Raw genomic sequence first — 288,358 nt, 5'->3', positions numbered from 1 at the left:
GATCTAGCTATTGTTGTTAAATATCTTTATGTAAAAATACCCAAAAAGTCCAAATCCTAGACGATAACTCCTCAAACATCCCAAAGCCCAGACAACAGAGATGAAATTTGATTCCAACAACTTTGTTCAGCCATGAGTCCTTAAGGTTGTGGGCACAAAGCCAATTGTTAACAGTCCACTAAAAGCGAAAGAGGTTTTACTCACGAGTGTCTCTCAATCTTGACCCCAAAACCAGCTCAAAAATACCCTCTGGTGTCTGGTAATTTGGGGTTTCTATGTGCAGGAAATACCCCCACTGTTCCTTGCATCCCCTCTTCTGCTCCCTGGCACCCTTTAGCAGATTGATCTGCCTGCTTATTGGTGTTTGGGGACCAACATCTGTTTGGAAACGAAGTCAATAGTGGGGATTCATCCAATAGGTGAGAATGTTCTTCAAGTGGCAGCTTTCTTCTGCCTGGAACTGAAGGCAGTAAAGGTAGCTGACAAAGTAATTTATCCATATTTCACCTGGAAACAGTATCATTTCTTTGAGTTCTCTAGAGACCCTCACCTTGAAAAAAGGCCCAAGATGCTTGTCAGACCAAACAATGCCTATCATATTTTATTACATGGGATGAAACATAAAACTATGATCCATTAGCAGACGGTTTCATTTTCACTCCAGGAAGGTAGTTCAACATTACATCTTATCTTGTTCTATCTTATATATTTAATATAAAGGGCCTTAAAATTCCCCACTTCCACCTCTCACACTCACCACCACCCCAGGCATCCAGAAGCTATATTGTCAGATCTTACAGTCTGAGATAATGTGGTATTGTAAGAGTGCCGATATATATGTGGTATTTTTTTTTTAATAAAACTATAGCCTGATAAAAAGAAGAAGTTTGCTCTCTAGTGGTTGACTTATAAAAGGCTCTGAAAACCACAATAATAAGATATCGCAGAAAAAGAGTAAATTTAACAGCAATATTTGTGTAAAAAGGTCTGGTTAATTATTTTGTTTTTATTGATTTTTAAAATTTTTCCTTACAGTGAAAAATACATGATAGCAAGTGTTTTGTAGATACTTTTCCTATTCAAAATTTTCTTATCATTAAGCTAATTTCAATTCTAAATTCTTAGAGTAGCAATTAGATTTCTGGTGTTTTATTAGCTTATGGTACCTTTAGAAAGCTCTGTGGATCCATTTAATACCATGTAATTAATGTCTATTATAAGCACGTTGCCCAGTAATGTAATATCATTAGAGCTTTTTAAACCATTTCCAGTTCTTTGCAGAAAGATTACATAAATTCAAGGAGGAATAGTATAATTATTAATATGATACTAATTAGTATTCTTTTATTACTTTTTCTATAACTCAATTTATAAAATGTTACTATAATATAAATTATAAAGGGAAAAAGATTATTGTGTGCTCCTCTTTTTAACCTGCCTGCCATGTTTTACTTTCTAATTTTATTCTAATCCATTTCTGTCTCCCAAAGTCCACACTATTTTTTCCCAACTCTCTCCAGTACCCTTTGTCAGATAATAGGAAAGAAACACCACCACTGGTCCCTGATGTTAACTACTGTCCATGCTTCAAAAAAGGTTGCCTAGGAAGCTTTGCACCTGCACAGTAATAAATACTTTAGAGGATTTTCAAATCCATAAAAGTTTTTGTTCTCATTTTACCTATAAGATAGGAACCAGATTACATAAAGAGGCTTAAACTTTTCAGTAGGTCAGAATTACAGTGGAAGTAAAGTACTCGACAATGCAAAGAAGTGCGTTTTATGGGCTTGGGGAGCAGACATGAAGGGACAGTGTAAGGAGGAGTAGTTAGAAGGGGAATGAGGCAATCTGATTTACTTTTTTTTTTAGGTTATTTTTAATTAAAGTTTATTGGGGTGACAATTGTTAGTAAAGTCACTATACATAGAAAACCCTAAAGACTCCACCAAAAAGCTATTAGAAACAATCAACGAATACAGTAAAGTTGCAGGCTACAAAATCAACGTTCAAAAAGTCCACTGCATTCCTATATACTAACAGTGAAATCTCAGAAAAATTAAAAAAAAAAAAAATTTCTTTTGCAATTGCAGCAAAAAGAATAAAATACCTAGGAATAAACTTAACCAAGGATGTGAAAGACTTATATGCTGAAAATTATAAGACATTTTTAAAAGAAATTGAAGAAGACACAAAGAAATAGAAAGACATTCCATGCTCATGGATTAGAAGAATCAACATAGTTAAAATGGCCATATTACCCAAAGCAATATACAGATTTAATGTGATCCCCATCAAAATCCCAATGGCATTTTTTAAAGAAATAGAACAAAAAATCATCAGATTTATTTGGAACCACAAAAGACCCCGAATAGCCAAAGCAATCCTAAGAAAAAAGAACAATGCTGGAGGTATCACACTCCCTGACTTCAGCTTGTACTACAGGGCAACAATAATCAAAACAGCATGGTATTGGCAGAAAACAGACACATAGACCAATGGAATAGTATTGAGAACCCAGAAATAAAGCCACATAAATATGGACAGATAATTTTTGACAAAGAAGCAAAAAACATACAATGGAGAAAAGACAGCCTCTTCGATAAATGGTGCTGGCAGAATTGGAAAGCCACGTGCAAAAGAATGAAACTGGACTGCTATCTGTCACCATGTACCAAAATTAATTCAAAATGATTTACATTTTTAAAAATTATTCTGGCTACTGTATGGAGAAAGAACCACATCAAGGACAAGAATAGAAAACAGGGAAACCTCTTTGGAAATGACTGTAGTCGTGCACACAATAAAGATAGTAGCATGGACAAGTGATAGCAGTGGAGTTTTGAAAACTGAACAGATTTCCAATACATTCTGGATGTAGAGCAGGATAGTGGTGGCTTGGGGGGGTGCCGGGATACGGCTTTTGATTGAGCAACTGGGCAGATGGTGATGCCTCTTAATGGAATTGGAAAGGCTGCAAGAGAAGCATGTTGGGGAGGTGAGTGGCAGTGGGGAAAAAAGAGTTCTGTTTTGGGTGGTCATGGTTCAGTTTGAGATGCCTATTCAAGAAGAGATGTCAGATAATCTTTAGGAGATATCAAGACAAAATGTCAGGAGATATCTGCACAAGCAGATCTCTTGCTATTCTGGCTTGTTATTCTTGAAGTCTGGGAGCTGTGAAGAGAGGTAGGGACTGGTGATTTATATTTAGAAGTCTTCAAGATATAAAGGATATTTAAGGATGCGATCACCCAAGGAGAGAGTTTGGATGGAGACGAGAAAAGGTCTGGGCCTGACCATGGGGCATGGACATTTGAAGTAGAGAAGGAAAGGTCAGCCAGGAAGACTGAGTAGAAGAGATCAGGAATAGGAAGAAAAGCAGAAGACAGTGAGGCAGCTCTGCTGAGAGGTCAGGTAAGATGAGGACACAAAAGTGACCACCAAATTTGGCAACACAGAGGTCACAGGTGACCTTGATGAGAGCCCTTTCGATGAAGTGATGGGGACAGAAGCCCCTCTTGTTTTTGCACCTCCCAGTAGAGGCCTAAAAAATAATTTTCCTCAATGCAAACATGCAAGACAGAAAGGAAGTAGTCATTGGTGCAGTGTTTGGAAAATTTCTCTGTTGTCCATGTTGGTATTTAATTTATACTCAATCTGGAATCATTTTCTCTGAATTCTTTTAGCATCAAAATGGACAGGAAAAGGGATTCTTGGATGTCAAAAATGGAGTTGTGTTCCATTTCACAAAGTAAAACTCATCTTCCCCACAGATTAGATGGTGAAATTAGGGGGAAGCTGAAATAAAGGAGAAAATAATTAGGAAAGCATAAATTTGACCTAGAAATGCAAGAAGATACAAAGAAGAGGGACAGAGAAGTAGGAAAAGAGTACGTGGGGAAGAAAGAAGATATAAATAGGAAAAGAAAGAACTAGGGATGGACTTTTTTCCTCTAGCCCGAAATGAAATTTGAACTACCTGCCAGTCTCAGAGGAAACAGAACCAGACAGACTAAATATGGAAAGCATTTCTACTTCAGACTGTGTGCCAGGGTTTGGGGAACAAGGAAAGAGAGTAACACGTTAAACAGGAGAAAGAAATTATAATGTGAACAGGTGGACTACAGAAGCTGCTTATTTTCTAAAAGCCTTTCTAAAGTTCATGTAGTTATTTAAAACACACACCCCAAAGCCTGCTTACTGGTTAGTTTCTCCACAGCCATATCTCTTGTTAGGCTGTGGGAATGCCTAGGAGAACGCAAATGGGAGACAGCACCAAAGAAGAATCATGGCCAATAGATTCCCCCCCTTTTTTTGAACTTGATGTGTTGATTATTTATTGCTTTCAAAAAATTATTTAAAAAATAGTCAATATATATACGTAAAAATTCAAAAGGCAGCAAAAGTACATAGTGGTAATTCTCCCAATGCCCTACTTTTGGCCATCTGTTCCTTTTCCTCTGAGACAACCACTGTTACCCATTTACTTATGTACTCTTCTGGTGATAATCTATGTACCACAAGCCTGTTTATGTATGTCATCACGTGTGTAAAAAACATAGAATACCATATATGCTGTTCTGCATGTGCTTTTAACTTTACATAGCATAGAGGTTCTTCCATACTTATATAGAGCTGCCTCATTTTCTAGAAGCTATGTAGCATTTCACTATATAATGTATCATATCCATGAGGGGCATTTAGGTTGTTTCCAGTCTTGTTTTATTACTAACAATGCTGCAAAGACTATTATTTTAAAAATTTTATTAAATTTATTGGGGTGACATTTGTTAATAAAATTATATAGGTTTCAAGTGTATAATTCTATAATACATCACCTGTATATTGCATTGTGTGTTCACTACCCAAAGTCAAGTCTCCTTCCATCACCGGATATTTTTAAGAGCTTGAATAAGCATATTCTGAAAATGTAAAAACTTAAATAATAACTGAAGGAACAAAAACCAGTTGATTCCGCTCTTTCCCACTCCTAGACTAGGTCTTTCTTCAACTCACATTACAGGATATGCGGTTTAAGTCCTCACTAATGGCATGATGCTGAATGAAGACTGCTGGGCTTCACTGGAAATGCTCCTTTGTGCTAACTCTGTAGAACTTACAGGCTCTCAGAGACATCAGTAAGCCATGGGCAAGTGGGGCTAACTTTCAGGTGAAAAGGACTGGCCAGAATCTTCAAGCCAGTCTTGGGATTACACTTCTCATTTTTAACCATGGAGTCCAATCACCAGGCAACCCTAACCTCTACCACCCCAACCTCCTCTCGCTAGGGCCCCCAGGAGTGGCTATACCCAAGGTCTAAGTTCCAACCTTTCTTCACATGCTTTTTGTTTGGGATTAAGTTGCTGGTTCACTTGACTCCATTTTTTTTTTTTTTTTTTTTTTTTTTTTTTTTTTGCCACATCAGAAACTCAGAAACATCACTGTTCAGGTTCCAACTTGTTTCTCTTTTTCTGATTTGTGGCCACCAGTTGTTTCACTGTTATTAAAGAAAAAACAACAGAGCACTCTAAATAGAAGTAGGGAAGGGGATCATACATCTCAACTCCCTGGACCAAAGTAACACTGATGTGATTCGTTGAGGCCCAGTGTGTTTCCCTTCTGTGCAGAAGCATGGGATGGCAGCAGTTTTCTCCTCTAAAGGAAGGGAGGTCATATGTAGTCCATTGGCAGTGACATCTAGAGAAAAAATAATGGCTGATGAAATGACATTAAAATTATTTTATGACTTCTGTCTCTCCTGCAGTCAGAAGGAAGAAATTAAGAAGAGAATCAATTTTAATTTGTAGACCAACTGTCTAGAATACACCTGAAATATCGTCTTCTCCGTCGGCTGTGCTCCCTGAAGGAACTAGACAGAGGGGACTATCCCCAACTCTTCTTCTCCAGAAGCAAACTTCGACCAGACTGCTCTTGAGAACTCTTCTTGTTCCTCACTAAATTAATTTTAAGAAGGCTCCAAGCTTAGGCAATGCCAAGGCGTACCAGACCTTGGACATTTATTGAGAATTAACAGACTAATTCTGGCAAGTTTAGGTAAATCTCCTTTCCATCGCAAAAAAGTAAAAAGTTAAAATAGAAGAAACCTGAAGAGGCTTCCAATAATTAACTCATATTGCAGTGGGTTTATCTGAAAAAAGATGAAAGAGGGCAGCCCACCCAGGGGCAAAATATTACTTTATAGAATAACAGTAAGACTCGCACCCACTCTTCGTACTTATGGCTTCAAGTAAACATCTAATTTGCCTCAACATTTACACACGATGGTTTCTATGGCTTGGGGTGTTTACATTTCGAATCAACATTAAGACACAAGTGTATGGAAATCTAGAAAGAGTAATGGAAAACAGCTTTTATAGGTTGTTCAGGTTGCTGAACTGTCCCAAGAAGAAAACAAGCCAGATATACGCATGTGCTTTAAATACATACTCCAAACAGCAGTGAAGGACCCCTGTGCTATGTGCGTGCATATGTGGAATCTTGGTTTAACCCCAAATTATAATAGATTCTGATAGGAGTGCATGATTCTACATTTTATCTTACAATAAAAAAGGGAAGATTAAGTAGAGATTTGGGGGTAATGAAAGTAGGGGGAAACCCACATCCTTTGATATATTTTTCTTACTGCAATCGTTGCTAAGGAAACCACTTCCTATCCATACACGGCACATATTTCCCTTATTTGTTATTCTCACAAAGAGCACAATACCACATTTAAAAACATGAGGACAAGAGCCCAGTAACACATATTCAAGGACACTCAGAGCTCTAAAGTAATTGGGAAGAGATTAATGAGGTTGTCCCAAGAGTTAGGGAACAAGGTGCACTTTGCAGAGAGAAAACCTACTCTCTATTGTTAGTATTTACTGTCCAATACAAGCTAGAATGAATGCCCTTGAGCATCAGAAAAGAGGCTTCTCTATTTCTATGACTCTCCCTCCCTGGAGGAAGAATGTTCAAACTCATACTTCATAGAATGAGACAGAATGTGAGAGCTGGAAGAATACTAACCTAATCTAAGCTCCTCGGTTTACCGTGAGGAGACAGAGAGATTTAACAAGGTAACATGGCCACTTCACAGTGAAACTCATGAAACAAGAAGTTTTTCTCTTCTTCTTCTCTTTCCAGTTCCCTCTGATTGTGCCTTTGTTGGATACATTAATATCCAAAGAGTTGTTCTCCAAAGGAAAGAAAAATAAGAGAAAGGACTAGGAGCAACCAAGAGACAATCAAGAGAAAAACCTGGCCTTTTGATGTAATAACATGACAGACGATAGTGAAGAAGAGTTTTATACTAATTTGGCTTTCCATTACTGAAAATCTAAGTCATTCTAAACAACTAGATCAGACTTGAGTTATCTAATCCCTTGTTTTCTCCCTAACAAGAAATCCCTTAGATTGCCTGAAGTTAATTAGAAGTTCCAAAACATTAAATATATATTTCTTTTGTGTGCTGGAATTACTGTATTTTTCTTTTTCACAAATGCCTTGATTGAAAATATTTCAGCACAATGTTTACCGATCTGTCAAATGTCCATCAGCCCCAGGAATGCAGGCCTATTGGTGTGTTATCTGAAATCCATTAGGTCTGCCCTTTTCCATTCTCTCAGTCATCTACCCACACTCCCAACACACACACACACACACACACACACACACACACACACACACTACAAAATAGTGTTCTGCCTCAACCTTCTGGAATTTTTTTTTTAATCCAAAAATTCTGTTATATGGTATACGAGTATAGGAAAAACTCATGCACTTAAAAATAAATGTAATTGAAAATTTTCTAGATTAGATTTTTTCCTTTTATGTTTCCAAGCCTGAATTTGCTTGAAATTGCTCACTTTAACCAGTACACTTGACCTCTGGCTAATGCAATGGAGACACACGGGGTGACAAAATAAAAATAAGAGCAGTCTTAGCAAACCACATTGACTTCCCATCTTTTTAGTTTTTTACTTTGGTGCTTTTGAGATGATGTGTCGCATATTATACTATTATACTATTATAACTATTCATTTCAACTTTATTGCTGGTACAATTTCTAATCCTGTGATGAAGAGCTTGCTGTTGGTCCTTAGAAACCAACTGAGAAACATGTACTTTTCCTTTTCTCACTGCGAACTTTGTGTATGTGACCTTTAGCTGTGGCTCAAGTCCATCTGTGTTTATGTCTGTGTGTGCAGAAGCTAGAGAAACAGATGGACCATAAGAATATCAAGCCCTTGGAGAGATAGCTGGCCATTTGTCACTGGAAGTCATATCATTTTTTTTTAATTCAGAGAAATATTTAGGATAATCCTAAATCCATAATATTATTAGTTTTAACTTGAGATATGCCCCCCAAAATACCCTGTTACTAGAACGGTTAGTGCTGCTGACTTAACCAGTCACTTAAAACTTAATTTAGCCAGATTCTTAAGTTGTAAAAGTGCACATCCTATTTATCCTTGTATCTCCTGGAACTCGTAGAATAACACCATGACTTGATGGGAGAATCACAAAACTGGAAAATGGAATACCAGAGTTCTAGTTGTTGGTTCTCCAACTGACCAGCTGGTCTCTGAGCCCCTATTCCAATAAAGACTATGACCTCCTCAAAGCCGAGGACTTTATCTTGGCATGTAGTGTGGACATGGTAATTATTTGAAAGTAAATGAAGAGAACAATCTATGATTCTAGTTGGTAATCACAAATCCTTCTCCAAACTAGAGTCAGAGGTGATAAACCATTTCTATTCCAATACTTATAAATGATAGTCAGTGTGAAATTTGTAATAGAATGTATTCAGGCACTTTGAAAAGAATTGAACTGGCCACTTGCAGATAATTGGCCCTATTTATAAATAGGGTTGAAAACTAACATTTTCTCATTAAATTCATCCTATCTCCTACCAGGAAGCCTGAAGGGAGATTTATGACCTCCATTTTACTAAAAAAGAAACTAAAAGTCAAGAAGTTAAGTGAGTTGTTCAAGTTCACGTAGCTAGCAAGTGAATAAGCCTGAATTGAACCCCATACTGACAATTTTGGGGACCAATTTTTTTCTTCTGTATCTTACTACCTTAACATTTCCATATTAACACATATTACAGTAATACATCCTCAAGGGTGGGGAATGAGTTCTGTTCATCATCAACCATGAACAAAAACATACTGAATGAAGGAATTTATGCTCAACAACACAGTTTCCCAACCCTCATTAGAAATGTGCCCTGTTTGTTTCTCAGGGAAGTTGGACAGGGCTCTATCCATAAGCCACTTCATCTGTCACCCCAGTTTGCCTACAAACATTACCATTTTCACTGTGTGCCATGCTGTAGGAAAGGTTGGGAAGCATTGCATAACTTGTCAAAGTAAGCAAGGGCAAATTATTTGCTCATCACAGTAAGAGTGATCACCAAGATGGGAAGAAAGGAAATCCCAAAGTTTCTAAGTCACAGCCTGACCACAGTTGGAATGGAAACCAATAGAACTAATGGACACCATGATAGTAAGCTGCCTGAATGAGGAAGAAAGAGAGAGTTCCTTGGCAAGGGAAAGAGAGAAAGAAACCCCATACCAAAAACAAAGAAGGAGGAAATAACATATTGGATCATTCACCAGAGCTATGGATGGGACTGAGAGAAAGAGCTGGGGGATGGGGTTGGGATTGGGGTGGGGTGGGGGCAAGTAATGTGAGCTCCCTAGGACTAGGACTCAAATTGTTTTTGCCTGAGTGGTCTAGAAAATTATGACATGTCTTAAGAGAAGATCCAATCCCCTTATATCCTTCTTTATAATAACAGTAGTTGCCATTTATTGCGTAGGTATTACATGCCAGGTATTTTACATACACATATAATCTTGCTTTTTAAAATATCACACAATTCTCCCAAAGTGTATATTATTGGCCCCACTTCCACATCAGGAATCTGAATCTCAGAGGGGACAGGTAACTCGTTCAATGTTATATACCCAGTAAGGAAGAAGTAACCAGAACTCACCCCCAGGCTGCCTGACTCTGAAGCTCACACTCGCTCACCATGCCTTGCTGCCTTAGCCCACTTAGCTCTGTCTGAGAGGCAGATGCTCTCCTTCATCTTTCTTAGCAAACATCATCCAATGAGAAAAGTGGGTAGAGACTTACCTAACTCCCAAAGCCCTATTACTGCTTAACTAATTAATGGTGGCAAAGTGCTTTGAAAATGCCCATGCAGCAACTTGAATGCCAGGAGCTTTGTGGAGCTCTGAGGCCCTGGAATGAAATGCTCTACAGTTTGTATGTCTTACAACAGCCACCAGTAAGGATTTCAAGAAATGCAGAGAGGCCCTTTCTTAAGAGGAACCTTCAGAACCTTGGTCTGACGGGGTAGCAGGAAGACCATTCACAACAGAAATATCTTCTAGAAAAGCTCCTGGTTAGCAAAGGGAGAGAAATTGACCTCAAGCAACTAGAAGTCTCTCCACATTTTTTTTTATAAAACATTCTGAGTAGAAAAATGGGCTGAGAGAAAGCCTGTTTATTTGGAAAAACCATGAATTGTCTCATAAGAATTTGAGTGACATAAATTGAGTCTCTGATGGAAGGCTAAGAAAAAAGAGACTGAAATTTCCAAAATACTGATGAACAATTAAAAGCACCTACCACTGCTGAGACCACTGGGCCACCAACTTACAGAGTTATAACCAGACCACAAACTTCAGGAAGCCATCTGGAGAAAAGATTGCTTAAGACAGCAGAAGCAGTGACAGCAGCCTTCCCCCCCACCCACGCCCCCTTTTTGTAGCTCTGAGAGAAACCACACCAGAAGCTCACATGAAGAGTCAGATTGATTGAGCAGTATACAGCTCATTATGTGTATTGGAGAAAGGCCGGGTGCTGATTCTAAAAGGTAGAGGATGGAAAAGCTTAGAGACAGATAGCTATGGGTATTCAGTTCTTCTTTTGTCAATTTTAGCGTTGCTTTTATGTTTATATTGGAGCACAATTTATTATGGCATGATTTTCCAACCTCTATCTCTCTTCTTCTTTGCTCTTGCCCTACTTCACTACCTTCCCAAATCCAAAGTAGTGTATCAGTTAGTTTTCACTGTGTAACAAACCACTCTAAATCTTAAGGGCTTAACAACAGCCATTTATTTAGCTCCCAGTTCTGTCAATTAGTCAGCAATTTGAGCTAAGCTCAGCTGGGTTATCTTTCTGTCCTTGCCTGAGCTCATTCATCCTGCTTCTTAGCTAGGTGATTTTTTTTTTCTGGGGTTGATTGGCTGTCAACAGAGGCTTTGGGGACAACTAAACCATCATCATCCAGTAGGCTAGCCTAGGCTTGTTCTTAGGGAGCTCTGCAGGGTTCCAAGAGTAAGCACAGAAATGTGCAAGGCTTCTTGGGGCATAAGCTCAAACCTAATAGAATTCATGTCCTTTGAATTCTATTGGCCAAACAAGTCACAAGCTCAGCCAAATTCGAGGGGTAGGGAAGCAGACACCATCTCTTTATGAGAAGGACCTACAAAGTTACATTGCAAAGGGTCATAGATTTAGGGAGAAAAATAATTATTCCTCTTTTCACAAAATATCTAACACATCTGGGGATTAGGGAAAAGGGTCACCATTTCTGTTTCTTTCCTTGCACCTTACACTGCCTCTGTGCCTCCTTTCTACTCAACTACTCATCCAAATCTCCAAAAGTTTTCACTTCTTGGCTCTGCCAAACTTTTCTGAGATGATCTTGTCAACAAGATTTTAAACAGCTACCTTTGTCCACTTAGCCTTTTTTAAAATGTCAAATATCTTGCTGAGACAAAACAAATAGCATCAGGAAAAAAACAGACTTCTTGAAACTTAGGAATCCAGTTTGTATTTTTTTTTTAAATTAACAATACAGTTTTCATAGAATCCAAAACCCAAACCACTCTCATATTCTTGGCACACTATTTGCTCTCAATAGCTTCAAGCTTACTTTTAAATCCTCTGTAATCCTGCTAGAAATTATTAAACAGTGAGTCATGGAAGCTCTCTGATGGCCTCCAATAATTATTTTACCATCCATACCAAAATTTTTCTAAAGTTCTATTTAAAAAGTTTAGTCCATTGTTGAGATTTCTTCTCAGGAGGGTCCCAATTTTTCCTTTTTTCCAGGAGGAGCCTCAGGGTCAGTGAATCCCTGGCACTCAAACTTTCCAGGGCCCAGCTGCTATAGTCTGATAAACCAAGGTGACTCCTGAAAATAACACTCATCGCTGCTGCTTCTGCCCTTTCTCGCATACTGCAATTTGTTCTGAGATGTCCCTAGCCTCTCCTTTTACATATCTCCTGCTTGCAGAGCTTCAAGAAAGGAGATCATCCTTAGCTCAAAGCTAGGACTTCTGCTGGGGAACTGAGCTGCTTAAACCTAGGTCTCTGAATATCTGGATGCTAGTAGATACTGGAAATGCACCAGTAGCAAGCTCCATAATTCAACTAATAGAAATTATTATTATTTGAAAAGTCTTGTCATATTCCTTTGTAAGTTCTCAATGTATCTTCATCTCCTTCACCAATTGTTATCATCTTCATTTGTCTCAGGGAAAGCGGCATGGGCAGATCCATCCCACTGAGTCTTTACCTCACCCGGTCTACCATACAAATCTCATATCATTAACATTCTCTCTCTTCTCTTCATTTCAATCTCTCCTCCCTTGGATCCACGCCCTCAGCCCACAGACATGATCAAAAGTTCCTATGCCCAAAATACACTTTCTTGCCTCCCACTTGCTGCCCTTTTTGCTGCTTATCTACCCTTCACACCTCCACTTCTTCACCTCCTATCCATAACTCAACCCTCCATTTGTCTTCAGTCCCTATCACTTCACTGAGTCAATAATGGATAAGCCAAGAATTTATCTCAGCCCCTTTCCCATTTGTCCTCGCTGTTGCATTTGTTACTCTTAATAACTGCCTCCTTCCTTAATCTCTTTCCTTAACTTCTGATACAGTACCTTCTCCTAATTCTCCTCTAACTTCTCTTTCCTAGTTCTTTCCAGAGACTCCCCTTCCTCTTCACTGTTGGCCATCTTTTCTCTTCTAAACTCTCCCTGGGCGAGATTCCCTTCTCCTACCCATCTTACTGGACATCTAACACTAGATGTCCCACGGGCTTTTAAACTCAATACTTTTCAAACCAAACTTAGTTTCCTCCTCCCCACAGCCTTCTTACGCAAATAGCTCCTCTTTCATCATTCTTCATTTTAGTTAGAAATACCGTTGATTATCTCACCAATATTCATTTTGTCCTTTTATAATGATAGAAGTTTTATTTGGGCACATGGCTATTCAGCTAAAGACTACATTTCCCAGTCTCCTTTGCAGCTAGCAGAAGTCATGTCACCAGGACATGGCAAGTGGATTGTGAGCATAGGGCAACCTCTGGTCATGCTCTTTTTAGCCAGTGTGGATTCTATTGTCTCCAGCTAAAAAACACTGAGCAATATAGTAGTAATTGGTACCAAAAATAAAGTTTGTGAGTTTGGGGTTCTCGGTCATCCAGCTCATCCCAAATGTCCTCATTCTAATTCTAGGGAGTCCCACTATTTCCCATCAATGCCCTAATCTTTACTTGAGAGAGCTGGCAAGACTACAAATTCAAACTATATTGTAATTCAGCAACTCACAGGATTAGACTCTATATATGATTTTCAGCTACATAAATCCTTTCTTATGAAATAAAAAAATTCTTCAGGACAATCTTAGAAATTCCTTGGTTTTCTGATCATTCATTGACCGCATAATTTATAACTTGAACCTATTATTTTCTTCTTTAACTTCTCCAGGATACTTTGAAGCAGTAAGCCAAGCCCCCAGGTCTTATATTCTTAATATGCCCTTCGTAATGAGGTCTTGCAATAGCCATTCTCTCCCAAAGTCCTGCTCAGGTAAACATTTAAGTAAATCTTCTACCACAGGTAATAAAAACTATGAATGTCCCATCTTTAATAATAATTGGATTCCTATTGCCTTCAAATTCCAATTCAATCATATACCCAATCCTAGATTCCCATTTCCTTGAGGAACTGTTTAGAGTGTATTTCCTATATAGCAATGATGCACATGAATGTCTGGATATCAAAGGATTAGACTAAGAAAAAAGTGCTACTTCCCTATCCTTACATCCATGTTTCCCCTTCTGCCTTAGTAACAGATCTCTGATTTTATTTGGGATGACAAGACTGCCAGCTAAAAAGTCACATTTCCCAGGATCTCTAGGAGCTGGAAATGGCTATGTGTCTAAATTCTGGCCAATGAGACATAAGTGGAAGAAATGTCTGGGACCTCTGAAAATTCTGCTTTAAGGGCAGAATTTTTTTTTTCTGTCTTTCCTCTTGTTTCTCACCTACCTCTCAGATATGACTTGGCCCCCAGCAACCATCTTAGACGATGAGGTAAGCTTGAGACTGAAAATCCTGGACTACAAAGGTGGAACAGAAAGATAGGTATCTGTGTTCCTGATGCCTGTGAAGCCTAGTGCCTACTTCCAGATTTTATTTACATGACAGAGAAATAAAATTCTCACTTGTTTAATCTTCTATTATTCGGGATTTTACTACTTATGCAGCCTAACCTAATTCAGGCTGATGTATTTAATAAATGTTTCAAGGACAAAAAAAATTAAGAAGACAGAGCTTTGATAATAAAAGAGTGCAGTACTAACGGCAAAGTTATTCTAACCCAAGAATGCCCCTCATATACAGAATGACTTTTATTAAAACCTTTTCCAATAACCCTGTGAAGTGACTCAATTATATTATCCTCATATTTCAGTTGAGATAATCCAGGCCATGAAAGTTTAAAGGATCACTTCTAGGATTATGGTACCGTGTTTCCCCGAAAATAAGACCTAACCGGAAAATAAGCCCTAGCATGATTTTTCAGGAGGACATCCCCTAAACATAAGCCCTAATGCATCTTTTGGAGCAAAAATTAATGTAAGACCCGATCTTATTTTCAGGGAAACACGGTACTATGTGATAGAAAGGTAAACCAGACTCAAAGTATGTTTGTCTATATGCATGGTCCCAATAATCATCCAATGAAAGCACCAACAACACAAGAAGGCCATGCCAGGAACAGCTAACCCTTTCCTCCTATAGGACCAGGACAGGTTTAGATGATTTACCACCTGGCTTCTGTTGGATAAGCTATTTTTTGTGAAGACTTGTCAGGCAAGTCCCTCTATGGGTCATAAGAAGAAAGACGTAAAAGGCCCTGAAGTCATTTTTGCCTTCTTCTGACCTTCTTCCTGAGAAGCTTCCTGAGAAGCTTCCTGAGAAGCACTTCTGTTCAACATGTAGTCTGGATTTCAGCGCAGCCAAAAGAGTCTGAAAGACGGTGTTGATCACCTCCACTGCAGGTTTCAATCCTTTCCTAACAGAGCTTTTTACTCATTTACCCAGTGTCTAGCTGACGCAGGGATCATGTGTATTTGTGTTAGAAGCACACCACCAATATTTGGTTAAAAGGAGAAGAGAACAGAAAGGATTATGTCATACAAATTAGGGATAAACATAACTAGACCAACTGAGGGATTCTAAAATTGAAATCGAAAACCAAAGTTGGGTTGATGTTTCCACTGTTGATATTTCAGACTAAGATTAAATGCATTTTTCAGATGCAGGCAAAGACAGCTTTTACAGCCTGGCTCATCCACCTGGGTGGATACAAGTAGTCAGCATACCCTGCTGCTTTAGAAGGTTTGAAATGTTCAGTTGTGCATGTTTTAGAATATATTTTGACATAGTGAATCTTAAAGGAATAAACTTTGACCAATAACAGAAAGCATCAGACAAATAAATGTTCCTTTCAAGACATATGTATCAACAAGTAATTTGATCATAAGCTTCCTGTTAGAAACCAGCTTGCTGTCATTTCACAGAGGGTTCAGGCTTCTTTCCTGCAACTTCAAAGCAAAACCTTCCACAAGAAAATCAGAGAAGCCCCGGGAAGGGATCTGAAGCTCTAAGAACAATTAATTGTTGATAATTCTAACATCAGGTTTTCTGATCCTCCTGGGAAATCATCATTCAGACGGTTGGCACATTCTTCAAAGAAGTCAGAAAATGACAGACCCATAACACTGAGTTGAGGGCAGAAGTTGAGGGCTATGTTGCTGTGAAAAAGTCTCTTTGGAGAACAAAATCTTTTTGGCCATTACACTAATTTGAAAGCATGGTCTTCAATAGTCTACTCCCTGAAAATCAGAGATTTGGCATCAGTCTTCTTCATGCCCTTAGCTTTTTGTCGGCCTGCTCATAGCTCCCTAGTTGCACTGTGCTTGCTCAAAACCCCGTGCCTTTGCCCACACTGGTCCTTTTGCCTGTGACATCCTGGACTCACCCAGTCTTTACCTGGCTACTTCCCACTTGGCGAATTGTCCTGCTTCAGGGGTTGCTTCCTTTGGGACATTTTCTCGGGCCACCTCAGGACCAGGACAGTGAGCCTCCTCTGAGCTCCCTACACACCAATGCCACAGCATCTGTCACTTGTATTATACTTCTTGGGTTATTTGAAGGCAGGTTCTGGTTTTTATCTGTGTTGTCATAGAGCATAGCACAATGTCAGGCCTGTAATATGCCATCAAAAACTGTCAAGTCAGTGAATAACCAACACCCGGGGGGCAGCAGTACCGTGCGGCACAGTACAAACAGCACTGGGCTTAGTTAGCGTCAGGAAACCCTCGAAGGCCTGGCTCCCCTGTTACTTATTTACCAGATGACTTAGTCTCTTAAACTCAGTTGCCCTCTCTGCAAAATGGGAATTATAATCCCTATTCCACAGGACGGTTGAAGGATTAGATAATATAGGAAAAAGCACATCACTAGTTTTCTAGTAGCCACTTACAAGATGTTATTTCAATGTTGTTTGAATATTAGTATTAACCTCAATATACAATTTGTCCCTTCTGCTTGAAAAGGGATTTATAGTGTTACAGGTAAGAGGAGATGCTTCCTTCTTAATCTAATCTTGACTCAGTCTAAAGAAAATGATTCTTCAAACAGAAGAATTTGATTCCTGAACTTTGTTATTGGCTGGAATCCCCACTCCACCCAACTTGCAGCTCACCTTGATGTTTCTTATCCATAACTACAATTCCCAAAGGATGGGCAGTCTCAGATCCCTAATTTGCAAAATAGGGAGTCAGACTAGACTATCACTTATCTGCTTTTGATTTATGATCTGTGCACATCAAGGTTTCTGTGGGCTAAATCCTTACGTGTCCTCAGCTGCATCCCTAGGGCCCAGCACAGTGTCTGGTGTATAGTAGGCCCTCAGGAAATACTGCTTGAATGAATGAATGAATGAATGAATGAATGAATGAATGAATGAATGCTGTTTGGAATAAGTTAATGAACCTATTTTTCAATGTCTTCTATAAATTAATTTATGCCACTCTGGCATAAATAATTTGTGGAGTATACTTTAAATAAGAATCCTCATAGTAAGAGCTCTTCCAAAGCAGCAGCAGTTGTTCCATTTGTTCTGCTAAGCTGAGGACAAAATGATGTGTAGGCTAAAAAACTCCACGTGAACGTTGAGGGCCTTCTCCGTAGTGGACCCCACTGCCTTTGCCAAATTGCAGAAACAAGGCAGATGCCTGTTCCCTTGACCTCCTCTAACTGCTTCCACCCAACTGCCCACAACGTTTGCATGGTGTTGTGATTATGACAGCAAAGCAAATGAAGATCGCCAGGCATTAACTGCTTCTAAAAGACAATCCACAATGGCGTTTTCTGTGTATTCCTATGTTGCCTGCTCCCTAAAGTAGCCCAGATTGGAGAACAAAGGAAGAAGCCCATGCCTCCCATGGAAGGCAGGCAATACAATACAGAAGGTAGGACTTCCCTTCCCTTGGGGTGGAAGGAAATTTTGAACTCCAGGGAGAAGTTGGTCTCTACCTTCAATTACCAAGGTGTTCCACAGTCTCAGCCTTGCAATTTAAGAGTCTATTCTGATTCATGTTTGTCAAGCCCGAAGGAAGGAATTTGAATATAATTAAATAATGTTGCACCATGTAATTTTCCTCAATCTTGTACAGAACATTTAGGATCTCTGAATCCAAGAAGCAAATACAAACAGTAATGGGTCTCCGCTGCATATCCAACCTCTTATTAGAGTCTGCATTCACTTCCACTCCACCCAGAACGACCAGGGGCTGAATTTAAAGGCTGGGTGATTGTGTTGGAGGAACAATGTGCTTTAAGGCACAGCACTTGGATAAAAAACTATATTACCTCTGTTGGCTCTTGTTCTTCTGCTAAAAACTTGTAAAAGGCATTTATCCGTCTCAGTCAGGAACCTACTCCTGTGTACCAATTCATTTCACTGAATGAGTCCTAATCACTCATATTTTGAAGAGTGTAGTCAAGTCGTTAGATTTGACTAATGAAACTTTCCAAATCATGCACACCATTTACTGTAAGCCGTGCTAGACCAACACGGTTAAATTACATGTCATTTCATCTCCGAAAAAAAAGCTGGGAGCTTGAATAGGTGGGATTCAACTCTGAAACAATTATTTAAAGGTTTACCCTGTAATCTTGGTGTTTAGGTAACATTCAGGAAAAACAATAGCCATGCAAGTCATTCAGGGATGCCCAGTAGGTTGGAAACTGGTAGCTGTAAACACAGAGTACATGAATTTCACAACGTTAACTGGGATAATTTACATTTTTGCAACGTTTTGACCAGTGGGAGATGGACATTATACAAGGCATGATGAAGTAAGTGTATACTAAAGAAACTAGTTATTGCTGTGGAAGGTGGGAGGAAGGAGATCTTAAATCTGATTAGCAGATTAGGGAAGGTGACAGAGACAAAGTGGATTTAGAGGATGACAGAGATTTTGATTGGGGGAGAATGAGGAAGATGGCATGGCAGGAAGATAAACTAACAATATCAGTGGCATGGAGGTATGAAATCCTTACAAGTGCAGAAAGTATATAATTACATCAACTCCTAAACCCCAATTACATTCCCTGCCTACACTCTGTTCAGAGCACAGGGTCTTGAGAAAAAAAAGGCATAAACTGTCTTTTTTGTAGTCTAACGGTACATGAAGTATCCCCACGCACCTTTAACCCCAGTCATAGTCGAAAGAAACAGTATCTTTTTTATGCCAAATCCAGACCGTAGTAATAGTCCTAAAATGACTTCCGGGTTCTCAGTTTCCAATCCATTTTGCACACTGAGGCCTCATTAACATTCCTAAAAGATGCATTTCTTCAAGTAAGAAGAAGTCAGGGAGTGGAAGAACTTATGATATTTTTCTAGGATAGCCTAATGTTCACACGACAAAACCTAAACTCCTCATCCTGGACCTCAAACCTTCCCTCGATCTGGTTTTAATTGCTCATTCGGTCTTAATCTTCTGCTACTCTCCATCGTATGAGCCATGACGGCATCTTATCACTAACTAGGAAACTACACAGAACCCAGGGACAGAAAAAAAAAAAAACTGATAGGATTGATCCATGAGAAACAAGGAAGGGAGTGGTATGACTCTGCATGGTGTGTCAGAGAGACTGAGACTTGCTAGGAAAGAGGTTCCAATGAGAGAAAATAATTTTGTTTTATCTGGGTGAAAATTGCATTTCAAATTTGAACCTTAAAAGTCAAAATAAAATTTTAATAAGATGTTAACTGCCATAATATTTGGTTTAGTGAAACTCCTCCACAACTGTTGAAAATGACCACTTACTCATTTGTTCAGCAAATATTGACTGAGTGTCCACACTGTGCCGGGCACTGTTCTAAGTCCTTGGGGAAACAGTGGTAAACATGTCAGAAGTGGCCCTACCAACTTCAGCAAAGACTAAGATGGTAACACTGAAATGAACTGGTTAGGGCAGAAAATCTTTCTATGATGTGCCCTCACACACCCACACTCTAATTCAGCAGAGCAGTGACTGGGGACTTCGAGGTAACTAGATAAGGCAAAGACAGACATGCCTCAGAGTTCACTGGCAGATTACCCATCTACCACACTTTGCTTGCCCTTCTGAAGCCAGTGATGTCTATAAACATTGCTAAAATTTCACATGGGGATGACTGGACCAGTTTCCTTATTCATTTTCTTATTCTTTCTTATGACAAATTATTTTCAATTTTTCTGAGATGTTTTCAATTGCACCTTTAAACAAGTATAATATGTCCAGTCTTCACAAGAATTTCAGCTTTATGGAAACGGAGTGCTTTAATTAAGATCTGTTTGGCTGACAATAACAGAAATCAACTTGAGCTAGCTTCATTGTAATTTTATTCTAAGGTTACAGGGATAATTCACAAAATTACCCTGGGGTCATGAGGGGTCATGAAGGTAGCCAACCTTCAGAAGAGTCTAGAATAAAGACCTGGAAAACCATTGGAAACAAAGACAGTATTTCCTCTCCATTTCTCCTCCTTCTTCCTTTCAGTACACCTGTTTCTTCTCTCTCTTCAGACCATCTTTCTCTGGATGCTTCCCCACTGCTTGAGTTTTCACCACCTCAGTTCCAGTCATAAAGAAAGAGTAATTGGCTGTCTCTGAATCCAATACCAAATTCCTGGGAATGAGAATTTAATTGGCTCACCTTTAGTTTACCCTGTTCCAGCCAACAGCTACAGGGGGTGGGGGGTTGGTGTCCATAACACAAACATGGCTGCCAGAGTCCTGTCACTAAGAAGCATTGTGAACTGGAAAGATCATCATCATAAGGGAAATGTGTACAGGGATTCCACAACCACCTCGCACTGAGAAACTTCTTTCAAGATTCAGTAAGTTGCAAGTTACTCTGCTAGAAAGCAATAGAAAGAAAAGGAAGAATAATATGTTTAACAGTTAAACCCAACATCCCTGTTCATCTAAATTTTGTTACACTAGAGAAGTAGTTTTTACATTTTTTGGTCTCAAGTCCCCTTCATACTCTTAAAAATTATCAGAGACCCCAATGAGCTTTTGTTTATGTGGGTTATATCTGCATACAATAGATATTTACTGTATTAAATGTTAAAACAGACATTTTAAAAATACCTATTTGAAAATAAAAATAAACCCATTAAGTGTTAGTATAAATATATGCAAAATAATTACATTTTCCAAAACAAAAAATTATTCAGTGAGAAGGCATTGTTTTATCTTTTTGTAAATCTCCTTAATATCTATCTTTATAGATTGCCAATATATTCTTACATCTCCTTCTGCTTTCAGTCTATTGTGATATCACACATCATACACCCTCTGGAATATTCCACTATACACTCTTGAGAGAATGAAAAAAAAATAGACGAATAATGTCTTAGTCTTATTATGAAAATAAGCTTGACCACACATGCCCTCAAAATGTCTCAAGGACCTCCAGGTGTCTCCATACTATACCCTGAGAACTGCTACACCACAGATTTACTTACCATCTGCATGTAGGTAGACATTTAAATTAAACAAAGCAACTTGGTTCACAGGAGTAACTTCTCTCTGTCTCTATATAAACTGGTCCATCCAATTGGCTCCCTACATTAATCATATTAATATGATTAATTTGATGAATCTATGAGTCAACTGAATATGGTAAATTTCATTGATAAACAAATAGTAGGATATGGAAATTACTAAAAATAGCTTTGGAGGAGGGCAGATCTGAAATTAAAAGCTGGGCCCTCTACATATTAGCTATCTGACATCAGGCAAATCCTATAAGCCTCAATAGTCCCGTTTTTAAATAGGTATAATAATGATACTTACTCATGTGTGAGGATTGAATGAGATAGTAAAGTGCTTTCATAATGCATAACTTATCATGAGTGTTCAGTATGTTAGCTGTTTTTATTACTTTTTGTTACTTGTCATATCTGTGCTCACAGCCATTATAGATGAATCTCTCTTTATACTTGGAGAATTAATCCTAAAAGTGATGACTTATGTCATGTGTCCTAGATGTCCCTACTCCACAGGAAAAAATACCAAGTAACTACATCATTAAGATAGCTATTGGTCACATAGTGATTCTGGAGAAAAAGGGGTCACCTTCTACCCACACGGCTAGCTTACAAAGTGATTGGTCTACATTCTGGAAAACGCCTTCAAGTGGGCTGGCAAAGCTAAAATATATTTGGAACTGGTTATAATAATACTGGTTCTATTCCCGAACTTTTATTTTATACCTTGATCCAAGTGATTTTTTTTTTGATTTTTTTTTTTTTTGGAGCCTTAACAGAAATTTCCCTTTTGGTAAAAAAAAAAATAATAATAATAAGCCTCTCTGATTGGTTACTTCCACAGCCAGTCCCATCCATTCTGTCTGAATTTCATTTTCACCTGTTTTGAATCAACAGAAAATGAGAAAATTAAGACAAAGGAGGCTAAAAATTTCTTATGGGGCCCATATAAAATAGTTAGAAAAAGTGGGAGCCTGATCAGTGCTCTCTGGCTTATCCTAAGCTTTCTTTACCTTCATTTCATAATTTTTGTTGAGGACACAAATCACACACAAGTCATTTGACTTTCTTTATCCAATGCCACTATATTCTTATAAAATAAAACAGAAAAGTATTTCCTTGGAGCACATGCTGCATGGCCAAAGACAACAAATGTCTTTTACAAGAGACAAAAGCGAGAAAGGAAGATGATAAGACATTACCTTATGTGGCTACTACCAGTTTCATCCAAGTCCTCCTCCCACTGTGTCTTGCCAAACCTTGATCCAGGGTCTGGGCCCTAACATGCCATGATAAAGAGCCAGAAAATAACTCAGTTATTTGGCAAATTATGATTACTTGATTTAAAGAATATCCTTTTCTTCTGTTATTTTTTACTCTAAAGCTCTTTCCCATAAGCTTCATAAGGAAATATTTAGATTCCTCATCACTCTATAATCTCCAAAAACAAACAACTAAAATCCAGTTCCCTTGGCTTAATTTTAATGAGGGAATGTAACAAAACATCAATCCAGAATTACATAAACCAGAACAACATTTTGAAAAAAATTTTAGTTGGCAGCATAACAAAGCACACACTGATAACTAATGCAAACTTTCATGTTTAGATTAAATAATAAAATGTTTATATAAGTTTTTTACTTTTCATAAAGCGAAAAGACTCACATTTTTGTTAGATGCTTTCATAATTTGGAGTATACAACCTCCCAGTTTCTCCTGGGTTTCTCAGTGGTTTGTCAGGATATAGTAAGAGTAGAACCTGGATAAAACTTATTAGTGGCCATATAAGATAATGTCTATCCACTTCTTTTCTTATTTATGTAAATGTATTGCCTGTTGTAAAAGAACATGTGTTGTCTTTGGCCACCCAGATGTACTTCAAGAAAATATTTTGCAGTTTTATTATATAAAAAAATACCGGTATTGGATGAAGAAAATCAAATAACATGTATTTAAGTCCTCAGAAATCTTATTATATTTTATTTATTAATACATTTTATTTGTCACATGTAGTCATATTTGTTATTTCATTATCTTTTAAAATGTTAATCATTCAAAAAGGTTTTGGAATATAATATTCAAGCTTTGATAAAATGCAATACAAATGTCTCACTCATATTAGCAGAGACCATCTTGGAGAACAGGCTAATCAGGAAGTGTAATTCCTAAGAGCAAGGGATCTAGAGTTACCCACATATATCTGTCTCACAGGCAAGTTTCACCTTGGTTAAAATACCAGGGCTCTGCTCATTTCATGTCTTATAAAATACAGGAAAGGTTTGGGAGCCTTTGAATTTCAGGATTCATTGTTGAGCAGAGACATGAAGTATTTCAGCATTTTTTTTCCCTGTGTCCCAACAATAGTACATTAACCATAGTGTTCCATAAGGACCTGAGTATTCATCAATCAAATGGGACTGACCAAAGGAAACCTTAGACTTTTTACAAGGTGATGTTATATAACATGCAGAAAGCCAGAATGGGGTTTTTTAAAAACACACATTTATTTCTGATCTGCACCAAAAATAAAGACAAAGAGAATCCTTCCAAAAGCATGCCCTAAAGTAATACAAATTCTCTATTTTTAAACCCAACTGTACTCTTTTACCACAGTTTTCCACAAAATTTAAAATCTATTCCACCACCCACATTTTGCACAAATTAATGTAAAGATGTGTTTGGAGGATAAACTTTAGAAGTGGGCAAAATAAGAAGCTTCCATTTTTCCCTGGAAAGAGGCAAAAAAAAAACTAGAAAAATATTCTTGAAATTTTTTGGTTATTCTAAAGCTTTCTGTTTGTGGAAACTATCTAATTTTCAAAGAAACATTATCCTAAGATCTTTCTAACTAGAGTACATTTATTAAGTCATGATTTTAAAATTACTGTACTGTTATTATTACTATTAACTATCTTTTTAACACTGGAAGCATTTCTGATGGTGAAAAAAACATTTCCCGTCAGAGGCTTTACCATATTATTTTAATAAAACAAATAAGAAATCAAGCCATAAGATCATTAGGCAGGAATAGATCACAAGGTTCTCTTTTTAGTAATGACAGAGTAGCTCATATTAGACCAATCCTCCCAAAGTAACAATTGTGAACTCTGGACAAAACACAAGAAACAATACCTGGAGCCATTTGAGAGAGCTCATAAGCAGGCAAAAATTGGAGGTGGTCGACATTCAGAGGTAAAGTACAACACTGGATAATTGCCCATTTTTGTGTCCTTCTGCCTGAGGGCAGTACACAATTGACGCCACAAGAAGGTGGCTAAAACTTGAATAGACACCTTACTAGCTAATAAATCAGAAGACAAAATGTCCCCTCCCATTTGATGTCATTTTTCTCACCTCTCTCACCACAGTTTAGTTTTACCTGTCCTGACAACGATTTTTTCTCTGTTTCTTTTCCCTACCTCTCATTTCTCTGTTCTCCTCTTGTTACCTTTAAGGTTATATTGATTGGCACCTCTGTCAAAGGCTCATTCAAGGGATATGTATATCTATTCCTCAAAGCTAGAAGAACAGAAAAATTAATTTCTAGAACAAGAGACACAGGCTGAAGAAATGGTGTGACAATGGGAGTGAAAAGAGAAGAATGGGGATTCTTCCTGGAACATGGCCTGCCTACCAATTCCATGGAATAAAAACAAACACCACTTCTTTTCCATTAAAACTGCACTTTCCCCAACAAGCCTATAAACAGTCGGAGTCTGCCTAGGATGATCTCTAAGGACTTCAAGTTCCAACTTTCTCTGATTTTACAGTCTCTCCAAGTGGACTTCAAAGCTCTTCCCCAGAGCTATTCCAGCAGCTCTGAGTGCCTGTGGCAGCCGAGGGCAACCTCGCTCCAACTCCCAGGATTTGTTAATGATGACGGTGTTGGCTTAGAGTGGAGGGTGGCTGATTGGAAAGCGGTAGGTGGGACTGCAGCAAGTTCCGAAGATAAGTTAATTAATTATTGCAGTGTGTGCAGTTATGCTAACATCAAAGCCAGCGGCAGGAAGGGCTCTTTGATCTCCAGTTCAGTACCCTTTCAAGTTGTTCCCTTTATCCTGCCCAGTAAGTGCTGGCTTCTTTCCCCCTTGATTTCTAGGGAGAATTCTAATAAGCGTGACCTCCAGCCCCATCCACCCACCCAATGGTGAGCAGGAGAGGGGCTGGGGCACCATCCTGAATACACAGTTAGCTCCCTGCATCTCAACATTGCCACAGGCTCCTGTCTCCAGTCCATACAATGATATCCCAGCTTTCCTTGTAAAAGGAACTCCTACATCCAGATACAAAAATGTTCTCAGCAGCATTACTGATAAGAGCCAAAAAGAAGAAACAGCTCAAATGTCCAGAAACAACAGAATGAATGTAATGTTATGTGTCCTAATGATGAAATACTATATATCCATGAAAATGGACAAACTAGCTTCATGTAACCACATAGATGCATCTCATAGATATATTGGGTGAAAGAAACTAGCAGTGAAATAACATGCTGTATAATCCAATTTACACAAATGTTAAAGAATGCAAGACTCAATTATAGTGTTTCGAGTTGAATAGTCAGGTGGCAAAAGCATAAAGAGAAGCAAGGAAGCAATGAGCCTTAAAATCAGGGAAGAGAGAGGGGCATGACTGGGAAGGGGCCTGTGGAGGAGGGATGTGGCGCTGGGAGCTGCAAATGCTTTACATCTTGGTCTGGGTGACAATTACCTGGGTGTTCCCTTCATGATGCTATACACTTTTTCTCTGATCTTTTCAGTGATTGTACCATACTTCACAGTTTTAACACAAGAGTTTTTGAAAGAAAAGGAAAGCCTGAGAATTTCAAGACTAGCTAGGGGGCCTCGGGTTTCCAAATAAAAAGAAAAGCCCGTTCAGCTGCTGCGATGCCTAATAAAGCCGCGAATCCAGCCGAAACCCACAGGCTGTCAGATACAGTGTGAGCCGTGGAGATGGATCACTGAGTTAGGTTTCTCACACAAAAAACCTGTCCTTCTAGCCGCCCACCCTTCACTGAGTCAGCTTGGCAGCCCGGCGTGGTGTGTGCTCGCCCAGAGGTGCTGTTCTGTTCGGGAAGCGCACTTTCCAGGGACGCATGCGTGGTCCTGCTGCCTTTCACCTCTGACAGTGCCAGGAATCCGCACAGCAGTGGCTGTCTCCCAGGTGCCAGAAGAGGAGGCTGTAGTGCTGCCTGGAGACAAATCCTTGCAGAGTCTACCCTTCGCGTTGGAAGGGAAAGTGTTGCTTTCAGAGCCTCTGGCTCTACCGAGTAGGATGTGCCCCTCTGATTCCCAGTGTGTGCCAGCAGGGGATTCTTCCCAATTATCCTCAGGCTCAGGCTGTGGTTTATTCTTTCTACGGGATCAACCAGCTGAGCTTTGTAGCATCACAGATGAAACAAATCAGATTAAGGTCCCTGATCCAAAGAGCTGTGTTCTACTGCACCTGGACCTGACTGTCCCCCAAGAGGCTTTGACGTTATGGCAAAGATGGAGGAGCCAGGTGTGTCCTCACCCCGAGCTCATGGATGTTGTTGGGTCATTGTGGCAGACAGCCCCATTCCTCATAGAAGCAAAAAAGTCTTTTTTTTTTTCTTTCAATATCCAAATTAGAGACTCAAACATGTTATAACAGGAGAAGTAGAACATGCTTTAATCTAGGGACGGCACCACCTGCCCTGGATGGAATCAGTTCACACACACACACACACACACACACACACACGGCAATGACATGGCTATCCCATTGCACTTCTAGCTCCATCTCTCTCATAGCACCTCACACTCTTTATTTCGTGTTGTAATGATTTTGTGTACTTAACCATTTACCTTATTTCCTCTATTACTGGGCTACAGGCTTCCAGAGGACAGTCTGTGTACCATGGGTTCATCTTTGTTTTGCCCCTGCCTGGCACAGTGCTTTGTAGTCACTAGTCCCTCAAAATGTTTGCAAAACAGAAGGAAGAGAATTAGCGCGTGTCACACAGGGTCTCTGGTCCCGCTCCCCACACAAGAACGCAGGACATGGTGAGGCCAAAAAGGAACACCCACGGAGCCATAGATAGGGGAGTCATACCACTATATTCTCGCTGGTGGCTGGGTTGGAGACACAGGAAACAGGAGCCACACGATCCGCAACCTGCCGTCCGCTTCTCTGCCAACCAACCCCAGCATAGCCACGGCAGTTATATTAGTGGCTGATGGCTAACTGGTCACAGCTGATGGCCAACTAGTCACAGCTGATGGCCATCTACTACGTGAGCCAGTACCTTTCCATGTGAGGCCGAGAGCCTGGAAACTGCTCTCTGGGGCTCTGTCCCCACAGCATGCATTAATCTCTAAGCTGCACCAGGTACCATCTTAGATGCTTACGGTATATGGTTATACATACTTCTCACAACCAGCCTTCCAGGTAATGGTTATTATCACCTCTTTACAGATAAAGAAATGGAGGCTCAAAAACGTTAGGGGACTTTCCCAAGATCACTCAGCCACTTAGAGTCAGAACTAGACTTGAGCCTAGAACTGTCCCTCTGCAGGGTGCCTGCTCCTCTCTCTCCATGAATGAGTGGATGAAAGGGGTTGGTGATATCTACGTGGTGACTCATCCCAGTGCCCCTTGTGCTATTAACACTGCCTCCCACCAGCCCTCGCCTGAGGTTCACGGGGCTTTTTAAACTCCTTGGCTAGTTCCCAGTAGGGCTGGAATTAACCCAAAGACAATAGAGAAGTGGCCTTGGCACTATTTTGTGAGAAACCCTCTCTGCCCATATAACTACCTCAGCTAAAGTAAATGTCGCTGAATTATTTATGCCTCTTCTGCACCAACAGGACCACACCCACGAGCGTTAAGCAGATTACTGAAGTCTCCCAGGTCTGTTGCTTGGGATGTCTGCTCATCATCTCCCTGACAAACACCTGCTCATCCTTCAAGACCCACATCCTGTAGGAAGGCCTTCCCAGCTCCCTCAGCGGAGGTACTCACAGGCTCTTCAGTCGCTGGACTGAGGCGGGGCTAGGCACAAGGCGTCTGAAATAATCAAGAGTCCCTCTCCTCGAGAAACAGCAAGTCAAACAGGGAAGATAAGAAAATAGACCACGAGAATATAGTATTAACAGGACATTATGTGCCCTCAGGTGTGGTATAATTAAAGATATACAACTATGACCTACTCTTGTCGGAAAAAAATAGAACCTGATTGATACCAAGCCTCTAGGTCTGCCAGCTGACAGGATTCCAAGGTCTAGAAAAAGATGGTAACAACACCACAGGGGTAGCACTAGCCAATATGGGACTATGAAAACAGAACAATTGAGTTGATTTTTTCAACAAATACATGAAGGTGAGGGCAGTAATGGGAATATAGGTTAAAAGAATGGCAAAATGTTGATAATTATTTGCAGCAGGGAGGGATCATTACATTCTTCCCTCTACTTGTTTGTATGTTTGAAAGTTTTAATAATAAAGTGTTAGATTTTTTCAAATACAGATTGCATGCTAAATGCACTAATGGATAAATGCTGAGGGGACTTGGGAAGCAGGGAGGAAGGGTTCTAAACTACCCTGAGGGGGTTGAGGACAGCTGGACAGAGGAAACAGGAGCTCAACTACTGAGCCATCCTAACATTATCATGAGCACACAAGAGATGTAGCTAATTCATCTTTGAGACCCCGGGACTCAGCGGAGTAAGTCAAACAACAGGTGCTAAATACTGGCTAGTGAATGAATTAACTATAACCACCCCAAGACACCTTTCATGTCCCCATTAAAGCAGCATTGGCAGCAAACACTCTATGTTGTGCTGAACATTGAGGATACACAGAAGAAAATAAGAAAGTAGAAAATATTCTCCACTCTCAAGGGAAGACAAGCCATTCGCATAAAGAAATGATCTTTAAAAAGGAGTTAAATGTGCCAAGTGCTAAATGAATGGTATGACAAGCTGAGCACTGCATCTCCGGAGCATTCTTCTGAGACTCTGGGTGCAGAATGGCTCACCAAAGTGGGGAGGCCAGGTGGATCCAGGCATGCAAAGATGTGTGCCATCGGGGATGGTGGCTGTGGGAATATAAAGGAAGAAAGGGGTGGATGTGGAAAACTGACCCACTTTGAGGAAGTGTGGACCAGAATAGTGGTGTCCTCCAGATTCTTCCCAGGCCTTCAGAGCTCATATGGAATCTTCCATCATCACTGCCGGGCATAGCAAAGGGAGGGCTGAGGGAAACACAGGTTCACAGCCAAAAAAAGAGCCCTTTAAATTACCAGTGTTTGCAAATGCAAGGTGTGGCAGTGAGTAGGGAGAGAAGGTAAAAATGCATTACATTGTCCCTGGGCAATTGTAGCCTCTCTCCCTCCTCTAGCTACTGTGGGATCAGAATCCCAAAACTTCCATTCTTCTCTAACAACCTTTCAAGAAACCCAAGCGGAAAGATTCCATCTGAATATGCCTTTGGTTTTCTCTGCGTGATCAGCACCAACTTCGCCAGGACTAAGAAGGGATCACTCGCCTGCCCTTCCTAATGGTGGGAGAAGCCACTCCAAGCTGATCATCACAGGGTATCTTTCTGGTCTCTCTTTAGAGGTTTTAAGGGAGCAGCCTTCTCACACGGAGCTCCCCAATGCTTTGATACAACCTGAAAATGGACAAAAAAGCCCCAAGAATGACTCAGAACCCAGCAGGATGTAGCCCCAAAGATAAAATTAAGTCAATTTATAGGAACGTTTGAAAAATTATATCTCTTGCACACCTGAGTTTGTGGGCTGAGATTTATGACCATCACACAGGGAAGACACCCTTTTCAAGGCAGCTTAAGTAGAAAGGAGGTTCATTGGAAGAATACATGGAAAGCTAGAACTTTAAATTGAGCAGCATGGCTATGCTTTAAGATATTAAAACCTGGTACAGAAGTCATCAGGAACCAAGGCATCTCTCTCTCTCTCTGCCTCCCTCTTTCTCTCTCTCTCTTTCTCTCTCTCTCCCCCTCGTTGCCCCTCCCTCCTCCATGTGGTCTCTCATCTCTGCTTCTCTCTGCACTTCTATCTCTCCCTCTAGCTCTCTAAATACTAGCTTCTTCCATTGATTTGCACATACATGGGCCAAACATAATTACCCAAGTCTGATCTTTTTGTTTCTCAAAAACAAACAAAAGTTTCAGTGACAACAATAGTATTGTTTGGCATATTTTTGGCAAATGCCTTTAAACGTTTCCTTAATGAAGATAGCTGAATTCCTACTTCTGTTTTGCATTCAGTTTACTGTGATATATTGTTTTGGTTGAAGTATATGAAGAAAATTCAGCCTCACAGGAACATGTAGCTAAAAAAGAATAGAGTATTTTAAAAGACTTTTCAAATGATTGTGGATAATCTTTGATAACCACACTGAACTGAACAAGGGGTAGTTTCTTAAAGTTTAGATGCTATGTGGACTCTGAAATCATATCCATGAACTTTTCTTACTGCTATATTAAAATCCATTAGTATATCCACTTTGAATAGATCTCTTAGCCATGTGTTTGTTATTTGGAAAAAATGGGTTCACTGAGTTACGCCTATCTTCCAAATGTTGACATATTTCATATAAATATATTTTTTAAATCTCATTTGTTAATATTACCACTAATCCCATCAGGAAAATCTTTAAGTATTGAAAAGTTCATTATGGCAGTTACAAGGTTTTCAAAATTCTAGTTTTCACTTGGAAACTCAAATTTTATCGTTAGAAAAAAAGAAAAAAAAGGCTTGAAGTGACAGGAAAATGTCATTCATTTTTTTTTCAAGAAAATGTCTGCCAAAAATACCCAGGTTTGAGAAACCATAGTTTGTTCTTTCAAGTAAGAATGGTACTCCTTTAAAACAGTAACTTGGTTAGTTCACAACTCAAACAATCACATAACTGGTTTTCCTCAAGAAAGCTGCCTATTTCGGTATGCAGTAGAAGTATGACATGCAAACTTCCCATTTGATCACATAGAATATTAAAAAGATGTGTACTCAAGAGTCAAGATTTAATGAAGTTAATGATTTTTACCACTCCATCAAGAAGACTTAAGTGAAACTGGCTTTTGCTTTTTTTTTTTTTCCCTTTTCTCTTCTTTTTCTTTTACTGAGTGCATGGTGGTAAAAAATAGAATGACTATGGTTTGGTGCCACTGCCTGAATTCATGCTAAGATGCTACGTTTTTGCTTTTATACTATCAGCAAAAAAGCACAGTAAAAAATGTAAATGACCTTTTAGCATTATTACGAAAATGGTTTCGACTTTGCGGACTCCGTGAAAGAAAGTCTCAGGGGCTCCCAGAGATCCATGAACCACACTTTGAGAACTGACATTCTAAATCATTCAAATTCAACCAACTAATAAACTCCCTGGGTCCCAATTTCCAATTCCAGGGAGCAAAATTGGGTTAGGTGTCTGTCCCTAGCCCTCAGTGTGGCCACGCATGTGATCCTGTCACCCATTGTCCACTTTGCAAGGATTGTGGGACCAGACACTCTGCAAAGAAGAAAAGGCTGAAAAAGCTGAGATTCAGAATAGGGTTAAGAGCCCCATGAACTTAAAAAAGACTTGGCGTGGCCAGGGAATTCAGCAGGAATATATTTTGGAACCTCACCAAAACACAGTTAACAACTGAAGTGTGTACAAAATTTTACAGATTCCGAAGTGCTTTCATGCACCTTACTTCATTTAGTCCTTCCACCAGCTTTGTGAGGTAAACATTATTATTGCCACTTTACCGATGAAGAAACAATAGCTTAGCGAGGACAAGAAATTGCCCAAAGTCACATAATAAAGAAGTGATAGAACCTGGTCTTCTGGCTTTAACCAGAAGGCGAAGGGCTCATTCGCCTACAGAGGACTGCCATCGTGATTATACTCCAGATGAAGAGAAAGATGGACTCCAGACTAGGGAGTTACGTCTAAGGATTTGGGAAGAGGCATCTTGGGCCTGGTGAGAAGGTGGGCGAAAGAAGAAAGATTTGGAGCTTCCTGCCTAGACCTTAAAGTTAAGAAAAGGGAATGAAGCTGGAGAGCCAGGGATCCTAACTTTCCTGAACTCTGGACCACTGGGTGCAGCGGAGCTCCTGGGGGCTAACTCCCCCATTCCATTCCGTTGATCACTTCCTTAGCTCACAGGGATGAGCCTGCCTCAGACACTGGGGTCACTGCCAGTAAGGTGCTTCTCTATGTGGAAAAAGAACACTGCTCTTGCAAAACAAAGTGTGAAAGTATGTGTTATTTATTAACTATCTGGTGTGAATCATGGGCTCAGACTAGGAACTAAAGTATAGACTTTGTTACAGTATAAAACTTTTTTTTTCTACTTTAGACCAGCTGGAGGCCCTCCCACCTGAGAAAACAGCATGTAGAGAACCATCCAGGGAGGGAGCCTGACTTTGAGCCTTTCCCTTGACACAATCCAGTTTCCTCTAACCCCTTTTTACCCAGTATCAATTTTTAGATTATTATTCCAAGTGGGCTGAGCCAAGAGGAAATGCAGATTAAAGCTAAAAAGGAAACCAACAACACACTTTTAAAATACACAAGCAAAACCTGGTTTTCCATAAGATCCGGTCTCTGAGTTTTGAAGCAAAGCCAGGGAGACACCATCAATTGCTAACAGTCCAGAGTCAGGGTGCCCCGTATGGTGGTCAGTAGCTACCGTGGGACGTGAAATATGGATAATTCGAGTTATGCTACACATGAAGTTACACATCAAATTCCGAAGACTTAGTATAAAATGATGCAAAATATCTCACTAATAGTTTTTGTATTGATTATATGTTGAAATGTAATCTTTTGGATATATTGAGCTACAGAAAATATAGTCTTCAAATCAGTGTTGCGTGTTTCTTTTCTATTTTTGAATGGCGCTACCAGATAATTTAAAATTAAGTATGTGGCTCACACTATATTTCTATTGACAGCACTTGCCTAGAGGGGTCAACCTAATAGCACTGCTCACTCCACTGTGCTCAGCTACTCCTCATTTTTATCCTGAACCATATCAGTTTGCTCTCTCTTTAATTTTTTAATTCTTTTGCACATTCCAATGATTAAAAAATAATTTGGAAGGACTGTCATTCAAATTTAGTTTGGGCAACTTGTGATGATAAAAATTAGAAGAGGGAGGTAGAAGGAAAGGCTCCGTTCCTGGTTTATTGAGAAGATGAAAAAACATTCTGCTCATCTGTTTCCCTTTCTTGCTAAAGAGAGGATATACTTTACATAACAAATTGGTGTCCCTCCTAGAGATGAAAGAGTAAATAACATAATAATGACAGAGAAGTTTGTATTTGACATTCACTCAAAACGAGTTGGCTGAATCTGAAGTCTCCCACCAGATATTAGCAGATGCTCAAAAAGGTAGAAAAAAATGACCAATTAAATGACTTTATGAAAACAAATCCAAATAAGTTCTGACGAAGAGAGTTCCTCGTGCAGGGAAGGCAGTGAGGAGGGGAGGTAGAGAGTTGCTGTAGAAGTCCTCAGTAGAAAACTGTGTGATTCCTCAGTCACACTTCAATATTTTAGAAAAGCTAAAGGATATTTGGGGTGTCCAGAGGAATTTTGTGTCTGTGTCTCTAGGCTTTTGATAAACCTTCACTTCAGCAGAAACCAAAGCAGCCTTAAAGGTTAGGATAAAGGTTAACAAAGGATGAAGTGGTGACATTAGCTGGAATACAGAGCAGTGCAACAGCAAAACAAAGGTTTGGGGTGAGCAATGGTGACAGGTGCTGTCATTCTCTAGAGGACCATGATATTGCATTTCCCAGGTTCCCCACTGTCACGTCGTTGATGACCTTTGCCACAGCTCCCTGGGTGATTCATTTGCTTTCAATTGGACATCTCTACACTAATCAGAGACTTGTTAAACTAATACAGAAGACTGCAGGCAGTCCATCAAAACCCACAGTGAGGTGTGACTTTGCTGCCTCTGCCTCCCCTCCCATTGATTCTTGCTCTCCTGAGTGATCCTGGGGGCCTGGCTCAACTATCAAAATACTTTATTGAAAAAAGTCTTACATAGGAAAACAAGAATCCAAGTGGGAGGACAAATCTTTAAAAACCAATCCTCCCAGCCTTGTTTCTACCCATCCTTCATCCTATACCTGGACGAGTTTCCTCCTTTTTTATTCTTTCCTAGTGCGTGTGGATTTGCGAAGTGTTTGCTCAAAGGTTTCCCCTCCTTGTCAGTCTTTAGCAGCCTCCAGGTAAGATTTCCCAATGCCCTAATGCTTCTCCTCCTGCCCATGCCTGTTACCCACCCAGCTGCCTGGGAACGACCCTACTTTGCAAGTTACTACCTGTGAATGGGCTGGAGTTTTGCGAGGATGTTTTGAAATGATGACACTGATTCATCCCCCAAGCACTGACTCAGCAAAGGTCATTACAAATGCTCCAAGTCTTATAATCCTGGGAAAGGAAAATTTGAGTTGAGATTAGTTTGGAAGACCCCACTCTGTAATACTACGCAACTGGCACTAAAATATTTTGGAGAAGTCATTCTCCAAAGAGAAACAGAAAATGCTTTTTAAATTTAAATATGCATATGGTATGAAAAAGACTGTAGAGACACAAAAGCTTAATCATGCACTTTCCAAGTGTGCTACAAACATCACATAATTAATCTGAGCCCACACCCAGATAGAGAAGTCGGTATTAACAATTAACAATTAACAAACCTTACAGTGTGAAACGGAGAAACTTAGGCACAGTAAGGTTTTGAAAATTGGCCACAGGCACTGAGAACCAGCATGAATTAGAAGGTGTTGCTTATTGAGGGCCAATATGAAACAAAAGATTGTGGAGAGGAAAAATAAAGAGGCAAGGAGTTACATGGCAGGGTGGGGGAGGGGCATTCTGAAATCTAAACTGCTCTGAAAATGAATATAAGGCCAATTTTTTGTTTTGTTTTGTTTTGTTTTGTTTTTTTCATGGAATATTCCTCCCTGAAATAATTGCAGATAATGTATTCAAACAAATGACCCAAATTGTACCGGTGTTTTCTAAAAGACAAACGTTCTTGCTTGGAAATGCCTTATCTTAGCCCATATTGCCTTTCACAGGACTTCCTTTACTTCTTCTTCCAAAACACATTCATGTTCTCCTCCTCCTTGCAGTTCTTTACTTGAATCATTATGGGAAACATAAGCTGGTGGCTAAGAGCAGGACTAAGAATCAGATAAAAGTGAGTTCAAAAGCTAGTTCCAGTGCTTACTAGCCAAGTTGAACATGGGAAAATTCTTAACTCTCTAAAACTGCTTCTTCATCTATAAAATGGGAAGGTGGCACCTACCTCTAAACATTGCTGGGAAGGTTCAGAGACATAACATACATAAAGTGTTAACATGGTATCTGACACGTATGTTCTCAGTAAATGAAAAAAATTACTGTAATTCTGGTTTAAAACCAGAAATTCCAGAATCGCAAAAAAAAAAAAAAAAAAAAAAAAAAAAAAATCAATTCCAGCAGCGAAAACATACTATTGAGAGATTTTTAAGGTTCAGTCTATAACAGCTTACTTTCCTGTCCCACATTTGGAACTGAGATACAAACACAGAGGTCAGACAGGTGGAGACCAGAATATCAATTTGATTACTGATAAAAAGTATGGACAGCGGGGCACGGCTTTGATGTGTGGCCACAGTAGGCGTGTGTGGCTATACCTCTGACTTAGACAGGCACAGCTGAACCACAGGCCTCTTCCTCACGGGCAGGTCCCTTAAGATACGGCAGAGAGCAGAACAGACAGAAGGGTCTTTAAGAGAAAAGAAGAGACTGTAGAGAGCTGCTCAGTTTTCCCTCTCAAGGGTGAGAAGAGGCCAGAGATAATTGCAGCTGAAAATCTTCCACACAGAAAAACATAAAGAGTAGGGAGAATGCTCTCACCTCACCCTATGCCCAACAAGAAAGTATTTCCTTTCTGGGGTTGTTCTACAAAGCACTTCAACTCCCCTCTTCCTCCAAGACATCCTTCCTCGTTAGAGTTTTCCTCTTTTTTGGCTTCTTCTCTGTAGTACAGTGCTCTGAGTTTGATCCCCATATTCAGACCTGCACTCCCAAACTCTACTCTGCACATTCTGTCCTGACAAAGTAATAACATACAAAGACATTCATTGTCAAAGGCTTTAATTTTCATAGTCCTTTGCTCCTCACAAGTTTATTATACTCTCCTTCCCCATCACATGATGTGTGTGTGTTTCCATCACAACAAAACCCGATTTAAAATTATATAATGACAGTAAAAATATACTAAGAAGGAAACTAAGAAAACACATAGTACGCAATCATTCAGTCTTCCCTGAGCACCCAATATGCATACTCAAGGAGCTGTGAACACGGTTGTAAATAAGACAAAGTCTCGCTCTCTCCCATGGAGCTTTCCACTTGTGGAAGAAACGACAAGATGCCCAAAGAGATCCATCTCTGCATACATGGAAAAAAACATCAAAGATCTCCGTTCTTGCCTGGGCTCTTCCACTAACTGACTACCAGTATGCGATAAAACTTCTCCAGGCTGTCATCAAATGAGTGTATAGTATTAGAAATACAGGATGTTGACTGAAGTTATTAAAGTTCAGTTATCCCTTGGTTCTTCCCAAGGAGATCCTCTCCTGGACGGCAGGCATATCTCACTTGGCAGCTGTCCTACACAGACACTGATGGGAAACTTAAAAGAAGCCACAAGTCAAATACCACTTACTTCTATTTTAGACAAAATTCATTTAAGTTCAGTGATCCTTTTCTAAAGCCAATGCAGATATAAAGAAGCAAATTGGAAAAGATAATAGATGTAAGCGCAGCAGCAAGAAGTGACAGATTGTAGTGGATCTGCCTTACTTCAGTATTCCTGAAAGCTCCCTTTAATAAATGAGAAACAAAAGGTAGTTATGCTCCTGCCCCATATTTCAGAGGTATGTTTAAATTACATTCAGTAGGCTCTAGGATATATATTAGAAAGATTTCTATTCAAAATAATTCAGATTCAAAATGTTTGGTACTTTAAGAAATAAATGTCTCTATTCTGGAAAATTAATCTGTATTTCCTTATACGCGTATGTGATTTACCCAGTGATGATGGATAAATATCATTTGCAACCTACTTCTTTCCAAGCAGCTGCAAGCTCACATGCTTCAGGGGTCAAACAAGTCACAATTGTGTAAAATAGCTGTAGGCATTCAAACTCAAAATACAATAGAGGTTCAAACTCAAAAGTATTTGAAAATTGTGACTCCTATCTTAATTAATGTTTATAGAAAAGAAAGTTACCCCTTAAACTTAAAAGTAAGGTCACCCTCTGAGAGTGACCCTAGTAAGAATAAACACATAATGAATGAGAGGGGCCAGCAATAGAAATCACCTATCCTGAAACTGGTCTGTAAAACTATGGTTGAAAAAGTTCACTATCTCCCACTTTAGTCATCTAGGGTAAGTCTCAAAGAGACACGATTGATGGAAATTAAGAAAACAGGAAATGTAATTGGTGGGTTGCCTTTCCAACAGCCATTCTTTTCCTCTTCTTCACTGATGTCAGAACCTGCCTCCTATAATGCCAGACTGCCTTTCCCAGCCTCTCTTGCAGCTAAGGGTGAAAAGGTGATGCTGTTCTAGTCAAGAAGACATGAGGAGAAATCTTCTGAGAGTCTTCTGGGATAAGTTTTCTCCATGATAATAATAAAAACCACCAAAAGAAAGCTTATCCCTATCCTGGGCCCAGAGACTAAGGAGAAAACTGGAAACTCTTCAAAGTAAGTGCAGGCAAAGGTCAGTGTAATTTGAATTTCAGAAGTGTTGATATTACAAATATATGTTTACTCTTGGAGAATGTCTTACAGATCAAAGGGTTGTATCTATCTCTTCAGATATTCCTCAAATCAAGCTCTGTCTAAATAAGAAACCATGTTTAGGAAAAATTAAAACTCTGAGAGAAAACTGTCATGTTCACTCAGAAAAGAGTTGACAGTGAATAGTTTGCTCTGGGAAATCAAAGTGCCTCAGAAAGACCTGAGACAATTTTTACGGAGATACTCCAGTAGGATTAGATATCCCGTTTACATCAAATATTAGATAGATTTTGCAACTGCACTTAGTGATCTCTGTCAAAGAAAATATTAAGTCAAAACAAAACATAATAAAATTTTAACCACTTCTTTAGTTTTCTCTTCATAACAGAGGACACCAAGAGACCATTCCTATTATATCAGTCACCTCTTCATGTATGTGCCTCTTCAGATTCTCTCAGCCTTACCCTCCTCTGTGGCCTTTGGTCTTATTCCAGCTCAGCCAACACTGTGGCAGCCAATTCTATGCAAATTCAACCAATTCCACTTGGACAGACCGCTGACACCTCACTTGATATATATCTCTCATCTCTTGTCCTGTGGCTTTCCTATTGATGCTGAGGTGTGAGACCCCACAGGACACATTCGGTGCCTACACATGCACACTTGGGAAGTAAGGGAAGAACACTCAGTGGGATGAAACTTTGACCAAAGGAAGACAGAAGCCAACAAATAAATCTTTCCCTTTTCTCACCTAAGAGGACTGTCTGGAGAAATAGTCATTTGTATGTCTGTCAATAGAGTTCCCCAGGATGAAGGAACCACTCACTCTTAATAAACACTCCCACACTATATTTCTCTACTTCACTGCCTCACTCCTCTTTTCCTTTATTTCTGCTCCCTATTTGGGATTGTGCTCCCTAATAAAGTAGGAGTACATAAGCCTTGGCCTCCGACTGTTTTCTAAGCAACACAGGCAACAACTGTATTTGTTTTCCATTGCTATGTAACAAACTGCCACAAACTTAGTAGGTTAAAACAATACCTATTTACCAGGTCACAGTTCTGTAGGTCAGAATCCCACCGTGGTATGTCTGGGTTTAGTGCTCAGGTTCTCACTAGACTAAAACCATGGTATAGACCAAGTTGAGTTCTCATCATGAGCTCTCATCTACCTACCTGGTCATGGCAGAATTCAATTCCTCAGACCGTGTTTCCCCGAAAATAAGACCGGGTCTTAGACTAAGTTTTGCTCCAAAAGACACATTAGGGCTTATGCACAGGGGATGTCATCCTGAAAAATCATGCTAGGGCTTATTTTCCAGTTAGGTGTTATTTTCGGGGAAACAAGGTAGTTGTAGAACTGAGATACGCGTTTCTTTGCTGGCTATAGTCTGGGGGCTGTTCTCAGCAACTAGGGGCCACCTGCATTCCTTGCCATGTGGCTCCCTCCATCTTCAAAGCTAACAAAGGCACATCAAATCACTTTTGTGCTTCAGATCTCACTGACTTCTCTATATCTGATATCTAGACCCATATTTGAATGGTTCGTGTGATTGGGTCAGGTCTACCTGGACAAGCCTCTATCTTAGGCCAACTGATTAGGGACCTTCATTATATCTGTAAAATCTGTTTGGCCATATAATGTAACTATTCACAGGTTTCACTCACCCTCAAAAGATATGGATTATACAAAGACAAAGATCATTGGCAATTATCTTAGAATTCTGCCTATCACACAGACAGTTGGCACCAAGAGTGGGCCTAGAAAACAGACACATGGGATGAAATTTTGGTGCTAGATTACTCAGTTATAGGAAAGCAATAGGGCTCAAATTATGGGTGGTAAGTAGGGTTAAAATTCCTGGCATGCATCCAGCATTACAAATTCTAAGTTCTTCACTTTAATTGATACTAGGTGGCAATGGTGGGTGAGGCAATGGGATATGCATTACTGTGGTGCTTGAAAAATATGCAATTATGGGAGCAATTATAACTATAAAAATTGCGGATTGGCTTTAATACTATTGGAAGAATTGGAAGCCTTGACAAAATAAAATAAACTCATGTTAACCAATTGTCAATTTAAAGCCTGCTTTGAAATCCAGAGGCTCTCTGTGGTAGCTTTTAAAAATATTCTCGTCTGTCACCAAAGGGCCGAGCAGCTAGGGAGATGAGCACTGTGTTTCATTCTTAGTGGTAGTAAATGTGAGGTGCAGCCTCTCATTTTTTATCCTGGCATGCTCCACACTGCTGGATCCCTAAAAACTTCACCAATTTGGCAAATCCCTGAATCTTCATGGGATTTATCTCCCTTTCTCAGGCACACATGATTCTACCAGGGCATGTATGGTACTTGCTACTTCCTGCTCATTGTTTAGCAAGATTCCCTATGATGATCTAATGACTGTCAACATGACTGAAGTCCCTGTGGTAGAAAACAGGAGCATTTACATAGTCCTAACGTGGGAGCATGACTGTTGTCTTGCCCATGTGAAGGTGAACTACTTTTGATCTTCCATTTTAATGGGAATTGAGAAGTATGCATTCACCTGATCAACAGCTGCTTAGCAGGTGTGAGAGGCTTATCAAGTAAAGATACTACATCCAGGACAGCAGGATACAAACTCTAGTTAAGTCTATGAAAATCCATGGTCTGCCATGATCCACCCAGATTTTGCAGGAACTATACAGGCAAAATGAAAGGGAAAGTGATGGTAACCATAACACCTATATCTTTTAAGTCTCTCATAATGGTGTCAATCTCTGCAATTCTTTTTGGCATGCAGTATGCTTCTGATTTATTAACTTGGCTGAGAGAGCAGAACAGTGGGGAGGAGGAGTTCCCAGTGCTTCCACTTGGCCTTTCCTGCTCTAATGGCCCCTACTCTACTGGTTAGGGTACCAATGTGAGGATTCTTTCAGTACTAAGTAGTTCTATTATCCCCTTGGGGCCTGGGAAATAAGAATACAATGGGTTCACAGATCCATTAGACCCATTGTGGGATAGACTTAGTACAGAATTCCATTTAACACATGGCCTCCAAAAGCACCCACTCTATCTGAAGTTTCATGAAAGTATTTGGGGGTTACCTGATACCAGTGTTGACTCGGAAACCTTATCAAAACTTTTTTGAATCTGAGTATTCCATTTTTTCTCCCCCCAATATAGAGTTACCCTGACAAATGTCTACAGGTTCCTCTAGAAAAGGGAAGTGGAAAGTATTTACTTATATACACTTGTGCTGCATTTTAAAATTTTTTCCTTAAAAGATCCTGGCCTCCCCTTCAAACAAAGGGATCTGTAAATTGACTTAAATCTGGAAACTGGGTAAGGTACCATCATTTTCTTCTGAGTGGCTAGAATTAGCCTTGTACTGATAGGCCTCAATTCTTTTTTATATTAGCAAGTTGAGTGACATCCTAATTGGCCATCTAACTACCTCATCTCTAAGAACAGCATGATCTATTAGGCTATCAACAGAGATATCTGCTGGTCAGGGTACCTCGATGGCTACTGTGGTTTTGATTTTCTTTGATAGTTAAGTGCCTTCTTTTCTGGTCAAGTACCACCATCTGACCTCTACCATTCTGGAATAACATCATCTCCACGGATATTATAAGACAATTCCATGGTAATATGGCCTACAGAGAATGACCACCACTGAGTTTCTCAAAGATGGGTCCCCTGTCACCAGTGAATTCCTTATTGTCTTAACAAAGGGGATTTTCTCAGAACTCTCTGGGCAACATAATCAGGTGGTAGGTTTTCAGGGTTTTCTCTGACCTTCCGATCCATTCCTCAATGCCATGCCAAGGCAGTTCAATGTCTCCACCTCATTTACTTTAAGTCATCATTGTACCAACTTTGGTTCAAGGAAGATTGAACAGTCTATTCAGGCAGATATATGTGTCCTTCATATAACATTCAAACCCCAAATTTATAAGTCCCCAATAAACTCTCCCCTGTCCAGATGTATATTTTTCCTTCATGTCCAATTTCCTCAAGATTTGTTCCATCCTGTGTTACCCTATGAAAATCCACGGTCTTCTCATATGTATGAATCAGGCCCAGCAATTCCTTCAGTGCATAAGCTATTTTTCCCTGGAGCAAGCACTTTGCTTCTCTGTTTGGGATGTTGCAATACCTGACCCTCATTTCTGGTTTGCAGAGTTAGATCTTGATGAGAACGGAGGCCTCAGGTGAGCTAAATGCATTGTGTCCAGCAAGTGCAGGTTTTTCTCCTTAGCAAGGAGAAGGAGTTTTTTTGTTTGTTTGTTTTTTGTGGGGTTTTTTTGCCGATCTAAAAGTTTATGAGGGTTTGGAAGATTTAGGATTCTTAGGTTTGTTCTTCCAAATATCCTACCCTAGATCTCAGTCACACTTTTGCCCTATCAAAATCCTGAGTTTGACATAGGAGACCTGTCAAAGTTGCACAGTCTCCTTTTTAATTCTGTCTCCCTTACAATTAGACCCTGGTCCTAATTTTCAGCACAGTCTTTACTGCAACTACAGGAGATAAAAGTTTCCTTGATTTATGCCGTGGAGTCTTTCTGTCTTGAGTTAATAGTTGGCTGACCCACACCTGTCTTATTCTTTTCTCAAGGCCTCCAAAGAAATCCATAAAAGTCATACAATACCACAGTCTTTATGTAATGCAGAGACTCTGGTCCTGCTCCCCGCACAAGAACGCAGCATATGGTGAGGCCAAAAAGGAACAACAACAGAGCCATAGATAGGGGAGTCATACCACTATATTCTCGATGGCAGCTGGTCGAGACACAAAAGCAAACATCCTCCAGTACTCCAACGAGAGGTCTTCCCTGTACCCCAGTCTCACTGGCAGCCGGGCAAGACACAGGAAGTAGGATCAACATGATCTACAATCCATAATCCGCTTGCTAACAGCACTTGCTAGCCGCAATCCACTGTCCGCTTCTCTGCCAACCAACCAATCAAAACAACCTCCTGCCATAGCCACGGCAGTTATATTAGTGACTAATGGCTAACCAGTTACAGCTGATAACCAACTAGTCAAAGCTGATGGTCATCTAATAACTGAGCCAGTACCTTTCCCCGTGAGGCAGAAAGCCTGGAAACTGCTCTCCTGGCTCTGTCCTCACACTTTATAATTACCATTGCCCCTATACCTTTCAAAGACATAACCACTAGATAACCTGGTGTTCTCCTTCCCCTGGTACCTCATCCCAGTCCAGCATGGATGAGTGTTAGTAATTGTGATGCTATTACATATCAGAGCTAATCACCATCCACCTACTACCAGCCACGGGGTTCAATTTATTGCCATCTGACTTGTGAGTGACCCAGCTCTAAAATCCCATGAGGGCCCACTTTCTATTGTCATTTCTGATACTGTCTTATCCCAGGTTTCCCTGAGAGTCAAACCCCAAACAAAGTGTGTGTAGTGCAGGGGATCCTGCCGACTTCGCCATGTATCGTGCGGGGTGTCAGACGGGGTCTGTGGGGTCTCTGTTCCCACTCCCCACATAAGAACGCAGGACATGGTGAGGCCAAAAAGGAACACCCACGGAGCCATAGGTAGGGGAGTCATACCACTATACTCTCACTGGCGGCTGGGTTGGAGACACAGGAAGCAGGAGCAACACAATTCTCAACCCTCACTGCGCCGCTTGCAGGCTCAGCCCCCATCTTCTTGCTAGCCCCCATTTTCTGCTAGTGTAGCCACGGCAGTTATATTAGTGCCCAATGGCTCACTGGTTACAGCTGACGGCCAACTAGCCACAGCTGATGGTCATTTGATCGCAGTCGATGGCCATTTACTACCCGAGCCAGCACCTTTCTATGTGAGGCCGAGAGCCTGGAAACTGCTTTTTGGGGCTCTGTCCCCACAGTGTGTGTACAGGGAGTTTTTTGGGAAGTGACCCCAGTGAGGAGCGTTGAAGAACAAAAGGAGTAAAATCTCCTGAAAGGCAACTTAGAACTCTTTGTCAAGCACAAAAGAAGTAAGCATTTGCTCATTGACTCCCATCCCCCACTGGTCAAGGATGATCCCATGAATACTGACTCCCCTCGACTTCCTGTTTTCCTGTGCACCAATATGCAGAGATTCTATGAGGGTCCCCCCTTAGTATCAGAGAAGCCATAGGACAGGAACCAGAGGCTAGATAAGGCATTATCAGAATAAAACTGCATGTCACTATTCTAAACCTGTAGGGAACTACTTACCACAGCAGTGGCCAGATTAAGAGGTGGGGCCAAAAACATGTAAGGTATACACAAAAAGTGTTCAAAATTATTATATTTGATAAATCTAAGACAAGTTGATTCTGACCAGAAATGTTTGTGTGTAAAAGAATACTTAATCCCGGAATTTAGCATTTTTGTGCCCCAAAGAAGCAGTTCTGACATCTGGTTAAATAATGTTAATTGAACACATGTATTTTACTCCTCTCCCTGACAAAATCTCACTGAATGAAAGTAAAAGAATAGAAAAGGCCCCCAGGCACAGAGGAAATGAAAGCAGACAAAAGAGATCAGCACAAATGTTGGAAGCTAGAAACAAATGGATAAGCAGTAACTGATTAAGCAAAATAACTTAACTAGCTGAAACTTTTAAGAGGGCAGAGAGACAGTCAGTAATAAACATCTCTGATAGCTTTAGGAACTGAAGACACCAGGAAATTTTGGAGGCGAGCAGAGGTAGTACAGAGAACACAATCACTGCGTAAGTCTGTATAAGGAATATTTAGAACACCAGATTCCCTCTCTCCCTTCACTTCTCTCCTCCCTGTGCAGCCAAAAAATCACTCTTTCCCTACCCAAGAAAAAAGGACTGTTGTTTACTTTCTGGAGAGGCTGAACCTGATAGATTCCAAGGGTAGAAATTGATTGAATATCCAACATGCTAAACATTGAGGAGAAACTTTCATTGCTGTCAGCAAGTTTCTGGGTGACTTACAATAGGTAATGTCAAAAGAAGACTTGGAGACAGAAGCATTTAGAAAAGGAAAGAAAAATGCTACCTGCAAAAACAGGGAAGTCAGACCCATAAGGACTGGCCACCAAATTAAAAACAAGTTTTTAAAGGGGAAAAAAAACCACAAAAATCACCAAGCTACCAAGTTTACGTTACTCTGTTCATGATGGAAAAAAAACAATTTTTTCACATAACTATCTCATTCACAAAGGTCATGATTTACCGTCAGGCATCCACATAGTAAAAATCAGGATAAAATTATTTTTGTTAGGTAGTCCAGGTTTACAAGAAATATTCAAGATTTTATTATTTGAGGGGCCAGACCCAGACTGACCCTATTATTTTTTAATTGTCTCAGGGTGACAAGTGCTTAGCTATATTGCAATCAGGACAAAATGCCAGTTTTTGTTTCTACAGTGCAATAGAGAACTTAGCAAACAAACAAAAACAAAAGTGAGGCAATTATTAACTTAAGGGAAAACAAAAAATGTGTGTGTTAGCTTATCTCCGTTCTGACTTCCAGTAGTATGCCTGACCCAGGACCCTTTATCTTCTGGCTTTTAGTTTGGTTTAGCCAGTAAGATGTCTCACACTGCTATCAGGGTCTACAACAAGAAACCACAGGGCAGGAGAGATTGAGATGTTGATTCCACCTTCCTCCTCATTCCTGTCACGAGGTCATGGGATTTTGGCAGCAGCCATGTTCCTTAACCTTTGGCCACAGCTCCTGTCTGGTGACCACAACTATGGCTCTCTAAAGGTACGGTGTGTGTACTGGGGTAAAGTAGGTAAAGAAAGCTTCATCTTCATCTTTCATAATAGGAAGTATAGACAAGCTCTAAAACTCAAAAAAGTAATAGCAATATATTATTTAGAAATATAGAAATAAATACCAGAAAATCGCTAGCTTCTTATAGCTATTTTTGAAGATGTTTGAAAGCTTTTACCACTTAGAAAGGAGAATTAGGAGATGCAGAGAGATGGAGTCCAGTAACTCTATTGCACTTTTGAAACTATGTATGTGTCTACTTTTTTAAAAAATAAAACCAGTTTTAAACAAAGACTTCCTAAATCGCCCAAAAAAAGTCAATGCTGAATTCCCCCTTTTTGACTTTTTGACCAATAGAAGAGGGAAAAATTCCCAGATATACGCTAGAGTCTGTTGAGACGTAGAAAGAGGGCCCCACTTGCAAGGGCCCCCATTTCAGGATCGTTGCCCAAGGCCTTGGCAACTGTGCTTAGCTAGCTGAATGCTTTAACTCAGCATAGAATTCTACTTGGCTCTAAATGTTTGTTCATCTTTGAGAGACCCCAGTATATATGAAACTGAATCCACAAGGCAATCTTTTTCCTCCAACATTAGTACTTTGTTACAAGAAGATATTAAACTACCACATTTGGACTTAATTTAGGGTGATCATCTCAACATTTTGAGAAAGGTAAACATTAATTTAACTTGATCTGGGAGGTTATTAAAAAAAAATATCAACCCACAAACATAAAGCCACTGTAAGCTCTTTAAAGGCAGTGTGTCTAGAGCTGTTCTCTGAATATTCAGCCAAAAACTTGAACTTACAATAAAGTTTTACCTTACCATTAAAATTAGGTTCAAATTTAGCACATACAGAGAAAAGCACATGTTGGCAGATCCCCTTGACAATTCCCTAGGAAGCCTCCATGTTAGAGACCATTAAACTCCCTCAGTAAATTCCACAGAGACAGTTTCTGCTCCATTGCTGGAACAGATTGTTGTCTATTGAGTAGAACACCAGATGACATGCATTTGGGATGTTAAGTATCTTCAGCAATAGAATAGTGCTCAATTTGATGAGATTTTCACTCTCTGAGAAGCCTTTAGGTCTTGGGCAGAGCTATGGAATGGCTTATGCACATGCCTCGGCTCACATTCACTCAGTGCCTTACAATACACTCACTAAGTGGAATGGTGTGTGGCCTCTTCCATACTACTCAAAAAAATATTTCTTTCTTTTTTTTACAGAGTATTTAATTCACACAATAAATGCATATATAATGCAAAACATGTAATTTGGAATGAAATGAGGAGTAACTAAATAGGTACTTTTTCACAGTATAAGAGTCCAGATGTGCAAGGATGTACTTTTTTTGTCTACAGCTGAAATTAAATGTAGCTCTCAAGAGCCCATTTCCTAGCATAGTGGAACACTTAGTTGTGCCAATTCTAGAGACTTAAGTCACTTCCATCTTAAAATGTACTCTCTTCAGGTTTTCTTCCTTTCCCTTTTCTTTCTCCTATTCTTCCCAGAATAGCCTAAGTTCCAGGGGGATGATTACATATTATCCTAGCATCAGAGTACGGTCATTGATGATGTGTCATTTCTGTCTTCACTGGTCTTCCTGAGCTGTGGCTTGCTTCACCAAGTCTGTTTCCTCTGGATCATGGCCAAAGTCAGGGTAGAGTAATCTGTCTTCTTTGCTGCTTTGGTGCTCCAGAAAAGCCTGGGTGTGTGGTGGTCTCTCCCACACCAGCTCTCACAGCACTGCAAATCCTCTGCCACTTATGTATATCTCTCATTCCAACCCTTCTTGGACTGTTCTCCCATGATCTCTACTCTGAATCTCCTTGTTGCACACCCATGGTGACCCTCTGAGACACACCCACTCTCAGTTATAAACCTCATTCAGGTCTCACTAAGACATGAAAAATAATTTTCAAGTTTGTTCTAGCCCCATGGGGGTGAGGGATAGAAAGGGAAAGGATAAGCAAGCCAACTCTTTCACTCCCTCTCCACTTAAACATACTACACTTTCTTTTCTTCTCTACTGTGACCCACAGATTGGCCCAGGGCACTTCCCAGAGCTCCACATATATTGAGGTATCTGAGATTTCCATCCGCATCCCACCAGAATTTTGATCTTGAGAGATAGGGTGTAAACATTTCAACTCTAATTTTCCTCTTCAAATGCTTTGAGTCCCTCCAGCTATCCCAGAAAGGGGTTCTTATCTCCTATCTGTCTGGCTGGAAATACCTGACATCATTATGCGTGCTTCCTTATACCACGTGTAAATGGTATGGCTTAAATAACAATGGGGGAGGGGGTCTTCTCTCTTCTCCAAAATCTGACTCTTGCAAACCAAAATCTCTTTAATTCTCAAGCTATCATCTCTGATAGCGACTTTTTATTAAATTGGGAGACTTTCCAGAGATTTCATCAGGTGTTCCTTCTGCCTTTTTTTCTTCTCTCCTTCTGAGTTTACCATTATAAGTATGTATGCATGATGGTGTCCCACAGGGCTCTGAGGCTTTGCTCATTTTTTCATTTTTTTCTTTTCTGTTCCTAAAACCAGATAATCTCAATTAATTTATCTTCAAGTTTGCTGATTCTTTCTTCTACCTACTCAGATCTATTGCTGAGTCTTTCTAATGATTTGTTCATTTCAGTTATTATACTTTTAAGATCCAGAATTTCTATTTCATTCTTTTTCATAACTTTTAATTCTTTATTGATATTTTCTACTTGGTAAGACATCATTCTCCTACTTTCCTTTAGATCTTTAGACATGATTCCCAATAGTTATTTGAACATATTTAAAATAGCTGATTTAAAGTCTTTATTTAGTAATTCCAATGTCTGAGCTTCTTCAACGATAATTTCTATTGATTTTTCCCCCCATACCAGGGATGCCAAAAAAAAATGTATACACATGACTTGTATTCATTTTTGTTATCAGTATATATTTAGTATTACAATTTTAGTACAGTTTTTTCCTTACTTAAAATGTGTATACATTTTTTTTTTTGGCACCCTCTGTATATGGGCCATACTTTCTTTTTTCTTTGAAGGTCTAGAATTTTTGTTGAAACCTAGACATTTAAAATAATATAACGTGGCTACTCTGAAAATCAAATTCTGCCCCCTGCTCAGGGTTTGCTGTTGCTATTTTTGTGTTTATTTAGTGACTTTTCTAAACTAATTTTGAACTAATTTTCATGTGTGGCTGCTGAAGTCTCTGCTCAGTTAGCTTAGTGGTCAACTAATGATTATATATCAGGAAACTTAAATATCTGGAATTAATGAGTTTCCCAGTCTTTGCTGAAGGGATCTGTTTTGTGTTGGGTCATCCTTTCAATATTTAGCCCGACATTTGGTAATTTTACCTTAGCCTTCACTTTCTGTGGAGCCTCATGTTCAATTAAAGGTGAGATCTTAAGACTTTCTCAGGTTTCTCCTGAACACATACACAGATCTTACATAGATGCACAGAGCCCTATACATACACATAGCATTCTAAAATCCCAAGAAGTTTGTCAGAGCTTTTCAAAGCCCCTGTAGACATCTCACCCCTCAGATTTTCCTTTTAAGCTTTTTTTAGTTAGCCTATTATTTGCCCCAACAGTTGTCCACCACCTCAGGCAGCCACACAGTTAAACAATTGCCTCTAAATGTTTTTTTACAAATACCTTGTCCCATGGGAAAGACACTTTGCATTGGGAGTGAGCAAGCTCCAAGCTAAATAAAGACTGTCTTGAAATGAACCTCTTCTAGAGAACCATAATACAGGTCAAATAATGACAATTCTCTAGGAATGAATCTGAAGGAACTACTACCCCATTATTCCCTCTTCAGTGGCTACCACACTGCTGATTTTCACCATGATTGTGGGCTGTTTGTTTCCAGGCTATGGAACTGGAGAGTGGGGCATGGGAATAGAGCAAGTTAAAATGCCACAAAGTTCACTGTTATTGAGATTCAGTTGTTTTCTTGACTAATGCTCCCTGGAGTGCTACAAATCTTTGATTAGTTGCCAGAGTTCCTAAACAAGTTGATTCTTTTGCCAGTATTTTTGCTGCTTTTATGAAATTTTTGGAGGTCCTTGCTCTGTCATTTTTGCTGATGTAAATCTATTATAGATATTTAAAAGCATTTTAAAATGCAAAGCTAAGCAATGACTATTTTGTTTTCAGCTGTGCCTGCTGTCTCTCTCTGGGTGATGATGATGATGATGATGATGATGATGATGATGATGATATAACATTTATTGAGAAGCATATGCCAAGCTCCATTCTAATAATTTCACATGTATTATCTTTGTTAATCTTCAAAATAATCCTATTATACAGGTACAATTATGATCCCAGTTAACAGGCAAAGAAAATGTAGTATAGAGGGTTTAAGTAATTTGCCTAAAATCAATAAGAACTAAGTGGTGGAAACTGGATTAGAGCCCAGGCTTTCTGGCTCTAGAATCAAAAGCTGTGAGGCAACATGAAACAATTAGGAATTACCAGAATGAAAAATACCTCAGTTGGTATTCCAAAAACCTTAACCCACTACATAGGCTTTTATTTTATCAAACTCTGGATTGCTTTAGGTGTAAGAAGCATTCATACCAGATATTTCTTGATCATTATAATATCAAGTAATTTTAATATTTTTTATAAAGGCAAGTTATTAAATACACAACTGAAAAATATTTAACTTTCAGTTTTTTCAGAATCTTCATATAAACAATTTAACAAATCAAAAGCAAAATCCTTTACCAGACATAATTTTTTGCCTTTTGTTTGAGAAACTATGATTACTATACCTTTGAGATTCCTTCTAGTGCTGAAACCTTTTTTGAGGCACTGTTTTAGTTAGCTCACTTTTAATTCAATAAAATTTTTGGTGTGTTTACTTTTCACCAGACAGTAAGGATGTGATAGTGAACAAAGCAGATTATGCCACCATGAGGATCATAGTATAGTGAGAAAGAGTGATGAAGTAATAAAAAGTATGATGAGTATTAGGAAAGAGGAATCACAGATATTATAGGATCATATGATGAGAGACCTGAGCTACTCTGGAAAATTTAAAAAGGCAGCAGTGATGATGTGACATTTAAAATGAGATCTAAATAACTGGGTAGTGTGATGGGACGTCTAGGCAGAGAAAACAGACATATGAAGGCTAGCAGTCCAAAAACAATGTGGTTTATTCAAGAACTGAGAGCAATATAGGATTGCCAGAAAATAGAAACTAGGGGGAGAAGTCATAGAGATAAAAGGACTTGGCTGAAGGGTGTTGTTTCTTCAAAAGCACTTGTTTAGATGTGCTAAAAAGTCCCCAAAGTACAACACACTATATTTATATGTAAATATTCATTTAACACATCATTAAGAGGTTGCCCAGTGGCAACATATGTGGCAGGATTCTGCTTTCTGGTTGATAGTCTTTAATAAAAAATTACCCGTCTTCTCCAAGAGCTGAAATCTATCTGAAAATGGTACAAAGATAGAGGGACAAAAGATTCATGAGCAAGCTGGTAAAAGCAAACAAAAATATACAACTTGGAAGAGAGAGAGACAAGAACAAACCATGCCTTGAGGTAACAATACAACTAAAATTATTCTATGGTTCTCTCTAACCAGACTCTTTTCTCGAGTCAGGTATTTTACAATACATCATCCATTATCTTCATGACAACCCTTTGAGGTATTACATTTCCCTCTTTAATAGGAGCAAACCAAGGTACAGAAAGATAAATGACTTCAGTTAGCAAGTACTTAGTGAGTGCCTACTACATGCTGCTTTATCAGTGAACTCAAGCTAACGGATCTTATATTTTAGGAAGAACTTGTTCAAGTTCACACAGCTGATACACCTAAACTAAGATTTTTTAACTAGAAAGACAAGACTTTGCTTCTACTACACCACACTGAACAAGCAAGAGCTATTTTTTTTCCTTAAATATGATCCAGAAAACCAAGATGGTGGAATAGATAAATACTGTGCCTGTATCCTTCCATGAACACATTAAAATTATAACTAAATTATAGAACAATCAACCTGGAGAACCATCTGAAGTCTAGCCAAACAGAAGTCCTATAACTAAAAATATAAAGAAGAAGCCATATCGAGACTAATAGGAAGGGCGGATAGGCAGAACTGGCCCCAAACCTTCCTTGATGGTTGAGAATCAGGAGGGATATCTCAGCCATGGAGGCTTCCCCCAGAGGAGCAGGGACCCAGCCCCCCACACCAGGCTCTCCAGCCCAGAGTACTGATGCTGGGAAGAGGAGCCCCCACAACATCTGGCTGTGAAAAACAGTGGGGATTCTGACCATTCGGGTGGGACGGAAGACTGCAGGAAACCCAGACGTCCTCTTAAACAACCCAAACACAGATTCACTTGCCTGCACTCACTCACCTTATGCTCCAGAAGAAGGATGGTGACTCGGGGGGCTCAGAGACATATGGGGGGCAGACTGAGGTTTGTGGCCTCAGAGGGAGTACTGGAGGACAGTTGGCATTTTCCTGGTGAGGAGTCCTCCTCCTTTGTAGCCAGCAGGTGGACGCCATCTTTTTTATATTGAGCCCGCCCCCACAGGCCAAATCTGAATCTGACTGGCCTGGTGAGCTCCACTGCTGTGACCTGCTGACTCAGCTAGGATATTGCCCCACCCAACTAGCACACCGCTAGTGTCACTTTCTCCGCAATCAGCCAGCCCTGCCCACATTGCACTCTTACTTGGAAAACTATCGGAGTCCATGGACCCCAGGCAGGCGGCAACTGGCCTCAGTGTGCTCTGAGACTTTTGCTGAGTCGCTCCAGGCTCAGTACTGACACCAAACCAGAATCAACATTAACCTAGTGACCACAACTCTTCCCACTCTAGTGACTCCCTGAGGCCCAGCCTCACCCAACTTACATACCACATGAGGCTTTATCAGTGGCTGAACCTTAAGAGAGTAGCAGGTAGAAGCAGGCTGCAGGGTGTCGTGGCTTTTTGCGGAGCTACCTCAGGCACAGTACAGGTGGCAGATGTCCTCAGTTCACAGCGTGGCCTCTTCCACGTGCCTCCAGATTTAGCACAGGCAATGAATAGCTGTAGATAACTTTGTAGCTTCTACCAAGGAGCCCCTAGCTAATCACAGGTAGTGGGAGACCTGGGCCTGCACAGAGCACCTCCCAAGAGGCCCAGAACCAACATACTTAGAGATTTGCTTCAGACCATAGCAGAGCACCACCCAATTAGCTCCACAAGTAGCACACACAAAGGGTGGTCTCAATAGGCACCAGAGACCATTGGGGCAAATCCCACTCGATGGAGTAAGCCCCCCTCACAGCAGCCCATAAGCTGTGGATGTGGCCAAACCCCACAGCCAATCAGCCTGAATGTCAATCCCAATGACATGCCAATAGCAATCAAAGTTCAACTATAATAGGAAGGCACACACTACCCATACAAAGAACATTCCTGGAGCACCTGGAGCAGATGCTCCAGAGGGACTATGCCACTGGGTCCCACAGGTCACCTACTATGTAAGTCCACCCGGCCAGTACTGGGAGACCTAACAGATCTACCTAATACATAGAAACAAACAGAGAGAAGCAGCCAAAATGTGGAAACAAAGAAATGTGTCCATTTTTTCTGGAAAAACATCCAGAAAAAGAACTAAACAAAATGGAGGCAAGCAACCTAACAGATACAGAGTTCAAAACAATGGTTATAAGGATGCTCAAAGAATTTAGTGAGAACTTCACAAAGAGATAGCAAGCATAAAAAAAGGACATACATACCATAAAAAAAGAACCAAATGGAAGTGAAGAATACAGTAACTGAAATGAACAATGCACTAGAAGGAATCACCAGAGAACTAGATGAAGCAGAGGATTGAATCAGCAATTTGGAAGACAAGGTAGCAGGAAACACCTAATCAGAACAGCAAAAAGAAAAAAGAATCCAATAAAAATGAGGAGAGTTCAGGAAACCTCTGGGACAACATCAAGTGTAACATTATTTGCATTACAGGGGTACCAGAAAGAGAAGAGAGAAAGCAAGGGATTGAGAACCTATTTGAAGAAATAATGACTGAAAACTTTTATAACCTGGTGAAGGAAATAGACATACAAACCCAGGAAGCAAATGAAAACAAAAACAAAAACAAAAAGCTGGGGTAGCAATACTTATACCAGACAAAGGCTATTAAGAAAAGACAATGAAGGACCCAGTAATCCCCCTCCAGGGTATGTATCTGAAGAAACCCAAAAATGCTACTTCATGGGGACGTGTGCATCCATATGTTCATTGCAGCATTGTTTACAATGACCAAGATGTGGAGGCAGACTGGGTGTCCATCAATGGAAGAATGGATAAAGAGTGGATATATACAATGGAATATTGCTCGGTCATGGAAAGGAATGGGTTCTTGCCACCTGTGGAGGCATGGATGGACCTGGCAGGTATTGTGCTGAGTGGAGTGTCAGATAGAAAAATACAGATGCAATGTGATTTTGCTTATATCTGGAATCTAAAGAACAAAATTAACAAACAAAACAGAAACAAACTCATAGATACAGAAAATATTTTGATGGTTGCCAGATGAGAGGGGGTTTGGGAGTGTGGGTGAAAGAAGGGGAAGGGATTAAGAAGTACGAGTTGGTAGTTACAAAGTAGTTATAAGGAATTTTATCAATAATATTGTAATAACTATGTATGGTGTCAGATGGGTACTAGATTTGTTGGGGTGATAGATGGGAGAGGGTTGGGAGACAAGGTAAAAAAGGTGAAGGGATTAAGAAGTACAAATTGGTAGTTACAAAATAGTCATGGGGATGTAAAGTAAAGCATAGGAAATATAGTCAATGATATGGTAATAACTATGTATAGTGCTAGGTGGGTACTGGACAAGTCAGGGGGATCACTTCTTCAATTACATAAATGTCTAATCACTATGCTATACACCTGAAATTAATATAAAATAATATTGCATGTCAAAAATAATCAAATGAATGCTATCACTTGCAAGTTAAATAAATAAATCTGTAATTGTGTATGGTGATGGATGTTAACTAGACTTATTATGGTGATCATTTGGCAATGTATATGAATATCGAATCATTATGTTTTACTAATGATTTAACTAATACAATGTTGTATGTCTATTATACCTCAATAGAAAAAGAAAAAAGTACAGGCTCAGTACAACACATTTACAACCAAAGATTTCATCCATGAGACCTCTCTTTCCAAATTTAACAAGTTGAAATTCTTTAAAGATCTTTTATATCCTCACTTTCAGACCCTTTCAAATCTAAGGCCATCTATATATTTGTATTATTGTTATTATTAGCCAATTTTCAAATGAACACCAGTAAGTTAGTTTGCCAGAAACAAAGAATATTTTTCTAAGGAATCGCTCTTCTTAAAGCACAAGTAAATTTATGAAGCATCAGGCAATCCTGCAGGGGTGTAGCCTGTATCTGCCCCGTGTTGTGTATATTGTCTTGATATCAGCTCACATAACGTCTTCTCTGTCCCTTTGCAACCTTCTCTCCCAGGAGACACATGTCTAGTGAAATTCATCCAGTCTGCCGTCTTATACAAACAAACATAACTGGAGCAGACAAGAAATGAATGACTGCCACTAAGAGAACATTAGTAAAGCACACAGCTCCTCATAACCTAATGTGCCAGCTTGCTGGGATCATCAAGAGAAGACTTGTTGTGTGCTTTCTTTCCTGGTAGACGGAAAGAATATGAGCATCTTCATCAAAACTTTGGCATCAAAACAAATTTATAGTTATAGATTCTCCACAGTCCGTGTATTTTTGGAGAATTGTTTCATTTTCAGAGAGTACAGTACACTGTGAAGTCCTGTGGATTCTACCTCACACGTACCATACAGTGCCACCCCCATCTATGGTTTCACTTGCCAAGGTTTCAGTTAGCCACTGTCTCCTCTGCTGTGATCAATCTCCATGCATACAGGCACTCTGAAGCCTTGGGCCCCACTGTGCCCGGTGCCCAGAGCAGTACCTAGCACAGTGTTATGCGCTCAACAGATCAATAGTCAATGAATGAATTCATGAACATTTGTGGAAGGAAGGGAATCACAAACCTCCAAAACATCCGTTGACTCCATGGAGAAGCCCTCCCACAGACAGCATGAGACTCTAGAGAACTCAGTATAGCTCCTCCTAGACACATTGCACTCCACAGTCACTGAGACCTGTTGGCAAGTGGAGCATTCTACCCGTATTTCTGCTGCTCCCATGAATCCATGCTATAGAGGCCCTTTACTGATTCTTCTACCAACAGTCCTGCTCCCACCTCCGCTCCCAACCCCTAACAACTTACTGTGAGGTCAGAGGGATGAGAGATCTTTTTAAAGACTCTATCCCTTAATACTCTATAGTAAACGCATAAACCAGTAACATAGTCATTTATTGTCATTATCAAGTGTTTTGCACTGTACGTAATTGGATGTGCTCTATCTTTACCTAACTGGCAGCACAGTAGGTTTGTTTACACCAGCATCACTACAAACACATAAGCGACGTGTTGCACTACAACATCAAGACGGCTACAATGTCACTAAGCGATAGCAATTTTTCGGCTCCATTATAAGCTTATGGGACCGCCTTTGTGCATGTGGTCTGCTGTTTACCAAAATGTTGTTGTGTAGAGCATGACTGTATAATGATCTAAGGCTCTTTGTTATCTTCTTTTTCCAGATTGTGTGCCTGTAAGCCACACAGGTCTATCCTTACCTCTTGAAGCTATTTCAAACAAATCCCGGCCCATAGCTCTATTCATCAAATGTACCTCAGACCCAAGCTCTGCCCCACACTTAGTCTTGACTCTCAACTCCATTCTGCATCCACCCAGCTTCTGAAAGTGAGCTTTGTTTCCCAGTCTGGCCTAAATCTCAGGGCATGGGTTCCATGACAGAAGGAGCAGCCCTCTTTGGCCTTCTCCCGTCCTGAGGGCAAAGCTTGTGTTCATCCTTTAGATCTCTCAATCTTCTGTTTAGGGAAACTCTCACTCTGGCACCAGGCCTCCGGCCTGCACTCAGGCCAAGCCTAAACTAGTCTCCACACAAGACAGGAGGGCAGAGAGATATGGCCGCACCCACCTCCGAGGCCCCATTACTCTCTGTTCTCCCATGAGCATCCCATGTGGCGTCTCATTCCTTTGTGTCTGTCCACAGTCTACTCCACCCCTAACCCAATCACCCACTGAATCTGGGAACCAATTCTAATTCTTCTGTGAGGCTCACCTTCAGATCTCTAAGAAGACTTTTCCACCCCTCCTATCTACTCGTCACAATTTGTTCACATTCAGCACATGAGGTTCTCTGCAGAAAGGAGGATAAAGGACAGACCCAGACTTCAATTCCATCCTTTTCACTTACTACCATGTTTCCCCAAAAATAAGACCTAACTGGAAGATAAGCCCTAGCCTGATTTTTCAGGATGACATCCTCTGAACATAAGCCCTAATGCATCTTTTGGAGAAAAATTAGTATAAGACCCGGTCTGATTTTGGGGGAAACACCCTAGCTGTGGGCTCTTGAGTAAACTACTTAATATCTTAAAGTCTCATTTTTTAAATCTATGAAATGGGAATAATATCCACTTATAATGATTGGCTGTTAGCAAAACGTGCCATATTGTAGGCATTCAATGAATTTGTAAAAAGGGACATAAAGAAAGAACATAGTAATCACTTGCAGAGACATGGCACTATGGCTATAGCAAAGAAACGGAAGTCTTACTTTTGGCTGTAATTCTTCTAGATGCTGAAAGAAATAATGAGAGTAGCATAGTAAGGGAGAGATGTATGGAGAGAAAAACTTGCGCTTTAGTACTTAAAGAATGAGTAAAATATGGATAAGAGAATGAGAAAGGGAAGATTTCTGAAGTGGCCAACATGAGTAAAAAGCCTGAGGGCGTCATAGCCCTGGGACCATGCGAGGCAGAATTGAATAGAGTGAAGGGGGCATGCTGAGAAAAAGCAGAAAATAAGCCTGAATAGATGGAGAAGGGCCAGCTCAGGAAAGACGAGACCAAAATGATACCCAGGTGTCCCCTAACTTCTTGCTTTGGGTCTTGCTTCCATTGCTTTGGGTTGTCCCTTCTCCGTGAGTCAACTTTGGGATGCATCATCTCTAAGCGTTTGTTTATTTGCAACTCAATTAACACAGCCCAGGGAGAGACATAGAGCACACCTCACCCAAGTAACTAATTAATGTTTGTAAAATCCAGATACCACCTAAGATAATTGCTATGAGGATGTTGCTGGAGATCCTGCAAATGCCTTGGCGTCACCTTTGATGTGGCTGTCGTCACATCAGGAGGCAGGGACCTCCTACTCTGCTCCTTGACCTTGCATCATTCTGCCTGTTCCCTAAATGTTTACTGATATCACGTGGAGAGAGTTGTGAAATATTTCCAGCAAATTCAGATTTGCAAAAGTTCTTGAAATCTTGGCTCTTATACAAAATGGTTGGGGTTTTTTGTTCGTTTTAAGTAGACTCAAGGCAGACTTTTATTTGTGCTTATTTCTCTACTTCTTTGGAAGTCATTATCGCTGGTCAGGGTATAATGTCAGACCAGTACTACCTCCAGATAAGTAAAATAACACTAAGACTAATGCTGATTGAGTACTATGGGCCAGACGTTTTACCTAAATCATGACATGTATTCCTCACAGCAATCCTAAGAAGTAGGTAGTATTACTGTTCTCATTTTACAGATGAGGAGACTGAGGTACATGCCAAATAACTTGCCCAAAGCCCTACAGTTAGAAGTCGTGGGGTTTGAATTCAAACAAGGCAATCTGCCTCCAGATCCCAAGCTCTCAACCCCCTTGCCGTACTGTATAGTGAATGTCAGCATCCTGACTTTACAGAGAGAGAAATTGAGTTGTGAAATAATGAAGAGAATGGCCTCAGGTCACTTCACAAGTGAAATCAGTAGCAAAGTCAGAACTCTCTACCATCCTGGCTTTTCCTTGGCCCAATTTTTCTATTAACCCAACTGTATAAAGACGTTTCCTCTTTCATCATCATTCTTCTATTCTTAATGGTTCCCAAGACAAGGGGACTTGAGCATGAAGAAACAAAAACCCATTTAAAAAGCAAAGCTATCCCCTGGCTAAAATTCCATTTTCCTAAAGCTCACAATTCCTAATGAAAAATAGAAACCAGTCAACCCCAACCTTCTGGCACACCACAGAGTGAACTTCACATGGTCCAAAGTCTTTATTCTTGCTTAGGAAGTCAAGGAATACGAATACCAACAGTCAAGACCACAGGCCTCTGGGGTTTTTCAGTGCCTGAGGTTACAACATGTAACGATATAAGAGTTATTACCTTAAACACTTGAAGCTGCAAGGATTCTATTTCAATCCCAAGGAGGTCCTTTAAACAGCCACATCCTTCCTCCTTCATGGAGGAGGAGAAAATAAAGTTTGGGGAACAAAACCAAGCTCTCAATGTGGGAGTTGCCTAGAGAACTGGTGACATTCTCCCTGCTTCTCCACTCAAATACATATTAGAATTACGCACCAATGGTAAATGTTGCAATCCCATAAAATGTTATCTAGTTTCTAATTTAAGGGCTTATTGGTATCATAGATTTTTGACACATATGTTACTTATGACATAGTTTTAGAAAAGAAAAATTGAGTTGGGTTTGATTTGTCTTCAAAAACATCAACACCTTCAGCACTGAGGAGACCTTACTGGGGATGGTCTCATCCCTAAGAGGCAATGATTCTGAAATAGGTTCTGAGGAAGGTCTCTGTGTATCTGAGCTATACTCACTAATGACACCCTGCAGGACAAGGGACAGAAGGCAGCCAGTTCTGTGCACTAGAGCCAAGCAAGACTGAAGTAATAATAGAAATTTCATGTGGCCTGTTCTGTCAAAAATAGTCCAAAAGTTTTCTTACAGCAGCCAACCAGAAGCCTTACTCAGAGCCAAAGCCAACAACTGGAAACCATTGCCAAACCCTTATTATTTCCCACTCTGTGTTGTATTATTTGTGTTTTTTATTTTTCCCTTGGCATTTTGAACTTAGATGTCAGCTCTCGGTTGATATAAAAGTCCAAAGCCTTCCTGCTGTTGCCTGTTCAAAGATAAAGTCATTGAAGGACGTGATCATCCACAAGGAGTGGGGGATGTGCCGTGAGAAGAAATTCTTTCCATGTGTGCATAAATGAGGATTTTTCAGGAGTATGAAATAATCATTTTTAGTTTAGTTTTCAGTTCATGTACAATCTGGCTTAACTTCCCTATGTTGACGATATACTGATGGTATTAATTTTACTAGGTGCTTGTTACAGCAAAGGGGCAGGTCTAATCTAGGTTAATGTTCTTTTTAGCCAGGAACAACCATTTGGCAATGAATTAAGTGGAACGCAATGTCTTTAGTAGAATTGTCGTTCTATGAGAAATTGGCTAATGGGGAGCTCTTCCTTTTAAAAACTAAGCTGTGTCTCTCACAAATATGCAGGAAACTGAAGGTCAACTTCCCTCAGATAAGTTTTATGATAAAAAGAGAAGCCTCTGTTCAAACAAATGAATCATCAGAGTTAACAGTAGAAGCATAAAAATGAATTTGCTCATAAATACTTCACATTTTCTGACCTTCCTGTAATTTGGTTTTTACTTAAGTTTTTAATTCTAATACAGAGAGTGCCAGACACACAGGAAATACACAAAAAGTATTAAAATGGATGACTTCATCTGTGTTGAACCAAATATATGTGTGTGTGTGTGTGTGTGTGTGTGTGTGTGTGTGTGTGTGTATAATAACATGAGTTGAATTAATAAGACAAACAGAAAATGGCCAAAAAATACTAGCACGGTTAGCATGGCTCATTCCTGAAGCGAAAGATCACCTCTAATTTGAAGAGGTCTCTGGGCTCATGATCTTACTTTGCTCAACTCATCTCACATATGCAATGTTTGACCATCCTGTACATTAATCAGCCCTTACGACATCCCTATGAGATAAGTGGATGAGAGGTATCATTAGCTCCATATGGCGGATGGGGAAGACCAAACATGTGGAAAATAAATGACTCTCCTAAAGTCACTCAGAAGCCAGTGGAGGAACTGAGATTAGACTGTACAAACTTCTGCTTTCTGTTTGACCAACCCACAGACCCACACTGGGAAGCTGAGTGTGACCCCAGATTACCACTGAGAAACTGGTCCTCCCTAGTCACTGCTGGAAAGCATTCTTGCTCTGGGTGCTGGAGTGGACGGAGAGGTCACCCAACTCAAGATGCCCATCTCCTCAGAAAGAAAAAAATTCAAACTCCTTGAAACTTCAGAGTTTATTTTTGAAGTGCCCTTCTCAGTAGGTAGTTAATGATAAGCAATTTGAAAAGGAGCTTTATCTTAAAGAAAAATAAGGGATTAAAAGGGCAATTGCAGGGGGCTTTTTTCAGATTAAAAGGATCTGAAACATTTCTGTTCAATGAGTTTGGAATGAAGTTCAAATTCAGTTCATAAGCTTATCTCCAAATTTCATTTTTTTAAAGTACCTCAAACATAAACTCCCACTCAACTTGATCAAAAGCTTCTTCTGCTTCATGAGACAGAGCAACAATCATCCCTCTTGTTCATTTAGCCAAGTCAGTGTTCTTAATCAGCATAAAAAACATCAGGAGCCAAAGGGTGATTTTTTTTTCTTTTCTTTTCTTTTAATAAAAAGTGGTTTGATGAAGCTCCAGGTTGGTGGCAGCCTTCTTAGCCCAGAAAAATATGAGTCGACTCCTTAAATATGCAAACAGGTCCAAGAACAGGGGCCAATTCCGGTAACCAGTATTTCTTCAAGTCTTAAGCCATCTATTGTGTACTTCTACCTCATTCCCCACCTGCATTCTACATTTCCCACTCTTGTTTGGATCAAGGTTTCAGTGTGCCCTTTCTCCTTCCTAAAAATGTGTCATTTGGGCTTTTCTTTCTCTTCGCTTTCCTCTCTCAACAATTTGCTCCTAAAACCATTAGATGAGACAGAATATCTACAAGGGGGGAACCATGATGGTCAGAGCTGGTTGTTGGAACCCCAGCAGGGTAAGAAAGGTGTCTATCAGAAGAGCTGCTCACAGTGGGGTGGCAGAGCCTAGGCAGGGTGAGGACAGTGTTCCTGTAAGGGGTAGCCTGGCTTGGGTGGCAGATCCAAGTGGGATGAGGACTGAGTCCCCAGGAAAGGGCGGCTGGCCAGGTATAAAGTATCAGAATCCAGGCAGAGTAGGAGGACATTCTTCCATGGGTAAGAGAATGGAAGTGAAATAAGGAGACTGGTTACATAGAGGTGATAAATCAAATGAGTAACTTATTAAGGATAATGGGAGCTAGGTTTCTCACTGTTGGTGAAGGGAATTGCAAATATTGAAACAGAGAAACTTGAAATGAACCCTGTAGCTGTTGGATGGGAGGTATCCAGGTGAACTCATGTCATTCAATATATTTATACAGATATAGAAATAAATGTGGAATGTAGAATAATGAATCCCCCACCCCAAACATGTCCTTATCCTAATGCAGCAAATCTATGAATGTGTTATCTTACATGGCAAAAAGGGCATCGCAGGTGTGAATAAGGTAAGTATTTTAATATGGGAAGGTTATCCTGATTTAGCTGGGTGGACTCAATATAATCACAAGGATGAACAAGGGTGAGTATATTGGAAGGCAAGAGGGTCAGATCAAAGATGGACATGTGACAACAGAAGCAGAGGTCAGAGAGAGAGAGGGAAGAAGAGAGACATTAGAAGGTGCTATGCTACAGGCTCTGAAAATGGAAGAAGGGGCCACAAGCTAAGGAATGCAGGCAGCTTCCAGAAGCTGTAAAAGGCAAGAAAATGGATACTCTCCTAGAGCCTTCAAAAGGAACATAGCCCTACTGACATCTTGATTTTAGGACTTCTGATTTCTGGGATAGTAAGATAATAAATTTATGTTATTTTAAACTACTACATTGTGGTAATTTGTTACAGCAGCATTTGGAAAGTTACACGCATATATACTGGTTAGTTCTGTCTAGCGAGAGCTCCTGGGAGCAGCAATACCTCCATAGCAAGGAGAGTACTTAGCTTATGAATACCATTCTGAAAGGAACCAAGGCTCCTTGGAGAAATGGCTGGTTCTGGGCTGAGGCTTGGAATGTACAAGATAAGTCTGGAATACATTTTGTATCAAAAAGCAAGAAAGTGCTCAAAAAATGGTGGGGCCTTGTCAAAAGGACACAGGAGCCAGCTTGAAGGGGCTACCATTGGACAAATCTGGGACAATCTGAGCATCAAAATATATAATAATAGTAACAGATTATAAACCATTGAGTAAAATAAAAACAAGAACCCGTAATGATATACATGAGTAAATGAATAAATTAAAAGTTTGATTAGAAATGGGATGTTTACACCATTTCAAAATACATCTCTGCAAAATACTAATTACAAAAAAGAGGAGTAGCTTTACATCAAAGCAGCTTGGCAGATAACACCTTAATCAAACGATCAGAGTGAATATAATCAGTAATGGGACAAATAAAAATACCCACCTGATAGGATGCTATGAGAAGAATATAGCATCACTTCTGTGATATTCCTGCCAAAAATGCACAATCTGAAATTAATCATGAAGAAACATCTGACAAAACTAAACTGAGGGGCAATCTACAAAACAACTGGTCCAGAGTCTTCAAAAGTTTTAAGGTCATAAAAGAAAAAAAAAATTAAAGATGGAGGGATTCTTCCAGATTGGAGAAGATTAAAGAGACATGAGAATTTAAGGCAACGTGTGATTCCAGACTGAATCTTTTGGCTATAAAAGAATTTGGTGAAACTTGAGTGGGATCTGAGTGTCAGGTGGTAGTACTAATAGAACTAATAGGTAGTGTTAGTTTCCTAATATTGATGGTTGTACTGTGGTTATGTAGGAGAGTGAAATGTTAGGGATTATGAGACATCAGTTTAGCAAATTACTCTCATACAGTTCTGGAACAAAATTCTGTAAATTGAAGATCATTCAAAAAAATGTTGATATATATCATTTGATCCTAAATCCATTTCTTATACCATACTAGAATTAAATCTTCTCCCTCTAACATTGCTTCAGTTCTTCTGGTAGACGTGGATATTTCTCATTTTCTCAGGAGTCAGAGCATCTTCAAGCCACACACCTCAATGGAGGATGTCTTGGGGTCTGAGGCATGGAGTCTGGCAGGACTTCTCACAGCACTGATTGAATTCTGTGTGGTGTGAGATGGTGAGGAGAGGTGTGAGAAAACGATTTTGAAAAGCAGTCAGAATATTCTTGCTTCATTTGTTTTTATTTCCTAACATCCGATTAAAACACCCAAGTTCACTGTGGAGTGTCAAGAAGAAAAGTTGAGTATCATCTGTTAGCATATTTTTTGTCACCGATCTCTCCAGGGCTCTCTGTTAGAAAAAAAGCAAACCAACTTTTCCGAGAGACATGGTTTGAAGGGACAAGGTTCTTAGAATGTCACTGTTTTCTAAATCCCAGCTCTTCTTTTCTTTAGCTTTCCTTAACATATTATTCCCATTTCACTTGCACACTTAGGTGTAGTTATACAAGCCTAAATAATATTTCAAGCTTCAAAGAAATCTGGCAAAGTACAAAACACAATTTAAAGTAGAAATTAGACTTTCCTATGACAAGAAGTCCAAATATCTTATGCCACCCATTAAAATATTTTTTCCATGTTTTCAAAAAGAGCTATAAAAGATAATTTGCAACAACCAGGGAAAAATAAATATGGATTCCATATTAGAAATTAGGGAATTCTTGTTTATTCTGTTAGCTATGATACTAGTATTTGGTTACGCAGAAAAATGACTCTAATTTGGGAGTATATGTACAGAGATATTTTCAAATAAAGTATCATGATGCTGATAATTTTATTTAAAATGGTTCCAAGATACACACACACACACACACACACACACACACACACATCTATATGTGAATCAAATATGGTAGAATGGAAAAATGTTAATGATTATTGACTCTAGGTAGTACTTAGGTATATATGCTCATTTGCACTGATTTTGTCAGCTTCTAAAACCCTTCAGTTAGTTTACCTTCTCTATTCTAATGCCCATTCTCCTTACCTTACTGACAAGCTTGTCTCAAAAGAGATTTTTTGGGAATTGTGGATAGAATTCCATACTGCATACATTTTAAATAATGTGTTTGGCTGCTTTGTGGCTATACCAGGTTCTTTTGGTGAATTCAAAATCATCATGCACCTGCTTTTAAGTTCAGACTTAACATTTAAATATCCTGTAGAAGTATTATCTTTCCCATCAGGATATCTGATATAAATTCTCTCATCCCTGGAGGAATAAGCTTTCAAAAAAAAAAAACCTATCATTTCCAAGTGACATAGGTTGTGCCGCTCCACAGGACTCAGCCCCATTCACAGTGCCTTTGCTCTCCTCTCCCAGCAATGCCCAGATGGGTAAACACAGGCACAATCGCACACAAAGGTCTCACTTGCCATTCAAGACCCAGTTCAGTTGTCACTTCCTGGCTCCTCCAGGCACAATTAGTTACTCAGTTCTCTGGGCTCCCACAGCATTTTGTTCATGTCCCTTGCAATAGCACTTACCACTTTGGTAATTTATAAATTTCTTCATCTGTCTTTCCAAGAGGTTCCGAGCTCTTCAAAAGGAGGAACCACTATTATTTATCTAGTACAGTGACTGACACATAGTGAGTACACAATAAAAGCTTGTGAGTGAAAGAATGAATAAATGCATGAATAAATGCCTTTGAATTGGGGTCTCAGCAAGGTCTAATGACTTGTAAAACCGTGGAAGCCATCAGCAGCATTTCTAATATGGCTCTCCAGCTCCTGATACTTAATCTTCAGACCCTGATACTTAATGCCACACAGATGCATTAAGCAGCAGCCACTGCACAGGAGATTAAAACCAAAGAACATTAGAGGCATTTAAAGCTTAAGGCATTTTTCCTTAACAAGTTTCACTTTTTTTTCCCACAGATTGGAAATTAGAGCTCTAGTAGCCATGCAGAACATTCATCAAACACTTCCACGGGATAATAAAAGTCACAGAATAGTCACAGGGAACATATGGCCACTCCAGATAGTTGGGGGGTGGTGACCAGTCAAAAGCACTGAACTCAGGAAAATCCATCTGGAGAGGGAAACATTTTTTAAATCAAATGTCAGCTAACATTTACACCAGACTTTATTCTAAGGTCTTCAGGGGTATTATCACATTTAGGCCTCCCCACAGCCTTACAGCATGAGGCCAGTTACCGTCCCCACTTGATGGATGAGGAATGGGGCAGTGAGTTCACTCACCGAAGAGTCACTCTGAACCAAGACAGTCTTGGTCCAGAGCCTATGGTCTACACCACACTGGCCATCATGGTACCTTGCCATGTGCAGATGTGCAAGACTCATGAATTAGCTACATATTTTGAGCCATCTAGTCAATCCACTCAAGGTCTAGAGAAGAAAATTGAGACCATAGGGGTGAATGGCCTATCCTGATTTCTAGGAACTATTCCCAGCAGAGCTGGGCTAGAAGGGAGGGCCCGGGTTGCCAGCCCAGCGTGCATTCTCCCATGACACAGTGCTTCTCTTTTCATATTCTCATAGAGCAGTAGCTGGTAGGTCAAACGGCGCTTATCATATGAATTCTCCCGGTTGGGTTTGAGGTAGTTGGTGAAATTAGTCAGTGTTTCTTAACAAATGAATCTTAAGGTGGTTTTCCCACCCAGACAATTATTTTTAATATGCTCAGGCTTTGTTAATACACCAATAATAATCACTGTGAATGAGATGAAAACTAAAAAGGAAAAAAACAAAAAAAAAAACAAAGGAAAACAGAAGAGATATGTAAGGCTGTTTCCCCCTTAGCAAGGTTTAGTTTTTAGACAACTTGATACAAAATGGAGTCTCTGTTAGACATGTAGGTTATTAAATATCAATTTCCTAGCAACTGAACCATTGGACACTCTTGTCTAAGTGAAACAAACCCTGCTTAGTGCTTCTCCATGAGTGAAGCCCTTTAATTAAAGGCACGTGATTAAACATTTTTTGGTTGACTTAGAAAAGAGAACCTCAGGGGAGAGACTATATTAACTGAAATGGTTTTCTTTTTAAACTCTTGATCTTGCTGCATTTATTTTTAAATTCATTTATTATTTCATTGGTTGTCACCAAGATTTTAGATTTTCCAGATTTAATGTTAAATTTGAAATTAAATATGACATCAGTATGAATTCCAGATTTGTCAAAACTCGAATATTGGATAACTAACCAGCAATTTGCAGTTTTATTCTCTGCCCTCCACCCTTGCAGGCAACAGTCAGACAAGGTACTAACATGTTTCAGAAATCTGTTTAACAGCGAAAACAGTAATTTGTGCTGTTAACTCCTATGTGAAACACCCTTCTGTCTTCTGCCCTATCTTAGAAGGGTGGGAATGTCTCCCTCTCAAGAGGTCTCCTGTCACATTCCCCTGGAAGAAGAGCTTTCCCAAGATGCACCTCTTTCAAACATCCTTAAAAGCCTAGTTCTCTCTTTCAAGTTTACCATGCTATTTAACTGAGACATGTAAAATGTGAATGTGTCTAGGCCAAATAAATACCATCTAATGAAATCCAGATTCTCTAACTATTCCTTCAGGACCTATTTGCTCTCCTGCTGGAGAAGTCATCCATGATTTTATTACAGCTTAGTTGTCACAGTACCAGAGAACCCAACCAGCATTAGCACTATAACCATCAGAGGAACCACCATTGTTTGAGAGCCTACTGTGTGTCGGATTCCATGCTGTGGGATTGCCATGTTATTTAGCACAAATGGATCACCTTCTTAGAAACAGGAGAGGCTGGTAAAGGCAGGCATTTTTGTCCTGTCAAGGCAGTTCTCTCTTTACAGCTCAGAGACAGAAAGGAAAGGAGTTGACATGCATTTATTTTTCTCCTTTTGAGAAGAGAGTGACCCTTCAATCTGCTGCATTGGCTATTTCGCTGGAGGTTTTTTCATTATTTTTCTTCAATTTTAATGTGTAGTAGTCTTGATTCTTTAATGAAGAACCGTGAAAAAGAATGTCATTGTCAAGGTGAATGGGGACCGAGGTGCAGGCCATGTTCCATTCTCTGCTCATTCCTTTTTCCCCTGTTCTCACTCTGGGCCTGTCTCAGGCTCAGGGCTGGTCAAACTATTTCTCTCAAACCCAGAGAATTCTACCCCAGAAGACTCCTTGGAATGTTACAAGATTTCTGGTCATCAGAACCAAGGCCATCCAGGCCTCCAACTTAATCTTGATAAAACTACCTGAATTAAGACCTAGGACAGGATGATACTTCGTAATGATGAGAGGGAATATGTTTCTTATTTTTAGAGAGACAATAAAAACAAGATCTCAAGTTCTTTCCACTGAATGCTAAGGGGAGACTCACAGTATTAGAACTTGATTCTCCCAAACAACAAGGAAGCAAACAAAACAGAATAGAAGACCCCTTGTGCTTCTGAGGCCTTTCGCAATGCTGAATGTTTTATGCATTATGAACTGAGGTCATTTTTCTTTATTAGAGTTTACAGAGAGCTGAGGTAGCCAATAGATACTCCGATTACCAAAGAAGCTGGAAAAATTTTTGAACTGTGCAGGGCCCTCTCTTGTGTAATTCTTTTTAAAAAGGTATTTATTATTATAATGCAGAGCAATGCCTTTGGTGCTATGAGGAATTTAAAATAAGAGATGACTAAGATAGTCTTATTTTTGGAGTTTATTATCTAGTTGAGAAGACATGTCTATATATAATACAAAGAGTAAATCAAGAAAACAGGCAAGAAAAGCACTAGTGTGAAGGGTCTTGTAAAAATGCTGTCTCAGGAATGGTGGATGGTAGTGTCCTGTGGTGGTCAGAGAATTTCATGAATGAACAGATTGAGGATGGAAATGATTAATAAGACATGTTCCCTTGGTCTGAAGGAGTTTCCAGTCTCATGAAAAAGATAGACATGTAAATAAATTGCTTACAATAAACAAGGCAAGAGCTGTAAGAGCTAGAAATGAAATGCAAAAACTGAGATTAGAGAATGACTAGCTCTGCTCAGGAAAATCAAGAAAGGCTTTACATAGAAGATGACATTTGAGTTAGGTCACTGAATGTGGTGGTTTTAAAATAGGTCCACAATATTTTGGAAACTCCTCTTTTCAAGAGGGGGAGCTGAAGGCCCCTCCCCTTTAGTATGGGCTAGACTTGGTGACTCATCTCTGTGACACTAATAGAATATGGCAGAAGTGACAGTGTGTTACTTCCAAGACTAGGTTATCAACAGCATTGCGATTCCTCCCTTACTCTCTTACTAGGATCACTCACTTGAGGGAAGTCAGCTGCTGTGTCATGAGGACACTCAAGTAGGTCTATGAAGAGGATCACATGACAAGAAAGCAATGCCTCCTGCCACCAGCTGTGTGAGGGAACCATCTTCAAAGTGGGTCCTCCAGTCCCAATCAAGCCTTCTGATGACCAAAGCCTTACCCACCTTCTGGACTGCAACTGTATGAGAGACTCCCAAACTGGAACCATGCAGCTAAGCCACTCCTGAATTCCTGACCCCCAGAAACTGTGAGATAATAAATGTTCCTTATTGGCTGAAGTCACTACATTTTGTGATAATTTGTTATCCAGCAATAGATTCCTAGTACACCTAATCAGTTTGCCTTATTGGCAGCTGGGAGGCATCCATTTAGAACTGAAAAGTTATACTAAGTGATTGAGTATGGCTGGAATGCAGGACATGTGGTTGTTGTTCCTAAGCTTTTAGCGCCTTAGCAATTTTCCCTAAATCTTCTTAAAATGGAATATTTTAAAATAAATGAATACTATTAAATATGGCTTTCCATTGTACTTAGGGAAAAAATCTAAATTCTTTGCCATGGCCTAAAAGCTATTGCTCTGGCTCGCCTTATGCCACGGTGCCACTTGCTCACACCTGCATCACACTGGTGTTCTTCACGTGCTTTCCCCCCAGTAAAACTTTTGCACACACAGTTTCCTCTGCCTAGAATGCTCTTCACCTTTCTTCTGGCTGACTCCTCCTTCTTTTATAGGACTCAACCTGCATGTGCCTCAGGGTCTCCTTTCCTGACCATCACATCTGTTCTCTTTAGCAGGCCTTGTTTGTTTCTCCCACAAAAGGAATTGCTCCCATTATGTTATATTTGTCTGTTTGCAGGTTTTGGTCTGTCTTCTCCTCCAGAAAATACGTGCTTCTGTGGCAGAGACCACACTGGACTTTGTTGCAGTATCTTCAATCCTTGGTACAATGCCTGGCATGTAATAGGTGCTCAGTAAATACAGATTGTGGTTATCTTCTCTTTTCTCCTGTGTGGTAAAACTTTTGTATTCAGTATTTCCATTTTAAGACCGTGTGCCTGTGCTATCCCCATCTCAGAGACAAGCAAATGAAATTAAATTCTACAACAAACTTTGAAAATAGAGGCTGTATAACCTTGCGTAACTTTATATTTCTATTATTGTAGTATTTCATTTCTCATATCTTGAACAGTAACTCATTTATTATGATAACAGAAAATAATAGAAACATCCCGTCCTGCTCCTAGTGGAAGAATCTCTTCCCCTGACTCTGCTCCATTCCCAAAAGAACTTTTTAGTGATGAAATGTTTAAAATATATTGAAAAGTAGAAAGAATAGTACAATAGATATTCATCTCCAACAAATAAAAACATCTTAGGTAACAAACCTAACAAAATTTCAATAATTTTTATTACTATCTTATACCTACTTTTCCCCAAAATTTCTTTTATATCTGGTTTATTCAAACCAGTATCCAAAAAAGGAACACACATTGCATTTGGCTATTATAGATCTCAAATCTCTTTTAATCTAAAACAGCCCTTTCTCCCCGCCCCTTTCTTTACACGATTTTGGCTTGTTGAGAAGTGTGGGCCCATTGCCTTGTAAAATGTCCCAACTTCTTGATTTATGTGATGGTTTCCTCATGTATCATTTCACATGTTCCTTAATCTCCTGTATTTCTTGTAAGCTGAAATGTAGATATGGAAGGCAAGATTAGATGTAGAATAAACATTTTGGCAGTCATGCTTCACAGATAAAAGACCTGTACTTCACATTGCATCAGATCAAGAGGTACACTATTGGAGATGCTGAAATTGATCACTGGGTTTAAGCGGTGACCTACAGATTTCACCACTATAAAGTTAGTTTTCCCACTTAAAACTGGCAAGTCATCTGTGGAGTAATCCTTTGGCATCATGCAAATATGCAATGGACTTTTTTCCCCATTTTGCAGGAGACTGAAAAGTTGCATCTACGCTCTGTATAGGGTGGGATGGAGGAGCACAGGCTTCACTGTGCTATGGTTCACTTCTTTGTCCATTCCAGTTGTGCCACACTGTCCATGAGGCAACGCACATATGTTCAGCAAACGGCCACTGGGCTTCACTGGCCACGAGACAGACAGTAGAGACAAGCACAGGATGTAGGGAAATTAAAAATAGCTTGCCCTTTAGTAGCACTGAAAGGATGTGTTAGGAAATTTAAGGGAATGCAAGACTCAAGATACAATGCTAAGGGAAAAAACACAGGAGAACAAATTGGACATACACTCTGACTAAAGTTTAAAAAAAAAAAAAAAAAAATATATATATATATATATATATATATATATATATATATATAACTTTTCACACAAAAAAACAAACTAAAAGAAAATACATCTAATGTTATTTGAGGTTGGGAAGTGGAATTATGAATTTTTCAATTTTTTTGTAATATTGCTATTTTACTTTTATAATAAAAATAATAAATGTATTAATAAATAAGAAAGCAAGAAGGTAAGATGTTTTGGGAAGAAAAATCGTGAATTAAAATGTGAACAGAGAGCATGATTGAAGAAACAAATTTTAATTTAACTCATTTTACTTTTTATGTTGAAGTTTTTAAGGCAAATTCGAGACATAGTGACATCCTACATATAAATACTTCAGCACACATCATTAAAAAGTAAGAACATTTTCCTTCATAGCTAAAATAAGATGATCTCACCGAACAAAATTAATGTTAACTCCTTAATATCACCTAATATGCAGTCATGTTCAAAATTTTTCCTTAGCTATCCCCAAAATGTCTTTGATAGCTGGCAGGATCTAAACCAAAAAAACAAACAAACAAACAAACAAAAACCAATTTTTAAATGATCATACAAAAAAATGTTAAACAGAATATCATTCAGATACAGACATTTTCTTTTAGTTTCATATATTATCCACTAATTGCCCACTAATCAAAAAATAAATCTTTCATTGCTCTCATTGCATTAAATAGATGTCACATGCATCTATCTGGTTAGGATATTTCCAAGTTCTTTCAGTTCTAAAACTTACCATCACTGATAACATTTATAGCCTCATGATTCTCAAATCTTTACAGCAATAAAGAAATCTTAAAATTGCTGTGATATTTAAATATGTTTGTTTATAAGTTGGGTCCCAGTTTGTTTATAAATTGTGCCCAGTGACTCAGAAACAGAAGACAGCTCCCAAGCAGTAAGTATAATCTCCCCAGAAAAAAGCAAAGCTTGATGGCCAGATTCACGCTGAGACATCAGGGATGAGGGAAACAATACATTTTGACTTGTCAGTCAAGAGGACACGGATTTGAAGGCTTACAGAATCTCCTTTGTCTTTATAATGACACTTGAAACTTTCCATGCCTTCATTCAGGATCTGTTCATTTTCTGAAAGAACAAAGAGTATTCATTCATTTTCTCAACCAGGCTCTGCCTAAAGTGTGGAAATTAGCAAGTCAAAGGTGATATAGCCAAGATATGAAATCATGGATCTTTCACCCCGCTGCACCACAGAGTATTTGAGCTATTTGAAAATAATAAATTGTGTCTTTGTTTTTCTATTAAATAGCTTTGATAAATAGGGAAAAAAACATTGAAATTTTAAATTAGCCTTTTCATTAAATACTAGGACATGTGTTATTCAAAAGAAGCAGGAAAACTTGTTTATAATTTTTTGTTTTTGTTTTTTGGTTGGTCTGAATGTTGGTCACTTGCTTGATCACCAACATTGAATTATTTCATAATCATAACACTCCTTTTATGTAATATCTTTAATCCAGAGACCTCAAAGTTCTTTGTAAGCATTATCTGTCTGCAAATAGTATTGACCATTTTGAGAATAGGAAAGCCAAGGAGAGAAAATTCCCTGCACGTTCAAAATTACATGAATAGATTCAGGATTAAGCCAGGGCCTGATCAATATTTCAAGGATTGACTTAAAATCCTAAAGACCCTTTGCTCTTCCTAGACTGATGGTACTGACTTGAAATGTTTTAGATGCTCCGACACTAAGATAATGAGGCCTCACTCAATACGTAGACCATTTTTCTATAACTACACTTAACCCTGAACAATGCTGGTGTTAGGGGCACTGACCCCTGTACATATACAAATCTGCATATAATTTTTGACTCCCCCAAAACTTAACTACAGTCCCTTGGTATCTGCAAGGGTTAGTTTCAGGACCCCCCACAGACACCAAAATCCACAGATGCTCAAGTAAGTGTCTTACATGAAATGTCATATAGCAACACATACACTCAGTCCTCCGCATCTGAAAATTCCCAGCCAAATTTTTGATCTGTGGTTAGTTGAATCTGTAGATGCAAAACCTGAAGACATGGAAGTCCAACTGCATATTTATTTTCAAGAATCCATGTAAAAGTGGACCTGCACAGTTCAGACCAATGTTGTCCATTGGTCAACTGTATATGAAATACCTATATATGAATCAGTGGTATGGTTTATATGTGTGTTTGTTTTGTTTGTTTCTTTTTGGTGACTAGGCACACCCAAGAAACAAAAGAGCCTATGTAATCAGGAACACAGGAGAAATAGACACTGATCATTTATTGTTCTTTTCTCAGCTTAAAGAGGTAACGCATATTTGTTGTAGAATTCTTGAAAACCCAGAAAAACACCAGAAAGAAAATATAAATTATCAATTTTCCTACTTCCCTATCCCAGACAGCTACCTTTATCATTTTGATTTATCTTAATAAATTCTTTATCATGTATATGTATCTCAGTCGTCATCTGGAATCTCCCTATCCATAAAGATATAAATAAATTAGACTCAAATCGCTTTCTAGGCCTGTCAAACATCTAATAATGTCCTGAATATTTCTGCAAATTCCTCTAGGGCTGGTGGCAGGTGGGGGTGAGGAGAATTTAGAGAAGTCTGTCACATGGTCCCTCTAGCTCTGATATCTTGCCTCTGCTAATTCCTGTTCTCTGCTCAGGCAGCCCCATTGTGGTTTATACACATACTAAACATGAGGCCTTCTGTGCCAAACTTTACTAAAGGTTCACAAATGTTTGAGAAGTTGGAGTGATAGAGGTTTACTTCACTGCAATATAAACAACTTACACTTGAATATTTAACATTCCTTTCCCTCTTTTAGGTTTTTTGACAACTTGGACTGTAGCTTTTTGCCATTTTGCTGGGATTTTTTTATATAAAATCTTCAATGACCTTTCTGAACCCACCCTACAACTCTACCCAAAACAAAACAAAACAAAACAAAACAAAACAAAACAAAAGGTTCTTTCCATTTTATAATGCTAAGCTACTCAGGTTTATCTAAACTTCTAATTTATGGGCAGAATGGTCAGGTTAAAATCCTAGGGCAAGTAAACTCTCTAAGCCTCAGCTTTTTCGTTCATAAAATAAGGATGTTGATAGAGCCTCTTTCACAGCCAAAACACTTAGCTCATTGCTTGACACATTTAATAAACATGAACTGCTTTCATTCTTATTGAGAAATATTTCATCTGAGCTGCTCATGGAGCCTGGAGAATCTGTCTGCAACTCTGTTGAGTACCCCTTTCTAGTGACCAGAACACTTTTATAAAGGGAGAGTGAAGCTTGGAGATCAAGAACACATTAAGGAACGCCCATCGTCTGTGGGTTTCTCAGGAAGCAGACACTGAGATGGAGTTTGGAGTGCAAGATGATTCATCAGAGATCAATACCTATGGAAGGAGGCAGGAATAGGCTGAAGCAACGAACCATTCTGGCTTGCCTGGAAGGAGGGTTTCGTGGGACATAGAACTTTCAGTGCTAAAACCAGAACAATCCCAGGCAAAGGAGGATGGTTGGTCACCCTAGCTGAGGCAGAAGCTGAAATGTGATGCAAGCTCATCGAAGATTCTGCCAGTTAGGCAGGGAACTCTGTGTGACTGTTCCCCATCAGAATTGTCTCATATTGGCCCAAGATAGCTGGGCCTTTATACCTTGTCCCAATGCAGGCTTCCCTGGGAAGAACTTGACCTCGAACTCAATAGCTGAGGCAGGCCATAAAGACACTGACAGGTAAAGACAGCTGGGCAGAAAGTCCATTGAAGGACAATGCCTTTCCATGTCTACCACAGGCATCATTTTGTGCCTTAGTTTCCTATATCTGCAAAATGGGGAAAATAATGGTAAATACCTCATAGCTTTGTTGTGAGTATTAAATGCTTTAATATGTGTAAAGTGATTACTAGAACAGTGCCCAGCACACAGTGAGCTCCTAAGTACTGGCTATGTCACCAAATCAAGTGTTTTCCTAGCGTTTACTGTTAGATCCTGAAATTTTTGACCTTTGGGTCTCCTTTGTCAAACCACCATACCGGTGTCCATCTTTACCTCAGTCTAGTTGTAATGCATGTGACCAATCTACAGCTTCCTTCATTTAATCTGGCTAGCTTTGGCCACATGTTGGTTTCTTACAGCGAAGAAACTGGGTCTTCCATTTCTCTTCTTATGCCCTGGCTTTGGGTTGAGTTAGGAAACCTTCTTAATTTCTTATGCCATGCAATTTCTATTATTGTATAATGGAAAGGATTAAATGAGGATGAAAGTGACAGAAAAGAAGACAGAAGGAAGAATTTTTAAATTAAAAGTAGCTTTTATAAAAAGAGAATTTAAGCATAAGAATTTGGAAGCTAAGGGGGAAAGTATAAATGGCAGAGTGACTAAAGACCATTTTTAGCCTGGGTAACTTTTGTGATCATGTGGCTGATGAAATAAATGATATTCACTCTGACTTCCCTTTCCTCCAAAATAAGCCACGTTGTGTAACTCCATCAGGTGGCCACTGGCTTACTGGTTCCTCCATTCTGAAGAAGATACAACTACTAAAAGTCACGTGAATCACTTTATGAGTAAGAGCAAGAAACAGCACTAGGTTAAAATTTGGAGTGTGACATTCTAGTATGAAAGTATTTTCCTCCCCCAAGAGGTGGACACAAACTATTTTTTATAGTAGCCCTTGGCTTTTCATTTACACAGGCGGGAGGTATGAGGTAGCAAGGTTCCACACCCTTTTTTACCTGGTTGACATACCTCTGTGTCATCCAAATAGGCGCAACTCAGAACAAGAAGGTGAGTTATTTACTCCCTCATCTCATCTCATCATCTGAGCTAAAGAAAGCAAGCAAAAAAAAAAGAAAAAGAAAAAGAAAAAAGAAAAGAAAAGAAAAGAAAAAGAGCAATCTTAGAGGACATATATATACGATGCCTACAAGAGCTCTTTTGGCTTGTTCTTCCGTTGAATTCCAAGCATTATTTGTGTGGGTTCCCTTGCCTGAATTGCTGGCACAAGAGGTGCAATTTTATCCTCAAAGCAGGGTGTTCCTCTGGCACCAAGCCAATGCAGTTGGCTCATTTACTTCCTTCTCTGCTACATTTCTTCAGGGCTTTCTGCGTATCAGAAGCCTATTATACGATGATTCAGGAGGGGATACAGGAAGTACTGTTCCTACTCAGGCATTGGCTACTCACCTCCTTTTGGCCAAAACTGGTTTGCTTCACCAAGGAAGCCACAGAGTTTTCTTCATCTTAGTTCCTTTCCAGTTGTGTAATTATCAGGATGGAAATTCAAAGTAAAAAGAGGGACTTCCCTGCCCCCTCTGCAAGGGAAAGAGACCGGGACCTGCACTCCGAGTGAGGAGCCTGTGCTGTCACGCACTGGGGCTTGTCTGACTTCTAATACTCACGCTGCTGAGTTCTTTCATGCAGATGACTCAGCTGAGCTAGGTGACCCAGCTAAGGACACACACCTTCCCATGTCTCCCTAGAGGAAGTGTTAGAATGTATCACCACAAACTTCCTCACTTGCCTGGTCCTTCTCAAGAACCACAGTACACATTTCCTATTCTAAAATTTTATGATTGGAGGAATCTGGCCCAGAGTAGGGAATGCCCACTCTGTTTTCTTTCCAGGAATCACACAGATGACCTTGATCTCAGGGCCCAGCCAATTACACAAACCATTCTCAGGGAACATAAAGGTCACATTCCTCTGTGTCATAAAGTGAAACTGAGCCTAACCTGCCTGCTTTTATATCTCCACAGTGGCTCAGGGTTCTGATCCAAATGGTAGTGGGTTGAGGGGGAACAGCACTGGAAACCTGCAGGCAGAATCACAGTAGAGAATGATCTATGTGCAGAAAGGCTGCCAGAAGCCAGAGAGGGGAGAAAGGGAGAGCTGCAGGTTCAGCCGTCCCCTTTTCGTCATGTGACTCTGAGATCCTCTTACCAACTGGAGGGGTGCCTGCCTAAGGCTTCTTATTCGAAGATGCACGAGATAAAATTTCTTGGCTGGTGTTTGAGCACATGACTCACCCACCTTTTTGTCATCAGAAAGACGCAAGAAAGTTTTAGTCTTTCCATACATTTTGTACTTGATCCTTACCCTTTTCTGATTTAAAAAAGAAAAAATGAGAAAAATGAAAAAGGAAGCACAATATCTGGGAAAATTGTTCATGTGCCCCAGACTCAAATTTTATTTTATGGTCATAAGCCAAATTCATATCTTATCTTAGAACTACCTGAGCTTTATAATTAATGCATTGTAAGGTTTCAGGTTGACCACATATATAACCATGAGACTTTTTATATCCTACAAAACTGGTTGGATATAGTCAATATCTTTTTCTATCATTATCTTTTTGTTTTTACTCTATACTTTCAGTAGGACCACTGCTAAAATGATCTGATAATGATGATCTATTTCAAATACGTAAAAACGTGATGCTTAGTTGATACATGTTTAGATAGTTTAAATACATAGAGATATAGATATATAGATATAGATAGATAGATGTTTTGGAAAATTAGTTATCAGGAAATGTAAGAGACGGTTGATAATGCATTACAGTGGTGGAAATAGGCATCGATGAAAGAATCACTTCTCCCTGAAAGTCAAACTATCCCCACATACATCTGTAGTCGCATTTTTTCTCTATATCTCCTACTACCCCTGCTCATGTAACTTGCTTTCCTTCTTCCCACATCTTCAAAATATGTCTCCTTTCTCTTCTAGGATTCAACTAGAGATAGGAGAAGCAAACAGATCCTGAGATACTTTTTCAACAGTTAGAGCTCCCCAGAGTGCAACTTTAGCTTGAAATCAGCTAGATGGTTTATGCTTTCCTTGGAATGTCTTTTCCCTTTAAATCCTTTTGGGCCACTTTGGCAGCTCATGAAATCTCTCCTTCAGAACATGGCTGGAAGGCCCTCCTTACATTCACCAGTCTTACCTTCCTTTGCCTTTTGATGAATTTGAAAAAGATTATAGGAGTTCACTATACAGGAGCAAACTGTGTTTCCCAAAGCTGTCATAATACAGATTGAAAAGCAATGGAAATCTTGGACCTATAGAGTTCTGAGGCAACTTTTGTAATATTTTCTAAAGGAGAGATTTTTGAATGCTATTTACAGGATTCATCTGTAGACATAATATTGCTTTATGATCTTTTATGACCCATAAGCTGGAATTGTTAAAATAACTACGGATGGACAGATGCCAAATGGCAAAGCTAGGGTGGAAAGTAGTGGTAAGAAGGGATTTTTTACTGCTGCATTTACTCACAAAAACTCCACCCAATAATTTCTGCAAAGCAAGACTATAATACATTGAATCCTCTGTTGATCTCTAAAATCTTGAGCCTCTGAATTAGGGTAAGTAAAATATCCTGATTGAAGTCATTAAAATAAACACTGATACAAGTACCTTGGGAAAACTGGCAGTGGTACTGCTGAGAAATCCCCTAATTGTTCTATTTTCCTAAGACTTGTCACTTGTGCTGACATTCTGAATCTACTTGCCAAAGAAGTTGCCTGTATTCTGTTAATAGACAAATACCCGAGGGTGCAGAGGAAGAAGACATCTGTAAGAAAGCACCCTGGCAAAGGCAGGCTGTGTCAGCATAAATTTCACAGGACAAATTCACTGTTTCAGGTCATACTTTTCTGCTTGTTGAAAAATAGCATTATAACAACTGTGAAATGTTGAAAAATAAAAATAATGCCTCAGAAGTCCACAGAGTGGTCCTAATTTGTTTCCACTTTGAGGACACAGCTAGGACAAGGTTTGAATGATGGACTGTAAAGTTATAGCCAGTGGTGTCTATTTGCAGATGTCTATTTGCATGAGTTGATTTGCATGGGGGGAGAGGAGAGGAGAGCCTGTGTGTTGGAGAAAGAATAAGGAAATGGAAAAGATAAACAGAACCCTATTTGATCCCTTGGCTCAGTCCCAGATACTTACATCTGAGCCTTGGAGACAAGGGTTGTATGCAGTCACTAAAGGAAATATTTTTAAGGGACACCTGTAAAACAAGTGGACATGGGATGCCATGCTTTCAGTTCAGGGGTGACACAGAGTGAAAGCATTAGAAGTAGCACACATTTGACATGAGTATCCGTCTCATCATGCTTGCCCCTGAGTCAGCACCAGCAAATGGCTTCTTAGGTCACAGCCTAAAACACAGGAGGCCATGAGAAGAACATGAGAGAACTGTCTGTTAGGCAACAACCCTGGGGATTCTGGAAGAGACTTTGGGGGAGGCCAGAAAACTACATTCTGCAAGTAGAAGCAAGAGCCACTAAAAATTAGGATTTGTCATTAATGTGACCTTCTTTGAATCTCCCAGCTGATAAAATATGATGAATAAGAAAATAAATCACTTCCAAGTCCTTCAGCCTAATATTGAGAACCGATAATCAAGATTTTTAGTTGCAGACAACAGAATCCACTTTTGCCAGCTTAAAAATACAAAGAATGGATTAAAGGATGTTAGTACATAGACTTCTGAAAGGGCCAGAAAAATCATGCGCTAAAGCTACTTTGTAAGAAGTCATATCCAAATTACACTGCTGGACAGTGTAGTGGGGACTGCCGCAGGTACAGGCGCTGTGACTGCACTGACAGCCCCCACAGAGGTTGCTGGTACAAGGGCTGCTACCGTTTCTGCCCTGGTGCTTCTGCCAAGTTCCTCGGTCCTCATCAGAAAACTCGTTCTGTCTGACACCTGCTTTCTCATGGTTTCCTCTTCTAGGTTGTAGTCTTGCACACCTGCATCTGATTGCAAAAATGAGGTCACATGTTTACACCCTGGTTGCAAAGAAGCCTGGGATGGTGAGTTCTAGTTTTACCTTGAGAAGGCAGGACTCATAATGTATAAGTTTTCTTGATATGAGAAAGGCTTTCAAGAGATGCTGTGTAGCCACAAAGATATCAAATGTCTACATGAGATCATTACACAGCCAAACCCTTGTTAAGCAGCAAGAGGCCAGTGTTTAACTCCTTTTGCTTGTCAGGGAGACTTGTCATGGTTGGTTCAGAAAATAGCCATAGAAGAACTAGTCTGTAATGGAAGTCTTTCAAGTGGTAGTCGGTCTATAAATTGGTTTTTTCCTATCAAGTACAATATCTCCCCTTCTCACCTTAGCTTTACAGGGTATTCCTAGAATCTCTGCAGAGGTTATTAGCACAGGTGGAAAATCACATTTCCACCTTGTCGCGGATTTGAGAAATAGTAGATAGGGGAAAAAAAAACCAAACGAATATAAGCAATCTACAGATGGTTATTGGAATCTGGTAAAGCAAAAGGTCTCCATTCAAGACTAATTGCAGACAGAGACTGAGAACTCTCCATACTCAGTAGGTCACAGCAGTTGGGAGCACTGTGGACAGGCAAGGAAGTAGATCAGCACAGGGCAAGAATCAGGCCTATATACGGAAAAGGTCAGGGACTGAAATTTCTGGTCTGCTTATTTCCTTATTCACTGAATCACAGATATCTTTTCATGTTATTTAATCTTGGTAGTTGTCCTTTTAAAGTATCTGTAGAGTATTTCATCAGCTGATGAACCCTGATTTACTCAATCATTTACCCATTATCTTAGTTCTGAGAACTTTAGAAGGGTTAAGTAGAATTTTTCAAAAGTCATTTCATCATTTGAAAGAGATTAGCACAGGATAGTACAGTACCTGAGCAGAAGGTACTAAAGCTCAGGTACAGAATAGTACCTGAGCTTTTCATGGTCATGGCCACCTCCCAGCTGGCTCAATGTTGGGCCTATGGAGATTCCACAATTCCATCTACAGAACAGAGGCTTTATGAGAAAACAGGTTTAACCCTTGAAAACTTTAAATGGAAAGACTCTAAGTATTGACATATATTCCCAAGATGGCAGCTACATACCCCAGTAAGATCTCCATTTCTGAACAGAAGACCTCTAGCATACTTTTGGGGAAGATCCAAAGTGGTGCTAGCTCCCATCAGAAGTTCTACTCACCTGGAAAGCATGGTCTCAAGGATCTGGGTAGTTAGTGAGGAGAATACAAAAAACCACTCATCCTGTTGTGGCTTTTGAGATAAGACTTCAATTTCCATCATCTTCATAAAAAACAGCAGTCTTTACACCCCAAAATATATTCACTATGAATTATGAAGTGTCTTAGACGGAGAGAATTTAGATGCAAAGGACAGATTTCTACCTAGCTCAAATAAAAAAAAGGGTCGGTTGAAAGGCAGAGTTTATTATGGGGTTATGACAAACCAGTGCAGGAGATAAAGCAGGTCATTATGGGACCAAGAAGGTGATTATGCAAACTTTTCTTGGTCTCTCCTTTGCCTTTTGTGGTACATCATGTCTCCATTTGTCCCTGGGCATCTGCTACATCCTTCTGCTTCTCTGTTTGCAGACTGGCTTTTTCTGCAGATTCATGGTTTCTCAGCTTCCTCTCACTTGCTAGCATGAGATTTGGGCCTGCTGTGGCAGGCCAGCAGGGCATGACCTTGCAACTTGACTCTAAATGACTCAGCTTCTTTGTCCCTATTCCAAATTCTTGGGAGAGTATCTGAATGGCCCAGCTTAGGTCAGATGTCTATCCGTGGGTCAGTCACTGACACTGGTGGGGCATGGTCATATGGTATGCAGTGCTGTTCCTCCCAGGGACCCGAGTGGGGCAGAGTCTCCAAGGTGGAATGTGGGTAGGGAAAAGGGAATGTTTGGCATTTCTGAGGCAGACGGTTCTGAGAGATGTAAGCTGAGTTGTAATAAAAAGAGCATTGGATTTGGAGTTAAAAAAATAAGGAAAGAAATCGCTGCCACTTCTTAGTCATGAAACTAGACAACACTCCTAATCTCTCAAGACTCATTTCCTCATCTGTAACCTGAGGGAACTGAACAAGATGACCTTCAAGCTCTTACTGTCTATGATTATTATTTTCGTCTTGAGAATCTCATAATGTAAGGAATGACTGACTCTAATGTCAACAATTTGGCAGGTTTTATATGAACAATCATTCAAAAAGCAGTTTTTGCAATAAGTTCCGTGGTGTGTTATCCCCAACATTACCATTACTGTAAACATTTTTGGAAGGCCATTATATGCGCCAGCGATGCTGAATTATATGCGCCAGCGATGCTGATGTCCCTAGGTAGGCATTCACCAAATGTTTCTTGCTTAGAGTGGAATTCTAAAAGAAGAGGAGAAACAGACCTTGTTCTAAAAAGAGTTTCCCTGGCAAGGTGTTAGAGGCTTAAAATAGTAATATGGTGAAATTCACTCAATTCTAATGCTGTCGGTGAACAATGTTCTAAAATGCGTTATTGGTGAACTGCCTACTGCAAATAAAGACAAAGACTGTGTTAATTGAAATTGCTTTCTCTCTGTGCCAAATTAATATAGCTCTCCTGCCACTTGTGAAATTGAGGCATTCTTGTAAAGTTGCCTATACAGAAAGATTAATTTTTCCCCTGTGGCATTGAAATCCACTGTGGTATTGAAAGAAATTATAACTGACTCTTTTAATATTTAGTATGTCCCTATCAAGAAAGGAAGGATCCAAAGGGAAACACTTTAAAAATAATAATAATCCCAGCGAGAATTTCAATTTTCCAACCTATTCAAGTTCCTTTAAAAAAGCTCCAGGCATCCACACAAACCCATGATTGACAGCAGGTAAATGTGTCTCTGGAACTGACCCAGGCCACCTCCACTTTCCCCAGTTTGGCCTCTAGTTCTTCCTATATTCGACCCCTCATTTGGCTGCACACCAAGTCTCCTCCTTAACCTGCTTTTTTTCATATGTAAATATGTAAATATATGATCTCTAGATTTGAGCTGAAGAGTTCAACTCAATTAAGTTCATTAATTCATCTTTAGTAGAAGGGGAAGGCTCTTTGGGTTGTGGATAAGCCAGATTCATCCAATAGGATAGCCCTAATGTACTCTGTGGTATTGGAAGAAGCTGATTTTTCTTCTTTCCATCCTAGAAAGCTTTTGCCCAAGAATCCCAGGCCCTGGGTAGAGGCAACCTTTGTTGTCACCTATTATGCCTGTTTGCCACTGGGAAAATGAATTTTTGTTGTCTTTCTTTAACTTTAAACTAGCAAATGTTTCTCTTTTATATATAAAATCTAGAATCTCGTTTTTCCCCCAAATGGAATATCTTATTGTTTTTTTGGTCCAATTATAAAAGCAGTTTATGCTTGTTTTTAAAATATTCAACAATATAGAAGTGGAAATCAGAGAGGGAAAACTTTCCTTAATTCTATTTATGCTCAGAGATGGCTGCAATTATTAGTTTTATATCTACCCTTACAAATATATATGTATACATAGAAATTATTATTATATTATATATATACATATATGCAGGCAAATACATATGCCAAATATAGTATGTACAATATATATTATATTGTATTAAATATATGTATATATGTATAGTATATATATTATATATTATATACTGTATGTGTTTAACAAAATAGGATCATATTATTTACACTTTTCTGTTGTGTGCATTTTTCTTTTTACTTTAAATAGATTGTGTACATCTTACATATGAATCTATCTCATCCTTTATAATGGCCTTTCAGTATTCCTTTGTACCATATCTCTACCCTTCACTGAAGGGCATTTATGATGTTCTAAGCTTTTCCCAAATATTAAAAAATATCTCAATAAACATCTACATACATATATACATATACATATGTGGCTGTGAATGTTCTAATTATTTCCTTTGGATAAATTCCTACAACTGAAATTACTGGGTTAAGGCTTATGCACATTTAAAATATTACAACGTAATGCCCAATAGCACACCAGAAAAATCATACCACCTTACACTATTAACAGGTTTCCTGCGATTACCTTTATTTTTCACTATTGCCAATCTGATGGTCCAAAAAGGAAAAAAAAAATTGTGCTAATCTGCATTCCTTTGAATATTTGCAAAGATGAGTACCTTTTCAGGTGTTCCTTAGCTATTTGGTTTTTTTCCTCCATTAATTATTTGAACCTGTACGTGTACCACTCCTATTTTCTCCCTCTCCCACCCCATATATACACACGTGGTTGATAGTAAGTAGCAGGCCCAGGTATGTGACAGGAGCTAGCTAGCCAATTAATTTCCTCTCCGGAGAATTTGGATTTGAGAGCAGGACACCTCTAGCCTGCTGTACTTAAACCAGAAAATGATGCAAAGCTGGGCTAGGTCAGCCATTTTGGGTTATGTGCATCACACAGAAGACAAAGCAGATCTAGGAGAGAAAAGACAGAAGCAGCTATGCCTTGGAAGCAGGGATGAGGACTGTGGCCTTGTACTTCTTGTCCTCCAGCCTCTGAGAAAGCTGTCTCCTTAAGCTGCTAGTTTGAATGGATTGCTGTTAAGATCAGTAGTACGACAAATTCTTCGCCATGGGAATATTGGGGGGGGGGGGGCAGAGATGATTTTGAAAGAATATTTTGGTCTTAATTTTCCCTTTTCATGGCTCCTAAGAAGCCCAAAGGAGCCTTAAGAAATCTGATTCCCAAGCTTGATGGGAAGCTGAAGCAAAAATTGCACAATGGGCCAAATGTGTCGTCGTCACCATGGTGGTCTTTTGATTTGTTCTTCCAGGATTCCTCATCCAATTAGACACTCACTCAGACGCCTGCTGTTGCTCAGCTCCCTATGAGCTCTATCTCAGGACTGTACACCTCAGTAAATGTAGCAATGGCTCCATTTACTGAGCACTTACTATGTCCTTGCTAAGAGTTTTGCATATACTATATTATATTGTTTAACTGGTAAAGTAGGTATCTTATTCCTCAATTTTACAAAAGAGGGAACTATGGCTTAGGAAAGTTTAGTAAGTTGCTCAAGAACACTCAGCTAGAAAGTGGTCGAGCAGGATTCCAGTGCATGCTGTCTGACTCTGCTTCACCTTCTGCTCCCTGCACTGGCCCAGCTTGCTGCCTAGAGCCTAGAACTAAAGTGGCATTGGTCTCTAGGGTGGACTCATGGTCTCCAAGATCATGGCTCCAGGCTCTGTCTGACTGCCACCTTCAGATGCTTGTCTTTCTCAGAACAAGAGGCACATGTATCCCAGCTGCTGGCAGCCTTTTGGGCCATATGTGGAAAAGTGTTGCTGTTCATTTTCAATGGACTGAGACCCTTTGTTGAACAAGTGAGCTCTGAAGGCTGCACAGGATACATTGGAAGATGCCCTCACTCACCTCTCTACCCTGGGCTAGCCCCTCTGACACAGGCTTTCCATTTACCTCCCCGCCACCCCGTGTTCTGCCTCCTCTGTAATAGTGAGAACCAACACTTACAAAGAGATTGCCATTCAAAGTGCTTTATATATGTTAGCTCATTTATTCCTCACATCAGCCCTTAGAGTTACATACTATTAACATGCTCATTTCACACAGGGCCTCAGCCTCCTTCTCTTGGGCATCTGATGAGCCAAGGATGTTTTCAGGGTACAGTTGTCCAGGTTGGATGACTCAGATGTCAATTCTGCAGATGGTCATGGGGATGGAGAGGAGGAGCTGGCTCTCAAAGACACGGGCTTTAAGCAGTGACATTCCAGCTCCCACGTGATTCCTGGACAATGAAAGTTTCCCCACTGTGGCTGAGCAGTGCCTGTTTCTATCTTCCTGGCCCCTTCAGCCCAGTCCTGTCCTTTCTGTTCTCCTAATCTCTCTTCTGTCTTTGTTCTTCCTCATACCGTCAAGAGGTGAGAAATATTTTTCTAATCCTGGGAAAGCTGCCCTCTGTCAATACTGCTATTTTTTTTTCTCTCAGTGGCACTTGCTGTATTTTGATATTACTGCTTCAAAGCACCTACCATAACTTCCTTAACGGGTTTAGGCTTTTTGGAAACACAAAAGTTAGACCCTATTTCTGCTTTCCACCTGGTAATGTTTCTACACTGAACATTACACTGAGACAATGAATCACAGAAATTCATGGAGTGAGGGGCCTGCAGGGGGTGGACAGGAAGGGTGGAAATAATGGGAGAAAAGTTTCCATTAATATTAAAATATATTATCTCACCACATATTTTTCTTCTTAAAACTCCCTTTGTTCTCTTCACAACAAACCCAAAGACTTGTTTATGTGGGTTATATGTGTTGATGTTTAATGTATTAGAAATTAAGATGGATAAATGCATAAAATCTTGATTTATTCATTCAAAAATAACAATACACCCATTACACGTTAACATAAATCACATATGTTTTATTTAAAATAACTATTTTCTAAAACAAGCAAACAAAAAAGATTCAATGAGAAGAATGGCGTTGTTTAAATTTTTGTAAACCTTCTTAATGTCTGGCTTACTAAAAGGCAATTAGATTCTCATATCTGCTTCTGCATTCAATGTGTTGTCATAGCACATGTCATGTAGCCTCTGGAAAACTCCCCTGTACACTCATGAATGAACGAGAATGAAAGAGACAAGCAACATCTTCGTATTATGATGAAAATACCTAGGGAAGGACCTTTCTGGAAGACTCCCAGAAAGAACCACACGTTGAGAATTGCTGTTTTAGATCATGAAATACAATCAAAGACTGCGAGTCCTGGGAGGAAGCAGGAATGCCTGTCATCGAAGGGGGACAGTAAATGTAATAGGTAAGGACACTAATTTTGGAGGCAGACACTTCTAGATTTGAATCTCAGCTCCTCACTTTCCTACATGGGGCCTTGGGAAGGTTACTGAACTTTTCCCAAACTCAGATCTCCTATCTATAAACAAACAACATAATACCTACCTTACCAGGTTGTTGAAAGATAATGAAGTTTTTTCCAGACTTCATTAGTCATAACTTTTGTCAAGTCCATGTGAGACCTATACTGTTATCCTCTTTATATTTTTCCATAGCTCACTTCTTAATCTTAAATACGTATTTTAAAGGAAATTTTACATCCTTATTATAAGTGGAAAACAACTTGCCCTAAATTGAAGATGCAATGAAAATAAGAGAAAAAAACACCTTGTTTCCAGACAAAGTGGTAAGCCTAAGGCCTGCTCTCCTTTCGTAACATTAAGGAAATAAGTTGATGTTAGGAAGTCCTTCAGGACCTGCACCACAGGTAATCCACCAGATACGATCAGAAGGAGTCAGAGACTTGAAGAAATTGCTTTCTCATTATGTGATGCAATTTGATTTCTGCCTGGCCGTGCACTGAATCATCTCCCCTATTACCTGAAACCATTTGCTGGATCACCCCATACTTAGGAGACACTGAGATCATACGTGTGAAGCATTTAGCTCAATGCCTGGCACATGGGAAGAACTCTGCATTGTAGCTTTGTTATCTTTTCTAATTCTTCCTTTTCTTTTCCCACACAGGTTACATGACTCACGTAAACCCATAGTTATCTGGTAGAGGACTATACTACAGTGCCTGTCTTATGTCCCCTTGAGAATAAGAGCATGAACTCTGAAACTGGCTCTGCCACTTTAGAGCTGTGTGACCTTGAACAAGGGACTCTATCTCTCTGTGCCTCCGTTTTCTCATCACTAACATGGTGATACTGATGGCACCTAATTCATTACGTACGAGTAAATGAGTTAATACATGTAAAGCACATAGAACATGCCTGGCAGGTATTTAACACTATACACATGCTAGCTAATAGTGTTCTTTTTTTTTCACCAGCTGGGTTTGACAGTAGTAGTCATTAACAGGTGGGTTACTATAGAGAAGTTTTTCTCAAACTATCTGAGGTGAAGGACCAGGTTTTTTTCCCCCAATCCATATGAACCAATACTTTTGTTTTTTAAAAAAAAAGGAAGTACTAGAAAAAGAAAAAAAAGAGAGAAAATATAAAACCCGAGCCCACACTTGTAAATTAGGTTCATTCAATTGACATATATTTCAATAAAGATAATCAGAGAAAAACATAGGAAAAAATAAATTACAAAAATGTGTACCTTGTTCATTGAAACCCTGAGTACAGGCAATTAATAGTCTTACTTCAGTACTTTTATGTCGTTCTACATCTGTGATGAAACAAAAAGTTATGAAGGAAATAGTAATTCTTTATATTAAATGCTGATATATATACTGGAAACAAACACTTTGTATATAAATATTTAAAATTTTTCATGTGACAAGTGAACTTGCTTTTGGCTTGTTAATTTATCTGATCAAGGTTGGCTAGATGATAGCACTACAAGGACTGGATCATGTGTTTCTAAGCAATTCTATGTTTGTCTTAAAAACATTTACAGTAGAGAAACCAGTTGTCTTAAAAACATTTATAGTAGAGAAACCAGTCTCAGAGATAGGTTGACAAGAAAGAGAAAGGAGCATTTAAAGCAATCTCTGAAAGCTTCAGATATTCCTTTTTTACTTTTACCTAAAATGAAGCGCATGATGTTGTATATTCAACATTCATTTTCACTCCTTCATCAGTAGTCAGTCCAAAATTCATCCTTTAAAGTTACAGTTAAATTTAAATTATCTTTGATAAACAAATGAACAAGATGAATTCTGGGTTTTATATACTTTTGGGCTATAGTTGACAGATTAACCTTAAATTATCACATGTGATTCACCCATTCCAGTTCAACACCCAAACTGTGTCTTAGTTTGTTCAGGCTTCTATAACAAGATACCATAAGCTGGGTGGCTTAAAAACAATAAACATTTATTTCTCACAAAGCCAGAGGCTGAGAAGTCCAAGATCAAAGCACTGATAGAGGTCTTGTTTCTGGTTCATAGATAGCATCTTCTCTTGGTGTCCTCACATGATGGAAGGGAGCTATCTGTGGTCTCTTGTATAAGGACACTAATCCCATTCATGAGGGCTTCACCCTCATGACCTAATCACCTCCCAAAGACTTCACCTCCATAAACCATTGCAAAGGAGATTAGGTTTCAAAATACGAATTTTGGAGGGACACAAACATTTCATTTATAGCATCCTGTTCAATGAGACTGGTCCTCTGGTGATACCTTACGTTTTATGATAATGTCAAATTACTACAAAAGTTTCTAAACCGTCATTGGGGATATTTATACTTATCTTGTTGTGGCTGGGAACAAACCCACAGACCACACTTTGAACAGTGATATATGGAGCACAGTGCCAGAATGATGAAGTACATAATTTTAGAAGAAATATTGTTGGATGGCAGATGAAGATGCTTCAGTTCCTTATCAAGACCATTTCCACTTTTAAGAAAAGCAGCCATCTCTTATTCATACACACTTGTATCTCAGGCGCTAAAGAAATTCTTGAGAGGAACACCCAGGCCATCAACACAATGTGATAAAGTTTACAGGGGAAAGAAAACTGGGGCAGAATTTGTCCTTTCCTCTCAAACTGCGAACTGCAGTCTGCAGCTCATACTCCTAGTCTTGGCTAGTAATTGTTCACACACACCTATGAGCTCCATGAAGTCCAGAACCATGAGGTTTTTATCTATAACTGGAGTACCTTGCGCAGAGATGGGCATATAACAATCACTCAATAAACATTTGTTAAATAAGCGGATTCTAAGAAGCTTAGCTGTCTCACATCTCTGTTGGAGTGCTATGGAGGGATAGGTACTAGGGAAAGAAGGACTGGTTTAGTAGTATAGAAGATGTGTGCATCTTTCCTTTTATTTCCTTACTACTTTCATCAGTTACAATCTCTTGAAAAGCAAACACAAATTCAGGTGTGTTGCCTCCACTGAAAGCCATTCTGGACTCCACTCTTTTGCAGAGCAGAAAGAAATTTAGATACAGGAATTCTCACTGAACCAGGTGAACATTTTTAGATTGCCTAGACCCCTTACTTTTATTCTATTTTCTATTACAGAGGCCATCTCTTAGTTATTTTGGTGTCACTGTGGCCTCACAGAGGGCCTGGCACACACTTGAGGACCATGGCATAGCGTTATTTGCACACCTGCCAGGGAGAGCCTAAGTGAACTAGAGAAGAGCTTCTTAAATTTAATGTGTATGTGAATCACCGTTGGGGGAGGATAGAGGGGTAGGGGCACGGGGGTGGAATCTTGTTAAAATGCAGATTTTGATTCAATTGCTCCACGCATGCTCTCAGGAGATGCCAAGGCTTCTGGTCCATAGGCCACATTTTGAGTAGCAAGTAACCAAGAGGGAAAAATAATTCTGAACTTCGATTTAGCTGCTTGTTAGCAAATGACATAAAAAAAATGTGGTTAATATGATTTAGGAATGATTTTTAGTGCTCTGTACCTAGCTATTTTGGAGACATAATGAAAGACCTTTTTCGGAAAGGAAAGTAAGTCATGTGGACCACATGTGATTCCACAGTACTCCCTGGGAACTCACAATTGCCTTCAAACAGAAAGGTGATACTGCAACAATCAATCATCTTTTAAAGCTTGGTACTCAAATATCAGGTTCCAGGCAGAAACAAAACAGTGAAGCAGTCATAGGATACATTCTTTTGTGTCTTCTAGAATATATGCTGGCACTGTCCTTAAATTTTTTTTTTTAAATAACCACTTGCTACTCTTATTACCATTACAATGTTTTTTAAAATGTGAGTTCATCTATTTCTCTCTTTCCAGGTTTCTTTGCTGCCCAAGTCACCAGTGCAGACTGTAAGAACACACCGAACACACCTTCGGGATCTTACAAATTTGGGTAATTATCCCAACTCTGACCCATTTAATTCCTGTGTGACCTTAGGCATGAGCCACAGGTTCCACAGTAAAATGGGATTAACACCACTGCCTTGGATTTTTATTAGGGTAAACTGGGAAAGCACCTGGGCCACGTAGGATCTCTGTAAATAATACTTTGGTTCCCTCCCAAATAGTGCCAAACTAGGCTCTAACTCATCTATCTAAGTGGGATAAAAGTGAGGCCCACCTTGTAACCCAACTACACTGATTTGGAAGCTAGATTTTGTCTGAGTTTCCTCCGAGTACCAGGGAATGGAGGTTGGCTCAGAAACTGGCCCCCAGCAGCTATGATTGGTCTCTGAGCAGTTTAATAAACAAGAAGGTACCCTTGAAATTCTTCCACTACTTCAGGCTTGGTGAGATTTTGGAGTTTGTCTTAGCATAACAGTAATAGCCATCTCTTATTAGTGGTTAACTATGTGCTAAGCACTGTTTGGAGATATACTGGCTTTTAGTTTTCAGATTGATGATAATTGAGATAACTTATTTTTTCCAGAAAATTATATTTTTGTTTTTGAAATAATTATGATAAATGGGATTTTTGTGAAAGAATCTTCAGACAATCATATAAGAATCTTCAGACAATCATGAGGGTGGGAATTGTGTCCTGTTCATCATGTTCCCACAGACGTACTCCATGTCCCACTGCTCAGAAGCAAAGCCTATTAAGAGTGCAGACTTTCTCCTTTAAGATGGAGACGAATTTCTTGGACTCATCAGTCCACAAAGAACAACTGTGGGACATGAGTTCCAGATGAAATATAGCAGTTTCTTGGGCACCCAGTGAATCCCTAGCCTTAATACAGGCCAGGCCCCCAGAGCTGCAAGTGACCAATAATTGGGCCCAGGTTCACTCTTGTTGTCAGTGGGTAAGGTTGGAAAATCTGTTCCTGGTGTTAAGAACTGGGCCTGTTTCTTCATTTCCTTCACTTCACACACCTGACTGACTCTTATAACAATGGGCTTATAGAGGACGCCCGAAATATTGAGGAAGTGTGGAATTCATCTCATTCTCTCAAAAAGCCTTCTAGGAGAAGGTTCACTGTAGCATCATAGAAGCCCAGGACAAGAGGCGCAAGTGGGAATGGGAGTCCAGCATGGACAGAGACACCACCTCTAAGTCAGGCTTGGATTCAAGCTGGACAACAGAACTGACACCTGCAGTAGAAGGTGTGAAGAAATTTTAAAACTAAATAACCAGGAGGGACTAGGAACAATCTGCAGGGACTTGAGATGTCCTTACCATTGGGGAATGGTGTGTGAAGCTTTTCACTGTTCATTCAGTGTTTCAGTGTTTATATCTGGCACTCTGCAGTGAATAGAACATATATAGCTCAAAGCATTTCAGATAAATTAACTTTTCAGACAACTGAAAGTTTTAATTTTCTTAAATACTATCGATGGAACATTTTCTAATATATTGGTAACATAGTTTTGAATTGCATACTAAACATAGGTTGTGCTTTACTGATGACTTGGGGTCACCATCTTATTTAGGGTTGCCAGATAAAATACAGGACACCTGTCTTCGGATTTCAGATAAACATAGGCACAATATTTGGTACATACCTGTACTAACAAATTATTCCTTGTTTATCTAAAATTCAAATTTTACTAGGTGTCATATTTTCATTTGTGAAATCTGGCAACTCTACCGTTAATATATGATGCTTTAATAATACAGCGGTGCCTAAGGCGCAGTTGGGCTGATAGTCTTGATACTTCAGTGGCTCAAGGCTGCTATGCTTTTTGAATTTTGTATTTTTTAGTCTCTTCTTTGCTATCCAATGATTGTATTGCTTGTAGTCAGTGTATAGCATCTTCAATTCCCTTCTCCATCTCCTTCTATTACTTGATTGTTCTAATTGGTTTGGGCTGGGAAATAAGATCCCAAACATGGTTGACTTTTCTGTAAAGTAAGAGTAAATAGTTTCAGAGTAAGGACACAGGTACTTGAGGGTACATAACTTGAAAAAAGTATGCAAATTTTAAAATAAGGAATTCATAAAAACTTCATCTTGTGGTTTCTTTCCAGGACCCTCATGATACATGAATCATGGCTTATTTCCTGGAGTGCATTGCTCTTTATAGCGCACTATACAGGCATACCTTGCTTTATTGTGCTTTGCTTTATTGTTCTTCACAGGTGTGTTTTTTACAAAGGGAAGGCAAGATCCTCCACCAACAAAAGTTTACGATTCACTTTATTGTGATGCTCGCTTTATTTTGGTGGTCTGAATGAACTCAATATTTCTGAGGTATGCCTGTACAACTAGAAATCATCCTCTGATGGAGAAGAGGTTAAAGCTAGATATAAGAGAATTTGCAGTTGCATTTTCACAACAGGATTTTGGATGCTGTTCATGAAAATCTTTAGGAAGTCAGATATATACTGATTTGGCTTGAGTATCACAGTAATCATGCTGTGAGGCTGGGGGCTAGACTAGGTGACCTCTTGAAATCACTCACAGATATATAGTTTTGATTGCTCTGTGATTTAGCCAATCAACTTAAAATAATTACCACATCTAAAATAATAAAACCACAGTAAACTTAGCCAGCATCATATCTACAATGGAAAATAGTATGTATCCCAAAGATGGTGCTTACCAGAGGTTCCAGCCAGCCTGCAAAATCTTATGTAGAAGGAATTGCAATGTCTAGTCCTCCGCACTCATTTACACAGTAATTAAACAATTTCTTTTTGCCTTAAGGCAATGCTTGTTCTGAATATAGATTTGATGCAACTCCTGAATTAGAACTGCTGTTCCTAATGCTGAGCCTACGGTTACTCAAACTTAGCATGCAGTCAGCAAACATCTCTCCATACCTTACATATTTGCATTTATCTTTATTTGACATCAGAACAACTGTTCGAAAATGATTTATAGTATGAAGAAGATTTTCAGGCTCAGGATGATGAGATTTTGTGTCATCCAGCTATGTCTACTTTTTCTGGCTTTAGTCAAAGAATGACTCATCTCAATGATATCCTAGCGGGTATTTTCAGAGGTGTTAGAAAAGTCTAGGACCAAGCCCAGCATCTTGATATAATAGTTTGATTCTTTCCAGAGGCTTCAGAGATTATACAAATCAGAAAGCACTTGCTAGATTGTCACAAACTATTCTACATATTTCAAGCCTTTAAAATTTGTTATAGGCCTTTTAGTCACAACAAGAGCAATTGTGGTCTGTGTAGGTCACTGGATCCATTAGCTAGCTGTACTATATATTTAGATTCATGTCATCTGACTCAACTTATTAATGTGTTAAATATGCTTTTCTTTTCCTCCTGATCAACAAAATAAAAACTTAATTCTAAACTATGTTAAGATTTATGGGCTTGCAAATATTATTTTTATTTTTTATTTTGATCTAAGAAATATTTTCTTAGGTGTTTTTTTTTTCATCTTTCTTCTACTCTAAAAGGGTTGCTATAATATTTTAGTAGATATCTATCTTAAGGGACAAGAATAATGTGGGTTATTGGGAGGATAGGGTGATTAAAAATGTTTAAGAAATACTCAATGAATATTTGTTGAAGTGAGCATAACAGTGGTGGGAGAGACAGATTCGTGAACAGAGAATTATATTACGATGTGGTGAGGGTAATGATGAAGCTATGCAGATAGGTGTCTCTTTCTCTGAATCTATAAAGCAGCCTTGAAGTGTTGGGGGAAGGCTTCCTATAGGAGTTAATGCCTGGGTTGAGTCTTACAGGGTAAGTAGTCAGGCAAAAAGTGTGGAGCAGAGATCCTGAGCAAACACACAGGAGAATAAAGATGAATTCCCCTTGCTTCCCTCTGCTTCTGAACAGACTCCTTAGTCACTGGTAGAAGGGGAGGCTGCCTCAGTGCTGTCGCTGTTCAATCACAACAGAGAGCCTTATGCAGATATGCTGTGCAGTGGTGATCAAATGGGCAACTATTATTACTAAAATGTCAAGTTTACCAGATACCCCCTACCACCTTTACATACAACTCTTCCCTAATTTTCCAAACCATTCAGTCTAACTCATATGCTAACCACAATCCCCGTATTAGTTTTCTAGGGTTGCCGTAACCAAGTACCATAAACTGGATGGCTTAAACAACAAACTTATTGTTTATCAGCGTTTTGGAGACTAGAACTCTGAGATCAAGGTATCAGCAGGGTTGGTTCTTCCTGTGGACTATGAGGGAGAATCTGTTCCATGCCTCTCTCCTAATTTCTAGTGGTTTGCTGCAAATCTTTGGTTTTCCTTGGCTTGTAGACTCATCACCTTAGATTTCTGCCTTCATATTCACCTGGCGTTCTGTCTGTCAGTGTTAAAATTTCCCCATTTTAGAAGTATACCAGTCATATTGGATTTTCAGTAATACCTTATCTTAGCTAATTACATCTGAAATGACCCTGTTTCCAAATATGGCCACATTCTGAGATACGTAGGGTTAGGACTTCAACATATGAATTTGAGGAAACACAATTCAACTCATAACACTTCCTTTCTGATGTAAGTTCTATAATTTAAGGTCAAATCTTAATTTCAGAAAGTATTTACCAGGAACATAAATGTTTTACTACTTCTTTTCCATTTGTTAACCTATCATTCCTACTCATTTACATAAAAATATATATATTCTGTTAATTTCACCTTATTGTAGATTTCATGGAGTGTTTAGAATTGAGTAAAAATTTACCTATTAAGTGTCTTAGTTAAGCTGCTGTTCCATTAAATACTGGTTTTTCAAAAGATGTTTTCTAAACAGTATAATATCTTAAAATTAGTACAGCTTAGTTATTGACACAAGCATTGTGATCAAGACTGATGATCTTTGAGGTTTTGAACAATTCTATAAAACAAGAATAAATATGTTGAACTACTCTCTAAAAATTGTGTAAAGAATAATAGACAAAATCATTAAAAAATCTTTTAGTTACTGAATAAATGACAGGAACAAATAAGCATTGGAAGTCAGTATTTGGTATCTAAGGTCATTTGATAATGATGCTATTTGATAAAATGGCTTTTACATAACTAGTTTTGTATTGGACTGGTGATAGCTTCCATAGGCAAAGGACTGGTAACAATTTATTACATAAATCACTTTTTTATTAATTCTATATTTGATTCTTATTTTAGGTACCTGATTGAAAGTACAATTTTTAGGAAAAAATGTTCTCTGCTTACAAAATGGATCCAATATCTACTCCCTAGACTCATTTCATTGTCTGTTGATGTAATTTTTATTGTTCACAACGTATACACCAATATTCAACAGAAATAATACAATTTCTGATATCACTCGTTTTTTTATCCAAAGCAAAACAATTTGGTTCTGTACGTCGTTCAAATTCTATTCATTTACACGGTAAAACTGCTTTGCAGAATTACTAACTGGATGCAAGCAGCTACGTGGGAAGGGCAAAAGCATCGAATTCAATCAAGGATCCTGTAATCTGATACTATTACTGTTGTTCTCTCTTGTTTTAAATAGGTTCTATAATCTTATTATTTCCTAGCCCCATGATGTGACAGGTTTTGTTTTTGGCACTTGTTTTACGGAAATTAATCTGTCTTGCACGGTGAGCTTGACTTAGTTTCCTATTTCCCGGTTGTTAAGTCACTGTGGGAGCGATATCAGGAGAACTATGTCCTCAATTTTAAAGGTCTTTTAAGCCTGCTTTCCCCACCCCACCGGTTCGCTCGCCTTCCTCTCTACCACTCTCTTACAGCCTGCTCTTTTTTCCTCTTTTTCTTAGTTCCTTTTAAACTCAACCCGTGTAGGGGGATTTAAATTCCAACCCGGAACTCGGAATCTCATGTCTTGAATGACGGGAGTCGTAGTTTCCGTGACTCCTCCCTAACCGCTTTTCACGCGGATTCCTCCTGGCAGTGAAAACCTACAACTCCCAGAATGCACGCTTGGGGGGTTGTCCACTGCTATGCGCACGCGCCCTGACGCCGCAGGATTTGAATCGGCGGCGTTGTTATTGACGCCATATTGGGGCCGGCGGCGGGTGGAAGAGTCGTACGGTGGAGGGGGAAGTGGCCGGACGTGTTCGCTAGGGCTCCTGACGTCGCCGCCGCCTTGCAATCTTTCCTCATCGACCGGCGCTCTCAAGCTTCGGACCCTATTCGAGTGTTTTGGGAGTCGCGTTCCAGCCTCACACCTCACGGGGCTGGTATCGACTTCCGAAGGGTGCCGGTCTCAGCGCAGGGGCGCCTCAGGCACGGCGCAAAGCTCGAACGGACGGCGGGGGCGGCCGGAGCCTCTCCCGGGGGTATCCGCGCCTGAGGAGGCGGAAGAGCCCCCCCGATGCGGCTGGCGTGAGCTGCTGACACCGCCCCTCCCGCTCTCGCCCGTACCGGCCCGGGCCACTGCCCCTGCCGCGGAGGCAGCGGCGGCGGCTCTCCTCTCCTCACCGGCGCTCCTCCAGTCGTCTTTCTGCTCTTGAGCCCGTCGGTGAGGCTCTCCTCGAGTCCCCTTTTCCCTCGTCCTCCCCTCCCGTCACCCCCTCCGACTCCACCCGAGCCCGGCACCTCAGCTGCCCCGGCCATGGCGTGCGGAGCCACTCTAAAAAGGACTCTGGATTTCGACCCGCTGCTGAGCCCAGCGTCCCCAAAGCGGAGACGATGTGCGCCATTGTCGGCGCCCACCTCGGCCGCCTGCTCCCCGTCGTCCGCGGCCGCGGCCACCGCCGCCTCCTTCTCGGCTGCCGCCGCCTCGCCGCAGAAGTATCTCCGAATGGAGCCGTCACCCTTCGGCGACGTTTCCTCCCGCCTCACCACAGGTGGGACTCGGCCCCGCGCCCGCGGGGGTGGGCGAGAGAACCGGGGTTCCGGGGCGCCGGATGCGGCCGCTGGGGTGGGGGTGCCGGACTGGTCCTCGTTGTTAGCAAAGTAGCTCCTCCAGCCTCGGAGACACAATAGAAATGTCTTGATGTGAAGGAGGCGGGGGTCGGGAGGTGGGGTGGGTAGGGGCTGTGCCTTGCCGGGTACTGTGGGGAAGAGGACGATCCTTTTCTTTGGGCCGAATGACTGGAATTGAGTGTTTCCGTAGTCTGGAGAGCCCCAGCGGAAGTGATCAGAGAGGGCGATATTATTCATAAATTTAGGCGAGAGAAGGGTCACATTTCACTCGAATATCGATGTCTGTCTCCTCGAATCGATTGGTTGCAGCTATTAACTCTGGGAGTGGGTGGTTTGAGGCAAGGCGGCAGCCCCTCCTCCAGTTCAGACATGGCTGATTTTAGTACCGAAGGGGGTGGGGGGGGTGTGGATGGATGTCACTGGGGCGAGATCTAGGCCTGTCATTAATCACCCACAAGAACGCCACTTTGGCTGAGTCAAGACCTGTTTCCCTAGCAGGGTCAACAACAAAGAAAATGCTCTTCCCTAGTCTTGTAATATGATCACACTATACGTCTGGACCTTGAGAAACTTGAACTTTTAACGAAAAGCAAATTCTGTTGAAAATTGGGGTTGAGCAGTTACTTTTAGTTGGAAGTGCTTTATTTCTGCCCAACAAAGTATTGGGAGAAAGCCTAGGCCTTGAGAATAATAAAGAAATTAACCCAAGATTCCAAGGGACTTCAGACTATTTTTGCTTTTCATCTTGAAACGTTTTCTAAAAGTGACTGGGGAAATGCCTTTTGGCTGCTTTGTATTGTATGTGTGTGTATGCCCAGCGTATACACTCTGAAAATCCATGTGTGCCCCTGGCACAGTCCTAGGATAGGCTTTTGTGGGCTGGTAGGATAAACCTGTTTCCTTTGTGTGTGAGGCTTTGGTAATAATATGACCTGTAGACAAAGCCTTTTCATAGCTTGATGTAGATGTTTTGTTATCGTTAGCTTAAAAAAAACAATCTGGGCAATATATACCACTCTGTAACTTCCATTTGGAGTTGACTTAGTTTAGTTTTGTGTCTTTTTCAGGTCAAATTTTTAAATATCCTTCCCCAAATATATGGGGCTACCTTTCTTTTCTGTTAAATATTTGATCTAACTTAAGGATATACTGTTACAAAATTGTAGCAAGTTTGTCGTTTTAGTAAAATGGTATCATTGAAAATTGAAATGATACCATGGAATCTGTACTTAACTAATTAGGACACTTAAAAATAGCTCCAGCTAACCAGCAATAAATTTCAGTCTACCCTGTGAATTAATACAGTGTTAGGTTTAGGAGTTAAAGTGTATCTCAATGCTAAAATAGATTTGAGCATATATGATAAACCTGTCAGGGGTTATAACGTTTGTCCTCACTTTAAAGTGAACTTACTCAGAAAGAATTGTAATCCTTTGCAAATTTGTTATTTTATTGATATATTTGTAGCATTGGCTAATGCATATGGCTTCACATTATTTCAAATTTCAGTTAAGTGGGTAGTAAAATAATTGTTTAAGCCTACTAATTCAAATTCACATTTTTGAAATTATTGCTGTGTCTGTTCTTCAAGGAGTTTTTGACATCTATTCTGGGAAGTTTGATATATTCTGAACTTTTAAAATCACTGTTACTGATTTTTATTGAATTTGTTAAAAGTTATTTAGCTATTATAACTAATTTGAATATTAACATAAAAAGTTGACTTGAGAAAAGAAGCTAAAATTGTTAAATGTTTTGAATTGTTTTAAAAGTTTTTAAAATTTCTTTTTTAAGCTAATCCTGAATGACATTTTTCATGTAATTTGGCATTGTGTTTACATGGCCACTTTTGGGCATGCTCCTGTATGGTTTTGTTATAATGTCATAATGGGAGCTGCAGTGTTGTGCAGGTTATCAAAGAACTTCCCAGTTTTCATGTCACCAAACTTGGGAATAATTTTTCCAGTCACCTAATTTTTAGATTTATGTTTTAACAGTGGTGATTCTTAAACTTTTCAAAAGTGAATACCTTTGTATCCTTTAGCTGAAATAAGTATCTAGGTTGTAAATGGAAAGTGACTTACCAAATTGAGATTGTTACCGTGGAAACTCTTTGTTTTCCTTTCATTTCTGGGAGTTCAAATGTAATTTAAACAATTTAGAACTAGAGTCCTGAAGTGAAATTTTTTTCAGAGCATGTATATAATTTATTATTTTGTCATTGTTCTCTGGATACTTATATAATGTCTTCTGATGTATAGATGAAGCCATGTTGTGGCTTTACTAGTAGTTTCAGGAACGTGGACATCTGTTTTAAACTCTAGTTTATTTTAGTCATCCCAGGAAGGTGATTCCAAAGTTTGACTTGATGCCTATTATTTGAATCAATATTTTTCAAGCTGTTGCAACTTCTTACCAGGAAAAAGGAAAGCGTTGGCAGATAAAGTTTTGTTGGGACACAGCCATGCCCATACTTTTTCTTTTTTCTTTTTTTTTAAGTGTTGTCTATTGCAGGCTACAACAACAGAGTTGAGTAGTTATGATAGAAACTGTATTTTCCCGAAGCTTAAATATTTACTGTCTGGTCTTTTACAGAAAAAGTTTGCTTATGCCTGGTCTGGGGTGTCAGCAGTTTATAGTACTCATAGATGTGGAAAAGAAAAAGTGAATGATGAGTGGAGGAGTGTGTGTGTCCGGGGAGGGGAAGCATTGACTGTGGTTGGGGAAATGAATGCCTCTAGCAGCTGTGTCAGCACTCATTCTGGTAAGATAGTTAAAAAGATTCAAAGGTTTCTATTCTCCATTTGTTTTCGAAACATCTCAGAATATTACCATTAGCCAAAAAATCATCATGACATTCCGAAAAACAGAATTATTTTAATAAAACCAAAATACCACGCAACATTACAAGAGATAGGCAGTTAAATCCAACACGTTTTTCATAATTGTGTAATGAGTGAGTGAGAGAATGAATGAATGGTGAATGTGGATCCACTTCTGTGAATGTCTTCCTGTTTGAGTTTGGTAGCCACTTTTGTACACATTGTTTGTGTCTTATTACCAGTGCCACTGTAGGAATTGGGTTTTGGATGAAGAGTTAAATTCCATTGTAGGAACTCATTGTATTTGCTGGAAACTTGCCATTAAAAATGGAAATTGCAGTTTGTGAACAGGAAAGGGTTTACAGGAACTTAGATTGTTCAATAGACATTGATGCATGCCTGCAAACAGAGACACCAGCTGGCGTAAATGAAGTATAAATGGTTCTAGGCAAACAAATGAGATTCTGTTGGAGAAGGCAGCATTTCACTTCAGATGTCATTTATATTGAGCCAGAAGTGTTCTTAATATTTTGTGGTTATTTAGACAGCTGTTAAGTTGCTTCTAGTTTCTCGGTGGATTTGGCAAATAAACTGTTTTTTAATGGTCTTTGTACTTGGGATGTTAAACCTGATATTTTATTTAGCGCTATGTATGTAGCTTCAGTTATTTTATGGTTCTATGAATTATGCATTTAAGAATCCTAAGCAGAATCCAGTTGTATTCATTATTGAGCTATTTTGTTTTGAAAGTAGAAAAATAAAGCCTAACTTGAGCACAGAAACACATTGAGTAAACATGGCTAGATCACAGAGAAGTTAGCCCTTCTTTAGGTATAGATGCTACTCGCTACCATTGTGGCAACAGAGACATAACATGAGATGTAAAGGAGAATAACAGGTGTCTTCAGTCCTTGAATGGCTTTATAGGGAAAAGAATATACTATGTGTTACTGAGTAGGTCTTTCCTAAGAGTTTATTTAAATAGACCCAGGAAGACACATTGATAGCAATGGTTTTTTGAAAGAATGAGACAGGAGATTCACTGGAAGGGCCTAGTTTTTCCATGTTTTCCCTATTTGAAAAGAAATTTGATAACTTTCAGAATAATAGCATGGGTTAAGTTTGGACCTCTTGGATAGTTGGTTCATGAACCTAGATAATGGTGTTGGGAGTGGGTCTTTTCAAGCACCTATAACTAAATAAACCAACTTATGGTCCCTACAGTCTTGGTGTTTGTACTTGTACTGTTGACTCACAATATGTTCTTTATGAATACTTGAAGCTATGGTTAATTTCTTGCTTTTGAGAAGACTACCTACTTTCAAAAAAGTAGGTAGGTGAAATACTTGTTCAAGCCTATATGAACCAGTCTGGCATCTGCAGAAGAGTTCTTCACAAATGAATTTAGTTGAAAGATTTATCTTTATTGCTGAGTGTAGGGAGTCTAGAACTCAGCTTACCAGTATTTCTCAACTTCTAAACACACCTGAGCAATGTGATCCATCAGCCGCAGTCTTGTAGCAAATAGATTGTTAACAGGAATGCCCCATGGATTTTGAGGAGGTAGGGTGGGTCATATGAATCTTTGTATAGTTTGAAAATAACTCCAAAGTTATTGTTATCTGCCATACCTTCTCTCTTAGTTATAATGCCTTATCACAAATAAAGCTTAAAAATGTTTATTATATTTGTGAATTAGTTAAGCCTTGGCATTTCCCAAAGTTCTTAGAGATGCTGCAGTTTTTAAAAAAACGTGATTTCAATTCTACCCTTCTCATCTGTGCCAATTTTTAAAGCTTTTTTTTGGTGACAATGTATGGTTTTTTAAACTGTGACTCAGACTAATGGGTAGCGTTAATGAATAATACAGCGATTAGTTTAAGACTTTGAACAATGCTTTTCCTAAGGCACTTGAAGTATATGTCTCAGTATTCCCTGGTCTTCCTGGGCAATGATGGTAAACATGGATTATGTGCATTATAAAATTTGAAATAGCCCCATTTACAAGGCTTTTACCATTTTCAGAGATTGGCTCATTTGAAGAGACATGTTTTTAAGGACTTTTAGGAGGCAGTATTTTATTTTAAGTTCTGATCTTTTATTTCTAAAAGAATTGAATTACTTTAATTTACAGCAAATTTCTCATGTGATAAGATGTTGCAGCTATATTGAGCAGGGAGATAATCCTTGAAGGTAAATTAAAATTCTACTATATGTCAAAATCGTTAGCTTTGATATTTATTTTGGGCCTTTTGATCAGAATTTTGCAGTGTGCCAGATTGTGTAGTCTTTCTTGCGATGACAGGCTTTTTTGGGGGGTGGTGGTAATGGTTTTTAACATTCCAGTACTAGAAAAACAGCTCATAATATACTTGTAGTTTGTCTTGGAGTATAACTTAATTTCTTCCTCCTTTTTTTAAAAACCGTAAGTCATAAGTTTTTGTCACAAGTGTCATAGGCCAGATCATCCTGAAATGTACTAGTGCTTTGCAACATTTTGATTTTATTAAAATTGTAATCTTTCTATTAATACAATTTTTGGATTTGACTTAATTTTTCATTTCTATGTCTATGCAAGTACCTGGTTTTTCTCAACATTATTAAAAAATCTAAATACTTACTCTAGAAGTCACTTTAGCTTTTCTGAACCTAATTTGAGTTCCAGATACTGTGCTGGTTAGGCAAAGACAGAAAGTCTCTCTAGAGACTGATAGAGTCGCCACTGCTAATACTTTTATTAGCTAGCTAAACTTGAATAAAAATACTATAATTTTTATGCTTTATCAATATACCTAATTTAATTCCGTGTGGACATTTATCCACATTAGCATTATTTTCACCTTTGGCAGCTTAAATACTGAGATTGGGTTACTGATTAAATTACACATTTACTACTTTTGAAACCTTCAAGAAAAAGATTCTTTTTAGGCGAGTGTTGAACTTTGTTTATCGGCTGTTTCTGAAATTGTCTCAGTCTATGATGTGTATTCTAACTTTAGTTACAATTCATTTTCATTAATGTTAATTCTTAGAAAACTCCCTCTAAAAATCAAACTAAGGGGAAAGGTGGGAGGGAGGAACCTGGGAGAGTTGATTTCCTTTCTTTTGTTTTGTTTTGTTTTTTTTTTTTTTTAACACGTATTGTGGCAATGATCTAGCAATTGAAGAATAGAATATAGAGTGGAATTTGAAAGATTGCAGAAAGCCAAGTTTTTAAACTTTACTGTTCCTTTTACTGTTTGCCTTTTAATTTTTACAGAGGATTGCCTTGTTCCTAATATTAAAATATAATTCTCTGGAAGAAAAACTTTTCTAAGTGGTATAATTAGTTTAAAGTATAGGAGGTTTTAGGTTGCTATGACAGAACAGGGGAACCCAATACTTACATGGCCCAACATGAAAATAGTACATTATCAGAGGCTGACATTGTAATCAGTCCTGCATGGCAAAGCTGATCTACCAGTTTAGTATACTTCCTTACTTTCAAAACACCAATAAAACATTCTGGTTAGATATAGGTGCCTATCCTATGTGGAGGCAATTGAGAGACTCTTGAAGCATCCCTTATGTAAATATCTGAATGTAACAAGAAGATTTCTTTTAATTATTCTGTTATAGCCAGTGATAATAGTTTCAAGTTTGTAGGTAGATGAAAATTATCCTCCGATTTGGTTTCTACCTTCTTACCAGTCATAGTTTGAAGTTACGGAGTATGAAATATCAATAACACATGGTAGTAATCCACCTGTTCTAAGTGGCATCCTGTTTTTTAAAAATTGGCTTTCCTTGTTGTGCTTTATTGTAACTTGAGGTACCTGTGGAATACTGGCTAGGTGTGTGTAGTACTATAATACAATACCTGAGAGGGGAGTAGATGTTAAGAGTTTAGGCCCTGAAATCAGGGTTGGCTTTGCCATAATCCAGCTGTGTGACCTTTCAGAAGACATTGAAGCAGAGCCTCATTTTCCTCCTCTATAAAATTATGCACATGGTGATAGTAGTATCGCCCTCCTAGGGTTGTTGTGATGATTGAGCTTTCCTGTCCCTGAGTACTGAAGACTGTCACAATAGGGCCACCTCAAATGTGATTTTTTACAAGCCTGTCAACTCAGTGAATAAATAATCTTGCCTTCTACTTCTCAGAAAAAATAGAAGCCATCAAATGGCAGCTTCTTAATTTTTCCCAGCACCAAACACTGCCAACATTTGTGCCTACTTGTTTCACTTACATTAATAGTATTGAGGAAGATTAAAATGAGGTAATTAAGCACTTCACACAGGGAGGGAAAGACCCCACTTCTCTCCAAAGGAGCATTATCCTCTTCACTATTTTTCTCTCTCAGCCAGACCTTTGCTTTTAGTTTTAAATATTGTCAAGCCTTGCATTATGAAGTAAATAAAACATCCTCATTTGCCTTCAGCAGACATCCAGATTTCTCAACTCACTCCTACTGTTGTATTTATGTGCCACTTGTCTAGTCACCAGTGACTTCCAGAGCACACAGTGAGTGAATCCTCATCTTGTTCACCTTTCTTATAGCACACTGAGAACCCACTTCATTTTTTTTTTTTTGAAATACCGTTTCCCCCTTCTGTAAGAACACGTTATTCACTGGCTGCTTTCCATCTTCATCTGACTATCAAACTTAAGAGTTCCTTAGTTCTAGGTTCACCTCCTATCTAGCTGAATAGCTCCCTGAGCAATCACATGCATGCTTCTGACTTCAGTACCCCCCACAGATGACTCAATTTATGTCTTTAGTTTAGACCACTCCTCTCAGTTTCGGGCCATGGGGAATTTGGACCTTTAATTGTCAGAGCTTCCCAGTAGCTCTCCCTCCAGCACAGTAGTCAGAATTTTTGTGAAATCTGTTGACTTAAATATTCACAACTAATTTACAAAATGTATGGGATAAACAAAAGATGTCTGTGGGCTCCCAATCAGTGCCTTCTGGTGTGAATGGTAGTCTTGATTGCTTTTTTAAAGCAGAAATAATAATAATTACATAACACGAATTTGGTGTTGGGAAAAATGAATATATATATATGTTATTGTCACGTAATGAGTCTTCTGAGGTAAATCAAATTTAAATTGATTTACAGACTGTACTCCAGCTAGGGAGGAGTATGTCTACCACAGAACTGCAGCCATGCAAGTGAGGGTGGGAAAATGAACTAATATTTTTGTACTTGTAATAATCTCTGCTGTTGCTGCTTTTCCTCCCCTCCATTTCCTGGTATGTCCAATAATAAATAAACCAAGCACTTTTCTTTTTAATTGCCATAGTAGAGGAGTTACTGTTTTAAGCAGGGCATAGAAACTTAAATGCCCATAGTTCCAGGCAAATAATATAAATGAGTGAAGTAAATTAGGTGGGAACCAATGAATTCCAACCTTGCTGCTGTCACCTGGAAACTTACTAAAAAATGCAGTCTGAGGCGCCATCTCTGTCTTCATTAAAAAAAAAAAAAATCCCCAGGTGATTGACATGTGAATTTGAAGTTTAAAAGCACTTGAGAACTTAGACCTAAAAGGTAGCAGCCACCCTTAGCTAATTTTACCATATTCAGTCCCCACCCCCAACAGCCGAAAAAATATCTTACTTTTAATGTAAAATCACCCAACTTTTAAATGTTGGCCACAAATTCACACTTGTTTGTAAAAATAGTGTTCAAGCCAAACATGTTGTTAGCCTGTGAATCATCAGTATGCTGTTGGTGGGGTGGTGGGGGTGGGGGTGGTGGTAGGGGTGGGGGTGGTGGGATAGGTGGTATAGGTATATGTTTTGTGTATCCTAATAAATAAGTTGCTATAGAAAACAGGCTTGTTCTTCAGCTTGATTGAAATGCCCTAGAGTCCTTCTCAGGGAGTCTGCTCTCTGTCCTTACAAACCTTACCTTGCCTTCATGGCCATGGCTAATTGGAATTTAACCATGAAGTCCAAGGCTGGACTTCTTGCCTTGTCACCAAATGTCTTCTGTAACATGCATGTTTTGGGTTTTGGGTGGTTCAGTTTCCCCCTTCTTCTTCCCCATTGATTGCTTTTTTGGTTCTTACTATTCTGTATTTTCCTAGCTTGTAAGCAATTTGAGGAGATGCTTACAGATAGTATAAAGCTAAACAGCAAAATCAACGGTGTTAACATATCCCTTTAGAATCTAGTGTAATATAAAATAGAGGTATGAAACTTCTTGGATGTCAAGGAGGAGACACCTGCTGATTGAGTGTTGTTAGACTCTGCATTAGTGACTCCCATGGTGCAGCTAGTTTGTAAAATTTATACTTAGACGCAGGATTTTAACAAATTGAGTCATTTATTTCAAATATTAGGTTGGTGCAAAAGTAATTGCGGTTTTTGCAATTATTTTAAACAGCAATTACTTTTGCACCAACCTAATAATCATTGGTTATTATAGTACCAGTGAAATAATAGAATTTGACCTATAGTGATTATAGTGTTTCTTCTTCTTGTAGGAGATAAATAAATACTTAAACAGTAAAATACTATATAATGTAAATTTAGAATCTAAACCAGTTGCTTTTGAAGTACTGTAGATAATACCCTAATGTTTATATAATTGTGCCCAGCTATATTATGCTTATTAGGATTCATGTTAATTCAAGTAGAAGGTAAAACTAGATATAAGTTCATAGTCGTGTTAGTTTGGTTTCAGGTCCCTTGTAGTAGCAGTAATGTTAAAGCACATTCTTTTTACTTAGTTCATGGCTAGATAGCAACATTGTCCTGAAGGTTCCTTCAAGGAGAACATAAGAACTGTTAGTTTCTGAACAGATGATTATGGGAAAATAGTCGATTTACAGAGATTGGTCTCCATAGCAACTCTTAATTGTGTATTTTAATTTATAAAGTAGCCATGGAAATGTCAAGTATGTAGTTCAGAGCTCTAGATTTGGTCTTACTTGGAACATTTTGTTAGTTTTAGGTCTTAATGGCTACTGCAGGTTTTTTCTACTTGTGTGCATGTTTTCCATTTCATTTGTGTTCCTGCCTAGAACTGACAGACTTTGAAGATTTATTTTAACCCCATTGTTTATCTGTTGAAATGAACTTTCATTTTGTTTTTTCAAAATGATATGCTATAGAAAACTTAGCATTTAAGGTGGAAAAAAGGGGTCTTACACTACATCTAAACTTAAAACTGTTAATGAAACTTGATGTTTGGCCTACTAATGACATCAGTAGGAAAACAGTAAGTCTATACAGGGCTGGGCCAAAAGTTTAGTGTCACATATCACAGATTTTTAGACATTTTATGGACTCTAGAAAGAAAGATACTTAGTGCCTCGCCTCTCCCAATTTTGTGGTTCCCTTTGAACATATTTTTAGTTTCTTCTAAATCCATATTCCTCCTTTTGCTCTCAGTCCCATCTTAATGCTGTTTTTTTTTACCTTCATCAACTCAGTTATGTTTTTATCCTATCAGCTGCTTTTTCCTGTTTATATTGTTGATCTTACTCATTGTATCCAGGCTTTCTAAGTAATCGTTGGCAACTAAGAAGAGTAAAACAGTTTGGAAGTAGATTTAATATTGTGTCAAGCCAGGCCTTTTCTTTTCACATTTACCTAGATTTTTGGTTGTTTTGTTTTTTTAATATCCCAAAGGAGTAAGTGCTGCCTCATTGATAATCTGCCTACCTGTTAAAAGAGAAGAGTTTTATTCACAATCTCAATGGCATTTACTATATTTGGGAATGAAAATGCATTAGTCATAGAACTTGCTGGTAATGATTGTCACTTAGCATAGTACAGTGGAAAAGTCTTGGCAGTATTCTGTGGTAAAAGAGTGATGTAGTTTTTAGGATTTTGAAAAGGGATATACAACCATTTGTGGTGTAGATTATCATGAGGATAATCATAAAGATTATCATAACCACATTTTGCTGCAAATGTGGGTCTGTGCTTTGTAAGTATGAAGGCTGCATGATTAAAACTGAAATGTGCAACTGATCATATAAATGAAGCTTTGACTTTTTCTTTAATGTCCATAACTTGTGTAGGTAACACAATGTCAGATGTTCCATATACTGGGAATAAAATGTCATTTGTTAGTTTGATAAGAGATGGCTTAAGTGTTTTAAGACTAACTTTATAGATGGATGGAAGGCCTTTAGCTGGTATGGAAACAGCTTAAGTCAGGCAAGTATCTAGGTTGAGCTTAAAATGTGAGTTATGGTATTGAATTGAATCTTGGGAAATTTCTTGAGTTACAGCTTCAAAACTGCTTATACCTCAGCACTGAGATAAATTGAGCTTGAGGCTTCCAGTTAGCTGTTTGCTACTTGTGCTGCTGAGATCTTGGTCAAGTTGAATTGGACCAGTCACTGCATGACAGTGTTGATCATGTATCTCCAGTATTAGAGCATTTGAGGGCACAGTGAGGCTTAGATGACATAGTTGCATCATATTCGATGTAAAAAGCAGTGCAGGCAATAGCACGCGAAATTCTTCAGCTCTAACTGAGAATACCAAGTGTTGGCAAAGATGTGGAGCAGCTGGAACATTCATTGCTGGTGGGAATGCAAACTGGTATAATTACTCTGGAAAGTGGTTTGGCAATTTAGAGTAAAGCCATGCATTTACCATATTATCAGGCTGTCCAGTTCTACTCATAGGTATTTACCCAAGAGAATTGAAAATTTGGCCACCCATAGACTTGTACTTGAATATTCATAATAGCCCCAAATTGGAAACAATCCATTAAAGGAGAATGGATAAGTTCATGAGTATTCCACACATAATGGAATACTCATTAATAAAAATGAATGACTGATTCATGCAATAATATGTATGAATCTCAAGCATTTTGCTGAGTGAAAGAAATCAGACACAAAAGTCTACACTCTTTATGATTCCATTTATGTGAAATTTTAGAAGAGGCAAAACTATAGTGACAATAGATGAGTAGTGGTGGCAGTGGTGAATAGGAGCATGAGAGAACTTTTTAGGGTAATAAAGTTCTTTATTATGGCTGTGGTGGTTCCAAGACTATGTTTGCACTTGTCAGAACTCATCGAAGTATACATTTAAATTGGTGGATTCATTTGTAAATTACGTCTTAAAATTCCTTAGCTTGTTGTGATGCCTCTTATTGTATGGTTTATAAAGCTAAATTTTTAAAAATTTAATCAATGGTAGGCTAGGTATTTTTTGCAACTATTAAAAGAACACATTAAATTTGTTACAACTATTCTTTTGGTACATCTTAGTTGTGCTTTGGTTGATTTTGTGAAGCAAAAGGAAAACTAACCGGAGAACAGCTGTGTGGTGATGAAAGAATCAAGTCATACAGAAGCTGCTACAGTCAGCTTACTCTGCTAGTACATTTGAAGCTTCTGGTTGTGAATAAACTTTAGGATGCTTTGAATGATCAGGGTGATGGTAGCTTGGAGCAGAAAGTGATGAATGAAGATTGCTGTCTGTCAGAGATCAAACCATCATTACTTTGAAACCTTTTAGAATATTGCTACTGAAAGAGTTCTTTTATTAAAAAATAAGAATATGTGAGCTTGCCCTGGTTGGTATGGGATGTTGCACTAGTTTTATTGGACACCTCTGTGAACCTTAGGAAACCTATTTCTATCAAGGAGCTTAACTGTTCGATAGACAGCCATTTTATTTCACACCAGTAACTTTGTTTCTAAATTACAAACTATTTCAAATGAATAGAAAGATACTGCAAATAACTATTTTTTTTAAAAGATTTTATTGGGGAAGGGGAACCGGACTTTATTGGGGAACAGTGTGTACTTCCAGGACTTTTTTCCAAGTCAAGTTGTTGTCCTTTCAATCTTAGTTGTGGAGGGTGCCGTTCAGCTTCAAGTTGTTGTCTTTTCAGTCTTAGTTGTGGAGGGCGCAGCTCAGCTCCAGGTCCAGTTGCAGTTGCTAGTTGCAGGGGGCGCAGCCCATCATCCCTTGCGGGAGTCGAACTGGCAACCTTGTGGTTGAGAGGACGCACTCCAACCAACTGAACCATTCGGGAGCTCAGGCAGCTCAGCTCAAGGTGCCGTGTTCAATCTTAGTTGCAGGTGGCGCTGCCCACCATCCCTTGTGGGACTCAAGGAATTGAACCCGCAACCTTGTGGTTGAGAGCCCACTGGCCCATGTGGGAATCGAACCTGCAGCCTTCGGAGTTAGGAGCTCTAGGAGGTCTAACCGCCTGAGCCACCAGGCCGGCCCTGAAAATAACTTTAAACAAATGTGTTAACATTCTGAAAAATATTAACTATAGCTAAAGCATCCCTCACAAAACCAACCTGAAAGTTAATCATTCCAATGTGTGATTTTTGTGCTTAAGATGCACACTCATGTATATGTAAACAGGCTTGTTTACACATAGTATTTACATAAATGGAATCATAAATGGGTGTATCTTTTGCCATTTTTCTTCCCCTTTTTTTTTTCCAGTTAAAGTAACGAAATGGCATAAGTCAAAATGTTTAAGGGACTGATTGATGACGTCCCCTTAGAGTCTCTGTGTCTCAAAAGCCCTAAAGTTCTTCTTGCTAGGGAAACAATATAAAGAGAGAAAAGAGACATGAGAAATAAATATATACCTAAGAAAACCACCAGTATTAATTTTTAAAAAAAGATTGTTCTCACATAAATCTTTAGCCTTCAATTGAGTTTTTTTAGTTCGTTTTTAAATTAATGCATCATTGTAGAATTGTTAAAATTACACTCCATTATATTTATGAATCATTTTATTGCCTGTTGCCACCATAACTTTAAATTTTTGTTAAACTTTGGATTGGGATTGTTAACTTCTTAGGATGTACAGTCAGTCCTCACTTCATGTCACCGATAGTTTCTACAACATTACACAAAATAATGTATAATGAAACCAGTTTCACCATAGGCTAATTGGTATAAACAAGAGTTTAAGTTCCTGAAGCATCTCATCACTGTTACAAGGAACCTCAGGGAGGGATTTCCTGGAGAAGCTAAATGGTAACTGGTTTGAATTAGAAATCTTTCTAAAATGAATCACACTGGCCTAAAGGATATGCTGGATAATAATTTCACCCAATTCCATGATTGTGGTTGAAGATAATGGATCTGTAGTGTAGTGGTTCTTCCTGAGTACCTGTAATATAGCAACCACTTTACATGGGTTTTTGCCCCCAAGATTCCGAACAAAACTTTACTGTTAATGCTGTAATATTCATAGGTTCTGTTTATCTTAATATTAATGGTTATGACCATTTAATGTATAATTTTTTAGTTCCCATCTATTCTGTCATTTTGTTGACCTGCAGTCACTTTTCACTGGCATGTGCTTGTATATACATAGCCCTTCCCACTTCTAATTATTAGGTTGGTGCAAAAGTAATTGTGGTTTAAAAGGTTAACATGCAAAAACCGCAGTTACTTTTGCACCACCCTAATATTTATAGTCTAGAAAAAGCCTGTTAGTTCAATAGTTCTATATGTGGTGAATAAATGACCTTTGAGTTGGTGACTGTTAAGAACCTGAGTAAGTTGTATGTTTTAGTTCACAGACTCCCCTTACCTTTACATGGGGTGAAAAAACTTATTTTTTTGCTAATCAGCGCTCAAAAAGAATGGTATTGTGGAATAGCTGAATCTCAGGTGGTGTGTATGTGCTGTTTCTAAATGAGTGCCCCCTATTAATGCTGAAATTTATCCCTCCCAGAACATCAGTTTTCTGGATATTATTTGAAGAGAGTATTTTCGGTAGATTGGTTCTACTAAATAATTGTTGGAAACCCCACCTTTTTTTTTGTTTAAACTTGAAAGTTTTTATCTTGCCAAATTTTAACTTTTTTCTTAGAACAAATTCTGTACAACATAAAACAAGAGTATAAACGCATGCAGAAGAGAAGACATTTAGAAGCTAGTTTCCAACAGACGGATCCATGTTGTACTTCTGACGCACAGCCACATGCATTTCTCCTCAGTGGACCAGCTTCACCAGGTAATAATAAACCAAGTGAAAGGAAATGTTATTTAGTATGGGAACAGGTAACGCTTTAGTCAGTCAAGCTCCTATTTCTCCGCTTGAGTTTTTTTTTTTAAAACACTTACACAAATAATGCCTGATCTCTTAAAAATATGGTACAAAATAATCGCTGTCTGGATTCTCACTACCCACAGACAACCACGTGTATCTAAAATCTCCTAAGTGGACTTTCCTTAAGTGCTATGATATGCAGCCTCCATTAAAAAAAAAAAATAACAGTATACCGTGTGCTTGTCTGTTAGGTATACATGTACCTTGCCATAGCTGAATACTATGCCATTTTATGGATTTCCAATAATTAACCATTAGAGTCACACTATTTACAAAAATGTCCCTGTGCATATACCCTCACGCACTTGTCCTGTTAGGATTCCTAAAAATGGATTCTTTGAGAGTATGTTGTTTTTACCTACCTTTTGTGGGAGGGAGTAGTTTGCAAATACACTTTTAAAAAATGGGCAGGAAAGTGAGGGCTATTTGAACTAAAGGGGAAGTAAAGTTTCTTGCTGAAAAAGAGCCATCAGAAGTGCTCTTACCTTTAGTAAAGTTCTCAGCAAAACAGTTTGTTTTGTGACAGTAGTTGCCCACAGGGATAGGAAAACTTGCCAGAATGAAAAACAAACAAACAAACAAACATTCAAAGGCTATAAAACAGTGAAATAAAGTTAGATTAGGAGACATGAACTTGTTCAAAACTAAATTCTACAGTATTCCTGCCAATTTGGGAGGCCAGGTATACCATATTCGCCATGTATAATGTGCTCCTTTGTATAATGGGCACCCACGTTTCTGGCCCAAACTTTCAGGAAAGAAATCTTTCATTTTATCTTTTAATTCAAATTTTTATTTGTTTACATTTAGGTACTTCTTTTTTGCACTATAAAGGAATTTTAGCATTTATTTTTTAACATACTGTGGTACAGGAAATTTTATATAACAAATTACAAAACACAAGAACAGTCCAAGAAATTTTATGTACCTGTAACAAATTTACGATATTTACACATCGTAGCAGGCCAAGAACTCTTCGTAATTACAAACAGTCATAAGTTCAACAAAACCGATCATATTCTAGGGTATTATTTTGCATACAGGTATTATTACTGATTCTGGAGTTATACTTTTAACTCATAAGCATAAATAAAAGAATTAAAAACATTTATATAGATACGGAATTAGTACTACCCACATACAATGTGCATCCTTATTTTTCCCTCACAAATTTAGGCAAAAAAGTACATATTATACACAGCAAAATACAGTAAGTGGGTGAAATGTGGTAAGGGGAGGTAAAGGTAGACTAGACTATATCAGCAAGAAATGAAGATCATTATCCATTAGTCAGTTTATTTCTTAGAAGATCAATCAACTGGTAGCCTCAATGAAGCTGGTAATTTGAAAGTAAATAAAGATAGCCTTAGTAGTAGTCATGGACTACTTTGGCTGGCAATACAGCTCTGGTATACTCTATTCTTGTGATAATCACAGCTCTAACAAGCATAGTTAGTTAACTGGTCCCAGCCACGCAGGTTATAAAGAGCAGGTGAAAAGACTAATTAGGGCTACACCAGAGACAGATACACAAAGCAGGACAAACAGTTGCTAGCAAATCCATGTATTTGTACGTGCATAAAATGTGTGCGGCAATGGCTGTCATAATGGATGGCTATCCTAATCCTGAGTTCTCAAAAAGATTAATTTCGGGTATTTCAAGAAAGGAAGAATGTTTTTGGGAAATCGATTGCCTTAAGTAGTACTTTAAGAAGAATGCATTCTAAAGAAATCTTTTATATTTAGTATCATCTGATAATGCCAAGTGGCTGTTAGATTAATAATCTCTGGACTCTGAAGGACTCTAAAACCGCAAAATACTGAGTATTACAGGATATATTCTCAGTATTTATTTTTACAAAGTGGTCTCCTGACTAGTATCTTTAAGTTTGTTTGTATTTTGTAGTTTTCTCCACTCCCTTTCAGACTTTTTCCTTTATATTTGATTGTATACATCTTGCTATGTTTTTCCAGTCACAAGCAAAAGATCCAAATGAGACCTCCTGTGTTCAACACTTGCTATGATAGCTCTAAATCAGGTGCTTCTTGTTGCTGTTCATGTTACACAGGGACTTCCTCTGAAACATCCTCACCATTAAAAAAAGAGCAGCCCTTATTCACCCTACGGCAGGTTGGGATGATCTGTGAACGCTTGTTGAAAGAACGTGAAGAGAAAGTTCGAGAAGAGTATGAAGAAATACTGAACACAAAACTTGCAGGTATGAGATTCTCTCTAGTCCCCCAGAAACTCACCGTGAGAAATACCTTATTTCCCATGCATACTTCATGTCATTTAAATTACTTTCTGTACACTGGTACAGTATTTTTCCAAGAACTAGAGAATTTCAGTTCACGAAAGGAAATGAACATTTATGTAGCTCACTCATGGACCTCTTTAGTGACCTCAAGACAGTATTTATTAGCCACGTAGATCAGCAGCAGTATTATTAGTGAACTAGATTTTTCTTTTGATGTCTCTGTGCTAAAAACTTGACTTTGACTGTTTACCTCAGTTTGGTTGGATATTTGGATTTTGTGTTTCATAACTTTGCCATAAGTCTAGAAACTTGAAATAACCTAACTGGCGTGGTGTATATCACTTTAGAGTATCAAGTCTTATTTCAAAAAAATTTTTTAGTAAAATTTGTTAACTTAATTGCAGTAAATAAAATTTGTTATGTATGGCAACCTAATCAGATTTCCCGTCCAGATTTTTATGGCACAGATTTTGATATCAATATTGTATAAGTTGTTTGATTCTTAAGAGTTAAATCAAAGTGCTAATATAAAAAAGTGCTTGTTTAGTTATATAACATCTTCTGTGGCATCTGATTACGTTTTAGGTGTTATGTTTTTGGGTGTGTCATTTTTTTAGCTTTTGGTCTTATGTCCTCTCATTGCAATAAATTGCTGTTCATAGATAGACCACTTATAATAAACTTTCAGAGTATTAGAAAGATACCTTTTTCCCCCCCAAGCCTTTTATTTTCAATAGGTTAAGAAATAATCCCCATGGAGCCTATGAGGTGGTGTGATTTGGACTAAAATGTTGGTTTCCATTTGATACACTATTATTGTTGATGTTTTGTGTGTGATAAGTGCCAGCTTAGAATTGTTTCACTATACATATTGTATTTTTCAGAGCTTATCTCTATTTTATTAGAGAGGGCATTTTGCAAGTCATGTAATTGACATGTAACTTTTATTTCTAGAACAATATGATGCATTTGTGAAGTTTACACATGATCAAATAATGCGACGATATGGAGAACAGCCTGCTAGTTGTAAGTATTGCATATATGAACTGAAAACAAGACAATCTTTTAAGGAGAAGGCATTTACTATAATATATAATTATTTCATACCCAAGAAGAAAATTACACGAGGAAATAGGCAGCAAAGTTTACTAAGGCTTATTTTTGGTTACTTAAATACCTAGGGCAGTATTAGGGATAAAGATCTGGTATGTGTTTGAATTTTGAACTGGACTTTGCACTAATTTTCCTTTTCTCCCCCTTTAGATGTTTCATGAATCACATTTTCTGCATTTGTGGGCTGCCTTGTTCCTTGTTGAGTTGTTGCAAGAGGTCCCAATTATGACATGCAGCAATGCCAACACCCCCCTGTGAATACAGGTTATTTCAAGCTTTTGTCAGTGGCAACCACTCTTAGGCAGCAACTGGTTTTGGAAATTTCCCTGATGTCAGTACAACCTGGATGTGGACCTTTGCTACCTGTATTAATACCAGTGGCCTCATTTGCTGTATCATTACAATTTGGCTTCTTATATTAATATGTTTGAAAAGGATTAAAGCTGGTATTCTAAGAACATGCCCTTCACTGGTTGTGTAAATAAAACTGTAGAATGACACTTCAGATGAAGTTAGTGTGATTTTAATTGTGCACTACAACCAAGATGTAACCAGTTATTAATAATTTAGAATGTAATCCCAGGACATTATCAAGCAAATAGCCTACAATGCTTCCTGTGAAATAGTGGAGGGCATTTCTGTATTCCAGGACTTCTTGGGGTTTCAGAATGGGTTTATATGATTTTTCTCTCTCTCTCTTCTCTCCCTTCTCTCCCCCTTTCTCTCCCCTTCTCTCTCTCTCTTTCTCTGTAGTTTTTATTTATTCTATCAGTCTTTTTAACAAATGTTTATTGCTGCATTTTCCCCGTGTATCATTGTTTTACTGCCCTTGTAGTACTGGAATTTAGTTGGAAGAATAAAACATTTACTTCTAACCTGCTTGTTTTTTAATATACAGATGGGTAGTATTTGAATAAAGCCAGTGTTTTAAATGTGAGCATTTTCTAGTAATCAATGAAGTTAATTTTCTAATAAGGTTTAAAAATCAATCTTTTCATTTACCGAATCTAAGGAAAGTGCTATTTTCAAAACCTGAGTCTGATTCCAAATTGCTTCTCTTTTGACTGCATAATACAATGTTATATAACTGATCAGTTTTAACAGCTGTGGAATTTTTACCTCAAATATCAGTAGAATCCAAGTTTTCTTTTTAAGGACAATAGATACATGAAAGCACATTTAACTCTCTTTCAATACATGCTTTTCAAACATAGCTTTCCTATAATGAAGTGAGCACAAATGCTTCAATGAATTCTTTTGTTGTGTTCTAGTAGTATATTTCCACTGAGTAAACCAATCATAAATATACTGGGATATATATATATATATATATATGGGATATATATATATATATATATATATATATATATATTTATAATTGACCTAATTTGTGGAAGAAAGAAAAATGATTTTTCCTTTTTAACTTTGGTGATTATATCTCAATTCTTTGTTTAAAACAAGGCCAAAAAGAGGTATAGGGCTTTCATAAACTCCTCAAATAATTCATGTGCCCAGTTAAGTGTTTGAGAAACACTGGTATAACAGAGTGGCCATAAATACGGTGGATAATTCTACCTGGTTTTATTGGCCTAATACAGATTCTCAACCTCAACACTGTTGACAATTTGAGCCAGATTTTCCTGGCTGTGGAGCTGTCCTGTGCAGTGTGGGAGGCTCAGCAGCATCTCTGGCCTCTACCACTAGGTGCCAGTAGCACCTTCCCCCCCATTTGTGACAACTAAATATACCTCCAGATACTGCCAAATGGGAGGAAACAGTACTCAGCTGAGAACTACTGGTATAGTGGGATAGCATTTTTAGGAAAATGCAAGTTGTAAGTTGAAGTATGAAGGAGTGGGAGTAGAGAGAATGTAAGTACATTGTATCCCTTCTGAACCCCCAGTAAAGGTTTAATAATGAACATTCTTTTAAGTGAGCATGTGTGAATATTCACATTTACATTTATAAAAGAACTGGTTTTTATACAAGGTACACTAACAGGGAAACCAATCTGAATGGAGCCACAGGCACGGACATACCTTGGAGACATTGTGGGTTCCGTTCCAGACCACTGCAATAAAGTATCACAATAAAAGTGAGTCACATAAATTTTTTGATTTCCCAGTGCATATAAAAGTTACATTTACACTATACTGTAGTCTATTTAGTGTACAATAGTACTGTCTAAAATAATGTACATGCCTTAATTTTAAAATACTATATTGCTAAAAAATGCTAATCATCTGGGCCTTCGTGAGTTCTCATTTTGCTGCTGACAGAGGGTCTTGCCTCGATGTTGGTGAAAACGCAGGATCTGGGAAGTGCAATAAAGCAAAGCACAATAAAACAAGGTATGCCTGTAGTATAGTTTTAATTCTAGGTTCAACTTTGATCAAGACTTTCCTCCACAGCCAAATTTCTTATCACCTTACCAAAAAGTCCTAGCCATGGGCTACTCACTGATTTTAAGTAGTGTGTGAGGTAATTCCAGAAAAAAGAAATGTGGGTAACTTCTTGGATTTAATTATAATTAGATGTACTCAATAGTTGATGACTCTAGTCCAAATACCAACCACCCTTGACCTCTCAATAAGGAAGACTATTAGCTGCCTAGGGATTCTGAATTCCCAAAGATCCCTAGAATTGCTGTTAATAAACAGTTGTCATTCTTTTACTAAAAGACAAGTGCTGATATGGTACAGCCCTTTGGTTACTGTGATGTGTTCAATAAACCCCTGACTAACAAGGGCACATTGCCAGGTGTAATTCTTTGTATTTTTGAGAAAAAATAAGCATAGGCAATCTGAGAAAAATGTATTGGAGGTTTAAAATATCAAAGCCATCTTTGGCCAATGGCAAGAACTTACATCCCTATAGAAAATGGTTTCCAAATGACACATTTATTGCATCAGGAATATTAACTGGAGAACTTTTAGGAAAGATCCCAGGTTCTGCCCCCCGAGACTGCTTTAGAAGATGGGGGAAGGGAAGACTGTTGGAATCTGTTTAATATGCTCCTTAGGTGATCCAAGGAGCTAGGGTTGGAAGTGATTGTCACTAGGTTCTCTTACTCCCTTCAAAATTACACAGTAATTGGTGTTAATAAGTGAATATTTGCTAAGGGACCTAATAGCCTGTCCCAGTCTACTAAGACATGGCACCAGCAATTCTCTGTCCTTACATAAGACCCGGTCTTATATTAATTTTCGCTCCAAAAGACGCATTACAGCTGATTGTCTGGCTAGGTCTTATTTTCGGGGAAACACAGTACGCTTCATTACCCTGTTTTTCTGCTCTACAACCTTTAGAGCAAACTCAATTTTCTAAACTTCCAATCTCCCCCACCTTTTTTACACTAACTTTTTAATCAGGAAATCTTTAAAACTGAAAAGTTGAAAGAACAGTCCAATGATGCACTTAGTTACTATACCATACTTGCTTTATGTGTATATATTTAACTGTTTCGAAGAACATATACAAGCTGCAGCTCCTAAAAATGAGATGGTTCTATATATCTTAGGTACCATTATCCTACTTAAAACAGTACTTCCCTAATTTAACATCCAGTCCATATCAGATTTTTCCCAAAATGTCTTTTGGAGCAGAAATGAGTACTATTAAATCAACTGCAAATAATCTATACTCCTGGATAAGAGAATGTATTACATTTACACACTACATTCAGGAACAAATTTATTAATGATACAGTGATAATGTGAAGTTTTAGTTACAACGTTAAGCATGTTATTTGTTGGACTGTAAAGTACTCCAAAGATGTTTTGATCCATTCCTGTTTGGGGTTAGCAGTTTACTTTCTGGTTAAACATCACATAGGGATTACGAATTTCTTCCTCTCCAAAAGTCTTCCTCTAGTGATACGAAAGTATGGTCTCTTAAGCTAAGTGTGATCCTTCTGGCTTCATTCATTTGCTTTCTAGCAGCCTCCCCACGTTAGCCTTGCCACATGGTCAGTCTTCTGTTTGGTAGGTTTTATAAATCCTAAAAGTTGTAGTTCAGAAACAGCTCTAATAAACCGAGCACTGGAGGCTAGCTAAGGAAATTGGCCATGTTGTATTTTGACAAAAAGGGGTTCAAATCTCAACATTAAAACATTACTTAGTAAACTGAAATATAGGTCAAATATACTCTAAACTATACCCCTTACTGGAAAACATTACATGTAATTAGAATTCACTGTTAATAAGACACAAATAGAAAAGTGCTTAATGCTCATCTAATTCTAATTTTTCATAGTATGAAAATTGCTCCCCCCACTTCTAAAACTACATTAATAAGTAACTTTACAGAAATAGAGAATTCAATAATGACAGTTTTGGATATTTTTGGTGAATTTTGTAATGTCTTTGGTACAAGTTTTAGACCAAATATTTTAGATTAAATTCAGAATAAATATTTAGAAAGGAATTATTCTGGGATGGTATGGTTAATATTAACAAGTAATAAGGTTGGTTGGTGCATGCTCTATAAATCTAATGTAGATCTGGGGAAATTACAAACATTCTGTATATATTCTTAGGCATTGTAGAAATGGTGTTTAAAGGATACTGGATAATTTCATTTCTTTCTTCTGAGGTTATAGAATTTGCATCCATTTGTTCAGCAGCTGTCACAACTGTTGCAAAAGCCTTTTGAGAGACAAGACAGAAGAAAATAAAACTCTCCACCGTTGCCAGACATCTTTAATTGCACTTGATGGCTCTGTATGAACCCAGGTCAAGAACTGCTGCTGCTGCTAACTGGCACATTTTAAAAAATTAACACCAAATTTCAGATTCTCAAAACTACATTGATGATCACTTTAAATCAAGGACACATTACATGGTAACAGCATAGTTTCTGAATAGCCTTATTTTCAGAGAATTAAGAAATGTGCTGAGAAAACTAAACTAGTCAGAGCTGAACAGTAAAGGATGCTCTATTCTATACTCCCCAACCTCCATGACCCCAGGAAAATGCCTGTTTTTCTTGGAAGCAGTCAATTATGAATATTTTTAAATGATGACAAAACATCTGTCAAAAGGGCCTTGTTCAACAGAGTTAACTTTGTAATACTGTGCGGGAAAGAAGACTTACTAATCATAAAGAATAACAGTTGTCCAGTGCCTTGCCAAGTATTCTTTGTACTTCCGGACTGCTAAATCTATTGTGCAGTTATTACAGTGTTTTTATGCAATAAGGGAAATGCTAGTTAATACCCTTTTTTATTCTGTAGAATAACAGAACTGACCTATACTGTTAGCTTTTGCTTAACTGTTAACGGGGGTTAGATCCCATACTGGTTCCGACCTGGCTGGGTTGAGGCGTGTGGGGTTAGAATGCAAGGACTGGGAGTGGGGTCGTGGAGCAGTTTCGCTGCTTTTCTGGAGGACATAAAGTATGAGGTGATTTATGTTTTCCAAACAAAAGACAGGACTTGAAATAAACATGAGTTCCAAAGTACCAAAAGTAGAAAGACATGGCAGGAAAGTTGTCATGGATGGTAGGCAAATACACAGCTTGCTCTTTTCCCCGACCTACCTCTGACCAGTCCACAAGGTTGATGAGCCGGCTGCACTCTAGGTGCAATTTATATGCTATGCAGATGTCGGGGGCGACGTTGGGAATGCAGCCTTCTTCACTTTTCAGTGCTTCATTCTAAAAATAACAGTAAACTAAGATGACTACCTTTGAGGAAAATGATGAGGAACAAAACCAGACATTAATAAACCCCCTAACCTAAACTTAGTAAGCCAGTAACTGGAGTCTGGTTTCCTTTATTTAGTGAGTTGCATTTACTCTCCAACAGTTAGCTGGTGCTCGTTTAGGATGAGGTCTTGGTCAGAATCCCCCAGCTCCTAGTCACTGGAATAATCCCAGGATCAGAAGACAAGCATAGTTCTCATTTTAATCAAATTATTAATTTCTTTTTTTCATTTTAATCATAACAATTTCTGAGACCATAATGCATTTCTGGTTTCCATAAAAAGTTTATGGAATTCTTTGTACTTCAATAAAATGCCATTTCCAACACTTAAAATTATCTGAATTCTAACAATCACTATCTGTGTTAATAAATACCAACACACCATTATCAAGGCTGTAAGTTCTCTCTCAAAGACTTGTCAAAACTGCAGATCCTAACCCCTACAAAAACCATCAGTGTTTTCCAACTTAGATGAAATCCATGGTTTTCGAGAAACAAAATCTCTCTCACACAGAGACTATAATATATACTCCCAAAGACTGCTACCTACCTTGAGATAATAATAGGGATTGTTCAACGCGGTGTGGAGAGCCATGCGGGGAGCAGCGTTCAGGCGCTCGCGGAGGGTGTGGGCAGCGCTGCAGTACAGCGCCTCGTGCAGAGGCTGCGTCTCTGGAGGCTGGAGGTGTTCTCTGAAACAGCCAAGTCAGGGAGCAGCTTTTAGATAAGCACAGGTGTAATCTCAATATAATATTTTTGGCAGTCCTCTGTGGAAGACTGAGCAATTTACTTAAAGACCAAATTCAACAACAACCGAAAACAAACGAAACAAAACCCAAATAACGAATCCAGTGCAGGTTCACTGGGAATTGTACCTCTTCCATATGATGTTTAAGAAACTTCCAGACTCTGGAGTACAAGACACTATATTTCAGTTCTAATTTAAACTGTTAGGAACAAATGTACATAAATTACATTTTTGCTCAAAATCTTTAAGGTAGAATTTCTTAAAGTATTAATGAATACTTTCTAAATGTAAATTGTTTAGAAAACCGAGATACCACATTCCCTCCCATAGCAGATGTTTCACTCGTGGCAGTGTTAAACACACACCTCAGGTCTGGAATACAGAGTTTAGGAAATTCTTTCTGGATCACAGAAAATGTCTTAATGTCTCATAGAAATGATACCTGGAAAGTTTTTTACATGTTAGAATTACTTTTTACTTTGGAAGGCAGAAAAGGCTAAATTTTAGTTTCAGAGTATTAAAAAACAAGCAAGTTGTTTATTAGAATTTCAATTATTAAAACTACTGTGACTTGGGATTCCTCTCTCATATATGAGCTACATGACAAACCAATTTTAATGAAATCTAAACTTAAAAAATAAAGCATTAAAAAGTTCACTGAATGTATAATGAGCCCATTAGCTGGTTTCTACCTTGACGGTGACATTGGTCTTCAGTGGCCTGGAGGGAAGCAAATTGGACGGGGAAAGCTTTGGCACACACAGCCCAGAGATGGAGTAATAAGTCACTAACTCGATAAAGTAGTTAACTCACATGCCTTCATATAGATTCCTGGGGCTTAGTCCAGTCCTTGGCTTCGAGTATTTTGGCTACATGACAGATTTGTATCGGCTCCTTTTTGCCACAAGTGCAGGCAGAGCACAGCATTTACCTCAGCCAAGTCCTACCCCCCGCTCACCAGGGAAATTACCCACTTCTTCCTGGTGTCCTGTCCTGGCTTGCTCCTTCTGGAGAGGGTACCACTGCCTAGAAAATCCCTCTACATCTGCTCCCCCCATGTGGTCGGTGGTTGGAGGAAGAGAGAAGGTGAAGAGGATATTAGCCGCGCACATCTCTCCTCCCGGTCTCAGGAGTTCCTGGCCTCCTGCTCATTCCACTTCTAAAGGCTGCTCCTCCAGAGTCAATCCGAATACAATCATTTGCAAAGAGTATCCAGTTTTGACTTGACCCTGAGAACTAGCATTCTATACCTCAAGTACTGCCAACATCTTCCTCAACAGTAAGTTAATTTAGCTGTAGCCTCAGGGTTTCTGTGATGCTCACCGCCTCCCTGGCTGGCTGGCTCCCATCTGTAACTTCTGACCATAAATTCTTCCCACACCAACCTCAGGCGGTTTCTCCCCAATAATTAAAGACCCTGCTGAAGTCCCTGCTATGTAATAAGGACTGGAAATCTAACAAGGCAACCAGATAGTCAATTTCAGAAAAAACTGTGTCTCACATTTGTACTTCTCTCGTTTTTAAATTCAACATCTTTAATTTTTAGAAATTCAATTAATTCCCAAGGCAAAAGGCCTTTTTGGATATCCTCAAAGAATCCCCATCAGAGGCAAAACATTTGCCTGTATTTTGTTTCCACTAGGCTACATTAGTTGAACAACAACAGTGACAAAGTAATCATACATTAGAATTTCTGTCCAACTACAAACTTGGAGATTGATAAATACATTCTGCAACTTATTTGCTGTGAGAGAAACAAGCAGTGTGTCTGGCACTAGAGCAATGCAGGAAGCTCATTTTGGATTCAGATCAGAGTTCACAAGCCAAAGAGAGATGGTTTTAAGGGAATTTGTAGAATCCCTCAGTACCAACAAAGCCTACCAAGTTGAAGCTTGTGTTTCGGTGAAAAACGGTAACTTAGTCTCAGCTCTCAGTGGTTTCAACAAGAGCAGATCATGGTATACTGGGAACCCTGCCTCCTGGAGTCTACTGCTTCCATTTCTCTTTAAAGGACATCTTTTTTCCAGAACTCCAAGCTCTGTTCAAACATCTGTGCTGTGGTCCTTGGGGACAGTGTGGAGAAATGGGGAGGGCCTTCTGACAGATGTCAGCATACAGAGACTTTCCACAAGTCAGAGCCTCTCTGGGCTTTCGCTGCCACGTGACTCCTCAGGTCCCTTTCAGCTCTAACATGCTACAAATCATAACCTCTTCCCTTGTGGGATAGTCAATCTTGGTAAAGACAGTAAATACTAGTATGGAAAATGTGATTTCACCACAATACATTTCAGTCATGCTCAGCTTTATTTCAGTAACTACTAAGAAAGGTACAAAGTCAGATATATTAGGTCAAAGATCACAAAAAGGGAATGGCTGTCTGGTCCTAGAGTCACCAGTTTGGGATTTGTGGGAACTCTGAAAGGAACCCAGCATTTGACCTAGAAATTATGCTAAATTACACTGAGAAATCATTTAGCAACTACCGTGGTAGTTGCTAAATCATTTTTAGCAATTTGATAAAAGGGAAGAGTCAGGAACTTAGGGCTAGAAACCATAAAAACAGGAAAGCCGGTAGGGCAAGGTTAACTGAATTCCAAAAGGTCGTTTCTGGCTAGTAGGTCAGCAATATTGCATTGCCTCACTTATATGACACATTTCTCTCACTTGAATCTTCTGTCATTCTTGGTTGATCATTTGGACCGCTTTCATGACATTAGTAATTTCTCCCCACTGACGAAGAACAATAACTCTGCCCCAACACTGTCCTAGAAAATGGAACTTTTCACTTTGAAGAAGGTCAGGTAATTTATCAGAAAACCACTTAGTCTTCAATAACTGAGCTGCTATTTTTTCAGTACTTGATTCTATTCGGTGCCTAGCCTGCTGCTGAGCTTGAACTGCCATTAAAAAACAATAAGCAAAGATAAATAAGTTTTCCCTACTTTTTAACTATTAAATCATTTTCTTTTTCACACTTCTCATGTTTTTATATATCATGTCCGAATTGCCTAAAAGGCAGCTTAGGTGGGTGGTCTTACACAACTACATAAAGCTAGCTTTTGGGAAACCCACAAATCAGAATGACTTGGGTTTCCCCAAAAGGAATCATCTTAAAATACAGGCAGGACTGCTGGATTTATAAATTTACTATGACTACATTTCTCAACATGAATTTAGTGCTGATAATGAGTTGTACTGGTATACGTAGTTTAGAATTAGAAGTCCTTTAATCAGGATAAGAGAGGACATTGTGGCTAGTCTGCTATGTTTCCGGGGCTTGGCCCAGGTCCAGCACACTCCTAGCAAAGATAAAGGATAAAGTGCAGGGCAAACACTGTTTTTAGAAAGAGGAAACACTTTGTTTCCTCCACCACTCCTCCCTGTCCCAGCCTAATGAACTAATCAAATTTAAACCTGTGTTCTTGAACTGGCAGTAAAAGAATGAACTCACAGTCATTTGACCAGACATCTTCATAAGAATGGAAAAAGAATCAAAATTCCAATTCTTAGCTGGAAGGAGGGACCTGAAAAGCATAAAGCCTAATTTAGGAGAAAGTGTCCTGGCTTGGCTATGGACAGCTATCACACCAGTGTCATTTGGGAAAATAGCCTGATTTCTAGCTCTTAACAACAGACTCACCTCACCAGACTGTCAATGAAGTCCACAACTTTTTCTCTAAGTACTTCAAACTTGGTTGGCTTCTTACTTGTTCTTCTTAACTCCTTCATTTCCAATAAGGCCTGTGGATGAAAGGACATACCTTTTCTGGTGATTCTGAGGAAGGAAACCCTTCAAGAGGGTACTCTGTTGCTCAGGCAGAAGCAGCTGATACCCTCTCCATAAGAGAATGTGCAAAGAAAGAACCGGATTAAAATGGGTTGTTTTTATTTTTAAAGCCTGGAAAGAATCTCTCCTCCTAGGTGTTTTGCTTCAAATATGTATCAAGTGACTTTTCAGGGAAAGACGAAAAGGGCAGTGCATTCCTGAGTCATGGCAGAGCGCTCATTCTTCAACACCCGTTACACACTTCATTTCAGGAGAGGACTTACAAGAACAACAACAACAAAAACCTCGCCTTTTTGCGATACTAACAGAATTGGTTCCAGGTGTTTTGTTTTGCTTAGATTGAGATTTTACTCTACATTTATCATAACCTGATATCATGCTATATAAAAAGAAAGTTCTTTGACAACCAAGATTCTAAAGTTAGAACTATGTGAAAAAGATTACAGTGGGTATACTGTGGCTCAATTTCTGCTCTGTGCTTAATATGCATTTTAAAAATCAAGAAAAGTATCTAAAACTAATAGAGTTAGGCTTTTTTTGCATGTTTCAGTTTGATCAAACAAAAACAAATACATCAGATAAATAATCAGATTCGTTTTTGCAACCACGTTCCCATTTTCCTTTATTGCTAATTTTTTTTCTTTGTCCCTCTGAGACTACAGAACAGTTTCCACCCATGTTCACTAGTCAATTCCAGACTGAGTACATGGAGAATGAAGACGGCAGTGGGATAAACAGGATGTTCAATTTATAAGTGAGTTATAAAGTCTGCTTTCTTCCTGGTTGTGGTTTAAAAAGGAAAATAAAAACATCCAGGCAGAGCTAATCTAGAGCACACACCAAAAAAAGGGAGTGTCACAGGATGCAGATGGAAAGAAAAGAAAGTGACCTGACCTTCTGAAGATGATAGAGGTCTGTCTTCTGCAGCCCCTTTGACTGTGACCCCGAAGTATCTTCTTCCTCGTTAGCTTGTGCTTTAATAGAAAACCAATATACAGCAACTAGGGTAAATCCACTCAAGTCAAGAGAACCAACATTTTTATTACTCCAAGGGAAATAAAGTTTCATCTATTTTTTTTTTCAATGTGGCAAGGGATCAAGGGTCCATTAGATAAATGATTTCTTCCAGAAACTGAATGTCAACAAATATTACATAAGTTATGCTGCAGAGAGGTCTTAAAAAAACCAGCTACTGAATTTTAAAACGGTGACCACAATAAAAACAAAAAAGTACAAATAACACCACGCCCCCACCCCCACCACACCGACAGCAAAATGCTCCAGATCTTTGTGCTGTTATAAACAGCTTTTAAAAAATGAATTTAAATCGTATTCCTTTGATTATGCCAAGACTGTAAACAACACACACCTACACCCTGGGGAGTATGGTCTCAATCTTCCAATGCATCCAATGCACTAGTTTTGACAAAATGCTATGTGAGTAATGAAGAGTGGAGTGCGTGAAATATCGGAAATCATCTATTAAAACACCAAGTGCACCAGGGCTCCTCAGCAGAGGGAACAGAAAACCATATCTGGTAAAAGGTGTAGTTGTGCTTCTGGGGAGTATGAGGCCCCAATGCCCTCCGCTGGCGCAGGGCAGGTTAGCCCCTCACTCACATGGTTGTCTGGCCTAATCTCAGACAGGATGCAGCTGGACAAGCTGCACTGTTCTCAGAGAATACATTTCTTTGTTGCTGTGGCTAATTCTTAGATCCAGAAAGATATAATTTGAGGTTAAAATATTTAATAAATTCTTTGTCCTATTTCTTAACATGTAGCAGAAACTTAAAAATAAATCTGATACGACATTCTCACCTACTTAACCCTCCAAACGTAATTTTAAACCCAGACTATAATATATAATAATTTAAGGAACCAGGGATAGTGTATAGTCAAATATTCCTACTTGTCTAACATAAGGGGTTTTAATTTCACTTTATTATTAGCAATGTGTCACTTCTGAAAATAGAGAAATACAGACATTTCTTCAAGACACTGGTTTTGCTTCAATTTGTAAAATTCTTTGTTCTTTACACTATTAATCTTAACCTCTAACCTTTCTATTTAGCTGTATTGCTTTATTTGGTATTAGCACATCACAGAATTTGTTCATTAGCTTATGTTACATGAGCTATAATTAAAATTATATCTGCATTCATTTTACAAAAATCCCTGAGTCCAATTTTGTAAAAGATTGAAATTTACCTAATTTACCTTATATTCTTCTAAGTCTTTTGCCCTATTTATGTCCTTAAGGGTGGCCCCTCACTGTCCCAGTGACCACAATTGAGGGTAATTTAAACTGTGAGTATGTGAAGAAAAAACAATGAGCTGGTGATCCTGAGCAAGTCCTTTCTCTTCTTGGGCTTTAGTTTCTGTATGTGATAGCTGGACTCAATGACCTCTCTGATTAACAATTGCCAGCCCTTTTGAAAAGTTGAACTCATGCTGTACTGCAAAAGAACGATGCGTACACACAATGTAGGGGAGTACTTCCTCATTCAGCCTGCTCATGCCATTCTAGTCAGACAAGCTTTCTCTTTCGCCTTCCACTGACTAAGCACTCATCAGGTGCCCAGCATTGCAGCTAGGGAGAGATATGGAAAGATGTCAGCAAAAGCAGTTTCCTAAATCCAAAGGCTTTTCAAGACAAAAGAACACTTGTCAAACATAGAAAGGCCTGATAAGGGCATTCCAAGTAAAATAGTTTCACCATGCCATGTCTAGTCCACCTATGTGCTTATGCATTATTCAAGCTGCCTCTTTTCCCCAAACTCCATTAAAATTTTTCCTAAATAGGGGAAAATAAAAGATGCACACTTACTTTGTTTTACCAAAAGAGTAGCATACTTTGGTGCTAGAAACAGAGCATGAGAAGAGCCCATGAAAAGTTAATGATCGGTATCTGTGGTGCCCCATGAGAACAAAGTCCTGGGGTACAGAGAATAGAGCACGGCTCCCTGTACACAATCAGGCACCCCCAGCATTAAGCAAACAGAAATCATCATGTGGGGGTTATGAAGATAAAGGGAACTGCAACCCTCCAGCACTGAGGAGTGCCTCAGTTCATTTACACTGAAAGAGTCAAGGTTTTGCAAATCTGATTAAAGCAAACCTCATGCACAGTTTGGTAATCAGCATACCAATGAGCTTCACTGCTGTGAAAGCAGTTCACAAGTATTAATTTTTCAGGGTTACAGATGATTTATGCAGTGTTTTTGAAATCTACAAAGAACTTGATGAAATGCTCAAGAAGAAAAACATCTAAAAGGAGTCCTTAATTATGATGCCGTTACCCTCTCCAATCTTTTTGAATTTTTTTTTGTTTTTTAAGGTAAGTGCTCCAAACTGTCCATCAAGAGAAAGAATTTTCTTTTTCCTAGGCCCATTTGATGCTTTTCATTGCTGAAACCAAATCTAGAAGAGAACCATTTGGCCTGTTTGTGACTGTCAAGATGTGATATTCTGAGGCTTGGTATACTGATACTATGAACTACTTTGTCCTTTCATCTCTCAATACATCGCAATGTGGGGTTTTCCATGTTATTTTAGTTAAATGGCTGTCATAGCCCGTAGAATTGGCAAGATACTATATTCTCACCATCAAGGCTCTGAAACTGGGCCAGGAACCCCTCTATTCTCTTTGCTGTGTTGCCAAGCTGCTTTTCAGAAGACCTAAAAACATTGAGACATTTCTGAAGTATGGTCATCAGTTCATCCTTTGCCAACATCCTAGAACAGAATCAGTGACAGGAGATGTAATATAACAGCAAAATTAATATAGTTAAAAAATTATCTACATAGTAAATGATTCTGGTCAGAACAAACAAGATGGTATACATTATTTATTAATAACTACCATGTTTCCCTGAAAGTAAGACCTAGCCGGACAATCAGCTTTAATGTGTCTTTTGGAGCAAAAATTAATATAAGACCTGGTATTATATCACATTATATTATATCATATTATATTATATTACGTTATGTTTTATAGGACCCGGTATTATATATTTATTATATTCATTATACTATATTATATTATACCCGGTCTTATATAAGACCCAGTCCTATATTATATTAAAATAAAACTGGGTCTTACATTAATTTTTGCTCCAAAAGTCACATTAGAGCTGATGGTCCGGCTAGATCTTATTTTCAGGGAAACACAGTAGTGTTTCCAGAGTAAGAAAAAAATCTTACATTTTCCCAAGTACTCTTTGGTTTAATATAAAACAAGTCTTTAAGTGAGTCTGATTAGAGATAATAATGTGATACAACCAATAAAGGCATTAATTAACATTTTAATTGAATTATATATACATACAAAGAATCAACAAAGACGCCTGCTATCATCAATAATTCAACATCATTTAAGAGTCCAGTCACTATGACAAACTAAGAAAAAAGCAGCAAGTGGTATAAACATTAGAGAGATGAAATTTATTATTTGCATATGATGTGACTGTAAGGGTCAAAAATCTAAGAGAACTGCAGAAGTATTAAAGAGTATAAAAGGGTATATGGATATAAGACAAATAGGTGTATGTGTTTTTGTGTGTGTACACATACCTTAATACCTTACATGTATATATAACAAATATCTTATATTAAACTTTGTAACGGAAAAAAGAACTACAAATGTGGCAACAAAAACCATAGAATACACAGCAATATACGTTATAACAAGTGTATGCCATATTAAAAAAATGAAAGCCCTGAATAAACAGACATTTTAAGTTCTAACCTACAGTAAAGATACAAATTCATTCCGAATTAATCTATACTTGTAACACTTTGAAACAAAATTCCAGTGACTATCTTTTTAAAATTCAGGAAAATTATTCTAAATTTTATCTGGACAAATAATTGTTACTAAAAAAGAAGAACAATGTGTGCATGCTACCGTGTGTGTAGTGCGGCTATTAATATATCAAAGGTATAAGCTACAGTCATTAAAATCAGATGGTACTTGTATAGGAATACACGGGACAGCGAAAGAGAGTAAGAGTCTAGAAAGAGATCAAGGTATATATAGGAATTTGGTACATGACACAAAAGTAGCATTTCAAATCAATGGGGAAGAGACGGGAGGTACTGAAAATAACTAATTTGAAAGAAACAGATCATTACCTCAATATATTTCAGATAGAATAAAAATGTGAGTATGGTGTAGAAGTAGGGGAAAGAACTACTTCATCAATCCTAAAATACTAGGAGAAAACAAAGAAAGATATTCAAGCCTGATAATGTCCAGCACCAGTAAGAGTGTGGGGAAACAAATACTGATACATTGGTGGTACAAGTGTACCTGGGTACAATAGTGTTTATATTTTAGACTCCAAAAGTCTGTATCTATGTATTTATTTTCTGAAAATAATTATACAAATGTGCAAACACTTTCAACCCTAGGTGATTACTATTTGTAACAGTGAAGAATTAAAAACAACCTAAATAGGTATCAAATTAGAGACTGATTAAATGTTACTTTCAAAACATGGGATATTACATAGCAGTGATAAATAATGAAGTAATACTAGTGATGACAACAAACATTTTATATGTACACACCTGAACCAGGCATCATTTTACCCACACAACATTGTATGATGTAGGTACTATTATTATTCCCATGTTAAGAGATGAGGAAATAGAGGCACAGAGAACTTATGTAACTTGTCCAAGGTCTGGTAACTGGCAAAGCTGGGATTTGATCCCAGTCTGCCTTCAGCTCCATGCTCTTTCTGACCATGCTATACTGCATTTCAAGATACAGTGTCCAGTGTCCATGGTAGAACATCAGGTGCAAAACAAGTAACTACCATGAAAAAAACAACTAAAAAAAACCAAATCCTAAAAATACAAGTTCTGAAACACTGTATGAGTATTATTTAATATGTTTGTGCATGGAAAAATATCTGGAAGTACAAATTACTAACAGTAGATGACCGGCTTTAAAAATTATATAACACAAAGGATAATATCAGAAGAGGAATGTTATGTTTTCATTTAGCTTACTATTAGAGTGACATCAACACGTTGAACAAACCAAAACTAACTAAACACAATTAACTGAAAACAACTAAAAAATGAAAAATTTATCCTGAAAAGTTTGTTATACGAGTATGTATCATCCCAAATAAAAAATTAAGGATTGAGTCTAGCCACTAGACTAGCATTTTTCAAAGTGGGTTTTCAAAATGGGTTTGAAACCATTAGTAAGTCATGAAACCATTCATTCAATAAAAATGTAATGAATACCTACTGCACACCAGGCACTGTTCTGGGCATTCAGGGTACACCTCAAATGAATCAAAAATCCATCCTCATGAAACTCACATTCTAAAAGGGGCAGGGGTAGGGTGGGGCACAGAGACAAATACTATCTCACATTTCTATACATGTTAAAATTAGTATTATGAAAAAATATTGAGCAGAGTATAGGGGGGAGAGTGCGGGGGGGGGTTGTGGGTAACTTTCAATTTTAAAATGGTTATTGAGCCTCACTGATGACATTTGATGAAATGTGAAGGAGGTATGACAGTGAGCTATACAATATCTAGAAAAGCTTTTCCTGGCAGAGAGAATAAAACATGCACAGATCCCATAGTAGGTGTATGTCTAGCATATTCAAAAAGAGTAAGGAGGCCAAGGTGACTGAAGTGGAAAGAGAGAGACCGAGCAGGAGATAAATTCAGAGAAAGGCTGGATCATGTAGGGTCATCATATAAACTGTGGCTTTTACTCTGAGTGAAAAGGGAAGTTAACAGAGAGTTTTGAGCAAATGAGTGACATTATCTGACATATATGAAAAGGATAATTCTGACTGCTATCTTGAGAAAGTCTTGTGAGGGAGCATGTGTGGAAGGAAGGAAACCAGTCAGGAGGCTAGTGCAGTAACCCAGGTGAGAGATGACGGGGACCAGGACAATGGTGGTGCCAGTGAGGGAAGCTGGCAAGGAGACGTTTGATTCTGGACATAATTTTGAAGGCAGAACCCAGGTTTGCGGCTTTGAACTATCAGAAGGATGGAAAAACAGCAGGAAGATTCTAGGTTTCAGGGGGGAAGATCAGACATTCAGTTTTGAAGATGTTAAATCTGAGATGTGTATCAGATATCCAAGTGGAGGTGTTAAACAGGTAGATGGACATAACAGTCTGGCACGCAGGAGGAAAGTGTGGGCTTTGGACACACATTTGTCATGTCAGAATGTCATGGAGAAGGGAAACCACCAAAGAACACTGAGAAGGAAGGAGCATGCAGTGAGGTTAGAATACAAAGCGAGAGAGGCTGGGCCCTGGAAGTCATTAAGGCGTGATGAACTGTGTGCAATGCTGATAATACCTTAACTAATGCCACACAGAGAACTGACCATTAGATTTAGGAACATGGAGGTCACTGGTGACCTTGATCAAAGTGGTTTTGATAATGTGCAAAAACCAAATCAGTTAGAGAGAGAATGAGAGGAGATGAACTGAAGATAGTGTGACAATGCTTTCGAATTTTTGTGGATTTCATCTAGCATGTTGTTTTAAAAGAAACAGAGTAAAATTAAAAAGAAAATATTTGAATTAAAAAGTCTGAAAGCCACCGCACTAGAGTACTTTGAAGAGAAAGTAAAAACACATCTAAGATAGGTCACATTAATGCGGAAAAAGAGCTATTTATCTTTAAGGAACTTGATTAAGTGATTATATCACTACCAGGAACATGGTCCGAAAAAGGCTTGTGATACTGAATGTGTTAAAGCTTTATAGGTTGTCATAAAAAATGTTTCTTTGACTAAGATAGAAAGAGAATCATTTAGCAATCATTAAAAGCAATCACCCTGCAGGGCAATGGGGTGTTCTGCTTCTGCTTCGTCGTGCAGAAAACCAGTCATTTCTGGTTAAGTACTGATTATATACACGTCTGATTGAGAACAGGCCCTAAGGAGAAATTGGTCAGTCCATGGCTAAAGCAAAGATCTCCTGAATAATGAGTTCTCAAGCTCTCCACAGACATCATCATTATAATACAGCTTCAAAAAATATTCAAAAACTTAAACCTGCAAGTGTATCAGTGAAGACTAGAAGAAAACAAAAAAAGCTTACAAAGAAAACATTCACAGAGACTGACTTCTTCAAAACCAACACGACAAAGCATCATTTATGATCATAGCAAGTGAAAGAGAAACCAAAAATATGCGTAATTCCCTCTAAGGCTTGATATTTCATCTTAGATACCACTCCTTCCAAGAAACTGCTTGACCTACCAAATGGAAGATAACTATCCAGTCTATTAGTTCCTCAGCACTAAGAGTATTACAACACTTACGCCTCTGTATTGTAATTGCCTGTCCACTTGTCCACTTTAATCCCTCACTTGGCCAAAATTCAGTGTAGATAAGACTCAGGGCTGTCTCTGTCATCAAATCAGTGGCTCCACCACTCACGCACAGAAAAACATTTTTTGAATGGATGACCCAGGCAATGGCCATGCACTGACAAAGAATTTCAAGACGTCAGGCCTTAGTGAAGGACAGTTTGTCAATTCTCAAATTGGTTCATGTTGGGGAGTCCCTGGAAATCATAGTGCCCTCTGTGGAACACCATGCTCTTTTTTGAATGTCAAAATGAATAAAGTTAATTCTATCACTTTATTTCTAAATGGTTAGAAACCACTTTAGTAAGAGAAAATAGATACATGTTATTGATGCATTATAAAAGTATAACCATGAGTTCACAGGGGAAAAAAGTTGTCAAACTTAGTTTAAGTAGCTATAACTGAGTTTTTAAAATTAGTATTTCTTAGCTACTTTTTCATTTTACTAGCAGAAAAGTGGTAGTGGGCACTAACTGTTTAATAAAGAAAACCTAAAACTACAAATTCAGAATTTTTTTTTTTTTTTTTTTTTTTTGGTTTATGGAGATAAAATAAAGCACTGCTCACTATTAGTGCTGAAATACCTTAGTCCAGTTTTGGACTAGATCAATTTGAGATCAACGGCCTAAAGTCATTCAGCTTCTCTCTCTACAACTAAGACTTCTCTTTTACTTCAATGGCTTTATTTCTTCCTCAATTTTTTTGTACCCTTTTCTTATTCCTCTTTATTTTCTAGAACAGTTTTCCTCAAAGTGTGGTTCCTGGACCATTTGTCCAAACATGGTGGAGTGTCTGCTTGTTAAATGCTGAATCCTGCTGACCATCACACTGAGGTTCCCAAGAGTCAGATTCAGAGTGTTTGGAGAGAGGGCAGAGAGGTACACCTTGACTACGCCTTAGCTGACTCCTAGGCACACTGAAGCCTGAAAACCATGACTCTAAAAGCAGGACTCTCAACATTCTTTGCTTTAAAATGAGCTGCAACAATTCAGCTGTTTGCCTGATTTCTCCACAAGCCAACAGATAATTGTGGAGGTACCTGATGGGATGTAAATTCAGGACTGGCAATTCCTGTTCTAAAAGAAAAAAATAATATTTTAATGGTGTAGTCTCAAAGATTCTGCATGGATAAATCTAGATTATCAAAAGTTAGATTAGTGCTATTGAGGAGGCATCTCAGAGTGCGGAGTTGTGTCATTTAGATTCCAAATCTTCAGTGTCTTTGAAGTAAGCTAAAGTGATCAAATGTTAATAGTATTACTTGGGTCATGTTTTTTCAACTCAATGAAAGCTGAGCTGACCTGCTAATATATTACTGTTTAATTCAAAAGCCTTACTCAGAAATTAGAATAATTTTTTTCAGTATAAAGTAAATGCCTTCAGCTATCAATCAACTTCAATTTACAAATCTGTTTCTGTAGCAAGCTCATAAAGTTACACTTGGGATCAGCATACTAGACACTGTGGCTCCTTTCATTTATGGCTGCAGCCTGTGCCAAAATGACTAGCGTCAGGATTGTGGGAGGGGGTTGCGCCTACAGAAGCTTACTTTGCTGGCTCATTTTAAAAATTTGAGTATGCTCTGAACATGGACGATTGGCCACAAACCCATATAAATTTCCTTTTACACCACCTCTCAAATAATTGGAATAGGTCTGAAAAATGTTCTGAACTTTGAAGGTTCAGATTTAAATTTCATCTCTGCCAACTGCAGGAAAGTCATTCAATGTTTCTGGCTTTGGTTTTCTTATTTGGAAGAAAATGTGCTAACTCTGGATGGGTAATTCTCAACTGATGGGATGGGGGGGGGGCAAAATAAATTCCCCTAAGAAAGGGGGCACCCTGTTTATTATCCCCAATCCAAGACTCGCTGCCACAGCAATCCACTGCACCGACGTGAGGGCGCAGTACTCTGCAGGTCCAGCTGACCCATCACGTTCTGATAAGTTGAGGATTCTGATTTAGATCAATCCTTAAAACCTCATTATTGAAGCAAGGTTTTTAGAATTTCAAAAGTCTGAAAAATTCTTGATCTAGTGTTTGATTTCTAGATGGCTGTTTAGAAATTCTCTCAATAGAAAGGTAAAATTTCCCTCATAAGGTCTTTCAGAGCTGACCAGGAAAAGCCAATGTACTCACAGAGCTCACTGCTGAGTTTGCATCAGTTTTACCACTTCCTATTCCCAAATGGTGTTTTAACTTAGACATAGCCTTATATATTTGGTTGAGTGAAAAAGTAACCAATTCATATTCTGTATATAGGGTTGTGGTCTTCATGCTCTAAGAACTGACACAAGAGAGGAAGTTACAGAACACAGGCAGAACCAGTGTACTCACGTCAAATTCGGACACATTATAAAGGTATACCTGCATGCCCCCCACACGCACATCAGTGTCTGTGGCATACATTTTTAAAATAACTGTGATATAAAATTTTATAGGACTTTTCCATTCATAAATAGGTAACAAACATTTCAGCAAATTATGACAAATACCTTATAAATACTTTTTTAAAAATTGGGATATAACTGACACATAATATTGTATTAATTTCAGGTGTACAACATAATAATTTGATATTTGTATATATTGCAAAATGACATTGTCTAGTTAACATCTGTCACCATGCATGTTACAATTTTTTTTCTTGTGATGAGAACTTTTAAGATCTACTCTCTTAGCAACTTCCAAATATACAACACAGTATTAACTATAGTAACCATGCTGTACATTATATTCCAGGGCTTCTTTATTTTATAACTAAAAAATCTGTATCTTTTGACCACCTTCACCAATTTTGCCACCACCCCACCCTAGCCTCTGGGCAACCACCTATCTGTTCTATCTACGAATTTGGTGTTATGGCAGGATTTCCTTCTTTTCATGGCTAAATAATAATTATATATATATATTTTATATATATATATATATATATTATATATATATAATATTTATATATACACACACACTTACTTTATCTATTCATCCACTGATGGACACTTGTTTCCATGCCTTTGCTGTTATAAGTAACGCTGCAATGAACATGGGGGGTACAGATACCTTTTTGAGTTAGTGTTTTCATTTCCTTCAGATAAATACCTAGAAGTGGAATTGCTAGGTTATATGGTAGTTCTATTTTTAATTTTTTGAGGAACCTCCACACTGTTTTCTATAGTGGCTGCACCAATTTATTTTCCTACCAACAATGCATGAGGGTTTCCTTTTCTCTACATCCTCATCAACACTTGTTATTTTTGTCTTTTTGATAACAGCCACACTAAAAATGTGAGATGATATCTCATTGTGATTTTGATTTGCGTTTCCCTGATGATTACTGATGTTGAGCACCTTTCCATGTACCTGTTGGCCAGCTGTATGTCCTCTTTGGAAAAATGTCTATTCAGATCCTCTGCCCATTTTTTAATCAGATTTTTTTTTCTATTGAGTTTTATGTATTCTTTATATATTTTGGATATTAACCCCTTATCAAATATATGATTTACAAATATTTTTTCCCACTCTGTAAGTAGCCTTTTCATTTTGTTGATGGTTTTCTGTGCAGAAACATTTTTAGTTTGATGCAATCCCACATTTATTTTTGCTTTTGTTGCCTTTACTTTTGGTGTCAAAGTCAAAGTCATTGCCAAGACCAACGTCAAGATTACTGCTTATGTTTTCTTCAAGTTTTATGGTTTCAAGTCTATGTTCAAGTCTTTACTCGACTTTGAGTTGATTTTTGTATATGATGTAAGATAGGGGTTCAGTTTGATTCTTTTGCATGCAGCTGTCCAGTTTTCCCAACACAATTTATTATAGAGACTGTTCTTTCCTCCTTGTATATTCTTGGTTCTTTTGTCATTAATTGCCAAATATGTGTGGGTTTATTTCTAGGCTCTCTGTTCCATTCATCTGTGTCTGTTTTTATCACAATACCATACTGTTTTAATTACTACTGCTTGGTAATATAGTTTGAAATCAGGAAGCATAATGCCTCCACCTGTATTCTTCTCTCTCAAGATTGTTTTGACTATTTGGGGGCTTTTGTGATTCCATACAAATATTAGGAATTAAGTACTTTGTAATGGCCACAAACTATTTCATCAAGTAGACCTATGGTTACTTAAACAATCAAACAGATTTTTCAAGAGAAATACTGCCTTTGAGGTACTTAAGAAAAATAATTAAAATTGGAAATGTTACTAGACTATGTTTCTAATAGTACCTTAGTTTTTCTTTATAAATAACAATCAGTGATCATTTTATTATTTTCTCTCATGACTCGAATTGCTTGAAGACAGGTGATGAGAATGTCTGGTTTCCTAAATTCAGATGATTCCTACTGAGAATGTCTAAGCTGACAAGGGTCCTGGACTTTTCGTCTACCTCTAATCTTTACAAAGGGGAAAAGAAGAAATCCAGTCTGAAGGTTCCCAGATTCCTACTCTATTGTAGCCCACTCTTACCTATCCTTGTTGTAGCTGCTATATTTGATCCGTAGTGGTTTTTATATTACTGTTTCTGATCTCAGCTTAGCAAAATGACTGAAACTTTGCTTTCTATTGACTGCTTCTGCTTGACTGAGATCCCTAAATCCATATTTTAGATCTTAGCAAAGAATAGTGGAAGGTGCAACAGCTTTGAAGTCAGGCCTGGATTAGAATCCTAGTTCCATCAACAGCTAACAACAGCTCAGGCAAATCACTTAAACACTATCTGGGCTTCGGTTTCCTCAACTGTAAAGTGTGGCTAATGGTATCTGCCTGAAGGTGTACTTGACTACTAGACTAGAAAATGTACTGAAAGTGCCTAAGGCAGCGCCTGGCACACTGCCAGCCCTCATATACGGTGGTTACTACTGTCACCATTATCATCATTGCTCGTGTTTCCTTACCCTAGTGTGGAATTGGCATTCTTCACTCTTGACTTGTACCCCAAGATTATCAGTGCCAGGGAGATGTAGAAGGAAAAGAACAAGTCTCTCCCTGATAAAGGAATCTGTGAATTTGGGAATACCCAACAGGAGAAGGAAGCTAATCACTAACCACAAAGGTTAAAGAGGAAACCCAGCAAGAAGAATCCACTGAGTGTTTGAGATAGGTATGTTAACTTGAGCAGAAAGCAAAAGAAGTTTCAGAAACAGTCCAGTTGAAGTATATAAATACACAGAAATCTTTCATTAGCACTCAATAAAATGAAAAGAAACAGCTTGTCAGTGTCAATCTAGTTTCCACAGGGAGTTACTTTTCCAGATAGCATAAAATTAGTTACCTAGCTTAAGCTGCACCTGCTACATCACTAACATTTGTATTATTAATTCTCTGGACTTAAAGTGCTTTCAATGTGAATTTTCCTCCTACTGTGCCCACCTGTTCTTTTCTTGTGAGCCCAGAGGAAGCCAAGACTTAATAAGTAGTCAGTTTTCAGGGTTCTTTATGATATTTTCATATAAGCATTTATATCCATTGAGGAAAATGATAAGACTATGTGCAGAAACTTAACTCACATTTGATTTTCCTTTTCTTACTGTCCAAGTAATGGAAAACTAGAAAGCCACCACATGTATAAGAATTAAAGCCAAGAAAGACAAATGATTATAACGTTAAAAGGTACATTTGTCAGGGATAACTGATCTTTGATGTCCGATAATAACTCTAAGATATCTTATATATTCATATAAATTAGATAATTTATGAAAGATCCAATGTTACTGTGGTCAGGGCCAGCTCAGGTGGGGGAAGGCATCAGAGCCACTGCCTACCTGAGGTTGCTACTCAAGGTCAGCAGAGACCTCCTTCACAGGATGTACTTCACCTGTGACGCGTCCCTCCACCCCGCTAGGTCAGGGCCATGCTGAGCTTGCTTTCCGTGACTCCTTTCCGTGCCATGACATCAAGCTGGCTAAATTGAAATTATTCATATCTACGTTCTCCTTGTGTAGTGTTAATATTTCACTAAACAAATATTTGTTTTACTTTAAAAATCACAAGTTCAAAACCAAGCAGAACCAAAACCAAGTAAAAGCAGAAAAGAAATGGATGGTTGCTACATTAAAAACACCGTAAGCTACGAACACAAATTCAAGATAGATATAAATATTAGACACAACAGGCTACTTATGAAACTCCTTGGCAGGCAGAGGTCTGGCGGAAGGTGTTACTTACTGGCAGGCTTAGATCAGACTAAGAAGTAAACACCACACTACCTTAGCAGCTGCAAGGCCGATGCATACTCCTCTGATTCCCATATGTTCTTCTCTAAACATGTGCAGTACAGCTCTCTGATCTGTAAGTGAGCAGCACACTTGTAAGGAACCAGAAGCAATGGACTAAGTTTGCACACTACTAGTGTGCAAAATCATAAATGTTCAAGACATAAAATTAATGTTATTAAAAACAACCATTTTCTTTAGATGACAACAGACTTGGCATATATCACATGGATCAGGCTTTATGAGAACAGCATTTATGTAAAAGCAAAATGAGACTATATTGGGACTGGCTGTTATCACTGGTCACTTTGCAATAAGAAAATGATAGAAATGATAATGTGATTATTAAAAAGGTTTAATGGCAGAAATTATCTTATAAACAAGTCATTTACATATTCTCTAAACCTTTGAGTAAAGGAAGCAAAGATTTAGGGATACAGAATTCTTCCATTAGCATCCAGTCTATAGATGGCTCATAAGTTTATGGTATGACACAAAGGCCAGCAGAGCACAATTTTGCAAGGAGTAGAAGTACTGCTTCCGTTTTAGCTCCTGTTGCAATGCAAAGTTAACCATTAAGCATCCTCAAACAGATTTTTTCCATTTCAGTGGAAAAACGGAGGATTAGCTCTCTGTTTAAGTGATGAAAAGTTATTAAATAAAGTTAAAATGCCTTAGCACAAATACATTATAGGGGCAGTAACACCACTGGATTCACGTGGTTGTTTCTAGTTGTGGCCATAGAATAAAAAAATTACCAGTAATGTGTACAGCTGGAATGGTTTTAGATTGTGCACTCACTGCAAGATTTGGATCCATTTCAAATTCTGATACCTGAATGCTACCAAAGTCAAAGCAAGAAACTACGAATATTCTGACTTTATAGATTCTAAATGAGGAAGTTTTAGTTACCTGTCGACCCAATGGGCACTTGGGAAGAGAAGAGGTGAACTGATGAAGACATCTCAAAACCAGGAAGTAATTTGTATGGTAAACATGCAGGTTTTCTAGTAATGACTGTGTTTCCTCCTAAAAAATCACAGAATACATATGTAAGTCAGTAATTTAAAAAATATAATAAAATCTATTTCATGGATATGAAATACAATTTCTGGAAAATGATGGGAAGATTCAAAATTACAAATTAACCTCCTTAATTCTGAAAATTTATGATGCACACAAAATCCAAGGATAATGGCTAGATATGTCTGATTTAGTATCAAGTCTGGTGGTATTTTACACACACCAAAATTAATACTGTAAGTTAATTTCCTCCTACCTACAACATTGCTACAATAACTTGGTTCCCCAAAATATAAGTGTGCAAAAGAGCACCTTGTTGGATGCCTGCCTGCACTAGCCACCTGGTGTGTGCCACAGTGAAGTAGGCCCATTACTCTATCTCACTGGCATCAGGAGGGTGAGAAGATGACCAGAGAGCCCAGTACCAACGTAATAAATAGTTGCTGGGGTTCCACTTATGATGTATGTTTTATTAAAAGTACTGCTAGAGTTGTGTTTGAAAGGGAAGAAAGAAACACTGTAGAAGAAACAACATAGGAGATTCTGCCTTTTGTTGATAATCTCCAATATGTACTGGTTTTATTCACTTTACCAATTAAGAAAAAAAAAACAGTGAAAAAGAGAAATCCGAAGCCAACAAGCTTTATAATTTAGAATCCAGTAAGTATGACATGGGAGATAGTGTCTTTAAGAAACCTATGGTTTGACTAATCTCACAAATCATTTCAAAAGATTTTTTGGGTAGGGTGGGGGTTTGCAGGGAAGGAACATTGTTTTCTAGAACCTTCTGAAATAGTTTATAAGTCATTTTAAAACACTGTATCCTAGCAAGCACTTTTCAGGTCTCAAATACTTTCATAACTGCTTTCTTCCATAGTGTTTTCTTAAGAGGATTATGATTGGTGGCATGGTGTAGGGACCTGGCCCACAGGCAGATCAGCTGGCTGCAGTGAAGGTCTCCTGGCTTCTTGGGACACTGTGTACCTGAGAGCGGCCTGCAGGGCCTGCCAGATGATTTCTCCCGTGGAATGCTCTTTGTTTTGCTGTGCCTATCTAACCTTGCTTCTTCTCTGCCTGCAGGCGGATCACTACCCTCTGGCTGGCCGCCACCAGAGACTCTCCCTGGTCTGTAAGCCTCGATAAACCTATGTCTCCCACTCAGCTGCCTGCTGTGTTCTTTGGGCTGCAGCTTCTCAGGCCCAAATCTGGAAACACCTTGGAGTCAGTCTAAACACACAGTCTGCAAATTTTTTTCTCCTCTAAGAAGTCAAATAAAAGACTTTTAACTACTGGGTTGCTTTTTTTTTTTTTTCCAGTAATATTTTGCAGATAGCCATTATTTTTAGCAGAAAATAATACCTCAGCTATCAATAAATTCAAGTAAATCTAATCTACATAAAGCAAGAAATCTGGTATATTTTCCTAAACTCTAACTCACTTAGAAATCAATTCCTTGGTCAGCAACCTATGGTCATTATCTGAAAGTCTAGGGCAAATGAAACAATAGCTTTTAATATCAAAATGTTTTTCCTCCCAGTACTTAAGTAGTAATTTCAAAAATCTAGGTCTCCTATCAACACTACACAGTATTATCAGTACAAAGGGTACTTCTGCCACCACTGAAAGTGCACACTTTTAATTCTATGTTTACTGTAAACTATAACAGAGATTGCATACAGTCAGTAATTGTTTGCCTTGATGTGAGCTTAAATAGCTTTTATATGGGGGAGTATTCTGGAGAAAAAGGAAATCTATTACTGAACAATAATCATACATCATGATAATTGTACTACCTATTACTTTTGCTCTGTGAAGTAACTATATGTACATATAACTGAGTGACACAGTACAACTGAATGACATGTTCAATTTACTTGGATGAAGAGAGAAAATCAACTCTTTACACATGATGGGCAATGCTGCACACTCAAGAAACCCTGCCCTAGAGTGTGAGATGAGAGAGATGAACATGCTTTTCTCCCAGATGGTCTTGGGCCCTTATACTTCTTAACTGCGTGATTACATCCCTGGGCTGAGTGGAATTCTAGCATTTAAAAAATGTTTTGTTTTGTTCATATAGCATGGCAGACTATTTCATCTGACGCTCAACTGAGTTTTGAAATGAGTTTTGGTTGCAACACTGCAAATAAAACTGGCTATGTTGGACTTAATGAAAGAAGATCTATCACCTTTCAAAGGGATTTTCAAGAGTCATTTTGACCATACCAGATCTTTGTCTTATGTGCTGACTTTAGAACCTAATCTCCACATAAGATTCCACTGTTACATCTGTTATCAGCTGCAGCAGAAAACATCACAAATGATTAACTTCAGTTTTTTTCATGTAATCTGTTCTCTAAGTTCTTTGTCTTACCGAGATACACATCTGCAAATGCCTTTACCTATCCAGGCCAATAATTCCAAATGCACTTTATGAACACTTTTTGTAAACTCAAACTTGTAAAAGGTTTTGATGTATGAGAAAATTTCCCACTTAACAAATTACAGCAGCATCACACTATAAACATGCAAAAACAAAGCCTGTTGAAATAGTAATCCTGTTTTCTGGTCATGAAATATTTCCTCTGGCATCTTTTCTGTATACTAGTAATAGCTGCCACTGTTGTAATTCATAATTATGGTAAGAGTGATTCCTTTCAACAGAAATACACTTTGCCTAGGAAGTCATTACTTCCCAAACAGGTACATTTTCTTTTGACGACCTTTTGGTCTTTACTGATCTTTGATACAGGTACAGGAAAGGAAATACTTCTCTGCTATAAGAAAAACAGAACAAATACGTAACAACCCCCTCATTCTTCTTCAAACTGCCCAGACATGCTCCAACCTCAGCTCTTCCACTTGCTGCTGCTCTGCTTGGAATTTTCCTCCAGATTCCTGCATGGCAAGCTCTATAACTTCCTTTAAGTCATTAGTCAAAATTTGCCTTCTCATGAGGTCCTTATTTAAAATTTCAATCCCACTCTGCATGCACAACGAACTTCATATTCCCTTTTTCTCCTTCATTGTTTTCTCCTTAGCAACGATCACTAACATAGCTAATTTACATATTTAACTTGATAGCATATAAGCTTCATGAAGGCAGGGGTTTTGTCTTTGTTCATTCTTCTGTTCTCAGCACCTTGATTAATACCTTGCACACAAAGAAGGCACTCAGAGAGGATTTGTTGAATGAGGAAGTGCATTAAGAACAAAGGCCAATACTCGGTCACTCTTTTAAATAAGAGCAACTGCTTGTCTTGCTGAATGTGGGCCAAATTTACTAATTTTTCAAAAGAGGAAAAAAGTTTGAATTCGTAATGTAAATTTTCTCAATTTGTAAATGTTGACTCAGATTTTTATAAAAACACTGTGGACCTAAAAAAAACCACCTTTATATTAGGCTGTGGGTTGCCAGTCAATGTGTAATACATCCTTTAGAAGCAGCTGTCTCCAACCACAGCACTGTAATAAAATAGTGAAAGACACTTTCACTCTAAACTAGAAAAATCAACAGACACATTGATTAACTTTTTTTCACAGACATCTTCTATTTTTTGAGTTCAGCAGGTAGCCTGCAGATAACTGTTTCAGGGTAAGGGTACAAATCTTTCTGCGCCATCATATTTCTCACTATGTAAGTTTCATAGTGAGATATAATGCCTCTAAATGACAAAACATGCAATCCTAAAATGAATATGGCACAAATAATAAGAAACAGGGCTGCTAAGCGCAACAAGGACAAATACAGTATAAATAAATGCATACAAAATACACAAACAGTTCCTGAAAAGCAAAGATAAATGTCAGGCTATTTTTATAACAGATCAGGCTAGACATTCTTTCCCTTTGTCATCTCAATGGTTAAAGGTACTCTTTAAAAAAATCTATTCCTGGCTTCTGAAAATACACTCTTGACAGAAAGTTATAGCAGGAAATGCACTTGGCAACTAGCTCACTCAGCAGACAGCTAATCTATCTAATCTTAAAAGACTCAGTAAACATGCATCCATCCATTTTCCAGTGGTTCTTAAATTTCCTTTTATCAAAATAACCTGCATTAGGGTTTCAGGATTTCCTATACTGCTCTGAAAAGGTTACAGAGATTATTACAATGATCATTAAACCCAATCTAGAAGTGACTTTACATTATAGCCCAGTGTGGATTCTCCATTACAATGTTGAATAAAAGCCATTCTTCACTGTAATGCTGTTATGTCAATTATACCTCAATTAAAACAAAAAGGAGGTAAATTAGTATTTAGAATTATACAGAACACATGTCCTCTAGGAACTAACATTCATTTATTCAAAATTTGAAAATAGTACATATCAGCAAAACTCACACATAGAACCAGGGCTTAACTTCAATGCCATCTTAACTTTTTTACAATTTTCTAACAACTTTTTCCTAAAAAAAGCATGAAGAGTATGAAAATAAGTGTGACATTTTGGGTTTCTAATTGTCCACCAGTAAAGGACTTGTTAAATAAAATGAAGGTACATTTGTTTAATACTATTCCACTCTTTAGTACTGATATGATTTATAAGATTAAGTGCAAAACAAAACAAGGTAGCAGAACAATGTACATATTCTAAGTTCATTACTTCTTTCCTGGCATTATATTATCAATATATAATGACATTTTTTTCATATCCAATCAATACCCACTTAGCAGTGGGTCCCTAAGCTGCATAGCTTCTATGTGCTTTTATTTATGACAGCCTTTAAAAGATCATTAAAATGAGATTGCCTGCATATTCCAAAACTGCTATGTGGAAAGAAAGTTGAGATCTAAAAACTGTTTTCAAAGTAGACCACAGAAGAAACCTAGTGTTCTAGTTAATATTTTTTCTCAATTAAAAAAATCTTATCTCTTAGGTGAGATTTTGTGTCATCCTTAATAGTAACATTCCTATATGATTATCAAGACTTACTACTTCATTCTGCAAAGCATTTTAGGATGTACAGATATGTTTTATAAAATTAACTCAATAAATGGTATGTACATATTCTTTTTCATGAAGAAGAAAAGGAATAAAACTGAAACAAACACACCCACATTCCTACCTTCAAAAATCTCTCATTGGTCAATAGTGCAACTTGCTTTTCTGCAGCTTGCTTTTCCACGTACCTAAAATGTTTACCATCCCATACACAAAAAGAGAAAATTAAACATTCTAAATAGTTGAATAGCACATGGGGGAAAAGAACTGCCTCGACTGGTGGTCACATTCTTTCATTTTTTTCTCAAAAATAAATTCAAGATGACAGTCATGGTTTGATGGTAAGTTTTAACTCCTTAAATCAGCTGCACTTCATAGTGTAGTGGTCTAATCATAAACAAAGGCCAGGAACTCCAGAAACAGAAAATGTTATTTATAAAAAATAACTCTGGAGAATCTGCAAATTATGTCCCTTTGTAAAAATTTTTCTTTATGCCAAATTTTCAAATCCAACAAAGAAATACCACAATTAAAAACAGAAGGGTTTTAATTTGCTCCAAAAAAATATTAAAAGGTTATTTTTCTTTTCCCCACTTCAAAAACAACTGGATATAAAATCCCTTATTTTGCCCCAAACTCTATTATATGTTAAACATGTATTTCTTTTTTTACCTCCTAAATGATGGAAGACGTCGGATGTTTTCACATTGATTATCTGATAAAAAATTTATTCTTCTCTTGGCTTCTGGGAGATTACAGCACAGAACACTGAGGGGCTGGGAACAGAAATGCTCTAACAGAGAAAGCTGAAAGAAATGCGAAGATTACATATATTTGTTATATTTTGGCAGTAATTCTTCTCCCACATGTCTGGTCAATTTTTTTTGTTTTAATAGAAGTATTTATAGCACCGATACATTTAGCAATGTTGCAGTAACACTACAAACAATGCATAAATGATTATATGTATTTAATGTTTTAGGGCTCCCATTTTGTTGACAAGATCAGAAAATTATCATCTCTGAAGTATAAACTAAAAGAAACTAATATAAATGGACAGATTAGCTATCTACAGAACAACTCACAATAAAAGTAAATGTGAAGGGGAAAGGACTGGGGTGTGACCTAAGGGTCTAACTGGAGGCCCAAAACTCTTTTAAGAAAAGAGTCAATGTGAAAACTGGTCTGCTAAACAAATGAAAATGCTACCATGTTAGAAGCTTTGCCTAGTGATAAAAAAGAATAATGAAAAATGAGGAATGGCTAAAGAAAATGTACCTTTTTAAATGCAGTTTTATATCACAGAGGAAAACATCGTATAGTATCTGATAGAATTTTAAGTATTCTAGTAACTAGAATGCAGTGGTTTCCACAGGACAAGGAAGAATGATTTTCCAGATTCTACCATAACTGGTTAAGATATCTCATAAGACTCTCCAAATGCTAAAATCTCTACTCTAAGCAACCTTCTCATGACCAGCTTGGGTTTTCTAGATACCTTGATACTGGAGAGACAGTTCCCTACATAGCAGACAAAACATATTTCCATCACCGAAAATAACATTCTCCATCACAAATTATGTAATATTTACATGCTACTTTATATATCACTCTTAAGATATCTGAGCTTGATTCTTCCTGGTAAACTGATAATGAATTTCTGAGCCTATAGAGCTACAGACCAGATACCTAGGTTGAAGTCCAAAATAGCCCATTTTGGAAAGTATAAAGCTGTAAAGCAAAGCACCACCCTAACTTAGAAGCAAGTAGAAAATAGAAAGCAACTATTCATGCCAAGTGCTAAATTATTTTTGCACATATTGACATAATCTTGTTTCTTATTTATATTTTCCAATTACATTAATGTGATAATACTTACTCCAATGTTAACACACTTTTAAACATAAGAAAAGTGAAAATCAAACATGGCAAAGGCCTTGCTGGAGGGGAGGAATGGGAGCAAGTCACATGAGTTATGGCAGAGTAACAGATGGGATAAGAACCCAGTATCACTTAACTATTTTGTCCAAGTTGTTCTCAATGTCTGGGTCAATTAACAATTTGGTTAACTGATCTACTACCTAATGAGGGAAGGACTTCAACATACACAGAATGATTATATGCCCTATTCTACCTTGTAAGAAATCAGGACTTACACAAATTTCCCACTTATACTTAGGAAAATTGGACAAAGGGGCCTAAAGATTCTGCCACTTAATAGCTATGTGACCTTGGCCAACCTACTTAACCTAAGCATGCTTTTTCATGTGCAAAGCCGAAGATAATAATACACATTAATGAAACAAAGTAAATACTTAGTAGTGCCTAGCACAAAGGAGGTGCTTAGAAAATTTTCAGGAACCTATAAAATCATCTAATCTGATGCCCCTTATTTTACAGATGAGAAAACTGAGGCCCAGAGAGATTAAGTAACTTGGTTAATGTCATTTTCTTCACTCACTTTTTCAGTGGTATTTGAGACTACAATGTCCATTTCCTGCAACTTTTTCTTCTCTTGACTTCATTGATACTCTACTTTTTATTGGCTTTCCTTTTTGTTTTGTCTCCTTTTCTATTGCTCACTCGTGTCACTTTGTCTTAGAATTCTGCCCTTAGTCCTTTCCTCACTCCTCTGCTTCATGCCTCATCCTCATTATATTACTTAACCACCAACTTTTAATGATAAATCTTATTTTTAGTCCAGATCTTTCTCTTGAGTGCCAAATCTTTATGTCCAAAAAAGCCTAAATTAACCATATTCAAAAAGAAAGTCATCCGTTCCTAACAAACTGGCTCTTTCATTTATATTAACATGCACACTTAATAAATGGTACCAACCTCCAATACATCTGCCAAGCTAGAACCTGTGTGTCTGTCGCTTATGCTCCTCTCTTACACATCCTACTAGCCACTTAGTCACCAGGTTCTGTTGATTCTACCTTATCCTCAAACGTGTTTCCTCCTCTCTAGTCCCACTATCCTACCTTAGTTTAGCCCTTATCATATCTTGTCTAGACTACTGCGATATCCCTCTGATAGATCTCTCTCCCTCTATTGTTGCCTTTGCCTGGAATGCTCTTCCAATTCTGACCTGGCTAGCTCTTCTTCCTCAGGATACACTTCTGTTCTCCTATAGAATCTCCAGGGATGTTTCTTTCAAACCACTGACTACTCAGAATGGTAAATGCAGGTTTACTCTTCTGCTTCCTTCATTAAACAGTGAACAATTTGAAGGCAGAGATTTCTTTGTGCTCTGTTTCTGCAGGGCTCAGCACAGTGCTTGGCTTACAGCAGGCTCTTGATAAATATTAATACTTATGAGTAAATAAATGAATAAATTAAATGAATGAGAAGTAAATTAGAAATTGTTATACCTTAATATCATTTAATCTCACATATTGCTAAGGTAAATAGTATTTTCTTGCTTTAACATACTTTTTGTTAAACATCTAAATTAAAAACAAAAGGACACATATTAGCCATAACAGATCACTACAGTGTTTTATGTGGAATCAGAATATATGAGAATTTATAATCTTCCAGGCACTACATAAATATAAGGTATTATCATACTGTACTTCTGTACTGAAGGTTACTAATATATAGGTTTTAATCAATTTGACAATTGGCATGTATTCACAATGACTACACTTTGCGAAGGTGTTTTAGGTAGTTGCCAAGAGAAGGAAATAATATTCAGTTCTAAACAACTGAAGAATGGGGTCCTTTTTTAGTTTAGGACATATGTTATAAAGCTAAGTTCGTGAATTTTTTTCTGGTAATTCATGAAACCTTAGTGGAAAATGCACTCCCAATGCAATCATATGAGAATAAATATGAATGAACACACACACACACCTGTTCAGGGAACAGCAAACTATGGCCCTCAGCCTATTTTTGTATGGCACAGTAATGTTTTTTACATCTTTAAAGGGTTATTTTTTAAAAATAAGGAAAAGAAGAATATGCAACAGAGACCACATGTACCATGCAAAGCCAAAAATATTTAATATCTGCTCCTTTACAGAAAAAGTTTAGTGACTCTATATAACATTTCCTAGATAGACAGTCCATAAGCTTTCACCAGATTCTTTTGAAAAAGGTCCCTTATTCCCTCCACCCCCACAAAATGGTTAAGAAGCACTGGAATGGAGGTCATTTTTCATTTTGATATCTAATTAATATATTTTCTACATTCTTGCTGCAAGGTAACCAAACAATGGTAGAACCTAGAATAACATAGCTTGAATTTACTTATTTCTAGATTTTGTCATTTAAAATGCCTTAAGTATCACACCAAATAGTCAGTTTGAAATAACATGCAAATTATTTAGAATCAGCTTGTGAATTTTTAAACCCATTAGTGTTTTCTTACCTGAAGTCCTTTTATAAAGTTCTGAATTGAGAAATCATGATACAAAAAGATGTTGATCAGAATCTGCAATACTTTTTCACTTAGTTTAAAGGGAAACTGAGTTGTAAGAAGTAGCTGAAAGAGAAAAATGGGGGGTAGGACACACTTCTTGTTAGTCTTTACTATTCATAAACATCAAGTATTAATAATGAGGCGAAGAATGACAGTATAACACAGTAACTATGAAAGCTCTAAGTAGCTAGGTTTTTTAGGTCAAATATCAACCAAAATTTTAAATTAATTAATACAACAATAATAACAAAAAGAAGGTATTCATACTATATCTTCAGAATCAAAGACATCCATCATCCTCCCTTCAATTCCTAATTTGAAAAAATACTGCCTATCAAATATATAACTCCTTTTCTCCCATCAGAAGCCACTGAAGAAGCTGCAGGCTTTGGCAAATCTTGTTATCTGATAGGATTTCTTTTTCATCCCTACTGATGCACATTAACGAAGAGTAACACATTATGTACTGTTAAATGAGAAACCCAAAATTAACTGATGTCTACTTAAAAACTATAAAATAGCTGAATCTGTATTACTCAGCTAATTTTCAATGGCCTATAGTAAAGACTGTACATCTAAACATGAAGTCATACTAGGCTTTTTAAACAGAAGCATTGTTATAGAAGGCCAACTGAATCTGGCCACCACCAAGTAACTTTAAATAATATAGCAACATAAAACACACCATAAAGGAGCTGAGTCTAGCAACAATTTGTGGAAGGTCAATACTAAAGAACTGTATTTCTATATGGGTAGAAATATAGAGCTAAGGCCTGGGAAAATGGTAGTTATTTTCAGTCAAGAGCGGCATGACAAGAAAGAGTCTACTAAAAATTTCTAATCATTTAATACAAAATGTAAGAGTCAAAATACTGTTACTCTTACCAGGAAGTCACTAAATTCTATAAAAATTTATTTTAAAAACCTACAATTTTCCATTGAATAATAACTGATTGATAAATATCATTCTTTTCATAAATCTTGTATTTTATCTGTAGAGGCAATACTATACTACTATAAAAATCACTACACAAAAATATTAAAATATGTGAAAGAATATGTTCAATATCATACTCTGAGAGATGCAGAAAGTTATCATTAACATTTATATTTATAATCTATTCTTAGCAGTTTTCTTTTCATCTTATTACCACTGGTAAATTGTTTTTCTTTTTACCTTATCAAGAACCGTAGTCAGGTGCTCCTTGCAAGACAAAGATTGGAACAGTTCTATACACAATAGAGATGACACTGCATGAGGAAGCAACCGATGGATGATAATAGGAGATGTGGCAATTCCGAAAATAAGTATTAGTGGAAATTCATGTAGATGTTGACTAGTTTTCAAAGGAAAATACAAAAGTGGGATTTCTTTAGCAAATGCATTTCAATACATATTTCAAAATAAGACCACCTTTATTTTAATGCCTTTTTTATCAGACAATGCTAAGGAGTATTTTCTAAATACTAAAATTTTCTAGGTCACTTACTTTGCTTTGTCAAAGTGACATAGAAATAGTTATATGCCAGACATTCCAGCTCTGAAATCAATCTATTAATGGTTCCTTTAATTGTATAAATAAGAATACGGAGGTCCAGAGAGATCAACTGCCTCCCTCTAAGGTTATACAATCTCAAGCATTAGAAGAGGTTTCAGATACCATTCAATTTAACCTCTCACCCAAAGTTTGAGTCCTACTTACATTCTTCCTCACAGTTAGATATCCAGCCAATGCTTTAAGAGTTCATTGACATGAAGTTCACTGATTTTCAAGGTAACTTATTCTATTTATGGACATTTCTAACAGACATTCTGTCATCCAGCCATAATAGCTAAGAATTAGAAGACTTTTCTTACGTATCCATAAGACAGTTTTTAAGGACATTATTAAAAAATGTTACATCCTTGCATTCTTAACGCAAACTTATTGGACATGATTGATTCTCAGCATTACCAGTAGGAAGAGAAATGTAAAACAGTATTCTGAGAACTATAGCAGGCCAGAGTCCTGTGTACTATGGCTGACAATTTTGCTTGTTCCCTCCTGTTAACTATTGCTTTTCAGTATTCTAGCTGTATGCAGTTCTACCAAGGTAGGAGTAAAGTGCCTGGACTCTGTTACTGTTTTAAGTTCTTCCTTAATTTTGATGGTAAAAGTAGTTACAAGTCTGATCTCCAAGAAAGTAGTTTTTCTATCACTATCCTGTACTGTGCATTTTCCCGGCAATGTTAAGCAGTGCAGTGCTAGCATTAAGTCTTAGAATAGAAAGCTTAGTTTCAATGGGGGGGGGGGCAAAAGACATTATTAAAATAACTGTAAGTGCATTAGTAAATTATTACACAATATAGCTTTAAGGCAAACGTAGCCATAACTATTAAGCAAGGTAACACAGAAAAAAAAACAAAATAAATTGTATCTTAAAAAATGTACCATGGGAAATGCCTATCACTGGATTTCAAAATAGTGTTAGTTACTTCAATTCTGAATCTCATAGGATTGCCTTGAAGATCCAATGAGATCATGGAAATAGATTCTCACTAGAAATACTACATAAGATAATATTATTCAGAAAATATTCTTGCTCAGTAAAACCATGTGTAACTCAGAACTTCTAAGGATGGATAGGTATCAGAAAATAAGACTGGACAAAAATATCTCAACTTGTAGGAGTTTATCCATTTAATGGGCAAATAAGAGACAGACAACCTTGGGAAGAGAAACTGTATTTTAAATTGCCTTATCATGCTAAATAAAAAGAGCTAACTTTTGTCTTTTGATTCTCATTCTTTGGTCAAAAAGCAAATGAAAATCTGATACGAGGTCTTTGAGCATTCAATTATAAGGAATTTGAAATCATCTTGGTTTCCATCCAGATGGTATTAAAATGAAATTAAATTGCCATTCATTGTCTCTGAAAAAAAGGTTGTTTTTTAAGTTAAACATTGTATGTTTTCTTAATAAAAAGAATTTTGCACAAAAGCCAGGTGATACACCATCTACCTGCTGATAATTATGAAGTCTTGGAGTACTTTTGTGGTGAAGCTTTCCATATCCTTTAAGATAAGCACAACAGGAGGAGACTGCCACTGGCTAGAAGAAGTCCTCTTTTTCCCTGGCATTTTTGGGTCTGTCTTCTTTTAAGCCATGGTGGAAAAAAGGAGTTAAAAGTAAGCCTTACCACTCAAACAAGGCCATAGTGTCACATAAAAGATATATCTCCCTTTACATTTCACAGTAACATTATTTCATTTATTTTTCCCACACAGTAAATAGAAACTCATCCTAACAGTTATTAGCAGAAATCTTTGTGTCTGACGTGGGAATAATAACCAAAAAGAAAAAGGTTCAGGAAAATCTATAACTCATATGACATATTTATATTTTCTGCTATTGAGACAATGACAGGGAAAGCATGGGGACAAGAGAACATTCTCTATAAAATTGATTTTTCTGTTAGTAGAATGTCATATTTTGCTTTGTTTTAAGTTGAGAACTATTATTTTTAATTAAAAAGCATAATTGGTAACACTAATTACTGTTGTGCTGATAAATTTCAAGTTGAAAAGGATCTTAAATATCACCTGGTCCAATCCCAATATTTTAAAGATTTCTGACAAAAATTGCATGTAGTGTTTGATATCTACAAAATCTAAAATTCTGGATCAAATTAAGATATTATGGTAAGCATTAAACCCAGTTTAATACCTATGTAAAAGCAGAATGAAACTTTACTTACAATGACTTCAGTAAATACATTCTTCAGAAAATGTCAGCAAATAGTATAGTATAGCATTTTTTCCTATAGTATATGGTTATACAGCATTACAAACTAAGGCTATGGTTTTATGGTGCAGTTACTCATGAATCACCTAGGTTACTCATTTTCACCAGAGACTAACATGGTAGAATGGAACTTATTTTTATTTATCTGTTAAATATACTTTACTTAAAGAGTGTTCCCCAAATATTCTAAATAGAACAAATTAGATATATAGGTATGTATATCTATATGTGGCTATATATAGACATAGATATAGATTTAGTTCTAATTGGACTAAGGTGGAAATGGGTACTGGCAGCCTGGTTCTACTGCACAAAAGCAAATATCGAGGAACCAGAGATAATATATTAACATTATAGTCATTGTCATAGATAGAGTCTGCAGCAAAACCAATTCCAGATGCTGTTTTTGTCACTAGATGACATTCTCCCACAAACAAAATGACCTTGTAAGAACCTAAACATTTAACAGGAAGTGGACTGCATACTGGTAAGAGAACACTTTTTAAACTCTAGTAGCCCTAGGAAAAACAAGTAGCTACTATTAAATTAACAGCTAGTGCTGTATAAGCATATCCCTATCAGAACAAACCAGTACTATGCTTAATATAATTCTAAGCCTCTTCAATCATATGCCAATATCCTGGGAGAAAACTGTCAGTTTATATTTACCTGTGTGACATTCATATACCAACTGGAAAGAGAATCCACTGAACAATGTGTCATTTTCTGGGGGATCTGAACATTTTCCTCCTCTTTGGATTCCACATCTATACAGCAGTCCATTAACTGTGAGACCAGCTTTTGTAAAAAATGTTTCACATCTACAGAATATGATAGGTAAGAAAGCTTATGTCCCCTTAAAACAAACCTAAAACAACTGAAACTTCTTGATCAGTACATTACATTATTTGGGTAGAATGTGTTTTTCTATACTTAACTAACATAACACTTAACATATTAACAATTAATGTTCATTAGTATCCTCTCCTTGATATTTAAATTTAAATTTCATTAATTCAGACTAACGATACCAAAGTTTATGTTTATGGTCTAAACAGACGTGTTACCTAAGCAAATGTATAAACATGAAAACTATTAATTTTATTAGGATAATATGTATTTAAATTACTTCCAGACAGCAAAAGGTTTATAAAGCCCCTAAAAAAGATCAAAAAGTGCTACTTACGTAAGTTATTTTACTGATTACAAATCTTCCTTAAAGTCATGTTAAAAGATTTCCTAAGGGTTTTTACTTAATTTCAGTTTATGAACATGAAAGTAATATAAACACATAAAGCCCTTATATCAGTCCAAATCTAATGTTACTCTATTAGTGTCCACATCCTTTATGATTTAATGGCTTCTGATACCCAAGGTTAGCTCTGATAATGGACTATTTTTACCATGGTGGCCTTTCAAAGTGGGGCAATAAGATAATTAGGCTGTACATATGAGCCTATGTAGTCTATTCTCTCTTGGGCTAAATAAGAACTTTCCATTCCTCAATTCTCAGTTCCCTGTCCTAAACTTAAAATGCCTGGACTATCATTGGCAGGGAAGCTGATATGGCAGGGATGGGGCCAAAATAAAAAAGCAAAAAGTGGCAGAATCCTGCAATAGTGAAAATTACTCTGGGAGGCATTAAACTTCACCCTGCCAAAAATGTAGTGCCATGCTCTTTCCAAAAATAAAAAGAGATAAAGCAAGCCTGAAAGAAAGAGAGAGAGGACTGAAGAGATTTGTAACATCACATCAAGGCTATGAAAGCATTTATACTTTACCTGGACACTCTCTAGCTTGCAATGAAACTACATATGGAGTGACATTATTCTGAAGGGCTTCTGTTAGACTTCTGAATGTTAAATCATGATCTGTTACATTCACTCCTGTGGGATTATATATCAATATTACACCATCATTTTTATTATTAATAACAAAAGCTATTTAACATGCCACGTAAAAATATTTTTACAACATGATTAACAACAGAAACTAAGAAAACATATTGTATAAATGAACATATCTCTATTAACAATAGCTATCTAGAGGCACACACTACACTTATTTGTTAGGAAAGATATTTAGCACAAATGAACATATCTCTATTAACAATAGCTATCTAGAGGCACACACTACACTTATTTGTTAGGAAAGATATTTAGCACAATTTCTCCTTAAAAAAAAATTTACTGGGAATGTGTAGTCGACCCTTGAAAATATCTTAGGAATAATCTCATTTCTTTGTCACATCCATAAAAAGCTCTTTAAAATAATTATTCAAAAATAAGAGCGAAGGATTCCAGCCTTTCTGTGACCCTGACTTAACAACTGAGGAGAATCCAATCACTGATACTATTTATGATCACAGTAGTACATATATTATTATAGGTAAAGTAGTTTTCGTTTTCGTGCTCTCCATGAAGTTATCAAAGTTGTGTGGAAATTTCCTTACTACTTTGGAAAAATTTCTGTTAACTTCCCTACCATCACAATCTATAATTTTTAGAAAGTGCTTTGGCACTTAGGCAGGTGACAGCGGCAGACATTGTGAAACTACATGAGACTTGCTACTGTAAAACTGCAACTGCTTGGAAGAAAAAGAAAGGGTTCAGAATCATCCAGGCCACCCATAAGCAACACTTGTTTTTTCTAGGAGGGCCAACAAATAAAAATGTTGGCGGGCTATTTTTAAATGGACATATACATAAATAAACAGACATACAACTTTTAGAAAACAGAAAATGTGCAACTGTGCTTAAGTATCTTTGAGTACAGATTTTCAAGTTATCAAAATGGTATTGTTAGCATGCGTTATGGTCTATGATTGTGACACAACATCTGAACAAATTTAGGAGGTTAGTAAAATACTGGCTTATCTTGTCTGACTGACTTTATAAGCTATTTAACACCATGTTCCTTAAGACAATGGGCTTCTCTATTGGAAAGGAGATAATCAACAATGTCTTTAATTGGAAAATTGTTCTCTGACCAGTGACTTTGAAGCATATGATTTCCATTAGCTTCCTTTCTCCTTTTGGCAGTAGGCAGAGAAGGGATTTAAACAGTGGTCTCACAACAATCTATCAGGCCGTCCCTCTTGATTGTATTTCTCCCATCCATCTCCAACTGCTATAACGTGGCATTAGAAAAAGAAAGCACCTAACAATACAAGCCAGCCATCACTGGGCCTCAACTTCTCATCCATAAATTGAAGGGGTTTTTTTAATTCAGTGGCAGACTGCACTGAAAAGTTGGTCCACAGCATTACAACAATCATCCCGTGGAGTCTTATTACTCAGAATGGTCCTGGGATGAACAAAATGGGCATCAGCTAGAGGCCTGGTAGAAATTTAGAGTTTCAGGCCCTTTTTCAGACCTATTAACAGAACATTTGCATTTACTAAGATCCCCTGAAGGTTATTTTAGTTACATTAAAGTTTGAGAAGTATTACCCTGAATATCAGGTAGGTAATGAACAGTATTAGGCAGCATTATGCAGAAGAATTAATTTATCTCAGAGCCTATTAGTATAACAAATTCTGAATAAATATCAAATTGGAAGTACAATGAAAAATTAGAAATCCAAATAAATTCAACTTTCTTTTCAAAAGGAATGAAGAAAACTTGCTAATATTCCAAAGAAAACTTTCCATTATCCTGCAATCCAAATGTTTGGTTAAAATGGGATATTAACGATGGATATTTAAGTACCTAAGAAATTTACAACCTGCAGTCTTAAAGCAATTTATATATAATTCATCCAAACTGCCTTCTAAGCAATTAATATTAATACAATATTATGAAACAATCCAAGATTGAAAAACTAAGGACAGGGAAATAAAATTAAGGTCATAGAGTAATTGCACTGAAGACATGATAAAAAAGTATAAACATCAAATCTATTAACATACTGGTAGTTTCCTTATTACCAAATTCAAATCTCATATATTTTCATAAAATAACTAAGGAAAAAATAATAACACAAATATATTTTCCCTTCACTTTTCAGACAAAACGTTGAGGAAGGTACTAGCTAACCCTAGCTCAATTTCTTTTAATTTACAGATGCATGCTTAGTGTAAGGAACTTTTATTGGTTTTGAAAGTATGCCTAACAAACTATAATTGGTTAAATTCTGTAAATGAAAGAGACAGAACAGGTTTATCAGAACAGGTTATTCCCCACTATTCTCAAAAACGAAACCACCAATTAAAAAAAACAAACACACACACATGGACATACCTAGAACAAGAGCAGCAGTTGGAATTTCTCTTAGTTTTATTTGATAGCCCCAGTCTCGTGAATTCTTCTGGAATCCAGAATGAGACTTTTGCAGAAATTCAATTAGACTGTCAAACAGGTTTTTATTTAATTCCTCTTGCAGTCGCTATACAGAACACACAAAACTTTATGGATTATTAGTAGTAGTAGTCTGATGTGTCTTTCCAAGTTTGGGAAAGATAATTGCCATGAATTCAATTCCAAAGATTATATGTGAAATTACAATCATAATGAAATATAATCATGATAAAATAATTTTTTTTCCTTAAATCTCCAGTGATTAGTGCGTTGGATTCCCTCATTATGGAATCTCATTTATTCATTCAACAAACACTGCTAACCACCTTGCAAATAAAAGACAGTCTCTACCCTAAAAAAGTAAAGAAAAAGAGTAAGAACATTTACCAATTAAAATACATTGTGTAGAGTGCTATGATAATACAGGAACAAAAAGTAAGGACCATCTAATTTCAGCTGAGGAATCAAAAGCATTAAGAGTAGGTGATGGTAAGTAAAAGAAAGTCAGAACGAATGGGAAATGGAGGAGGCAAGTACCAAACATCTGGGGAACCACAGATGGAGCTAAGCATACAGAACCTGAGAAGTGGTAGGGAATGAGACTGGACAAATAAGCAAGGGGCTAAACCAAGAAAATATATATTTGATGTTAAAGGGTTTTGATTTTATCCTGTGGGAAGAACCACTGAAGGGATCTGAAGTAGAGACATGATTAAATCTGGGCTAAGACGAGTTAATCTTACAGCACTGTGAAGGCCAGAATTGAGGGGAGTAGAGAGGCAGTACCGGCAGCGGGGCTGGAAAACCCCTGAAGCCTGCCCAAAGGGAGGACTTTTCTAATTTGGCCAGTGGTGCCACAGGGACTAGTGACGGACCTGAAGAGCTTACATCAGAGGCAGAGACATCAGTTAGGAGGAGAGTAAGACAATCCAGGTTAAGAAATAAAGAGGAAACCATGAACTCAAATACCTTCAAGGGTCTGATGGAACATGAATGAGCAAAGTCACCACGTGTACAGCAATCAGGAATGCTTGGAAGCAGTAATCAACTTGAAAAGAATAACCCTCCCAAAGGCATTAAAAAACAAAACAAAACACCACTGTTGCTCAAACAAAACAAGTCCACTCAAGATGTTAGCCCTGGAGCTATAGTGAAGAAATTTTTAGCAAATTTATAGTGAAATTTGCTATAGTGAAGAAATTTTTCAGAGCTGGAATATAAAGAACATGGTAACTGGATATGAGGATGAGGGAGTGAAGTAGTTTAGAAATAGTTTAGAAATAGCTAGATTTCTTACTTGTGTAACCAAATGGATAATTTAAAGAGTACCACCATTTCAGTGGTGTGAGGATATGTAAAGAACCCCTTGCCTTAATAGCTATCATTATAAACATATGTTCCAGCACCTGAAGTTATGCTTAATATTTGGAACATAAGGGTTTTATTCAGTACATACAGATTATGCTTAACCAACATTACTAATATTTCATCAATACTCTTGTAAACTGGTGGAAAGCAAGATGGGAGGCAACAAACATAATTTACAGTATTATAGAGATGTTATTACAAAAAGTATTCACCTCAGTTTCAGATTTCATCTGCTGCCATACCAACTGATACGTTTCAAATCGAAGCTTACTGTCCTCAGACTCATTTTTCCCTTTATTAAAATATTCATCTGAAAACACAGAAAGAAATGTCAGTTTCTTTTTTACATAATAAAAGTTAGAAAATCTCTGTACAAAGTCATACAGTAAGTGATGAGGTTGAATTTTTTTATACGTATCAAAATATATATGTATATATTTGAGAACAGGTAACATTCAATATCCTTTATATTATTTGACTTATTTATGTATCTTATATTCTTACTGTGTTAATTGTATCTGTAAGATTAAAAATATCATTTTACTTTTTAGATTATATTTCTATCATTTACTTTTGAATTTCTGACAGTTTTTATTTAATGGTTTTGATTTAAGGTACATACATTTATTATTAATATATTTTCATTATTTGCTCTTATCCTAAGGCCTTGTATACTTCGCTTCAAATATGTGCTTTGATCTCTCCTTTATTAAATGATTCTTACTACTACTATTCTTGTTCATTTGTTCGATTGACATAGGTTAGCCGAGCCTTTTAGTCTGTCTGTATTATTTTATGTACTTTTAGAATGTTTTCCTCCAAATGGTTAGCCATTTATCAAAATACCATTTATTGCAATGGTTTTCAAACTTTTTCAACCATGACCCACATTAAGGAATGCGTTTTACATCATAGTCCAACACACAGACCTATAACAAAAATGAACAAGTCTCACAAAACAATACTTATCCTTATCTATGACAGCAAATGTTTTCTATTGTTTTTTGAAACTCTCATGATCCACTAAATTGATTTCATGACTCACACTTGAGTTATATATAACCTTCAGTTTGAAAGACACTCATTTATTGAATAATCTGTAACTTCTCCACCGATTGGAGATGTCCCTATTATCTAAATACTTATATATACACTTGGAACTATTTTTGAACATTTTAGTTGTTCTACTGAATCCAACTCTATTCCCATATCAGTCCTGAACTATTTTATTATTGTTGCTCTGTAGCACATTCTAATACTGAATAGATGCAGGTCTTCCTCCCACCACCACCAAACATTGTCATTCTTTTTCAAAAAATTTGAGCCATTCTTTTACATTAATGTTTGTCATCCCTCAAAAATAATTACACTGGTATTTTGACTGGATAAAATAAAATCTGTAGATCGACTTGGTAAGAAATTACATTTTTAATATGTTAAAAATTCACATCCAAAAACATCACAGATCTCTTCCTTTAATCAAATATTTTACATTCCTTATAGTTTTCCACTTTCCTTCATATTTCTTGTTGTTTATTTCTAGGTATTTGCTTGTACAGCCAAACTTTCATGATATTAAATAATAATTGTGAAAGTACACATTTTGTTCCTGACTTCATTAGTATTCTATCACCAAGTTTTAATATTAACTGATAGTTTGGAATAGAATTGTCTTTCATGTTAAGAAACTTTCTTGTGAATCATGGTTGACTCAGAGTTTTTGGCAAACATTGATTTTTAACTTTTATCAAAAGGCTTAGAATATACTGAACTTATCATATGGTAAAATGATAGACAAAGGTATAGTATAAAATGTAAACAAAAAAAGGAGATACACTATTATTAAGAGACAAAGCACTAAGAGACAAAGCAGAATAACAGGTAGCCTTAAATAGAATAGTCATTTTACTTTGAAAATGAGTAAAATCACATAAAACGTTAAAGTGGCAAATCAAGACATGATTTTTTATGTGCTGAATGATGCTGCATCAAAATATATTAAAAAACAAAACTGTTAGACATTGGGAAACAAAAGCAGGAGTAGGACACTTGAACCTGCTACCATAACTTCTCTCATTTATTTATCGATCAAGTTAAGTAAAAAATAAATAAGCACTGAGAGGCTAAAGAATCTAAGCTCTCCCCGCTGCCAGGTTCCCTCCTGCTCCTACTCACAGTGTGACATCTCCCGTAGTGCCAGTGCCACTGCCAGTCTGTCTCCCTCCTCCCCTCCCTCTCTCATTCTGTCTCCCTGTCTCTCTCCCTCCCCATCCCTCTTTCCAGAATACTGAGGAGGGAGAGTTACCAGTCTTCTCTTAAGTATACACCCAAGTGTCTCCGAGTCATGTTGTCCTCATTCCTGCTCCATCTGTCTTACAATCAGGGTCAATTCCTCTAAGATATTCATATGTGTAACAGTATCTGTTGGTCTTAGATTAGCACAATGAAAAAATATATAATGTACTTCAAAACAAAATCCAAATTATACAAATTATACATATCAGGATTACTAATACTAAAAACTTTAAACAAATCTTAATAAATTATAGTTGAAATTCAACACAAAAACTTCTAAGGCAAAAATTCGCCTTGTACTGAGAGGTACTAAGCAATGGTTAGACCACGAACTCTAGAATCAGACAGTTTGGGTTCAAATCCCAGCTCTGCCACATACTAGCACAATCACTGAGAAAGCTTTTCATATGTCTAAGTATACTCATATGTTATAATGGAGATAATATATTCCTCACAGTTTGCTGAGGGGATTAAACAAATTAACACATAAAGTGCTAGAATAGTCTGGCACATAATAAACACTCAATAAATATGAGCAATTTTATTAGTTACAATGACATTGCTGATAATACCAGAAACCATTTCATGCTATGCATCCTTCATGGTTAACGGGGAAACAGGTCTTGACTTTTCTCTAAAAATGAACTATTTCTAGTAAAGTTTAGCAATCAACAACAACAACAAAAATTATGTTTGTAAGTCAATCACTTAAAATAAAATCACTTATAATGTAGCTATTCTTTGTTCACTATTTCCAATTCCATCACTGTCACTTTTCATTTTCAGGGTGAGGAGAACAAGGAATACACAATATCTTAGGTTTCTTTGAGACTAAACCTGTAAGGGTGTGAAGCTTGGGGTCACTGTTTCTTCTCTTGTTAATGAGAAACTAGACTCTTATCACAAGTCATACCTCCTACCCTCTGCTCCCCTCAATATGGACCATTATTTTATTATTTGCTCTTAAACACAGGTCTCTTATCTAGCTGGCCTCAAACTGAAAGATTAATAATACCTGAAGGCCAGTATGTGATGATTTAGAAAAACTCTATTAGATATTCAAGTTACTTATTCCTTAGTCAAACAATGGTATAGTTCAGTTTTTCTCTTTTAAAACTACTGCATGAGTATGTTTAATTCCACATCATAATTTTTCCATCAGAATTAATCTTCACAGTGCTGAATATTGAGTAGAAATAATCAGCCTGTGAAGAGCTTTAAGAAAAATACCAACACCTGGGTGCCGCTCCCAGAGATTCTGATTCAATTGGTCTGGGTTGGGGTGTGGGCATTGGTATCTTTAAAAAGTTCACCAAGTTGAAATCTGAATAAGATCAACAGATTGTACCAATGTTAGTTTCCTGGTTGTGATATTGTACTATAGTTATGCGAAATGTTACACTGGGGATAACTAGGTGTACAGGTGAATTCTCGACCCTCTTTGTTGCAATTGTATGTGAATCTATGTTTATATCAGGAAAATAATCTTTTTTTAAGTTCCCCATGTGATTCTAATCTGTAGCCACAATTGAGAACCAGTGCAATTAACACTTTCTGACTGACAGTAATATCGTGATTTGTTTGAAGTATTTGTAACTTGCTCACTAAACAATACCCTGAATGAAGAAAGTGAAAACAGTATCTTTTTTTATAATTTAATTTTATTGAGGTATAATTGACAAATAATAAAATGTGCCCATTTTAACAGATGATCTGTCCTAACAAAAGTATACACTCATGTAATCAGCCCTCAATCTAGGGAACATTTCCCTCACTCCAAGAAGAAGTCCCTGCTGCCCTTTTGCAGTCGATTCCTCCTATCTCACCTCAGGAAGCAACTGATATTTTTAAGGCAATCTCTTTTAAAGAATGATGACATATGTTTTGAAGGAAATTTATTTCCCAGTTTGCCTTTTGAAGGTATAATTTGTATTCCCTTTTAGATTAGAACCCTGGGATGTACACTTATCCATTTGACCTATACCTTGGAACATAACTGCTACATCAACATAGTAAGTAAGCCAAGGTTACCCAAGAGAATTACTAAATTCAATTAGTAATTCAAGATTTAGAGAGGAAAACTAAGAAATCTGATATTAAGACATCTTACCTATTGGCACAGAGGTCTTTCTTTTCTTGAAGTTTGGCTTAAACACAAAGCAACCCTATAAAAAAGAAAGAAAGCATAAAGTCAAAGTAGCCAAGGAGCAGATAAATCTATTAACCAAGTATTTTATTGATAAGCAGATTTTTAAAAATGGTATTTCTTTAAAGTGCTAAGAAATCATCTCTTTTCTATCTAAATTATAGAAGGAAAACTCTTCTACATGAGGATTGTCCATTTCTTTCTCCTCCTTCCCACAGGATGTTCATCTTTGTTTTTGCCCTTTGTGACCTTATCTAAGAAGCAAAGAAAATAAAAGCTGATGAAATTTAAACTCAGAAATGTTCCATTTGTATAAAAGTTAGAGAACATTAATACTACACGAGAAGTACCAAGAAGATAAAAAATGGTGATGCTCTCTCAAGAGAAGTATTTATTATTTAATTAAACTCCAAGTAACTTCAACTGTGATGGGAAATGGATCATTTTGGCTATCATGTCACCTTTCTTCATCTGATAACTCTTATTCATTTATCCATCATAGTTTTACTCAAACCCACCTGCTCTAGGAAACCTTCCAATTCTCCAGTCAGAATTATTCCTTCTCCTAAGAACTCATAGTACTTGAGTATCTTTATTTTACATTGTTTTAAATCACTTTCACTGAATATCACAGTTATTTAGGATCTGTCTCCCCAAGTAGTTTGTAAGCATCTTCAGGGCTCATACTGCATTTAGTTCATAATCATTTCCCCAATGTTTAGGACAGTGTTAACATCTACATATTAGGCAATCAGTGTACAGAATGAATGACTGCTTGCCAAGTAAATTTCCTGATAATTTCCTAGCTACATTTAGTTTTCATGTTATTATTTGACTAGTGATACAAAGCCCTCAAGCCACCCATCCAATGTTTAGTCTAACAATCCTAAAGTGATGCATGATGCACAGCTTCTTAAGACTGTCATTTCTATGGAAAATGAAAGAAACATACTTAGAAAAAGTGTTTTCAGGATAGTTCTAAAAACAGCAGTGCAAATAGAGGGTGCTAAAAAAATGTACACACATTTTAAGAAAGGAAACAAACTGTATTAAAATTGTAATATTCGATATGTACGGATAACAAATGATGAATACAAGTCTTGTGTATACATTTTTTTTGGCAGGCACCCGGTATATCACTTTCTTTCTATCTTCTGGGCCAAAGAACATGTCATTCTCTATGCTGGAACCGACCCCCAGCCCCCACTATTTTACCTAACTTGTACTCATTTCCAGGTCTCAGCTAAAATGTCACTTTCTCCAAAGGCCTTCGCTAACCCCCGGCAATCTAGATTAGGTTCTGGCTGCTTTTCTGTTCTCTCACTTCGGACTTTCTTTGTTGCTAAGATTTATCACAATTTATGGTAGTTTATCTACCATAGGGTGGGTTTTTCGTTTTTTTTTCTTGAGTGCAAAACGGAGTCTATTTGTTTAACACTGTCACCTGGTATCTAACGGCGGGCGTGGCGCACAATAAATATTTATGAGGAAAAAGGAAGGGACACTGGGGTACATCCTCCGAGCATCCGACCTCCACAAACCAGAACTTAAAATCTTCCTAGCCACAACACTAAGGCAGGTGCGCGTCTTCGCTCTCCAAGCAAAGTTAGCCTCAACTGGACCTGGAGCAAAGACGCCTCATCTCGGCCCTGGCGTCGGTACACCGAGGCCTGCGTAACTTCTGCTTCATCTCTTCTTCAAAAGGGAATGAGGCGGCGGCGGAGTCCTACTGCGCCCGCCCCCACGTACCTTGGACACCGAGGAGGTGGCCATGGTCCCCACGGCACGCGGGATTCCAGATGCTCGGGATTTCCCGCGCTCCCTCGCGGCACAGGGCAGAGGTTAGTGGCGGTCCACTGGGCTTCCTGATTGGCTGTCATCGCCCTCCGGGGGCGGGCTTCCGGTGCGCGGAGGCGGGGCTGCAGAGGAGGCTGGGACACGCTTCTTGGAGCCCGACATGGCGAGCGGCTTCCGCAGGTCCATCGCCTGTCAGGTACCAACCTGGGAACTGGCAAAAGGAGGGTTCCTGCGGAGTTCTGCACCCCAAAGCCATTTCCCCGCCGCGGGCCGGTTCTTTGTCAGCGAGAGGGCGGGTTCTGAGGAAGCCTTGTTTATTTCTGCCGCCTCCTCCCCCTTTGGAGATGCTTCAGCTGCTAAAAAGCAAAGCCGGTGTAGGGTCCGGCCTGCGGCCCAAATCAGTTTCTCAGAGTGAAAAGTTAACTTTAAAAGGCACATGTTGCTTCCCTCACTCTTTCCCACCCTACAGCTTCGTATGCTTTACCTGGGTGGAAAGCCACTGGGCCACGATTACCGGTAGACACTATAGAAATTAGTGTTGACCTAGTGAAATCCGGAGGCTTTGGCTAAAAACAAATGATAAAGATTTCTTCCAGAGTCTTAGGGTTCGTAAACCGAAAATACAACTAAACAATAACCAGAGTGTTCTGAAGAAAAAGGAAACGCTGAGGGTTCTTATAGTAAAAAGTATATAGTAAAAAGCACATAAAAGAAGAATTAGCCCTGAATTCTTAGCCTCTGGATTGGTCAGAGATGATAATCCTCTAGGTGACCAGTGGTCTGGATAATGGTTGTCAGGTGGTCTTGATACTGAACATTCTTTTCCTTCATAAAGTAAAAAGAGGGTTATCTAGAGTTTTGGTGTATATCTAGGCACTGATGCAGGACTGGAAAGTTGAAAATTGTTAAGTTCCCAGGCTAATTAAAGCAATAATAGAATTGTTTCCTCATACCTCAACCTACTTGATTTTAGCAGCTTGAGTATAGTTACTCCATTTTATTTCTTTACTCTCCAGTGTTCTTTACACTTAGTGAAGTTGACAGTGGATCTGAATTTTCATTTTACGAGATCTAATTTAAAAACTGGTCATTTCTCTTATGGTCACTTTTTCTGCCTGCCCTACCATCAGAGGCATCTTTGAACAGCTCTGTAATAAGGAAAGGATTAAAGACACTATAACATCAGATTACATCAAAAATAATTTTTAAAATGCATCAGCCACCTCTGGAATTTTGCGATGAAACTTTATTGTGGTCTTAACAAACTCATTTCCTTTTTATTAATGGACATAATTAGTAGACATATTTTGCTTGGTATGTAATTTCCCTTAGTTCATTTTTAGAGTATTTCTGGACTTTTGTGGGGACATCGCTCTGCCTATCTTTATGCTTATACGGTAGATGTACTATCCTGACTAATGTCAGCTTCCCAAATATCACCATCAGACCTTTTGATAAGACAAAGCGGAGTTTATGGCTACTGGAGTAAGGGAGAACACCACCTCAACAGACTTTTGGTAGTGTGTCTCACTGAGAAGGCAAGATAAGATTTTATTGAGGATTTGAAGTATGGTTTAAAGGTGGTCTTTCAGTGACAGGGTGAAGGCAGGGGAGTGGAGGAGATGACTTGATTAGGATTGGATACTTAGTTTTTAGATTGATGGAAAGAGCAAGGTGAGGAGTACAAGGAATCTTAGGCATAAACTGTTGATGCTTTCTATTGAAGAACTGATAGATGTTTCAGGTAGTTCCTGTAATGAATAATCAAGATATTTGTCTGGGCAGGAGTCTCCTAGAATAGTAAAGTTATGTTAATGAAGACAAAGAAATAATAAAGTCGCGTTAATGTAGACAGTGAACTATGTCCAGGGTAGGTAGTTTTGGACCTCAGTGTCACAAGCTGTGTTGTGTTGGGGCGGGAGGTGGGGGAGATAGGATGATTTCCATTGTTAGCCCTTAGGTAAAGAAAGGGCCATGGCTAGAAACATTTTGTTTAGTTTTGCAAAGGCTGTATGCTTCTGTGTAAAAAAGGCAATTGGAGAACCAGGGACTAATGTGTATTGAGTGTATATTTGGCTAGTTACTTTACATTCACATTTGGGCCCCATGACAACCCTATGAAGACATACTAACCTGATTATACAGTTGAGCAAATTGAGATCCAGAAAGAGTAAATAACGTACCCAAGGCCACTTGGTCGGTAAATTGAAGTTGGTTTATGAACAGAGATCTAACCTCAAAATCACCTCCTTCTTATACATTATGCTGTTTATAGTTTGTGAGGGCAAGGAGAATAATCTGATCATTAAACAGAATCTAATAAGTTTATATGACAACATAAATTAAGCAAATATATATTTCTCCAAATATGGAGTCATTGAGGGTTGATTTGAAATGAGCATAAATAAAAATATGCGCAATATCTACATTTACAAATGAGGAGCTTTTGCTAGTTCAGGAATGAAGGAATGAATGTATTACATGAAATGGCACATGTGTTCAACAAATTTTGATTAACGAGTCTACAGTTTTCTAAGCATTATCACGAGTCCTAAATTGAAAGTGAATAGAATGTAATTTCTGCCTTGGCATGTCTCCAGCCTAACTTGGGGAACATACATAAACAAATAATTGCAGTGCAGTCTGTAACTACTATGGTAGAAGCATATGTGAAGTGCTAAGGGAATATGGAGAAGAGAACTTCTAGGTGTCAGGAAAGGCTTTGTGGGAAAGGTAGTGTTGGGGCTCAATCCTGAAAGGAGAATGGGTAGGCATGTACCAAGTGAGTAGGGTGAGAGCTGGGAGGGTTAGGATATTGTGCATAGACGCAGACACATGGGAGAGCATGGTTATGTTCGTGGAACCACATTTGGACAGGACTGAAATTTAGAGTATGCCTCTGATGACCCACTTCAGCAGGTCCTGTTGATTCTATCTTCAAAATAATATCTTGAATCCATCCACTCTCTTCCATCGCTACTGCCCTTCCCTTCTGCCACCCCACACCAAGCTACCAGTAGCACCTACATCACCTGCTTATACCAGCATTCTAACGGATCGTTCTGTTTCCATTCTTGCTCTCCCTCCATTCTCCTTGTAGCAAGAGAAGTGACTTTGAAAATGTTAATCAAATCATATCACTTATAAGTACATTACACAAATTCTCCCACTACTGAACATCTTTCTTCCCAACCTCAACTCATACCACTCTACCCCTTCTTTCTGTAGGTTCTAGCCACACTGTAATTTTCTATTTCTCCATTCCCAGCATCTCACATAACCACACTATAGTTAGATTTACATAACATTGACATGCTTTTATCTAATTTATAGTTTGTTCCAGTTTCGTTGTTTTTCAGTATTTTTTTCCAGTATAGGATCACAAACTGCATTTCGTTGTCATGTAATTGTTTACATTTTAAGTGACCTGAAGCTCTCTTTCTCATTACTTTATATCTACATAACCTGATAGAGATACATTGCTAACAGTGAATAGAAGACAGGCCTTAACTACTGATGAGTTTTATTGTCAGTTTCAGGTGTGGCCTCAAGGAGCAATTGAACTTGTTGACCAATTGTCGTCTAGTCCTAAACTGAAATATTTATGTTGGGGAGATATTTATCCACATTCAAGTGAATGACAGGAGTGACTGAAACTATCTAGCTGTGTACTTTGCTTCTAACCCACTCTCACAGGCCCACCAGTGTTCAGTCTGCTTAAAACCACAATGACAAGAGCCATGCTGAATTTCTTTCATTATAGACAATTGGTAATAACTTGCCCTCCAAATCGTTTGGAATGTTTTCTTCTGGCACCTGAAGTTTCAGTTGTTACCTTGTTCGCTGCCTGTTTGAGTCTTTGAGCAAATCCAGACCAGCACCTGAAGAAAGGCTTAGCAAATGTGGGAGTGCTTGTGCATCGGGTCTTGGTAGCAAACATATACACCGGACCTGGTTATGTTACAGAGTCAGAAGTGAGGAATAACCAAGCGTAATTGACAGTTTAAAATCTGGAAGAGTGATTATAGGGACAGAGTCCCAGAGAGCAGTTTCCAGGCTCTCAGCCTCACGTGGAAGGTACTGGCTCAGGTAGTAGATGGCCATCAGCTGTGACTAGTTGGCCATCAGCTGTAACCAGTTAGCCATCAGCCACTGATATAATTGCCGTGGCTACGTTGGCAGGGTGGTTGGTTGGCAGAGAAGCAGACAGCAGGCTGCGGATCGTGTGGCTCCTGCTTCCTGTGTCTCCAACCCAGCCGCCAGCGAGAATATAGTGGTATGACTCCCCTATCTATGGCTCCGTGGGTGTTCCTTTTTGGTCTTACTCTGTCCTGCGTTCTTGTGTGGTGAGTGGAAGCTGAGACCCCGCATGACACCTGGCATGACATTGCTAAAGCATAAGAATCTCTTTTTCGTTAGCAAAATTAGGGTTCTTATGTGATTCCAGAGACTTTGATCTTGAACTTAAGCTCCTAACTGAATTTAGAACCTGTCTAGAGCCAAACTGATAGGATATTTTTAGCTTTGTGTTCAGTACCTGGCTACTAGGGATAGGAATTGTGTGTGCCTGGGAAAGGAATGGTTGGATGCTGCCCACAAACTGCTTAATTTACGTGCTTTCTCATACTGGGTATCCTGGGAACTAAAGATTATTCTATTATATTAGAATCTCTGACCTTAGGTTGCCAAATCTAAGGCTTAGAATTGTACCTGGTACATTGTAAGCACTCAATACATATTAGCCATTATTATATTACACATTATACCTGTGGTAGTCTTGTATGAAGCCTAATGCCAGTAGAAACACCTTTACCTGAAGGGGAAAAAAGAAAAATCTTGTAGCTAGGGAAACCCATAGGCCACGTTCTCATTAGAAAATGCACTAAATCCAATCTCAGAGATAGTTGAAGAAAGTCATTTTTTGTAGAATAACTGAACTATGAGAACATAGGTGAATTTTTACTATGCTCTCTGGCATTTGACCACTTGACAGTGATTCTTAACTTTTTTTTCTTCTTTTTTTGGTGCCCCTCCCATTGAAAGATACTCCTTTAATTAAAAACACTCACTAAGGTGGACGCTGATTGTTAACCTGAAGGGTAGCTGATGTCTCCCTAAGCCTGTGGTTCCCAAGCCTTGGCTGCAGACTGGAAATACCTGAGAAGCATTAAGGGGCTAAGCCCAGGTGCATTGGCCTGGGGTGGGGTAGGGGCTTTGAAGTTTTAAAAATCATCAGGTGATTCTGATGTTCATCCAGGCTTGCTAACCACTTACCAAGGACAGCCAGGAAGCAGAAAGGTGTAGTGCGGTGGTCCCCACACTTCACTGCACATTAGAATCAACCAGAGAAGTATTTAACATCCAGTTGCCCAGGTCACACCCTGTGCTAATTAAATCAGAATAGTTGCATTTGGGAGTCAGGCATCAGTGTTTTGTAAAGATCCCCAGGTCTTTTCAATGTGCAGCAAAGTGTGGGATTCACAGGTATAGTGATTAAGAACATTGACCGTGGAAGATGTGTAGGTTTAAAACTAGCTTCTCCTCCTATAGGTATGTAAGATCTCTGTCCCTCATCTGTAAAATCTGGAAAATTTAGCTACCTCATTAGGATTTAATGAATTAATAAATATGTAGTACTGAAGGTTGTGTTTGGTATGTTGTATACACTCAATAAATATTGCGTTAAATTAGAATTCTGAGGACGGAGTATTTTGGAACCCCCTTTTGCACATCACTACCATCCCAGAGGCTTTCTGATTTGGGGGACCTATTTGTTATCCATTACCCTTGGTGAATGCTTTGACCCCACATGAAGTTAGGTAACCAAAAAGCTGCATATCTGAACCATAGTTAATTTTCAATAGGAATTCCTTAACTGTACTTTTATCAAGTTGTGATTTTGTAAAGAAAAAATTTCTAATTTATTCAAAAATAATTCCTGTTAATTGTTAAGAATTAAGTGATACAAAAAAGATGCAAAGAATTTTAAAAACTTCCCTGTAAATAATCATCATCATTAATAGGTTGACCTTCTTTTTAGATATATTTCTTTGCAGATATACAGACAAAAGAAGAAGGGAGGGAGATAGGAAGACTGGATAGATAATGTTTTTTTTATAAAAGTTGGGCTGTATTGTAATGAGTTTTTATTTTAGGTTCGTTTGCTGTTTTAAAAGCTTTATGATGGAAAATGTCCAACTGCCTAAAGTACAATAGGGTTGTGATTCCCCATGTACCCATAACTGAAATGCTATTTTAAATAAAATGTATTAAACAATTTTGCTTGAATTTAATGAAAGAAAAAGAAACCAAAGTATAATTCAAAGAATTATTGATGTATTTGCTAAATGAGTCCTCTACAACTAAGAAAAGAGATTGTGAAGAACATTACAGTTTGGTGTGTTTCTTTAAAATCTTGATGTTTCCAATTTAGACAGTATCAACCCCTGCCACAGAGAGGGGGACATTAGCACTCCTGTTTGATATAACTTTGCTCTACCTTTCCTAATTTGTTTGAGTAACCTTTTCACTCAAAGTTTGTAACACTTATAGTCTATTTATTAACTATATTTATACCACTTGTCGCCTATTCATTTTATATTGGATAAGATGCTTCCCACCAATCCTTTTCCTGATGCATGGCTAAATTGGCTGTATTTCTTTATAAATAGATTTTTCAAGAAGGGCCCATGGTCCTTTATTTTTTTGAAATTTTACTTTTGTTTGTTTTTTTGTTTTGCTTTTTAAGAAATTATGACTTCTCAGATAAAATAATCCTAGATGTATCATAAGGGGGTTTAATCATTAGAAAATTAGCATGTTTAGAAATACCAAAATAATGTCAATTATTTTGATATTATTTCAGATTTAGAAATAATATCAAAAATCTTCATTTCAGAAATAAAGCAGTAACACCAGATTGTTGAGTTCTGATTTTAAATTTTCCAAAGACTGATACTACAGATGTAGATGCATACAATCCAGTGTTATTTTTTTAATTTCCATATATTATTTGGCAACTAATTCAAACTGAAAAAAGAACAACTTGAGCAGGTGAAATAAAGTCTGCAAATTCTCTAGTGGGTGGATCTAGTCCCATATAATATCATTGCTAAATTATTCGCTTTAACCAGATCATGATCTCTGATTACATAACATGGGTACAAAGAAAAGTGTATTTACAGGGTCTGACAATTAAGTTTGCGAACTTGTTGCAATGATGTTGCTAACCTTTTGATATCAGAGGGATTATTCATTATAAATTTGTACCAACTAGACAAACAGTTAACCAAGTTTACTGTTTGGAAGTGCTGAAAAGGCTGCATGAAAAAGTTAGACGACCTGAACTTTTCACCAACAATTCATGGCTCTGGCATCAGGACAATGCACCAGGTCACATGGCACTGTCTATGAGGGAGTTTTTAGTCAGTAAACAAATAACTGTATTGGAACACCCTCCCTACTCACCTGATCTGGCCCCCAATGACTTTTTTCTTTACCCGAAGATAAAGGAAATATTGAAAGGAAGGCATTTTGATGATATTCAGGATATCAAGAATGACAGCTCTGAGGGCCATTCCAGAAAGAGTTCCAAAATTGTTTTGAAGGGTGGACCAGGCACTGGCATTGGTGTGTAGCTTCCCAAGCAGAGTCTTCAAAGATGACCATAGTGATATCCAGCAATGAGGTATATAGCACTTTTCTAGGATGAGTTTGTGAACTTAATTGTCCAACCTAGTATGTCAGTACTGTGCGATTTTGATTACTATGGCCTTGTAGTATAATTTGATGTCAGGTAGCATGATACCTCCAGCTTTGTTCTTCTATCTCAGGATTGCTGTGGCTGTTATTCAGGGTCTTTTATGGTTCCACGTAAATATTAGTATTATTTGTTCTAGGACTGTGAAAAATGCCATTGGTATTTTATAGGGATTGCATTGAATCTATAGATTGCTTTGGGTAATATGGACATTTTATATTCTTCCTATCCATGGGCATGTTGTATGTTTCCATTTATTTGTATCTTTAATTTCTCTTCGATGACTTAGAATTTTCTGAGGTTTTTTTTACTTGGTTAAATTTACTTGTAGGTATTTTATTTTTTTAATGCAATTGTAAATGGGATTGTTTTCTTAATTTCTTTCTGATAGTTTGTTTTTGGTGCATAAAAATGCAGCCAATTTCTGAATATTAACTTTGTATCTTGCTACTTTACTAAATTCATTTAGCAGTTCTAATAGCTTTTTGGTGGAATCTTTGGGTTTCTCTATAGTATCATGTCATCTTCAAATAATGAGAGTTTTACTTCTTCCTTTGCTGTTTGGATGCCTTTTATTCCTTGTTTGATTGCTGTGGCTACGTCTTCCAGTACTCTGTTGAATAAAAAGTGGTGAAAGTGGGCATCCTTGTCTTGTTCCTGATCTTCAAAAAAAAATGCTTTTAGCTTTTCCCCATTGAATGTGATATTAGCTGTGGGTTTGTCGTATATGGGCTCTATTATGTTGAAATATGTTTCCTCTATCCCCACTTTGCTGAGCGTTTTATCATAAATGGATGCTGGATTTTCTCAAATGCTTTTTGCTGCATCTATTGATAGGACCATATGATTTTTATTTTTCATTTTGTTTATGTGATGTATCACATTAATTGATTTGTGGATATTGAACCAACCTTGCATACCAGGAATGAATCCCACTTGATCGTGGTGTATGATCTTTTTAATGTATTGCTGAATTCAGTTTGCTGAATTCAGCATGTTGAGAATTTTTGCATTTATGTTCATTAGGGATATCAGCCTTAATTTTCTTGTTTTGTAATGTCTTTCTCTGGTTTTGGAATCGGTATTGGTGGCCTCATAAAATGAGCTTGGGAGCCTTCTTTCCTCTTGGTTTTTTGGAATAGTTTGAGGAGAATAGATGTTAATTGTTCTTTGAATGTTTGGTAAAATTCACCTGTGAAGCCATCTGGTCCAGGAGTTTAGTTTGTTGGGAGCCTGTTGATTACTGATTTTATTTCATTAGTAGTAATTGGTGTGTTCAGATTTTCTCTTCTTCATTCAGCCTTGGAAGATTGTATGCTTCAAGAAATTTATCCATTTCTTCCATATTGTCAAATTTGTTGGTATATGGTTGCTTGTAGTATTTTCTTAAAATTTTTGTATTTCTGAGGTGTCCGTTGTCACTTCTTTTTCTTTTCTGATTTATTTGGGTCCTCTTTCTTTTTTTTCTTGATGAATGTCATTAAAGGTTTGTCAATTTTGTTTACCTTCTCAAAATACCAGCTCTTGGTTCCATTGATCTTTTATATTTTTTTTAAAAAGATTTTATTGGGGAAGGGGAACAGGACTTTATTGGGGAACAGTGTGTACTTCCAAGACTTTTTTCCAAGTCAAGTTGTTGTCCTTTCAATCTCTTAGTTATGGAGGGTGCCGTTCAGCTTCAAGTTGTTGTCCTTTCAGTCTTAGTTGTGGAGGGCACAGCTCAGCTCCAGGTCCAGTTGCCTGTTGCTAGTTGCAGGGGGCGCAGCCCACCATCCCTTGCGGGAGTCCAACGGCAACCTTGTGGTTGAGAGGACGTGCTCCAACCAACTGAGCCATCCGGGAGCTCAGCGGCAGTTCAGCTCAAGGTGCCATGTTCAATCTTCAGTTGCAGGGGGCGCAGCCCACCATCCCTTGCGGTACTTGAGGAGTTGAACCGGCAACCTTGTGGTTGAGAGCCCACTGGCCCATGTGGGAATCAGATCGGCAGCCTTCGGAGTTAGGAGCATGGAGCTCTAACCGCCTGAGCCACCAGGCCGGCCATATATTGTTTTTTTAGTCTCTATTTTGTTTATTTCCACTCTGATCTTTATTATTTCCTTCTTTATACTCACTTTGGGCTTTGTTTCCTGTTCTTTATCCAGTTCCCTTAGGTGTAAAGATAGACTGTTGATTTGAGATTTTTTTTTTGTTTCTTTAGGTAGGCCTGCATGCTTTGAATTTTCCTCTTAGGATTGCTATCGCTGTGTCCCATAGTAGTTGGTTGTTGTGTTTTCATTTTTGTTTGTCTCAAGGTATCCTTTGATGTTTCCTTGATCTCTTTGTTGACCCATTCATTATTTAGTAGCATATTATTTAGCCTCCATGTGTGTGTTTTCTTGTTTTTTTCTTGTAATTGATTTCTAATTTCATATCATTGTGGTCAGAGGAGAAACTTGATATGATTTCAGTCTTAAGTTTATTGAGACTGTTTTGTGCCTAACATGTGGTCTACCTTGGAAAATGAATATATATTCTGCACTTGAAAAGAATATATCTGCACTTGAAAAGAATATATATTCTGCTTTGGGGTGAAATGCTCTAAAAATATCAATTAAATCCATCTGGTCTAGTGTGTCATTTAAGGCCGCTGTTTCTGTGTTGATTTTTTATTTTCTGTCAGAAAGATCTGTCCATTGGTGTCAGTGGAGTGTTAAATTCCCCTACTATGATCGTGTTACTGTTGATCACGGCTTTTGTGTCAGTCAGTATTCTATATACTTAGGTGCTCCTCTGTTGGGTGCACAGATGTTTACTAGGGATATGTCCTCTTGTTGGATTGATCCCTTTATTATTATGTAATGTCCTTCTTTCTCTCTTATTATAGTCCTTGTTTTAAAGTCTGTTTTGTCTGATACAAATATTGGTATTCCAGATTTTTTTTCTCATTTCCATTTGCTTGAAATATGTTTTTCCATCCCTTTGCTTTCAATCTATGTGTGTCTTTAAATCTGAGGTGGATCTCTTGTAGACAACATATGTATGGGTCTTGTTTTCTTATCCATTCAGCTACTCTGTATTTTGATTGAAACATTTAATACATTTACATTTAAAGTGATTATTGATAGGTACATAGTTATTGTCATTTTATTATTCATATATTTGACCTTTGTTCGTTATTTGTTTTCTCTTCTGCTTAAAGAATTCCCTTTAACATTTTTGGTAATACTGGCTTGGTGGTAGTTAATTCCTTTAGCTTTTTCTTGTCTGGATAGCTCTTTATCTCTCCTTTAATTTTAAATGATAGCCTTGCTGGGTAGAGTAGTCTTGGTTGTAGGCCATTGTTTTTCTTCCCTTTGAATATTTTCTGCCACTTCCTTCTGCCTTGCAAAGTTTCTGTTAAGAAATCCGCTGATAGTCTTTTGGGAGCTCCCTTGTAAGTAACTAGTTGTCTTTCTCTTGCTGCTTTTAGGATTCTCTCTTTGTCTTTAACCTTTGTCATTCTAATTTTCGTGTGTCTTGGTGTGGGCCTGTTTGAGTTCATCTTGTTTGAGGCTCTCTGTACTTCCTGGCTTGTATGTCTATTTCCTTCTCCAGCTTAGGGAAGTTTTCAGTCATTATGTCTTCAAAGAGGTTCTTGCTCCCGTGCTCCCTCTCTTCTCCTTATGGTACCCCTATGATGCAAATGTTACACTTGATGTTGTGCCACAGGTCCCTTAAACTATCTTCTTTTTATTTTTTTTTTAATTCTCTTTTCTTTTTGTTATTCTGATTGGGTGTTTTCTAAATTGTCTTCTAAATTGCTGATTCAGTCCTCTTCTTCATCTAATCTGTTGGTTCCTTCTAGTGTATTCTTCATTTCAGTTATTGTAGTCTTTATTTCTGACTGGTTTTTTTTTTTATGGTTTCTATGCCCTTCTTTATGCTTATTATCTCTTTGCTGAAACTCTCAATAAGTTCCTTAAGCATTTTTATAACCAGTGTTTTAAACTCTGTCTCTGTAGGTTGGTTGCCTCTATTTCATTTAGTACTATTTCTGGAGGTTTCTCCTGTTTTTTTATTTGGAACATGTTTCTTTGTTTCCTCATTCTGACTGCCTCTGTGTGTTTGCTTCTATGTGTTAGGTGGATCTTCTAGGTCACTTAGTCTTTGTTGGGTGGCCTTATGTAGTATGTGCCCTGTGTGATCCAATAGTGCAGTCTACCTACTCTCCTGTGTTCTAGGAGTGTCCCTTGAGTGTGCTGTGGGTGTTCTCCTGTTGTAGTTGAGCCCTGATTGTTTTGGGCATGTCAGTGGGTGGGATGACTCCCCAGCTGACTGACTGTGAGGATTGGCTACACCAGTGTATGAGCTGCTATGTCAGGGCTGACTCCTCAGAGGGGGATTTGCTCCCTTGGGCTCTTGTGCCTGTTTTTAATTGTGGGAAAAGATACATAACATAAAGTTTACCATCTTAACCATTTTTAAATGTACAGTTCAGTGGCATTAAGTATATTCACATTGTTATGCAACCATCATCACCAACTATCTCCAGAGCTCTTTTCATCTTGCAAAACTGAAACTGTCCCCATTAAATAGTAGCTCCCTGTTCCTCCTTTAGCCCAATTTTGGTTTTTAAATTTACATCATATAAGAATGTTTCTGTGCCTTTGTAAGACTTCTATTAAAAATAGTTTCTATTTTGGTGTTGGTAATCTGCATGTGAGTATAACTTGGTCTTAGAATTTACTTTTAGGAAAAGTTTGTTCCTGCTGACTTGCTGGATTTACTATTAGGTAAAACATGCTGTGTAGTTATATCCCCTTTGTACCTTGGCTTCCAAGAAACATAATAATTATCTTTAGCTTGAGTTTTCTGGTATGATTTTATACTTCCATTTTATTTTTATGTTTTTAAGCCCCCTCAGAAACTTTTTGGAGCAAATGAGATGTCATAATAAGAGAAATAAATATTTAAAAAATAGTTTTTAGTTTATATTGGAAAGAATTTTTTGTGTGTTGTTCATTTGAATGTGAAGATTTTATGACCTAAATCCACAACTTAATTTGTTAGCTGAAATGGTTTAAAATTTACCTACATCACTTTTTTTTTTCAGCAAAGTTTAGTTACATTTAAGATAGGCAGAAAATCTTAGTGGTTATGGGTAAGTTTGGGAGATGTTATGTTCAAAATAAAACCTTTTAAAGGAAAAAGGAAATAATATTTATTACATCCTTATTGTGTGACACATTTTTCTTAATCCTCACAAGAGCTCTAGTTTATTATTTGCTAGATTTATTATCCCCATTTGTCATATGTGAAAACTTAACCTAATTCATGTAAAATGACTTTCCCAAGGACTCATAGCTAGTAAAAGTGGAACTGGAATTTGAATCCTTTTTATTTCCTTAGAGAAATTATAATAGAACCTTTATTACTAGTGCGTCAATATTGCAGGAACATTATGTAGTAGAAACATGAACTGTTATAGCCTTTATTCTATAAAATGCTTTGCAATATTTATACACTTATGGGAAAATATCCTAAAGAAATAATCTTTCTGTGGGGGATATAGTAATGCCATTCCTAAAGACTAGAATTTATACATAGACTGTTCTGTGAGATTTAAATTTAAAAATCAGCATATACTACATCAAAGCAGAACATATTTAACGATAAATGACAGTTCAGGTCAATAAGTTATGACTTTTTTTTAAAAAAAGATTGTGAAATTCAACAAATGATTTTGATTTTGTTTTACAATATGAGAGTAAATATTACTAGTTAGGAGACAGTGGTTTTAGTTTTATTACTCTCTTAAATAATTACAAACACCTCTGAAGATTTCTTCTTACATTCTTTACTTTTCCTATTTGCCCCATTTCTCCCTTTTCCTTATCCCTCAGCAGCCGTGGTTTGTCCGTTGCAGAGGCTTCATAAGGATTGAGGAGGTAGGGGAAGAAAGATGAAGGCAATTTTAAATTCATTATAGCTGTACTGCTATTTATTGTTTTGTTTTTATGGATTTCTCATTGAAAGGATATATATATGACGTAGGGGTTGAGTGTAGGTTCTGGTTTTAGGTAGCTTGTTTTCACATCCCAGCTTTTCCACTTAAACAAGTACATAAATTCTCTGTATTTTAGTTCCATCATTCATGAAATGAAGTCTATAATAGTGTGAAAGTCATGGAATTATTTTAAAGAAAAATTAAGGCATGTAAGATTATGCCTGTCATTTTAGAATCGTTCAATAAAAAATTGATTAGGGCAGTAGTTCACAACTATGGCTATGCATTACAATCATTCAAGGAAATTTTAAAAAATACAAATGCTTCCACCCTGCTGTTCTGGTGAGTAAATCTTTGATAGGGCCTGGGGATCAGAGTTTTCTCCCATTACTTGTTTTGCTTGTTTGTTTATTTTTAAGTGCCATGAGATTTTTGTCTCTCGTGTTTATTGCCATATCCCCAACTTTTAGAACAGTACCTGGCACAGAATAGGCACTCAGTAAATACTTTATGAATGAATAAAAATTAATTATTTTTGGTTCCTCAGTGATTCATCCCCTCTCTGTTTGTAAAAAGAAATTTAATTTTTAAATTTACAAATATAAAATTCATTATTATTATTTTTTTTTTTTTTGGTGAACAGTTCTGTTTGTTACTTATGGTCAAACTTACCCTCAAACCCTGGCAACCACTGATCTAAGTCTTCATCCTTATAGTTTTGGATTTTCCAGAATGTCAAAAATTGAATCATATGCTGTATCGCCTGTCGAGTCTCACTTTTGTCACTTAGCATGGTGCATTTGAGGCTCATTTTACGTTAAGTGCCTCAGTATTTCTTTTATGCTGAGTAGTATTCCATCGAATCTGGAACAAATATATCAATAATCTTGCTGGTTTTTTTTTCTTTATTTTTAGCTTTCCAGAGTACTGGATCTTCCACCAGAAAACTTGATCAAGTCAATATCTGCAGTTCCAATTTCGAGAAAAGAGTTAAGTATAATATGTTTGTAAGAATCTAAAATGTTACTGACTTTGTCAACATACAAAAAAAATTGTCACTATTTAATTTACAGAGTACTCCTTGAAATTAATCATAAAATGTAATTTAACCTATTATTCACATTGACATGAATAATAAAATCTGTATTTTACATAATCTGACATGGCAGATTATATTAGTATACTCATGTTTTAATATTTGTTTATGCTAATAACTACAACTGTTATTCCCATTGACATAAATAATACAATTAAAATCTGTATTTTACATACTCTAACATGGCAGATTATATTAGTATGCTCATGTTGTTTTAATACTTATTTATGTTAGTAACTACAATTATGGCAGTCTTTAAGAAGAATTAGGATTGAGGTTCAAATTAATTTTATAACAGCAAATAAAAGAACTAAGACTGTGGTTAGGATCTCAGGGTTTTTGAAGGACTCTTAGATTATACACCTATCTGATGCCTGAATACCATTGTACAATATTTATCCGCTAGGTTTTTTTGTGGTTTATTTTTTGGTTTTTTGTTTGTTTCTATTTGAAGACTTCCAGTGATAGAGCACTGTCGGTTAGGACTACATACAGCCGATAGTTGCTTTCTTGAATGCAGGGAAATATTTATCTCTTTGTGAGTTTGGTCGTTCTAAATGATACTTGTTTACCATATGGCTAGAAAACTTCAATATTTGGATAAAAGACCCTCTCACTCAATTAATAATGACAAGCAATTAGCTACGTAGTAGGCATTTAAGCCCTAAACTTTAGAAAGACGTGAAGATATAATCATCAGTACCATTATGTCCTTATGTTTTGTCCCCTTAACTTTGTCAGGATTTTAAGACAAAGATTATCCCAGAATAGGACAAAGAGATAAGTGGAAAAGGAAGAAAAAAGCTACAAATGACCTTGTAAAAGAGAACATCTTTAAAATGGCCTGTTGCGAATTCCTCTCTATTGTGTTCCAAGAATAGGGCAACCACTGACCAACGGGACCTCATAATTACATGGGCATTGATGTAATGTTCAAAACCAGTTACCTATTTCACAAAATCTGTGACATTCTGCATAACAATGGCAATATCTCTGTTTTTATTTCATTTTTCAAAGGCCATGAAACTGTCTTGGCCCAGCTTTTGAATAAGATTTCCTCCTGCCTGGAGCTCCCTTGGGCAGCTCCACTTTAACAATCTGAAATACTAAGACTTTAGTTCATAGAAAATAAATATAGGGGAGGATCTCAACATTTTTCTAGGCTACAAGCCTAAAATTCTACATATTAAATTTATTTAAAACAAAGGGAATGTCCAGTGCTTTGCCATAATAAACTCAGGTGTCCTTTATAGTACTGAAACCAAGCCTAACTGTCCTATATTTCTAACTTTATTCTAAAATGCTGTTAAGTGCCAGGAAATTACGAAATAATTATGAAATATTATTTTTGTTAATGTAGTCTGTTTAATATGATATGAATCATTTACTCAGATCTTCTAACTCCATTATATTTTCAACTATGGTGGAATTCCTGTTTAATACTAATCCTAGTAGAGAGGATTAATAATTTTGTTACAAACCAGGAGTACTTGAGTCTAGGGATTTCACTCTAACACCACAAAAACATGTCCTCAGAAATAGTGGGAAAGTAGCTATTGCTTTTTAAACTTTTTAAAAATGTAAACAGTATTAAGGTAGAAGGAAGAGTCTAATGACCCCTCCGTGCCCATCACTGACTAGCATTAGCACACAGCCAGTTTTGTTTCATCTGTACCCCTACCACCCGCCTTCATAATGGATTATTTTGACAACTACTGCTTTTCATAGTGTAGATGTTATGTCTCTTAAGGTTTTTCTTTTTGTATTAATTTCAGGAGCACAAAGCAACTAATAGTTAGACATTTACACCCCTCAGAAAGTGATAACCCACCCCCTAAGCTAGTACTACCTCTCTGACATCTTATATAACTGTTACAATACCATTGACTATCTTCCTTATTCTATAATCCGCCTCCCATGACTACACACACACAAACACACACATACATACACACATTTACTTATAGTTGACATACAATATTCTACCTCAGTTTCAGTTGTACAGCGCATTTGGTCATGCATCTACACAGTCTATGAAGTGATCCCCTGATAAATCCAGTGCTCTTAAATTAGTTTGTTTTTCTATCACAAAAACAAAATATAATCTTAAGGAAATTCAAGAAAATACAGAAGAATAAGAAGAGAAAAAAATTCCCTTTAGTTTTACTGCAGTGAGATAACTGACATTAGCAAGTTGGTGTATTTTTACATTTTCACTTTGAATATGTCTTGCAGTCTTTAAAAAAACATAACTATAAAACTACTGTATACATGATTTTTGAACCCTTTTCCCTTGACATCATTCTTTTTTTGTAAATAGCCAAGTAATGCTCTCATGCTCCCCTGTTGATGAACATTTAGAATGTTTTCATTTCTGACTTTTTACATAATTCACATTCAAGAATTACCTCTTTAAATAGACAAAGCCAAAGTTCTTTGTGAGTCTATAATTAAAAGTTCCCAAAAGTGAAAATTGGAAAGTAGGTCAAGTCTGGTTGATCCCCCACCACCCTAAATCATTTACTTCCCTTTCGGTCTTTCTTACTGGCAAATAACCCTTCACATAATTTCAGAATTCATGTTTTAAATATTCCTACTTTATTGTAAATCACTATTAATAGACCAAAAGGGTGATTTTTTAAATTTGTCCTCCTACCACTGAACTAATTAGACATATTTGTGATTTCTATCGATAATAAAATTTTTAAATTCAATTGAACTAATTTATTATTCATGTCTAGAATAAAATTAAAGGTGCCTCATACTCTTCATAATTTTTAAAAACTCTATAGAAAATCATGTGACCTCTTTGTGTTTCCTAGATGTTTTGAGAGCCATCCTATAGGTATATGGTCATATTAGACCTGTTACACAGTGTCCTAGCTATATGTCAAAAATCATAGTTTAATCTTTGATATATTCAAATCTATAATTTCAATTAATACTGTTATGGATTTTATTTTATTTTTTTATTTTTAAAAATCTGTGTTTGTGTGTTAATTCTGTTATTCTCATTTTGTTAAATTTCTTCAGTTTCCCACATTATTGCCACAAATACTTGACTAAGCTATTAGTCCTTTGATAAGGATAAATAAACATAAAAATACATTCAAACCTTATGCGTTTCCACAATTAAAGTTAATCTTTAGAAAATTAGATTATTACGTAATTGTTAGGGAATAGTCTTAGAGAAAAACAGTACAGTTTGCCAACCAAGTCAGTACATGAAGAACTACAGACAGAATAATTCTCCAGGCCTTAGTACTGGTACACTTTAACATTTTTATTTAACATCAGAACTAGAATTAGTATTATTTAACCAGGACTTAATTTCTCAACAACACTGTGAAGTAGGTACCGTTATTATCACTCTTTTCCTAAGGTACAAGGGATGTTTAAACAACATGCCCAAGATCACATAGACAGTGATTGACAGATGAACTTGGGCCTGTAGATGAACTACAGCTATAGATCAACTACAGCTCAAACGTCAGTAGATGAATTTGGGTTTGCAAGTGTAATCCACACTAGGCTGCTGGATAATGGATGAAAGCTCAGGAAAATTTTTAATGGTCATTGTTGACTAGGTTCTTTAATGTGTTGTTAAACAAAAGTCACACAGGATTTTTTAGGTATGTCTCTAAATTTCAAGAGTGATAAGAACAGTCAGTTGGACCCCTCTAAAATACATCCTTTTGTGTCAGTTGTAGTGGGCTAGACAGACCTACTTACTCAATCCACTTACTCAACCCATAGGGTCTCATCCTCTGTCTGGTTCCTTATTAAATATTAGGAGATGTTCAGTGTGGGTAATTATGTAGATGTTTGTATATCAATTAAAATTTTTTTTACGCTTTGAACTATTTCAAACCTACAGAAAAATTTATAGAGAATAACATAAAGAACAATCATGTGCTCACTTTCTAACATGTCAAGTCTTAATGTTTTCCAAAGTGGCTGCTCTAGCTGACAGAGATATAAACTTACAATTAGGTAATGGGAGAGGAAGAATTTTGTAAGATGATAAAAGGTAAAGTTCTAAATAAATACAAGGTGATGATATTTCTAACTGCTTTGTATATTGAAAGCATAACACCTTCTGATAAAATTGTGTCAATGTGGAGAACTCACAGTGATTAGTCTGTTTGTTACACCAGTAACGTTTTCAGGGTAACAGCAGCTTTTTCCTATTTCAATGTCTGTCTTTAGAGAAGTAGCAGATTTTCAGCTTTCTGTGGATTCTTTATTGGAGAACAGCAATGACCATTCAAGACCAGATATTCAAGCTCAAGCCATGAGACTGGCAGAGAAGGTATCTTAACGTTATTATCTTTTTTTGACATTATAATAAACTCATTATTTTAAAGAAAAAAAATACTTTGCAGGCTATCTCAACCATAATAATGAATTAATAGTGTTTCTTTGTTCAAGGCACCTTGGAAAATACAATTTAAATTCGTTTTAGCTATGTACTATAAGATTAGGATGATTTTTTCAAATTAGTTATAAAGCATTCCTCTTGAGCTGACATTGTTCAATTTTTTGATTAACTACTTACAGAAGGACTGAAGTGTTAATTAAATTTACAGATTGAAGCTGGATGGACTTCTGAATTTAGGAGAAGAAGCTTGATAAATTAGACCAGTGGATTGTACTTTTGAAAATGAGTTTCTGAGAAAATGAGCATTAAAATTTGAGGAGAAATGATTAGAAGTAAATAGAATCATGATTGCAGAGTAGAAGTGGTTAGATGGTTTAATCAACCTCTTTGATGTCTCTGATGGCTTTGGTATCTAAAAGAGGAATTCAGAGGACTATAGAGAATGAACAAATTTAAATTGTTGGTGTAATTCTATCAGAAAAGGCAGGTGGTAGACAAGGTTTTTGGGGTTTTTTTTTTTTTTTTTTTTTTAAATAAGGTTATTACATATGACAAAGAAGAAGTGTCTGGACACACTAAAGAATTGGAACAATGAAAGTCACTATCATAGAAAAAAGGTTTAAAGAATGAGTATGATCAAGGAGCTTTGGTAGCTTAGTAAATATTTATTTGATCAAAATAAAACACCCCAGATTTTTATCAGCAAATACATCAGGAGTAGAATCATCCTAATTACAATATTTAGTCTCAAAATAAAAACTAGTGGCTCTTCAAGTTCCTTGGATATATCAGATGATTTGAACATCTAGTTGGTTAAAATTTTAAGGCATATTCACTGAAGAAAACATATTTAAATTATTTACATTTTATATGTTGGTGCAAGTGCTTTAACATAGGCCCGGGCAGACTGTCATGTTCTGTGGCTCTTTTAAAAGGTAGGTGAGGTAAAAAGAATTTGTGCAGCTCAGGGTGTGTAGAGTGGGGGTAAAGTGATGCTTTCTTTCTTCCATGTTAGATGGAGGATTTGGGTGAGAAAATTATAGGAATACAGAATAGCGTTCTAGTCAGAAAAAGAAGAAAATGTGTTTACCCAAATGGAATGATAGAATTGAAGGGACTGGCTAAGGCCCAGGTCCGGAAATAATGACAGAGAGTTGATGCACCTGCTGCCTTTGCGCAGTTGAAACTTTGATAATATTAGAACTACAATTCTCAGTAGGCCATTTTATAACATAACCTATTGTACTTAATTTGTTTTCAGCTAAAATGTGATACAGTAGTGAGTGAAATCAGCACTGGTCAAGGAACTGTAAATTTCAAAATAAACAGAGAACTATTAACAAAGGTAAGAATGGGTTATGTCCCAGCTCTTGCATCTTCACTCTCTGCTTTAGCTACAGTGTTTTCCCGCCAGTTCTTACATTTATTGTGCCTCTTCTTGCCTCAGAACCTTTGCACATTCTCATACCTCTGCCTGGAGTGGCATCCCAGTTAACGCTTGCTTATTCTTCAAATATTGATATTTCCTGGGCCTTTTCTGACCTTTCTGTCCTTCATTTATATGCTCTCATTGCGCTATATATTTTTCCTTTACTATAGTTGCTATTTTACATTTTATTTGATTAATGCTTATTGCCCTTTAAACTCTAATTTGCATTAGTGCTTACAGTTTCTGTTTTTCCTCACTGTTGGATCCCCAGTTCCTACCACAGTGCCTGGCATGCAGTAGGAGTGAGATAACTATTGTTGAATGAATTAATGGACTCTGTATTGAATACAAGAAAGGTACTGCTGGTTCCTGCTCTCGGGTAGTCTATAATCTGTTGAAAGCATAAGATTTATACAAGAAACCATAAGACAACTTCTTCCTTTAATAAAACAATAAATATTAAAACAACAAAAAAAGATCAGGACAATAAGCATAAGAAAGATCAAAGATGGAAAAAGTCAGGATGGCCTGGAGGGATTGGGGAAATCACATAGAGGAATTGGGTCTCATGTGAGTGAGACCATGGAGGACACTTAATCCTGAATAGGCAGTGGTTTGAGATCTTTTGGTAAGAGTTTTCATCTCAATTGAACTTGAAAATTTCTCATAATGCATGTTTTGGCCTATTATTTTTTTAAAAAGAAGTGCACGCCAGTATTGAATTGGTCAGGCTTAGTAAATGCTGCAGTCTTGAATTGAAAATAACTATAAAACCAAAATTTCTAATAATATAGTTTCTAACTGAAGGAGAGTTAGTATTTTATGTATATCTTTAGATCTTTAAACTTTTTTCTTTCATCTTTTTTTCACTCTTACTTAAAGGTAAATTAGTTAACCAAAATCAGTCACAAAGAGAAGAAGGAAATTTGTTTTGAGCTTATGAAAAAGTGTCTACAACTTGCTGGGCTCTTGATAAAATTTCATGCCAATTTAGCAAACCACTGAGTCTAATTTAACATTTTTAAGTAAGTGACTCCTTCTTCCAGTTGCAGTCTCAGTTTTTGTGCAAGTGGAAATGTAGCTCACCCAAAAAGCCCACCAAACTTTAAGCCTCTTGACGGCAGCAATATTGTACTTTTTAAATTTTCCCTGAGATGTGGAAATGTGCTATGGTAGATGGAGTTTGCCTTTACAGCCAGCTTAGGTGAAAGAGATGTGGTTTGTATTTCAAGGTAAGGCATATATTTACTTAATAATTTAAAATTTCAATGGCCATGAATTTTCATGCTTTAGTAAAATTAACAAACTGAGATTTTCTCTAGTTTAAGGATGACTACTTGCTTGCTTATTAAAAATATTCCCAAATCCTTCTCAATTGACAACATAGGGACAAGAGCTATTGAGGTCCAGCTACTCTTTCTCACATGGAAATCCTATCTTCATTGTGGCCTTGAGGATCAGGATCTTAGTATGAATTTTGTTAAAGGAACAAATTGCTCACAGTAGCCCTACTCAGTGTCAAAGTAAAGATATATCCTAGAGCAGTGAACACTGATATTCTGACAGAGAGGCATTGAATGTTCTTGTGTTGTAAGTTACAATTTTTTAATTATAAATCTTTTTTGCTCAAAGTCTAATTTCTTCTACATCTGGCTCCATGCTTTTTAGGCCTGAAACGGTGGCATTTGCGTGTCTAATGAATTTTTCAGATCATATCAAGAAAAATTCAACCCTTCTTAGGACCATTATAAGACTTTTTATTTTAACATTGTAAAGTTACCAAGTTACCATTAATTCAAAACTTACTCCTCAAGCAGAAACTTACAAATTTGTCATTGCTTACACATGTACAAACTTAACCTTGCATAAAACATTATCTCTTCATGCATTTCAGTTGAATTAGCACCAGCAGCATCAGGAATGATTAAATGTTAGCTTAAGTTTGGATCACTAATAGTGGCTTAAAAATGTCTTCGTATAAATCCTCCTCAAGGGTAGGAGGCTAAAATGGGAAATTAAAGTCAGTAGACGCTGCCAAGTCTCTGGACTAGATAATACATTTTTCAAAGCTAGATATGACCAATTCATATATTGTGAAGAACTATCACTTTGGTACCAAAATTGCACCTGTCAGTAGAGTACAGATGGTTTTCAAGAGAAACTATAAATTCAAGTAATACTTAATTCAGTTTAGAGAAAGAAAATGAGTTTAAATAAATAGGAAAAAGGCAAACAAAATCCTGTTTTTTAGATGTGCCTTAGAAATATACAGGGGATAACATCATTTTTATTTCACATGTACACATGCATTTTTTGTTTGCCAAGTTAAACTTTGCATGCTCTACCAAAACTTAAGAAAAAAAGAAAAGGAGATACTAATTTAAATTGCCGTGATTGTGCTCATTATTTCACTAAGTTTATGCCAGTGGTACTGGATACATTCAAGTCATGTGTAGTGCCAGTTGGCTAAACACATGGAAAGAAAGAATAATTAAACACTTTTCTACTATTGACCAAAGGATTGAGTAGACAAATAGGTAGTGGTAGCTTGCTTAGTTAAAAGTCCTGTTGAGGGCTGTAGAGAAATAGCATCCAACAAAGAGTTAGATAAAATAACAAAAATCTTCCACAGAAACGTGATGGTGATAGACAAACAAAAAGTACCAGCCAGTTGGAATATTCATTAATTTGCTAAAGTATTTCAAAAAGTGAAACCTTTGAAAGATTTAATTTCTGATTGTAAACTCTTTATGTACCTATATTTACATTACTGAGTACATCTTATAGTTAGACATACGTATTGATGAATAGATGGGCCTCTGGTCTTATTCATCTATTGGAATATCAGGGAACTTGACTAGCTCACTGACATTCTATAATTAAGAACTTTCTCCTGTGTGCCCACTAATTTAATAAACCTCCTGCTTATTATTTGCCAGGGATTATATTACTGAAATCTGAAGATAAAGTGGCATAGATTCTGCCCTCAAGGAGCTCATGATCGAAAAGAAAAGCATATCAGTGTAATGTGTGATGGGTACGATAATGTGATGACTAATATAATGAAGGCATGTATAAAAATTCAATCCAGTGTAAAGAAAGGTACACATACGTCTGTCTTGAGGCAAGAGGAGATAACCTTGAATTTGGGATGAAGAAGAAGAATATGCCTGGGAGATATAAGGCCAGGCATTCCAGGCAGAGAGGACAGCGTGGGCCAGACGAAATTTATTTCATTTCATTAGTTATACAGGTGACCCTTGAACAAGACCCTTGAACTGCATGGGTCCAATTATACTTGGATTTTTTTTTTTTTCAGTAACCACTGTAAGTGTATTTTCTCTTATGATTCTCTTAACACTTTTTTCTCTAGCTTACTTTAAGAATACAGTATATGATACATATAATATACAAAATATGTTCATTGGCTGTTTATGTTGTCAGTAAGGCTTCCAGTTAACAGTAGGTTATTAGTAGATAAGTTTTGGAGTAGTCGAAAGTTATATGTGGATTTTCAACTGTGTGGCCGTTGCCACCCCTAACCCATGCCTTGTTCATGAGCCAACTATATATTCATTGCAAAAAAAAAACTGTCTTCATTTGTGATTTTTATTTTTATTTTTATTTTATGGGTATTGTAGTGTGCCTTTTAACAAATCAACTTTCTCAAAATCAAAAAAATGTAAAGGTGATAATGCCTGTAAAGTAAAAATCAAATCACTAATTGCTAAAATCTTTGAGGAGCAGGGAATCCTTGAAGGAACATAGACTTGATTAAATATATATATCATATAAGAAGACAGGTGTTATTGTTTTGTTGTGGTTGTTGTTTTGTCGTGGTGTACCTGACAGATGAAGAGGGTGTAAAACAGGTTAGAGCGTATAACTGTAATGATATTAGGAGTTAGCATGTTCAAGGCTTGGTGATTAATAGGTGATAGCTTATAGAGATTATGGAGGGAAAAGGGTAAATCTTAGGAACTCCTAAGTTTCTGACGTGGTTAGCTGGGGATAAAGTTCATGGAAATGGAGAATGCAGAAGGAAGAGAAGTATATTCCATTTGAAGTGCTTGAGAGAGACGTCCAGTCCTGAGTTGGGCATATCTGTCGGTGTCACTGGAGAGATTTTGTTTGGTAAGTAGTAGTTGAAATCTTAAGAAGAGAGTGGTGTCATTGCAACCAAGGAGGGAGGGTAATTGCAAGAAAAAGAGAGTTGTCATCAGCTAAGATGGTGTGTGAAGAAAAGTGGTTAGGGTAAGTGGCAAGGGACCAGAGTTAGGGCAGATGATCAAAAGGGACTCTTTAGCCTTGTGTAATTTTTTTTATTTTACAAAAAGAATATTCATAAAAAAGAAATATATTAAACAAAATTTAAACATTAGGTTTGGCATTTAGAATTTTGATTTGGAGAGCACTCTCAGTGAAATAGTAGAGAAAAAAGCTCCAGGTAGCAGGTGGGTCAAATTGTTAATGAAAGGTTTGGAAGTGGGGACATATAAGAGAGTCCTTTATTAAAGTTGCTTTTGTGTTTGTGCCAGAGAAATCAACAAACCAAGAGTCATTTGTTGAAAAGAATTCTAATTTATTGCTATAACTGTCTGTGGAGCCTACCATCCATTACATAAAAAGGCTTGGAAAGTGAAAAAGATGGGTAGACCTTAACTTTAGAATAATCTGAGTATGAATTTCTTCTCACTAATGTTTACCTCTCCATTGGCAATCTTCTTGTGGCTCACATTCTTGAAGTAATTAACATTTAATAGTCCCCTAAGGTGCGGCAGGCACTGTTCTCTTTATTGTCTCTGTGTTTATTAATCCTTTCTCTCTGTGTCCTCCTGTGCTGTGTGAGTGAGCAGAATATTATTTTCTCGGTGTCCTTGGGCAGATACTTGCTGTTTCTGAACCTTGGTTTTTGCAGCTATTCAGTGGGAGGTGTTGCCCACCTCTAAGACTGTGAGGCTTAAGGATAACAGAAAAGCATCTAGACTCAAACCTGTAGATGCTTCTTAACAGTATTGCTTCGCAACTAACTTCCTGCTTCCTTCTCTGCCTTTGCCATTAAGTGACCATCTGAACCAACTCTTATGATAGTGAAATTCTTCACATTAGAAACTACATATTTAGGACTCAAAATCCAGTTTGAGAAGCAAAATCAATATTAGAGTACATAAAAGTCTACCACAATAAATTCAAAACCCTAATAAATCAATCAATCAATCAATCATCACCATTAGTTAAAAAAAAATAAAGTATGAATTTTGTGAATTATACAGTAGTTCTGTGTTAATAACTAAAAATTAACCTGGAATATGTTTTGGCAGTTTCTGTGAGAGTTGCTTGTTTTTTACTTATCTAGCCAATAGGCATTTGAATTACAATTTTTTGTTTTCTGCCATTACTTGTGATCATTAGTATTGCAAAAGTAGCAGCAGCATGCAGTAGTTAACACAGGTAGGGAGTAAAAGAAATTTTTGCTGTCTGACTTAATAGCCGTGTGGCCTTAGGAAAGTTACTTCACCAGTCTGTGCTTCTATTTCCTCATTTGTAAAAATTATACTTACCTCTTTGGGTTATTGCAAGGGTTAAATGAGTTAATACATAGAAAATGCTTAGAATATTTTCTCACACAGTCTGCAGTCAGTAAACATTCGATGTAGCTTCTGGTTTTATTGTTAGTATTTTCTGTGGGACTTAGCCAGTTACTTACCCTCTCTAAACTTCAGTTTCTTCATCTGTAAAATATCTACATCATTGGTTCCTGGACATGATGTATAAAGGGGAACAGAGCCCCTGTAGACATTCACTCGTGTTATTACTGCTCTGACTAGCGTCAGTGATGGAAGGTGATGCTGCTGACACTGCTGGGAAATTCTCAGTTCCATCAATTAAAGGGAGCAAAATTAGCAACACTTAGTTCTCAATAACAAAGTAAATAAGAAAATGGCAGGGTTTTTTTCCTATCATTAAATCCCAGCCTTTACTTTTCAGACAGTGCTACAACAAGTAATCAAAGATGGCTCAAAATATGGATTAAAAAGTGAGCTTTTCTCTGGTCTTTCCCAGAAGAAGATCGTGGTTGAATTCAGGTGAGTGCCTACTCATCTTGTGTGTTGGTTAGTCAGCTGGCTGGTCTGGTGAGAGTACTGCCATTATCATCTGAGGTCTCATGAAATTACACGTGGAAAAATTGAAAACCAGTGAGGTTATATTTTCTTAAATTCACAGTGAATTGATCATTAAACCCTGAATAAAAAATGTTGGACTCCAAGCAAAACAATGTCTAGTGATTATTATGGGCTCTTTTTCTTTCAGAATTAAGTATTTAACAGTTACTTTTTTGCTTTTTTAGTACGAGTTCTTCATTTTACTAGACTTACTTTTTTTTTTTTTTGCTTTGGTTGACAGTTTACTAAATAGACTACATTTGTACCTTATACTGTAGTTTTTAAAAATTATTCACACGTGAACTTAGTAAAAATGTACTTTATAGAAAACTGTCAGCAAAACAAATAAAAATAAGATTGTACATTTTATACACAGATTAGATATCATGTTTCCCCGAAAATGAGACCTAGCCAGACAATCAGCTCTAATGCGTCTTTTGGAGCAAAAATTAACGTTAAGACCCGGTCTTATTTTACTATAAGACTGTGTCTTATATAGTGTAATATAAGACCGGGTCTCACATAATTTTTGCTCCAAAAGACGCATTAGAGCTGATTGTCTGGCTAGGTCTTATTTTCGGGGAAACACTGTAACTGCTGGAAATGTTAGGAATTATTTTAATATTACTAAACTTTTAAAGCAGAGGTAATGGTTACTGCCATATTAAGAATTTTTAAATAATTTGATTACCAGAAAACAAAGCCTTGTAGTATTTGTAATATACAATTTAAAAAATTACCAGAAAATAGTTTGAAGTTTTAATCTGCCTCTAAATAGTCTTCATTATAACTTTCTGATATGCTATCAATACAACCGTCTAATATTTGAACTGTTTTTAAGTAGCCAAAGAAGGAAAGGAAACACTTTCAGAGTACAGGTTACAGTTTGACAGCTCATGAAAATTATCAGATATTAAATTTGCCTTCCTAGAAGCTGAAGAAGAGTCTTAATGAACTGTTTTCCCACTTAGAAAGATAGAACTTGCTAGAATCTTTTGTTTTCTCAAGTCTATATTTCTGTGGAGGATGTTTAAAAATTGATACGATAAATACGATTTCAGGTTTCCTAACTTATTATAATTTACCATGATAACAATTCAACGTAGTTATAATTAGCATCTGGATAACAGAGGTGAGAGGGTTTTGCGGATTCCACATTTGTACTCTCTGACAGTCATTTGTGTTCTTAGAAAAGGCAGGTCATCTAAGATTCGGTAAAGGTATCTGTTTATGATAAGGACTGATTCCTAAGTAGTGTTTTAATACTCCTATGGAGTCTCCCACCTCCTGCTGTTCCCAGTGTGAAGTGTTCTCACAAAACTAATTTGAGGATCTCTGATTGGTAAAACGGGACTCCAAAAGATCAGGGTACCAGCTCTGACTGTTAGTAACTGATTCGGTTATCTCAATGGAACAGCTTTTTTCCCTGGTCTCTTTTCTTATATGGAAAATAACAGCAATAATATTTGTCTCTTCTTACAAATTGAGGAAATTACATGAAGTAATTTTTTAAAAGTCCCAGGAAGATGTCCAAATTGTATCTCATTTACTGTGGCTATTTTAGTTTCCAAAGGAGTTGAATATGTGTTTTCCATTTCATTGTATTCCCTTTCCAGTAGGAATATGGTGCCAGAGAATGGCAAATTGATGATTTTAAGCAACATTTTGTCAAGGCTGAAGACCTAGATAGATTCTGTTCTTATATTCCTAGAAAAAAATTACAAAAACTCTGTGAAAACTTAAACCAGATAACATAAATACCTAGTTTAAAAAAATAAAAGATTACAAAAGGCTATTCAGTGAAAAGGAAGTCTACTCCCCATCCCAGTTTACCCATTCTCTCCTTATAGGCATTCCCCAATACTAGGTCTTATTTACTCACCTAGAGATATTCTGGGCTTTATGAACAGATCACACATTAGGCATTGTTCTACTCCTTGCTTTTTTCACTAAACAATGTATCTTATCTTCCTTTAATATCAGAATGTCCAGGGCTGGTTTGTAACTTTTGTTTCACAGTATTCTGTCAGTTTTTTAAATCTGCTTTATTGAAGTATAATTACATACAATACAATACAGTTCACCATATTTCAACATATAATTTGATGAGTTTTGGCAAAGTTGTATAGGTAATGTAACAACCACTGCAATTAATGGTATAGAACATTTTCTCTTTTATTTCTGTTTTATTGATTTTTTGCTTTTATCGATATTATTCTCGGTTTTGGTCTTCCTTTTCTAGTTTCTTAAAGGGGAACTTTAGATTATTGATTTGAAACTTTGGTCTTATAAACATTTCATACTTTGCTCATATAAACATTTCATGCTATACATTTTTCTGCTTTAGCGCACCGATTTGCTATTAAGACAGTCCTTGTTTCCTTTCATTCTCTTAGGAATCAGTCCTTCACTGTCCAGTTTGATAAAACCAGTGTTTTATATGTTTTTCTGGTTTTCTGGTTAATTTATATTTTTAATATTGTAAAATTCATGAAATTTTCAAACACATACAAAACAGAGAACAGTGTAAGTCCCATATGCTCATCACCTAGATTCAACAGTCATCAAGATACTGCACGTTTGCTTTATCTCTTTCCTTTGTTGTCTCAGTTCCCTCATTTGTAAAATAAGAGATGAGAGTACCTTACCTCACACCTCTTATGAGTTAAGGAGTTAATGCATGTAAAGTGCATGAAACGGTAACTCAAGTATTGAGTGCTATAGAAGCCTTTACTATTGTTGAATTATTGATTACAACTTCTCAAGCACACAGAGTGATAAGGGTGTTGATTGAGAATTTTGAGTGGTGATCAGATTTCTGAGTATTCTGGGAATTTTATGCATGAATATTTTTATATTTTTCAATTTTAATTTCTGGTACAGTAACTATTGATAGGTACTACCTATAAAAACAAAATTCCTTTGGGGTCCTCAATAATTTTTAAAAGTATAAAATGTTTGCAAACTGGTGCACTAAACTTAATTCCCTATAATAAAAGTTGCTTGTGCCAAAACAATATATCTCAATTTCTTCATCTGTTTATCCATCGTGATTTCACTAAGTATGCCACTTCTGTGTATGGTACTGCTTCATGAATCACAGGATCAGTTTCACTAAGGATGATTCTTTGAGTTCTAATTTATCTTCTCTAAATTTCTAATTTTTAACATATTTTTGCCTTAAATTACCAAAGACCTTTGTCCCCTAATTGTGTTAAACTGTGGAGGTATGACCTAGTGCGTTTTAGAACTTTTGTTCTTAGAACAGAAATATAATGTTTCCAATTATTTGCAGTTCACCTAATGTTGCCAAAAAATTTCATGTTGGACATTTACGTTCTACCATCATAGGTAAGTGTTGTTTCACAGAAAATACTAAACATGCTTTGGGGGCAGTGTTTGATATAATGCAGTCTAATGGTTTAATGCTTAAATAACAACAGGGCAAAAAACAAAAAAGTTTAAATTTATATGAGCTTTGATACTAGTTAAATATTACACGAAATGGGAAAAATTGGTTTAGAAGTAGGAAAAAAATTTGTTTCAAAACCAAAAGATTAACTCAGAAACTAGTTTTAACTGATATGTTTATGTTTTTAACATTTTAAAACTACGTATGCATATGGAGAAGATCTAAAAGATGCAAAAATGAAAATAGTTATGTTGGGATGATAGTAATCCCCCCAATTTTTTGTCCATATATTTTGTTTTTAAAAAGAAACAATGTTATATATCAATTATATCTCAATTAAAAAAAAAACTCATGTCATGTGAGTGCTAATTGGAATGTTCAAGACTGGAAATTGAAACACTGTTCTAATAGATTACTATCATACTTTATAGCTATAATGCTTCAGTGTATATACTTACAATTTCCATGTATTTAAAACATATAATACAGTCCAATTTAAAAACTGCAATTAGAATTGTATAATATTAGAATTGGGAGGGACTTTGAAATTTATCTCATCTAATCTGTCTTCCGATATAGAAATCTGTCTATTGCATGCTTAAGAGAAAGCCCTTTAACCTATACTTGAATACTTCTAAGAACTGGAGAAATCAACACTTGGTACCATAGATTATTATTAAACTGGAGTCAGCTCTCATTGTTACAAAGTTCTCAAGCAACATTTTAAGAGAGGAAATGACAAGACTTGAAAAAAATATAAGAAATATACTGTATCATAAAAGCTACATGAGTAAGTCAAAAGTGTAGAAGTAAGTGATGGGTAGAGCATGATAAAATTGTTTAATGGTTAATAAGATAAATATTTGGACCAGGAAGAAAGAATATTTATTGAGAATTTACTTAACCACGTTAAGTTTTTTCATATGTTAGCTCAATTAGTTTTACAACAGCCCTATTTAGTAGTTAAGTACTGCTAACTCCGGTCTATGGATGAGGAAACTCAGATACCAAAAGTAACTTTTCCAAAATCACACAGCTGGTAAGTATCATAGCTAGGATTGGAAAGGAAACAGTTCCAAAGCTGATTCTATCTCTTAGTTGAATTTGTAAGATAATAAGGTGCTAAGGAAAAATAGGAATAGTCTGAGTACTATCTGAAGAAGGTGGTTCCTCTTGCTGGGACTATATAGAGTGGGAAAGTCTAGAAGTAGGGAAGCTGGAAGAGAATTAGCTGCAATATTTAAGTCACATATGTATATTATTTGCAGAAAACTAGATGTACTCTAGTAAAAGCAGGAAGAGATTCACTATAGGACATTGAAGCATTTACAGAGTTGCTGGGAGTGCTGAGAAGCTTTGGATTAAGCTGACAAAAATGACTCTTAAAACTGTACCATAGAGCTTGGTCATCAAGGGAGCTTCTACCTTTTCTGCAATCACTTCAGCACTGCTCTAGAACCATGCTGCCCAGGAAACTGCCACGAGTCCTGCCATTCCTTCTAGAATTCATACTGGCAAAAGAGGCAGCCTCGTACCCGATTTTTCAATCACCTTGCAGGTCGGTCACATGATGGCACACTAGGACCTCGATTAGTAATGTCACACGCATATACACAAAGCCTCCACAGCTGTGCTTGTCAGAAAAAAAATGTAGCTCTCCTTCCACCTTCCTTTCCACCTTTGAAATCTCATGCAAAGTGTATCTGATTGCCCAAACCTAAATGACCTCTGGACGCCTAACTGCAAGAGAGTTTGGGAAATGTAATTTTTAGGTTTCCAGACGCTATAGTATGTTGAGGGCACACTAGAAGAATGGAATAGATGTTGAATATGAAACCAGTATCAGCAGTTCAGGGAGGTGAAAGCTTTGGACTGCTGTGTGCTGTTAGGGAGCAGGCATGAAAAGATGGATTTCAGTACTTGAAAGAAGGTAAAGTGAGCTATTTAGAAAAAACAAAACAGAACAAAAAACAGTATAGCTCAGATTCTTTAGGGCACAGCCAAATTATTTTTTGGTAATTACTGAGATTGTTATTTTTCTGTCCTTGGGATTAACTTGGAGTAGCAATTACTTTAACATGTGTTCCCACCTCCCATTAATGTTAATGAAAATTTTGTTCTTGTGAAAATTGTGAGATTCTTTGGAATAACTGCCCCCAAAATAATTCCTTACTTCCTTTCTATAGCATAGATGAAAACATAATAATATTTTAGTAAAAAAAACAAAAACAAAAACTTAAGGTGGTAAATTTTGCCAAAAGAATTTTCTATGTTATACTTTGATAATAGAGAAGCACATGGTTCTTATGCCAAAATGGATAACAAAAATGAGAAACTGTATATTTTATTGGTTACTAGGAAATTTCATAGCAAATCTCAAAGAAGCTTTAGGACATCAAGTAACCAGAATAAATTACCTTGGAGATTGGGGCATGCAGTTTGGTAAGTTTGAGATTTTATTTTTCATTTCACTGTTAAATTTAATGTTTTAATATTATGTCACTTGATCATCTGGACAGAATATAGGCAGAATCCCATTAGATAAAGTAATGCCTCTTTTTTTCCTAATTTTTTTTTTGCATAAACCTTGTATTCCTTTTTATTAGAGGAATTCTCACCACATGTAAATTTGGGGGAGGAAACTACACACATTCAGAGCAACACCTGATAAATACAGGCTTTTGTGGTTTTATTAAAGAAAAGTAGCTTACATTTGTGAGTTTAGTGTAGAAGTGAGTATACAGGGGGAAAGTAAGTCTAGCTGTATACACCCCTCTCAACCACAGCCCTGCTATTTTTAAAACAAGGGAAGTCCAACCTCCCTGGGCATCCTACATGAAGGGTGATCTGTTATACCCTGGGCCAGTGGCCTAGAGGAAAAATAAAATGGGATACTTTGACTCCCCTTTAAACTGTACAGTGGCAGGTGGGGTAGGGTGATCAGAAAGCAAAGAGAGGAATGAGACCCAGGCAGATGAGTGCCACAAAGTATTTCTAATGTCATGAGTTTAGTCAGAACCACTCCGAGTTCATACATACCAATAATCAAGGTGTGGAAGGGCAGGATAAATGAAGACGCTAAGGCAGTGAAGGATTGGTAGCATGTAAAATACAAACTTTTAAAAATATCTGGCCTACTACGTGTGTTTTAAGATCCAGCCCTAGTGTTACCTCTGTAAAGCACTCTGACACACATACTCACCCTTGCCCGGCTTCTCACATCACCAAGTTCCTAGTACCCAGCTCTACTCAAATAGGCTTCTGTCTAACTGTATTCTTTGTGTGCTTCTCTCCCTGCTAGACAGTATGTTCCTTGAAGGCATGGACTGTGTCTGAATTATTTTTGTTTCCATAGGGCTTGGCACATAAGAGGTACTCAAAATGAGGAATGACTGTCCTAGGAAGTATTTTATAATACTAATCCAAACGAAAGGCTAGGTAATAGTTTAAAGCTTTTATAAAATGCAGTGTACGCTGCCAGTGCTGAAGTTCACCAATAATGTGTTTCTATCTAGTGAAATGAAATCAGAGCTTCTAAAAGACCTTTATCATGACCTTCTCTTATGAATATTATCCTTTCAGTTAATTAAAATCCTGTTTAAACCTTCGCTGTTCACAGTGAGGAATCAGAAAACATACCCTGCATTTTAAAAGTCCACCTGCAGTCCACAACATCTGGCAGCCAGAGGTTTAGGCTCTAGGCTCAGCAGTCAGATTTAATAAGTAGCGTCAGCTCTATATTAGTTTGACCGATTTAGGCATTTCACAGGCATTAGAAAATATGTGATTATGGTATTCATGAAATTTTAGCTGCGGGATTTTATTACAGCTGTCTTTCTCTAAAGGACTACAGTGGTTAATGATCTGTCAACATTTCCATTATAAGCGTCATTGCTGAAGAGTTTTAATTTTGTTTGAGCTATCCCCTATTGAAAGCTGGCAGACAGTTCCTAAGCAGAGATTAGTTTTTGGAAAATACTAGGTGGAATGTTAAATGGAATTGGCCTTTACTTTTTCTATTTCTATTTTTTAGAACACTCTGGGCATCTTTCCTCACTCTGCTCCCAAGACTCTGAATCACAATCACCTTTGCTTTTGCTTGCAAGTGAATAGAGCTGGTACATTTTTCAGTCATCCTTCTAGTTCCTGTCTAAGCTCCTGCGTATTGTATGTCCGTGTGTGCAGTAGCATCCCACTTTCTGCTGAGCCTGCACAGAAAAATGTATACCAGCAAGGCCCAATGGCAATAGCTCCTTCAGAGCTGAAGCTCGGTAATCCATATAGTTGTAGAAACACATTGTTTTTTTTAAAATAAACTACCTTTTATTGCTTTGGGCCCTAGGCTATAGATGTCCTTTCAAACTGAAACTGTGATCATCTTTTAGCAAAATATCTTAAAAGTATAAATAGTCACAGTCCATACTACGAATTTTCATCGCTAGTTTATAAACCTCAATTACTATTTTTTTAAAAAAGGTTCAAATTAACACTATCTCTGAATGCTGAACTTAATCATCAAAGACTAAAATAATATCACTGACGAATAACAGACAAATACATGGCCAGATAAAAGAATTTTGTTGCTTGGTGACCTTGAGTGGGAGAAGTAGTCAGGGATGTTTCGAGTTTTATCTTCTATTGTTCTAATTCAGTTGTTTAAGAACTAATATTATAGCACCCAGCTAATTCCTACCTTCGTTTTGTTTTAAGATCTACAAGTTTAAGAAGCAAGTTTGGAAACCACTTGCCATCAGTTTGTTCTCACAGGTTCTGAGTGTCCAGTGCCTAGAGCAGCATGATATGTTCCCCAGAGTAGCTGCTCAACAAATGCTTATTTCATTATGTCTGCTAAGGAGGTGTGGGGGACTGTGGGTACAAAGATTAATTAGTCCTAGACTCTGCCTTTGATGAGCTCATAGTTTGTTGGTTTCTGTGAGATTAAATTCAGTGATTGATCTATTTCAGTTGTATTGAATTTGTGATTCAATATACTGAATTTGACTTGTGTCAATTTATGGGGTAGCGGAAGGTGATAGCATATGGTTTGCAATGTTCTCAGGATACATAATTGTGTATATTGATCTTTTTATAGAACTATACCTGTTCCCTCCATGACTGTTCTCTACTGTTCCATTTTATCATTTTTTCATTTACGGATTATTGTGGTAGGTCTTCTGGGAACTGGCTTCCAACTGTTTGGCTATGAGGAAAAACTCCAGTCCAATCCTTTACAGCATCTCTTTGAAGTAAGTTGGCAAGAAACAATATTAGAAAATGTTTCAACTTTTTTGTTTTTCAGTGTGCTGTGCAGTTTAGTAACACATTTTTAATCCCAAAGGTTTTAAAAAATATTCCTTAAAACAAGAAACCAAAATAATTGAAGATGTTGCTTTTATTTTATTGGGGAGTTCTTTTAATTTTCAAATCCAGTGCTCTTTTATTACTATTTTAGTTGATTCAGGATGGTATATCTTCATGTATAGAATCATTTTAGAATAAACACATAGAATAACAATTCAACACAGAGAGAAATTTCTCAATATTTGTCAGTTGCTGTGTACTGCAGCTTTCTTCATGGTAATAACTAAAATTCATTTAGACTTGAAAAACATGCGTATATACTTTTTCCTCTTGTTCTCTCTGAATTTGTATGTGCTTTTTTCATTTCTATCTTTCAGCTTCTTTTCCTGGCTTTGGCCTAATGTGAACTCCTTTGTATCCTACTTCATTAGTTCCTTTGTTTCTCTGTCCTCAGTCCTTCCGGGAGTTCATTAATAAAACTCTTCCTGTCCAGTTTACCTCCAGGGATGTATACCCTTTTCATTGTCCCAGTTGTTAATCTGTGCTGTACCTGGGCCTCACAAGAAGAATTACAGATACAGTGTCAGCCATGTTGGGGACAGAGCTGGGGATCAAACTGAAGATGGTATGCCAGTGTGTGAGGAAGAGTGCGTGCCAAGTAATACCTCACTTCTCGAGCCAAAGCCAGAAAGAGCATTGCATCATTTTTGTTAAATGGTTTTTCCCCTGCAGCTGACTTTGTAGTTAGATTTAACAAAAATACATTCTAATTCTTAAAGACTTTTAAAGGTTTATAATTTCCTCCTGAGTCCATGCCTACACTGCACTTTAAGTGCCTACTTTTGATTTATAATATTAACCAAAAGACTTTTCCTCTCTTTCCCATTAAGAGTTTTATTGATAGGCAAGAGTTTAAAAATTAATAATTCTTTGTGGTTGTCTATAAATAAACATAAAACATAAATAAAAAAAAAATTAGTGTCTGGAATTTTTACTGTATTATTTTTTAAAACTGAATAATGGCAAGTATTTTTTACCACAAGCTTAGTGAACCTTTCATCAGATTCAGGCCCACAGAGACAACCCATGGTGCATAAAATATAAATGCCTGCTTGGAGACCTTGTGTCATTGAGAGAACATTTTTAAGAATTTATTAGAGTTTATTACAGCTTCACATATGAGAGTTACTGTTCTTACCTTTCTTCCACCCTGCTGCAAAAGTTTTTATTTAATCTTGAACAGTAAATCTTTGTTGCCCATAATATTTTAAATATTTTCAATTAAAAACCTAGCCAAAAGCATTTCTTTTCTAAAACAGCGATAAACGTTAATAATTACAGTTTTATATTGTGCGTTTACAGGCAGATTTTTAAGTGCTGATTAATGCTCTTTTATTGTTCTATTTTGATAGTGTTAGTTGATTTTCAGTAATGTTTGGTTTATAACTATAAATTGCTGAAATGCCAAGATTCTTCAAGTAGTAGAAGGGGTTTTTATGTTTTGTTTCAATTATTTCTATTTTAAATTTTAAGAAAGGGAAAAGATTCTGGTTAAGATTTTTTCTAAAACTATTCTTATCAGTAGTTTGAATGCATATTACATTTTTAAATGTTTGACTATTTGAGTTTAGAGTCCTAGATTTAAAAGAACTAAAATCTTTACTGGAAATAAGGATATTTTGTGTATGTTTGCTTATAAGTTGTGTGCATGTGAGAGAGAGCGGTTTTGAATCACAAATAATACATAGTATATCTTTACTCCTGTAAGTTGGGCTTCATAGGCATACCTCATTTTATTGTGCTTCATTTTATTGTGCTTCACAGTTGCATTTTTTTACAAATGGAAGGCAAGACCCTCCATCAGCAAAAAGATTGACTCACTTTATTGTAATACTTGATTGCAGTGGCCAGGAACTGAACCACAGTATCTCCGAGGTTATGCCTGTATTAAGCAGTTGTCAATGGATAGGTCATTCAAAAGTCAGAAGTTTGCAATTTGCTGTTTTATAGTGACTCCCTCAGTTTTCCTACACCTAACCCAAAATCATCTTTCTCTGTTTTCTAACTGACTTATGCTGGACTTACTCATAGGACCACATGGAAATTCATTTTTTATGATAATGTGTGTCAGGTCTCCCAAGACCACACCCACGTCCGGTGATTCACTAGGACTCACAGGACTCAGCATATAGTTGTACTCAGAGCCATTATTTATTACAAGGAAAGGGTGCAAAATAAACTCCACAAAGGGAAAAGGCACGTGGGGTGAAGTCTGGAGGAAACCAGGCCCCCGCTTTCTAGAGTCCTTTCTCCCTAGTAGGGCCACACAGAATGTACTTAATTCCTCCTGCAACAAATTGTGACAGTACATGAGATGTTGTCTGACCAGGAAAGTTCCTTAGATGCTCCGTGCCCAAGGTTTCTATTGGAGGATCATGTAGGCACCCTCTGCTTACCATGTACAAAAATTCTGAACTCCCAGGAGGAAAGCAGGTGTTGAGCATAAACCATATTGTTTGCACAAACTGTGTCGGTACAGTGAGCCACTCAGGCTGGTGGCAACATTCCCCAAATCCAAGTTCCCAGATGGCAACCAAGGGCTAACCTTGTGAACAGAACATTTTAAGAGTACCAGTCTCAGGCCTACTGTATTAACTCTTTTCTGCACAACATGCTTTAAAGAGGAAAAAAAATATTAGGTAGTTTTCACCTGTATTTAGGAGTATGTATTCATGTAATTCTGCCATTCCAGTAATTAACACAAGCCATCTATGAAAAGTGAGGCATTTTCATATACCTTCAACACCTTGAGACAGATGTTTAATGCCCTGTCCCTTTTGTTGGTAGTATCTAGTGGGTATAAACCACATTCCACTTGTCCAGTGTATTCTCCAGCAATAAAATCACTTTTTCTACCCAAATCTTGCTTCTGTGACATTTTGATGACAGTACCATACAAGTTTAGAGGCCTTGCACTTTTTGGTAGTTTACTTGCCAATTTTTATTACTTTCATGCTACTTTAATCGCTTCCTGGAAAAAATATGAGGATAGTAAAATTATCATTCATGTTTCACTCTGGAAATGAGTTACAATTTATAAGTCAAATCTTTATAGTCCATATGCCCAACTTCAATACTATTTGAGCTATAATTTTAGAGACTGGAAAATGATTAACTTTGCATTTTGGAGATTGGAAAATGATGAAGAACTCTTGTGAACACGGAATCCTAGAACTGGAAGAGCCCTCAAAGAGCTACCCAACTCCACTCCTGTCCTTGGGTGGGTGCAGAATTAAACCGGCCAAGACAGGTGGTGCAAAAACCCTCTAAAGTGAGTGCTCTACACAGTTCTCAGGAGTCCCAGTTGGAGTGTAATTAAGCTAACTATCCACAGGGTCTTCCTAGATCACCTGTTTTACTGGTCTTTCACAGATTTAGAACACAGTTAAAAAATCTTTCATTAAAACAACTGCTAAGTCATCCTTTGGCGTTTTCTTTACCAAATTGGACCATCCTACTTTCTTCAACAATTGCTCAGAGAAGTTGTAACAATAATAATGACTTAAAAAAAAAAAAAAAGACATGCTAGTCTAGTCGAAGCCAGGCTTTTTTAACATAAGGGACTGTAAACTTGGATAAGAAGAAAAAATTACACGTTATTTTCACTAACCTTTATTAGAAATTTAACATTTCCCTTCATTTCTGTATCACAAATTTTAAAATAATATTTGGATAACTGTATTTCAATGTAATTATTTCCTTTGTAATCCTATGTACTTTATGCATTTAGAAGCATTTGGAGAAGGGGTCTGTAGGGTTCACTGATGGCCTATGGCAAAAAAAAAAAGAAAAAAGGTTACACACAGTCTGTGATGAGGGCAGTTGGGTAATCTTTAAATGAGAATTCTCAGGATTATCTTTTGTTTTCTTCTTTTCCTTATTGAAGATGACTGGCTAATAATATTTTTTGTTTAACGTACTGTTGTGCTTGTAGGTTTATGTACAAGTTAATAAAGAAGCAGCAGATGATAAGAGTGTAGCAAAATCAGCACATGAGTTCTTCCAGCGATTGGAACTGGGTGATGTGCAAGCACTTGCACTGTGGCAAAAATTTCGGGATTTAAGCATAGAAGAGTACATTCGGATTTACAAGGTACCCGTCCACTCTCCTGCTCTCCTGTAGGGCTCTTGACTGGTATTGCTGGGCAGTCAAGTTCCTTCTGAAGCTCACGTTTTAAGAACAGATTTGGCACTGAGTTGAAAATTAGGACTCAAATGTTGTTCTTGGGGTGAAAGTTAGAACTATGAATAATCTGGAAGCCTGTGAACTTCAGACTGAGTATCAGGTAACATTCTGATACTTCATCTCAGTCTGGCTTTTCTCTCTTGCAGCGTACCTTCGCTTTTCCTTAACCATTTTTAATTATTTTACTTCCTTAGGCCTATGTGTAATGGCTATACATTTGTTCATTTAATAAACATTTAAGGGCATGGGAAAAATGTAACAGTGAATATGAGAAATAAGTTTTCTCATGGACTTTACCTTCTAGCATGGAGACAGAGCCAATTAAACAAAGATAGTATAAATCAAACAAGAACGTATAGTCGGTTAGATGGTGATGAGGCTATGAACAAAACTGAAGCAGGGAGGAAGAGATCAGGTGTGCTGTCTGTGCGCGGAATGAGGCGAGTTTTAATAAAGACACCTACATGGTTGGAGCAAGTAAGCAAGATGAGGAAGAGGAGGAGAGAAGGTTGCAGGGGTTTTAGGCTGGGGTGTGATATAAGACATTTTCCAGGGCTCTCCAATCTGGCTTCCTGCTGTGATGGAAATGTTCTGTATCTGTGCTGTCCAATAGCATAGCCACTAGCCATGTGTGACTGCTGAGCACTTGAAATGTGAGTAGTGTGGTTGAGAAACTAAATTTTCAGTTTTATTGAATTTGAAAAGCCCCACGTGCGTAGCAACTACCGTATCGGACAGCACAGCACGATTGTGAGGACTCAACTGGTGGGGAGGGAGCCGTTAGAAGGTTAGAGCAGAGCAGTGACTTGATCTAATTCTTATTTTCCCCATCTGTGTGACAGACTGTACAACATCCTATACTGTCTCAGGGGAAACTAATGGGGCATTTAAGTAACATTCTTTTGTTTCTGTACCCTTTTAGCGTCTAGGAGTACACTTTGATGAATACTCAGGAGAATCATTTTATCGTGAAAAATCTCAAGAAGTCTTAAAGTTGCTGGACAGTAAAGGACTCCTACAGAAAACAATGTATGATCAGGTTACTATTCTTCAGTAAAGTCTTGCTGTTCTATGAAATTGGTATTGATATATTCTCTCAGTAAGGACAGCAGAGTGTGCTGTGCGACCTTCTGGCATTTTTTCATAGTGCTTTTTGCTGTCCAAAGTACTTTCCCACATGCTGTCTTTTGCTGCCATAAAGTTCTGGTCAGGTTGGGAGAAAGGATGTTGTTATCTGCTCTTTACACATGAGCAAACTGAAGCACAGAAAGTAGTGACCTGCCCTGAGGCCACACAAGCTAATAATGGTGTAACTGAGAAATGGAACTAGAACTCATGTCTTCTCATTCAGCCCTGCCTTTTTAAAAAAAATCCCATCCTGTTCAAAACAGGATTTAAGGCAGTTTATGAAAACAGGTACACTACGACCGATAAGCTTTTGAAAGAGTAAAATGAGGAAATCAGGAAGCAAGGGCAGAGAAAACAATTTGAAGTCAGGGATAATATTAGTACACCATGTAGCACACGGTGGTTTTGTGTCATTGCTTAAGGTAGAGTTCTAATTTAGCTTTCAGCTGCCTGTCAGCCAAACTACCAGAAATACCAGTCATAGGAGCCCAGGCATCTGTAATGTAGGAGCAAACGAGTTGCTTAGACACTTTCCATAGTGCCAAAGAGCAACTTCTCTTGTCACCCTTATACGGAAGACACAGAACGTGTTTCATAACATCCTCAGACATGTCCTTACGGTAAATTTGTAGATTGCCATATACAAATTCTAATTTTTGATCAGGCAGGAAAGACAGTAACAGATTCCATGGTTTTATTACTCAGGGTTATTTTCTAGCATGTTAAAAATTACCCCATGTATTGAATTTCATAATAGCTTGCATTACAAGAAGATATTTCATGTTAAAGTACAGTTGAAATCTCATTTTTTCAACTGGCTATGGTAAAGACATCTAAGTATCTTATCCATATTTACAGATTTTAAAAGGATAGGATAACCAAATATTAATTACATCATGCCCACTCTTAATAGATTCATGGTCAGATTCCTTTTTTTTTTTTCACTGTTGGTTACACTACTTATTGCTACTTAAGTAATAAAAATAGCTTCTGGTTTGCCAAAGATAATGTTATAGATGTTACACTTTTAAAGGTCTTAATTTATTATGTTGCTTCAGAGTTACCTTTTTGCATTTCTAGAAAAGGAACAGCTGTAGTGGATCTTTCTGGGAATGGTGACCCCTCCTCAATTTGTACTTTAATGCGAAGTGATGGGACGTCTCTCTATGCTACCAGGTTTGTATCTAATGTGAAGGTCAACATTACAATGTGTATATGAGGTCGGACAATTAAGTTCACGAACTCTTCCTAGAAAAAGTGCTACATACCTCATTGCTGAATATCACTATGGTCACCTTCAAAGTACTCCCCTTGGGAAGCTATGCACTGATGCGAATGCCTAGTCCACCCTTCAAAGCAATTTTGGAACTCTTTTTAAAATGGTCATCAGAGCTGTCATCCTATTAACCTTGGTGTCCTGAATGTCATCAAAATGTCTTCCTTTCAATATTTCCTTTATCTTTGGGTAAAGAAAGAAGTCATTGGGAGCCAGATCAGGTGAGTAGGGAGGGTGTTCCAATACAGTTATTTGTTTACTGGCTAAAAACTCCCTCACAGACAGTGCCGTGTGGGCTGGTGCATTGTCATGATGCAAGAGCCATGAATTGTTGGCGAAAAGTTCAGGTCGTCTTACTTTTTCACTAAAACACTTCTAAATAGTAAACTTGGTTAACTGTTTGTCCAGTTGGTACAAATTCATAAAGAATAATCCCTCTGATATCAAAAAGGGTTAGCAACGTCGTTGCAACAAGTTTGCGAACTTAACTGTCAGACCTCATGTGACTTCATGTTCTTTATTCTAGAATTAACGCTAAAACAATCATTTTATCCTCAAAACTATTACCAAATGCTAATTTCTAAATCTTGTCATCACTCCAAATATGTTTATTGGGTTTCTGTTTGTTGACAGTTATAGTTCCTGAAAAGATTTAATATCATCAGAAAAGTGACTGAAAACTATTTACAGTTAGTTAAACATCATAAGATTTTCACAGCTGAGTACATTGTTCTATAAACTGTAAAACTGAGATACCTCATAATCAACTATTTCACCATATTTTCAATTGCATATTGGCAGGAAATGTATACTAGAAGGTGGCCATGTTGGCTCAGTGGTGTTCTCACTCTTTAAAGACCATCTTACGTACACAGAAGTGTCAGTCCTCATTCTGATTATGGGAAAATAGGCCGTGTCGCTTATAATAGAAGAATAGCTAGCAGATACTTTTTTAGCTACTATATCACCTATGTTTTAAGTATGTTCTTTGAGAGAATGTATTGCACATAAGTGACCATTAGGTGATTCTTTCCAGTAGGTTTTTTTTTTGTGGAAATTAACAAGTCCTAAAACGTTTACCTGCTTTGCCTAGAGCTATTTTAGTTATTGCTACTTGTCCCAGAGCTCTTATGTTTAAAATCTTTTCACAGCACTTTTATTATTATTGCTTTTCCCAAAGCTATTTTTGTTATTTTCACTTTGTATCAAAGTATGACATTGGGATTATATAAGCATAGTATACCCCAAGCTATGGGATAATAGGCATTCTTAATTAGTAAAGCCTCATTACTATTAAATAGATAAAACAAATTATTACCCACACCTGCTTACTAACTCTTAATTTATGGCCGTTTTTTCAGAGATCTTGCAGCTGCTATAGATCGAATGGACAAGTATAATTTTGATACGATGATTTATGTGGTAAGTAATCACAATAAAGAACAAAAGTTTATGATCCCTAGCTCATGAAAACTGCAAAAATAGAAATTAGACGCCATGTTGAAAAACTATGGAAAAATAATTTTGTCAAGCTATAAAAAGAATTCAATACTAAGTGTATTTAAGGTAGCAACCACTATGTTAAAAAAAGAAAAAGAAAAAGAAAAACCCTTAAAAATAAAAAAATTCAGATTGTTTCATAGTAAAAACAAAATTACTCAAATCAGGAAAATGGTTATGTGAAATGAGTATGTACAGATCACTATAATGCACTTTAAAAAAATAATTTTCTGTTTTACATACTTTAAGACTCACAAGAAGTTTTAAATAGTAGTTTCCATATAACCTTCACCCAGCCTTCCCCAAAGATAGTATCTTACATAACCATAGTACTTCGTCAATACCAGGAAACCGACATTGGAAGAGACCTTAGTTAATTTTGCCAATTTTTACATGTATTGGTGTGTGTGTGTGTGTGTGTGTGTGTGTGTATGAAATTTTATCACATATGTAGATTCACATAACCATCACTGCATTCAGAAAACAGAGCTGTTCCATTATAAAATGAACTCCCTCATGGCAACTACTTAATAGTACCTTCTCCCCAACCCTAACCCCTGGCAACCACTGTTCTGTTCTCCATCACTACAGTTTTGTAGCGATGCAAGTGTTGTGTAAATGGACTCACAGTAGGTAACCTTCTGAGATTGGCATTTTTCACTCAGCATAATGAATGCCCTTGAGATCCACCCAAACTGTTGTATCAATGTTTTGTTCCTTTTATTGCCCAGTTAGTCTCTTCTTACCTTCCTTTCCATGTGCAACCTCACTTCCCCTTAAGAAAAAAAGGTGCCCTTAAGTATCTTCTTAGAGCTTACCTTCAGCCTTCTAGGAGATGAAGGTCGTAACAGCTGAGAGAAGGAATTTAAATAGAATGCTCAGAACATTCAAGTTCAAATTTCCTCCTGACAGTGGAGTGTAGCAGCTCTTATTTCCTTCTGGTGCACTCAGTGTAAACATTCTACTACTGGCATCCTCTTTGTGTGTTTATTTAAACATCAATTGACAATGACTCTAGTCTGTCAGAACTCAAGTATTTTAATTTGATTCATGTCCAACCTATTTTTGTAGATTAATTTACCACTGTTGTTTTATTTTAAATACATTTTTCTCAAGACAGATAAAGGGCAAAAAAAGCATTTTCAGCAAGTGTTCCAGATGCTGCAGATCATGGGGTATGACTGGGCAGAAAGGTACTGTCTACCTGGTTCTTCATTGCCTGCCTCCCGATCATTAATTGTTGGGTCAGCCAAGTCCGAAAGTGTAACAGGTTTCTCAAGATGCTCGTTGAAACTTCTTCGTTTCAAAGTGTTTGTGTGCAAAAGCAGATTTGTTTTTGTGTTCACTTATGCCCTGGCTATATTAATTTCTAGCTTAAAAACATTTGATAAGTGTGTTTTTATTAGATGTCTGCTTGCAGTGGCTTGATGTTCAAAATTCTGAGCCTCCTTTTTTTCTTAAAGGCAGCTAGGAATTTAATCACATGCTAGTGATTATCTCTAGAAAATGAAGCTGAGTGTTTAACATATTTTGTGACTTACATATCACATCATATTTCAATTTATTAATTTTTTAAAATCCCTCTAGGAAAGTTGAAGTTCAAACTGGCTCTCTAAAAGTGTTATTCTATATTTTGATCACCAGATCATTTTTAGTTTTCGGTTAACTAAATGCCCTCTCCACTTCAGGTGCCACCACGTGCCCTTTGGAGTAGTGCAAGGGATGAAGACTCGAAGAGGAGATGTTACTTTTCTGGAAGATGTCTTAAATGAGATTCGATTAAGGATGCTACAGAACATGGCTTCTGTTAAGAGTGAATTCACTTTTTTGTTGTTATAACTTACATGCTATTTTTATATATTGCTGGACTTTTTTGCATGTGATTTATTCCCTCCATTGAACTTTCACTAACCTTGTCAAAAATAGCTTGCATTAATTAGAGGTGCCAGAATTTTCAGACTTGCTACTCGGGTGTTGTTCAGTTCAATAATCTGAGTTGATATTACCCTGGGCCTCTATTCATGGACAGTTTCAGATTGTCATTCCACTGTTGGAGTGGTTATGTGAAGGTCCTATGTTACATAACTGGAAACAATACACAAGTCCTCTGGCTTTGTTTAACCTTCAGCCTTGGAAAAAATAAGTACCAGCTATATCTATTGTCTTACAAAGAATATTTACAAGAAAAATAAGTTTGTGTATTTTCCCTTTTAATGAAGGCAGGGGAATTGTCATTGTCAAAGCTTAATTAGCCCAAATTAGGAAAGTAAATTGCCCACAGTGAACCTGTTTGTTCTTGATACTGCCAGCATCCATTTTCAGCAGATTCTGTCTCCCCTTAAATCCCTGATTAGATCTATAGCTTCATGCAGGTTACTGCCTTTGTCTGTTTCAGCTACCAAAGAACTCGAGAACCCACAGGAGACTGCAGAGAGGGTCGGGCTCGCAGCACTCATTATTCAGGTCTGTCACGACTACTTCCTCTGTGACCCTTTTGTTTGGTACTAGAACAAATCCCAGGACTGAAGGTTTACTGTCATTTTAGGACTTCAGAGGTTTACTCTTGTCTGACTATCAGTTCAGCTGGGATCGTGTTTTGCAGAGTCGTGGGGACACAGGTGTCTTCCTGCAGTACACACACGCCCGCCTCCACAGGTGAGAGGAGTCCATAGGCGAACACTGGGCACGCTGCCCTTGGGCGGGGGGGTCGGGGCTTGGCTGGTGCAGTCCTAAAACCAGAGGCCCTGGTCACTGGGCTTCTCAGACATCTCATATTCAAGACTAGTTAAAGTACAGTGGACTGTTATGTTCGGTTTCTGTGGGGTTTTTAAAATATTTATTAATTGAGCACCTATGCCAGAAATGCTCTTGTGTACTTTATTTAGTACTCAGAATAACCCTGCTAAAGAATATAGTCCATTCTCAGATGAAGAAACTGATTTAAGAAAAACTGAGGCATCAGGTCAAACAATGTTAGCTTCAAAGTCTAGGACTGTAGTCATGTGCCACTGAATGACAGGGATATATTCTGAGAAATGCACCATTACATGACTTCGTCATTGCACGAACACCTTAGCGTGCACTTACACACACCAAGATGGTACGGCCCATGACACGCCTGGACTAGATGGTATAGCCTGCAGCTCTGTAGGGGAGTACAAAGAGTTTTCCCTCTACCCTTCTGGGTTTTTGGCTGAGATATCCCTGTAATAAAAGACAGATTAGCAGGAGAAAATCTGAAGTTTAAGTAACATGAATACCTTCCTGTATACATGGGAGAGACCCAGGAAAAATGAGTTATTTGCCAAAGTGATTATAGCTACCACCTTAAATACCATCTTCAGCTGAAAACAAAAGCTGTTGGGGGTGGAAAGTCAGTTATGGGAGGTGAAGAGGAAAAGCACAGTAAAGAATGGTAAGGCTGTTAAACAGATTTCAGTCTTGGGCTTTTGCATTGATGAGAGTTTCTAGAAGTAAGGTCATCCCCATCTTCCTGGTACAGCATGGAGATACCCTTACAAATGTAAATGTCTTTTACAAAGGGTAACTTCTCCGTGGTTTTCAGAGCTTCTTCAGTGTCTGCTGTCTCTTAAAATTAACCAGCCTAAATAATCCTCATGCCAAGTAGACAAATTTGGGGGTGACAAATTGTTTTTCTACAGCTCCTAGGCTACAAACCTGTACAGCATGTTACTGTACTGGATGCTGCAGGCAACTGTAACACATGGTATTTGTACTGTGTTGTGCTGAGTTAGGTAGGCTAGGACGTCACTAAGTGATAGGAATTTTTCAGCTCCATCATAATCTTACGGGCCCACCGTCCTATATGTGGTCCACGGCTGACTGGCGTTCTGGGGCATGACTGTGTATTGAGGTGAGCACGACTGTGGATTGTGAGATGGGGTTCATCACTTGCAATTAGGTGTCCTTGAATGACTTGTTTGATCTTTTGTTCTTTTTAAACTTTTGATAACAGTTTGGAAGAGACTTTTGGATGTGGTTATCTAAATGACTTCAACACTGCTTGTTTACAAGAGCCACAGTCTGTTTCAATTCTCCAGCATCTTCTCAGGTATGGTTTTCTGGTGTTAGTCGGCTTCCGCTCAGTGAAATGACTGCTGGCGGTTTGCTGACCACTGGAGTGAACAGGCCAGTAGTTAGTCCTGCCTCCTGCCTCTAGACAGCACTTTCCTAAACGTCTAATTGCAAGTGCACAGAGGCCACCACGCTCACGGTCAGGCGTTAGGTTTTAGAAATATTACCACCTCTGAAGTAGCCCAGGTGCCTAACGTCCTCTAGGTCATGGTATGAGAATATGAAGCCTGGTAAAAGCATAACCGTTTAGTTTTTAAAAAGATCTTCACCCTCTGTGACAAGTGAAGGAAAATCCCTGTGTTTGTTCAACTTCCCTGAGACCATAAGTCCCTTCATTTGTCTCCAATTTCACTTCATAGTCTCAAATATACATCTGTCTGGTGCCCCCACACTGGGCAAGAGACCACTCGTTGGAGCTGTCACAAGCCTTGTTTGTGAAGCCAGGCCTGTCAGGAGAGATCCATCTCTGGAAGGAATATGAGTGGTTAACCAGGCAGTTTTCTGATTGCCACATATGGTCAGTGGTTCATTCCTAGAGTCAGAAGGAGTTAGTTTACTCACATTTGGCTACTTTGTGAGGAAAAATAAGCCAACCTGGTTTTCTTGGCATTGAGGGGTTTGCTAGCTTCTAAATTATGTTCCTAAACATGGTTAAGAGGCTTTTTACATTCAGTTTAACAGCCATGATTTGAGTCCTTGCTCTGGGCTAAGCCTAAGGGATATGAAGATGATTTAGAAAGCACCTGCCATCAAGGAATTTGTAAGAATGAAAAATGTGCCTTTACCTTCAAATGTACACAGGTCTTTTTTCAGATATTTTCTACCCTTAATGATATCAAGTCAATCTTACATCCTAGGTCATGGTCTTACCATCTTAGCTTAGTGTAATAGGTGCACAGTCCTCCCCTGCCAACTGCTCCTGTCATCTTTCTTTTAGGTTCGACGAGGTGCTTTATAGATCATCTCAGGACCTTCAGCCCAGGCACATTGTCAGTTACCTTCTAACTCTAAGGTACTTTATAATCGGGCGATTTTTTGGTGTTAAAAGACATCTGAGACCTGACCTGACAAAAGACCTTTCTTTAATCTAAAGTTTTCCTATAAACAAACCCCTCTGTCTAAAAAAGATTATGGGTTTTAAGTTACAGGAATTTTTGCTTCATCATTGCAAATTAGGAATTGATGTTCATTCATTCAGTGCCATAAGGTACAGTCACTACAGCTTAAGTGAGTAGGAAGCAACAGCCTCATCATAGGTGATTACCGAACAGTGGGTGTTAGGATAGAGTGGGCATAAGAGACAAGTTTAGGGTCCTCAGCCCAGCCTTGAGCAATCAAAGAGGGCTTCTCAGAGGAAAGGGGTAGGTATTAATCAGAAGCAAGGACGCAGGGCAGGAAAAAGCCCAGAGCTGAGCCAGAACATAATACACTAAAGGAACCACAAGCATAGTTCTGGGAGGGGTAAGAAATGAAACATATACACACCTTTTTGCTGTGTACTAAGTAAGGCATTTCATCTTATTTTCAGGCTGGGGGTAGAGGGGGGTCCATACAAAGGTTTTAAGCACAGGAACAGAAAAATTCATCAGCTAGAGGGTAGAGAATGAATTAGAAGGTGAGTCAGTGACACTTGGATAGAAATTTCATGCTAGCTGTTCTAGACACTTTGAATAGAAATTGACTCTTCTGTAGCAACAGCTGTTCTTCCCATAAAGCTATTTAAGAAAGGAAATACTTGCTTTTACTTAAGATTTACTGAAATCAGAGGTTAATTGGGACTGTTTTCTTGAATCAGCTTTTTACCCTGTCTTCCCCAGGTTTAAATAAGATTTTTTTTTTCCCTTTAAGTTCCACTTGGATAGGGATGAAGAAGCCAGAAAGTCTTATTAAATGTCATTTAATCACTGAAACAAATATCATAAGCATCATTTCTCTGACACATTGTTCTCCTTGCTGCCGTGCCTAAATAGAAAAGATGCTTTAAAGAAGAGTGGCCAGTGTGTGCAGAGTGGACTGATGACTAGCCCTCCCCCGCCTCCTCACCACACAGAGGGGAGAGTCCAGGCCATGTAATGCCTTTCATCTTAAAGGAAACCTAAAGGAGGAAAGACTCATTCTTAGAAAGGAATCTCCTATACTTACAAGATCAACAATGAAAAATCAAAATTTTAAGAACTTGTCACCTGGTATTAATAGAACCAGGACCAAAATCTAAAGCTTGAGTTTAGTGTGTTTTACTTTGCCTGTTATGGAAAAGCAGTGAATTCTAGTCTTAACTTTCCAACTCTGGATACATCCTTTAATGGGTCAAGGCTTTTATTTATTGATTGATATTTAAGTTGATGGAGTAAGAGTAGGTATCAACCTTGTATGTTACAACAGAAAATTACTGCAGGTCCTAATTGCAATTTCTCTCTTCCCATTTCAGTCATCTTGCAGCTGTGGCACATAAAACACTGCACATAAAAGACAGCCCTCCTGAAGTGGCCGGGGTATGTTACGTTGAGTGTTTTCTATGTTAATTTCTAGCATCCTTAGACTAATATTACTGCGTCTTGTAGATTTTTCTAAAATAGCATTCTGTTGTTTAGCTAGGGCAATGTGCTTATGGTCTAAGGTCATAGTTAGAATTGGGTTGTAACAGTCAGGGTTTAGAATAGTTTCTAAACTGTGAAGCACATTTTCTACATCAAGTGTTAGAGTGATGAGTTCCCCTTATCTGAAGTGTACTAGATAATGATACTGTCACTCACACTCCCCAACCCTTGGGTACCAACCACTCTTACTATAAGGGATACTGGGAATTTGTCTTCCCTTGCCTACAGTAAACCCTAGGGCACTTTGAGATATTGTTCCTAGTTTAATTTAGAAAAAAGTTAGAATTACTAACTGAATCGAATTCTTTATTTTGTAGGCCAGACTTCATCTTTTCAGAGCTGTCCGTTCTGTCCTAGCCAATGGAATGAAACTTCTTGGGATAACACCTGTATGTAGGATGTGATTTCTCATTAAAATGGCTGTTTAAATGCTAAACGAATTCTAGTTATCTAGTCTTATGCCTTGCTGTTTAGAATTTAAACTATGATTGTGTTAGAATCTATATTTTATTGTCTATGTGATTTATCAACTTACTAAATCATTATCCTTAAAAAAAAAGCATCTGAGTTTCCTCATAGTCAATAAGTACTAAACAGACTTTTGTAAAGCTAAGTTCAATCTTTTAAGATTCATTGTGGTCTAATGGGAATAAGGATTAGAGTTTAAACTCTAGTTTGAGGTTTCTTACAGTGTCCTTCCAGAAACTGTTTTATAACAGATTATCTAATGTTTTCATCAAATAAAATTGATGAGAAAAAAAAAAAATCTCAATTTTCTTGTAATGATGGCTAATTCTGAATAAATTTAGGGAGACCAATTTAAGCCTTTTTGCCAAGACAGCTGACAGTTACTCCAAAGAGCTTGTGCTTCTCTTTTCATTGATATATACAGGTAACTCTTACTGCGTTAACTTGGAAACTGAGTACATTTGAATAACAAGGAATTACTTGTACAGGTATCGTATTAGGATCTTTATGTAAAACTAGTTAAACCACAATTTGAAATGGAGTTTCTTAAACCATTTCCTTCATGTGTCTGCATATTGGTAAAGTATATTTTGTGTGACTTGTTTTGGGTAACGTGAGTAGGATGTGATGTGCTATCAGTACAGCTGTCCTCCTCTGCCAGCATTTCCATTTGGGTCTGCTATAATTTATTTTAAATGTTGCTACTAGAAGTTTTCTAAATACCGACGACAATCTATTTTTATGCATAGAGAAGCAAATTAGCATGAACTAAAGCTTCTCTAGTTGAATAAACATAGTTTTATATTAGTATGGTATACCTTCTTAGTCCTAAAAAGAGACTCATCCATGCAGTCTCAATTTCAAGTGAGTTAGCTTCCAGAATGCTAACTTTCTACTTACAGTATCATTAAGATTTCCTTAGCGCAGACCAGCCATAGAATAAAAGTGTACAATTGGGGCATGTTTTCATGTCCAATATCCTTTTCCACTTTTTTGGAGAAACATTACTCTTCCCAGATCTACTGTAGCCTCCTCAGTATTAGAATCTTGAGTGAAATGACAGGACAGTGATGGTTAGAACCAAGTCTTTCCAAAAGCAGATCCCCGAAAAGACGGTTCATTAATCCCCACAACCTACAGACCTATAGCCTTGATTACCGTCCTTGTTATAAGCTCTTTTTCATTTTTTATTTTTTTTGGCTTAATGCTAGCTGGACCTATTTGCAACCAAAATACCCTAACTGATATAATTCCAACATAGAGAAAATTAAAAATGTAATGTTTGGGGGTTTTTGTTTGTTTTTTACATATCTTAATGGTCATATCGACAATACAAAAAGTGATCTAATAGATTTCATATAAATAGTTTATTGCTGAATTTCCCCATTAACATTATAGAAATGTTTTTTAAAAACAGAAATTTCACAAATTGAGAGCCCCACAGTTAAACATACCTTATTAAAAAAAGTACAAAAGTGACATTAGAAATATTTTTTGAAGAAAAGTGTATCATCTAACAGCAAAGCAATACGAATCCAGACAATGAATGGCACAAATACAGCACTTAGAGTACTCAGTCACCACCCAGAACTCATCGTCTGAGTTATGAAATAGATTCAGTTTGAGAAGTTACACATTCAGTTTATTTCTGACTAGCCTGTCTTGTTTTTGCCTCTCTTTTGTAAGAAAAGAGCTAGGTCTTTACTGCTGCTGGGACAAAATATTGTACATGAACTGGAGAACAAGGAGGATTGTCCTTCTCCCCTGGTACCTGAACAAGAGAACAGTTAGTACAGAAATGGCTTTGGCACTTTAACCTTTAACATTGTCCCAAACCTCATTACTTGAATATTATAGCCTCACAAGATTTTTTAACACCATATCATCTCCAAGCTTTTTATATACATTATATATACAGTAATAAAATTCCTTCATTCTAAAACAAAATGGGTTGACCCCAAACAGGTCACATTAAATCTTTATAGCAATTCACTCAGGTAGCTTTCCTCTTAATTCTTATGCCACACAGTTAATTTGTTGGTTTTGTTTGTTTAAGCTACCTTCTGGTTTTACTTAAGGCTCTAGTTTAATGCAAATGGTTTAATCTTAGTAGAAATCTCTTTTGAGGCTGAAATCACACACCACTGGGTCTCTCTTTTGAAGCTGTTTCTCCTTGTTGGATGGATGTAGTGTCTTGTCTGGGCAATCCATAGAAATATATAGAAACACATACAAGAAGAGTACCCAGAGCAAAGGTGAGTGCTGAAAAGAAAACAAAATAAGCGTAATCTGTATTTGTGTCCTTAAAACTAAATAATTGATTAATTTAAAAATTTTGAAAACTTTCAATTGGGCATTTACACCATTCTTCTATTTGCATTTATGACAACGCCAATTTTAAAATGAAATGTAATATGAAAAGTAAGTAAATCTGTGTGTTCAATTTTTATGATGGTATGGTTTAGAAAAATCATCAATTCTAGCCAGAAAAAAAAAAGGTAAAATCAAGGGAGTGACAATCACTAGCTACATACTTTTTAAGAACACTATATACTTTTTAAGTCCAGTGTCCTGGACCACTGACAAAGAACATACTAACTTCCCTACATGCTGATTAAAAGAAAAAGCAGCGGAATGTGGCTTTCCATGACACTAGTAACCTGTGAAAATTTAGAGCAAAAGTAGTTGAGCAAAATTCAGAGTTAGGTGACCAATGGTTCAAACCACTGATGATACCTAAATAGAAGAGCTGGTGATTTACTAAGTAAAATTCCATTTTCTGCTAGCCTTGTCTTTTTTATCTTAATCCTGAAAATAAGGACAAAAACTGAATTATAACTTGTCCAAATGACCAGTCACTTTATAAATAAGTACTTACGTCAAAACTGTATATTCCATTCAAAACTGAACCATATTCTATATAGAATAAAATGGCCTAGTCTTAGTAGCTTTAAAAATGGCATGCAGAGAAATGACATCAAGCTATGATTTTTAGTTCACCTCTAACCAGGAAAGACTAGCTTTGCCTTCAAAAAAGGGGAAAAGGGTAAATTAAGCCTAAATGTTAACTGGAATATTGCTAATTCATTTCCTTGACCATCAGAAAGACAGAACAAAAGAATTTTACACTGTTCTCATATGTTCCTTAGGAGCAAAGTCTTAAGGATTTGTTGAGTATAAGGATGGATCAGAACTAGAATTAAAAGTTCACCCATGGATCAGAACTAGAATTAAAAGTTCACCCAAATCAGACAAGAAAAATATCCTAAAGGAGGATTATAAATACCTGATACTGAAATGGTAAGTGGTTGGCTTTATCCAGAATACTTACTACATACCAGGCACTGTGCTAAGCACTTTATCTGAAACAACCCTAGGAGATAGGTATCATCATTCCCATTTTACAGATTAAGAAACTGAGACAGGTTAGTAACTTCCCCAAGGTTGCACAGCTAATAAATGGTATAGGCAAGATTTGAGCCATATTATAAAATGTTTTTTTTAAGATTTCTACAGGGTTGGTATTCCTCCATTTGCATTTCTAACAAGAGTCAATTTTAAAATGAAATATAAACATAGGCCAGGTCTGTTACTTTTACTCACTATAGATATTTGACAAATTTTCCTCATGCGTTAATATATGGCACAATTGATCAGTAAATAATAGGGTTATTACAGCATAAAAGCACCATGAAAAGTTAACATTTCTGTTTAAATAATTCAGAAGCCAACTTAATGCTGGATGTGAGTCAGGGAAAATTATATTAAAAGGACTAGTATAGTGGCAATGCCAAAATGCCCTCTACAGTAATGAATTTTGTATTAATTATTTACTAAATGAAACAAAGATCTTTATAAAAGAAAATTTATATTTGAATTGTAACTTCAAAACCAGTTTGAACCCAAGTCCAAAACAGGAAGGTACAAACTAAGGGGGAAATGAAAGAACTTTTCTGTTATTTTCCCAAAATAAAAAGCGTAGTTTATTCTAATTCTATTGCTGAAAGTAATCATTTCCTAAAGTCCTTGTATTTATTGCCTCGTGTACCTCATCCTACTATATTCACCCTGAAGCACTTCAGTTGCCTTATATCTATCTAACACCTGGGGAACAGGGAAGCCTTGACTGCAAAAAGAAAAAAAAAACTCTTTCTAGTTAACTGAGCAGCCACTTCTCTTAGGCACAGAAGAGCACCTCTCAGCTTAAGCTCTTGGACCATTTAAACAACCTAAGTACTGTTGACCCACATGATACACAACTGTGAACTGCTGCACTTACAGAATAAGTTACAACAAAACTAGGGATTTCTGTAAACACTATGACCAACGCCACAGTTAATAAAAGATGAATCAAGGAAGTAAGAAGCTTTTCCATGTTAACGTAAAAGTACAAACTAACACATACTTATCTGTAATCCAAAGAGCATCACTGAAGCAATGGTAGAGAGGACAATGGCAGCAGCTGCAGAAAAGCCTTTCATGATGTTGTCTGTATACTTGACCACAACAGAGGTGTAGAGGCCGCCAACACTTGCAAGAACTTGTGGTTACAGAAAGAAAGAAAATCTTAACACTCAAATAAATGGAACACTCTATGATGGTGAGGCACTTTTCATCCCCAGCGATGCCACCGTAATTTACCTGGGAAAATACTATTTTCCTTAGAAGCAGTCATCTGAGAGAGTTTATACTAAAATTGAGTAGTAGTTCCCATAAAACATTGTTTTTCAGATGCCCAAAGGGCTATGTGGTTGACTGCTAAATTGTACACATTTACTGCTAACACATTAGATAACTTTTGATTGTGAAGGCAAAATTGCTTTGAGACAGCTATGCCACAAAAGTAAGTCAATAAAACCAAAATTACATTTTCAAACTGGTGTTCACAGTATCAAAGGAACAATTTCAAAATGCCACAAATGCTTAAAATGGACATCTAACTTTTCTTTAAAAAAGTCTACCCAGAACCTTTAATTCCTGGATACTTACAGATGACAAACCAGACATAATATGTGTAACCATAGAAAAATCCTTTTTCTTTAATTTCAGCTCCATCTGACAAGTAGACGCCAACTAATGTCACAACAATCCCTGATAGATACATTTGAATGTTTCTCACCCAAAGGGAAGTGTCTGAACTCTTTAAAACTTTTTCAAAGTACACTCCTGAAAAAAATTAGACATGCAGATATGAAATAAAGATATTAGAAATTAATTTAAAATGTCTTTCACTTAGAACAATAACCTGGAGATACAATATAATGATTTGGGGAACAAACACATTTTACATTAAATGCACATTTATTATGTTGGTTGTGACACATGGCATACTGAACATTACCAATTTGTATTACAGAGCACATAGAAGTAATAACAAGAGGGAACTTTCTAACCCACATTTTAAAAGACTCTTAAATTATGAACAGTTTCTGTCTTTATTATAGCAGTAAGACAGATCACAAAATCTCTGTTAATACCCATAAAAGATTTGCTTTAGTCAGCTGGAAAACTATACTATTAGAGTTAATTACCTTAATCATACCCCTATAATATCTGTCTAGTAATGAACACTTCCAACTTTGCAAAATAACCTATATAATCACCACTTGGGATTTTTTCAAAAGTAAGTAATAATCACCAAAATAAAACTTAAATAAAACTTGCTGAATGGAGCCATTTTCCTTTAAAGCAGGTTCCACAATGTCAGGAGGACCAAGAACTCCCTAAGTAGAGAAATACATTTTGTGTGCATGTGCATTTTTCTGGAGTCGAGGGTCCATAGCTTTTTTCAGATACTCCAAAAGAACACATGAATTCCCCTCCCCATAAAAAAATTGCCTAACACTGCTGTAAGTTTTATAATTAAAATGAATATGTTTAACAAGGACATTAAAGATTTTAATTATAAACACTGTTAATTAGAGACTTCGAAACTTCCACTAAAGTACTAATCCACTAAAAACTCTAATGAAAAACAAGATGGTTTTTGACAAACATGTTGGAAAGAGCCAGAGAATGGGAATAAGCATGTAATGGCTATTCCTATTTCTTGTTTTAAATTTCCTATCTGGGAAAACCACGTAACTACTGAGTGCTCAGTTACTCCAAGCACAGAAGGATATTAAACCATCCACCATTTCCTTGATGGTGTATTGAGAAGATGAACTAAATAGAATATTGGACACAAACATTAAACTGTTCAAAATAGTGCTAAAAATCAAATAGTATATTATTTTTGGGGTAATTCAATTTTGTTTCTAATTTGCTGGTTCCTAAGAATAAAAGTTTGGCATGGTGCTATCATTAAGTATATTCCCAAATTTAGATTTTCCCCTTATCAAACATCTTTTTACAAGCAGTATTTCCTTCCATATCCAGTCTACTTTCTTAGTCAAAAATAAAAATAGTCCTAACTCTTGAAATAACACAAATAAAGATAAATAATAAAGACATATAACTAATATACTCTTTATATATATACTATAATATACTATAACGAATATATTCTTTACAAAAAAGAAGTTTGTTTCTTCTGTTGGAACTATTTCTAAAACACATTTCATTTCTTCTCTTACACTTAATATTCATACATTGCCTCTTGACTGAGTGGCGGATTGCTTGTCCCGACACATGATTCCAAACTTCCTTGTTTATTTGATGTTACAGATTTTGGTTCTTAACCATCCCTTTTTGGCTGTTACTTTTACATATTAAGTTTGCTGAGGTACTCTCCACCCAGCACTTTTTTCTCCCTACTCCACGCTTTCTAATCTGTTGAAGCAGAGGAAAAACTGGAGGTTACCAGGGAAAAACAGATTCTGAGCTGGGGATTTAACACCCTAAAGCAGCAGAATCTAGCCTGAGGATAATGACAGTTCCAGGAAAATGGAAAGAGGTAGAACTTTCTGTGGCTAACTTCCTCCATTTTCAGAGGTCTTTTTTCTGTACTTTTGGGTTCTTGGCTGGACTAAGAATGGTCAAGGGTGACAAGTATATTCCTACATAACTGTGAGTATGGATAAGGACTGGGGTTTGACCTGAGTTGAATAAACACTACATTTACTAGAAAAACAGCTGACACAAAACTATAAGCAAGAAGGTAAATGTGAATAAAACTGTTATAATAAAACAAGATAAATTACATCTCTATTTAAAGTTCTTGACAACAGAATAAAATGATGCTTTTATGATTTACCTGCAAATCCTGAGCACAATACAGCAATAGCTATAGCTCCAAACCCTAACAATGGATTCTGTTCCACCTGCAATAGTAATGTTTTAAGTTAGTTTTAGTAACTAATAAACAGAATTCATCCAAGACAACAAATAGAATACAAAAGTCTGTGTTAACATTTCTACCAAAAGTATGTGCCGTATTAGACACAGCTATTCTATTGAATAAGACAAAAGGCCATCTAGAGATTAACCAAAGCACTAACGTTAAAAATGTGTCCCTCAAATCACAGCCATAGTAAATGTTTAACATGTTCCTATTTCCTGATGGCAACAGGCACCCGGGCATAGAATTTTGCATAGTCAGCCTACCTCTGCATTTGAACTTCTGTCACCACCCCACCTCAAGCCCATACAGCATTGATCACAGCAATGGTAACGGTTTTAACTGGTTGTATATATTCTGTGTCACCTACAGGATGAAGTAATGACTTTTAAGATTTCCTACTTTACTGAATTTGTATGAAGTACTAACAGCATACTTGCTAGTGCCACATATCTTGTATTACATATTAAATGAATAAAGATGAAGATGATGCACAGCTCTGGTGTTTAAATAGTGCACGGTTGGGAGAAGACTGACAGGTATATGTAACCACAATACTGTGCTAACACACGCACACACATGGGCTCCAACCTATTGTCGCAACTTATTTCCTCTTCCCTATGACCCTCAGGAGCTTTCATCAGTCTTTCCTCAGAGATAAATACACTCAGTAGTAATACTGAAACTAAAGAGTTGAGCTGCATGACTATAATAGGACAAGCACATACCTTGTTCAAAATAAATAAGGAGAGTATTACTTCATGTAAAGTACCTGAAAAAAGAAAGCTTGGTCTAAAATGTTTGCATGAAGATAAAAGGAGAAATAGAAGATATCATGGACTAGTGGTTCTCAAAGTATGGCCCCTGGACCAACAGCAGCAGTTGTTGTCCCATGGGAGCTTGTTAGAAATGAACATGGACAGGCCCACCCAGACCTACTGAATCATAAACTATGGGGATAGGGCCCAATCTGTGAAACCTCCCAGTTGATTCTGATGTACACTAAAGTATGAAATCCAATGCTGTAGACTACACTTGATAAACATGGATGCTTTCCTCATACAAACTACAAGACTGGCACAGAGATGAGGAAAAAATAATGGTGTGAAATGTCACCTATCCCAACAACTGCTAGGAAGCTCAACCTACTAAAACTGGTATCTGATAAATTCTTGGCTTGCTTTTCTGCCAGTTTAATCTCTCTACAGTTAGGAAAAACGGTGCTAAACACAGCTTCTCTGGATTTAATTCTGACTGATAAGAAACTTCTGGGTGATGAAGTGGAAGTGATGGAAACTTGAGAAAACAGCCACTATGTCATTTTAGCATGAGTAACAGCCAAGCATGGCACAGTTAAAGAGACATGGACTCCAGTCTTGAATAAATCAAAATTCAAAAAAAAAAATTTCGAGTTACAACTCCATAGCTAATAAGATGGTTCCAGAGGAATAAGAGGTTCTGAAGAATGAGATTCTGGTGAAGAGTACAAAAACAATACATAAAGAAATCAGTGTTACTAATCAAGAGCATCTTCAATGAATTCTGATTTCATAGGAACATACAAAAGGACTGCAGTACACATAACCAAAGGGAATCCAACCAGGAGTTTTAGTATCAAATTAAAAATATGCAGAGGCTTGCAAAAATACTTTAAAACATTAAAGAAGGCTTTTAAAAGTATGTTTAGCTCAGGAAGAAAAGATAATGTAATGTTAAATGGCAAGAAAAAAGACCTACCCAAATCTATTTTCCATTTTCTCTGAATATTTTTAAAATGAATAATAAGTATATTTAAAAGGAAACCAAAGTCCAAGACATCTGGTTTGCTATTATGAGAATACTTAACTAAATATAATAAATTCAAAAGTATCTTGACTAAGAACAGTAGCAAATCAAGATACTGATAACTATGAATAATAGTTATAATAATAATAGTTTGAGGGATAATGAAAAAATGGAAGTTATGGCAGAAAATTTGAATTGGCCAAATACTGTCCTCATTTTCAAAAAGGCAGAGGGAAAGAAAAGCTGCAGAAATTATAAACGGCTGCCTAGGACTTGGAAGGCAGCCCAATACACTTATCAAGAGCATAGGCTACCTAGATTCAAGCAACGTGACTGGACACGTTACCCACCACCTTTGCCTTTCAGTTTCCTCATCTGAAAATGGAAATAAAAACAATACCAGCCTCATATGGCTGTTGATGGCATAAGTGAGTTAATATACATAAAGCACTTAGAACATTACTGGTATTTAGTGCTGTATAAGCGATTGTAGCTGTTACTGTTATTATAGATTATTAGCAAAATGCTACAACAGATGACTTAAAGAACTCAGAAGTTTAATGGTCATCACTTGAAAACAGTATGGCTTATGTAAGAGTGAGACATACCAAATTTCCTTACTCAAAGGATTCCTAGTATAAGTGATGAGGGAAATTCCATAGAGATAATGTTTAGCAAGAAATCTGACAGACTTGCATAATATTTTTGTGAACGAGACAGAAATTTAGTGATAACAGTATAATTCTATTCACAGCTGAGTGAAGGCTCATACAGCAAAGTCAAGCTAGACCAACAACCAATGCCGGCTTGCCTTGAATGAGCCACCTTCCAAACATCCTCTCAGCCCAGGCAAGCCTTCAGTTTACAACAACCCTGGCCAGTATCTTGACTGCAACCAGAGACCTCAAGCCAGAACTACCTAGCTAAGGCACCCTCAAATTCCTCACCCACAAAAAGTGTGAAAGGTAGCAAATGCTTACTAAATAAGACAAAAGTCCAGCTAAAGAGAAGTCTAATGGAATAGCCACAGAAGTCTGGTCCTATCCTGTCTAAAGTTTCAGGTGACAACCCAGAAGACATATTTGTCCAATCTGTAGGAAGCATAATATTCAAAGAAAAAGCTAATAATGGATATGAACTGGAAAGACCTCAGGGCCTGAACAATGACCCAAAGCTAACAAGCTTAATAAATACAAATACATCCTGCATTTGGTTTAGAAAAAGCCCAGTGACAAGACACATTTGAGATAAACTGTATTTGTGTGAAACAGCTACATGTGTTTTTGTATAATCACTTACAGAATGCGTATTCTCCCCTCCAAAAAAAAACCTAACTAATATAACCTTAGGCTGATTTAACAAGTCTCTAGTATGCAGAATAAAGGAGGTAATGAGCAAATTACACCTCACACTGCTCAGTCAACATCTAAAGAGTTTGAGGACATACTGAGGACAGTAACAGATGAATGCATCCAGGAGAGAAATACAAGGAAGCATTGGGGCAAGAGGCAAGGATCAGGAAGTTTCTAGAAACTATATTATAAAAAGAAATTGACAGGGTTGTCTCAATGGGGAAGAACAAACTTGGACGGTGGGGATGTGACACTGCACAAAAATTCAGGATATATAGGAGTTAGCAATTTGAGTTACTCTGAAAATAACAAAGAACAATGAGAGGCAGTTACTGGAAGCTGCAGTCTGTTTAAAATGTGAAAGAACTTTCTAGAGGGATCCCAAAGTTTAACTTACTAAACTTTTCACATACATTACATATGTGAGGTAGACCTAACATCTTTTCTAATGGTGTGAGGTGTTAAAGTTCACATTTAACTTTTAATTATATATTTGCCTTACTTCCCAACAAATTATTTCTCTGCAGGTCTACAACTGAACTAAATGTGGAGTGCGTATTTAATCAGTGTTTTGAAATGTCACCGAGAATATGAGCATGCTTAAACCTCATGTGAAGACAATAAATATTAATCAAATTCATTTTCTGGGGGAAAAAGATATCTACCAGGCTAGAAAGAAAATACCTAGAAAGGATCTGAATTCCTGTTTTCACAAACTCTCCTTATATCCTCAGCTGCCCTTATACTCCTAAGAGAACTTTGTTTTTTTAGAAATTGAAGAAGAGTCTTCAATTGTAGAAGGAAACATGACTTTCAGAAAGTCATTCTCTAGACTCCCACTTCCTACTGCTCTTTAGGAAAATAAATGATTAAACCTTATAACATTTTTAAAAATCAGGTATGTACCTTAACATTTAACTCCTAAGTTATAAGTAAAAGATACTTTTTGCCCTATTTTAGTTATCACTTATCAGTAAAAACACTATTCCCATGTAATCCCTATCACAATGGCAGGATGTGCAAAAGGATAAAAAACTGTGAGTTGGGGGAGATGAAAATTAGATGGAGAAAATCTTGCCCAGTGTTTCTGAGAAAATGTCTAAAAGAGGCCTAGAGGTTCTGAATGTATACAGTGTAGTAAATGGCACAATTTTAGCCAGGGGTTAGCTATTAATTGTGTAACTTTGGACAAGTTACTTCACTTCTTTGGACTTCAATTTTTGTCATCCATAAAATGAAGGGGTGGATGACATTAATTTAAGGCACCTTCCATCTCTAACATTTTATGCATATTCCTTTCTAAAAAGGAAGACAATGGGTTACGTTATCCTTAATAATAGGGGCAAAGATTATTTTCAATCGAAGAAATACAGTCATGCTACATTTATGAATGTGACTGACGTGTCTAAGACAGAAGGACATTTCCTATTTTAGTTACAGTAAGCACTTTGCTTCTTACCATGACTTTTGTAGCTTGGGCTGGTTTCCACTGGACAAGTGTGACTCCACCACACAGCATAAAAACTGAAATCCACTGTAATTTGCTAAGTGTCCGGTTTAACATTAAAACAGTACATAAAGCAGTACAGGGAATCTTCAATTGGTAGGTCACCTAGAAACACAGCAATGAATTAATTAACTCAGTTAACATTATCTCTGACACAAATATTTCTGGTAACATTAATAGCATTATCGAGAAAAATGTTTGATAAAGTGATAAAGGGTTTATAAAAATAATTTCACCATAAAAACATTTTTAAGATTCTGAGCTTTTCATTATTTACTCCACTTACCTGATACACTGCCGCATCCAGATTGCTAAGAGCTAAGAAAGCCATGTTGTTCTGAATAGCATATACTAAAGATGGCACACTTAACTTCATCAGTTCTTTGGGACTCCCCAAGACATTTTCTCTTAAAGATGTCTTGAATCTACCGAGACTACCAGTTTCTCTTTGAAAACAAAAGAGGGAAATGAGAAGGAGTTAAGGAAGAAATTAAAGAGCATCCTTTTGATAAGATTCCTTCACACATAGACTAGCTATATTAATTTAGCAAACTTATTTTGTTTTTATAATTTTCAACTAATTTTAGATTCAAAGAAATATAACAACTACATAAAAGAAAAACAATTACAAGTTCTATTTGGGAAAATATGACAATAATTAAGTTGACTGTCATCAACCTCTGGCAAAGCTCCAGGAGTTTTTGAGTATATTAAATAATGAGATAATAGGGAAACCAAAATTGCTGATATTACCTATAAAAAATTAATTGAATCCCTGACACTTTAACTGCCATTACATCAAGTTTACCCTGATTGTTTTTTTCATTAATCAGGTTGCATATCCATTAAAAAAAGTGTTTTTAATTACAATAGATTTAAATTGCAAACAAAAGAAAAAGGTTTTGGTAGCTATGGAAGTTACTAAGGACAGGAATTGAGGGATTTAGGTCAGTATCATTTGTAAATTAGTTCAGTGCTTATAAAGTATAGTAGACATTAAATCTTTAAGCATAGTCTCATAAAACTCAAGTATGTATCTGTATAATTTTGCAGAAAATCTAAATAATGTATGAATACCAACAAAAGTAAACTATATCTATAATGTTTACTACTTGACTGAATACTGATTATGCATGCTCTTAACTATTCTTATTTTTCCTCAGGAGGAACTAGTAATCTGGCTCACATTTCGCCCATTGTAAATCAGCTTACGTATTTATTTCTCTAAAACAAAAATAAAACAATGTTTTATAATAAGCATCAACACCAAAAAAGTGCTTTATCAAAAGGGTCCTAACAGCAACTCACAATATCCTTAAAAGAATCGTAATACTTTGTTGGGGAGACAGATCTGTTTCAACTCTTAAGTTCACAATAGTCAAAATGAGCCTCTGTATTTTTGGTTAACATATTAGAATCAACAATCAATCAAAATTGAATTTTTTCATACAAAAATAATCACCTATGTTGAGGGGGAGCAGAAAGTCCATAATGTTGAATTGACTACCTCTGCTTATCCACTGTAGAACACTCCAGCCCCCAAGAAATGCTTACGTAAGAAAGGAAATTGGGCCTAGGCCACAGAAAAAAAAAGGTATCCCTCTCAAGTTGCAGATCTTCCTCTACTGCCAAATTCAACCTGCTCCATACTGCAATGGTAAATCTATATGCTGAAAAGTAATGCACAGGGCCTGGTGGGAGACTACAAACTCTATCCAGAAGAGGGAAAGATTACCAAAAAGATCATTTATTCTTTCCTTAATCCACTGCTATGTGCAATGCCACCTTACCTTCTTACGCATTAGAAATACTCTAAGCCTTCAATGGTATCAAATGAATTTTTGGCTAACAAGAGAACAGAGTTGGTCTCTTTATCACTAGCACTCTTTGACCTGTCAGAATATGGGCTCCTTAAAGATCTAATTGCTACTGCTAATAACCACCATACCTGCAACAAAAATCAAGGTTTTTGTAGTCCCCTTTCTCCTGTTACTTCTCTCCTTATCTCTTCTCCCACACTTTCCAGCTTTCATGTAAAAAGAAGGGCCTATGAGACATCACCAGCCAATCTGAGTACTCATTTCCTTCACTGCGACAAACCAGTAGAGTACAGTGTGTTCCCTGAAGGGACTAACCTTCAGGTCTTTGGCTCTTCTATTTCCTTTTTTGTTGGATACTTAGGAGCTACCATGTTTCCCCAAAAATAAGACCAGGTCTTATATTAATTTTTGCTACAAAAGACACATTAGGGCTTGTGTTCAGGGGATGTCATGCTGAAAAATCATGCTAGGTCTTACTTTCCGGTTAGGTCTTATTTTTGGGGAAACACGATACTACTTCACTGCCAGAAGGCCTTAGTATCTTTACCTGATTCCTTCACTAATGCAGATATTAAAGAAGCTGAATTATAGCAATATTATATAATAAATAAAATATTTTGAAGTAAGTTACAAAACGTAGCAGAGGATGCTGAAAAGAACTTGTAAAAGAAACCAAAAACTCAAGAATAAAAAAAACATCGGAAAGTAGAATAAAGAGATTTAGGAAGTATAATAAAGAAGAATATGTACGAATCTTAGTACACAGAAAGTTTTAAAGGAGATAAATTATTTCAGTATTAATCAGCTTAAATCCTGCTTACATTAATATATGTATTACATATACAGCTCAGAAAGCTTGTATTTAGCTTTACTCTAACTTTTTTTTAAAGTTTAAAAAAAAAAGTAACAGTAATATATCTTCCAGGTAACACTAGTAATCATCTAGCCTTTTCTATTACTATGAAGAAGACAAAAATAAATGATCAATGCTAAATATACTACAGCCTTGCATATACTATAAAAAGTAACATAAAAACCAAAGGTCATTTTTTTATCCTTCCATTTTCCTACCCTCTTATTTTCTTGGAAATCAAATCCCAAGTATTGAGAAGCATTTATTGAAAACAATGTATTAAATTTAATTCTACAAATGACATTGCTAGATAAGAGACCATGTATAATCAAAAAGCATACACTTATTTTTATAAACATAGTATTTCCCATTAAGTTTCCTATTTGAACAATTTGCTTGATTTTTATCACTGAAATAGAATCTACGTGCAACCTTTTGTTACGTGAAGAAATCCTGAAGCTCCATGTTGATTGCAGAGAGATTCGGAGGCCGCCTCCCCCCCAAATTTCCTATCAAATGGCTGAAACCAATTCTTTCTGACCTATGTTTGGTCAAAAGTAGGCCTCATTCTTCCAGTTCCTGATCTGATGAGAACTACTAGGAGGCATAAAACCCTTGGCTATGTTACCAAGGCACTGTGCAAAATGGAACATAGCAAAAGTTACTCGTGAGCTTAAGAAATTTAAATCTTCTGTACAAATTTCTTATCTGCAAAGTTAAATACAGTTAACTCACATAAAAGACTTGGGGGGCTAGGTATAAAAATGAGTAATGAGGTCCTTTGACGACCAAAAACCCCATCATATGAAGTATATGACTTCCTTCCTTCCCATGACCATACCATTATAGATAGCATGGATACAAAGAGGCAATCAAAACGTAAACCCAGCAGGAGAAATAGAATAGAGCTGGATAATCTGTAACATTAAGTATCTGATAGCTACATTAATTATTCTAGATAATACTATAAAATAGTTAAATAATTTTCTCCAAGATTATATGGATAAGTAGTTCAAAGATTTAAGATACACTTGGTTTATCACTGAACACACCCAAAGTATATGTACATATACACAACCTGCTAGGTTTATTTAGCCTTTATAAACTATGGTGGATAGCAAACAATAAAAAGTTAACTTTGTTATAAGACAATGTGAAAATTTTCACTTCCTTTTCTTCATACCACAAATGACAGATTTAAATTAACCCAGTCAGTTTTAATAGCTGTGACAGGGTTTAGTAAAGCATATTGGTAACCAGAAATTTTCCTGTGAATTATAGTAATAATTAGTTTTATGAAAAAACAAAATATTTTAAATATTGTACTGTTTTATGTTTCAGTCAGATGATAACTTAGAAATTGGTAACTTACATTTCAAAGATTTAAAAAATCAATTTATTCACATATAGAGTTTATCCACATATACAACATACTAATCTGCTCTCTCCCCCAAAACAGGACTTAGTAATTTCCTTCTCAATTTAAAAGTGATCTGATGTAATCATACATGTACAAAACAGTGTATTTAGAAAGATAATGATTACATTTTAGTTTTCTAGTAGCAAAAAACTAGAAACAAGCCAAATGCCCATCTATAGACTAGTATATGCGTATATGATACAAAGTAACCATCCATTAATTCTTTCCCACACTCCCTTTTTTTCTTGCAGTTCCAACTTCTAATTAAAATGTGTATAATTTTGCATTCCAAAAATTACTAAAAATTATAAGTAAAAATCAACAAGCATAGGAAAACCCAAATTATAAACAAACCAAGAAACCTGTCAGTTTTTCATATTAATTACAAAACTACACTGAAACAGAAAATTAACCCAAGTATTCTAAAATATAGTCTTTTTACTATATGCTCTAAAAGTAAAAAAGAAACTATTTATAAATACTGGACTTTATAGTTAATAGGTTTGCTTTTTCACAGCTGTATGCTAGAAATTCTAAATCCACTATGTATTATATCTTGAGGATAATGGGAGCCAGACTTATCACCACTGAAGAAGGGAACAAATACGGAAAAGGGGAAGGTTATAATCAACTCTGCGGTGCTGGATCAGAATTATAGGTATCAAAATATATATAACTCATAGTTACAAAGAAACATATGTAACTAAAGAAATAGACAGGTGTCTATACCAGGAGTGCCAAAAAAACGTATACAAGTGGACACTTTGGTCAATGTTGCTCAAGCAGTAGTTTGCTGTAATCAGAAGAGCCTGGACGCTGATGGTAACCACTTTGAACACCTCTTGTAATTGCAGAAGTCAAACATGACTTGTATTCATCTTTTGTTATCGGTATATATTATTACAATTTTAATAGTTTTTTCCTTTCTTAAAATGTGTATTCATTTTTTTGTGTGTGGCATCCTTTGTATATACACATACATATATTTCCTAGTGCTGTCTGCTGAAAGGGCCTAGAAGCAATGGCACCCCAGTAGCAATAGGCAAACCTAGTGTCTAGATTCTGGTTTCTAAATACCATTCTGATTAAAAAAAGAACAAAGCTTCCTGAAGAAATGTGTAATTTCGGGGTTGGGGCAGGGAAAGTACAAGATAAGCCTTGAACATCTTCCTCTGCTAAAAAGAAACTGCTCAAAGATTGATGAAAACATACACAGAGGGTGCCAAAAAAAATGTATACACATATATCATCTTAAAAAGATGATATCTTAAAATGTGTATACATTTTTTTGGCACTCCCAGTATATAGAGAAAGAAAGACAAAAAGAAAAAGAAGTAGGATGAAGCTTGAAGACGATACCACTGTCTAAATCTGGGGCAACTGGAGCATCAAAATAAAGAATGATAATGGACTCAGGCCCATACAAGAAAATAATCTATGAATCTATGCTAGGGGAGGGCTTCAAAATAAAGAATGATAATGGACTCAGGCCCATACAAGAAAATAATCTTTGAATCTATGCTAGGGGAGGGCTTCTTACAGTAGAATGCCAACTAATAAATGTACAAGGAAAGATGGAATTAGGAAATTACCATTTGGAAACATCAATGGACAATAAAACCAGTGAGTGAAAGTGTGATGAGAAACAGGACATATACCTAGTCTTAAAGTGTCTCTCCACAAGATCCTCATTAATTACAAGAGAAAATTGGTAACTTTATATGGAGAAACCTAGCAGGCACTACCTTAATCAAGAAATCAAAGTTAAATCAGCAGTAATGGGGCAAATAGATAATATGTATCTCATGATATGCTACACTAAGAGACGTCATTTCTATGATAATCCATTAACATAAATTGGGGGACATCATACAAAATAAATGAACTATGCTCTGCGACAATGTCAAAGACATGAAAAAAAGGAGGAACTTTCCAACTTAAAGGAAGCTACAGATATGACAAATAGATGTAAAGTGTCATTATTTTACTATTAAAGCACATTAGTAGGCAATTGACAAAGTTATCTAAGGTCTGTGAATTAGATTAATAGTATTATATCAGTACTGATGTTTCAATGTTGACATTTTGTGATTATATAAGAGAATGTCCTGTTTTTAGGAGATATGCACTAAAGAATTTAGGGACAAAGGGGCATCTTATGTAAAACTTACTCTCAAACAGTTCAGGAAAACATTATACACACACACATACAAATACATACACTGAAAGAATACGATATGGTAAAGTATTAACATTTGGAAATAAAAATTTTAAATAAGAAAAAATAAATGACAAAATTTCACTGAGCTAACAGTGCTACTAAGTGCTTATTTTTGTCCTAGCTAATCAAAAAACTGCTTAATCATTCCATTGTTCTGAAAGGTTCGTAATTTAAAAATTAGAGCTCAAGGACCTTGTCTTCTAATCCTACCCTATCACTGCCAATACTGTAAATAAGTCCAGTAGAGCACCTCCATTAGGATCGGAGGGCTTTCTCGCTGAGGAAGTTACATTTAAAGCTAGACCTGAAGATTGACTAGAAGTTAGGCAAGAAGAGCAGAGCACAAGGCGAAGAGAAGAGTGTGTTTGAAGTCCCTAAGGCAGAAAAATCCTGGATTTTGACAGAATCACCACCAATTAGTGTGTCTGAGGATTGTGAGGGGAGAGGTCCCAAGATGAAGGAGGAGAGTTCAGCAGGGTATCAAGAGGCATCCTGTGGGCCTGAGGAGGAGTTTGAATTTATCTCAAGTGCATTAGGAAATCACTGAATGGTTTAAATCAGGGGCTTAGGGACTTCAAACACACTCTTCTCTTTGCCTTTTGCTCTGCTCTTCTTGCCTAACTTCTATTCAATCTTCAGGTCTAGGTTTAAATGTAACTTCCTCAGAGAGGAAGCCCTCCGATCCAAATGGAGGCGCTCTACTGTACTTATTTTCAGAATCCTCTACTTATCCTTTAAACCACCAATTTATTATTTATTTGCTTAATATCTGGTTCTCCACTAGACTATAAATTCCATGAGGACAGAACCGTTCCTATTTAGTCTGTAACTATATTTCTTACATCTGGAACACTGTTGAGCACATAACTGGGGCTTGATGAATGAATGAATGAATGAATGAATGAATGAATGAATGAATGAACCTATCCCATTATATCTTTTTAACAATATACTGAAATAGACATCACATGAGTATATGCTAAAAATGTTTAGAGGGAGGGAAACACAGATTATTTGCATGTGGCAGTGATATGTTTTTCTGTAAGCGAACATTAATTATAAGCAAGACACTAAGAATTTGAAAAAATTTCCAGAGTCTCTGCCCCTATTTCTACATAGTATAAAATGATGTGTACTTACTTGATCAATTAGCCAAGGTTAAACATATTACTGAGCAAAGAGCATTACTATAGAGACCATACTAAATAAACAAACTGCTAAATTGGGTGGTCTATAATGATGTTAAGCTCTGCATAATTCAGATAAAATTAAAGTTCTGGAATAATATTTGTATCAACTCTATAAAGTAATTATCATAAGGCAAAGAGTAGAAAGAAGAAGCTTTTACTATCTTTAATAGTTTTTTCTATTTAAATAGTTCGTTTTTTCTCTTTTTCTGTCATTCTCCAAAAATTTCAAACTAAAATTTAGTAATATGCTATCTAATTTTTACATTAACTTTATTTTCCTAGGAATATGGGGAAATGCATTATGTTAATCATCAAGATCTAAGTTTTTCTTACTTTTTTTCTCTGAAGAGATGGTTCTTCAAGCTCTAAACCTTTAGTTATTTCTAATATAATTCTTTCATTCTCCCACAATATCCTGAATTGTCATCCTTTCTCTCAGATGATAAAAGTATTGCTTCTACTATGAAAATAAAGAAAAAAACTCAAATCTCATGTTTTTAGCGTAATAGAAAGAATTAGTTTAACATTATGCAGTAAAGAATGTTCAAACAAATATAAATTCAAAAATATGAAATCAATTCTAGTTTCCTCTGTGTATAACAAATCAACTCATGACATTTTCAACTCATAAATATTTTCTGATATTTAGAAGTTTCTCCATCACAGCAAATAAAGCATTGACATCCAACCTGTGTTTTTTGACAAACTATATAATATCCTATTGCCTTTGATCCACTTACTTTTTAAAATTACCAATTTTAATATGTGTACAAAGAAATGACAGCATGGAGAGTATCTAGAAAATCTTACTTTGTTGGCAAACTTCACATCACCAAATAGAAAAGATACATGTAAAGTTCTAGGCTATTTCATTTGCTGCAACTCTTAACTGTTCAATTCACTCTTGTTGGCTAAATCATACTCTGGCCATGTATTTCACTCATCTTTTCCCTATTTCAAACTGCTTCAGGTGAATTATTGTAAGCCAACTGTCCTCTCAAGATCTAGAACCAACTTTCAACGTGTTCACTGGGTATCTTTCCCAAAATGATAGCTGTGCTTTAGTTTCATCAAATCAATTATGTCATCACATACTGCTGAAGAAGCAATTAAAATGTTCTTCCATTTCATTGTATAGCTATCAATCTGTGACTTCATAGGTTGAAATAATCCTTCTCTTTCACTTTTATCATTCCAAGAAATTAACATTTTCAGACACCCTCTTAAAAGTAAACTATTTGTTCCAATAAATATCTTTTTGTTATGAATAACAGGTATTCAGTTTCTACCAATGTGTTTTGAATAAGTACATAATTTGCCAACATAGTTCTCCATAAAAATCATATTCACTACAAAATCCAGTATTTTCAAATCTATTACATGTTTTATAAACTTTTTTCCAGTGCTTTTTCCACTTAGAAACTCCCTATATTTTCAATGTTTTAAATGATTCTTCTTTATGGCAAATTCCTGTTAGCCACATAATGTGAAATGCCAACTACCAAAACTCTATGTTACAATTCTTTACTTTTTCCTGGTTGTCCCTGGTTTTTGTGTACTTTGGAGGTACATGTTCATAGAAGAGCCTTTTCTGTGAGTTTTTACATTATGCTGGTGACAGACACATAATTATTGATGATGATGTGGTTGATGAGGTACAGTAATTGTTTTCCCACACTGTTGTTATTTCAACACCATTATTTGACTTGTCTAGTGAATTTTTAGAAATTTTTGTGCTTTTATTTTGATATGATTTCCAAAAAAGTTTCCACAAAACAAACTACAACTGACTACATTCATAAACATTGAACAACTGAAGAATAAGAAATACTATACACCAAACAATGCAAAGCTGGAAAAACATCAAAATAGAACAAAAAATCTATACAGGTAGGTTGGCATAAGACTAGCCGAACTGCTGAGTTACACCAAAGGACTCAATGCTTTTTTGCACATTGGTTTCTAAAAATTCTTAGCAGTTCACAAAACAACTGAACCACGATTTGATCTTACAATTTAAAATAGCTGATTTCATGCTTAACAGACCTGTTTCAATCCTGAATCACACTTTTTTTCTCCATATGGAAGTTAGGGAAGAAGGAGAAGAAATGTGTTCCCCTATCCCTCTTTTTCCAACAACCCTAATTTGTCTTAAAATAAGTTAGACCTTAAGACTTGATTAATTTATTAACTCTTAAGTTGTTATATGGAAGCTGTTCTGGAGTTTTAAACATCCGAGCCTTTTGCCTTTGGAACACCATCTTTTAAAAGTACAATAAGGCCTCTCATTTATCTGACATTATCCAGAATGAAAAACCCCTAATGAAAACCAAATATCCATAAAAATAAATCTTGTTAAACAAGAAACTGAAAAGTCTTAGATTTCACCAAGAGAACAAGTTGGCTGCCACAGTATTTCTGCCTACAAGATAAATTTTAACTCAAATGTATTAAAGCTTTCCACCTTCTGGTCTCGAGTTATTTTTCTGTTCTTTTCTCCCTCCTCAAGTCATTTTTACAATATTTTTCCCCCACATCATGTGTTTGTGTTTACTGGTTTATTTTCTGTCTCTTTCACTAAACCTAAGTTCCAAGCAAGCAGAAACCATATCTACTTCATTCATAGCTCTATGTTCAGCACCTCCTATAAACCTGTCACATAGAAATCACTTAATAAATATTTGTTAAATGAAATTTAAAAGTATTTAAATGTAATCTGTTTCTATAAATGTCATCTGTTTCTACCTAAAAGCCTACACACATGCGATAACTCAGTGGTTCCCCACTTTGACCAGCTCACATCTGAAACCTGTATGAAGTCTCACCTGCCCACATGATCCAGACGGGTCCTCATCTCAGAAATCTTTCCCTAAGTAACTTCCTACAGGATTTTATTTAATTCTAACAACCCTATATTATTTTCTCCAATTAAAAAATGATGAAACTAAAACTTAGAGACGTTAAGAAATGTATGTAAAGTCATAATCCCCGTGAGTCTAGGATTAAAATTACGTCTGTCTCACTCCAAAGCCTTATTCTTGACCCTCTCTTATATTGCATTCTTAGCTAAAACGATTCTCATGCGATGTTGCAGATTCAAAGCCCAGTGCTACCACATATTAATAGTGTAACACTGAGGAACCTCAGGGGCTGTACAGGTAAAATAGGGGTAATTATAGCACTTACCTTAAGAATGAATAAAGATTAAATGAGATAATGAACAGCACATAACATAATGCCTAGCACTTAACACAGAAAACATTTAAGAGATGTTAACTATTATTATCATTATATTCCTTTAAAACAGATATCAGCAAATTTTTTCTGTAAGGGCCAAATGGTAAACGGTTTAGGCTTTGTGAGCCATACAGTTTCTGTTGCAACAAAAACAAGTAGCAAACTGAACTTAGCCCACTGGCCACAGTTTGCCAACTCTGCTTTAGAGCAGGTTCTTCAAACTCAGTGAAGAAATTTGGGTCTGGATACTTGTGATGGGGGGCTGTCCAATGCAGTGTAGGATGTTTAGCAGCATTCCGGGTCCCTACCCACCAGATGCCAGCAGCATCCCCCTAGTTGGGACAACCAAAAATATCTCCTGGGGGGCAAAATCACCCTGAGTTGAGAAACACGCTCTAGAGCAATCAAACATATAAAGATGTAGCTTGAATTTTCTAATAAAGACAATACCTTAAGTGGAAAAATAAATTAACATACTAAAAAGTATACTCACTTAGCTAAAATTCCCACACTTAGCAATAACTTTATAACTTCTGTGATACACACGGCTGTGGTTGAAAAGTAGAGTTCTTTATCTGATGTCCTTGTGTATCTTAAAGCTATGGTATAAGCTGCTGCCACCAGGGTCATCACTGTCAAGCAATATAACTTGAATATTAAACTGACATTTTCTGGAAAATATGTGCAACAAAGATATTATTTAGTAGACAATATCAATGCATATAAAAGTTAATCAAATTATACCTCAAAATGCTTTTCAAGCACAAAATACTTTTTAAAACCCATGATATTTAAATTCTTTTTCACAGCAATACTTTCCAATGACATGAACATAAACAAACGTGTACACAAAACACAGCTGACTTTGAATATCAACCGGTTAGGCATTCATTTTGTTCCTGGAGAATGCCTCAATTACCAGATAACGTGGCATATTGACTCTAGATTTGGATGTTAGAAATTACATATTTTATATATCTTTATAACTCAAACTTATGAAAGCAAAGCATAACAGATGAAAACAATTACATCAATGTATATTCTAAATTTAAAGAAAGCAGAAAGGAATAATTGATAAAAGTGGAGCTTAATGTAAAACTTTATAATACAGAAAATCTTTTCATAACACAAAAAAGGGTATTAAGAATGAAACTATAAAACTTGAAATGCAAGACATGCATACAATTATAAACATTCAATGAAGAACTGCTTGCAAATATATCTGAGCAGCAGCCATCACTCAGGCATCAGGGCAGTTTCAATAAAACCGCAGGTACTGGGGTACCAGGTCTCCCTCAAACTTCCTCACTCCCAACCCTGCTCTGATACTGTCATCACCCAAAGCTCAAACTATTTCTCCTTTCTTTACCCATCTCCCACCTCTCATCCTTAACGTTTCAAATCCTCAGGCTCAGGTTACACAAGGATCAGCAAAATTTTTCTGTAAAGGGCAAACAGTAAATACTTTAGGCTTTACAGGCCATAAGGCAAAATCAAGAATGTCAGTAGGTACTTAGGTAACAATATAGGAAACAAACTTTTGGACAAAAAAATATAATAATTGAGTACAATGCTTTACAATATAGGTGTACTACTGAGAACAATGGAATTATTTTGGGGGGTAATATTTTACTTCATTGGTCTTCAGAGTTAGTGTTCCATCAAATTAATTGCAAACGTTCATCTGTAAAACCCACTCTTAGCTCATGGGCCATCCACAAACAAGTGACAGGCTAGATTTGGCCACTGGGCCATACTATGACGATCCAGGTTAAGACTCAGAGGGACACAGGGTGACTGGGCTGCGACTGTAACTATAATATGCACTAAATATGCTTTTGTTCACAGCTTTGGGAGCCTAACCACAATTCAAAGATGACTTTCACAGGGAAATAAAATAGGAGTTTCAAACACAATATCTTTAGGTACGTAAGGCAGGAACTTACAAGGTTACAGGTTCTTCGATGTAAGTATGTTCCAGGGAGAATTAAAGAATTATCTGTAAATTGTAGGCAAATTTTTAAATTACATCAGGTCTTGACTAAAAAGTAATATGGTAGAACCTAAGAAATAGAGCTTATATATGCCTAAACTTTCTTTCCAAAATATCTGAGGAGCCAAAAAGCAATGTTTATGTAAAAGGAAGTGAAGATCACTACAATACTTCCTTTGTTCTGAAACTTTCCTACATAAGGAAAAAAATGTATGACTTCAAAAGTTAACAGCAATAACCATTTATTACTCAATAAAAGAGAAAGCACTTCCCATCTTCTAGATCAAGAGTGAGAAAACCACATCTCATCTCTCATTTTTATACAGCCTACAAGCTCAAAATAGTTTTACATTTTTAAACAGTTGGAAAAAATACTTTTTAAATAACCTTTTGTGACACGTAAAAATTGTATGAAATTCAAATTTCAGTGTCTATAAATAATTCGTTATTGGAACACAACCATGCTCTCTTAATTCCAAATTGTTTTTGGCTACTTTTTTGCTCTTCAATGGTAAAATGACATCCAGCCCTTTACAGAAGAAATTGCCAACCCATGTAGTAGATTCTCGGCACTTTCATAAATAAGAGAGTCAGGACTACACTAAACTAAAAACTGTTTTGGCTATTATATAGGTTCCTGATCCCAAAAACAATAGTGAATGTTTAAACACTAAACCAAATATGTATAGCCTGTAAATACAGTCTTGCTTATAATTATTATTGTCATCAACTTTGAAGGCATACCTACTTGCAGTGATTATATAGGATTTTATATTACTGAAAATAGCTGCTGATCTAACTGGAAGAGCAATCAAATAAGTTTAGATATCTGTAAAATACTATTTAAAAAAACAAATATTGTCCCCTCTAAAATATAGTAAAATATAATTGAAACAAAATAACTTCAGACTATAAATTTCTTTTGGTGTGAATAGTGTGAAATACTATTTTAAAAACTCTTTAAAAATACTTAATGATTTTAAGCATTACTTTCTCTAAATTCAGCTTAACATTAGATCAAAATTGTTCATTCCATTCACAAATCCTCCAGTATGAAATTTCAACTATCAGAAATCTCAATTTTCTCAGTGTATTATCAAAAATCTGTATCATGTATACACTGCAAATTTTGCTTCACATCAGTTCCCAAGGCCGGTACCTATAAAGCTAGCCCATAACTCAAATGCATTGTTGAGGTGACACACTGGCACCTTAACGTCTGCACTGTTTTCTGCTTCCACAAAGTTCCCATTAGCTCCCACTCATTATTTGTTTCTGTGTGGAAAATGCCCCCCAAAAGAAATTGATAGTCTGAAGTTATTTATTTTGTTTCAGTTTTATTTTACTATATTTTAGAGGGGACGATATTTGTAATACCTGAAAACTTGGAAATTCAGTAAGTTCCAGATAAATCCTTTGTGAATACCAGGAAGCTATGGTAACTGCATTTTTGTTAAGAGTATACATTTCTAGTTGGCATATAAGACTTCTAACATGACGAAGGCACAACAAATATGTATTAGCAACAGCCTAAACCATAAATTGTTACAAGTATTTCAGATTATGACTTAATTCTTTCAATGTTTAAGTTTCGCTCATCATTTATCTTGCTGTCCCCAGTCTGTTAGTTATCAAAACAACTCTATTTTTTTTCCTTTACTTCTTGTGTTGCTACCAAAAAAAAAGCCCTTAAAGTTGGACTTCTTTGAAATGGGAGAACGCGTAAGTGAAGCCTATGATACTACAGGCAATGCCCCTGGGCAGGGCTTAAATGATAAATGCAGCCTCTCCAACCCGGAAAATAATTTGGCACCCATGCAAAAGATATTCTTTAAATATTTGCTCAACATTTATTGAGAGGTGAAGCCAAGTGCTCTATAGGGGGAAGGGGGAAGAAAGAATAGGGTGTCGCCCAGCCTCTCCTACTGGCTATACTGTTGGATCTTCCAGAAATTCAGCCTCTCCGTCCTAACTTACTTTTCCCACTCAGCAAAACAAAAGGGCTGCGGAGTTCATCAGACTCACCCTCATGAAATGGCAATTAGTCATCAAACAGTATTACCCTAATGTGCCATCCCTGCGAAGAGGAGGGTGTATCTGACCTTCCACCCAAAATATCAAAAGGTTCCCTCTAACCACACGGAACATTCTCCGTGGGAGGAACTCTGTTAACGACTGCTTTCTCCAGACGCTTCTCAGGCTCTGCACCCGGAGCATGCCCTTAAGCCTCTGAGCATCTATCCGTAGGGCAGGAGGCGCAGAAGAGACCGCAGCCGCGGTGACCCCGGCCGGGTCGGAGAACGGTCTGCCTCCCGCTGGGTGGTCAGGATGCAGCCTGGACCTGTACCCCGGCCCCTCTCCTGGTCCGCCGCAGCCCGGGCACTTCTGAATTCGGTTCCTACCCACTACCAGCTCGTCGAGGAAGGCGCGGTCTGAAGCCGCCGAACTGCCCCGCGCAGAGTCCGCCGCGGGGAAGGCAGCCGCAGTGGCAGGCTGGCTGTTCCGCGCTGCCCTGACAAGCGCCGGTGCGGACTCAGCCGGGAGCGGCTCAACACAAACTCCTGATGCCCGACGCCTAGCCTGGCTCCGGCGCACGACGAGGGCCGAGGGGGCTCGGCTGCCAACAGGTGTGGGAAAGCGCTGACATTCGCCCGCCACCACCCACCGCGGGCTCCCCTGTCCCAACGGCCCCCAGTCTCACCTCTTGTGGCAGCCATGGTTCCCCCACAACCCCGCGCGGAAAATGACGCCCGCCCCCTCCGCGCTCCCTGCGTTGGACACGGGGCACCGCCTCCTATGGTCATAGAGGTGAAACCGCTCAGCCTAGAGCGCCTTGCCCGCCCACCAACGGCCGGTCTCCGGACCAGCCAAGCACTAAGATTAGACTCGGGAATCCGAGCTAAGCCCGAAAATGGAACGACCCAAATGGAGGAGAGGACTTTACGGCCGAGTCCTTGCTAACAAGTGCGTAAAACTCTATTTTGAAGGCATCGTTCGGTAAACTACAACTCCCGGCCGGCTAAGGAAGCGGAGTCAAGGATCGGAGCGGAGCGTTGCCTCCTGGGAATCGTAGTCTTCACCAATGTGATTTGCAGGCAAGTAAGGAATTGTGGTTAGACTTAGTGATTCTTTCCTATAAAAGCTATTGTAGAAGTTGTAAAGTAACAGAAACCACTTTGGGCAACGTCGTAACTTCCAGCTCGCTTATTCCCTTCCATTGTTACCTCTTATTTAAACTTAATATAATTATATTACATGTTGTTCAGAAGTCTTGTGCCTGTGCCTCTGTCCGTATTGTCATAATTAACATCGATTATATTTGCCTAGCCAGACATTCTAACTACATAATCTTTGCATAACAAAAGGACTTCAAAAATATTAGACGTGTCAACAGGCATTTACTTCTACTGCTATAATCTCCACTTTCACTAGAGTATGTTAATTAGCATTTAACAATGTTAGAAATAGTTCATTGGCAAAATGAATGGCTTTCAAGATACGTGGATTGGTTTAAAATACTATAAAGGTACCTGAGCCCTCACAGAAACAGGGGTACAAGATTTTGAGATGCCCAGCAGCCTATACCTTCTGTAGAATGATCTTTCCCCAAAATAGCTTTTTAGAGGTTTCAGTGGTTAATGCTATACCCCATTGTCTTATCATTAGATAAACATACAGATTTATCTAGTCTGTTAACATCATTGGAAAGTTTTGCATGCCTTATTAGCATCACATTAATATTAGGAGAGGCTCCCTGGAAACCACAGTTGACTTTGTAGAGTCAGACATTTGATGAATCTCATTTTGGAACAGTGTTGAACCTGCCACCTAGTTTTATGCATACTAATCACCTCTTCCTGTAATTGGTACAGTTCCCACTTGTGGAATCACTCAATTCCCTACTGTGTATGTTCTTGTACATACACTTAAACAAAAAAACTCATATGTACTTGAAATTAATTTTAAAAATTAAAATATTCTATCATACATTCCTTTTTTTGGTTTACAAATACTGCTTTGTACACTTTCTCTCTTTCCATTTTGGAGTATCATTATAGTCTCAAATTAGTTTAATTGACTATAATTATTCTCCTTTGACGTTCAAAGTATCCCAATATGGCCCTGTAAGCCTGCTCCTTTCTTTAAGTCTGCACAAGATTTTTGAAGCACTTTTTATTTCTGGTGACAAGAGGTTCCAGTGTCCTAGATCCTGCAATCCACTACACTTCAAGGCACTATGGTTCCTTTCTGGTGGAGAATAGTATTACACACACAGATCACAATTAGAGTGGTGGGTAAAATGCTGCCAGGCCATTTCTTGTGGCATTTCTGATTCAATTAACATATCATGCTGCTGGTCCCTACTTTTGTTATAAATGTTCATTGTCCACAAAGACTTTCTATTCATTGGCCATGAACCTCGACTACATTTTGATGCCTTCTGTCCTAATCTGATCTGCCTGAGACCAACAGGGGCAACACCTATATAGTCAGATAGAGTCAGGATTATTGATCCATTCCAGTGAGGGAAACTGCATGCAAGAGAAACCACGGGATGTTTCAGAGAACAAAGGAAAAGATAAGAGTTATGGGATCCAGAGGAAGAGTGGACTAAAAGTAGTGTTTTGATAGATTCAGAGCAGGGCTGTATGTACGAGGTCAACATCAGAGCTGGACTGCAGAATAGTCTCGGGATCTTGTTTCTTGGAAACTACAAAATGACTACATATATGGACTGTTGTATTCAGGAGCCCCTTAAATGAAGGCTTTGCACTGAGGTTGGAAAGTGAGGCTGCTTCTTTGTGTCAAAGTGCTTTAAATCCTCCAAGCAAGATCAGTGCTTCATTCTTCCTGATATAATTTCAACAGCAAGGTTCCTAATAGTGTATGATTGTAGAGAACATCATTTTTCAGTGAGTTAGAAAGGAGACACTCAAAAGAAGGGGTTATTATTAACACTTTACAGCATATCCTTGGTAGTAACATTATTTCCTGTTAACTTTGCAGCTGGCTTTTCTGTTATCCCAGCCAAGCAAATATTTACATTCTTAGTTTGAACTAATTTTTCCTTTCCTATTCTGAATTATCCAAAGTCTTAGAGGAGAAAATATTGGCTTAATGTGTTTCTTTTATGTATGCCTAGCTTTCTGTACAACTGTGGTTAGTGCAAGAAGCATCAGTCTTCAACGTGTGAACCACAAGGTAATTTGCCTCATAATGCGCTAAGCTTACAGAGCCTCACGCAGCTATTTCTACTGCCATTTGAGACCCTAATGATATTCCAGATTGTCACTATCATGCTGCAGTGTTTGCCTTGATACCCTGCTCATTCCATCTCTGCTCAGGCTCGAGAGCTACCCTAGTCTAAGTGAATTGTATTACGGTAATATAAAAGGAAACCCGGTACCATACCCATTGGTAATAAAGTAAAAGTATGAACTTAAACAAACAGGCTGTGCAGTAAGCAAATAGCAAAAGGCTGAAGGAGGTTATGGTTAAATTCAAATATGTTAACTCTATAATAGATTATTGAAGTGCTAAGGTTTAAAATATAGTAAACGATAACCATAAAGAACATGTAGACAAAAGCAGATATCTCAACATAATTGTTTTCATGACAGTTTAAACGTATTATTTTCATCCTGCTATTGAGAAAAATATCCAAAATCCATTTTCTAGGTGGTTGTTATTTTAGAATAATCCTTTCCTATGGTATAATATTGCTAAAGACAAACCAGAAGAACTGTTGCATTTTATAATTGAGAGAATAATAAAATGCAAGGAGACAATGTAAAATTCCGTGTCTGGACTAAGAGTTAAACATCAGTAATAATCGTCAATATCTAAACATTTCTTATTTGAGCTTAACTCTCTCTTGCTTCTGCTTCCTTTTTTAGTTACCATATCTTATTTTTCTTTTCCTGCCAAACAGTCACTGATATGTCTAATCTGTACTTATTTCTACCATTTTCTGCTTAACTTGCTACAATCTTATTTCCACTCAAGCCAATTCTGTCAGAGCAGAGCTCGACAGTTGCCTGCTCCACTGACCTTTTCTCATTCCTCATCCTTTTTTGTTTAGTCATCAGACATTTACTGAAAGCTATACTGTGCCAAGAATTATTCTACTGACTGAGAGCTAGAAACTAGAAAGAGAACAACGTGGCTAGGACTGCCAGAGAATAAGGCAATGGAGAGTCTCTGTCCCCGAGGCTAACAGCGACAAAGCCCTTACCATGTCAGTGCTCTACACTTGTTAACTCTTTTAGTCTCCTTGACAACCCAGTTAGCTGGGAACCACTGTTATCCCAATTTTTCTGATGAAGAAACTGAATTTAAGAGATACTAAGTAACACAGCTGGTAAGGAGTAAACCTAGCATGACCACAGAGATTCCTTTATGTCTTTTTTCACTCTCCTGACTGCTCCTTTGCCTTATTTGTCTCTTTCTCCTCATTCCATCCCTATTTCCTTGGGGTTGACCTTCCAAATTATCTTTTTCCAGCTCAAATTCCAGTCAACTCCATCTTACTATTTTTGTCATCCCTGAAACTTAAATTTTCTAGTCTGAATGTGTTACCTTTTTTGATTATCCAGTTCCTCTTCCCAATTATCCCTGGTGTCCTAGGGAGGAAACCCTGAGGTCATACTTTGATTTTTTCCTACCCTTTCCTGAGATGTTATGTCACACTCATTAAATCTCATCCTTCACGTCATCATTCTCACATGCCCTAGTTCTTGCAACAGCTTCCTAGCCATATCCCTAACTCCAGCACTGCTCTCCCACAATCAGTCTTCAAGAATCTGCGTGTTTTTCTAATGTCCTACTATAGGAAGGCAACATATTTCTCTTCCTGGCTTTCAAAGTCCTCCAAAAGCTATGCCAACCCTACCTATCTAACTTTATTTCCCACTACTTCCCAAAAAATAATCTCCCTTTTCCTCTCTGTTTCCTCTCTCTTCCTTTCCAATAACTATTTTGCACTGAACTTCTTGTCAATTCCCACCTTGCCTATTAAAATAATCACTCAACCAAACAACCAAACCCTGCTTCCAGTTTGTCCTTTCATTCATTCATCCAACAAAAATCTATACAAATACCAGAGATGTAAAAATGACTAAAACTCAGTTTCAAATCTCAAGAAAATTACAGTCTAACAGGGAGAATACATCTATACCTATTTAAGTGCTATAATAAGAGTATAAATATTGGATATATCTCCTCAAGCAAATGAAACAAAAGAAAAATAAACAAATGGGACTACATCAAACTAAAAAGTTTTTGTACAGAGAAAGAAACCTTCAACAAAATGAAAAGACAACTTACTGAATGGGAGAAGATAGTCACAAATAATACATCTGATAAAGGTTAATATCCAAAATATATTTTTAAAAAACTCATACAACTTAATACCAAGAATACTTAAATCCAAATTTAATTTTTTTTAAAAATGTGCAGAAGACCTGAATAGACATTTCTATCAAGAGGACATACAGATGGCCTACAGACATATGAAAAGATGCTCAACTTCACTTATCATCAGAGAAATGCAAATTAAAAGCACAATGAGATATCTCCTCAAATCTGTCGGAATGGCTATCAATAAATAAATAAGTGCTGGTGAGAATGTGGAGAAGAGGGAATCCTCATACATTGTTGGTGGGACTGTAAATTAGTGCAGCCACTATGGAAAACAGTATGGAAATTCCTTAAAAACTTAAAAATAGAGCTGCTATATGATCCAGCAATTCTACTTCTGGGTATTTATCCAAAGAAAATAAGAACTAATTTGAAAAGATACATGTACCCCCATGTTCACTGCAGCATTACTAGTAATAACCAAGATATGGAAGCAACCTAGATGTCCATCCATAGATGAATGGATAAAGAAGATGTGGCATATATACCAGGGGTGCCAAAAAATGTATACAAGTGGACACTTTGGTCAACGTTGCCCAAGCAGTAGTTCGCCGTAATCAGAAGTGTCTGGACACAGATGGTAACCACTTTGAGCACCTCTTGTAATTGCAGAAGTCAAACGTGACTTGTATTCATCTTTTTTTATTGGTATATATTGAGTATTACAATTTTAATAGTTTATTTTTTCTTAAAATATGTATACATCTTTTTGGCACCCTCTGTACTATAATAAAAGTTATGTGAAAGTGGTCTCTCTCTCAAAATATCTTATTGTATTATACATACAATGTAAATACACTGAATAAAGGGATGATGATTCACGTCCGGGGCAGGATGGAGCAAGACGGCATAAGATTTCATCATGCTACTCAGAATGGCATGCAATTCAAAATGTATGAATTGTTATTTCTGGAATTTTCCATTCAGTATTTTTGGACCACAGTTGACTGCGGGTCACTGAAAGGGTGGAAAGCAAAACCACGGCTAAGGGGGACTGCTGTATTATCAATTTAATCTATGTTAACATGTAATAATAGCTAATGAAGCTAAAACTATTGTCTAGGTTTTACATTTTTAATATTTAACACTAAGTATGGTTTTAGAAATAAACTATCCCAGTCATAATAATCTTACATTCTTACATTAATATCTAAGTGGCATCATAATTTCAGTCTTAATGCTACCAAACTTTTTCTAACAAATGAAAGATGAATGGACAGAGTTTAACTTTTCAATTTTAATAGAATGAACAATGTGTCACAGAAAACAAATTTTAGTTTCTTGTAGCAGTTTGACAGTGAATATGAGAAACCAAAAAAAGTCACACAACTAGTGAATGTGACACCACCACAAAATTAGCTACATTTCATGGATGCTTTTAAACATTTGCCATTGTTCATAATTTGGAGATACCTACTTTGAAAATATGGCCTCTAACTAGGTTTCATCAACAGCTCTTGTTAAATTCACCCTGATGCCATAGGTGGTTTTAGCCTGGCCCCCTCGGAGACCAGCTATATAAATCTGGGGCCTGGGCACGCCAGTGCTGCCTTCCCTCATAGATTGCGTGCTAGCGTCCTTTGAAGGGTACACCTGCGAACAATTGTCTCTTCTCATGTGACTAAGATCAGTTTGTACCGAGTGAGTAATCTTCTGACGCAAATTGGCCTAAGTAGAAAGAGAATACACTGGAAAATTAACATTTCTCTAAAGAACAAATAATATAAAATATTACCAGGTACCAGTTCATATTACCTATTTTTTTCCCAATCCACAAAGAAATTAGTTATGCAACATTGCATTTTTCTACAAAACATTAGAATATTAGAAAAATCTAGAGTGTAACAGAAAATAAATATCCTTTGCCAAGAAGTCGGAAAATAAATAACGAAAATGGATCCAAAGAAATAACATACAGGTTCAAATTTACAATGAGTTCAATTATTTGTTAATATAATCTAATTCCTTTATTACTATACTTTCAGATTCGGACAACTTGGATTTTTCCACCATTCTTGGTTTATTTTTATAAAGACAAAAATTTAAGATTTCCATTGTCTTATTTAAATTGGCTTCACCCAAGACTTTTAATATAAAAAAGCTCTGATGTTTTCAGAATATATTTTTCATTATTCTACATTTTGTTTGCTGCTTTTATGGATTACTAGTAAACATGAAGTTAAACAGATTACTCGGGCTGAAAAGCAAGGAGGAGCTTATACAAAGAATAGGAGCTACAGAGGTTATGGTGATGTCCAGGGGAAAAAACTCAGAAGGCATCACAGCATATGAATTAAGAAGGAGAGACTTGGAATTAGGGAAATTAGATTACACAGCTTATTTTCTACATTAATATAACATTACTATTTCACTGTCTTCATTAGCATAATTTTACTATGCCAAGAGGCTCTTGTGAAAGCAAATAACTTGACTGTTGATTACAGAACATCCTGAAAAATGCATCACTTTTTCAGTTGTAAGCATTAACACATGGATGAAGCCCTGGGAGTCTTTACATCCTTTGTCTCAAAAATTTCCTTGCTATTCCCATCAATGCTGGACTGCTTTTTCATGATATTTTCCCAATCCAATTCAAGCCCCCATCCTATCCCCCGACCTACCCCTGGCATTGAAAGACCTGCCTTCAACCAAACTTTAAATTCTCAATACATTCTGACCTTGCTGTTCCTCCTCTGAGACACTGCTGAGGTGGTGATTTCCCTCACAGCTTTAAGCTAATATACTCAGCTTTGTCTATTGGTGATACTTGGGGAGCTGGCATTCAACATCATGCAATTGTAGGGGAGAAGTAGGGCTAAGATGGGAATCAGAATGAAGTGGAGGTTGAGAAATGAGAAGAGAGGGGTCAGTCAGAATAGAATTCAGCCCCACTGAATACCCCATTCTCTTAACATTTCTAGTCCAGACCTGTGCTGTCACCTCTTACTCTCATCTCCTGTCCAACCATCACTCCCCTCTTCTCCGTCGCCTATTTCCATCTCAAAACCAACTTAATATGTCACCGAAGTCAATTAAGTAGAATTTTTATTTCACTTCTCTTATAACACTTAGCAAGAGGTACTTAAATATTTTTCGTGTATCAATGCTACTTGATAGACTTAGCTCCTGAAGAAGTAGGTAGTGGAATATATGTGTTAGCCAGTATATGTCTGATGAGTTCACGTGAGTTTAGCAGATAATAGAAAAGAGTGTGGGGAGATGGGAGCTTCAAGAACTGCAGGCGAAAAACTGATAGGAATGCTAATCGAACAGTGATCTGGAAGGTATACCAGGAAGCTGAACCGTCCTCATCCCAGGAAATCAAGGCACTCTGTGAAAAGCTGCCACCAGAGAAGGTGGCGAGGGAAATGATGTGGTGAGTGAAAATCCTGTGAGAAACTGAATATACAAACAAAGGCTAAAGAGCTTATGTGACAGTAGAACTCTGACCCACAGTCTCTGCAGCAGCCAGTCCAGGAAGCCAAACCACAACCTCTGTAGCTGTAGCAGTCATGCCCAGAACAGTCAGGACTTGGCCAGATTCCTTATCTAGGTGCCCACCCACCCTCTAACTCAGGACCAACAGAGAGAGCCAAATACGCTCACCAAACCAATCACATAAGATGCCTGCCTCCAGTTTGCCATGTCAACTACCTCCAATCAGTGAATACCTGAAGCCCTCCCTGTTTTCATATACAGTTTTCCCACTCCTCTCCCTGCCCTAGCGTCTCTGCCAAAGGGAAGCGATGGTGGCTGACTCCCTTAACTATAGCAAGCTCTGAATAAATAGCCTCTGTTCCCATTCGGGTAGTCTTCATTTATTTCCACACTTATTTCAGTTAAAGAGATGGGTAAAATATACTAAGAAAAAGCTACAGTTATAAAAAGTGTTTGTTTCCTTAATACTACAAATAATTATTTAAAATGACAAGAGACTATAAATATGGTAGGTGGATGGAATTCCACTGAGTAAATAGGGATGAGTTTTAAAGACAGACTCTAAAGGTAGGCACCTACTGAGATTAAGATGACTGAGAATCAGAAGAACTAGAGAGCCCGGTATCTGGAAAGGACATGTTGACTATAACGGGACAATATCTGTGATATACTTAACAGAGGTAACATTCTGTTCCTCAGCGAAAGTCCCAAAAAGAGAAGGGTATACTTCAAATGATTAGAGGAAGTTGGGAGTGCTTTAAATACTAGCACCTCATAGATTAGCACAATAAGTTAAAACTATTATATAGGTTACTAGAGGGATGAGAGATAGAGATAGAGACAGATAGAGATAAGAGATAGCAACTATCATTGTTCTAGTTACTGGCTGGTATAATTTGAGAGTTGTTTCATGCTACTGAATTTCAATATATACTTAAAATTGGAAGACAATCTTACAATGTAAAGTTGACAAATATAAATTATGCTTATTTTTATGTTAGCAAAGAACTCTGTACAACTACTATTTTATAAAAAGAATTTAACTTATCAACTCTATGAGTAACAACATATTAAAATTTCCCAACCTATAAGTAATTTTAGAAAGTATTGTTACAAACCAATTTTATAGCTTTTCTTCTTAATTCCCATTCATTCCACTCATATGATGTCACAATTGTTGGTGGCAATATGTGTGTATCCGTCTGTGTGCTAGTTTCATTCTTTGTAATTGGTTTTATATGTTTGTCAACATCTTTCATCTAAAGAAGTGGAGTTTTGTAATTATTTGTAAAAAAAAAAAAAAAGCATTATTTACATATAACTATTTAGCTAAAACTGACAAAAGATTAGAAAAACAAGAATTTTTAAACATGGAATATACTTGTAATACCAACAGAGAAAATAAGCTCATAATTAGTAAGCTAAATGCAATTTATTTTCCTGGGCATCGTGGCTTTGTGCCTGATTTTGTAAATTTAATGTAGGTGGTAGCTTTTGGAAGGGGAAAACCTAACATCACTCATTTCCTCTCCAACTTTCACAATTGGTAGCAGAAGTGAATACCTTGTTGGAAATGGATAGAAGTTTAGAATAGCTATTAAATATTGGGTATAAATCACGTGTGTTTAAAGTATCAGAACATCTTTAGAATACACCTTAAACTCAAACTAGGCATACAGAGCCAGATTATTATCCAAGAAGTTTTTTTGTTATTTTTTTTTTTAATGAGTATGTTGGTTTTCTGCTGGGATACCCAGAAACTCACTATTCAAATATTAAGTACTCAGTAATTCCACACTAATCAAGATACGGTTATGCTAGGTATGCAGTTGCTGGAGGGGCTGACAGAGGTTTAAGGAGCTCCGTCATAGTAAAAAGAAGGGAAAAGGTTTAACTTTTTTTCACAAGTCAAGCAACAGATATGAGTGCCTACGATTTAACATAAGATATAATTTTTACCTTCAAAATGATCTTATGATACAATTAGGTAGACAAAAAAACATGCTGAAAAGATAACAATATTATACAAGTAAATGACAAGTAAATAATAAGAAGTATTATAGCATTGAAATATGGAGAGAGAAAACCCACTTCAATGGGTACTGAAGATTACTGAAGAACAGCTGAGGAGTAAATAGACAGAAAGAAAGAAAGGGAAAACAAGACCAGTTATGTAGGGGGAAAATTGTTCTTTAATGGAAAACAATGCATTGTCTACATACAGCACACCTTTCTGGTTTTCTGATTCTAGCTTTTCATTGTCTTTGAGCTATCTTACAACTCTGTAAATTATAAATAAATGATAGCAAGGCCAAATATTTCTTGTCTATAGACATGCAAATTCATAATTATTTCAAGGTTTTCTATAGAACTTGACAGTGTAATTATCAAATTTATATGAAAAATTGAGAAGTATAGTCAAGATTCTTTAGAGAAAAAAAGAGTGAGAGAACTTACTCTACCAGATATTAAGATTTGCTATAAAGCTATAAAAAGATATAGGCACAGAAATTTTTGAACAATTGAATAATTGAACAGAATAGAGAGCCTAAAAAATAAGCCTATGTATATAAGACACAGTGGGGGAAAGGAGAGTGTATTGGACATTTAATCTGGGACAATTTGCTATTCAAATGGAAAGAAAATTAAAATTGATCTTCACCTCCCACCAGACACAAAAATCAAATCCAAGTGATTAAAGACTCTAGTGTAAAAGGCAAATTTATATCTTTAAAAATCAATTTAGAAGAATATTTTTGTGATCCAAGGATATATGAGGTTTTCTTAAACAAGACATAAAAGCTCAAGACATGAAGAAAAAAGAAAGGGCCGGCCCAGTGGCTCAGGCGGTTGGAGGGCAGTGTTCTTAACACCGCCTAACGCCAAAGATAAATTACACAATAAAATGAAAAACTTTATTTATCAAAAGACACCGCAAAGAGAATGAAAAGATAAACAGCACACTGGGAGAACATATCTGCACAACATATATCTAATAAAGAATTAGTATCAAAAATATATTTTAAAAAAAGCATCTCCTACAAATCACTAAGAAAATGACGTATAACCAATAGAAAATTGGACGAAAGACATAGTCATTTCACAGATATATTGTTTAGGAATACATACATGAATGGCCAAAATTAAAAAGACAAGAAATGAATAACACCAAATTCAGAAAGTAGTTACCGAGCAGAAGAGAAAAGAATGAGATTGAAAAGGCGTACATAGGTAGCTCTGAGAAATTTGTTGTAAGTGATGGATACACAGGTGTTTGTTTTTCATTGTTTTTATACAGTGATGCATTTTACATACCCTTTGGTTTATATAAATACGAGGGGTGCCAAAAATATGTATACAGTGGACACTTTGGTCAACATTGCTCAAGCAGTAGTTCGCCGTAATCAGAAGTGTCTGGACACTGATGGTAACCACTTCGAGCACCTCTTGTAATTGCAGAAGTCAAACATGACTTGTATTCATCTTTTGTTATTGGTATATATGGAGTATTATAATTTTAATACAGTTTTCCTTTCTTAAAATGTGTATACCTTTTTTTGGCACCTTCTGTATTACACAATTAAAAGTTAAAATTATTTATTTAAAATGAGTGGGACATATTTCCCGAGTGTAGTGTTTTCTTTTTAGCCTTTTTGTTTTATTTTATCAGAATTGATATATAAGTGCTTTTTTCAAAAAATTGATCTCACTTATGTTTTAGAAGTGGGTAGAGTATAAAATATAAATAAAAACCATTGAGTTTTATTAAGGCATAATTAGTGAAACTGCTGATGGTTAAATAAAAAACTAAGCAAATGGTACTTTTTATGGATGGGACAACCTAATCTAATAAACACATGAATTCCCCCACTAATTATTTTATTATTTTAATGTAATTTCAGTTAAAATCCAGGAAGATTTTGAAGGAAAGTTGACAAATTCATTAAGAAATTTACATGGACATATGAAGATCCATGCATGTCTAAGACACTTTTGAAAAAATAAAAGGCAAAGGGAAGGGTTTGACCTATCAGATAATAAAATATATTATAGAGCAATAGTAATTAAAAGAGTATGGTCTCAGCACAGAGATAGAAAAATAGGCCAGTGGAACAGAATCAAGAACCTAGAAACAAGCCCATTTGGTATGCAAATTGTTAGTACAATGGAAGTGGCATCATATTTAGTGGGAAAACTATACATTATTAGTATACATTAAATGATGTTAGGAAAGCTGGCTCACAGCATGAAGAAAAATAAAATTAGAATTCTTCATCTCTAAATGGATTACAGACCTAAATGTGAATAATAAATTAAAACAGAAGAAAACGTAAATGGATAACCTAAGACAATGAAGGATTTCTAAAACAAGATTTCAAAAAGCACAATGTTTAAAGAGAAAAATTAATAGCTATGACTACATTAAAATTAAAGGTGAGTCTTCAATGACGGACTCAACTGACAAAGCTAAGAGGTGGCAGACTGGACAAAGACATTTGGAAAATTATAACTGATAAAGAATTAGTACAGTAGACAAGGAATTCCTGCCAAGCAATGAGTTAAAGACAGAAAGAACAGTATAGAAAAGAAAAAACTGGCAAAAGTTATGAATAGTCATATGGAATGGGAAATCTGAGTTATAAATGTAAGAAGATATGCTGAACTTCGCTATCATAAAAAGTACAATTAAGCAATATGAGATACCATTTTAATTTCATCACATTGGCAAAAATTATAAACCCAGGTAACAGCAAGTGCTACCAGGGTTATGGGTAAGTGAAGCCTCACAGACTGGAGTTAAATTGATCCAAAATTTTGACAGTAACCTCTCAGTTGAGCCAAAATTATAAACCTACCATTTGGCCGCATACAGAATACTAAATATACCACTCTCTCTCCACAACAGAAGGAACCTAGAGCACTCTGGAGTATTGCCTCATCCAAAAGGAGTGTCACATCAGTAGGCTGGTAGCACTTTGTCAGAACAAGAGCACCAACTGAACTGTCCAGGGTTCTCTGCCACAGCTGTCCCACTCCCCAACCACTTTGTCCTTACTTACCAGTCACTGCTTGGGTCCCTGCTGACCTGGTCAGTGGTACCCAAACCCATCTGTTTCATAGTCAAATGTTGATAAATATAACAACATTTTAAACTATGTATTTCAAGTTTTTTTTTTCATTTTAGTTAGCTTAAAAGAAAGGAACTGAATGTGTGTGTGTGTGTGTGTGTGTGTGTGTGTGTGTGAGAGAGAGAGAGAGAGAGAGAGAGAGACAGAGAGAGAGAGAGAGAGAGAGAGAGAGAGAGAGAGAGAGAGAGAGGAGACAGAGTAATTAAAAGGTGAACAATAAAAATGAGAGACCAAGAGGAAGAAAATGAGCAGGAGAATGTGAGCCCCATGCAGGCAGGGATCTATATCTGTTTTGTTCACTGCTAAATCCCCTATGCCAAGAACAGTGCCTGGCACACAGTAAGTAGCTATTGAATGAATTGATGACTAGGCATCGACGTACAAAGAAACACACCTTCAGATGCATTTTGTGGCCTTTCAGACTTGTGATTTAAACATGTTAAATTATTTTACAACTTTATGTTATCACCTATGTTATCTGTGCTGAATTCCTTCAATTTTAGGTAGGAAAATACGGTAGTTTCAATTATTTCTCTAAATGTAGTCTTTCTCTTTCATGTTTTCCCAGTCAAATTCATCAATTTGACTCCTTATCATTTCCACTATTCTTTGTTGACTTCCTTAGTTTCCATCTGCAGATGTGAATCCCTTTCAGATAATCTGGAAAGATCCTCATCTGACCCTATCTCTGCATGGACTTGGGAACCATGTACAACAAAATATAACTTTTTAATTAAGTATACTTTTAAATGTCATAAATTCTTAAAACACCTTCCTTACCTGAGAATAAGGAATGAGTGTTTCAAAATGTTGATGAAGTTCCAGTAGCTGAATTAATTCTGCATTTTTTTTGGCCTTTTCTCTAATTAAATCAATGTAAATTTCAGGGTTTTCTGCAAATGAATATGCAGCACTTTTGGTACTGAAAGTGTAATACTTTTCTTTATGTTTCAAAATTCCAATTGCTGGATTTCCTGAAAATTAAAAAAAGGAATTGAATGTGCTATAAATATTCAGTGATTTCTTTGTTTGTAATATACCCATAGAACCATTTCCTATATACTCCATTTTTAACTTATCACTTATGTTTTTATTTTGCTAAAATGTTACAATTAGCAATGTTAAATTATACACTTTGTTAAATTATATTTTAGGTGAAATTCATATTAAATTAACTACTTTTATGTATTTTATATATTTATATATTTAAAGCATGATTTCATATAAAAATATTTCACTAACTAGATATAAGATGTTTAAAAATCTCTTATGAGAAGCCACTTAGTCATCTGGCAAGTTTTTCAAATCTCCTTAAACTAAACTAACTACTATATAGGCATTGTTTTAAAAATAATTCTGTAAGCACTACAAAAATGGGACATCTCTTCCAAAATATCAGTTTGCATGTCAGAAAGTATTTCCCACTGTGGAAAGATACTATATAAAATAATGGATTATTAAATATCTGCATAGTTTATGGGAATTATATAGAAAACAGTAATACAGTCTTACTTATTGTTCTTTCATTTATTCAACAAATATGTATTGACCCTGTTCTTGGGGCTGAGGATACAGAAGAAAACAAAGTCCCTGCTCTCACCAAATCAACACATACCATAGGCAAGAGGGTGATCAGTGCTACAGAAAACTAAATAAATAAAGCAGGTTAAACGCGTAGTAAAAGGAAGAAGGATGAAGTGAATATTGTAAATTGGGTGATCAAGGAAGGCTGAATAAAATGAAGGGTAAGATATGTAGCTATCTAGGGGACAGAGCTTTCCAAGTAGAGGGAACAGGAAATGCAAAGGCTCTGAGGTGAAAATGGGTTTGAAATGTTCAATAATAGCTAGAAGGCCAGTGTGGCTGGAATAGTGAGCAAGTAAAGAGGGGTAAGCAATAGTCTGTGAAGTCATCTGAAAAGAATCATGAGTAGGAAGCCGCAGTATCACCTTAGGATTTAAGCCATGTGGTCTGCAGTCCTGAATGGAAGGAGGGAAGTACTACATGATTCCTGAGAGGTGGTGCAGGTTGCTGCTGCCCAGAAAAGAATGTAGTAAGTAAAAATAACGTAGTAAACAGAAATAAAGTAGTCAGAACTGGCTTACTCAGAGAGGATTCTGAAACCCAAGGCCCACAAGCCCTTATTTTTTTCTATTTCTCCCTAGTTCTTAGAATCAGAGTAGGTGGAAGATGGAACGGACCAAACAGACCTTCTAGTTGGCCCTTCTCCTGTTCCTGACTTGAAAACTGAGGTCCACAGAAGGCATGAAATTTGCTGAAGGGTCACTAATGCTACAATTGGGACTAGAAACTGGGCTCTCCCAAATCCTAGCCCATAGCTTTTTCAGCCACATCATGCTACCTCTCTCACCACCACACATCCATGATTCTCTGTCTCTCAAGTCTCCCTTCCATTCTTATTTGTGAAGAAAGGAGGGAGGGAGGGATGGAAGGAGGGAAGGAGATGAGAGAGGGAGGGAGGGAGGGAGGGAAGGAGATGAGAGGGAGGGAGGGAGGGAGGGAAGAAAGGAAGGGAAGTGGAAGAAAGAAACCATCTACATTGCATTGCTTTTTACTTCTTCATGGCTCTTGTTTGTTTTCTCCCCCAGTATCAATGACCCTTACAGGGGCCTCAGAATACTATTTTCTCGGTTCCTCATGGTAAACCTTTTGTCACTCCCATTATGAAAAATCCAATACCATAAAAAATGAGTCCATTTGTATGTATATACACAATCCCAATAATGATTTGTAATGAAAAAAGTAATACTCAACAGTGAAATAACGACCAAAGAAATACAGAAAAGAAAGAAGAAAAGCAAGAGGAGATTGATGGTGTAAGGTAAATAAGAAACAATCGTGTCAAACTGCTTTTATTCTTTTTATTCCCAATTCAAACAGGACTTTTTGGATAATAACTTATTTCATCTCAATTTCTTTCTTTTTCTAAAATTTGTATTAAATTTATTGGGGCGACATTGGTTAGTAAAATTATGTGGTTTTAAGTATACAATTCTGTAATACATCATCTGCATATTACATTGTGTGCTCACTACCCAGAGTCAGTTCTCTTTCCATCACCATATATTTGGATCAAATATACCTTTACCCTCTTCCACCATCCCTCTCCCCCTTACCCTCTGGTAACCACTAAACTGTTGTCTGTGTCTATGATGTTTGGTTGGTTGGTTGTTGCTTTCACATATAAGTGAAATCACATAGTTCTCAACTTTTTGTTTCTGACTTATTGCTTAGCATGATAATCTCAAGATACATCCATGTTGTCACAAATTTCTGATTTACTATTTTTTTTGGAGAAGCTCTAGTAATATCAAGAGAAATTTTCTTGATAAGAAATTGGCATTTCCTTAATGTTATCTGCCTTATACAGAAATCCTGATCTATGTTAGTGGAATATAACCATAAAGTGACAAAGAATATTTTTAAATAAACATATCAGTCAAATTAGTGATGCTCTTTCAAGTAATTACTTTGAAAGATGATACTTTTTAGTACTGTTATGTAACATTTCTAGACTCCTTCACTGGGCATGTGAATCAGCCCCCATTTATGATACTGTAAGATCCATACTTCATTATATACACATTCCATCACTGACCACTTGTATGATAATTTCCTGTTTATGTCAGTCTACCAGATTACACTGTGAGTACTTCAAAGACGAAAACTTTGTCTGGGTCACCTTTGTAGCTCCTTTTCTAGTTCACCGTCAGATCCCATACAGTTTTAAAAAGTAAATAAGTAAGAGACAATGACAGCACTTCATTTACAGAAAGATTGGGGGAGGAGGAACATATTATTTCCAATGATATACCTGGAAGGAGAAGACCATCTGTTGTAGCAAACGTGTAAGCACAAAATCCCCGATACTGAATTAATAGTTTATCAAAATTTGCTGTTGTTTCTGGGAATAGCCATTCTTGTTTTCTGAAATCCACCAGATGTACTCTATCTTCTAAAATGAAAGAGGAGGACAAGAAAAACTTTATTCGATGAGAAGAATAAACAACCCAAGGAAATGAGAAGAGACTAGCTGCGATGTGACTAAAATAGAGATAGATCAACTTCATTCAATCAAGATAGTGTAGCTTTTTATACTAGGTGGCAAAATGCTTTTAAGAGGACTATTGCTTCTTGAAACAGTTGAGAATGTTCTGAGCAGAAAGGGAAGGAATATCTCTTAGTAACTTAATTTTGATAACAAGGTGTACAATTTTTGTTCTCTATAGTTTAAAAAATTCTTCCTAGTGTTGGTTTGCTTACCTACTTACATTTGATAAGCAAATTGACTAAATTTTTTCACATAAATAAACACATGCATGTATAAAACATTGATCTCCAGGTTCTTAGCTTACACAATCCTACTACACTTCTGTGTGGCTCAATATCCAAACAGCAGACACCACAAATGACCTTGTGGCTACAACTAAAAGTAAATGCATACATTGGAGAAACCTTCCCTCTTTTTTCCTGATATGCTTGAAAGTCTTGAACAGTTATGACATGTGACAAGTGTAAATTAAGTTCTTTCAGAAGAACATTGGGTCTCCCAATTCACTGGGACAGTATCTTGATAAATAGTGTTCTAGTAAACACAAAGTTTTGATGTATGGTGGGAAACATGTCTAAATCTAAGTTGCAAGTAAACTGTCTTACCAATATGGTTGAGTTTATTATTTACTGTACTGCTGAAGTGACTTTAACTTTTCAATTTGATTTAGTAATTTGCATAGATTTGCTGTTTTAATAAAGGGAACTCAATAGGAAAAACTTTAACTTGAAGCATGCATTTGACTTGCTTAGATTTCGTTTTCAGATTTTATGTATTCTAATAGATTAAGAATGGAATCTGCTGCTACATTTTTATTTTTCCCTTTTAAGAAATAGAATTAGAAAAGTAAATTTAGAGAGTAAATCATCTAATTTCGTTTACTAAAAAAACTTTTTTAGGCAACAACTCAAGTTCCAGGCTCTATTTTGGCATTTCTCATTAATTTTAAATTGTCTTTAAGATAGGAGAGATCGAAAAAGTAAAAAAAAAGCTTATTGATAAAGACAGCCTTTCAAGAATCAATGCATCTCTTAAAGGGTCTAAAATAGCTCAATTAATTTTACAAGGATAAAATTTATTGATTTATAAATTTCAACCTGAATCTGAAGTTGAAACAGAGGTCCAAAGAAATTAAGCTTTATTTATAACAAATGTAGCAAGGATTAATATCCATTTCTACTACAAGTCAATAACAAAAATCACTAAGACTACAATAGAAACACGTAAGCACAGAAAATCATTGTTAACCATAACATTAGGAATGGTAATTGCTGGACAATAATATATTGCTGTACAGTAAGATATTCAGTTTATATTTTTTGTTTTCCACATTTTCAATAATGAACATTATCTTAGAATCAAGAAAGATGTTTAACACTTTATAAAAAAGACGTAATATGAAATTTTTAAATCAAAAAGTGACTTTATTCTAGAGGTAATTTTAAGAGGAAGAAGAAATAATGGATGATTTCTATTACCCATGTGTTCTTTCATTCTATACATATCAGTTTTCACAGTCACTTCATTAAGAAGATCTTGCATTACTTTCTCAGGAAACAGTAGTTTATGAGCGCCCAAAAATTGCTCAAGGTGAGCAGTTAAATTACTGAGGACACTAACCAAAACAGTTTCATCCTGAAAGCTAGTCCACAGACTGGAAAGAGCAATGAAGATGGGCTGAGGAAGAGAAAAAAAATGTTCACAATGTAACTGTTTAATAAAATTATAAATCACTGTAATCTTGAAAAGAAATACTATTTGTAAAGAAATTATTTTCTAAGACACATAAAATTCTCATGAAGTTAGACAATAGAAACTAGATAGAAATTTGACTCATAAATTAGGAGAAAATAAATTTGTATTTTATTTCAAAGCATTTTATTTTGGTATGATTGTTATAAAGCTAATTTACTCAAAAGAAAAAATGCATTTGATCAGCTGGCTCTATTTCCAAACAGCAGACACCACCAAAATTGACCTTGTGGCTCCAACTAGAAGTAAAGGCATACTTTGGAGAAAATAAAACTTCCCTCTTTTTCCTGACATGCCTGAAAGCAGAAGGATTTATGTGTGCTTCACTTCTACAGGTCAGTATCTTCTTCAAAAGGGAAAATATCTTCTTTTTAAAAAAGAGCTAAATATGACTCATTATAGACTTATCTGGCTCAAACATGATTCAAGAGAACATGGAAAGTCTAGCAAGATAGCCTGGGGCATGTCTTGTGAGTTGCAAGTTAAAGATTTTAGGTCAGTGAGATAAAAAATAATCAGGCCCTACTTCAAGTGAAACAACTTAGTCTTTGGTTTCTTGGTTTTTCAAACCAAATACTAGGAACAATTATAGAAAATTATCAGAGCCTCAAAAGTTTCTATAAAATACAGTATATGCATCTTATACCTCCTTGGGGCTATCAGATTTGCCCACAAGATTGTGTAGATAATCAGAAAAGTCAGCATAAGTACAGGGCTATTAGTCATAGGGATTATTATCTGTCTTTTCAGGAAACTCACAAGTTATCTCACCTGTTTGCCAAAGGCAATTTCTAACAGCTACTGTGAACACATTTTCAACACTGTACTATGGATTATTTCTGTTGCCACAGCCAATAGTAATGTGTGTGTGTGTGTGTGTGTGTGTGTGTGTGTGTGTGTGTGTGTGTGTGTATCTGCATTTCCTTTAATAGCAAATACCTACCAAGGGAATCCTCTCTATACTATGACTACAAAATAACCATGAAAAACATTATCAACTTGTATAAAACTAATATTACATTTTTAGTAATTAAATATAATTATAACTACTTCTGATTCAATTTTATAGGACTCAAAAGTACATTCATGAATATACTTGGTCAAAGTTGATGACAGATACTTACAAAGGTCAAAGTTGATGACAAATACTTACAAAGACTTGTGATGTTGGGACAGCTGTCTTGGATTTTACAGTCATTTTTAGTTGTTCCAGTTGGGCTCCTAACTGCTTTATCATCATTTCCACTTCTTGAGCACATGTAATTATATCTGACTGTGAAGACAACATAATTTGCATTAATATTTTTATAATTTCACTACAAAAATCAGATGTGTTTTAATCCCTACCTGTTCCCCACATCTTTTGAAGGTAAGCTCATTGAGAGCAGGGGTTCTCTTCTCTTTGGTGTCCCCAACACCAAGAACAGTGCTGGCATATGAATAGTGCTCTAGAAATAATTGTTGGATGAAGGAGTCTTTTGAAATACAATGGCTATACCTTTTCTCAAATGTACACAGTTATTCTTTGATATTCAGTGTAATTGCATTCCTGAGAAGTGCTGTTATTTTCCCATTCATCAATGATAAAATTAATGAGGCATTCCTCTGAAAATTATTTTGATACCAAGATTTTTAAAAATTACATTCAAGAATGTAGAAAATCTTAAATATCACGGTATTGACAGAAAAACAATATATTTCTGATACAGTCGTAATCTGAAAATAAGGTGTTAAATGCTGAATCTGAAATAATTGATAACATTTACTATGCTAAGCACCACATTAAATACGTATAAGAACAAAGAGGGGTAAGTACAAATAAGAAAACCAAGGTATAGAATGGTCAGTAAATTGCTCAAGGATGTATGCTAATCAGAGGTAGAATCATGGCTCCATGCCAGAACATCTGAGCCCAGAGCCCAGCTCATACCCATTATACTGCACTGACTAAGGGGATCAGAAATGGTGCTCGTATGGGTTTATCAGTACAGTGTAAAAGAGTGACATTTACTCAAGAAAAAAAGTGCATTTGTATATTCAGATATCTGTAAGCCTAACTATATAATTTACTAGACTATTTTTAAATAACAAAAATAATTACTTCATAAGAAATATCAAATATTATTATTGTATTTTAACTAAGGAAATTTTCTATTCACAAATGTAACATGCATCCTTTTTTAAAATTTTACCATATTACTCTTTAAGCATCTCCCTTCCTCATTCTCCCATATAATATTAGTAGCCTATCTAATGGGTTTCTTGTCTACCCCACAGCGTATTTTACCCCCATGTTTGTTTTGTTTTAGGAATCAAATATGAAAATGCAGTCCTCAAAGTCTTTTTAGATTTGTGCAACAGCAACAAGAAACACAAACAAATCTGCATATGTTCTCCAAAGTAGTTACATTCAACACATAATATTTCTTAACACCTAGAAGTGAAAATAGTTTAGACCTTCTCCACCAAGTTATGTTTGTAGGGTCCATTCACAGACCATTTAGTCCATTCACTAAATGCTGAAACTTAAATAATTGCTAACATTTATTCTTACTGTGTGCTATTCACCAAGTAGATAGGCAGAACTTCTTGATTTTTCCTGATAATGTCCTAAAACAATCACTCTGTTACATTTTACCAAAAAGAATTTGTTCACAACCATATTGAGGTTATAGTTGTAAAGTTATTCCTCACAAATAACTGGAAAGGTATTCTGTGCTTATGAATTAGAAGAATTAATATGTGAAAATGCCCATACTTCCCAAAGCAATCCACAGGTTCAAGGCCATCTCTATCAAAATTCCAATGGCATTTTTCATAAACCTTGAACAAATAATCCCAAAATTTGTATGGAACCACAGAAGACCCCAAAAAAGTAATCTTGAGAAAGAAGACAGGTAGAGGCATCATGCTTCCTGATTTCAAACTATATTACAAAGCTATAATAATCAAAACAGCAAGATATTGGCATAAAAACAGACACATAGGTCAATGGAACCCAGTAATAAACCCATGTATATATGGTTGGTTAATTTACAACAAAGGAGGCAAGAATATATAATGGGGAAAGGGCAGTCTCTTCAACAAATGATGTTGGGAAAACTGGACAGTCATGTGCAAAAGAATGCAACTTAACTACTATCTTATGTCACATATAAAAATCAATTCAAAATTGATTAAATATTTGAACATACACTTGAAACCATAAAACTTTAAGAAAATGTAAGTAGTAAGCTCCTTGACATTGGTGTTAGCAATGATTTTTTTTTGGCTTTGACACCGAAAGCAAAGACAACAAAAGCAAAAATAAACAAGTGGGACTACATCAAACTAAAAAGCTTCTGCACAGCAAAGAAAATCAACAACAAAATGAAAAGACAACCTACCAAAGGGAGACAATATTTGTAAATTGTATATCTGATAAGGGTTATTATCCAAAATACATAAAGAACTCATATAAATAAATAGCAAAAAAAAATCCAATTAAAAAATGAGCAGGGGATCTGAATAGACACTTTTCCAAAGAAGACATACAGATGGCCAACAGGTACATGAAAAAGTGCTCCACATCACTAATCCATCAGGGAAATGCAATTCAAAACCGCAGTGAGATCTCACTCACAACTGTTAGAATGGCTCTTATCTGAAAGACAAGAGTTAGTGTTGAGAATGTGGAGAAAAGGGAACTCTTGTGCATTATTTGTGGGGCTATAAATTGGTGCAGCCACTATGGAAAACAGTATGGAGGTTCCTCAAAAAATTAAAAATAGAACTACCACATGATCCAGCAATTCCATTTCTGGGTATTTATCCAAAGAAAATGAAAACACTAACTAGAAAAGATACATGTGCCCCCATGTTCACTGCAGCATTATTTACAATAACCAAGACATGGGAGCAACTTAAGGGTCCATTGATGGATGAATGGGTAAAGAAAATGTGCTACAAGTATATACAGTGGAAAATTATTTAGCCATAAAAAGGAAGGAAATCCTGCCATTTGTGATAACATGGATGGACCTTTATGCATGGAGGGCATTATGCTACGTGAAATAAGTCAGACAGAGAAAAACAAATATTGTATGACCTCACTTAGAGGTAGAACCCCGCCACCCGCCAACCCCCCAAAAAAGAGCTCAGAGATATTGAGAAAAGATTGGTAGTTTCCACAAATGGGGTTGGAGGCTGGGAAAAATGGGTGAACAGGGTCAAAGGGTACAAACTTCCAGTTATAAGATAAATAAGTCCTGGGGATGTAATGTAACAACATGGTGACTATAGCTAACAATACTGTGTTGTATATTTGAAAGTTGCTAAGAGAGTAGATCTTTAAAGTTTCCAACACAAGAAAAAAATTGTAACTATGTGTGGTAAAAAGATATTAACTAGACTTACTGTCGTGATCGTGATCGTTTTGCAATATATACAAATATCGAATCATGCTATACACCTGAAACTACTATGATATTATATGTCAATTATATCTGAATTTTTAAAAAGCCTGTTTCACTTAAGAATATCTTTGATGATATAATAAAAGTATTAATTTTATTAAATCTTGATCCTTAAGGACACAGCTTTTTAATAATCAGAGTGATGAAATGGAAAGTACATATAAAACACTTCTACAGCACATTAAAATGCATAGTTCTCTTGAGGAAAACACTTACATGATTGAATTGTGAGCTGAACTAGCCTCCCCCACTCAGTAGAACATCATTTTTATTTGAAAGAAGAAACTGATTTTTAAGCCTTATCTGTTTGGCAGATATTTTCTTGACAGTGATTGAAATGAGTCTGTCACTTCAGAAAAACAATATATTTTGTTGCCAGTGATAAAATTCTCATTTTGAAACACTCGCATCTGCCACCATGAACTTGACAGCATCCTAACACTTAAATCTAATGAGACTGTCGGAAAAAAAAATGAAAACAAACAAAAACCTAATACTGTTAGTCCTCTAAGAATACTTTCTCTTAAAAAATTATTTTTCATAATATAGACAAAAAAATGCTTGAAGAAAGCATGTGATCTCAGCATGCCTCTCCCCTCCCCCCTTGTTAACTTATAAGTTCCTCATAAATAAGCACAAATTCCACCAAACTTATTTTTTTCTTGCATTAGCAGGAAAAATGAAGTCCTGCGTTGTGTATTCTGTGATTAGGCCCTGCAAACATCTAAGAAATGTTATGTGTGAAATGCAACTTTTACTTGCACAATACAGTAAGTGGCTTTCTCTCCTTGGTTATTGCCTTGCACTCACTTTAAAAGCCCACAGAGGATAAAATTCTGTTCTCTTCGCTACGAGTGTCAACAAGACTATGATCACCCTCCCTTTTTTCTTCCAGAATATTTGAATTTGTTCACTGCAGCTGATAAAGTCCTGCTCAAAAGAAAATAAAGTAACTCACTATTTTATCCAAGCTATAATTGGATTTTTACATAAATTGAATATAGCTTCGGCAAAAGAAAATTTTCTTAAATCAAAATCAATACTTCAAAAAATTATATTAATATCTATTCAAATAAGGTGTCTTTTAAAGAAAGAATATTCATAGGTTTCATAGATAGGCAAAAGTCTCAGCTAAACATAAATTCATATATTTTATAATCTAGAGAGAATACTGATTAAACCCATTAAACATCCATTCTGTAATAATCAATCTTAACTGTAACTAAGGTAGATTGATGGGGAAGATTGGATAGTTAAAAAACAAAACAACAAAAAGAAACACTGATTAAACAGCACAGAGTCAGAGCTTAGGAGAGCTCATCTTCACCCTCACCAATGTTAGTACGAAATAGTCATGAAAAGTGTTAAGGTCAGAAAATTAACTTTCTCAATAACATGAGCAGCAAATATTGTCTAGAAAAATAAGAGCTGTTCAGCGTGTGCTGCTACCCGAAATGAAATCAGAGCTATTCTGCTAAAGCCCTAATGATAATGACGAGGGTACTAATGACCATCATCAGCGGCACTGCCATCATCATCATCAACTTATTAAGCTCTTACTCTGGGCCAGACACCGTTCTACCTTGGTGGAGACTACTAGTAACCCCATTTTACAGATGTGGAAACCAAGGCACAGAGAAGTTAAGCGGCTTCCTCAAGAACACAGATTTAGTAAGTGGGACAGTCAGGATTAGGGTCCATGCAGTCTGATTGCAGAACCTATACTCATCATTTATACATTGTTCCTCTAGTTCTGAGGGTGAGAACCCCAATGACAATGTAAGACTGGAAGCTAGTTGATAATATCATTCATGATTGAAAGCTGTGAGAAGATACGGTATAATGAACAACATTCTCTACAACATCCTTATAGCATGTGTGACAATTTGCCAAGGTACTTCTTATGATATCCCTTCTAAATGTCAATGATGAAAGGAAATGTGAAGTCTACTCCTGTGGACCCGTATCTTCAAGATAAATTGCTTTTAAAATCCTCTTAGTATGTGATTAGTTACACAAGTCAATGTTAGGAGAACATCTACCCTAAAGGATGATTTGGTTTTGAACAGTTGATTTAGAATCCTCCATTCTGAAGGCAATTAGATGGTAGGTCGGTTGTGAGGACCACTCCTAGTTTGTTGCAATGAAGTCATGTCATCTGGATATTTATCTTTCTATTCTCTACAGTGGCAGTAAAGAAAGAAGACAGATGAAGTGCATCAAAAAGTAGTATCAAGTCATTAGCATACCAGGAAAAAAGAAGAAAGGACCAGAACACATCCTGTTCTATCCTTCAAGATATTAGTGTTCACTCGTACAAAAGGCGGTCTCACTGACTCTCCGCCTAGCGGTTACTGGAAAGTAGGAGCTGTGAAGGTAAACAGTGACCAGTGGGTTGGATGTTAATTAACCGGATGGGGGGAATCCTGTCACAGTGTATGCATATATAAAATCACCACATTGTACATTTTGAGTATCTTACAGTTTTGTCAATTATACCTCAATAAAGCTGAAAACACCCAAAAGACAAAAACAGTGACTGGCGGGAATCTAGCTTGCTGTCATGACACTGCTAACAAACTGTGTGCTCTGGGACCCTGGGGTGAGGGCAGGTGGCGGGAGGGGGGGGATGTTCTTGGTGAAAAGGGCCTCCAATCCTTTCATCTAAATACCTGTTTTATATTTTTAGGATTCTGAGTAAGTTTCTGTCTGAAAGAAAGGGCTCTGCTACTTTTAAAAAGTTCAAAATCACTACTTTACCATATTTTCCAACTCTTTGGAGAAATTGTTTGGCTTGATCCTAAGATCTAAAATCATCAGAAACAACAATCTTGTCTACCAATTTTTACAATATGAACACATAATTATATAAAAATGATTTGAGTGTCAACTACCTGCCAAACAATATATTAGACACTTGCTCTGAGCGTAAATTATTACTGTAGTACTACTTACATACATACACACACATAGCACTGCTTAACTGCAGCATACTAACAATCATACTACCGTGTACCAAAGAGAATCAACACGTATAAAATCAATTCCTACCAATATATTTCCATTAAAGTCAAAATCTAACGACCCCATTTCTATTGTAGCTCCTGGTCCAATAGATGCGAAATAAACCAAACCGTTATTAAGGTTGCCTCCTTTACCAATGACCTGGTTCTACCTTTTGTTTCAGCAGCGTAATATCTAAAGAGGTTGCTTTCTATGCAAAAGGCCAGATCTTAAGACATTAACGTACCAAAATGATCTGAAGGAAGATCTCATACTGTCGCACATTATATAGTGTTTCTTTTAACATATATGGCTGCAGTTCCTTACTCATGAGTGGGTTCTTTGTTACTTTCTCAAGGATGGCCGTGTAGCTGTATGCCAGGTCTTGGGCAGTCTGAAGCTGGGAGTCGATATGCTGAGTGGTGGCTGGGATTGCTTCATGTAGAATAGCTGGCACTGTTTTTAAAGGTATATGAAGAGAGATAGGAAAAAAGCTACAAAGAATTAAGAAAAAGCCCAGAAAGTGAACATATTTGAGCATTTAGTTCTTTTTCTCAACCAAATTTTAATAATAATGAGGTATATATTTCATGGGTCCCACACCATGAAAAAAGAATCCAAAAAAAAAACGAAAAAAAAAAAAAACCGGTCTAAACCAAAGATGTTGCCAGAATGATAATGTAGAGCATATCAGCTTTTGCCACTAAAAGAAGTACCTAAAGAATTGATAGTCTTTTGTATTATGTGCTATTGACCTGGTGCCTCTAGAAAAGCCACTCTAGTTCTCCTTCTGTTTAATCTTCTTTTCTATTTGTAAGAAGGAAGAGGGGGGAAGGGAAGGGGAAGAGGAAGAGAAAAGGGAAGGGGAAAGAGAAGGAGAAGGAGAAGAAAAGTGTGCAACTTGAGAAACTCATCAGGATAGTGAAAAAATAACAGAAGAGTCTAGCAAGACAGTGAACATTATGAAGAATGGGAATTTGAACTTTTAGAACAGTTTTTAAAATGCAGTAAGTTACCCCATTGTACTAGATCAGTGATCTCTAGCCCCTTATCAGTGGGCCTATATGTGCACCAAACTCATAAGGAAGTTACTTCTACTCGTAGGTCCTTGATTAAATATTTCATGAGTACTTCCAAACTTACAGATAATGAATGTATTAAGTCCATTACAGCATAGTAAATGCTCCAGAATTTACAGATTAGCAGATATCTCCTCTTGGACCTTTTCATTCCATTAATTGCATCAGCAACTGTTTTCTTTTCAGGGTAATTTTTTATTTTTTAGATCACTGAGTTTTACTCCCTTTTCATTATTTGGAGCAAAATATAGGAAGCTCAAAGAATGGGGCAGGGGCTGGCTTCTGGGAAGGCTCCATCATTCCTTTCACATAAAATTTAAAGTCTTGCTTCAGCAAAAATGAAAAATTACTATACATTATAGTTGTAACTAAGGTACAGTCAAAACTGAAATCTTAAATCTAAGAATGCTAGTAGTGTGCTGGGTATTATTTTCCTCACTGTGCAAGTTAAATTTTAAACCTGCATAACTTACAGAATTAATACCTATAACTTACAGATATACCTACAGTCATCAATGCCTTCTCCTCCCTTTCCACAGTCTCGGTTAAATAAACGAATTCCAGTAACAAGCATGGAGAAATCTTTCAGCTGGCGTTCTTTGTCCTTCTTAGAAAGAGTTAGAAATGTCCCAAGCTCAGCCTGAGGAAAAACACTCTGTAGGGCAGCTAAACCAAATCACAAAAAGGACAACAAAATGATAGAATAAAAATATCAGAACTTAAATCACACGTTTCTTTCAGCAAAAAGTTAAAAGGCCTGTCTTTTACTTATATGACTTTAAGTTTCTGATACCTGATTACAGAATACACAGCACAATTTATCATATCAAAGCTGGGCTACTGAAATAATGCCATCGCCTTGTGTCTATTTTTAATAATTAAGCCTCCATCCGTAATTTTTGGCAATGGGAATTAAAACAAGATTTCTAATTACTCTGAGTAGGAAAAAAAAATGATGCTTTAAAATTATTATGGAAGAAAGCCACAGGAAGATTAGAGGTCTTGCCTATTTCTTGTCTTAAAGTACGAAAGTAGGCAAGTATTTCCTGAGGTTAAAACTGTCCTTTGCCATCATCCGCTTCAGGTGACAGACTCAATTCTTTCATCAATACAAAATCTCCCTTTCCATTCATTCCCATTACCCAATCAACCTGGTACCCTTAATCATAGTGCCAGTGTTTCTCTAATGAGGTGTAATATGTCCCTGGATATGTACAGCTCTAAGAAATATAACAATATTCACTTTCCAGAGGTCCTATTTGAGTTTTAGAGTTGATACACAGTGTAAAAGGAGTCTGGGTAAGTTTTAACCTCTTATTTGTGCTGATTTTTTTTCCAGCACAAAATGATTTTTTTTTTCAGTTCAGAAGAGGAAACTTCAATCTTCAATACTTGTAATTTAACACATTTTATAAGATACAGTGTTCATATATTTTCACTTATGGAATGGAAATTGTGTGTACTTTTTACCTGTTGCCTCTCTAACAATCTTGATATCTGTAGGGGATCCAAGCCCAGATCGCAGTAACATATAGCTGACAACTTTTCGGTAGAGGCTTTCTAATTCTTCTCGAGCACATGCTCTGTTGTCTGTAATTTCTCTGAGAATAGAGCCTAATCTAGACTCCAGGACCCGGTGATGTTCTTTAAGAAATTCCTCTAAAATTGACAAAGGACGATGTTCCATTTATTTGATACTTAGAATTATCACATAAGAAAGTAGAACCAGAGGAAAAAATGGCTTGGGTATTGCAATTCTACTGCATGAAACCAAGTATTTTCTTAAGATGTCATAATTAACAGTGGCCAGCAGGTAAACTCAAGACAAATATTTAGTGGGAAAGATTTATTACAGCAATTTAAATGGCATACTTGTCAAACCACATAAGAGTTTAAATAGACAATCCAAACACTAATATCAGAGGGCTAAAACCTCCCAATTAAATAGAAAGCATACAATCATAATATATATTATAAACATGTACAGTACTCATATAAATATATGTACAACATATGTATGCTATATGTAAGCACATATAATACACACATAAATGTAGTGAAAATATTCCTGTTCAATTATGTGTATTTCTATTTTAGTTTTAGATAAATTTCCTCTGAATAGCATTACTGATAATATGATGTTTCATCAAGAATTGTATCCCTCCCTCTCTCTTCTTTCAATGAGGTCTACGCTTAATTGTGGTGGAAGCCACAATTTACCCGCAGTATAATGCTTGCAACTAACTCAACAAAACACCTCGTTTTACTATTATGATAATTAACATACCAAGCATGCACAGTTCATACCTATAATCTTACCACAAAAACAGCAAAACATTTTTCAATCAAAAAAATCTAAATGATAATGTCATCAATTCCATGATTAGTTTTGCTTTAAAATTTCATTATTATTAAGCAAAAAAGCAAGATACATAATTTTATATATGTAGCATAACTGAAAGTTCAATACATACAGGGGAAAACAGACAATGAAAATTACCAAATGGTTAACAATGGTTACACTACAGCAGGGTGGAGGCAGTGTAGTATGTAGAGGAACTCATTTTCCTTTTTCTCCTGTCTTCCAGTTTTTCGCTGATGTATGCAAAAAACTATTTACATAAGTAAATATGTTCTTAAATTTACCATTATTTATTCCACTTTTGGGTAGTTACATAATCTATGTAAGCTTTATGAGTTAATTATATAAATAAGGAACAAAAAAATCAGCAAATTAAAAAATGTTAACTTCAATGGACTGATGGTTTCAATTTCTAATTATTATATATTAGAAGTATGAAAGTTAAAACACAATCGACTTGGAAACATAATTATTATGGGCATAATTAGAATTGGTGTTTTTCTCATTTAGCCCTTCCAACATTATTATATTCTTCAAAATTGGAAAAAATTTCAAAAGATAGACCAAAAACTGAAATTGTCCATTGTCTATCAAATGAAACCTTTGTAACCTTAAATACAACATGAATCTTTTTAAAACGTGTATCAAAATAGGTAGACAGACGTTACCTCGACTTGTATAATTCATATCAAAGTAGACTTGCATCTTAATGGTGTCCAAGGACGGATTTTTACTGTCCAATAGCCGACTCACACAAAGCTGGAAAAGAATACCCCATGAATGTTTCTAGTTATAGGTTCCAAAATGATTAGAAGTATTTTCTAAAGTTATTTTCAAAAATAAAGGGAAACATCAAAGCAATATTTCTGATATTTCTCCACCAATAACCAAGAAGAAGAGGGGTCTCTTATTACTTTTCTCTTTGAGGACTTCATGCTTTATAATTTACTGAACCAACACTTATTGAGTGAGGAGTTATTTCTCCTGAGTTAACCAATATCACCATACCCAGGTGGCTAATAGTCTGGTGGAAGGCAAGATACTTGACATTTTGGTTAGTATAGGCAGGCTAAATGTTCCATGAAGCTTACACTCCTGTCTAGAGCTTTTCTAGAGCTCTTCGTTCCTATTTATTTGAGCCTTAAACAACACTCCTTCTTAGCTGATGGTGGAGATCACATGAATTTTATGAAAAGCTGCTGCAGCTACCCTCCTCTGCCCACAAAATCTCTCAGGCTCTGCCCTGTTTCAAAATTTCTTCCTCTGCTCTGTTTTCTCCTATTTCCCCCTACCCCATGAATGGCTCATCCCCCTGCTTTGCTCTGCCCCTTTAGATTAGATGATCAACCTGAAGTTTTCTTTTCTTCTCTCCTCTCCACCCCTGAACCCCACTCTTCCCTGTCTCACCCCTTAGGTTTTATATCTTTATATACCCTCACCCCACCTCCTCAACACCAACCCTGCCTTCCTGGGAGGATGGAGGGGAGAATGCAAGAGTGAGAACTAGACATTTCGTGTTATGGAACCTGTGTGCCTGGATCCCTCCAGGTGGAGAAGTACTATGCTAAAGACAGACTTGACAAAGATTAGTTCATCCACGTGATTTTTAATTGACAAAAAAATGAAACAAACTTTGTCATTGAATGATGATATACAATGACAGTTAGTATTCCTGTCATATTAAAAGTACATTGATCTTGTTGTCCCAACTTTGTTAAATTAGAGGAAAAAAGAAAAACTCTTCTCCTGAAAAGGAGGAAAACTTCTTTTCTGTTCCTCTTTGATTCTCCTCCATGGCTTTCCAATAAAATTGCTGACAGACATTTCCCCTATTGCTAAGAAGGGGTTTCATACCACATTTAAAATCAGCACAGAGACCCAGCTCTAGGCTGCCCTGGAGAATCCTGGAGTCTCTGTGGCACAGTCATCCTAACATATTCCCCAGCTCAGGCTTCCAGAGCTCTTCCTGACCCCTCTAGCATCTGCAAATAGACCTGTGCTTCGCCATGTGAATTGCTGACTGTGACAAGATGGGGATGGTAAATTTTCTCTACCATTTGTTTAAGCCCAGAAAATGTCCATATACAAGTTTGGGGAAACTTGCTTCATGTCTTTTGTATAAAGGAGGGAATTAAAATCATTAAGCTAGGGAGAAATAAAAATAATGTTGAATTTTTAGGAAATACATTTAGGAATATTTAGAAAATAAATATTTAAGCACCTAAATCCAGTGAGTCGAACTTAAAGCATATGAAAAAATTAATGATGTCGAAAGTTCCTGCCTTCTCTAGTTCTTCAAACTGGTTTTCAGGCACATCTACTTGATTTCTAACTATGAATTATTTTACTTCGGCTTCAATTTTTCCTTCAGAATAGAACAATAGAAATTACGCTGAAGCAATAATTATATGAATTTTAATGTAGTACTATGTAACTTTAGAGTATATGACCAGTCAGTTAAAAATGTTCGCAATGTACATTAGTTTAATAACAAGATGTCTCTAAAATACTGTGGCCAACACTGCTACCAGCCAGTATCACACCCCTTCTTCCTTATTAGCAAAGCCCCATTTTGGATTAGGGCAAAGGTGTGTTCAATTAAAAAAGAAGAAAAAAAAAATCAATGTCCCAAGCTTACTTGCAATATCATTCTGGTCACTAAACCTAAGCAGATGGGAGGGATAGAAAGTGAGAGGCCCAGCTGGTCCCCCTCCCCATACCTGCCTCAAGGTGAAACGCGATCATGCTACCATAGGATGAAATCCATATGCACCACAGTGACCCAGGAAGCCAGGAGAAACAGCCTATGAACCTCTGGACTTTGTTTTATGAGAAAAAAATCAATCCCTTATTTGTTTGCACCACCATTTGGTGGGTTTTTGTTTCATGGAGCTGAAAGGAATAATGGCTAACATACATGCTGTATTTAGAATTGCAAATAAATGTTTCAAAATTTGAGAATTGTTGGATAATCACCTTAACAAGTTTCTGCACATCACTTTTTATGAGGGTTCTATCCATGTTAAAGCCATTACTTGGATCCAGTACAACAGCTTTCACCTGAGAGTAGGAAAGAGTCCATTAAATAATTTTATTTCATATTATTATGAAATTAGTTTAATATGTTTTCATTTTTTAAGTAACTGTCTCTTGATTACTCAGGGGTTGATGATTCAGCTGACTTTCTTATTACCCAGCTCATCAACACCTTCATTAGAGGTTGAAGAAAGGAAGCAGTAAACATCAAATTTGAATATGTGCTAGAAAAATTATATGGAGAAACATGTTAAAAGCAATGGCTAGATTTTAGATTGGTAAACTATTTGAATATTATTGTGTATTGTTAAATCAAAAGCCAAAATCGAGATACCAATGTAATTAGTAATTTTTACAACAGTAAACAAAACAGATGTTTAACATAGATGTAAAAATAGATGTGAAAAAAAAATAGATGTAAAAACTCCAATACAGGACATTACTGATGTTTCTAAAACTCATCAAGATCTTGTAAATCACTCTCTACAAATCTAGAACTGACATGCTTTATAGACTTTTAAAAAATATTTTTTTTTGCTAACTGGTCCAAAGATATCGATGTTTTCAACTGAATAACATTTAGGAAAGCATTAAAGAATTTTAAGAGGAAAATGGGCACTGCTTAACATATTTTAATAAAGCACTAATTCACAAAAATATTCATTCTTACCATAAAAGCAACCAGAGTTTCAGAAACAATCTCTCCATGGGCTGCACATTCTTGTCCTATTTCTCGAATGATATTCTTTATAACACTTTCTGCCTGAGTGGGAGGCATTCTAACAAAATAAAACAATGATTGTGTTTTTCAAACTGTATTTACATATTATTTTTCCTTCTTTAGATTTCTCCACTATTTCATTTGTAAAGTCATAATATTATTTATTAACTTTAGTACTTAGCATTGAGGCGCCCCCTCATGTTTTCATTGGTTAGTTTTATATTTATCAATATTAAGGGCTTTATTGAGGTAGAGAGCAAGTGGGACTTCAAACGATTGAAACATTTCCTCTTTATTTAAATAATGGCGATTACCAAAAGTACATTATATCATGATATTTTTTAATTAAAATAAAGGCTAAACAGTATGGGGGTGTGGTAATAGAATTAACAAGAAACTCTATCCCATCTGTATAGGTGGCAGAGAACAGCTTGAAAGAGGAAATGCTATTCCACATTTACTAAATGACCTTTCATACTATAGGAGTCTTGGAAAAGAATTCTTGCTCAGATCATCTAAATTCTCTTTCCTGCATATCCAAGTTGGAGTTTGGGCTCTTCATTAAAAACGTAAAAACAAAAAGAAAAACATACTATGAGAGTTATGCGTCATGGAAAAAAAAACGAACTCCTGGTTATTCCATTTACTATAAACCAAGATAAGGTGGTAGGTTTTAATGGTTATGGAGTTGCCTGATTTTCCTGAGTATCAGTAGCTGAGCACAGGGGAACTTAGCGTGTAGAGAACAACAAAGGCAATTCCACGTAGATAACGCTAACTCTCAGCATTAACAGAGTTCAGGCAAGGTAAGCACTTGCCATTTTGTCCATTAGAACCAGACTGCCTGTCATCCATTGTGACCCCACCATTTTCTAGCTGAGACCTTGGGCATGTGCTTCGCTTCTCTGTGAGGCGGTTTCCTTATCTGAAAACACAGATACGATTACTACCCCCCTTCTCTGAGTCGTTGCGAGGACTGAGTTTTATATTTAGTGGTTAAAATACTACATGGCATAAAGAAAGTTCTTAAAATAGCAGCTTGTAACAAGTAGTGTTAGCCGCGCGTTTGTGCGCATGTCCGTGTCTTTGTGTGCGCGTGCGCGAGCGCTGTCAGGCTCCTCGCATTGGGTGGTTACTGACGCCCCTCAGTACCTTCCCTTCCCCACTCTGTGAAGCACTAAATCTCCGAAATTCTGGCCCGTGGGGGTGCGAGCGCCGCGGAGCAGTGTCAGGAAGGTGAATTAGAGGTCTGACCTGCGAAGCGGGGCGCCTCCAAACCCAAGTGACAAGTGTTCCGGCTCGGCGGTCGCGCGGCGGGAGGAGTCCTGACTGACAGTTAAAACTCGACCAGGCTAGACCGGATCGCCCCACGCTCGCCTTTTCGTGGGGTACACCTCCAGTTCAAGGGCGTGGAGCCCCGAATGGGCTGACATTGGCGGAATCGAGAAGAAGAGTTGTGTCTCTCCGACCTACTCCGGGGTCTTTGCTCCCGCCTTCAGGGCAGCTGGGCGCTCTCCGCGGCGGACGCGTAACCATAGAGATCGAACGCTAGAGACCGAAGGGGGTGGGGCCATGGTGTGGGCGGGGCCAACCTTGTGAGTCTCTCCCCGAAGGATGCGCGGGAAGAACTTTAAAAACCAAACAAAAACACAAAGGCTTAAACCCCAGGCAGAGAAGAACAGGTTCACTACACCTCAAGGTTAAGAGTGACAAATACAAGATTTCTTAAACAAGAGTATTAACTTGCTAGCGTGGGAACCTACAGGCGTTTGAAAAAAGGAGGGTCTTGGGGAGGCAGGAGCCAGTCCGGAGAGGTTGTATCGTTGAGAAATGGAGTTCATATGAAAGTATCTAGTATTAAAAAAACAAAAGTGAAAAGGACCGCAGTTTAATTTTTTGTGCTGTTGTCAAAGGAAGTCCGTAACAGGATGGTCCAAGAGCACAGGAATAATGACACATACTAGTCAGGAGTTGACATATTGAGGTTTTGTACTTTAGCATTAATGTTCGTTAGGCCCGCGACTGACATGACAGTATATAATAGGATCAAACTGATATTAGAAGCAGAGCATCAAGCAAAGTTTTATTTTTAAACAGGCCACTGCCAGTAATTTTTCTCAAATTTCAAAAAAATATACTGAATATACTTTGCTTCAGGATATTCCCAGATTACTAGAAAATAAGTTTACACAAAAATACGCAAGTCATAGTATAAAATGATTTATTTTCCCCTTCTAGAAAATTTTCCTGGAATGTGGATGAAGCTTGTGCAAAATTAGATTTTTAGAGTAGCAAGATACGTAATAGTAAAACATTAGAATTCTACACATCTGATATTTAAAAAATGTTGATTAAAGTGAGATATTAGGCATTACAAATAATGTGAACAAAAATCTTAAATTTTTGTCTTGTATTTTTAAAAAGCCAAATGCAAATTTTATAGAAGTATGACCTCAACCATATTCATATACACACATATATATTAAAAGTGCATAAGTCAATTTATCAATATCATTTGTTGTGTTTGGATCTAAGTAAGGGTAAGTTATTATTTACTTTGTTTATTTGTTTATTACTTATTTGAGTGTGGTTATGAATTTTTATGCTTTTCTGATATTTTCTATAATGAGTATATACTGTCTTATCTATAAAACAAAATAAAGAAAACATAATGGAGAGAGGGGGCTAGCTACACGTAGAGAATGAGCCCAACTTGGAAAATGTAAATATACAAGACCAAATAACCAAAAAGAAAGTGATATAGCAAAATTTTAACAATGGTTGTATCTAGGCAATGAGTTCATGGCTGTTTTCTTATTTATGCTTTAAAATATCTAGCAAAATTCTTTCATGAGTATATATTACTTATAAATTAGAATATCAAATATTTTTAAGATGGTAAGAGTAATGCCATCCTGTTAAATATAATTTTAACTAATGGGCAAATCCTGGCACAAATACTTCCTGGGTGTGTCTGATACTAATTTCATACCTAAAATCAATTCTCTTCTTCCTTACTAATCCAGATTATGTCATGAATGACAATATTATCTGCTGGGGGAAAAAGAAAAAGAAAATGTATCTCAACCCCTCTTTCAGCTAGGGATGGCCTGTGACCTGGTACCGACCAATGAGATGTAAGTGGAATCACTTGATGGGGTGTCAGAAAAAGAGCCCTTTCATTTTATATCTCCTTCCCTTTTCTGTGTACTTAAAATAAAAATGTGCTGGCCGAAGTCCCAGTAGCCTTATTGTGAACATGAAGATAACGATGGTAGAACAAATATCTAAAAAGGAGCCTCAGTTCCTGATGATATCACAGAGCAACCATATCAGTCTTCTTGACTGGTTACTTCCGGATTTCCCCTAACATCAGAGAAAATAAATCTCTATCTTATTAAGCCATTATTATTTAGGTTTTCTGCTACATTCAGCCAAATTCAATCCCTAACTGCTAATTACAATAGGTATGACTTTGGAAATATTATTTAGCCTTTTGTACTACACTGAATTATTGGCCCTAATTCTTCCCGTCTCCTTGCATGCATTCCCTTGCCATGGACTTATGTTGAGTATCCTTCCTCATCCTTTGACTTTGAGTTTAGCTATATAACTTGCTTTGGCCAATGACATTATGCCAAGTTCAGAGCTAAGGTGTTAAGCGACCCCACCACATTTGTGCTTCCCCTCTTGAGGATGTGTCATTGGCATGAGAAGAACACACCTGGCTAGGTCTTTGGTCCCAGGAGAAGAATGAAAGTCATATAGAGCAGAATTGCCTGAACCACTTTTTAGTGAGATGCAGAGCTGTCCAACAGGGCCTGACCTCCATCAGCCTAACTCCAGACAACCTCTAGATGTGTGATAATAAATGAACATTGTTTAAACCACTAAGTTTTGGGGTTTTGGGGTAGCTTATTATACAGTATTATTATGGTTCTAGTTCATCTGTAAACCTTTCAATGGTCAAAATTTCTCATTTGTAAAAGAGATAAAAGCATCTAATAGAGTTGTAAGAATAAAATGAGGTAATACTTATAAAGCACTTAGCATACTGTCTGGCATAGTTACAAGGATTGATAAATTTTATATATTATTATTACCTTTATTACTATTATTGACAAAATCAAGTATGAAAATATATTTCATATTCACATGACTTAATTGAACTTCCAGTCTTTGCAGAACTAATTTTCCTAGTTGTAACATGGCAGAAATTTAAAAAGAAACATGTAGGAACTAAAGTATCTCCAGAGAATGATTAGAACAACCTTGTCAGAAAAAAAAGGCGGGGAAGGAATTGGGTATGCTGACCTTGAGAAAAGGTAGCATGAGAGAATTACTCTCAGTTTTGTTAGAAAGCAAACTTTATATTGCTTCAGAACACCAGATTACAAATCTACATACAGTAGTGGGTTTAACTTAACATAAAATAAATAAATAGAGCTGACTAATTGTGATAGAAGTCATACTAGAGGACATAAGCACCATTTTATTGAATGTTTTCATCTAAAAGCTAAAGGATTATCTTCAAGAATGTTGTAGACTTAATTTCTATGACTAAGCAACTTAAAGATGTCAGGGACTATCACATTTCTAAAGGGAGGGGAATATATATTTCTTTTCCCTGATGTCTTAAGAACAAATGAATTGAGCATTTTAACATGTTTACAATTTTTTGTTGAATGTTGGACAGTGTGAATGTTATTCTTGTTGAGTGAATAAATTTTTTGTCTCCCTTTAATGAGTGTTGAATTTTGTTTTTTTTCAGGCATTTAAATTATTCCATTGAGGGATGTTTTCAAACTTTACTAAGATGAGTCTAGAGTAGTCTTCACTCCAGGGATAATTTGGCCCTACTCTAAGTAATGATTGCTCAGAGCTTTGCACTGGAAAACCAGTGGAAGCAATTCTGGCTGCTCAGAGCTCGAATGTCTGCCCATCTCTGTGAGTTCTGGGAATTGTTTAGCTTACAACTCCCTGCTGGTTCTTTGCTGGTTTGTGTGTAATTTCAGTCTACGTATGCACAGCCAAGTACTTAGCAAAGACTCAGATTTATGGGAATCTTTTTCTTCATTGCTCTCTGCTTCCCAAAACTCTGCCCTTCAAATTCCAGCTCCCTCAGCCTCTGGGAATGGTGATCTCTGTCTCCTCAACTAGGCTAGGTCTCTGAACTCTATTTGGGTTTACTTTCCTGTGACCTGGAAATTGCCTCCAAGCAGAAAATTGGAGCAATCAACCTTTTCTGTCATTGACCTTTATCTCAGTCCTGTGCTATTTTCCCAATTTCTGGAAATAGTTGTTTTATACTATATTTTGTCCAGTTTTCTGGTTGTTTGTGGCAGGCAGTTAAGTCCAGTCCTTGCTATTCCATCATGCTCAGGAGTGGAACTGTGGGTAATCTTGGAGAGAAAATAATAGGAAATAGTCTTCTAGGAGAGCAGAAAACTATGCTTAATAGAAATTTTCAGTTCATAACTGAGAAGTATGAATGCTCACCTGACTGTTACAATCATGAATATAAAGTAAAAACAATCTGCCAAGCTAAGTGACTTTCATTAGAAATTGTTCAGTATATAGCTCAGGAGCAGGTGAGAAGAGTAGATGGTTGGCTTAGTCTGGAATTAGGGTGTTGTCAGACCAGTTGTTATGATAGACTGGGGCTTTTAAACCAGCTTTGATCCAGGAAAGCGATTTAGCAGTTCTTTAGATATTATAACAACCTTACTAAGAAAGTTTCCATTAAACAGAGATGTATAATTAACATCTGGAAGAGTAGAGTTTACAGTTATTACACCAATAATAACAAATGGCTCTTCCTTATAACAGCCTCACAAGAGAGTGAACTATTGTCATTTTATTATACAGATTCAAGATTCAGAGAGCATCAGAGACCAGCCTAAGACCACACAGCTCAGTCACAGAGCCATCTTAGTCTTATTGCTCTAATTGGTATTTAAAATTTGAAGAAAACTCTTTTAAGCGTTTGAGAAAGTTCTAGGTTTCCCCCCCAGAAAAATGCATGAAGTCCCTAATGTTGCACACAATTTCAGATTCACAGATTCCCTGAGGCTCATGCAAATATCAATGGACTCTTGATTAAAAATCTCTAATGCGCCTGTACAGTGGTTATACAAATGTTCACTTTACAATTATTTATTCAATGGTGCATATGTTACATTAACCTTTTCTGTATATGTTATACTTCGTAATAAAAGGCACAATAATGCAGAACTTCTCTACTTTTAGTTATGCTTTTTGGCTACAGATCATTAAATAGAGCTGCATTCTGGTTTTCAAGAAATCCTCAAAAGTTAAAAAAAAAAATACAGATCTTGTGCTTTTTGGCCTATCTCATTCTTGTTTTCTATATGCTACACAACAGTTAATTTTTTTTTCTTTTAACACAGTCATTGTGTTAGTCTATGTAATATGAGCAGTGCATATTAATTTCCACATTGTGGATGTCATAGAGTCTTAGAATTAGTTGACAATCTTTTTCCAGTTTAACTTTCCTTTTCTACAAAAATGCTTAATAATGAAGAGGAATGCTGAATTTTCAGGGTGAAGTGAGAAAGAAACTGTGGACAAGCAAGACAATGCAAGTCGCCCTTATTCCAGTTTCTCTGAGAATAAACATGAACTATTTTAAGTCTAATTTCCCACATCCTTTCAGTCAAGAAGATCACAAGATCATTTCTTAATCATCTTCCTTAGAGAGATTCCATTTGAGAGATTAGTTGCATGGACACAGATATGAAGAGACAGGCTAAAGCAGATGGTTGTGTTTTCTTACACAAAAAATAGCATAGCTTCATAAGGTCATTAGTCTAACCCTTAAAAATCTACTTTTCTTCAGGATTGTCAACTATCTTTAAAGGTAAGATGACTGATGAACAGAAGCATCAATTCTTTGTTTTCCATCTCTTTCTCCATCACATGAATCAGTCAATAGAGAAACAAAAGACCTTAGGATCAGATTTTCACAACCTAAATTAGGGAAGAAATTGAAACATTTACTGAAAATACCTAAGCATGGAGTCCTGCTCTTTCATGTATTATAAAAGAACTCAAAATTATAAGAACACGAAATGAAAAAAAATTATATCAGTGAATTCTATTATAATCATTGTCAAACCTCTAAAAAAAAAATGTGAAGGCAAAGTGGTTCTTCCTAAAAATTATTTTTCCCTCAAACCAGGTACAATTTCAAACACATAGTCCTAATCAGAAAAACATAATCTACAGCATAAAAAACATTTGCTATTATAGCATCTGTGGCAGTGATTCTTACCTCTGGAGAGGGAGGGACAGCATATCAGAAATATCTTGGGAGTCCTCCATGATAAACACTGAAATGGCCTTCTTATGTGTTTCGTATATGAAGAAAATGTTACGGTATAGCTTTTTAAAAAGGTGACTCCCTGTTTCTTACCCACCCACTCCCACAGCCATCCTCCCAATCCTTAACTAACAACCAAGTCTTCATTAATGTCTCTTGAATTAATTCAATTCTCTCCATCCCCACTTCTCCGGAATTAATTAAAGCAACTACCTTTTCTTGCCTGGATTACTACTGCAGCAGCCAACTAATTGATCTCCCTGCCTCCAGTCTTGTATCCTGCCAAATCTTTGCCTATATTAAATTGATACCACAAAAATGTAAACCTGATCGTGTCATTCCCCTGTTTAAAACCTTGTGATGGCTTCTCAGTGGCCTTGGGGTACAGTCCCAACTCATGGGCATGGCATAAGGCCCTTTGTTGTCCAATCTCAACTCACCCATCCAACTTCAGCTCTCACAACTATGTCTAGCCTCCTCCCAGGCCACACACTCTTTCCATATGTTGAGTTACTCCAAGCCTTTGCATACACACTAGGTTAGTCCCTCTATCTGAATGTTGCTTTTCCCTCTTTACCTGGTTAATTCCTCCACGTTTTCAAAAGCCATTATCTCCTGTGAAATTCTCTCTGACATGTCAATATTGGGTTTACGGTCCTAAACCTCCACCTCTCTCTGATTCCAAAACATTTTCACCACCCCAAAAAGAAGCCCCTTACTCATTCAGCAATCACTCCCATTCCTGTTCCCCATCGTACTTACACCTGGCAGAGCTCTCAGTACTCTAGGGAAGTCTCCTTTCTTGTCTATACCCCCAATAGACCATAAGCTTCTTGAAAGCAGGGAATGTAATTTGTGGAATCCCGAGCTCTTACGAACAGAGCCTGGGATATGATAGTCATGCCAGACTATTTGGTTTAGGGAGGCAAGCATAGACGTGGGTGAATGAAAAAAGGAGAAATTTTAGATGTTTTTCATGTTTTTCCTGAAAGGTTAGGGTGACTTTAGAAGGCTAATTTTGGAGGGAAAGGAGGAGGCATTTAAATGACAGGTCTTCAGAAGATCTTTCTCTAATTATACCTTTGGCTCTCCTACCTACCCCCACGCACCCCTTAGGCATCCTCAGGAAGAGAGATTTCTCTCTTCTTTCCTTCCCTCCATGCCTCAAACTAGAGTTGGGCCATTTCCAATGGTGCCTGGGCTTCAGAAGGTAGGTGCTGAACTAAGAGACCCCTAGGCTTACAAGGCTTCTTAGGAGAGCAGGTGTTAGAGGTGGGCGTGGGGGGTGGAGATTGGGCTCCAGAATGAATTCCATCTTCGTGACTTCTTCCCACTACGGGGGACATTATGGCAAGGCTCCCAAGGACAAACTTTCATTTGGTACAGTCTAAACCCTTGTTAAAGAAAGAATATTTTCTCAATTATCAAGGAACCCACCTTGCTCTATAGTCTATAAGTTTTCATTTTTCTGAAGAGCAATTTTTCTGACCTTCTTCCAGTTTTGCTGAAGTCATAAAAGAGCTCCATTCCACTTTTAGCATTTTCAATGGTTTTCTTATGCTCGAATTAAGGCTAAAGACTCCATTAGGTTATTTCAATGCAGTTGTCCCTCTAACAGGGAGGCACTGTAAGTAGGAAGATAGTAATATATGACCTGAATTGCTCACTCCACTTCAAGCTCATTATCTCTAACACTAATCTTCCCTCCAAACCTCTCCCACCCTCTGCATTCTTTATTGGGATGAATTGTCATTGATTTA

General features: G+C 37.1%; 5 protein-coding genes across 10 annotated transcripts; 2 read left to right on the top strand and 3 right to left on the bottom strand.

The window, feature by feature from the left end:
• The first annotated feature begins 97,829 nt into the window (after positions 1-97,829).
• Positions 97,830-117,525, top strand: AKIRIN2 (akirin 2). Its single transcript, XM_033102819.1, has 5 exons — positions 97,830-98,093; positions 112,809-112,952; positions 115,118-115,267; positions 116,261-116,332; positions 116,570-117,525. Exons 1-5 carry the CDS (start codon positions 97,859-97,861, stop codon positions 116,578-116,580), a joined length of 612 nt encoding a protein of 203 aa, XP_032958710.1. The 5' UTR covers positions 97,830-97,858; the 3' UTR covers positions 116,581-117,525.
• Positions 117,526-117,790: 265 nt separating this feature from the next.
• On the bottom strand, positions 117,791-167,392 carry ORC3 (origin recognition complex subunit 3). Of its 3 annotated transcripts, none has more exons than XM_033101162.1 (20): positions 167,270-167,340; positions 165,485-165,539; positions 161,292-161,389; positions 159,655-159,799; positions 157,194-157,298; positions 156,082-156,233; positions 154,630-154,763; positions 152,805-152,964; positions 151,577-151,690; positions 147,874-148,007; positions 147,326-147,389; positions 142,144-142,260; positions 141,226-141,305; positions 130,263-130,336; positions 127,553-127,632; positions 126,512-126,612; positions 122,674-122,815; positions 121,958-122,074; positions 120,986-121,065; positions 117,791-120,459 (listed from the first exon to the last, which is right to left on the bottom strand). In XM_033101162.1, exons 1-20 carry the CDS (start codon positions 167,291-167,293, stop codon positions 120,354-120,356), a joined length of 2,082 nt encoding a protein of 693 aa, XP_032957053.1. In that variant the 5' UTR covers positions 167,294-167,340; the 3' UTR covers positions 117,791-120,353. The 3 variants fall into 3 exon arrangements, with proteins under 3 accessions (XP_032957053.1, XP_032957046.1, XP_032957063.1); XM_033101155.1 differs by having other exon boundaries at positions 120,053-120,459; positions 130,263-130,393; positions 167,270-167,392; XM_033101172.1 differs by lacking the exon at positions 167,270-167,340 and adding an exon at positions 167,143-167,235 and having other exon boundaries at positions 120,060-120,459; positions 130,263-130,393.
• Positions 167,393-167,435: 43 nt separating this feature from the next.
• On the top strand, positions 167,436-218,367 carry RARS2 (arginyl-tRNA synthetase 2, mitochondrial). Of its 2 annotated transcripts, none has more exons than XM_033101141.1 (20): positions 167,436-167,513; positions 181,957-182,030; positions 186,347-186,449; positions 187,780-187,863; positions 193,936-194,033; positions 197,407-197,462; positions 199,882-199,965; positions 202,693-202,769; positions 206,819-206,977; positions 207,993-208,099; positions 209,279-209,374; positions 210,836-210,896; positions 212,091-212,167; positions 212,663-212,787; positions 213,370-213,437; positions 213,577-213,629; positions 214,951-215,046; positions 216,007-216,081; positions 217,498-217,561; positions 217,984-218,367. In XM_033101141.1, exons 1-20 carry the CDS (start codon positions 167,478-167,480, stop codon positions 218,068-218,070), a joined length of 1,680 nt encoding a protein of 559 aa, XP_032957032.1. In that variant the 5' UTR covers positions 167,436-167,477; the 3' UTR covers positions 218,071-218,367. The 2 variants fall into 2 exon arrangements, with proteins under 2 accessions (XP_032957032.1, XP_032957024.1); XM_033101133.1 differs by having other exon boundaries at positions 213,520-213,629; positions 217,984-218,097.
• Positions 218,368-219,489: 1,122 nt separating this feature from the next.
• SLC35A1 (solute carrier family 35 member A1) lies at positions 219,490-245,556 on the bottom strand. Of its 2 annotated transcripts, XM_033103282.1 has the most exons (9): positions 245,493-245,511; positions 242,179-242,239; positions 241,292-241,469; positions 230,344-230,503; positions 230,010-230,162; positions 225,330-225,396; positions 223,124-223,300; positions 222,540-222,674; positions 219,506-220,396 (listed from the first exon to the last, which is right to left on the bottom strand). In XM_033103282.1, the coding sequence occupies exons 2-9, from the start codon at positions 242,183-242,185 to the stop codon at positions 220,269-220,271; spliced, it is 1,005 nt and encodes a 334-aa protein (XP_032959173.1). In that variant the 5' UTR covers positions 242,186-242,239; positions 245,493-245,511; the 3' UTR covers positions 219,506-220,268. The 2 variants fall into 2 exon arrangements, with proteins under 2 accessions (XP_032959172.1, XP_032959173.1); XM_033103281.1 differs by lacking the exon at positions 242,179-242,239 and having other exon boundaries at positions 219,490-220,396; positions 245,493-245,556.
• A 5,877-nt stretch (positions 245,557-251,433) lies between these two features.
• CFAP206 (cilia and flagella associated protein 206) lies at positions 251,434-280,769 on the bottom strand. 2 transcript variants are annotated; one of them, XM_033102743.1, is made up of 13 exons: positions 280,511-280,769; positions 279,206-279,314; positions 278,476-278,559; positions 276,168-276,258; positions 274,608-274,796; positions 273,645-273,803; positions 272,306-272,514; positions 265,755-265,874; positions 264,328-264,526; positions 262,613-262,753; positions 259,558-259,751; positions 254,767-254,907; positions 251,434-251,878 (listed from the first exon to the last, which is right to left on the bottom strand). In XM_033102743.1, exons 2-13 carry the CDS (start codon positions 279,311-279,313, stop codon positions 251,648-251,650), a joined length of 1,866 nt encoding a protein of 621 aa, XP_032958634.1. In that variant the 5' UTR covers position 279,314; positions 280,511-280,769; the 3' UTR covers positions 251,434-251,647. The 2 variants fall into 2 exon arrangements, with proteins under 2 accessions (XP_032958634.1, XP_032958635.1); XM_033102744.1 differs by lacking the exon at positions 254,767-254,907.
• Positions 280,770-288,358: the final 7,589 nt, after the last annotated feature.

Source organism: Rhinolophus ferrumequinum, chromosome 3 (genome assembly GCF_004115265.2).
Source record: "Rhinolophus ferrumequinum isolate MPI-CBG mRhiFer1 chromosome 3, mRhiFer1_v1.p, whole genome shotgun sequence".
Classification (NCBI taxonomy): domain Eukaryota; kingdom Metazoa; phylum Chordata; class Mammalia; order Chiroptera; family Rhinolophidae; genus Rhinolophus; species Rhinolophus ferrumequinum.
Note: the sequence above shows the minus strand (reverse complement) of the source record. Positions and strands in the feature narration are given on the sequence as shown.

Coding starts and splice junctions, on each gene's coding strand:
- AKIRIN2 (XM_033102819.1), top strand. CDS start 97,859: ATGGCGTGCGGAGCCACTCTAAAAAGGACTCTGGATTTCGACCCGCTG. Junction 98,094..112,808: donor TTCCTCCCGCCTCACCACAG/GTGGGACTCGGC, acceptor CTTTTTTCTTAG/AACAAATTCTGTACAACATA. Junction 115,268..116,260: donor ACTGAACACAAAACTTGCAG/GTATGAGATTCT, acceptor TTTTATTTCTAG/AACAATATGATGCATTTGTG.
- ORC3 (XM_033101155.1), bottom strand. CDS start 167,293: ATGGCCACCTCCTCGGTGTCCAAG. Junction 157,299..159,654: donor AACTGCTGCTCTTGTTCTAG/GTATGTCCATGT, acceptor ATAATCCCACAG/GAGTGAATGTAACAGATCAT. Junction 154,764..156,081: donor GGTATATGAATGTCACACAG/GTAAATATAAAC, acceptor ATGGCTTAAAAG/AAGACAGACCCAAAAATGCC.
- RARS2 (XM_033101133.1), top strand. CDS start 167,478: ATGGCGAGCGGCTTCCGCAGGTCCATCGCCTGTCAG. Junction 186,450..187,779: donor CCATGAGACTGGCAGAGAAG/GTATCTTAACGT, acceptor ATTTGTTTTCAG/CTAAAATGTGATACAGTAGT. Junction 212,168..212,662: donor GGGTATGACTGGGCAGAAAG/GTACTGTCTACC, acceptor TCTCCACTTCAG/GTGCCACCACGTGCCCTTTG.
- SLC35A1 (XM_033103281.1), bottom strand. Junction 230,504..241,291: donor AGTGTGGGAATTTTAGCTAA/GTGAGTATACTT, acceptor TTGTTTTCAAAG/AGAAACTGGTAGTCTCGGTA. Junction 222,675..223,123: donor TTATGTCTGGTTTGTCATCT/GTAAGTATCCAG, acceptor TGTAACCACAAG/TTCTTGCAAGTGTTGGCGGC.
- CFAP206 (XM_033102743.1), bottom strand. CDS start 279,313: ATGCCTCCCACTCAGGCAGAAAGTGTTATAAAGAATATCATTCGAGAA. Junction 274,797..276,167: donor TATGAATTATACAAGTCGAG/GTAACGTCTGTC, acceptor TGTCAATTTTAG/AGGAATTTCTTAAAGAACAT. Junction 273,804..274,607: donor GATTGTTAGAGAGGCAACAG/GTAAAAAGTACA, acceptor GATTTGGTTTAG/CTGCCCTACAGAGTGTTTTT.